The following is a 274,553-nucleotide window of genomic DNA, read 5'->3' on the forward strand; positions in this document are numbered from 1 at the left end:
CCAGCACTTTAGGAGGCCAAGGCAGGCAGATCACTTGAGGTAAAGAGTTCGAGATCAGCCTGGCCAACATGGTGAAACCCCATCTCTACTAAAAATACAAAAATTAGCTGGGGATGGTGGTATGTGCCTGTAATCCCAGCTACTCGGGGGGCTGAGGCACAAGAATTGCTTGAACCTGGAAGGCGGAGGTTTCAGTGAGCCAAGATCATGCCACTGCACTCCAGCCTACTAATATATAACATTAGTAGTTAAATAGCAGTGAAACGTAATGGAGAGCAAGAAGTTTATATGAATATTCTATTCGACTTTATGAGTATCCTATTTGACTTATGATATTTAGGAATGAAATTAAAAAGCAGCTTCATATTTAACCTGTTATAGGAACAATAATTCAAACTATACTTAAAAATTACATAGGAAAGTGCTAGAAATCATGACAAACTTTCCCATAATGTGCCACTGAGGGACAAACTGTCAAATCTGAACAATGATTGCAAACACAGCAGAAACATCTTGATTCCTTTGTAGAAGGGTGGAGGGTCCTCTGACGAAATTTTTCCTGGCATACTCAGTGCCATTCTTGTCTCCGCAGTTGGAAAAAAGCCAGAATGAGTTGTAGAAAGCTAGAAAAGGCAATTAAAGTGAGTGCAGGATGGAGATGCTGTTGATATAATTACCAGTTGTGTTTTGAAGACCTACCATGTACTTGTCACAAGGCAAAACATTAGGGGTGGGGGCATACTTGTAATAATACAAGTACTATTTCCTGAATACTGTGAGTACCAAAGGTGCTGTGCTGAGTGCCTTAAAACTTTGTCTGGTGTGGCTCACGCCTATAATCGCAGCACTTCAGGAGGCAGAGGCAGGTGGATCACCTGAGGTCAGGAGTTCAAGACCAGCCTGACCAACATGGTGAAACCTCATCTCTAGTAAAAATACAAAAATTAGCTGGGTGTGGTGGCGGGCGCTACTCAGCTACTCGGAAGGCTGAGGCAGGAGAATCATTTGAACCCAGGAGGCGGAGGGAGCCACTGCACTCCAGCCTGGGCAACAAGAGCAAAAGTCCATCTCAAAATAAATAAATAAATAAATAAATAAATAAATTTTAAAACAATCCTATATATAAAGCAGTTCTTGTAGCGGAGATAGATAGCTGCTCACTAAAACTTGATTTCTTTCTCTTTCTGGGACCACAGCTAGACTGCATTTTCCAGACTTCCTTATGGTTAGCTGTGATCAAATGGTTAATGAGGCAATAAATAAAACCAACAACACTAAAACCAAAAATTGAGCTCTTGGTGGAGGAGAAGGCACATTGCATCCTTAGTAGAAGTAAAGTTTTTCCTAGCACTCAGCTTTGTAAAGGAACACATTTTACAAGGCACCTGCTAGGCACACACAGCACTGAGCTAGATGCTTTCTATACGTGCATGGAAAATAAACAAAGGGCAACAAAGAAGGAAAATGCAGTGTCTGATGTCTGTAGTCACTGAAGTCCTTCACATGTTGGGGAATACTTGACACTAAATGACTGAAATCCCAACCAAAGCATTTGAATACTATTTAACTGGAATGAATTGCATTTAAAAATAGCCATATTGAGATATAATTCAAACACTATTTAACATGTGCAACACAAAGTTTTTCATGTATTGACAGAGTTGTGCAACCATTGTGCGACCATTGTCATGATCTAATTTTAGAACATTTTCATCTCCCTCTAAAAGAAACTCTGTACTCATTAGTCGCCTTTCCTATCCCACATGTCCCCACAGCCCTAAGCAACCACTAATCTACCCTCCATCACTATCAATTTGTCTGTTCCGAACATTTCATAGAAATAGAATCATACAATAGGTAGTTTCTTTCACTTAGCACAATGTTTTCAAGGTTCATCCATGTCAGCGTATATAGCAGTACTTCATTCCTTTCATTGCTGAATCATATTCGACTCCATGGATATTCCACATTTTGTTTATTTATCAACCAGTTGATGCACATTCAGGTTGTTTCCATTTTTTGACTATTATAAATAATGCCGCTATGAACAATTGTTTCTTCCTTTAAAAATTGACATCCCATAAAATTCACTCTTTTATTTTTATTTTTGTTTATTTATTTATTTTTGACACAGAGTCTCGCTCTGTTGATCAGGCTGGAGTGCAGTGGCACGATCTCGGATGACTGCAACCTCCGCCTCCTGGGTTCAAGCAATTCTTCCGCCTCAGCCTTCCGAGTAGCTGAGATTACACTCGCCAGCCACCATGCTGGGCTAATTTTTTTTTGTATTTTAGTAGAGACGGGATTTTACTATGTTGGTCAGGCTGGTCTGGAACTCCTGACCTCAAATGATCCGCCTGCCTCGACCTCCCCAAATGCTGGGATTACAGGAGTGAGCCACCACGCCCGGGCCACCCTTTAAAAGTGTACGATGGAATGGCTTTGGCATATTCCTAGAATGATGCATCTATCACCACAATCTAATTCCAGCACATCTCATCACTCCCAAAAAGAAACCCCTTAAGCAGTCACTTTTCATTCCTCCTTCCCCTGACCCCCTGGTGACTGCCAATGCTCTTTCTGCCTCTATGGGTTTACCTATTCGAGACATTTCACATAGATGGAGTGATACAACAGGCAACCTTTGGAGTTTGGCTTCTTTGACTTAGCGTAATGTATTCAAGATAATATATAACATATATTCTATATGTTATAGCATAGATCAGTACTTTGCTCCTTTTTACGGCTGAATAATATTCCATCGAATGGGCATACAACATTTTGTTTATCCAGTCATTATTTCTGAGAAGATTTTGAGGTCAACTCTGAGGCAAGCAGGGAAGAGAGCTGTGGCTGTGTATATCTGCAATGTGCTGGGTCAGAGAGCACTGTGGGCCTTCCCATGTGCTACAAATTTTCCAACCTGATATTAGAAGAATGATGCATTTGAGACGACGTTCCAGTGTGACTTGAGATGTCTGGCAAATGTGTAAAATTGTATACTGAGGAAAGTGGTACCTAATAGCTAGAATGTTTTCTAAGAGACCTTCAGATATGTGCAGGATCCCAAGAAGTCAGAGATATAATAGAAGGGTAAGAAGAGATGATCTGATTCTTCCTCTTTGTTTTCTCATTAAAAAAGCAATCAATGCCACCATAAATTCTAACATTTCTAAAATTACATTTTTTTAAACAAAATTATCCAGGGACTTCTGAACACTGGGAGACATTTTCAATAGATCAAGGGAGAACGCCAATAATGCCCTACTGCAAATAGAGATCAAAGTAAATGTGGTGGGACAGATGTGATTTAAAATATTCTCTCCCAATTCAAATCAAAACCACAATGAGATACCATCTCACAGCAGTTAGAATGGTGATCATTAAAAAGTCAGGAAACAACAAATGCTGGAGAGGATGTGGACAAATAGGAATGCTTTTACACTGTTGATGGCAGTGTAAATTAGTTCAACCATCGTGGAAGACAGTGGGGCAGTTTCACAAGGATCTAGAACCAGAAATACCATTTGACCCAGCAATCCCATTACTGGGTATACACCCAAAGGACTATAAATCATTCTACTATAAAGACACATGCACACATATGTTTATTGCAGCACTATTAACAATAGCAAAGACTTGGAACAACCCAAATGTCCATCAATGATAGACTGGTTAAAGCAAATGTGGCACATATACACTGTAGAATACTATGCAGCCATGAAAAAGAATGAGTTCATGTCCTTTTCAGGGATATGAATGAAGCTGGAAACCATCATTCTCAGCAAACTAACACAAGAACTGAAAACCAAACACCTCATGTTTCTCACTCATAAGTGGGAGTTGAACAATGAGAACACATGGCCACAAGGAGGGGAACATCACACACCCGGGCCTGTCGCAGGGGGGCTGGGGGCTAGGGGAGAGATAGCATTAAGAGAAATACCTAATGTAGATGACAGGTTGATGGGTGCAGCAAACCGCCATGGCATGTGTATACCTATGTAACAAACCTGCACGTTCTGCACTTGTATCCCAGAACTTCATTGTGTACATTGTCTTTTCACTTTCTTGATGGAGTCTTTTGAAGCAAAAAGCTTTTAATTTTAATGAAGTCCAAGTTACCTATTATTTCTTTTGTTGCTTGTGCTTTGGCGTTTTATATATAATAGGAATCCATTGCCTAATTCAAGATCGTGAAGATTTACTTTGATGTTTTCTTCCAAGAGTTTTACAGTTTTATTTCTTACATTTAGGTCTTTGATCCATTTCGAGTTCATATTTGTATATGGTGTGAAATATGGATCCAACTTTATTCTTTTGCATACAGATAGTACTCATAGAATCATTTTTTTGAAAAGACTCTTCCCTGTGGAATTGTCTTGGCAAGTTTGTGAAACTCATTTGACCCTAAAAGGGGGTTTTTATCTCCAGTCTCTCACTTCTATTCCATTAATCTATGTATCTACCCTTGAGATTGAGAGAGCTAGTAATTAACCGATTAAGAACTGTTTACTTGGTCAGGCGCGGTGGCTCACGCTGGTAATCCCAGCACTTTGGGCGGCCGAGGAGGGCGGATCATGAGGTCAGGAGTTTGAGACCAGCCTGGCCAATATGGTGAAACCCCGTCTTTACTAAAAATACAAAAATTACCTGGGTGTGGTGGCACGTGCCTGTAGTCCCAGCTGCGCGAGAGGCTGAGGCAGGAGAATCGCTTGAACCCAGGAGGCGGAGGTTGCAGTGAGCCGAGATTATGCCACCGCCCTCCAGCCTGGGCTACAGAGCAGGACTCCGTCTCAAACACAACAAAACAGAAAAAAACTCTTTGCTCAATACTCCTATGGACTTAATAGCAATGATTGCTGCTAATGTGATTCTAATACTTTTTGGGCATGCCATCATTGTTTAATTTCAGAGCAAACTTTCTGGAACTGATAAATAATAAGCTCTCCTTAAGAAATTAAAGTGCATTAAAATAAATTGCTTTCAGGGGTTCTTAAACAAGTTCAAGACATCCAGGAGTGTGATACATTTGAGCGAGAAATAGCTGGCCTAGTTCACTCTCCACATTAATCAGAACGTCTCCCACCTTCTTTTTAGGGATAAGCACTCTCAAATATCATTATTCATAAACTAGGGGAGGGCCGGGTTTCCACTCGCATCAGTTACTTTCTCTCCCCTGAGAATATCTTGCAGCCGCTGGAATTTTGGGCCCCTTTGCTAGGAGGCAATTAACAAATTGCACTTTTACTATCAAAGCTGAGAGTGGCCCAGCAGTGGCCCTGGCCCTGCCGGCACGCTTCCGATGCGTCGCCCTGGCCTGAAGATCGCCACAGTCGGGTTCGCGCCCCGTGGTCCCCTAAGGCTTCCAGGGCGCTGGAGCTGGTGCACAGGACCTGCTCCTCCAGGGTCCCCATCTGGGTCTCCAGCGGTCCTTCCTCTCTGCCTTCTCCTCGCAGAGCACCCCGTGGGCCTAGTCTAAACGAGGGCACCACTGGTCCGGAGTTGCACTTGTTCGCTCCCTCCTGGGCTCTGGCAGCGCTGCATCCCCGGGGTTGCTTCGGGTTCGGGCCCAATAGCAGAGTCAGAGCCGAGACGCATGTCCCCTGCACCGGCCAAGGGTGCCGCTGGGGCTCGCGCCAAGGAGGCAAAGGCGGGGACCAGAGGCGCCGGAGGCGGCGCAACGCGCACAGGTGGCGCCCGGCCTGGCCAGGCTCTGGCAGGCGAGGCTGGGTGTGGTCGTGAAGGGGCGGGCGGACCGGCCCCACACTGCCTCGGTTCGGCAAGTGGGTCAGTTGGCTGGGGCTCACTTGGCAACGGGACGCGGGAACGAGGGGCGCGGACGCAGGCCCGGGAGGACGCGGCGGCGGGAACCTGGGGGCGCAGGGCTAGGGCAGCGGGCCCGACCCGCACGGCTTTCCTGGAAAGCGCTGCCCCTCGCCGCGGCGATGCCCTCGCTGTGGAGAGAAATCCTCTTGGAGTCGCTGCTGGGTAAGCCGAAGCCCCTCGCCGCGAGTTCGCGGGTGCCAGCTCCCCGGGCCATGTCCAGAGCCGTGGAGCCAGGCCAGGTTGGCTGAGTTCAGGTAGGAGGAAAAGGGCGCTCCGTGCCCAGAGTGGAGATGCTTATCGTCCCCTGGGAACTTTTCCTACTGAAGGGAATAAAGGAAAAGACCTAGATTGAAGTCTTCAAGCTGAGTCTGCGAGGCGCCCGCGAGAGACCCCGTCGCCCGAGTTCCCAGCAGCCCTGGGATTGTGCCCAAGGAGCGCGAATTCTCCTCGTGTCGGCCTTGACCCCGCGCGGCCGGTACCGTCCCCAAAGCCCCCCACCCGTGGCCTTTAAGTTTAACTTAATACAGTTCAGTGCTGAACTTTAAAATTCAGAAGGAAAGGGGCACCCGTTTTCCCCAGGAGCTGTAGGTGGACACTGGGCGGCAGCTGCTGCCGTGGGCTGGGCCCAGGACAAGTGGCCTTGGTGTCGGCTGCACACTTGGGCATTTGGCGAAAAGCATCAGACTCGAGTCTCATCTGCTCTCTCACCAGCTTTGCAAAATCCCGAGGACAATTTTATTGGTGTAATTCTGTCGGAGCTGTGTGAGTAATAAAATCAAAGTTCCCAGACAAACATTTGGGATATTGCTAGAATCCCCGGTTCGTTACAAAACAAAGATCCCTCTGGTCTGGGTGGGGCGCCTTCCTGAGAACTTGATTTTCTGGGAGCTGGTAATTCTCGGGAGTGCTTCAGACTATTTTTTTCTGGCTCAGCCTGTATCTATAAGTTGGGAGATGTACAGTGCCTAGCATTCAATAAGTACCTCAGGTGCTAGGTACTCAGTGCACTTGATCTCATTTAATCCTCCCAACAACACTGTGAAGGGGTTGAAAGTCCTATTTTGCTGATTAAGAAGGGGAGGTTGGAAAGTCAGTTGGTAGAAAGTTCCCACGCCCAGTGGTTAGACCGGCTACCTTTGGAGCCAGGCTGCTTAGAGTTAGGGCAACTCTGACATTTGCTACTTGTGTAACCTTAGGTACTCACTTAACTTTCTGAGTCTCAGTGTTTTGTTTGTTGTTTTGTTCTTGCTTAGTTAGTTTTTGCATTTATAAGAGGGGAGCGGAAATAGTACCCACCTCATAGCTTATGGGGCTGTATAAGGAATGAGACAGATGGTACATGTTAATACTTAGCACAGACCCTAGTGCATGGCAAGTGCCCATAGCGTTAATTATCATTATTGCTCAAGATTATACAGCAGCTGTTGGCAGAGGTACAACTTACTTCAGATCTGGGTATTCCACTACCCAGCACTGCCTCATAAGGATTGGACTGAAAATGGTCTACTCAAGGGAACGACTGCTGCCTCACTCAAGTGCTTTTGGGTGTAGTCTGGGGTTGGAGGAGGGAGTCCTGCTGCTTGCTGCCCTTTTGGACTCTCACAATATTTTTCATTATACAGGGGACAACTTAGGTAAGAAAATTTTGTCAGTCAGGGTCCTGACGGGATGCCAAATTCAACTCAGATGGTCCAAATGAATAGGACTTAATAAAGAGACTGTCTACAGCCATATGGGCAAGGGAAAGGAACACGCAAGGGATGTTGAGAGACTCACGGCAGCAGGAAGCCATCCTCTACTGGGGCCTGATGCGAGGAGTGGGAGAATATGTACATTTCACCAGAAATTTCACTTCTGGGTATATATCCTACAGATATACTCAGTGTCATGTGTTACATAGTGACATTTCACGAGGAAATTGCCATTGCTTTTCTGTCCATCAGTCTCTTAAGCACAACACAGTCAGTGCAGTGAGTTCTGCGGATCCCTACACAGGTGTAGAGCTCTTGTTTTGTTCCATGTCAGTGGAGACAACTGGAACCCAGTTCAGGCCAGAGTCATGAAGAAGAATGACCAGCCCAAGCGGCTGGAGTGGAGGGACAGGACTGTCGTTAGAAACAATGTTGAAGTTACACTTTCTCTCTTTAACTTTTTTTTTTTTTGTAGGATGTGTTTCTTGGTCTCTCTACCATGACCTGGGACCGATGATCTATTACTTTCCTTTGCAAACACTAGAACTCACTGGGCTTGAAGGTTTTAGTATAGCATTTCTTTCTCCAATATTCCTAACAATTACTCCTTTCTGGAAATTGGTTAACAAGAAGTGGATGCTAACCCTGCTGAGGATAATCACTATTGGTAAGATTTAAAAGAGTTTCTTTAAGTTGTTTTTTTTAAGTTAAAAATCAAGTGAGATTATGTAGACTGTTCTTTGAATACTAAATATTTGAATTTAAAAAATCAAAGATTTCTCTTTTCCTTACCACTGCCTTAGAAGAGCTTTAGTAATTGGAAGACTAGACTGAGAGTCAATGTGTTTTACATTTCCATTGTTTTTTCCAGACTAGAAAGACCTAAAAATCACTGCAATGAGTAGGGGAAAGACACCTTAAAGAACTGATCAGCTCTTGAATACATTGTGTTTTTCTTTCCAACTGTGACATAACACTCAGGAGCCATTTAAAAAAGTTTGTTAAATAATAATTCACAAGAAATGTGAAAATTATGATGAAAAACACCACAGTAAGCAGTCAAACAAGAAACTAGGAAAAATATTTGCAACTCTTTCAGCCAAAGGGCTAATTTCTCTTATATATAGAGTTCCTACAAACCAATAATAAAAAGAGACCAACAAATCAATAGAAAAGGGGGCACAGGATCTGATCAGTTCACTGGAAAGGAAATACAATTAGTTCTTAAAAATGGAATCAAATGTATAGGTCATAAATCATACACATACAGATATGTTTATCTAGAGTTTGACAAGTAGATTGGCAAAGAACAGCTGAGTCTTACTGCACTGTGCAGTAGGGGTGGGGAAACAGGCACTCATACATTGCTTGTGCGAGTGTCCATTGGCACAACCTCTATGAAGAACAATTTAGCAGTATTATCAAAATTACAAATATGCATATTTCACCAGAAATTCCACTTCTAGGAATATATCCTACAGATATACTCACAGTCATGCGTTGCTTAGTGACATTTCACTAGGATGTTGCCATCGCACAACACAGTCAGAGCAGTGAGTTCTGTGGATCCCCACAAAGGTATAGAGCTCTTGTTTTGTTTTGTGTCAGTAAAGATGAAGTCTTGCTATGTTGCTCAGGCTGGTCTCGAATTCCTGAGCTCAAGCCATTCTCCCTGGCCTCCCACAGTGCTGAGATTATAGGTGTGAGCCACTGCTCATGGCCTAGAGCTCTTGTTTTTAAAACAACTCAGGCTCAGAAGGATAGTGGTAAAAACTCCTGAAAAGTGTGCCCTTTACAAAATTGGTGTCCATAGGAATTGAAAGACATGTCAAATGGTCTTGAAATTTTCAGCTCCAGAAATAACAAATGAAGTTTCCTACCCTTAACTGAGTAAATATTAATTGATTTCAACTGGCATTGGCTTACAGTATCCTTACATGAACCACCGTAGCTCCGAGTCTTGCAAGATTCATTTCCTTATCACACTTCAGGTTGATTTTATGGGAGTGATCTCATAGGTGGTACTTTCTTGTCACCTTTGGTGCTGCCTATGTGGGCCTTACCTATAGATCCACAGACTGAGTAGTTACTGGGACAGTTTCCATTACTTAAGTCCATTTTTGGCCCAGTAACTTCTGGTGATGGTAAGGGATGTGATATAAAATAAGTTTGGGGTAGATATTGTATTTTATTTTGATGCTTCCTATTCCCTTTTCACTTTCTTCCTCCATGAAAACACATCCCCTTGAGCAGAAGTAGATTTATATTTGGAAATATGGAATAGGTAGGGAACATTACTCAGAGTTGAGGAGGAAGTGGCCAATCTCTGCTAAGTGCTGTTCCAGGTGACCATTGAGCTTTGTTGTTGCTAACAGAGGCTAAAGTAAGCCACGATTTGTCTTAAAACTCCCTTCAAATACTTCTTAAGGACATGAAACAACTTTGTTTTTAGAGTCCTGAGATATTCTTATATAAATACAGAGAGGATCTGAGCATTACATGCCATCTCACTTCTGGCACCTCAGATATTTTAGGTTAATTACTGTGTAATTAACTATGAAACCAGTTCATACTCCTATCAATTTAGATTATTTTTGATCCACCAGAAAGGCTATAATCAAAAAAGACAGACAATAATAAGTGTTGACAAGGATGTGGGGAAATTGGAACCTTCACACATTACTGGTAGAAATATAAGAAATATAAAATGGCACAGCTGCTTTGGCAAAGCGTGATAGAAGCTGTTATCATATGATCTAACAACTCTATTCCTTGGTATGTACCCAAGAAAAATGGAAACATCTGTTCACACATAAACTTGTACACAAATGTTCATAGCAGCATTATTCATGAGAGCCACAAAATGGAAACAACCTAAATGCCCATCAACTGATACATGGATAAACAAAATGTGGTATATACATGCAATGGAATATTATATAGCTATGAGAAATAATGAAACACTGATACATGCTACAACCTGGATGCACCCTGAAAACGTTATGCTAAGGGAAAGAAGGCAGTCACAAAAGGCCACATATTGTACAATTTAATATGAAGTGCCCAGAATAGGAAAAATTCGCAGAGACAGAAAATAGATTAGTGGTTGCCAGAGGCTAGGGCATGTGGAGAGAAGGGAATGAGAAGTGACCTGCTAATGGGGATGGGGTTTCTTTTTGGGGTGATGAAATTGTTCTGGAATTAGATAATGGTGATTGTTGCACGACTTTATGAGTATACTAAAAACCATTGAATTGTATATTTTAACATGGTGACTTTTATGATATGTGAATTGTATTTCAATAAAAATTTTAAATACATATATAAAATTATACATCAACTCTGTCTTCCTGAGTATAAAGATGGTATCAGATAACATGCATCAAATGCAGATCACGGAGTTCCAATCCATACTTGCCAGAAATGCTTAGCTCTCCCTATTTTGTTTGTAGGCAGCATAGCCTCCTTCCAGGCTCCAAATGCCAAACTTCGACTGATGGTTCTTGCGCTTGGGGTGTCTTCCTCACTGATAGTGCAAGCTGTGACTTGGTGGTCAGGAAGTCATTTGCAAAGGTATGGTTAATGTTTCATGTACTTATAGACAAACAAGTATAACCAGTTACCAAAGGGAAACCTGGGGCCAGGAGTTCCAGGTTATAGTTTTTACCTTCCATATGGCTTTGTCAAAGTCTCCTTTTTTTTCCTTTTCCCAAAACAAGGACATGAATACTTGCCATCAATCTCAATAAGGTTTTGAAAACTAAAGAATTATAGCAAGTTGCTGAAGTTGCTATATAGAGGCTAAATCACATTCATTATTGCAAATTACCAATAAGACTATTTCAGCTACTTATTCTATGAAACTGAAATTCATGATGGACATAGTACATTGAGTCCACATAAAAAGTGTTTAAAAATACTTTTGCACTTACAGGTACCTCAGAATTTGGGGATTCATTTTAGGACAGATTGTTCTTGTTGTTCTACGCATATGGTATACTTCACTAAACCCAATCTGGAGTTATCAGATGTCCAACAAAGTGATACTGACATTAAGTGCCATAGCCACACTTGATCGTATTGGCACAGGTAATACTGTAACTTAGGAATTTTCTCTTTGCAGAGCTTACCTTTCCTATGTGAATGTTGCACATCTTGGAAAGAAAATCTATAAAAGTAGTCTTTCTGCATTATATCTATATTTCAGCTTTTTCTTCCTCTGAAATAATAATTGGTGCAGCCAGTGGGCTATTTGCTAAGCAGGAGGCACATTTTCCTTGCCTGTACAGACAGAGGGTGAAAATAAAATACCATTACTGGTTTGTAGCACTGTGGCAGTGGGAGACGAGAACCAGGCCTCATATCCCAGCTGGCATTCAGCTCTGTCTTCCTCCTTCTTTCCCCTGGTCAGAGCTCTCTAGGATGGGATTCTCCATCCTCCACCTCCACACTGACCTCAGTACATCTGTAACACTAAGGAAAGTTTCTGTCACGTATGGCTGTCACTGGAACTCCCTGGGTTTTTTTTCCCAGAGGTCTGAAGCTCCAAATCTAAGAATTGAAAAGATAAGAAACCTTGCATATGCATACTGACTTTCCAATCACCTGTCTCTCCCAGGGGCCAGCTTTCTCCGAGACAGAAACATGCCCAGCTTAGAGTTTGTTTCATAAACCAACCCGAGACTCTTCTAAAAAGAAGGGAGAGGTATTAGTGGATTCTAGTTAACGTGCTCCTAGCTTTTTGTGTAACTCTCAGTGAGTCACTGTTCTTCTGTAACTACAAGGTGAAATCTCACAGACTAATGGAAGTTTAGAGGGTATTGGCTCACCAAAAAGTGCTTGTATAATTCCCCCTGTGGCCCCTAGTTTGGCATGAAATGAGAATAGAGGGAAATTATGTCAGTAAATTGGCCTTGTGATGTTAATAGTAGAAGACTTAGAACTCTGTCTGGTCCCCTAACTTATGTTTTACATTCATATCTAGAGGCAGAGACTCGGGCAGCCCATTTTGCCGGTACAGCCTGATAAAGATCTGAACTTCAGGGTACTGTTTACATCTCCTGACTTTTCTTCTATCTGGCCTCTGTTTTAAATGTATGTGACCCAGTTCCTGGCTGGCAGTCCCTTCCTCCATTTCTGCTCTGTGCCTTCCTTTATAAAACTGACTGTTCACCCTGCACCTTCTCAGCCTATCTGAGCATACCAAGTATTTTTTGTAGTTTCCTTTGAAGATTTGTTGGGTCCTGGGTGGGGGTGGAGTCACCCACTGTAATACACTGCATTTTACTCAGCAAATTCAGTTTAGATGGCTCTTTTTCCTCAAAACTCTCCGCTGAGCCCCCAGACCCCTGGCCTCCCTTCTGTCACCACCGCCTTCTCCCATTCCATCCCATCCCCATAGCTCTCGGCTCTGCCCCTCCTCACTCTGATCCTGTTAATGTCAGAGAAGCTTTCTTGGGAAATTAGACTGCCAGCCATACTGTCAGACCCTAAGACCTTCCTTCTGTCCTGTAGAGGGCTGGATGGGGTCACAAAGCATCTGCCCAATAGGCTCTCTCTGTTTCTACGAAGAAGTCCTCCTGCTGGCATCTTCTCCAGTTGTTACAGTTTTGTGTGTGAAGTCATTGCTGTGATGAATTGGACCTCTTGGTTAAACAGTACCAAAGAGCTACACTGCCTAAGCTCCAATCCCAGGTTCCTAGGTTATCTTTACTAGCTGTGTGAACTTGGAAAGGCTACCTGATCTCTCTGTGTCTGTTTTCTTGTTTTTGAGATGGAGTTTCACTCTTGTTGCCCGGGCTGGAGTGCAGTGTCACGATCTCAGCGCACTGCAACCCCTGCCTCCCAGGTTCAAGCGATTCTCCTGACTCAGCCTCCCGAGTAGCTGGGATTACAGGCGTCTGCCACCGTGCCCGGCTAACTTTTTTTTTTTGTATTTTTAGTAGAGACAGGGTTTCACCATGTTGGCCAGGCTGGTTTCAAACTCCTGACCTCAGGTGATCCACCTGCCTTGGCCTCCCAAAGTGCTGGGATTACAGGCTCGAGCCACTGCATCTGGCCCTGTTTTCTAATTTGTAAAATAGGATTAATAGTAGAGCCTACCTCATAAAGTTGTGAAAGTTAAATGAGTTAATATAAAGTTAATATACAGGGCTTGGAAGAGGGGTTGGTGCACAGTGGCTGCCCAGTCAATGCACTAATATTACTCTGCACCCACAGAGGGTTAGATGAGAGCCCTGTTCTTTGGGAGGAAGCAGCTTGTGTACTGGAAATGTTCCACTCAATTTGTACAACATTTGTTCACAAACACAAACACTTTTTCTGCAATGCGTTAGCTTCACATGAAGCAAATAATTTTCTGCATTTTCACCTGTTGAATTCCAAAATGCCTTTTCTCCCTTAAACCATTCCTTATCTGGCCTGCATGGAATTATGTCTCCCACTAAATAGCTGTCAGCATGTTTAGCTTCATATTGTAGTTGCATGTCTCATCTCCTCTTCCGAAGTAAGCTTCTTGAAGCCAAATACCATTTCTTCCTTGCTAAAAGTCTGCTAAATATAGAGCGCAAATTTCCATATAACTAAACTTTTTCCATATATGTATTTTTAAATTCTAGATGGTGACTGCAGTAAACCTGAAGAAAAGAAGACTGGTGAGGTAGCCACGGGGATGGCCTCTAGACCCAACTGGCTGCTGGCAGGGGCTGCTTTTGGTAGCCTTGTGTTCCTCACCCACTGGGTTTTTGGAGAAGTCTCTCTTGTTTCCAGATGGGCAGTGAGTGGGCATCCACATCCAGGGCCAGATCCTAACCCATTTGGGTGAGTTTGGGTTTGGAAGCAATCACAAAATCGGCAGTTATGCCTGGAGGAAGCAATGCCTCCTTTGTCAGACAGCTAGGTCTGTGCTAGCCAGATATTTCATACCACTCTCCCTAGATATCAGAATGTGGCATGAAATTATTGTGTGCTCTGGAGAGAAGGGCACTAGAAGGGTCTTTTCCTCTGTGCAGAAGGATTGCTGAAAAGTAGATGTGGGAGGCCCAATGGTTGTGCACAGCTAAGTAAGAGGTTCCCAGAGCTCCAGCATAGGCATCTCGAGGAATGCCTGCACAGAAGAGCATTCTCAGTGGTGGGAGAGGAGCAGCATTCCCTGGCCATTTCCTCCAGACCCTCTGGTTATGGTTATGGGCATTTAGTAGGATAAGACCACAGTCCCCTGAGGAGACTAGGTTGGCTGCCTGGGGCACAGATCTCTATTCTCAGCAAAGGAGGGCAGCCCCAGGAGATCCCTGCATCTTCTGGTACTTTCTTGTTCCAGCTGTGGGACAGGGTCACACAGGGAGTTAGTAGTCTGGAGTCAAGTGTTGGTCCTTGTGTTTGGTCCTTTTTAACTCTCTCTCTGCTCTTCCTGACACATCTTTTCTCTTGTAACTGGCTCCATCTCTTCTTGCAAAAAAATTGGAGGAATTCTTAAAAGATCTGCCTCCGATATCTTTTCTCTCTTGTAGTGCTGAATTCTTACAATTGAAGGCATGCAGCTGCCTACTGGATCTTTCCCCAGCAGGGATCTGGGCATATCCCACAGGCTTGTCAACCTCAGCTTGTCCAAATCTGAACTCAGTATTTCCCAGTCCTCCACGCATGTTCTTCTTCCCCCATTCCCAGGTCCATTTTGTCTGTCCACCTCATCATCCAAACCTGAGACCAAGAGTTTGCCCAGAATTCTCCATCTTCCTCATTTTCTCCAACTCAGTTCTATGACTTCTCTTAGATTAACCCCTTCTTCTCTATCCCTAAGTTCATCTGCCTTAGTGGAGTCCTCACCATTTTTTCATTCAGGCTATTACTGTTGTCTCCTAATTGTCTCTCTTTAGCAGAATCTTCTCCACATGGTTCCAGAATGATCTCTGTAAAATGCAAATCTGATTCCACCACTCCTTTACTGATAACCTCTCAGCAGTTCCCCCCCACCAATACCTGGTGGCCCCCAATTCTCCCATATGAGGCAGGATCTGGCCCCCCTACTTACCTTTCCAAATGCTTTCTGATCTTATCCTCCTGCTTCACCTGAGTCGAACCCACTTGCGCTTCTCTGGAAGTGCCAGACTGTTCCTGTCCCCCCTCTGCCTGGGCTTGCTTTTCTGCCTTGATGTCCTGGCAAGCCCTACTCCCTTCAAAACCCAGCACAAACATTTTCTCTGTGAATTATTCTGTTATTATCACAGGGGATCCTCCTTTATGCCACATACTATAATACTTTGAGTCAATCAATTTTTATATATGTGTTATATATGTGTACACACACACACACACACACACACACACACACATATATATATGTATCTGTTAGAAACTTTATATTCTGTATTACAGATTTTAAAAAATGTTTTTCTTCCTGTCTAGACACTAAGTCCCTTGAGGGCAGGGAATGGGAAAAGGAATGAATGTTGATTACTTACTCTGTGTCAGGTCCTGAACAAGGACTTTTGAAAATATTATTTCATTTAGAGTCTGTATCTTCTTCCATATCTGGGAGGAAGGCAGAGAAGAAAGAAAGGAACAAAAGGCCAGAGAGGAAGGAAGAAGTTTATTCCTATGTGTTAAAGCTTAGTTTCCAAAGTTACCTGTGAAAACAAGCATAAGTTTTGTGGCAGAGTAAAGGAAGAACTTTAATGGTAAATGGTGAGTCCTGGTAACCAGGAGAAACTCACCATTCAACTCTGGGCCAATCATATTACATCCCTGGCCTTGCTTTACTCACAAGAAGAATGTAACTAAACTTCAGGGGGAAACTTTCTCACATATATAAAATCAGCATTTGCTTTTCAGACATTTCCTAATCCTGTATGTTAGAATGAGACACTGAAGACGGAACTGCAACTCACAAGACCAGCATTTCCCAAACTGTGTTCTGTGAGATGCTGGTTTCTTGAGATGTTAATGGTTACTCTGAGAAAAAGAAAATGCTTCTACATCAAATAGGTTGAGGAAATAGTGCATTTCAATCTCCCTTTCTTTGTGCTTCACAATGCACATCAGCATATTAGAGACTTTTGCAGGTTTCCTAAAGTTATTTGAACATGGAATTCTTCTTTAGAACATCTATTAATATCTGACAGAATAGGTGTGTTTCTCAGAACCAGCTTGAGAAATGTTGCATTAGGCCATCATCATGAATAGCTGGGACTACAGGCACCTGACACTACACCTGGCTAACTTAAAACTTTTTTTTTTTTTTGTAGAGGCAAGGTCTCACTATTTTTTCCAGGCTGCTCTCAAACTCCTGACCTCAAACAATCCTCCCACCTCTGCCTCCCAAAGTGCTGGTATTACTGTCATGAGTCACTGTGCCTGGCCCTATCTGCATTATTTATTAATGGTGTTTATTATATGTTTCCCCCACTGGAATGTGAGCTCTATGGGAGAAAGGGATCGTTGTTCATTGATGCATCCCAAACACCTAGAATGGAGCCTGGCACATAGTGGGCACTCAAAAATATTTGTTGTTGATTTGGGAGTAGAAAAAGATCCACACTGTCCTTCATGGCCTCTTCTCATATTTGGTCTTCTGTAGCCCCAGGGTCATTCTTACACAGGTAGGAGCAGGCAGTAATGTGGCTAACAGCCTCATCCCAGAGCCTGAGGACAATTTTAGATTCTTAGTCCTATGTGGGCTACTGTGTATGACCTCAAGCAGGTTACTTACATACCCTTTCCCCCAGAATTCTCCTCTGCAAAATGGGGATAATATTAGCATTTATCTTACAGGCACATGAGAATTAAATGAATAATAATTACAGGGGAAAATCTTAAAATAGTGCCTGGTATGTAGTGCATGCTATGGTTTTGAGCTTAATTTATGTGACAGCTACTTAAATGAGTCCTATATTCTAGCTATTATTGTTTCTGGGTTTCCTTCTAAAGTTTAGTCAAATTTCTTTTTTCCTCCTCTTGCAACTTTTTGCCAAAATAGCAACAGAATAAAATAGTTTGTGGTTGTTTTAAAAGACACACAGCTATCAGTTATTTATCAAACTGACGCTGGTCTTGGGAAGGCCGAGACTCTAGGCAAGAGCAGTATTGAGGTAGAGGAAAGAAAGAAAAAAAAGCAAACTAAATAGAAACCATTCCAATGACCTTTGCTTTTTGTTCTTGGCAGAATCATTTAAAATGTTACTGACCAACATGGACTGTACTTTAATAGTCTGAGAAAGCTTGGTTACTGTGTTTACATGATAAGTTGGCAGATATCATTGATCTCATGGCAGAGGTTTTATTCCTTCTCTGTTCTGAATGTGTATAATATTGGCTTCCAGTGGGCTCTCATGATCTCACTGGTTGTTTCACACACGTTATCTCTTATATGTACCCAGAGGTGGGAGGTATATTTCTATTTTATATTCGGGATGATGAAATATTACTAATGTCACATGTCTTAGAGCATGTCCTTTTTCACAGAGGTGCAGTACTGCTGTGCTTGGCAAGTGGATTGATGCTTCCATCTTGTTTGTGGTTTCGTGGTACTGGTTTGATCTGGTGGGTTACAGGTATGTGGAATTTACCTGCAGATAGAACACGACTGAGCTTGGTTATCCAGTTTGTTTGCAAGCATGCGCAACTCGACTGAAAGTAGATACAACCATACAAATATGTACTGTGGCCAAATGGGCTGTTGTAAACAGCAACTATAATGCAGATGTCACCAAGGTCACCGGTGACTACCTGCTCTGAGTTCCTGCTTCCTCCTACCTCCGCCTCCCCCTCCTCCTGTGGCTGTGCTGCTTTCCTGGACTACACTGCCATAATACTACCTACTCCCAAAAATACATAAACAAGGCACATGTGTTAAGTAGCAGATTTATAAAAATTCTTGATTTTTAATTAAAGTATATTATTTTATTTGTATAAACTTATGGGTTACAAGTGAGATTGACTGATTGATAACTTTTAAGTTCAGGGGTACATGTGCAGGTTTGTTACATAAGTAAATTCGTGCAATGGGGGTTTGTTGTACAGATTATTTTGTTACCCAGGTAATAAGCCTAGTACCCGTTATTCTTCCTGATCCTCTCTCTCCTCCTACCTGCCTCTGGTGGACCCCAGTGTCTGTTGTTCCCCTCTTTGTGTCCATGTGCTCTCATCATTCAGCTCCCATTTAATGATAACATGCAGCATTTGGTTTTCTGTTCCTGCATTAGTTTGCTAAGGATGATGGCCTCCAGCTCCATCTGTGTTCCTGCAAAGGATATGATCTCATTCTTTTTTATGGCTGCATAGTATTCCATGGTGTATATTACCACATTTTCTTTATCCAGTTTACCATTGATGGGCATTTAGGTTGATTCCATGTCTTTGCTACTGTGAATAGCACTGCAATAAACATACGCGTGCATGTGTCTTTATGGTAGAACAATTTATATTCCTTTGGGTACATACCCAGTAATGGGATTGCTAGGTCAAATGGTAATTCTGTTTTGAGGAATTGCCACACTGATTTCCACAAATGTTAGACTAATTTACACTCTCACCAGCAGTGTATAGGTGCATAGATTGGGTAGTGGTCAAGTCAGAGTTCTTAGGCTGTCCCTCACCTGATGGATACAGTGAACCCATAAGTAATTCTCATCAGTAGCAGATTTTACTGAGGAGATGAGGGCTGTGCATGGCCATGTTGCCAGTTGCCAGACCTCTTTCACTCTTCAAGATTCCTTGCTTTTCCGTGTTTCAAAAATGCCATTTAGAGTTCCATGATGAAGCTCCATTTCCCTTTCTCCTTTACATGTAACAGGGGAGCTCCCAGCCTTCCACCCAGCTGTAGGGTCCATGTCTGCTTACTCAAAGACCTGACCCATCTCTTCCCAGTTACACCCTTTAGGACCCCAGAAGTATCAGTGAAGACAATCATGTTTTGGGCTGCCCTCTTCCCTCTCCCCTAGTCTTTGTGAAGAGGAGGGAGCATTGAACTTATTTTCCTATAACAGAATTATGCCAGCCCTCCTCCTTTCCCTTAAAAGGCAATATTTAATGATTATAGTCAGGTTTTCTGACTCTAAGTAAAAAAAAAACCACTTTATTATATAGCAAATACTATATTTGGTTTATGTGAGGAGAGATGAGATGTTGTTAATACATGTTAATTAAGTTGGTGATTCAGAGTGGTACTCTAGGTGCTGTGTGTGGGTTTGAGAGACTGTATCAGTAATAGAAGATTTAGGATGACAACATAGCAAGTGAATTTCTGTACACCGTAAGTGCCGTCACATTTGCATGGAAATGTATGTGTAATCCAGATACGTGGCTAAATCGATGAGGTTGGCCAGGTCCTCTTCCTCCTGGAGCTATGTGAACATACTGTTGCAGTCTTGTTGAGCTGTTTGTATTGCTTGTGTATTTTTTGATAGGCATTGTATTTGGAGCCTGTGGAGGTTTGTGTGTACCTAAGAGTAATCTTTCTTCTCATCAGAGAGTTTATTTGTGAGATTCCTCAGGAAAAGGGCCAGGAAAGTTTGTCAGTGCTGAGTTTGCATTAAGCATATACAGTAGCTTCTTAATCTGCATATAACTTGGAAAAGGAAAAAGAAATGCATTGAGCGTTTGTTCAGCATTTATATCATGCCTTTTCACATAAAGTATAAGCAAAGTGCTTATTGGGCAGGTAGTTAACAGCTTCATTTTAACCTGAAGAACACAGAGAAATAGACTGTTAGTTAAAGAACAGGAAAGCTGTGAACCTACCGTCTTATGCTTATTTCCCCAGACAAGTAAGGTCATATCCTTGAGAGTCAAACCTAATCTAGTTTTGTTGTCTCTCTGGAGTATTAAATAGTAGCTTTAAAGACTCTAAGAAAAGCAGATTTAAGGCTTCTAGAAGGCTGCTTGCAGTAGAAGAAAGCAGGGCCATAATTCACCAGCTTCATCTTCCTTTCTGATCACTTACTCACCTGCAATAAGTTGGAGCTCAAGCTTAATTATCTGGAGGTGGTGCCCACTTTTCACTGTGATTCATCTCTGGAAACCACACAATAATGCAAGCTGTGGCCAAAGAAATCCTGTTTTCCCATTGCACAGTTTATGTTGACAATCCCAACTGGAGACTCAGCATGAAATTAATTATGGCAGTGACTGAACAATTTCATACAAGCAAAGATACAGGTGCTTTAAATGTTGATAGCAGTTAAATTAGTAAAGCCAGAGTTCTATTTTTAAAAAAAGTCTAGATATAGTAAACATATTGATAGGACCCCATTGTACTATAGTGTCCAGATAATTTTACTATATGGAAAACTTCATTTATTGAAAACTTACATGTCAGTTATTATAATTGTTATTGAAATAGTTAACTATTACTTCTGCTTGATGTCTTTGATGTTGTACAGATTTGGGGGAGATTATTGGAGGGCCTCAAACAAAAGCAGTTAAGGAATACAGTTAAATGAAAAAGGTAAAGTGACTAACAGTGCGTATCATATACTGTCATTGGTGTACAAAAAGGAAGGGAAATGCATGCACATATGTATTTCTTTGTATGTGTAGGGTATCTCTGGAAGGATGCAATGGTAAGTGCTTACACTGGATTGGTTGCCTTCACTAAGGGGAACAAATGGGTTACGGGTCAGAAAGTCCCTTTTGTAGCATTTGAATTGTAATTTTGAATTTATAACCTATTTAAACAGTACAATTTTGGTGGATTTAAAATATAGAGCCTATTTAAAAATAGAAATAAAAATGATAACAGTCAAGATAAATTTGAGAGATGTTTTCATTCCCTCTAGATAATTCTCTGTAGTAAGGAGAACAATATTATTCTAACGTCTTTAGATTAGAATATCAAATTCGGGATCATTCTTTTAAAAACAGTCATTGTAAGCCGTAAGTAAGAAAAATTCAACCTCACTAACAGTCAAATAAGTGCAATTTAAAATGTCATAGCATTTTCGACCTTAATTTGGTAAAGATTTTTGGTATTATTACATATATTTGGTAAAGATTTTTACCAAATTAAAGATGAAATTTTGGCAGGATGTGAGAGGTGTCAAGACTTGGCAAGTTTTCTGCAGGAAGCAAAGACAAGTATTAGGTTTCCTGAAAGCTGGGTATAAGGTTTCCTGAAAGTTGCTTTCAGGAAAGCAACTGGTCACAAGTCATGACTTTAAAATACTTATGCCCCTTGACATAAGAGTTGTGTTGCTAGGAATCTGTTTTAAGGAAATAATAGGTAATGTGGTAAGGGATCATTGACAAAAAAAGATGTTCATCACACTGTTGTTTTAAAAGCTTGACATAGGAACCTTCACAAATGGCCAGCAATAGGAAAATGCTTACTTATATTGTGGTGTATTTATCCAGTGAAGTATTATATGTACATTAAAATGTTTTAGAAAAAAATTATTTACACTAGTAAATGTTCCTGATATAATGTTTCATAAATAGCAGCATATAGTCTTTAATATGTGGTACAATTCCATTTATGTAAAAATACTTCTGTATATACACAGAAGAGACTTAGAAATACACAGAAATATTGGCTGTGGTTATCTCCGTCTTAGACAATCCTTAATTGCTTCTTTTCAGTTCTGTATTTTTAAAATTTCTAAAGCAAATAGGCATTACAGTTGTTTTATTTTAAAATGAAAAAATTCCATTGAGAATCTAGGTATTTGAAATCTCCCTATGGAGTTAAACTCCATGGGTTGTAGAGGACCTTGGAATCTAGTTCTCATGCTCATCTGAGAGATGTTCTTTTTGAAGTGGGGAGAAATAGGCAGTCAGGCAGGTGGCATTGCCCTGTGATGGTGCAATGGAATGTATTGATGAACTTATTGAGCTATGGGGCATTAAGATGCTGACTGGGGCCACTTTCTGCTTCCCACTCCTTTCTGGAGTTCTTGGCCGAAGTAGTGAAGAGCCTGCTCTAGCTACCCTTGAAGGGTGGGTCCCAATTATACAACATGGATTGGAATGTTTCAAAAATGCCATATTTTCTATGGAAAGGGGTTATATTGATGGTCCCAAGATGGAGTGGACCCTGCAGTGCTATTTCAAAGCTGATTTCACAAGGATTGGGGGAAAGGTTATGTGATCTCAGCATTGGCTCAATAAACTAACATTTACAGAGTGCCTGCTGTGGATCAGGCAGAATGCATAGCTCCTGACACCTAGCAGGCTGTTGGGTAATGAATGAACTGATTGCAGAATTGCTAAAGCAGTGAGCCTACAAATGCTATGTCTTCTCTTGGGGCTGTGTGGTTGGAAAAGTCAATGTACCTCTTGTAGGACAGGTGGTAGCATTTAGATGGACAGAAATTCCTTAGAAGCCCCTTAACAGAGGTGTTCTAGAAACCACACTCTACCTGTTTTCTAATGTCCTGCATCTGATTGGTTAAATGTAATATTTTTGGACATATTTTTGGTATTGCAGAAATTTTAGTTTTTATTGCTGTTAGGATCTTAACAGCAATTACCTAAAAATACCCTTTTCACTCCTCCTGCCCTTTCTGAGGAAATAGCAGTGAACTGAGATTTACTAGATCCACATTCTACCTCCAGTTGAGACAATAACTGGCTGTGTGACATTAGGCAAATCACATTAACCTTGTCAGATCTTAGTTTTCTCATCTGTCTGGAGATTGGATCAGTATACCCCTAAGGTCTGTTCTGGTCCTAAAGGCTATAAATTGGTCATCCTCTAAGCTCGACTGCTTTCCTGTCTGATTCTTTTCTCTCTCACAAACAGGAACAGCTTCAGCTGCGGGGCTCCTTTACCTGCACACATGGGCAGCTGCTGTGTCTGGCTGTGTCTTCGCCATCTTTACTGCATCCATGTGGCCCCAAACACTTGGACACCTTATTAACTCAGGGACAAACCCTGGGAAAACCATGACCATTGCCATGATATTTTATCTTCTAGAAATATTTTTCTGTGCCTGGTGCACAGCTTTTAAGTTTGTCCCAGGAGGTGTCTACGCTAGAGAAAGATCAGATGTGCTTTTGGGTGAGTACATTTGAAAGGTCTGGATTAAAATAATTGCTCAAAAATATCCTTATGGACTGACCAGGATTTAGCACTTTATGTAACTGGTGGAAATAAGCAGGATGATCTAGCTTTCTTGGTAAAATAGACTCTCTTGATTAAAACACAAAACCTGGAGTGATGTCTAAATTATAAATTAAAATCAAATGTATTAATTTACCAGCGCATTTCTGTAATACTTATTACTACAAAGGTCTTTTAAATTAATTAGTTGTGAAAAGATTCAGTCCATACTAAAGCGTAAACAATGTAACACTTGTGTTATACGATGCGTTAGGAAAAGGTATGATCATGATACTCATGCTGCCACTTCAGTGGTTGGCTCGTAAATATACATGGGGATTGTGATTTTTTGGGGTTCCCCTGAATTTTATTTATGAATGTTTTTTGAGATGAGGTCTTACTCTGGCAGTGATGTGATCACAGCTCACTGCAGCCTTGAGCTCCTGGGCTCAAGCGATCCTTCTACCTCTGCCTCCCAAGTAGTTGGGTCTACTAGGTGTGGGCCACCACACTCCACTAATTTAAAAAATTTTTTGTAGAGACAGGGGTCTTGCTATGTTGCACAGGCTGGTCTTGAACTCCTGGCCTCAAGTGATCCTCCTGCCTTGGCTTCCCAAAGTGCTAGGATTACAGGTGTGAGCCACCACACCTAGACTCTATTATTTTTATTTACCATATTTGTAACAAAAAATTCATATATCTTAGTGTAAATGGTAAATCTCCAAGTCATAGAACAAATATATTTACCATTTTAGTGGTTATGAATTTGCATACCAAAATTATAATTTAATAAACTTAGCTCAGTTTAATATTTTAAAAATTGATTCACATACCAAAATTATAATTTCATAAACTTAGTTCAATTTTAATATTTTAAAAATTGGCTTCTGGCAATAATACAATTATTGGTGTATACTAGGCATACATAAATCGAATGTTGTGAATCATTTTAGTTTACATAATTTTAGCTTAAGTAACATGTCAAATACTTCTACAAAGTGTTTGAAAGATGAGGAGAAAAAACATGTTAATAAGGGATCTACTTGTTTGTTTGTTCACTTATTCATTAAAAATATTAACACGATTTCACTGGTTGTCTACATTTTGAAAAAAAATGATCATGTACCTTATGTTCCAGGAACAGTGCCAGATACTGAAGATTATTTTTACACATTTTTATCTGTATAAATTTGTGGGGTACAATTGCAATTTTGTTACATGCATAGGTTGCATAGTGGTTAAGTCAGGGCATTTAGAGTATCCATCACCCTGACAGGGTACATTGTATCCATTAATCAATTTCTCATCATTGCCCCCTTTCCCACCCTCTCACTCTTCTGGTCTACTTTATCTACCACTCCCAGCTGCTGAAATATTAAAAACACCCACTGTCCTTGCCTACCTGGAGCTTTAGTTGAATGGGGGAAACATCATATATAAAACGAGACAAATACTTAAGAAATTACAGTTGTGTGAGTGCTACTCAGGAGAAGTGAAGGCTTCTATTAGGGTTCTGTTTTTTTTTTTTCTTTTTTTTTTTTTTGAGACAGGGTCTTGTTCTGTTCCTCCAGCTGGAGTGCAGTGGTGCAGTCATAGCTCCCTGTATCCTTGAGCTCCCCCCTCAACCTCCCAAGTAGCTGGGTCTCCAGGCACACACCACCATGCCTGGCTGATTATGTTGTTTTTTGTAGAGATGGGGTCTCACTTTGTTGCCCAGGCTGGCGTCGAACTCCTGGGCTTACGCAATTCTCTTGCCTCAGCCTCCCAAGGTGCTGGGATTACATCTACCTGGGTTCTGTTACAGTTCCCCTGGTGCCCTGACAGACATCCGACTACTCTGCACATTTTGCCATATGCTTTTCTACCCCACGAGCTAGACATCTGTCAGGAGAGGCTGGTTTGAAAGACATATTTTAAAATTACATGAAATATTTTTGAATTAACTTGGAGAATTTGGTATTTCTGGTAAATACTCAAGCTTTCATCTAATGAGAGAAACACATTGCTGCATTTCCTCCGTGGTAACCTTGGCTTTGCAAACTTTGTATTTCTTCTGATTTATTTCAGGTGTGTGTACTCTCTCCTGCTTTGTTTTCTTGTCCAATGCCCTGCTTTTTTTCTTATACCAGCTTGCTTAGGGATCTGCCATGAGAAAAAAACAAATGAAAGTAAGAGCTATTCCATGCATGAGTTTGTTTCTTTAGAATTTTATGAACGATGAGTTTTTTTTTTAGTTTCTTCTCACTACTTATGGAATTGTAGAAACAGTGCATAATTACAGCTTCATACAACTAAGAACTTTAAAGAAAAATAAGAGTGATGTTATTTGATGAGGCCACAAAAGCCAAGAAATGTTGGTAATATTCAGAGTGGCTTTTAATACAACTGAGTTGAAAAGAATATTTATTATATCAGAATTTAGTTATAAATTTATTTCCTGGATTCCTCCTGCTATTTCCTGGAAAATTGGACACCGCTGTTTTTGCTTGGCTTCTGACTTTTACTTGACATTTCTTAAATGCCTTAATTTCTTAATTTCCATATGGCAGCATATCTCTGTTTCCATTCTTAGTATGTATGGTTTTAGATGAAGTAAGTAAACTTTAAGTGTAAGCTAGTTTGTTGCATATCCCAATTTAGCTCCACTTTATTGGCTGGCCTGTTGGCACACTGTGATTTCCAGCATGCATCCTCTGTGAGGCCTCTGTGCCCAGAAAACTCACATCCTGGGGCAGAATTATCACAAGCACTGCCATATTAAGAGCCTACGTATGATCCATTGTGATCCTCAACCTGGTGCACGGAAGGGCTCTTATTGCATCCCTATGGGAGCTCAGAAGACTTCACTGTCCCCTGCCCAATCAACAGTCAGTCATGAACACGTTCAGCAACCTAACAACTAGGAAATACTCAAGAAATTCAAAGAAATATGTATCGGGAAAAGGCTGGGGTCCTGTCATTTAAAGCACGATTCCTAGAACCCTACCTGATATTTTCCAGTTATCAAAAGCACTACTAGAGTAATTGTTTAGGTTCTGAGATAAATTAAATCAGTACATGAATTTCCAGGGTATGTTCCTTTCAAGGAACTCTCAGCTGCTGGAATACAACATTGGAAGGATTTTTGGATCAGACTATAACATATTCTTTCTTTCTCTTATAACAGGGACAATGATGTTAATTATCGGGCTGAATATGCTATTTGGTCCTAAGAAAAACCTTGACTTGCTTCTTCAAACAAAAAACAGTTCTAAAGTGCTTTTCAGAAAGAGTGAAAAATACATGAAACTTTGTAAGTATAGTTTTACATTCTTAAAAAAAATTAATTATATAAAATTCTAAACGTATGAAATTAAAGAGTATAATGATCCCTCATGTATCCTTCATCCTGTTTCAGCAATTCTCAACATTTTGCCATGTTGTTAATAGCTATCTTCTCTAGTTTTTTTAAAAAATTATACTTTAAGTTCTAGGGTACATGTGCACAACGTGCAGGTTTGTTACATAGGTATACATGTGCCATGTTGGTTTGCTGGACCCATCAACTCGTCATTTACATTAGGTATTCCTCCTAATGCTATCCCTCCCCCCTCACCCCACCCCACAGCAGGCCCCAGTGTGTGATGTTCCCCGCCCTGTGTCCGTGTGTTCTCATTGTTTAATTCCCACCTATGAGTGAGAACATGTGGTGTTTGGTTTGTTGTCCTTGTGATAGTTTGCTGAGAATGATGTTTCCAGCTTCATTCATGCCCCTGCAAAGGACATGAACTCATTTTTTATGGCTGCCTAGTATTCCATGGTGTATATGTGCCACATTTTCTTAATCCAGTCTATCATTGATGGACATTTGGGTTGGTTCCAAGTCTTTGCTATTGTGAATAGTGCTGTAATAAACATACGTGTGCATGTATCTTTATAGTAGCATGATTTATAATCCTTTGGGTACATACCCAGTAATGGGATGGCTGGGTCAAATGGTATTTCTAGTTCTAGATCCTTGAGGAATCACCACACTGTTTTCCACAATGGTTGAACTTATTTACACTCCCACCAACAGTATAAAAGCGTTCCTATTTCTCCATATCCTCTCCAGCATCTGTTGTTTCCTGAGTTTTTAATGATCACCATTCTAACTGGTGTGAGATGGTATCCCATTGTGGTTTTGATTTGCATTTCTCTGATGCCCAGTGATGATGAGCATTTTTTCATGTGTATGTTGGCTGCATAAATGTCTTCTTTGGAGAAGTGTCTGTTCATATCCTTTGCCCACTCTTTGATGGAGTCGTTTGTTTTTTTTTTCTTGTAAATTTGTTTAAGTTCTTTGTAGATTCTGGATATTAGCCCTTTGTCACATGGATAGATTGCAAAAATTTTGTCCCATTCTGTAGGTTTCCTGTTCACTCTGATGGTAGTTTCTTTTGCTGTGCAGAAGCTCTTCAGTTTAATTAGATCCCATTTGTCAATTTTGGCTTTTGTTGCGTTGCTTTTGGTGTTTTAGTCATGAAGTCTTTGTCTATGCCTATGTCCTGAATGGTATTGCCTAGGTTTTCTTCTAGCGCTTTTATGGTTTTAGGTCTAATATTTAAGTCTTTAATCCATCCTGAATTAATTTTTGTACAAAGTGCAAGGAAGAAATCCAGTTTCAGCTTTCTCCATATGGCTAGCCAGTTTTCCCAGCACCATTTGTTAAATAGGGAACCCTTTCCTCCTTTCTTGTTTTTGTCAGGTTTGTCAAAGATCAGATGGTTGTAGATGTGAGGTGTTATTTCTGAGGCCTCTGTTCTGTTCAATTGGTCTATATATCTGTTTTGGTATGAGTACCATGCTGTTTTGGTTACTGTAGACTTGTAGTATAGTTTGAAGTCAGGTAGCCTGATGCCTCCAGCTTTGTTCTTTTTGCCTAGGATTGTCCTGGCTATGTGGGCTCTTTTTTGGTTCTATATGAACTTTAAAGTAGTTTTTTCCAATTCTGTGAAGAAAGTCATTGGTGACTTGATGGGGATGGCATTTAATCTATAAATTACCTTGAGCAGTATGGCCATTTTCATGATATTGATTCTTCCTATCCATGAGCATGGAATATTCTTCCATTTGTTTGTGTCCTCTTTTATTTCATTGAGCAGTGGTTTGTAGTTCTCCTTGAAGAGGTCCTTCACATCTCTTTTAAGTTGGATTCCTAGGTATTTTATTCTCTTTGTAGCAATTGTGAATGGAAGTTCACTCATGATTTGGCTCTCTGTTTGTCTGTTATTGGTGTATAGGAATGGTTGGGATTTTTGCACACTGATTTTGTATCCTGAGACTTTGCTGAAGTTGTTTATCAGCTTAAGGAGATTTTGGGCTGAAATGATGGGGTTTTCTAAATATACAGTCATGTCATCTGCAAACAGGGACAATTTGACTTCCTCTTTTCCTAACTGAATGCACTTTATTCCCTTCTCCTGCCTGATTGCCCTGGCCAGAACTTCCAACACTGTGTTGAATAGGAGTGGTGAGAGAGGGCATACTTGTCTTGTGCTGGTTTTCAAACGGAATGCTTCCAGTTTTTGCCCATTCGGTATGATATTGACTGTGGGTTTGTCATAAAGGGCTCTTATTATTTTCAGATATATTCCATTAATACCTAGTTTATTGAGGGTTTTTAGCATGAAGCACTGTTGAATTTTGTCGAAGGCCTTTTCTGCATCTATTGAGATAATCACGTGGTTTTTGTCTTTGGTTCTGTTTATGTGATGGATTATGTTTATTGGCTTGCATATGTTGAACCCACCTTGCATCCCAGGGATGAAGCTAACTTGATCTTGGTGGATAAGCTTTTTGATGTGCTGCTGGATTTGGTTTGCCAGTATTTTATTGAGGATTTTCACAGTGATGTATATCAGGGATATTGGTTTAAAGTTCTCTTTTTTTGTTGTGTCTCTGCCAAGCTTTGGTATCAGGATGATGCTGGTCTCATAAAATGAGTTAGGGAGGATTCCCTCTTTTTCTATTGATTGGAATAGTTTTAGAAGGTATGTTACCAGCTCTTCTTTGTACCTGTGGTAGAATTCGGCTGTGAATCCTTCTGGTCCTGGACTTTTTTTGGTTGGTAGGCTGTTAATTATTGCCTCAATTTCAGAGCTTGTTGTTGGTCTATTCAGAGATTCAACTTCTTCCTAGTTTAGTCTTGGGAGGGTGTATGTGTACAGGAATTTATCAATGTCTTCTAGATTTTCTAGTTTATTTGCATAGAGGTGTTTATAGTATTCTCTGATGGTAGTTTGTATTTCTGTGGGATTGAAGGTGATATCCCTTTATCATTTTTTATCATGTCTATTTGATTCTTCTCTCTTTTCTTCTTTATTAGTCTTGCTAGTGATCTATCAATTTTGTTAATCTTTTCAAAAAACCACCTCCTGGATTCATTGATTTTTTTGAAGGATTTTTGTGTCTCTATCTCCTTTCGTTCTGCTCTGATCTTAGTTATTTCTTGCCTTCTGCTAGCTTTTGAATTTGCTGGCTCTTGCTTCTCTAGCTCTTTTAATTGTGATGTTAGGGTGTCGATTTTAGATCTTTCCTGCTGTCTGTTTTGGGCATTTAGTTCTATAAATTTCCCTCTACACACTGCTTTAAATGTGTCCCAGAGATTCTTGTACATTGTGTCTTTGTTCTCATTGGTTTCAAAGAACATCTTTATTTCTGCCTTCATTTCATTATTTACCCAGTAGTCATTCAGGAGCAGGTTGTTCGGTTTCCAGGTAGTTGTGTGGTTTTGGGTGAGTTTCTTAATCCTGAATTCTAATTTCATTGCACTGTGATCTAAGAGACAGTTTGTTATGATTTTGGTTCTTTTATGTTTGCTGAGGAGTGCTTTACTTCCATTTATGTGGTCAATTTTGGAATAAGTGTGATGTGGTTCTGAGAAAAATGTATATTCTGTTGATTTGGGGTGGAGAGTTCTGTAGATGTCTATTAGTTCCGCTTGGTGCAGAGCTGAGTTCAAGTCCTGGATATCCTTGTTAACCTTCTGTCTCATTGATATGTCTAATATTGACAGTGGGGTATTAAAGTCTCCTATTATTATTGTGTAGGAGTCTAAGTCTCTTTGTAGGTCTCTAAGGACTTGCTTTATGAATCTGGGTGCTCCTGTATTAGGTGCATATATATTTAGGATAGTTAGCTCTTCTTGTTGAATTGATCCCTTTACTATTATGTAATGGCCTTCTTTGTCTCTTTTGATCTATGTTGGTTTAAAGCCTGTTGTATCAGAGACTAGGATTGCAACCCCTGCTTTTTTTTTGCTTTCCATTTGCTTGGTAGATCTTCCTCCATCCCTTTATTTTGAGCCCATGTGTGTGTGCATGCAAGATGGGTCTCCTGAATACAGCACAGTAATGGGTCTTGACTATCCAATTTGCCAGTCTGTGTCTGGGCATTTAGCCCATTTACATTTAAGGTGAATATTGTTATGTGTGAATTTGATCCTATCATTATGATGTTAGCTGGTTATTCGCCCATTAATTGGTGCAGTTTCTTCATAGCATCGACGGTCCTTACAATTTGGCATGTTTTTGCATGGTACTGGTTGGCGTGTTTTTGCAGGTACCGGTTGTTCCTGTCCATGTTTAGTGCTTCCTTCAGGAGCTCTTTTAGGGCAGGCCTGGTGGTGGCAAAATCTCTCAGCATTTGCTTGTCTGTAAAGTATTTTATTTCTCCTTCACTTATGAAGCTTAGTTATAAAATTCTGGGTTGAAAATTCTTTTCTTTAAGAATGTTGAATATTGGTCTCCACTCTCTTCTGGCTTGTAGGGTTTCTGACAAAAGATCCGCTGTTAGTCTGATGGGCTTCCCTTTTTGGGTAACCCAACATTTCTCTCTGGCTGCCCTTAACATTTTTTCCTTTATTTCAACCTTGGTGAATCTGACAGTCATGTGTCTTGGGGTTGCTCTTCTTGAGGAATATCTTTGTGGTGTTCTCTGTATTTCCTGAATTTGAATGTTGGCTTGCCTTGCTAGGTTGGGGAAGTTCTTCTGGATAATATCCTGAAGAGTGTTTTCCAACTTGGTTCCATTCTCCCCGTCACTTTCAGGTACACCAATCAAACCTAGATTTGGTCTTTTCACATAGTTCCAAAGTTCTTGGAGGATTTGTTCATTTCTTTTCACTCTTTTTTCTCTAAACTTGTCTTCTGACTTTATTTCATTAATTTGATCTTCAATCACTGATATCCTCCTTCCACTTGATCAAATCAGCTATTGAAGCTTGTGCATGAATCACGAAGTTCTTGTGCCATTGTTTTCAACTCCATCAGGTCATTTAGGGTCTTCTCTACACGTTTATTCTAGTTAGCCATTCGTCTAACATTTTTCAAGGTTTTTGGCTTCCTTGCAATGGGTTAGAACAAGCTCCTTTAGCTCGGAGAAGTTTGTTATTAGCCACCTTCTGAAGCTTACTTCTGTCAACTCATCAAAGTCATTCTCCGTCCAGCTTTGTTCCATTGCTGGTGAGGAGCTGTGATCCTTTGGAGGAGAAGAGGCACTCTGGTTTTTAGAATTTTTGGCTTTTCTGATCTGGTTTCTCCCCATCTTTGTGGTTTTATCTATCTTTGGTCTTTGATGTTGGTGACCTGCAGATGGAGTTTTGGTGTGGATGTCCTTTTTGTTGATGCTGATGCTATTCCTTTCTGTTTGTTAGTTTTCCTTCTAACAGTCAGGTCCTTTAGCTGCAGGTCTGTTGGAGTTTGCTGGAGGTCCACTCCAGACGTTTGCCTGGGTATCACCAGTGGAGGCTGCAGAATAGGAAATATTGCAGAATAGTAAATATTGCTGCCTGATCCTTCATCTGGAAGCTTTGTCCTAGATTGGCACCCACCTGTATGAGGTGTCTGTTAGCCCCTACTGGGAGGTGTCTCCCAGTTAGGCTACATGGGGGTCAGGGACCTACATGAGGAGGCAGTCTGTCTGTTCTCAGAGCTCAAATGCCGTGCTGGGAGAACCACTGCTCTCTTCAGAGCTGTCAGACAGGGACGTTTAAGTCTGCAGAAGTTTCTCCTGCCTTTTGTTCAGCTATGCCTGGCCCACAGAGATGGAGTCCATAGAGGCAGTAGACCTTGCTGAGCTGTGGTGGGCTCCACCCTGTTCCAGCTTCCTGGCTGCTTTGTTTACTTACTCTAGCCTCAGCAATGGCAGATGCCCCTCCCCCAACCAGGCTGCGCCTTGGAGGTTGATCTCAGACTGCTGCACTAGCAGTGAGCAAGGCTCCCTGTGTGAGGTACCCACCCAGCCAGGCACAGGATGGTATCTCCTGTTCTGCCGGTTGCTAAGACCATGGGAAAAACACAGTATTTTGGCGGGAGTGTCCTGTTTTTCCAGGTACAGTCTGTCATGGCTTGCCTTGGCTAGGAAAGGGAAATCCTCTGGCCCCTTGCACTTCCCGGGTGAGGTGATGCCACGCCCTACTTCAGATCACCCTCCATGGGCTGTGCCCACTGTGCAACCAGTTCCAATGAGATGAACCAGGTACCTCAGTTGGAAATGCAGAAATCGCCTGTCTTCTGTGTCGATCATGCTGGGAGCTGCAGAACAGAGCTGTTCCTATTCGTCCATCTATTTCTCTACTTTTTTTTTTGTACTTTAAAGCAAATCTCTGATATCATGCCATTTCCACCATAAATACTCTGTATTGGTTTTATTTCACTTCTAACATAGATAAGAGAATTCAACATGCAGAATTTCCAAAATGATTTGTTCTAATGGTTGAGACTATTTACTCCATTTCTTGTTTTCCTTTTTTGGGGAGATTATGTTAATGTTTGGGATGCTGATGAACTAAAATCTCAAACATGAAATTAGTTTACTATTCAATATAGTAAACTCATGTAAAATAGACTGGATTAAATAAAAATGTACTGAATGTATTTAATGTGAAGACAGCGTGTTAAGTAGTTGTTAAGTAGGATTCAAAGATGTGAATAATGGTCTCCACCTTCAAGGACTTGGTGCTTTACAAAGGAGACAAAATATTATAGTGTAAAGATATAAAAAACAATTAAGAAGCTGTATAAGTTCTCTATGTATTTCCAAAAGAAATATCACAAAACAGACCATTATATAAAAACCTTCATATATGTTTCATCTTAATTTAAAAGATTATATTTGGCCAGGTGCAGTGGTTCACTTCTGTAATCCCAGCACTTTGAAAGGCCAAGGCAGGAGGATTGCTTGGGGCCAGGAGTTCGAGACCAGCATAAGCAATGTAGTGAGACCCCATCTCTACAAAAAATTTAAAAATCAGCCATTTGTGGTGGTGCACCTGCAGTCCCAGTAGTCTCAGCTACTAGGGAGGGCGAGGGTGAAGTGGGAGGATCTTTTGAGCCTGGGAGGTCAAGGCTGCAGTGATGGTGCCACTGCACTTCAGCATGGATGACAGAATGAGACTCTGACTCAAAAAAAAAAAAAAAAAGAGAGAAGAAAAGATTCTATTTAAACTTAGGGAGAAATGAGATTTTTTTTGTGTGTTTTCTTATGTTTTGGTATATCCCTTGAAACAAATAACTAGCAGTTTTTGTTTTTAATCCTGACAATCTTTGTCTTTTTTTTTGTTGTTGGTAAGAACCACAATTCTTTAATTCACTTATCAAATCGAGGCATTTGGAACAGTTTATTTACAGTTATTTAGTCATTTTTGTGTGATTAAAAAAAGACAAGTTTCTTAGAGCAATTTTAGGTTCATAGGAAAATTATATGGAAAGCGTGGAGATTTTTCCATATGCCTCATGCCCCCACATACATACAGCACCCCCCACTATCAAAATTACTCACCAGAATGATACATTTGTTAAAATAAATGAACCTACATTGATACATCATTGTCACCCAAAGGCCATAGTTTACATTAGGGTTCACTTTTAGCTTTGTACAGTTTAGGAGTTTTGACAAATGTATAATTACATAGATCCCTCAGTGCGGTATCATACAGAATACTTTCTCTGCCCTAAACATCCCCTGTGCCTCACCTAATCATCGATTCCTCCTCCAAACCCCTGGCAACCACTAATGTTTTACTGTTTTCATTGTTTTGCATTTTCCAGAATGTCAATTTTTGTCTTTTAAGGGTTTAATCTATTTTTACCATGATTTCTGAATGTATATTTATCTAATGTGATCATCTTACTTTTCTTTTTCATTTTCCACTTTTTCTAGGTATGTTTTTTCCTTTTTCTTTTTGATATTTTTTTCATTGATTAGGGTTTTTTTTTTCCCTTATGCCCCTCCTCCCCACTCCTCTTTCTAGTTTGGAAATTATACTTTCAATATCTATTCTTTTAGTAGTTGGTTGTTTTTCTCTTAGCACATTGAAGATATTATTCTCCTGTCTTCTGCTGTTGAGAAGTCAGCTGTCAGTGTAATTGTTTTTCCTTGGAAAATAATCTGTCTTTTCTCTTTGGCAGCTCTTAAGATTTTTCTGTGTTTTGGTGTTCCGTAGTTTCACTGTGATATATCTGGATGCAGATTTTTTCCTCCATCTTGCTTGATAGTCTTCAGGCTTTATGAATCTGAAGAGTCATGTCTTTTATTATTTCTGGAAAATTCTCAACATTGTTTCTGCAAATATTGCTTCTTTCCCATTCTTTCTCTTTCTTTTTGACTCCAATTAGATATGTGTTGGACTTTCTTATTCTGTTTTCCATTGCTGTTAACCTCTTTCATATTTTCTGCCTCTATGTTTTGGGCTGCCCCTTGAACTAACTCTCTATTCAGCTTTGTCTAATTTGATTGTCTTTGAGTTTCTAATTTCAATTATTATAATTATCTTTTTATTTCTAGAACTCTATTTGATTTCTTTTCAAAATTTTCTGATTATTTATTTTAGTCTCATGTTCCCTAGTCATACTTTTGAATACCCTCTTTTATTTCTGTAAATATAATAAGCATACTTGTTTTATATTCTGATTCAGAGAGTTCCAACATCTGTCTCTTTGTGGGCTTGATTCTGCAGGGTGTTTTTTTCTTTGTTTCCTGCTCATGGAAACTTGTTTTCTTGTGTGTTTTGTGACTTATTTTTACTTTAAGCTCATGGTCCTTGGAACATTTTTAGGGGAAATTCTTGAAATCTGGGTTTAAAGAGTGGTTGATGTACACATGTCACACATGAAAATTAACCGAAGAACTACACATTTCCCCTTTGCACAAAATCATTGGCCAATAAATTCAATAATTTTATAAACCTTGTTATTTTAAAACAAATTTAGGTGTTTTTTTTCCCTAGTGCCATGTGTTTATTCCCTCCCATGTGAGTGGTTCGCATACAGAGCACACACAGGAGTGGGCACCATGGAAGAGGGCAGCATTCCTGGCTTCTGATGGGAGGATCTTGGCCTCATGGTGTAAGAAGGGAGAGGATGGTTTATCTCCTGCCTTCACTGGGGCCTAGGGGACCCAGGAGCAAATTCCACCCTTTCCATCTCTCAGCCAAGGAGAAGCCACCTTGGTGACGTTTAGTTCCAACCATTATAGTAAGCGGAGAAGGGATTGGCCTGGTCTCAACCATTACAGGGTGAAGATATAAACAGTAAAGGAAGGTACAGTTTGGATGAGGCCACAAAAGAGGGCAGATGACACCATCAGAAGCATGTGCAGGGGAGGGGCAGTTACTGGGCTTCTGGGCTGCTTAGTCCATTCACCTTATCTGTGATGACCTTTGCCTGCTCGAAAACAACCTTCTCAGTGATGCCAGCTTCCCTTGCATCTAGCTTCTTCCCAATGCAGGTGATTACTCCAAGTCCCTCTGCCAGAGCACGGGCCACTTTCTGCTCAATCAGTTCATCTGACTCCCCAAAGACATGCCTTCTCTCCGAGTGCCCCAGGACTACCCACGTAGCTCTGCAGTCTTTGATTATGCCAGGGCTGATCTCCCCAGTAAAGGCCCCATTAGTCACTTTGTAGCAGTTCTGCGCAGGCACAGCAATCTTGGGATCTAGCTTCTGCTGGGTGAAGTCGATATAGGCAGTTGGGGGAGAGCAAACCACCTCAGCGTCGGCTGGCACCTTGGTCACGTTCAGTGTCAATGAGCTCCCCAAGACTCTTCTTCCACCCATTCATCTTCCAGGTCCTCCAAGAAGAACTTCCTGGAGGGTGCCATGGCACTGGAGCTGAGGCACTGAAGGTCAGTGTCAGCAAATTTATTTTATTTTATTTATTTTAAAAAAACCCAATTATTTCTTTTTTCTGTTTAGTTCTGTGGCTGCTTGTTGGTGTGGGATTGTTGGGATTAGGACTACGGCATAAAGCCTATGAGAGAAAACTGGGCAAAGTGGTAAGTAATTAAAAACCTTGAAATAGAATTTTATATGGTATATATATGTGCATATATTTGTACAATTTACCATTCTGATTGAACCTGGATCTGATGACTTCAGAGCCCTGGGCCCTATCTCCTTAACCCTTATGTGCCAGACTGATAAGATAGTGGGATTATTTTATGAAGTTGGGTTCTTGGAATAGGATAGGCCCATACACTAGAGGCAAATTGTTGATGATTTTGTTTTATGGAGTTATTTCTGCCATTCATGATTTAACATATCTGAACTATGTGTATTAGTTTGTTCTTGCACTGCCATAAAGAAATACTTGAGACCGGGTAATTTATAAAGAAGAATTTTAATTATCCCATGGTTCTACAGGCTGTTCAGAAAGCATGGAGGTATCTGTTCTACTTCTGGGGAGGCCTCAGGAAACTTGCAATCATAGTGAAAGGCAAACAGGGAGCTAGTTATCTTATGTGGTGGAGCAGGAACAAGAGAGAGAGGGAGTAGGTGCTACACATTTTTTTTTTTTTTATTTGATGGAGTCTCACTCTGCCGCCCGGCTGGAGTGCAGTGGTGCGATCTTGGCTCACTGCAACCTCTGCCTACTGGGTTCAAGCAATTCCCCTGCCTCAGCCTCCTGAGTAGCTGGGACTATAGGCGGTGTGCCACCATGCCCGGCTAATTTTTTTTTTTGTATTTTAGTAGAGACGGGTTTCACCATGTTGGCCAGGATGGTCTTGATTTCCTGACCTTGTGATCCGCCTGCCTCCCAAAGTGCTGGGATTACAGGCATAAGCCACCATGCCTGGCAGGTGCTACTCACTTTAAAACAACCAGATCTCATGAGAACTCACTCTTTCACTATTACAACAACACCAAAGGGGGTGTTTTATCATTTATTTATTTATTTATTTATTAGAGAACAGTACCGAGGGTGTGGTGCTAAACCATTCATGAGAATTCCACCCCCATGATCTGGTCACCCCCAGGCCCCAACTCCAACACTAGAGGTTAAAATTCAACATGAGATTTGGTAGGGACACAGATTCAAACCATGTCACTATGAAATAAGCAACTGTTTTATATTGGATTTTCTGTACTTCTTGGTAGATATTGCTGAATACAGCAATGTGAGATTCTTTAGGAAAACTCTTACAGATAATTCTTGATTTTGCACATTATGGGTAGCTTATGCCTTGACAGGTAGTAAAACTTTTCTTGTCTCTTTCTTTCCTCTCTTGCTATCTGCAGTTTTAAATGTTTTAATATCCTTTTCTCTTTTAGAACAGTGGGCAGAAATAAGAATAAGTAATTGAATGTTGTGCTTTCTATCTGATCTGATAAAAAATCTAGTGTGTTTCATAATGCAGTCAGAGTTACAGTTTTGGTTAAAATAGAAATTGTTGAGGGTTGACTTTGAATTTTAGCAATCTGTACTAGCGGGAACATTTTTCATTTTGAATAAAAAGCTACACTGAGAACACAGACCATGCTTCTCTTCTTGGTCTTTGTACTTCCAGTAACTTACAGAGTGCTTGCCAGGTATTCAGAACTAAGTAACTATTTCTTAATAAGTAGATAATAGTAGACCATCATTACATGCTCCTTTAACTGTCGGTCATTATTATTGCAACATAATGTCCATCAGAAAAGGATACCTAATGTCATCCAGGAATTCTTTTTGGAAGGAGTTATTTGAATTGGATTTAATACCTGTTCTTTTGGTCATTTGCTCATTCATTCATTTGGCTAATGATTACCAAATGTTTCTTTATTACCTGGTGCCAGTGATACAGATATAAACAAGTTGGACAAGAACCTGCCCTGCCAGAGTTTGCATTCTAGTAGGGGAGAATTATAGTATTTAGAGAACAAATAAAGAAATGGTCTCCTTTTAGATCAAGCTGCCATGAAGGAAACAGGATTGTAGAATGGAGGGTAACTGGGTATGGGGGATTAGAGAAAACTGTCTGAGGAGGTGACATTTGAGATGAAATTTGCAAGTTGAGAAAAAAGTTGTGAGGCCTGGGATGTTGGCAGAAGGAACACATATAAAGGACTGAGGGAGAACGACACCTGGTGTGTTTGAGGGACATCAGGGTGACTGGCATGGCTGAAGCTCGGTGAAGAGTAGTAGAAGATGACGTGGAGAGGCTGGGGAGGGCCATACCAGGGCCTTGTAGAACACAGTGAGAAGTGCTGCTTTTATTTTTTATTTATTTTCATTTTATTATTAGTATTATTTTTAATGTCAATAGTTTTTTTTTTAATGTTTTAGATGGAATCTCACACTCTGTAACCCAGGCTGGGGTGCAGTGGCATGATCTCGTTTCCCTGCAACCTCTGCCTTCTGGGTTGAAGCGATTCTCTTGCCTCAGCCTCCAGAGCAGCTGGGATTACAGGCGCACACCACCATGCCCAGCTAATTTTTGTATTTTTAGCAGAGACAGGATTTCACCATGATGGGCAGGCTGGTCTCAAACTCCTGACCTCAAGTTATCTGCCTGCCTTGACCTCCCAAAGTGCTGGGATTACAGACGTGAGCCACCGCACCTAGCCATTGTCAATTGTTTTTGGGCAGGTGGTTTTTGGTTATGTGGATAAGTTCTTTAGAGGTGATTTCTGAGATTTTAGTGCACCCGTCACCCAAGCAGTGTACACTGCACCCAATATGTAGTCTTATTTTGTGATCACGTTTTTTTCAATAGGTTTTTGGGGAATGGGTGCTGTTTGGTTACGTGAATATGTTATTTAGTGGTGATTTCTGAGATTTTGGTGCAGTCATCACCTGAGCAGTTTAACTGTACCCAATTTGTAGTCTTTTATTCCTCACTCCCTCCCACCCTTTAATAAGCAACTGAGTCTCCTGAGTCTCCAAAGTTCATTGTATCATTCTTACACCTTTGCATCCTCATAGCTTAGCTCCCACTTACGTGCAAGAATATATAATATTTGGTTTTCCATTCCCGAGTCACTTCACTTAGAGTAATGGTCTCCAATTCCATCCAGGTTGTTGCAAATGCCATTATTTTATTCATTTTTTATGGCTGAATAGTATTCCATTACACACACACACACACACACACACACACACACATATATATATATAAATCATATTTTCTTTATCCACTTGTTGATTGATGGGCATTTGGGCTGGTACTATATTTTTGAAATGTCAAATTGTGCTGCTGTAAACATGTATGTGTGAGTATCTTTTTCATATAATGACTTCTCTTCCTCTGGGTAGATACCCAGGAGTGTGATTGCTGGATCAAATTGTAGATCTATTTTTAGTTCTTTAAGGAATCTCCACACTGTTTTCCACAGTGGTTGTACTAGTTTACCTTCCCACAGACAGTGTAAAAGTGTTCCTTTTCACTACATCCATGCCAACATTTATTAGTTTTTGATTTTTTGATTATGGCCATTCTTGCAGGAGTAAGGTAGTATCACATTGTGGTTTTGATCAGGCATTTCCCTGATCATTAGTGATGTTGAGCATTTTTCCATATGTTTTTTGGCCATTTGTGTATCTTCTTTTGAGAATTGTCTATTCATGTCCTTAGCTCACTTTTTGATGGGATTTTTTTTTTCTTGCTGATTTGTTTGAATTCCTTGTAGCTTCTGGATATTAGTCCTTTGTCAGATGTATAGATAGCAAAGATTTCCCCCTACTTTGTGAGTTGTCTGTTTAGTCTGCTGATTATTTCTTTTGCTGTGCAGAAGTTTTTAGTTTAATTAAGCTCCATCTATTTATCTTTGGTTTTGTTGCATTTGTTTTTGGGTTCTTGGTCATGAAGGCTTTGCCTAAGCCAATTTTAAAAGAGTTTTTCCAATGTCGTATTCTAGAATTTTTATGGTTTCAGGTGTTAGATCTAAGTCTTTGATCCATCTTGAGTTGATTTTTGTATAAGGTGAGAGATGAGGATCCAGTTTTATTCTTCTACATGTGGCTTGTCAATTATCTTAGCACTATTTGTTGAATAGAATGTCCTTTTCCACTTTATGTTTTTGTTTGCTATGTCAAAGATCAGTTGACTGTAATCATTTGGCTTATTTCTGGGTTCTCTACTCTGTTCCATTGGTCTATATGCCTTTTTTTATACCAGTACCATGCTGTTTTTGTGACTAGGGCTTTATAGTGTATTTTGAAGTTGGATAATGTAATGCCTTTGATTTATTATTTTTACTTAGTCTTGCTTTGGCTATGCAGACTCTTTTTTTGTTCCATATGAATTTTAGGATTTTTTTCCAGTTCTGTGAAGAATGATGGTGGTATTTTAATGGGAATTGCATTGAATTTGTAGATTGCTTTTGGCAGTAGGGTTATTTTCACAATATTGATTCTACCCATCCATGAGCATGGATATGTTTGCATTTGTTTGTGTCATCTAAGATTTCTTTCAGCAGTGTTTTGTAATTTTCCTTGTAGAGGTCTTTCACCTCCTTGGTTAAGTATATTCCTAAATATTTTATTTTATTTATTTTTTCAGCTATTGTAAAAGGGGTTGAATTCTTGATTTGATTATCACTGATCACAGTTGGTGTATAGCAGGGCTATTAATTTGTGTACACTAATTTTGTATCTTGAAACTTTGCTGAATTCATTTACCAGTTCTAGGAGCTTTTTGGTGGAGTCTTTGGGGTTTTCCAGGTATACCATTATGTCATCTGCAAACAGCGACAATTTGACTTCCTCTTTATCAGTTTGATACCCTTTATTTTTTTCTCTTGTTCAATGTGCTGGCTAGAACTTTCAGTACTATGTTGAATATAATGGTGAAAGTGGGCATCCTTGTCTTGTTCCAGGTCTCAGGGGAATGCCTTCAACTTTTCCCTATTCAGTATAATGTTGGCCGTGGGTTTATAATAAATGGCTTTTATTACCTTAAGGTGTGACCTTTCTATGCCGATTTTGCTGAGGGTTTTAATCATAAAGCGACGCTGGATATTGTCAACTGCTTTTTCTGTGTCTATTGAGATGATCATGTGATTTTTGTTTTAAATTCTGTTTATGTGGTGTATCACATTTATTGACTTACTGATGTTAAACCATCCCTGCATCCCTGATATGAAACCCACTTGATCATGGTGGATTATCTTTTTGATATGCTGGTGGATTCAGTTTGCTAGTATTATGTTGAGGATTTTTGCATCTATATTCATCAGAGATATTGGTCTGTAGTTTTCTTTTTTGTTACATCCTTTGCTAGTTTTGGTATTAGGGTGATACTGGCTTCATAGAATGATTTAGAAAGGATCCCCTCTTTCTCTATCTTTTGGAATAGTGTCAGTAGGATTGGTACCAATTCTTCTTTGAATGTCTGATAGAATTCAGCTGTGAATCTGTCTGTTCCTGGACTTTTTTTTGTTAGCAATTTTAAATTGCCATTTCAATCTGGCTGCTTTTCATTGGTTTGTTCAGAGTTTCTATTTTTTCCTGGTTTAATCTAGGAGGGCTATATATTTCCAGAAATTTATCCATCTCCTCTAGGTTTTCTAGTTTATGTATATAAAGATGTTCATGGTAGCATTGAATGATCTTTTGCATTTCTGTGGTATCCGTTGTAGTATTGTCTGTTTTGTTTCTAATTGAACTTATTCTTTACTTGGGTTATCTCACTAATAGTCTATCAATTTTATATGTCTTTTCAAAGAGACAGCTTTTTGTTTCATTTATCTTTTGTATTTTTGTTTGTTTGTTTCAATATCATTTAATTCTGCTCTGATTTTTATTATTTCTTTTCTTGTGCTGGGTTTGGGTTTGGTTTGTTCTTGTTTCTCTAGTTCCTTGAGTTGTGACCTTAGGTTCTCTATTTGTGCTGTTTCAAACTTTTTGATACAGGCATTTAATGCTGTGAACTTTCTTCTTAGTACTGCCTTTGTTGTATCCCAGAGGTTTTGATAGGTTGTGTCACTATTATCATTCAGTTCAAAGAATTTTTAAATTTCCATCTGATTTCATTGTGGACACAATGATCATTCAAGAGCAGGTTATTTAATTTCTATATATTTGCATGGTTTTGAAGGTTCCTTTTGAAGTTGATTTCCAATTTTTATTTTTATTTTTTGAGATGGAGTTTCTCTCTTGTCACCCAGGCTGGAGTGCAATGGCACAATCTCGGCTCACTGCAACCTCTACCTCCCAGGTTCAAGTGATTCTCCTGCCTCACCCTCCCAAGTAGCTGGGATTACAGGCATGCACCACCACATCCAGCTAAATTTTGTATTTTTAGTAGAGATGGGGTTTCGCCCCATGTTGGTCCGGCTGGTCTTGAACTCCTGACCTCAGGTGATCCACCTGCCTTGGCCTCCAAAAATGCTGGGATTACAGGCATGAGCCACTGCACCCGGTTGATTTCTAATTTTATTCCATTGTGGTCCGAGAGATAGTACTTGCTATAATTTCATTTTCTTAAATTTGTTGACACTTGTTTTATGGCCTATCATATGGTCTATCTTGGAGAATGGTGCATGTGCTGATGAATAGAATGTATATTCTGCAGTTGTTGGGTAGAATGTTCTGTAAATATCTGTTAAGTCCATTTGTTCTAGGGTATTGTTTAAGTGTTTCTTTGTTGACTTTCTATCTTGATGACCTCTCTAGTGCTGTCAGTGCAGTACTGGAGTCCCCACTGTTACTGTGCTGCTATCTATCTCATTTCTTAGGTCTAATAGTAATTGTTTTATAAATTTGGGGGTTCCAGTGTTAGGTGCATATATATTTAGGGTTGTGATATTTTCCTGTTGGACTAGTCCTTTTATCGTTATGTAATGTCCTTCTTTGTCTTTTTTAACTGCTGTTGTTTTAAAGTTTGTTTTGTCTGATATAAAAATAGCAACTCCTGCTCACTTTTGGTGTCCATTTGCATGGAATATCTTTTCCACCCCTTTACCTTAAGTTTAGGTGAGTCCTTAGGTGTCAGATGAGTCTTTTGAAGACAGCAGGAACTTGGTTGGTAAATTCTTACCAGTTCTGCATTCTATATCTTTTAAATGGAGCATTTAGGACATTTACATTTAATGTTAGTATTGAGACGTGAGGTACTATTCTATTCATTGTGCAATTTGTTGCCTGAATACCTTGGGTTTTCTTTCATTTTGTTGTTGTTTTTTTAAGGTTCTGTGAGATTTATGCTTTATGGAGATTCTATTTTGGTGTATTTCAAGTATTTGTTTCAAGATTTAGAGCTCCTTTTAGCAGTTCTTGTAGTGCTGGCTTGGTAGTGGCAAATTCTCTTAGCATTTGTTTGTCTGTTAATGACTGTATCTTTCCTTCATTTATGAAAGCTTAGTCTTGCTGGCTACAAAATTCTTGGCTGATAATTTTTTGGTTTAAGGAGGCTAAAGATAGGACCCTAATCTATTCTAGCTTGTAGGGTTTTTGCTGAGATATCTGCTGTTAATCTGATAGGTTTTTCTTTATAGGTTACCTGATATTTTTGCCTCATACCTCTTAAGATTCTTTTTTTTTGTCTTGATTTTAGATAACCTGATGACTATGTGCCTAGGTAGTGATCTTTTTGCAATGTATTTCCCAAGTGTTTTTTGAGCTTCTTGTATTTGGTTGTCTAGATCTCTAGCAAGGCTAGGGAAGTTCTCCTCAATTATTCCCTCAAATCTGTTTCCAAACTTTTAGATTTTTCTTCTTCCTTGGGAATACTAATTATTCATAGGTTTGGTCATTTAACATAATCCTGAACTTCTTGGAGGCTTTGTTTATCTTTTAAATTTTTTTTCCTTTGTCTTTGTCAGATTGGGTTAATTCAAAAGCCTTGTCTTCAACCTTTGAAGTTTTTTCTTCTATTTGTTCAATTCTATTGCTGAGATTTTCCAGTGCATTTTGCCCTTCTCTAAGCGTGTCCATTTCTAGAAGTTGTGATTGTTTTTTATTTATCCTACCTATTTCACTGGAGATTTTTCCATTCATATCCTGTATCATTTTTTTTTTTATTTCTTTAAGTCTGACTTTACCTTTTTCTGGTGCCTCCTTGATTGGCTTAATAGTCAACCTTCTGAATTCTTTTTCTGGCAATTCAGTGATTTCATCTTGGTTTGGATCCATTGCTGGTGAGCTAGTGTGATCTTTTGGGGGTGTTAAAGATCCTTGTTTTGCCATATTAATAGAATTGTGTTTCTGGTTCCTTCTCATTTGTGTAGACTATGTCAGAGGGAAGATCTGGGACTCAAGTGCTGCTCTTCAGATTCTTTTCTCCCATAGGGTGCTCCCCTGATGTGGTGCTCTCCCCTTTTCCCCAGGGATGGGACTTTCTGAGAGCTGAACTGCAGTGATTATTTCTTTTCTGGATCTAGCTACCCAGCAGAGCTACTGGGCTCTGGGCTGGTACTTGGGAGTATCTGCAAAAAATCCTATGATGTGATCCATCTTCAAATCTCTTGGCCATGGATACCAGCACTTGCTCCAGTCGAGGTAGCAGAGGAGTGAAGCATACTCTGAGAGGGTCATTGGTTGTATTTTTGTTAAGTGTGCTGGTTTTGTTGGCCTCCAGCCAGGGTGTGGCACTTTCAAGAGCACATCAGCTGTGGTAGTATAGGCAGGATCAGGTGGTGGGTGGGGCCATGGAACTCCCCCAAAATTATGTCCTTTTTCTTCAGCTACCAGGGCCAGTAGAGAAAGACCATCAGGTAGGGGCAGGGTTAGGTGTGTCTGAGCTCAGACTCTCGTTGGGCTGGGCCGGCTGTAGCTGCTGTGGGAGATGGGTGTGTGGATCCTAGGCCAATGGAGTTATGTTTCCAGGAGAATTATTGCTGCCTCTGCTGTCTCACACAGGTTTCCAGAGAAGTGGGAGAAAGCCGGCAGCCACAGGCCTCACCCAGCTCTCATGCAACCCACAGCATGAAAGGCTGGTCTCACTCCAACCGTGCCCCCACAACAGCACTGAGTTTATGCCCAGGCAGCCGGTGAGCAGGGCTAGGAACTTGCCCCAGGCTACAAGCCTCCCAGCTGAGAAAGCAAGCCAACTCATAGTTCCTTGGCTGTCCCATGGACCCTGCAGCAACAATACACTTCCTTCAAAGGGTCTGTGGATTCCCTTGGCTTTCTTGGCATGTTCCTGTGGTAGTTCTTGGAGCAAAAGTTCATGGTGTGGGTCTCCGTGTGCTGCTCTCTCTGTTGAAGTGGGAGCTGCAAGTTAGTTTTGCCTCCTATTTGTCATTTTCCTGCCATCCCCAATATGTAGTCTTTTATCCTTTACCCCCTCCCACCCATCCCTCCAAGTCCCCAAAGTTCATTGTATAACTCATGCCTTTGCATCCTCATAGCTTAGCTCCCACTTACAAGTAAGAACATACGATATTTGGTTTTCCATTCCTGAGTTACTTCACTTAGAATAACGGCATTCAGACCCATCCAAGTTGCTGCAAAAGACATTATTTTGTTCCTTTTCATGGCTGAGTAGTATCCCATGGTGTACATATATACTACATTTTCTTTATCCAGTCATTGGTCGATGGGCACTTAAGTTGGTTCCATATCTTTGCAATTGTGAATTGTGCTGCTGTAAACATGTGTGTCCAAGTGTCTTCTTAACATAATGCCTTCTTTCCTTTTGGGTAGATCCCCAGTAGTGGGATTGCTGGATCAAATGGTAGTTCTCCTTTTAGTTCTTTAAGGAATCTCTAAACTGTTTTCCATTGTGATTGTACCAATTTACATTCTCATGCTGATTTTATTTTACTTGCAATGGAAGCCACTCTAGTGCCTCAAGCAGGAGAGTGAAGAAAAATGATATATGTCAATTTGGCTGCTCTGTGAAAAATGGATTATAAGGGGATGAGAACGGATGCAAGGAGATAAGTTCTGAGGCTTCTTCAGCTGTCTCATAGAGAGATGATGGTGATCTTTGCTGGTGTAATGGAAGTAGAGTTGGAGATAAATGGATAGACTTAGAATATATTTTGAAAGTAGAACCGATAGGATTGGCTGAGAGGGTAGATGTTGTTGGGTGAGGAGAAGGAAGGAATCAAGGAGACTTCTATGTTTTTGGTTTGAGCAACTGGATGAAGGGAGGTGGCATTTCCTGAGAAGAATGAAGGAATAACATATTTTGGAGTGATGACATCTAGAATTAATTACAGATGAATAGTTGTAAGAAAAAGGATAGCATGATAAATATAATATGTCTCTTGAAATCTCTGTTGATGGTTCTCCTTTCTTTACCAGGCAGTCATTAGATTTTTTTCTGTTTTTACCGTTTTAAAAATTATTTAAATTTTTTTGTCAGTACATAGTAGGTGTATATATTTTTAGGGTGCATGGGATGTTTTGATAAAGGCATGCAATGTGAAATAAGCATATTTTGGAGAATGGGATATCCATCCCCTCAAGCATTTATCCCTTGGGTTACAAACAATTCAATTACATTCTTTATTTTAAAATATACGATTAAGTTATTATTGACTATAGTCACCTTATTGTACTATCAAATAGTAGGTCTTATTCTTCTGATTTTTTTTGACCCATTAACCATTGCCACCTCCCTCCCTGAGTTCCCCACTACCCTAGTAGGTAATCATTTGAGATGGATACTTAGGGTTGGGCAGCGCATTATCTGACTCACTCACGACCTAAGAGAGGACCTTGTAAAGGGGGCTGTGCTCCTGGGCCTTGACCTTTCCAGTACAGCAAGGGTGTTACATCATTCATAACTAGGTTAAAATAGGCTGACCACTTCTTCAATATGTTGAAGGCCCCTCTGTATCCCTCTGTGTGATTTATTTCCCATGCAAGAGTAAACACTATCCTGAGTATTGTGACTTTTTTTAGCACTTTCATGAATTCCTTTTTATTGTTACTATATATGACAGATCCCTAGACAATATTTTTTTCTATATGACATCTGATGTATCTATTTTGCAACATACTTTTTTTTTAAATTTAAAATCATCTTTCTGAGATTCCTCCTTGTGGACCTATGTAGCCCTAATTCATTTATTAGGGCTGTGTAGTGTTCCATTCCACATAGCACCATTTGTTTATTCATTTTCCTGTTGATGGACAGCCAGGCTGTTTCTAACTTTTTACTGTTATAAGCAGTGCTTATTACAAAACTCACTTTTCAAACATCCCTCCTAACTTCCAAACTTAAGCTAGAAGTTCACAGAAGACTAATTTGAGAATGCCATATAGCAAATATCTCCTTATTTTCATGGATTAAATGTGGGAAAATGTCTAAGGAAATTCCTTTGCTGAAATAAGAAATTTGGTAGAGAGGAGTGGAGAAAAGTGGGTCACTGAAACTGCCATTGTTCACAGTCATCCTAAACTACCATTAAAACAATTCCTCAGGCACCAACCAAAGAGGTCTCTGCTGCCATCTGGCCTTTCAGGTTTGGATATGACAATGAAGGGTGGTCTAGTCTAGAAAGATCAGCTCACCTGCTCAATGAAACAGGTAAGTCTTCCTGGAATTAGTTCCAGGTTTTGAGAAACTATTATTGTTACTTTTATTTTCAGCAGGGTCATAAGCCATAACTTAATGCAGGTATTAGATTAAATTTATGACCAGCAGATGATCATAAACTCACCTCAAAAATGCTTTACTTTGGCACGCAGCTGCAGGGGGACTGAGCTTCTGTAACCACTCCTGTCTTTGTTTGAGAGCAATTAATTCAGTTGATTCTGAGCAACTCCTCATACTGAGTATCTTTAGGGGATTCATGTTGTGTTTTTGTTCTTAGGGATGCCTCTGCTAGTAGCTTCTGTCACCTGGGGACCCACTGTTGGGGACCAGAAGACTTGGATCAAAAGGCAGAATGGGTTGTAGGGAAAAGAAAGAGAGATCAGACTGTTACTGTGTCTATGTAGAAAAGGAAGACATAAGAAATTCCATTTTGATCTGTACTAAGAAAATTGTTTTGCCTTGAGATGCTGTTAATCTGTAACTTTAGCCCTAATCCTGTGCTCACAGAAACATGTGCTGTATGGAATCAAGGTTTAAGGGATCTAGGGCTGTGCAGGATGTGCCTTGTTAACAATATGTTTACAGGCATTATGCTTGGTAAAAGTCATCGCCATTCTCCATTCTCGATTAACCAGGGGCACAATGCACTGCGGAAAGCCACAGGGGCCTCTGCCCAAGAAAGCTTGGGTATTGTCCAAGGTTTCCCCCCACTGAGACTGCCTGAGATATGGCCTCATGAGAAGGGAAAGACCTGACTGTCCCCCAGCCCGGCACCCGTAAAGGGTCTGTGCTGAGGAGGATTAGTAAAAGAGGAAGGCCTCTTGCAGTTGAGATAAGAGGAAGGCCTCCATCTCCTGCATGTCCCTGGGAATGGAATGTCTTGGTGTAAAATCCAATTATACATTTGTTCTATTCTGAGATAGGAGAAAACCGCCCTGTGGCTGGAGGTGAGATATGCTGGCAGCAATGCTGCTCAGTTACTCTTTGCTACACTGAGATGTTTGGGTGGAGAGAAGCATAAATCTGGCCTACTTACACATCCGGGCACAGTAACTTCCCTTGAACTTATTTGTAACACAGATTCCTTTGCTCACGTTTTCCTGCCGACCTTCTCCCCACTATCACCTTGTTCTCCTGCTGCATTCCCCTTGCTGAGATAGTGAAAATAGTAATCAATAAATACAGAGGGAACTCAGTGACTGGGGCCAGTGCAGGTCCTCTGTATGCTGAGCACCGGTCCCCTGGGCCCACTGTTCTTTCTCTATACTTTGTCTCTGTGTCTCATTTTTTTTCTCAGTCTCTCATCCCACCTGACAAGAAATACCCACAGGTGTGGAGGGGCTGGCCCCCTTCATGGGTCAGAGGGAGGTTGATTTGTGAAGCAAATTGCTTTCAACAGGCCTAGGGCCGATTTGATTTGTTTCAGTGCTCCGGGGTGCTCATTTTTGTGTGAAGCATCTTTGAAATCTGAGAGTGTTTTTGGTTTGTAGACCAACTACGGGTGTATGGAGCAGGATAAGTAAAGGACTAACCTGTTCTGGTTATTCTTAATGATAAGCGTGCCTCCTGAGACATATGAGTGTCTATATGGATGTAATACCACTAAGACATTTTTTTGCCCCTTAGCCCTTTTTTAGTCTGATTACAGGCTTCCAAGGCACACCTGGTCAAGATCTAATAAAGCCAATCAACTTAGTTCTGGGTCAGTACTATGGAGCTGTTTGTGCTGGAATAAAATGCTATGGTGCACCATTCTCTTGTTTCTGAACATAAATTGGATATTTGAGAAATGCATTAAGATTATTTGAAATTTTGGGAATGATGTTGAGCACATTTGAAAATTTTTATCCTTCTTGGTAGTTCCTGGAGGTGTTTCATGTTTTAATTGCATTCTAAACGTGGGGAAATTCCTTTAGAGCTCAGATTTGAGCCACTTCTCTCTAGTGACTCACTAATAATTACTTTGTTTTTGGGTTTATCAGTAAAGAAAAAAAGGTTAAGGGTCAAGAGTAAAGTGTTGCTAATTGTTTTTTGCCTTGCTGTGATTCATCACTGTATGCTACTTTTTTTTTTCTGAACAGGTGCAGATTTCATAACAATTTTGGAGAGTGATGCTTCTAAGCCCTATATGGGGAACAATGACTTAACCATGTGGCTAGGGGAAAAGTTGGGTTTCTATACAGACTTTGGTCCAAGCACAAGGTATCACACTTGGGGGTGAGTATACCTTGGGAGTTAATCCCGAAGATAGTCATGAAAGGCTAGGCTGCATAGGCTTGGAGTGGCAAGTTGATATTGTAATATCTTTGGTGAATGTGCCCCAGTGATGCTTCTTGGGGGATGAGGAGGTGCTGGAGATATGCACATTCTGTAATTTTTCAAATGGTTTTTCTGTGGCTGGATATTTCCAGTTCTTCAGCATTATAAACCAATCAATCTAGGAGCTGAGGTTGCAGCACCAAGCATGTCTGGCCTGGATGCTGTCCTCATGGAGCTTACCTTCCAGTGTAAGACAGAAAATCAACATGTACACAAAAAAATAAATAAGGTACTTCACAATCATGATAAGCGCTGTGTAGAAAAGAAACCACTGAGGGAGAATAAGTGGGTGGGCAGTGGCCATGGAAATGCTACTATAGGTAGGGTGGTCAGGAAGGTCTCTGCAAAGATATCATGGTGAGCAGGACCCAGGACCAGCCTTGGGAAGAGCTGAGGGAACAGTCAGGGTGAAGACTGAGGCAGGATCCATCTTGGTGTGCCTGGAGCATGGGGGGCCAAAGAGCAACTGGTAAGAAAGGAAGTCAAGGATGGGAACCTGATCATAGAGAGCTCCATTTTATCCAGTTGTGATTGGAAGCCACTGGAGGATTTTAAACAGGATAGTGATCTGGAAGAACAGATTCTCAGGGGCAAGAGTGGGAGCCAGGAGGCAGAGATGATAGGTGGAATAGCACAGATGAGAGATGACAATGGGAACAGTGGAGATGGTGAGAAGAGGACAAACTCAGGAACTATTTTAGAATAGAACCAACAGAACTTACAATAGTTTAGATGTCAGGGGAGGGGAAGGAAGAATCAAGGGTGATGTCTAGGTTTTTGACCTGAGTACCCGCTAAGAGATGATACCCTTTAATGGAATGGGAACCATCAGGAGACCTTTAGGTTTGTGCTAAGTGTGAGATACCCCAAGACAGTCAAGTCATGCCCAGTAGGCAGTTGGGTATGGCCTGGAGGGCTGAGAAGGACAGACCAGGCTGGAGATGTACCTTCAGCTATCATCGTATAGAGATAGACCTGTCTCAGAGACTCCATGAAGGTGACAGAGAATGCGTCTAGCTATGGAAGAGAAGCCTGCCAAGGACTGAGCTCTGTGGCTTAGAGTGAGGTGGAATGCCTTTTCATATGCCTATAGGACAGTTTTTCATTTCTAATTTTGTAAGTTGTTACTCCATGTTCTAGCTGGCAAGATTGTACCTTCCCATATGTGTTGATTAATATTAGAATTGTTTATGCAAATGTGTTGCCAGAGTAACTGCAAATACAATGGGTTTTTTGTATTACTAATGCTGCCCTTTTCATGTGTCCATAGCACTTATTAAAACAGAGTTGATGGTGTTTCCTTAGTGACACAGTGAGACATGCTATCAGATGAAATGATCTGACAAATGGACTGCCATATAAGTCTCTGCCGCATTGCTTTGAATGTCCCTTGGTGGGATGTGTGCAGTGGGACACATCCCTTTTTAATGCATTTGCTTAGTCCCAGTGCATGGTAGAATGGGACTGACAATGATGCCCATGTCTCTTTTCATTCCAATACAGGATTATGGCTTTGTCAAGATACCCAATTGTGAAATCTGAGCATCACCTTCTTCCGTCACCAGAGGGCGAGATCGCACCAGCCATCACATTGACCGTTAACATTTCGGGCAAGCTGGTGGATTTTGTCGTGACACACTTTGGGAACCACGAGTGGGTTTCTTTGGCCCACCTAATATTACACAAATGCCAAGAAATGTTATTAACAATGTACTTTGATTTCTATGAAATCACCTTTCTCATTTTCTTCTTTTTTACCTCCCAAAGTATTTCTCCCTGCGTTGCTGGTTTTAAAAATCAGACAGAAGCATTTAAGATGCAGGCAGCCGTTAGTGCTGGTGTAGGGACAGGCCGTGTTAGTCTGCATTTACTGAGCTGTACAGTCAATTCCCTGTGCAGGGGCTGTCCAAAGTGCATTACTGTGTTTGCTCTTCACTCTGTGTAGGGTAAGCACTCTTAGAGCCCCGTTTTGCAGGTAAAGAAACTAGGCTTAGAGAGGTCAGACAACCCATCCAACCAGGAGCAAGCACACAGCCAGGGCATAGGCAGTCCCAAACCCAGGGTTACAAGTGCTTGCAACCACACAATAAACCAGACAACAGAAAAAGAAATTTCCTTTTCCTGCAGGATTACTGCTACAAATGGAAGTACTGTTGGGATTTGAGGTTGTTAAATGACATCTCTTCTCTCCCTCATGTTTTCACAAACAACAGATAGGCAGAGGAATCTGGAAGAGGGAGATCAAAATATCACTTTGAATACTGATAAGCCTATTTGGACAACCTGGCTTAAGTGCCCATATGGACTTGTGAATACATGCCTAAATATACACGAAACTGACTCCCCCTAAATGGTGGGCCTACCCTGCTTGCCCTGGCAAGCTCTCTCCTTGATGGAAAGAAGAGGACGGAAAACAGCCTGTCTGCAAACTGGCAGCTTCCAAGGAGAATAGAAAAGAAGGATTTGAGACAAGCACGTGAAGTTAATTTCAAGATTATTGAATTAGAAAAGTCCTCCCAAAAAGTAAAGAATGGGGAGAGAGGCCAGTGATGGTTTTCTAAAGAAGTCCCTCTACACGCAACATGAAGAGTGGGGAATGAGTTTTATCCCCAAAGAATAACATTTACAACCAGTGACAGTACTGAATAAATCATGAATAATCCCAGCAATATATTGTAAAAGCAAACATAAAAGTATGTAACTTATACTTGACCATACTAAACCACAATAATTTAAACATGAATATAAAGAGCTATGTGCTATGACATTCACATGCAAGCTTTGCCTGCATTAATGACATGAGGCCACAGAACTTTAAAGAGACATACTTTAGGAAAACAACGTTGTTGTACTATAAGTTTTATTTAAACAAATTGGTGTGTGTGCCACTCTTATTTCCCTGGTTACCTCACTGTTTCTAACACTATTATGTGAATCCGTGAAAGCATATTTGAATATTTTCTTAAAAAACTCAGATCATAAATAATATAAATAAACCATCCAAATATAATTAATATGAACCATTTATGAACCAGACTCTTGCTTACCTCCTTAGAAATAAGAAGAGTGTTTGGAGGATGGATGATATAGATGGTTCATATCTCTTAAAAAAGCTGTTTGAAGAAATGCTTTCTTTTTTTCCCAGTGATTTTCATGTAGCAAGTACAGGCATTCAGAAATCATTCCCATGACCTTATGTTGTACTTAACATTGGGTTTATCTTTAAAAAAAATAATACTTTCATGTTTAAAGGTTGCAAGTTCTCAACCTAAGAAACAGTTTAACTCCTTCCCTTTTTTCCTTTGCCTTTTTCCCCGTCTCCTTTAACTCTCTCCAATATATCCCAAAATGTAAAGAATAGGTTTGAAAAGGAAGAGAAAGCTAAAAGAGAGCCCTAGGAATATGCTTGGAAAAGAGGAGGGAAGGATTGCCTTTTCTCACTTTCTGTTAACCACCTACTTAAAGCTCTCTGGATAACACCATATCCTTTACTTGCTGTCTTGCTCATTTGATTCAATAATAATGACAACAATAGCAGTAACAATAATAGTGAACACTTATTGATGATACATAACTCCAGGAATGAAGGCAGTGTAATTTAATGATTAAGAGCATGGGATTCCAGAACCTGGAATCAGACAATCTGGTTTGAAATCTAATTCATTAACTAGCTGTGTATCCTTTGCTGAGTTTCTTAACTACCTTGAGCTTTAGTTTTCTCATCTGTAAATCAGTGCAATAGTCCTACCTATTTCATGGGGTTCTTGTGCCCATATTACCTCATGCAAAGTACATGAATGTAGTAAGTGCTCAATTAACACTGGCCATTACTAAACCAAATCAGACAACTATGAATATAAGGTATATTGGGCAGCTTAAAAAATAATCCATTTGTCAAACATGAATCAAGCATCTGACATGTCCCAAGCACACAGCTAGACTCATTCCTTGCTTTAGGAACCACTGCTCTGAGCCACTCCCCAGAAGTACTGTCTGGGACACTGTAGCCTCCCAACAAGCGACATAGGAAAGTTAACACCTTGAATAATTTGTGACGTGATCACGACATGTTTTATTTGTCTTTGTTTTCTACAGTACTAGATACACAAATTCTTACTGTGAATAAATATTTAGAGATTTCGTTTTCCAGTGATTATGGCATATAAATGTGAAAATCCTATTAGGAATGAATAATTTCTAATGCTTGTGCATGTTATTAGCTGATTCAACAAGATTTTAAAAAGTACTGACTGCACAAATATGTCTTTTACAACCACTAAATAGGAAATAGCAGCATTTTTTAGAAGTCACTCAGGCAAACACCATAATGAAAATTGATATTATTTTAGGTAATTAACTGAGCCACTAATCACCATTTAAAGAAATCTATAACATGCATCATATACAAAGAGGAGAGAACACAGAATCCATAGTCTGACACTATGTGACACAGAACCTATGTTCTAGATTTGGTTCCGTGGCGGTTAACCTTGGTAAGTTCCAGTTCTTGTGTCTCTGGAAATGGGATAAAATTCTCTTTTCCAGCTTACTTTATAGGGTTATTGGACCAACAAAATATTAACAGATAAGAAAACATAAAGCATATGTGAGCTCTCTCTCTTTCTGTCTTGACCTCTTTCCTTATACATATACTTTTTACTTTTATTACTCTCACTAGGTAAGATTTATCTCCTGAGAAAATGTAAAACCAAATTCACAGATTACTTCCAGTTAGAATATATTGGATTGGAATCCAATATATTCTACTAAAATATATTGGATTGAAAACACTGCCTGTGGTTAGTAGCTTTGGAATTTTCTGGATCTGGATTTGAATCCTTGTTGTAGGTATCAGAAGGAATAGAATTCCCTGCAGACCTAATGAAAGAACTACTTAACAAGATGCTGGAGGGACCCATGGAACAAATAAGAGAGGCTGAGGCACTCAGACACTAGTTAACAGTGGGGAATCATTACCTGCCTTAAGGCCGAAGGAACAGGCAGAGAAAACAGTGTTCCCAGAGCCCAGTGAGACCCAGAACCAGGACAAGGGACCACCTGGCATAGAATGCAGCTACTGCCAGAGGGACTGGGGAAGGAATCCCTGAATGTTGCTCTTCTCCCAACGTTTAATCTCCCATTGATGCCTCCGATTGGCCAAACCTAACTGGAAACCAGCAGAGAAGGAAGTCCAGGAGATGAAATCTGCAGGGGTCAGCCTCTCAGGGCATAGAGAAAGGACAGAGGATGAATGTGGGCTGGGGAAATGAAAAATAACCATAGGCATATTAGCCTCATTTAAAAATAGAGCTACCACCTGCCTTCTGTTGTGAGAATTCAGTAGCAAAGGGGTTTAACAAATGGCCGTCCTTTTCACTCTTTTATTTCTTGAGACATCTTTTAATAGCCCTCAGCTATTTTTATCCAATTCAGTCCTGTCTTGAGATCCTAACTCAACAAGGTTTCTCCAGTCTTCTCAGTGCTTGGTGATCTTCTATTTTTCTTTGTCATTTTCCCCCTTAACACTCATGTATTAGCTACCTTTCTATGTAAATACCTGTGTTTGACTACTGCCTATCTGTTCTGGGCACCATTCCTTGCTCTTACTCTCAGCTATGCATTGCAGAGAACTGCATTTCCCACAGTCCCTTGCCTTCTGGCTTCTGGGTAGGTTTAGCCAATGGGAGGCACTAGTGCAAGGTTGGAGGGAGTAGAGAAGCGAGTGTATTTCTCTCCTTCTCTCTCTGCTTCCTCTGGTGTCTCTGGGAGGAGCTGAGTCTCTTCTGCGGCTCCAGCTCTTCTTTGTATGGTCCCAGCTCCTCTGGGAAGCCTCCTCCATTGCTACATCTCCCACTAGTCGGTGCTGGCTTCTGGACTCTGATAATATCACCTCCTCTTGTTTTCCCTGTAGCTGTAGAGGTGGTACTGGTTTCTTATTGTTATTAATCTCTGATTGCCTCATTGACTCCTATCTGGCTTCCCATCGCCTAGCTAACCAATTCCCTATATTAAGTTCACTTTGTTTGAAACATCTAGGGTGTTTCTGTTTTCCTGGCTGGATCATGTAAAATATGATGTCCTATTTTCCCCTAAACTCCCCAGAAGCTTGATGTACCCACCTAAGTATCTCAGTTATAGGTTTACAGTGCTTAGCATAATAAAAGCACCATGTTCAGCTGGTGTTTGAGCAGGAGAGCCAAGGAGGCTTTCAGAAAGTGTTCAGTTGGGCTGGGCGCAGTGGCTCACGCCTGTAATCCCAGCACTTTGGGAAACAAGGTGGGTGGATTGCTTGAGGCCAGGAATTCAAGACCAGCCTGCCCAACATGCAAAATGCTGTCTCTACTAAAAATACAAAAATTAAGTTGGGCATGGTAGTGTGCACCTGTCATGCCAGTTACTCAGGAGGCTGAGGCAGGAGAATTGCATGAATGCGGGAGGTGGAGGTTCCAGTGAGCCGAGATTGTGCCATTGCACTCCAGTCCGGGTGTCAGTGTGAGACTCTGTCTCAAAAAAAAAAAAAAGTGTTCAGTTGAAGGAGCTTAGGTTACATAAGCCTGATGGGCTCTGTGAATGTCAGGATTCTTCATCTTACCAGTATTCCTGGCTCTTTTTACTTTTTTAAACTACTAATTCTTTAGCTGTAATACTGATGGTGAGTTATCACGTTAGTGATTTCATTTCTTCTGATGAAAAGTTGAACAATGCTGTATTTAGAGTAGATCTTTAAATTGACTTGACTCCAAATGACTTGTGAAGAAAGGTCATGTTCTTAGCCAAATGTCTGTCAGCCTATTCATTTGAAGTGCTGTATCTAGGTCTTGTTCATTTGTATAATGTTAAGACAGTTGCCCGAGTAGGAATGACTCTGGGCTTCTTCACTATATGCAGATAGTCTTTGGCAACTTAGGTACCTAAGGCTTTTTAAAGTTTGTTTTACAAATACAATAAAGGGTCATATTTTTACATTTTTTAGAGATGACCTCGACAGGAAACTGCAGGCTATTGCTGTTTCAAAACTACTGAAAAGTAGCTCTAATCAAGTGATATTTCTGGGATATATCACTTCAGCACCTGGCTCCAGAGATTATCTACAGCTCACTGAACATGGCAATGTGAAGGTAACATAATCTTAATAGGATTTCTAATTTATTAAGTAAAACATTTCTTTTTCTTTCATGTTTTTAAAAAAACCAACCTCACCTAAAAATTTCATGTGCAGTCTATCTACTGCTGCCTAGAAAATCACCACAAAACATGTGAGCTTAAAACAACAGCAATCATCTATTTGCTCATGAATCTCCAATGTGGACAGGGCTCAATGGGGGTAGCTCATCTCTGTTCCATGCAGGGTCAACTAGGTGTCTCAACCAAGGACTGGAGGATCTACTTCATAGGTGATTTATAGGTCGCAAGTTGTGCTTTAGGCTTGGGACCCTGGTTCCTCGCCATGGGCTACTTAGGCTTCCTCCCTGCATGGTGCTGGCTTTCAATAGTGAAAATCCCAAGAGAACCAGAAAAAATCTGTTTTGCTTTGTATGGCATAGCCTTGTAAGTCATATACTGTTACTTCCACTGTCATCACAATTCTGATCACATTAAATTCTTGATGGGAGGAATATCAAAAACACAAGATAAGAATACTAATGGAAAGTGAGATTTTGTTGTAGCCATGTTTAGAAAACACAATCTGCCACATTATGAAAGTTAATTATGGGGCTGGGTGCGGTGGCTCACGCCTGTAATAACAGCACTTTGGGAGGCTGAGGCGGGCGGATCACGAGGTCAGGAGATCGAGACCATCCTGGTTAACATGGTGAAACCCCGTCTCTACTAAAAATACAAAAAATTAGCCGGGCATGGTGGCAGGTGCCTGTAGTCCCAGCTACTCGGGAGGCTGAGGCAGGAGAATGGCAGGAATCTGAGACGTAGAGCTTGCAGTGAGCTGAGATCGCACCACTACACTCCAGCCTGGGTGACAGAGCGAGACTCTGTCTCAAAAAAATATATAAATAAATTAAATAAATAAATAAATAAATAATAAATAAATAAAAATTAAAAAAAGAATTGAGAGTAAAACAAAATGAAATGCCACACAGAGAGAATGGCTAATTAGCCAACAGGGCCCCAGCAGATGACACTGAATTACTCTACCTTTTCAGGTCTGAAACACTTGAATTTGTCAGTGTACCAGAATATAATCATGTTCTGGGGAACTGCCACACAAATCAAATTCTCAGGAGACTGATATATATATATATATATATATATATACTGATGTATATATATACTGATATATATATACTGATGTATATATATACTGATATATATATACACACTGATATATATATATACTGATATATATATACACTTATATATATATATATATACTATAATGCCAAATGAATTAATTTAGAATGAGAAATATGATTGTTATGTTTAGTTATGCCCTATGCAGATGTCTTGGTCCCTTTCATTCCATTTTCAACTTCATGTCTTGAGATAATATCTGCAGAGAAAAAATCTTATCCGTCTTATGTTGATTTTACTACTTTAACTCTTCTTAGGGTGTAACATTATTTACAGAGTTTGGATGACAGGTTAAAGAGCATGGCATGATGAGAATTTTCTGCATGTGACAGAAAATAACAGAGAGTGTATTTCTTTTTTTTTCTGATTTTTTTAAAATTTTATTATTATTATACTTTAAGTTTTAGGGTACATGTGCACAATGTGCAGGTTTGTTACATATGTATACATGTGCCATGTTGGTATGCTGCACCCATTAACTCGTCATTTAACATTAGGTATATCTCCTAATGCTATCCCTCCCCCGTCCCCACACCCCACAACAGTCTCCAGAGTGTGATGTTCCCCTTCCTGTGTCCATGTGTTCTCATTGTTCAGTTCCCACCAATGAGTGAGAACATGCGGTGTTTGGTTTTTTCTCCTTGCGATAGTTTGCTGAGAATGATGGTTTCCAGTTTCATCCATGTCCCTACAAAGGACATGAATTCATCATTTTTTATGGCTGCATAGTATTCCATGGTGTATATGTGCCACATTTTCTTAATCCAGTCTATCATTGTTGGACATTTGGGTTGGTTCCAAGTCTTTGCTATTGTGAATAGTGCCGCAATAAACATACGTGTGCATGTGTCTTAATAGCAGCATGATTTATAATCCTTTGGGTATATACCCAGTAATGGGGTGGCTGGGTCAAATGGTATTTCTAGTTCTAGATTCCTGAGGAATCGCCACACTGACTTCCACAATGGTTGAACTAGTTTACAGTCCCACCAACAGTGTAAAAGTGTTCCTATTTCTCCACATCCTCTCCAGCACCTGTCGTTTCCTGACTTTTTAATGATAGCCATTCTAACTGGTGTGAGATGGTATCTCATTGTGGTTTTGATTTGCATTTCTCTGATGGCCAGTGATGAGCATTTTTTCATGTGTCTTTTGGCTGCATAAATGTCTTCTTTTGAGAAGTGTCTGTTCATATCCTTGGCCCACTTTTTGATGGGGTTGTTTGTTTTTTTCTTGTAAATTTGTTTGAGTTCATTGTAGATTCTGGATATTAGCCCTTTGTCAGATGAGTAGGTTTTGAAAATTTTCTCCCATTCTGTAGGTTGCCTGTTCACTCTGATGGTAGTTTCCTTTGCTGTGCAGAAGCTCTTTAGTTTAATTAGATCCCATTTGTCAATTTTGGCTTTTGTTGCCATTGCTTTTGGTGTTTTAGACATGAAGTCCTTGCCCATGCCTATGTCCTGAATGGTATTGCCTAGGTTTTCTTCTAGGGTTTTTATGGTTTTAGGTCTAACATTGAAGTCTTTAATCCATCTTGAATTAATTTTTGTATAAGATGTAAGGAAGGGATCCAGTTTCAGCTTTCTGCATATGGTTAGCCAGTTTTCCCAGCACCATTTATTAAACAGGGAATCCTTTCCCCATGGCTTGTTTTTGTCAGGTTTGTCAAAGATCAGATAGTTGTAAATATGTGGCATTATTTCTGAGGGCTCTGTTCTCTTCCATTGATCTATATCTCTGTTTTGGTACCAGTACCATGCTGTTTTGGTTACTGTAGCCTTGTAGTATAGTTTGAAGTCAGGTAGCATGATGCTTCCAGCTTTGTTCTTTTGGCTTAGGATTGACTTGGCAATGCGGGCTCTTTTTTGGTTCCATATGAACTTTAAAGTAGTTTTTTCCAATTCTGTGAAGAAAGTCATTGGTAGCCTGATGGGGATGACATTGAATGTATAAATTACCTTGGGCAGTGTGGCCATTTTCACGATATTGATTCTTCCTACCCATGAGCATGGAATGTTCTTCCATTTGTTTGTATCCTCTTTTATTTCCTTGAGCAGTGGTTTGTAGTTCTCCTTGAAGAGGTCCTTCACATCCCTTGTAAGTTGGATTCCTAAGTATTTTATTCTCTTTGAAGCAATTGTGAATGGGAGTTCACTCATGATTTGGCTCTCTGTTTGTCTATTATTGGTGTATAAGAATGCTTGTGGTTTTTGTACATTGATTTTGTATCCTGAGACTTTGCTGAAGTTGCTCATCCGCTTAAGGAGATGTATTTCTTTATGTAAAAGTGTGGGCAGGTGAATCAGCACTGGAATGGCACTGTGTGGTGTTTGGAATCTGTGTTCTACCTTGTGGTTCCATTTGACAAGGACTCTGTTCCCAAACCAGCAGCCTTTAAGTTCTAGTTAGCAGGATAGAGGAAGGGATAAAGAAGGGGCCAAGAGCATATGCCAGTTCCTCTGAAGGCAAGTCCCAGAAACTGATCTGTAACACTTCTACTTATATTTCACTGGCAGAAATTTAGTCTAATGGCCATACTTTGCTGTACAGAAAGTTGAGAGGTGCAATGTTTAGTCCTGATGGCCATATTCACAGCTAAAATACCATAATTTTGGAAGAAGGGTAAGGCAGATATTAGGAAGATGAGTTAGTCTCTGCATTTTTTGGATAGACAGAAATTAGAGTGTTAAAACAACAGCCGTCATCTATTTGCTCATGAATCTGGACTTCAGACAGGGCTCAATGGGGATAGTTCATGTCTGCTCCATGCAGGATCAGCTAGGAGGCTCAACTAGGGACTGGAGGACCTACTCAGTAGATGAGTCACAGGTGGCAAATTGGTGCTTTGGGCTGTGGACCCGGGTTCCTCACCATGGGCTACTTGGGCCTCCTCTCTGCCTTGCAGCTGATTTCCAATAGTGAGTATCCCAAGAGAACAAGAAAAAGCCTGTATTGCCTTGTATAACTTAGCCTTGGAGCCACAGATGGATCCCTGATTTCTGGGTCTGGTCAGAGGGATTATGATACTGACATTTATTTTTATAGAGAATACAAAAGAAAGAAATGTTTTACAAGGAAGATGAGTTCAGCTTTGGGCTGAGTTTGAGGCATTTGTGGGACATTAATGGAGATGTCCAATAGGCAGGTGCATATACAGATCTGGAATCCAGAAGGGCAGTGAGAACTAGAGTTATAGATTAAGGAGTGGCCACCATGTAGGGAAGCGTTGAAGCCATGGAAGTGAGTGGTATTGCTAGTAATTAGAGAAGTGCAAATTAGAGTGCTAGAGTTAGAGAAGTGCAGAAGGAAGACCAAATAAAGCCCTGATGAAGTCACATTGAATGTGGCTATCATGGGGGTGTAGGTGAAGGAAGAGAAGACAGATTATTTCAGGAAAGGGAGTAAGGAGATTTCAGAAGAGGAAAACCTGGAAAGTGTGTAATCACAGAGACTGTATCAGTTATTTATCACTGTGTAACAAACCACCTCAAAACGTAGTGGCTTAAAACAGTAATAATTGAATATTCTCATGATTCTTTGGGTTGACTGGGTGGATTTCTGTTCTTGCCTGGGTTCTCCTATGCAGTCATCTGATGGCTTACTTATGGCAGGAGGGTCTAAGATAGCCCCACACAGGCGTCTGGGCCCTGGTGCTGGACCTCTCTCTCTTCTCATGGTCTGTCATTATTTACTAGCCTAGATGATGCTGCATTTACCAGCTGTGTGACCTTGGGGAAAGTTACTTAGCCTTTCTGGGCCTCAAGTTCCACATCTGCAAAGTGGTGAGAGTGATATCTATGGAATCATAGGGTTGTTTGATGATGAAATAGAAGATAACATCTGCAAAGCCCTCAGACTTACATGACATATATTATGTGTGTCTGGCTGTATGTTGAAAATCAAATAAGAGAAACGCGTAAGTACATGGTCTATGAAGCACAAACGAATATTAGACAAGATGAAATTTGGCAAGTCTATGTAAAAATGGCATCCTAATAGGGCATTCTTATATGGTGTGTGTGCATGTGCACGTGAGTGTGTGTGAGGGATGTACATGGTATTAAGGAAGGAGAATTTGATTTGATTTTCATCTAATCCTCTCTTGGTTTCCACTGTCGTGATCAAAAGCTGTGTCAAAATTGGTAGTGGATTCTTATATTGCTTTCTCTAGGAGGAAGTTTATTAATGTGGAGAAGAGTTTTAATCATCAATGCTTGGATGAACAGATTTTTCTCTTAAAGAAATGAGTATTTAAATTCTGCAGTCTTAAAACTTTATAGCATCTTTATTTTTAAAATTTTTTTGCAAGTCTTACAGCATCTTTAAAAAATCTGATAAACAAAATGATAGTTAAATAGATTTATTTATCATTTATTTATCTATTTAATTATTCCCAATACTAAAGTTTTCTATTTTCCCAAGACAAACCGGAACAGTGCTTCTTTATTTCCTTCATCAACATTTTAAATTTAATTTAAAACATTTATTATAATTTTTATGTATACAAAAGGTATATGTATGTGTGTATTATAAACAACAATAAAGATTAATAGACATCCATGTGTCTACCACTAAGCTTAAGAAAAAAATGAAGAATTATATAATAAATTGTGATGTATTCTTTTAGTGATCTAAAAATGTGTTTTTAATTAAATGTTAATAGTAAAATTCAGAAGTGGTGAAAAGTCAGGTATATTTTTTATTTATAAGATATTTAAACAGAATAAAATGGAGATTTCTTTCTTCAGAATAAACACCTCATATTTATAGTTTTCCCAACACATGATAGAAAAGAATATGTTTCTGTTCTCTTTCTTTGATGAATAATAACCCTGGTCCCAAGCCCTCAACATCAAAAAGACTCATGATTGCTCCCCAGATGTTCTTATTTCCATGATTCAATTTAAGAAACACAGATGGAACACCTGCTCAATGCCAGGTTTTATGCTAAGTGACAGGTTGGACAAAAGTGATTAAGATTCCCTCTGTGCAGGTGTGGGAGGATGGAGACATAGAAACAGATACCTGGCACGATGGCATAACTAGTGTGTGTAAAGTACTGTACAGGATGACCAATGAAGGTGCAGTCAGTGCTGCTGGGGATGAGAGACTTGGAAAGCTGCCAGGAGTCAGGGGCTATTTTGTAATCGTTGATTTATCTGAGTCACTCTCCAGACCTCCTTCCTCTTTGTTTTCTTAGCATGTGGTACAGAAGCTAGATAGGCGCACAGTAGGTGCTCAATAAATATATGTAGAATGAGCAAATAATTTGGACCAAAAAAGATCAGTAGGAGCCAGGAAGAGAAAACAGCATGTACAAAGAGATATTTATCATGTAGCTCACACATTTTTTGGCAATGTGGAATAGAGCTTTGCTTTTTATGCTTTAAACATTCTCCTCTCTGCTCTTTATTAGGATATCGACAGCACTGATCATGACAGATGGTGTGAATACATTATGTATCGAGGGCTGATCAGGTGAGCACAGGGGTTTGATTTTGTTTTTAATCTATTATTAATGTGATCTTTTGGGTCTGTCTGAGAAGGAAAAAGAACTTTATGGAAGCAATTAATTTTTGTTGCTTTTTATAAAAAGCAATCAATGTTTATAAACATTGATTTGACTATACAGTTTAACATCTTTTTCAAGGCATAGTCTCATAATTTACAAAAGTAGAAATAGCTAAGCAAATTAAGTTTAATTATATAAGAGGGTACTGTGTAGGCTATTAGGCATGGTGAATATGTAGCTGTCAACACATGGGAGGAATGGCACCATTTTTGAATGTATGGGTTAGTGGAAACATCACAGGCCATTGGATGAGAAAGTCCTGGGCTTGAGTTCCAGCCTTGCCAGCTTCTAATCAATAATCCTGGGTAAGTTAACTAATTTGATGGGGCCATTACTATACTGTAGTGAGCTCTATAGGTAAATTGTATTTAAAAAATATCATTCCACATAAAAATATTACCCGAGTATATCACATACATGCGTATGTGTGTGTATGATATACTTGGATAATACATATTTGGATACATAGAGTCATGTGCTGCTTAATGATATTTTTGTTCAATAACAGACCACATCTACAATGGTAGTTGATAAGATTATAATATCATACTTTTATTGTACCTTTTCTATGTTTAGATACACAAATACTTACCATGGTGTTACAGTTGTCTACAATATTCAGTACAGTTACATGCAGTACAGGTTTGTAGCCTAGGAGCAATAGGCCATACCATATAGCTTAGGTGTGTAGTAGGCTATACCATCCAGGCTTGTGTAAGTATGCACTATGATGTCCACACAATGACAAAATCGCCTTATGACACATTTCTTTCTTTTTTTTAAATATATTTTTATTTTTTAAATCGACACATAATAATTGTACACATTTATTGGGGGGGTACAATGTGGTATTCCAATACTTGTATGTATACTGATCAAATCATTATAATTTGCATATCAATTACCTTAAACATTTATCATTTCTTTGTTGTAAGAATATTCAAAATCCTCTTTTCTATTTGAAATATATAGTACATTGTTGTAACCTACTGTGAATAGAATATAAGAACTTATTCCTCCTAACTGTAACATTGTACCCATTGACTAACATCTCCCCATCTCTCCCTTCTCCCTGTTCTCCCCCATTGCTGGTAACCACTATTCTACTCTCAACTTCTTTTTTATTTGTTTATTTATTTATTTATTATTATTATACTGTAAGTTTTAGGGTACATGTGCACAATCTACATTTCTTAGAATGCATTCTTGTTGTTAAGTGACACATGACTGTATACATACATATGTGATCCAAAATAATACAGCTGAGATTTTAAAATTCAAATATGTAGCTGTATAAATCAGTTTTGAAGGCAGTATTTGTATCAATAAAGCAAGGAACAGTTTAATGCCAAAAAAGAGGGACTAACCATTCATTCATTCATTCATTCATTCATTCATTTATCCAATAAGTGTTTACTAAATCCTCTTTATGTACTGGGTGTTGTTCTCGGGAGTGGGAATATAATAGGAAAAAAACAAAATCCTTGACTGTGGTAGAACTTACATCGCAGTGGAAGGAAACATAAAATAAGCAGATAAGAAATGACAAGCTATGACAGGTGGAGATATGCATGATGAAAGAAAAATAATAAATCCAGGTGAGAAGGCAGGGTGTGTGGGGGTGGCTGTGGTAGGTTATAAAAAGTGGGTGAGGAATGATGGAGTGAAATCTTGGCAGCACCTCAAGTGGAAGGAGGGACCCCACCTGTGCATACCCTGAGGAAGAGCACTTCAGGCAGGGGAGGCGGGGAAAGTTTGAGAGGAGGATGCTGGATGTTGCGGGGTAAGAGCAAGGAGGCCAGTGTCGCTGGAGTAGAGTGAGAGAAGTGATGTGAGTATGGCAGGTGGTGGTAGATGATGTACACAGTGAGTTGATTCACAGGTTCCTCTACATACAAAGTTCTTCCACAGAGGGAACATGCTGGAGACCTTCCCTGAAACACTCAAGGGTTCTCCTGTTAGGACAGAATCTGTCTGGAGGTATTTGACCTGAGCCCTCTAACTGCCATCTTGGGGACAATGTGGGGAGCCCTGGTGTGGGCTCCTAGGACTGACTTCCCTGAGCCTTAGTCTTTTCTCCATATAGAGCAGTTCATCACCAAAAGGCATCTTGGCATTGCCTGCCTGAAGATAGGGGCCGACGTTAATGGATCTCTTTAAGTAACCTTATCTTCTAAGATCTGTGGCCTACATTTATGAGAGAAAATGGTTGCTTTCTGGGATGATATAGAATCATGGATTCAACTCCTCTCCCAGTGGGGATATGGCTTGTTTGGTTATGAATTATAGTCCAGTGAAAGCAAATTGTTAGTTTCTCTTGCTCTAGACTCCATTTGCCATTCAACAAGTATCGATCTAGCAGAATGGATGCCAGGCAATAGGGATAAAGCTGTAAACAAAACAGAGAAGGATCTCTATGCTGGTGGAGGGAGGATGGACAAAAATCATGATAAATAATTGCAGGATGATCTATTTTAGAAGATGATGAGAGTGGTGGGAAAAACTAAGCAGGGGAAGGAGCTTCCAGAATATGGAGGTGGGGTGCAATTGTAAGTAGGGAGCTGGGTAGGTCTTACTAAGAAGATGACATTTCAGCCAAGATTGGAAGGAGGGAGCCATTTGGCCACCTGGCAGAAGATACCTCCTGGTAGAGGGCTGAGCTAGTGCAAAAGCCCCAGTGCAGGAGTGCTGCATATGTTTGAGGAAAAGTGAGGTTAGTGGGGCTGGAGAGGGTTGGGGTGGAGTGGGGTGAGGGGCGGCCGAGGAGGGAAGGAGAGAGTGTGTGGGCAGGCAGGGAAGAGAACAGATCTTGTAAGGATCTAGGGATCCTTAGCAAGCACTTTGGACATTATTAAGTAAAATAGTGACCTTACTCGTTCTTGGACAACTCCATGGAGCCATATGCTTACTGAGGTGGGCCAAGGAGGCCCTTGAGATGCTAAGATTGTTTTGGTTTACACCACTAACTCAGAAACTCTAAAAGGAGCATCACATGCCCAAATAGCTGTGGAACAGATAGCTTGACTATAATTTGGTGTTTCCAAAGTGTTACGGTAGGAGAGAAGGTGCTGAAGGGTGAGTTTTGTTAAGTATTTTATATCTAAGATTGAAAACACTGTTTCTGTTTAAATATTTGTTAAAGCAATTGTTTAAATGAGATATCGGAAATTCTAGAAAACGACTTTTCATATAGGCTGAAATAGGTTTAATTTCAAGTTTTAAAAAATGTTGGGAACCAAGGAACAGTGGTATTTATAGTAACTGGTACCCATAATAGCTCATTGTTGGGCTCTGAAACCTTTATTACCTCTCCTTAGGAGAATGGGATGGCAGAGTTTATATATATATACACACTCTGTGTGTGTATATATATATACACTCTGTGTGTATCACTCTGTGTGTATATATATATACACTCTGTATATATATACACACACATACATGTACATATAAAGTATATATATAAAATATGATATCATATATATATTTATTTATGTATGAATTTAATACTCTGTGACATAACAAAATACCATAGACTTGGTGGTCTAAACAACAGAAATTAATTTTCTTGCAGTTCTGTAGATTCTAAGACCAAGATTAAGGTACCAGCAGGGTTGGTGTCTGGTTAGGACTGTCCCCTTGGGTTGCCGATAACTGCCTTCTTGCCATGTGCCCACATGGCCTTTCCTTGGGTTGTGCCTGCAGAGAGAGAGTGAGCTCTCTGGTGTCTCTTCTTATAAAGCCATTAATCCTTTAGGATCAGGCCCCCCCTGCACTTATGACCTCATTTAACCTTAATTATTTCCTTAGAAGATATGTCTCCAAATATGGCCACACTGGGGGTTAGAGCTTCAACAAATGAATTTTGGGGGGAACACAAAATAGGAAGGTAATTTTAAAAATTCCCACATTAATGAAGTTAGGAACTAGGGTTTTTCAGTTTCTGTCCACAAAACTAATTTTGTAAGCCTTCATCTCAATCACCAAATTCAATGCCCTACATGTAGTAGGTATTAGGTGCTTAATAAATACTTATTGGACAACAATGGGAGATCCTCTGTTTTAATGGAAGATTTGGATTGTCAGATTCTTCAGTTTCAAGGCTTTTGGTGTATTTTTGAAGGCAGTGTCTGTTAAATGGGTCAGAACTTTGATCTTAGAGATTTGGGAATAAATAACCTAGATTTGCTAAAGACAGTGACCTAGAATTACACAGAAGTGCACAGATTTAGGACTTGAGCCCAGACAATGCATTAAGCTGTCTGACAGCTCAGAGTCACATCTGATGTTCAGTCACAGCTCTACTTACCTTTCCCAATGGGCAGACTTGCTGCTTCTGCTGGTCCTGCTCTGGGTTTCTGTTTCTATTTTGCATGGAGTTACAGGCATAGGCTTTGTTTTAAGTTTTTCTCTTCTCCTGCCACTCAGGTCCAAGCCCCCATCATCTTTTACCTAAGTTATTGCAGTGGCCTCATAACTTGTCTCCCTGCTTTGACCCTTTCCCTGAAGGTGATTCTCTACCTGGTAGCTGTCACAGACCTCTGCTTCAAACCCCTCTGATGGATTCTTATCTCACTCTAAAAAAAAAAACAGCAACAACAACAACAACAGCAACAACAACAACAAACTGAGGTCTTCATAGTGGCCTGTGAGGAAGGCTTTGCATGTTCCCTCTTATGCACTTCACTCCGGTCATGGTGGAGTTGGCCCGCAAAACACCAAGCATATTTCCACCTCAGGACCTTTGCATTTGTGGTTCCCCTTCCCTAAACACCATTCCTCCAGTATCTGTATGGCTTGATCCCTCCCTTCGTTGAATTTTTTGCTATAGTGTCACTTTATTGCAGAGGTATGCCCTGACCATCCACCATAATATAGCAACCTCTCCTACTCATCACTGCCTGTCCTTCTTACACTGCATTCACCCCAGTGCTTACTTATCTATCACTACCTGACTTATTGTAAACATACATATGTGTTTAATGCATCCTTCCCTACTAGAATGAAAGTTCCATGAGGGCAAGGACTTCATTTTATTCACGACTTATTCCCCAACACCCAGAACAGTGCCTGCATGTAGTAGGCACTCCATATATATACATATGTGCTTCATTGAATAAATGAATGACTGAAGCTGACCTAAGTCTTTTTTTCTGGAAGAGCACAATGTAATAAAATAAAATGAATTCTTTGTTGTTCATGGTTCCCCGTGTTTTCCACGAGCTTCTCAAATAAGAACTCTTTGCATAATGTCTACAAAGTGCATTGAATTTCCCCAGGAATTGAAAGCTCTAAGCCAAAACGGGATATGGAATTTTTTCAGATATATAAAATCTTTGATTTCAGACTTGAAAGTAGGCTGAAAATATGCATGTGGCATTTGGATTTTTAAAGGTAAGAAAGAAGGTGAACACCCCTGTCATTCTGAAGAGTTCCTGTTATTAACTCAAAACATGATTGTGTGGGAGGCAATTTGTATGGCTAGAATATTCATTAGTATAAAAAAAGTAAAGTAAGGTTGCTAAGAATAGTTACTTAATTAAATCTATGTACATATTCTTTATTCATTTATATCATAAAAGCAATATTTTGCCAATATTTAGATTAACAATTTAAGTTAATTCCAGTTGTGATATACAGAGTAGAGTTAGAAGTGGGAAACTGGTTTAATAACAAAGGGGTATCACTTGGATCTCGTTAGATTTCTATACAATAATAAAACTGTTACAAACCATTTCTGTTTCTGCTACAGGTTGGGTTATGCAAGAATCTCCCATGCTGAACTGAGTGATTCAGAAATTCAGATGGCAAAATTTAGGATCCCTGATGACCCCACTAATTATAGAGACAACCAGAAAGTGGTCATAGACCACAGAGAAGTTTCTGAGAAAATTCATTTTAATCCCAGGTGAGTTCCTTTATGCTGTAGTTCCAGTTATGAGCTACTGCATCCCTCTATGGAACCTACATATTACCTCAAAATGAGCTAGAAATTATATTTTGTCCTAGAGGTTTATTCCAGGTAAGGGAGACTGTGACAAAGATGATAAAATCTGGTTTGGGTTGAAGTTACGGTGCTTGCTTTCTGGAATCAAGAAATATGTTGTAACCTCAGGTTAAAAAAGTTCACAGCATCATCATCATCATTATCATCATGAACATCATCACCATCATCATCACTGTCACCTCCACGATAGCTAGTATTTGAATGCTCCTATGTCCCAGACCCTGTTATAGGTGCTTTTTGTGTTGTCTCAATTAATCCTTATTGGTTGGTCCTCTTATTATCCCCTTTTAATAGATGAGGAAGCTCAAGCTTAAGAACATGAAGTAACTTCACTGGGGTCACATGGCTAGTGAGTGATGGAACTAATAAGTGGGGAGACAGCCTATTAGCATCGTTGGGTTGCTGGTATTCTCAGCTCTGGCTGCACATTAGATTCACCTGGACAGCTTTTAAAAAATACCACTGCCTGGGCCCCACCCCAGACCAATTTATCAGGACCTCCTGGGGTGGTATCTGGGCTGTGGAATTTAAAAAATTATTTCCAGGTTATTCTAATGTGCAGTTAGGATTGAGACTGTGGATGATGGATAATTCATTTACATCACATGTGAAAAATTCATTACCATGTGAAATACAATTTTTTTTTGAGATGGAGTCTTGCTCTGTCACCCAGGCTGGAGTGCAGTGGCATGATCTCAGCTCACTGCAACCTCTGCCTCCTGGGTTAAAGCAATTCTCCTGTCTCAGCCTCCTGAGTAGCTGGGACTACAGGTGCACGCCCTGATGCCTGGCTAATTTTTGTATTTTTAGTAAAGACAGGGTTTCACTATATTGGTCAGGCTGGTCTCGAAAGCCTGACCTCAGGTGACCCACCTGCCTCTGCCTCCCAAAGGGCTGGGATTACAGGTGTGAGCCACCGTGCCCGGCCTTGTTTTGTTTTTAAAAGAGAAATCTATTTGCAGCAAAACATATGAGTTGGAGTATGTGCTCTTTTCTCTCCCATGACTGGATAATGAGAGGAAACTTCTACATAAAGCCAAAGACAGAACATATCGTATACATTATTATTATTTGACATTTCTACCGCTTTTACCAGCTAATAAACATTTCTCATTTTTTTGGGGGAAAAAAGAAATTTCTCCATTCTCTTTTTCTTCTTTGTCCCTCCTTACAACAAGAAAAAATTGTACCAAAGTGTAGGTGATGAATATGAGGAGAGTTATCACCAAGTCTAGATTTGTTCCAATTCCTGTATTGATCTTGCCCTGTGTAAGTGTAATGTGACTAGGAAACCGCGGGCCTTAGGGTCATCTGTCTGGTTCAAATCCTCACTCTTGCCAGTGAACAGCTTGGTAACTGTGGGCCAGTTGCTTAACCTCTCTGAGCCTCAAGTGCCTCATCTAAAAATGGGAAAAATAGTAGTGGCTACTTCCTAAGGCTATGTGAGGTATGAATGGCACAAAAAGTTTTTAGAATAGTGCATAGTGAGTGCTTATTGTTTAACAGTAGCTGCAATAGCAACATTAGTATTTGCAGTAGTAATGGTAGAAGTAAAATAGAAGGATTCCCTCCTTTTGCTGATTGAGATGGTTTCTTAAATGGAAGCTAAAAAATCAGAGAAGAAAAGGATTTTCTTGTGTCGTTATTCTTCACATAGCAGGAGTGCGGAGAAATCCAAATAAAATATTTTTGGCTAACCACAACTGCAGATTGATCCAAACCAACTGTGAAGGGAGCTAGATTTGCTTTCCCACTCAGTTTAATTACGAAAATAGTAAAGGCATAAATAGAAGGCATGCCTTAATTTTAAAACTGTGATGAGAATATTTAAGCAATTTTCAAATATACAAGTAATATTAATCACACCTTAGCAATTTTCACATATACAATACATTATTATTAACTATAGTCACAATGCTTTACAATAGATCTCCAGAAATTTTTCATCCTGTCTAATTGAAACTTTGTATCATTTCACCAACATCTTCTCAACCCTCATCTCCCCCAGCCCCTGCCAACCACCATTCTACTCTTTGCTTCCATGAGTTCAATTTTTTCAGATTCTACATATAAATGAGATAATGAAGTATTTACCTTTCTGTGCCTGGATTACTTCACTTAGCATGATGTCCTCTAGGTTCATCCATGTTGTTGCAAATGACAAGATTTCCTCTTTTCAGGCTGAATACTATTCCATACATATGTATGTTTGTGTATAGCTGCATTTTCTTTATCCATTCATCTGTCAATGGGCACTTAGGTTAATTATATTTCTTGGCTATAGTGAAAAATGCTGCAGTGAATGTAGGAGTACAGATATTTCTTCAACATTAATTTCTTTCCTTTGGATGTATACCAAGAAGTGGGATTGCTGGATCATATGGTAGTTCTATTTTTAATTTTTAAAGGAACTTTGGTAATGTTTTCCATAATATGGCTATACTAATTTACATTCCCACAACAGTGAACAAGGGTTCCTTTTGCTGTACATCTCCTGCCAGCATTTGCTGTCTTTTGCCTTTTTGGTACTAGCCATTTTAACAGGTGTGAGGTAATGTCTCATTGCGCTTTTAATTTGTATTTCTTTGATTAGTGATGAGCATTTCTTCACATACTAGCTGGCCACTTGGATGTCTTCTTTTGAGAAATATTTTTCATGTCCTTTGCTCATTTAAAAAAATCAGTTTGCTTTCTTGCTATTAAGTTTTTTGAGTTCCCTATATGTTTTGGATATTAGCCGTTTATCATATATAGGTTGAACATCTCAAGTAAAAAAATCCAAAATCTGAAATGCTCCAAAATTCAAAACTTTTTGAGCACTGACACAGTGCTCTAAGGAAATGCTTGGGGCATTTCAGATTTTGTACTTTTGGATTTGGGATGCTCAAACAGTAAGTATAATGCAAATATTCCAAAAATGAATCCAAAATCTGAAATACTTCTGGTCCCAGTGATTTTGGATAAAGAATACTCAACCTATATAGTTTGTAAATATATTCTCTCATCCCATAGGTTGTCTCTTCAGTCTGTTGATTGTTTTCTTTGCTATATAGAAGCTTGTTAGTTCGATAGAATCCCATTTGTCTATTTTTGCTATTGTTTCCTGTGCTTTAGGGATCATATTTAAAAAATCATTGCCCAGACCAATGTTGAAGGTTTTTCTTGATGTTTTCTTCTAGTAGTTTCACAGTTTCAAGCCCAAAAATCTTTAATCTATTTTGAGTTGATTTTTGTATATGGTATGAGGTAAGAGTCCAATTTCAGTCTTCTGCATGTGGATACCCAGTTCCCCCAACATTGCTTATTGAAAAGGTTGTCCTTTCCCCATTGTGTGTTTGGGGTACCTTTGTCAAAGATCAATTGACTGTAAATGTGTGGATTTATTTCTAGGCTCTCTATTCTGTTCTATTGATCTATATATCTGTTTTTATGCCAGTACCATACTGTTTTAATTACTACAGGTTTGTAGTGTATTTTGGAATCTGGTAGCGTGATGCCTCCAGCTTTGTTCTTTTTGCTCGTGATTGCTTAGGCTGCTTGAGGTGTTTTGTGGTCTTATACAAATTTTAGGGTTGATTTTTCTATTCCTGTGAAAAATGTCATTGGAATTTTGATAAGGATTACATTGAATCTGCAGATTGCTTTTGGTAGTATGAATATTTTAACAATATTGATTATTCCAATTCATGAACACCAGATGTGTTTCCATTAATTTGTGGTCTTCAATTTCTTTCATCATTATTTTGTGGTTTTCAGTGTACAGGTGTTTCACCTCCTTGGTTAAATTTATTCCTAAGTATTTTTTGATGCTATTGTAAATGGGATTGTTTTCTTGATTTCTTTTTCAGATAGTTCATTGGTAGTACATAGAAATGCTACTGATTTTTGTATGCCGCTTTTGTATCCTGCAAATTTACTGAATTTATTAATTCTAACAGTTTTTCAGTTTTTTTCAGTGGAGTTTTTAGGGATATATATATATATATAATCATGTCACCTGCAAATAGGGACAATTTAACTTTTTCCTTTCCAATTTAGATGTATTTTATTCCTTTTACTTGCTTAATTGCTCTAGCTAGGACTTTCAGTACTGTGTTGAATAGAAGTGCTGAGAGTGGGCATCCTTCTCTTGATCCTGATCCCAGAGAAAAAGCTTTCAACTTTTAATCACTGAGTATGATGTTAGCTGTGGGTTGTCATATATGGCCTTTGTTATGATGAGGTCTATTTCTGCTATGCCTAATTTGTTGAGAGTTTTTATCATGAAAAGATGTTGAATTTTTCAGATGCTTTTTCTGCATCTATTGAGATGATCATATGATTTTTGTCTTTTACCCTGTTAATACATTGTATCATATTTATTGATTTGCATATATTTAACTATCCTTGCATCCCAAGGAAAAATCCCCCTTGATCAGGGTGTATGATCCTTTTAAGGTACTGTTGAATTCAGTTTGCAGGTATTTTGTTAAGGATTTTCTACATGTGTGTTCATTAGGGATATTGGCTTATCATTTTCTTGTAGCATCCTTGTCTGGCTTTGGTATCAGGCTAATAATGGCCTCATAAACTGAATTTGCAGGTGTTCCCTCCTCTTCAATTATGAAAGAGTTTGAGAAGGATGGGCATTAATTTTTCTTTCATTTTTTTTTTTTTTTGAGATAGAGTCTCACTCTTGTCACCCATGCTGGAATGCAATGGCACGATCTCAGCTTACTGCAACTTCCACCTCCCAGGTTGAAGCAATTCTCCTGCCTCAGCCTCCTGAGTAGCTGCGATTATAGGCGCCTACCACCACACCCAGCTAATTTTTGTACTTTTGGTAGAGATAGGGTTTCGCCATGTTGGCCAGGCTGGTCTTTGGTCTTGAACTCCTGACCTCAGGTGATCTGCCTGCCTTGGCCTCCCAAGGTGCTGGGATTACAGGCATGAGCCACTATGGTCAATCTAATTTTTCTTTTTTTCTTTTTTTTTTTTTTATTATACTCTAAGTTTTAGGGTACATGTGCACATTGTGCAGGTTAGTTACATATGTATACATGTGCCATGCTGGTGCGCTGCACCCACTACTGTGTCATCTAGCATTAGGTATATCTCCCAATGCTATCCCTCCCCCCTCCCCCGACCCCACCACAGTCCCCAGAGTGTGATATTCCCCTTCCTGTGTCCATGTGATCTCATTGTTCAATTCCCACCTATGAGTGAGAATATGCGGTGTTTGGTTTTTTGTTCTTGCGATAGTTTACTGAGAATGATGGTTTCCAATTTCATCCATGTCCCTACAAAGGATATGAACTCATCATTTTTCTTTAGATGTTTTGTAGAATTCACCAGTGAGGCAATTGGGTCTGGGCTTTTTGCTTCTGAGGAGGATTTTGATTACCAGTTCAATTTTCTTATGCATTATTGAACTGTTCAGATTTTGAATTTCTTCATGAGTCAGTCTTGGTAGATTGTTACTATGAACTGGTCCATTTCTTTCTTTTAGGCTATCCAATTTTTTGGCATATTATTGCTCATAGTAGTCACTTATGATTATTTGTGTTTCTGTGGTATCAGTTGTAACATCTCCACACTGATTTATAATTTTATTAATTTGATTTTCTCTTTTTTTCTTAGTAAGTCTAGCTAACACTTTATCCATTTTATCTTTTCAAAAAACCAACTCTTAGTTTCATATTTTTTTTTATTTTTCTATCATCTATTTCATTATTTTTTTCTCTAATATTTATTATTTACTTCCTTTTGTTGACTTCAGGCTTTGTTCTTTTTCTACTCCCACAGGTATAAAGTTAGGTTGTTTGATGTCTTTATTTTTTCTTAAGGTAGGTGTTTATTGCTACAAAATTCCCTTTTAAAACCGTGTTTGCTACATCCTGTAAGTTTTGGTACATTGTGTTTCCATTTTTATTTGTCTCAACATAATTTAAATCTTTCCTTTTGATTTCTTCTTTGATCCATTGTCTGTTTAGGAAAGTTTTGTTTAATTTCTACATATTTGTGAATTTTCCAATTTTCCTCTTATTAATTTATAATTTAACTATTGTTGTTGGAAAGGCTACTCAAAATGATTTCAGTATTCTTGAATTTGTTAAGGCTTGTTTTGTGGCCTAACATAAGATTTGTCCTGGAGAATGTTCCATGAACATGTGAACCCCCAAAATCTGAGACAGTTCTCAGTCAATTTAGGAAGTTTATTTTGCCAAAGTTAAGGATGCACACCTGTGACACAGCCTCAGGAGGTCCTGACGACATGTGCCTAAGGTGGTCAGAGTACAGCTTGGTTTTATATATTTTAGGGAGACATGAGACATCAATCAACATACATAAGATGAACATTGGTTCAGTCCGGGAAGGCAGGACAACTGGAAGCAAAGGCAGGACATCTCGAAGCAGAAAGGAGGCTTTCAGTTCATATGTAAGAGACAAATGGTTGCATTCTTTTGAGTTTCTGATTAGCCTCTCTGAAAGAGGCAGTAAATATGCATTTATCTCAGTGAGCAGAGGGATGACTTCAAATAGAATGGGAGGCAGGTTTGCCCTAAGCGGTTCCCAGCTTGACTTTTCCCTCTAGCTTAGTGATTTTGGGGTCCCAAGATTTATTTTCCTTTCATTTGCACTTGAAAAGAATGTATACTCTGCGGCTGTTGGGTGAAATGCTCTCTATGTATGTTAGGTCGATTTGGTCTATAGTGTTGTTCAAGTCTACTGTTTCCTTGTTGATTTTCTATTTGAATGATTTATCCATTGTTGGAAGTGGGTTATTGGAGTCCCCTACTACTATTGTATTGCTGTCTAGTTCTCCCTTCAGTTCTGTTAATATTTTCTTCATATATTTAGGTGCTCTGATGGTGGGTGCACATATATTTATAATTATTATATTATATTGATGAATTGAGCACTTTAGTATAATGACCTTCTTTGTCTCTTCTGACAGTTTTTGACTTAAAGTCTACTTTGTCTAAGTAGAGCCATCCCACATCTCTTTTGGTTATCATTTGCATGGAATATCTTTCCAAACCTTCGCTTTCAGTCTATGTATATCCTCAAAGCTAAAGTGAGTTTTTTTTATAGGCAGCAATTTCTTATAACTTATTTTTTTCACTCTGTCTTTTGATTAGAGAATTTAATCCATTTACATTTAAAGTAATTACTGATAGTTAAGGACTTAGTATTGCCATTTAAAGAATTGTTTTCTGACTGTTTTACAGTTCCTTCATTCTATTCTTCCTCTTTTCCCTTATGATTTGATGAGTTTTTTGGTAACAGTATGCTTTGATTGCTTTCTCTTTATCATCTGTGTATCTACTATAGGTTTTTTATTTGTAGATACTATGAGTCTTACATAAAACATAACTATTTATTTTAAGCTGAAAACAACTTTGTCTGCTGCATATAAAAACTGAGATTTAGCTTTTCCTCCCACTACATTTTATGTTATTGATGTCACAATTCATGTATTTTATATATCATGTACCCATTAACAAATTTTTGTAGATATAGTTATTTTAATATTTATCTTTTAACTTTTACACTGGAGTTAAAAATGATGCTGCATCAGCATTAAAGTATTAATGTTTTCTGAATTTGATTCTATTATTACCTTTACAATAAGTTTTATACTTTCATATGTGTTCACATTTTTAATGTCCTTTCATTTCAACTTGAAAAACTCCCATTAGCATTTCTCATAAAGTGCATCTAATGATGATGAACTCCTGCAGCTTTTGTCTCTTTGGGAAAGTCCTTACCTTTCCTTGTCCCTGAAGGACAGCCTTGCTACATAGTATTCTTGGTAGGCAGTTGCTTTCTTTTAGCACTTTGAATACATCATCTCAATTTCTTTTGGCCTGCAAGGTTTCTACTGAGAAACACACTGATAGTCTTATAGGTGTTCCCTTGAATGTTTTTTCTCTTTGCTTTTCTCTTGTTGCCTGCAAAATTTTCTTTTTGTCTTTGATTTTTGAAAATTTGATTATAATGTGTCTTGGTAGCACTCTCTTTATATTTAATATATTTGGGAGTTATTTGGGCTTCATGGATCTGCATGTGAATCTTCCTCTCCAAATTTGGAAAGTTCAGCTGCTTTTTTTAAAATAAGCTTTCTCTCCCTTTTTCCTTCTTTCTCTGCTTCTTCTGAAACACCAATAAGGTTTACTTAATGATGACCTATAATTTCTGTAGGCTATCTCCACTTTTTCATTCTTTTTTCTATGACTCTGGTTGGGTAATTTTGAATGACCAGACTTTGAGCTCTCTGATTGTTCTCCTTGATTGAGTCTGCTGTTGAATCTCTTTATTGAATTTTTCAGTTTAGTTATGATGTTCCTTAGCTCTAGAATTTCTGTTTGGTTCTTTTTTGTGATTTCTATCTCTTTATTGAACTTTTCATTCTGTTTATGTACTCTTTTTTCTTATTTTGTTTAGTTGTCCATCTGTGTTCTCTTGTAGCTCACTTAGCTTCAAGATGATTATTTTGAATTTTTCATTATGCTGTTTTTCATTAGCATCAGTTACTTGTGCTTTATTTGTTCCTTTGGTAGTATCATGTTTCCTTGATTATTTATGATCTTTATGGACATGCCCTGGTATCTGTACATTTGAAAAAGTGGGCATCTCTTCTAGTCTTTACAGATTGGCTTGGCAGGGAATGCCTTTACCAGTTGGCTGGTCCAAAGATTCTCAGTGGGCTATCTAGCTGGGCTCATGGGTGGACTTATGCTAGAGTTCTTGGGCCAACTTGCTTGGTGCCTGGATCAGCAAGTGGATAGGCTTTGTGCCTGGGTCTCTGGGGGCCAGCCTGGTGCTGGGGTCCATTGGGATGGGCCTGGAGCCTGTGTCAATAGGGACTGGACTTGAAGTCTGGGTCCATGAGAGCCAACCTGATTCCTGGGGTAGATGTGTGGGGTTAGGCCTTCAGCCTGAGTCTGCAGGAGCCACCCTGGTGCTGGAATGAACCTGGTGCCTGGATCCATTGGGATAGATCTGGAACCTGGGCCCATGGAGCCTAGGCCTCCTATGTTAAACTCAGTGCTGGGGTCTCCTCCATAGGTGTCCTATGGGCCTGTACTCTGGAATTGGTGGAGCAGGCCTAGATTCTGTTACCTGGGCTGCAGGGACTGGTCTGGAGCTCGGGTGGGTTAAAGCCTGGGTTCACAGGGCCAGTCTAGAACCTGGAACTGGCAATGCTGTCCTGGTGCCTGGGGTTATAAGGGGTGGCCTGGAGCTGGTTGCATAGGGGCCAGCCTAGCACCAGGTTGGGCTTGGAGCCTGGGTCTGTGGGTATTGCTCTGGAGGCCAGGTCCATGGGCACTGGAGTCAGGGACCACAGGGCTGGCCTGGAGCTGGGGTAGGCATAAAGGCTGGGTCCATGTGTTCTGGCCTGGAATCTGGGGCTTTTGGGGGTGGCCCGAAACTGATGCCAGTCTGGAGCCTTGGGTGGGGATGGAGCCTGAATTTGCTAGGGCCGGCTTAGGGACTGGGGTTGTTGGGGCTGGCCTGGTGTTTAGGTGGGCCTGGAAGCTTGGTCTGTGGGTGCCAGCCTGGTGCCAATGTTCATTGGCCTGGACCTGGTGCTGGAGTCTGTGGCAAAGTTGGGTGCTTACTTCACTCATTTTACCCTATGCAGAGAGTATCTATCTCTCTACTTACTATGCTACCTAGTCTTGGGGGAGGAGTGATAGAAGTAATGTGAAGTTGTCCTTCTTACCCTTCTCAATGAGACTTTTCTTATTTCTCTAATACATTCAAATGCTATAATCTCTCATCTGAAATCTTTAGCTCTTGTGAAGATATTTTTGTGCATGGATAGTTGTTCAAATGGATGTTTCTACAGGGACAAGCACTGGAAAGTCCTATTTTGCCATCTTGCTGACACAACTCTTATATATATCTATACATCACACAATTATCCTTCTTTTGTAAATGTATGACACATATATGTATGTGCGTATATCTGTGTGTATATGTGTGTTTTTGTTCTATTTGCTAATCTGATTCTTTCATCCAAATAGTATATTATGAACTTCATTCCATAATAAAGTATTCTTCTTAAAATATGTTTTAATCATTGCATAATATTTCATTGTATGGATGCACCAACATTTAGCTAATCGATTTTGTTATTTTTGCATATTTATTATTTTATTATTATAAAAAGTCTTCTAAGGAATTCTTATCTGTTTGAGCATAACCTTGATTACTTCCTTAGGGTCTAGCTCTAGAAGTGAAATAGCAGAATCAAAGGTGATGTTAAATTTGATATTCCTTGTTATTATTCTTTTAAGATGACAAAGGAAGCAGGTCTCCTGTCTCTTACATTATAGAGGTTAGATATTATGGTTGCTTATGAAGAAAAGGAAGGAAGTGGCCTCTTATGTGCAAGTCTTAGCTTTCTTCCTAGTGTCTTTTGTATTCTATCATATCAACCAGAGCTGTATAATTAAATAGTTATTCATGTGCAAAGAGTTAATCTGCAGCACATTAACACATGTAGACAATTTAGAAGTTCTGCCAAAATAGATTTTTATATGCATAAATGTAACATGAATAGCATTTCAGGCTTAATGGCCCCTTTGCCTATAAGAGAATATTATTCAAACTCAAGATGAAAGAGAAAATCTGGACTTATTTTTCAGCAATGCTAGCCAATAATTCTTAAACAGATGTGCTTTTGGAATTATCCATAACCATGGAAAGAGGACTTTGGGGGTTAAAATTTTAGTTTGCCTTTCCTATATGCATGAATCTTTTTTATTTATTCATTTGCTATTTTATTTTATGATTGAAATTTTACATAAGAACATACCTTTCTGAATGGTTTTTACATGCCAATAACTTTTTATTTATTTTTTATTTTTTTAGATTTGGATCCTACAAAGAAGGACACAATTATGAAAACAACCATCATTTTCATATGAATACTCCCAAATACTTTTTATGAAACATTTAAAACAAGAAGTTATTGGCTGGGAAAATCTAAGAAAAAAAGTATGTAAGATAAAAAGAAGAGATTAATGAAAGTGGGAAAATACACATGAAGAACCTCAACTTAAAAAACACATGGTATCTATGCAGTGGGAAATTACCTCCATTTGTAAACTATGTTGCTTAATAAAAACATTTCTCTAAATTGTTTTCCCTAAATTTTGATAAAAAATAGAATTTGGGGTAATATAAGAAAGTTTCACTATGGAGTTAAAATAATTAAAAATGTCTTACCTTTTGAAGGCTTAGAAATAGGAAATTTTTTTTGTTTGTTTGTTTTCTTTTTTGAGACAAAGTCTCTCTCAGTTGCCAAGGCAAAGTACAGTGGTTTGATCGCTGCTCACTGCCACCTTGATCTTTAAGGCTTAAAAATAGGATTTTTTTTTCTTTTTTGAGACAGGATCTCTCTCAGTTGCCCAGGCCAAAGTGCAGTGGGGTGATCATGCTCACTGTAGCCTTGATCTCTTGGGCTCAGGTGATCTTCCCACCTCAGCCTTTGGAGTATCTGTGACTATAGGTGCTTGCTACAATGGCTAGCTAATTGTTTACTTTTTTGTAGGGAAGAGGTTTCACTATGTTTCCCAAACTGGTCTCAAACTTCAGGGCTCAAGCAATCCTCCCACCAGCCTCCCAGACTGCTGGGATTACAAGCTTGAGTCACTGCACCCAGCTGGACATTGATTTGTGGATGAGCTGGAAGGACTACTTGTGAAAATCAAGCACTTTAAACCCTTCTTGGGACAAAGCTGGGGAAAATGTTCAACAAATTAAGTCTAATTACTAGAAGAATAATGTGCATGTGACTATTATTGACTTAACATAAGCAGCAGCCCATCACCAACCTTCCCTGAACTGTGAGGGGTCGTCTGTCTTTTTCCCCATGCTTCTGTCACTTCATGGCTGTACATGGCACACTGTGTTGATGCCTCCCATCAGTCAGGCCACCAGACTCTCAGCAAGCATACCTTAACACACAGAGGGGTCCCATGAAGTGACTTTCCTTCTGTAGAATCAAGTAGGCAGGCAAAGGGGAAAATTCAACACAACAGCACCATCTCCACAGAAGATAATGATTTGAATATAGGTCATAGAGGCACATGAGGTCTTAGAACTGGAAAGGACACTGAATGCTGCTTTATCTTTTGGGGGCAGGGATAAAAGTTGTCAGAAAGAAAGTTTCTAAAAGTATTATGTCACAATCTAAGGAGATTCCTTAGATCTATTTAACAAAATTGTATCATACTAGTCTGTTCTCATGCTGCTATAAAGAATTGCCCAAGACTGGATCGTTTATAAAGGAAAGAGGTTTAATTGACTCACAGTTCCACAGGGCTGGGGAGGCCTCAGGGCACTTACAATCATGGTGAAAGGGGAAGCAAACACATCCTTCTTCAAATGGTGGCAGGAAGGAGAAGTGCTGAGCAAAAAGGGAAAAGTCCCTTATGAAACCATCAGATCTCATGAGAACTCACTCACTATCATGAGAACAGCATGTGGGTGACCTCCTCCATGACTCAATTACATCTCACCAGGTCCCTCTCATGACACATGGGGATTATGGGAGCTACAATTCAAGATGAAATTTGACTGGGGACACATCCAAACTCCAAACGATATCATATACTGAACACATTGCCATATGCAAAACACTGAATTCCTATAGTAGTTTTAAAGATGAGTCCGTGAATGATCCTGCAGTTTCTTCAAAAGGTGGAACCTCACTCACTTCTCTTTTAGTATGGGCTAGATTTAGTGACTTACTTCTAATGAAGAGAATAAAGTGAAAGCGATGGTATGTGACTCCAAGTCTGGGTTATAAACAATACTGGGGCTTTGTCTTAATCTCACTGTCTGCTTCTGAGAGAAGCCAGCTGCTGTGTCATGAGCAGCCCCTTGGAAAGGTGGTGAGAACTGAGGCCTCGTGCCAATAGCCATGGGAGTGAGTCACCTTAGATTTGGAAACTCCAGCCCCAGAAAAACTACAGATGACTTCAGCCCCATGTTGGCTACAACTTCTTGAGAGATCCTGAGCCCTAAGCACCTAGCTTAACTGGTCCCACATCTTGACAGATAATAACCATTTGTTGTTTTAAGCCACTATGTAATGGGGTAATTTGTTTTGTATCAATACATAAGTAACACAGTCCTTAAACTTACTTATATTTGAAAAACTTTGGGAATCTGGGAACAACAAACATATTTATTCAGTGTCCGTTTTGTCCATTATACTGTACTAGGCATGTGGCAGTGGTGGGAGGTGTCACTTAACTGAAAAAGACATTAACCTAAACACAAGTATGGCAGATGGGAAAATACGAAGACATCTTGAATAGCAGCTACTGATTATTTACCCTCTATTGAGCTAGATGCTTTACCAATGTTATCTCCTGACAACAATAATGAAGGCAATAACCCATGTGCCAACTGGGGTCTCTCTACCTTTAAGCTCTAGGTAAGACAGCCAGAATGCCCATTCCACTCCTTCCAGAAGAGAGTGTCTTCCCAAGATTTCTGTGAATTGTGGGAAGTGAAGGAGACAAGACTCACATTCTTATAGGCATCTCTCTCACTGATCTCCTTCTGCTGTCATATTTCAATTTATACGTGGTCTCATTGCATTTCTGACACCAGAATCATGCTACTGTGCAAGGTAAATGCAAGCAGATATGCATTTAAAACACATTGTTAGTGGCTGGGGAGACAGATCCACACACAGACAGCAGGAGCTGCCTCTGTTCTATGCCAAGCAGAGAGTTCGGTTGTTTTCTTGACTTCCTCAAAAGAAACAAATAAAAAACTCTTACTATGTATCTTAGTGGGTAGCATCTTTTACTGAATGTTTGGGAAGATAGAGAAGGGTTTACATTGTAGAACTCAAAACATATTCAAATGAGGTAATTAGATATTCCCTTGCTTTGCAAATCTTTTCTCCACATCATGTAGTTTGGCAATATCCTATTTTCTTCTCTAGTTGTTCATATCTCCCCCAAATTTCTACTAATTTCTAATGCCAATCAGATTAACTGTCTTTTTGTTTTAGCCTCCTGCTTACTCATTAGGCTCTTGGGATCTTAACTTCTATGTCCATGGCTTATCTAAGTGGGAGGTTTCCATACACCTCTCTCAGTAAATGATAAAACAAGGAGAAAGCTTGAATAACACAATTAATTGAAGTGACATATGTAGAACAGTGCTCCAAGGAACTTCAAGTTACTCATTATTTTCAAGTGCCTGCAGAACATTTACCAAAACAGACCATATGCTAGGCCAAAAAGCAAGGCTCAACAAATGTCAAAATATTGACTTCATACAGGATTATATTTTCTGATGGTGATAAGACTAAACTAGAAACAAATAACAAAAAGATAATGAGAAAGTCCCAAATATTGGTAATATAATAATAAACTTCTAGGTAATCCATGGGTCAAAAACAGACCACAATGGAAGTTAGAAAATATTTTGAACTAAATAGTAATGAAAATATGGCATATCAAAAGTTATACGATATAGTTTTGTGTTTAGAGGAAAATATGTAGACTTAAATGCATGAACTGGAAAAGAAGAAAGACTAAAAGTCAGTTACATAGGTACCCATCAAGAGAAGCTGAAAAGGGAACAGAAAATTAAACCCAAAAGAGAGTAGAATAAAGGAAAAAAGGCTAAGAACAGAAATTAGTGAAATGGAAAACAAACAATTACAAAAGATAAAAGTGACAAAACCAAAGGTTGACTCTTTTGAAAAAACTAATAAAATTGAACTCTTTGGTAGGACCGATCAGAAGAAAAAGGAAAGAAAGAAGACAAAACTGACCAACATTAGGAATGAAAAAGTAGACACAACTATAGACCTTACAAACATTATAAAGAAAATAAGAGGACATTATTAACAATTTTATACCAATTAATGTCTCAAAAAATAAAGTTTACCACAACAGATACAAGAAAAAATAGAAAACTTACTAAAGAAATAAAATTAATAATTAAACAACCAAACATAAAACAGGACTTCTGAGCCACACATCAAGGTCAGAGGCAAGAAAAATTGACATCAGTTCCAGTCTACTCTCATGTGCTCCAGCTCATTCCTGTGTCTTCCAGCTTGTTCTTGATCTCCCCAACTTTACATCCATCTTCCTTTCTCCATGGCCTGCCTTGCAGATTTCACACTCTAATATTAACTTTCAAGACAATAGCCTTACAGGTGACTTAATCAGCAACCACAGCTATGTAAAGTCAAGTCTCTGTAATAAATCCTTATATATATTCTAGTTCCCTTTCTCTGATTAAATCCTGATTAATAAAACTTCCCACAGCAAAAACTCTACACCCAGATAGATTACCGGTGAATTTTAGCAACTATGTACGGAAGAAATAACACCAATCTTATAGACTTTTCACAAAGAATAAAAAAAAGGAATACTTCCCAACTTGCATGAAGTCACCATAACTTTGGTAACTGTGATGGTTGATTTTATTGTCAATTTGACTGGACCACAAGGTGCCCAGATATTTGGTTATATATTATCCTGTGTGTGCGGGAGTGGGTGTTTATGGATGAAATTAACATTTGAATTGATAGACTGAGTAAAGCAGATTGCTTTCCCCAATGTGGAGAGGCTTCATCCAATCCATTGTAGGCCTGAATGGAACAAAAAGGCAGGGTAAGGGAGAATTCACTCTCTCTGCCTGCCTGGTTTTGAGCTGGAACATTAGTCTTCTCCTGCCTTCAGATTTGGATTCTGGCTGGAACTTACACCATTGGCTCTTCTGGTTCTCACACCTTCAGATCAGACTGGAACTATTGTGCTAGTTCTCTTTAGGGTCCAGCTTGCTGACTGCAGATCATGGCACTTCTCAACTTCCATAAATACACAAGTCAGTTCTTTATCATACATCTCTCTCATAGTCTTTTCTGTCTTTCTGCCTCTGCCTCTATCTACACACACACACACACACACACACTTGATTCTGCTTCTCTGGAGAACCCAGACTAGTACAATATCAAAACTGAAAAGAATATTAAATGAAAAGAAAATTATAGGTCAATCTCTATCATACACATGGATATAAAATTGCTAAACAAAATATTAGCAAGTCAAATCCAGCACTATATGAAAAGGGACTACATTATGATCAAGTTAAATTTATTCTAGGAATGGAAGGTTGGTTTAACATTTGAAAATCAATGTAATTCTCCATATCAACAGTATATGTAATGATATATTTAAAAAGCATTTGATGAAACTTAATCTCTTTTCATTATTATTTTTATTATTATACTTTAAGTTTTAGGGTACATGTGCACAACATGCAGGTTTTGTTACATATGTATATATGTGCCATGTTGGTGTGCTGCACTCATTAATTCATCATTTAGCATTAGGTATATCTCCTAATGTTATCCCTCCCCACTCCCCCAACCCCACAACAGAAACCATCATTCTCAGCAAACTATCCCAAGGACAAAAAACAAAACACCACATGTTCTCACTCATAGATGGGAATTGAACAAGGAGAACACACGGACACAGGAAGGGGAACATCTATTCATTATTTTTAAAACCACCAAAAATCTCTTAGTAAACTAGGAATAGAGGAAAATTTTCTTAATCTAATAAAGCATATGTACAAAATCTTATGGTGAACATGATAACTGTGAAAGATTGAATGCTTTCCTCTTGAGATCAGGCATGAAGCATAAATGCTTACTATGTGCTATTGTACTAGAGGTCCTAGCCAGTGCAATACAGTTAGAAAAACAAATAAAGGATAGAAGGTAAGAAAAAAACAAATACAATTGTCATTATTTTCAGACAACATGATTGTTTATGTAAAGAATGAAAAATAATCTACAGATGAACTATTAGAATTACTGGAAGCAGAAATCAATTAGAAAATACCCACATTAGAAGGGAGCCAAGATGGCCAAATAGGAACAGCTCCAGTCTACAGCTCCCAGCATGAGCCAAGCAGAAGATAGGTGATTTCTGCATTTCCATCTGAGGTACTGGGTTCATCTCACTAGGGAGTGCCAGACAGTAGGTGCCGGACAGTGGGTGCAGCACACTGTGTGTGAGCTGAAGCAGGGTGAGGCATTGCCTCATTCAAGAAGTGCAAGGGGTCAGGGAGTTCCCTTTCCTCATCAAAGAAAGGGGTGACAGATGGCACCTGGAAAGTCGGGTCACTCCCACCTGAATACTGCGCTTTTCCAACGGGCTTAAAAAATGGCACACCAGGAGATTATATCCTGCTCATGGCTCGGAGGGTCCTACGCCATGGAGTCTCACTGATTGCTAGCACAGCAGTCTGAGATCAAACTGCAAGGTGGCTGCGAGGCTGGGGGAGGGGCGCCTGCCATTGCCCAGGCTTGCTTAGGTAAACAAAGCAGCCGGGAAGCTCGAACTGGGTAGAGCCCACCACAGCTCATGGAGGCCTGCCTGCCTCTGTAGGCTCCACCTCCGAGGGCAGGGCACAGACAAACAAAAAGACAGCAGTAACCTCTGCAGTTTTAAATGTCCCTGTCTGACAGCTTTGAAGAGGGTAGTGGTTCTCCCAGCATGCAGCTGGAGATCTGAGAACGGGCAGACTGCCTCCTCAAGTGGGTCCTTGACCCCAAGCAACCTAACTGGTAGGCATCACCAAGTATGGGCAGAATGACACCTCACACGGCTGGGTACTCCTCTGAGACAAAACTTCCAGAGGAACGATCAGGCAGCAGCATTTGCGGTTCACCAAGATCTGCTGTTCTACAGCCACTGCTGTTCTGTAGCCACTGCTGCTGATACCCAGGCAAAGAGGGTCTGGAGTAGACCTCTAGCAAACTCCAACAGACCTTCAGCTGAGAGTCCTGTCTGTTAGAAAGAAAACTAACAAACAGAAAGGACATCCACACCAAAAACCCTTCTGTACATCACCATCATCAAAGACCAAAAGTAGATAAAACCACAAAGATGGGGAAAAAACAGAGCAGAAAAACTGGAAACTGTAAAAAGCAGAGCACCTCTCCTCCTCCAAAGGAATGCAGATCCTCACCAGCCATGGAAGAAAGCTGGACGGAGAATGACTTTGATGAGCTGAGAGAAGAAGACTTCAGACGATCAAACTACTCTGAGCTACAGGAGAAAATTCAAACCAATGGCAAAAGAAGTTAAAAACTGTGAAAAAAAATTAGATGAATGGATAACTAGAATAACCAATGCAGAGAAGTCCTTAAAGGAGCTGATGGAGATGAAAGCCAAGGCTCGAGAACTATGTGAAGAACGCAGAAGCCTCAGGAGCCAATGCGATCAACTGGAAGAAAGGGTATCAGTGATGGAAGATGAAATGAATGAAATGAAGTGAGAAGGGAAATTTAGAGAAAAAAGAATAAAAAGAAACGGACAAAGCCTCCAAGAAATATGGGACTATGTGAAAAGACCAAATCTACGTCTGATTGGTGTACCTGAAAGTGACAAGGAGAATGGAACCAAGTTGGAAAACACTCTGCAGGATATTATCCAGGAGAACTTCCCCAATCTAGCAAGGCAGGCCAACATTCAGATTCAGGACATACAGAGAATGCCACAAAGATACTCCTCGAGAAGAGCAACTCCAAGACACATAATTGTCAGATTCACCAAAGTGGAAATGAAGGAAAAAATGTTAAGGGCAGCCAGAGACAAAGGTCGGGTTACCCACAAAGGGAAGCCCATCAGACTAACAGCTGATCTCTCAGCAGAAACTCTACAAGCCAGAAGAGAGTGGGGGCCAATATTCAACATTCTTAAAGAAAAGAATTTTCAACCCAGAATTTCATATCCAGCCAAACTAAGCTTCATAAGTGAGGGAGAAATAAAATCCTTTACAGACAAGCAAATGCTGAGAGATTTTGTCACCACCAGGCCTGCCCTAAAAGAGCTCCTGAAGGAAGCACTAAACATGGAAAAGAACAATTGGTACCAGCCACTGCAAAAACATGCCAAAATGTAAAGACCATCGAGGCTAGGAAGAAATTGTATCAACTAAGGAGCAAAATAACCAGCTAACATCATAATGACAGGACCAAATACACACATAACAATATTAACTTTAAGTGTAAATGACTAAATGCTCCAATTAAAAGACACAGACTGGCAAATTGGATAAAGAGTCAAGACCCATCAGTGTGCTGTATTCAGGAAACCCATCTCACATGCAGAGACACACATAGGCTCAAAATAAAGGGATGGAGGAAGATCTACCAAGCAAATGGAAAACAAAAAAAGGCAGGGGTTGCAATCTTAGTCTGAGATAAAACAGACTTTAAACAAACAAGGATCAAAAGAGACAAAGAAGGCCATTACATAATGGTAAAGGTATCTATTCAACAAGAAGAGCTAACTATCCTAAATATATATGCACCCAATACAGGAGGACCCAGATTCATAAAGCAAGTCCTTAGTGATCTACAAAGAGACTTAGACTCCCACACATTAATAATGGGAGACTTTAACAGCCCACTGTCAACATTAGACAGATCAATGAGACAGAAAGTTAACAAGGATACCCAGGAATTGAACTCAGCTCTGCACCAAGCGACCTAATAGACATCTAAAGAACTCTCCACCCCAAATCAACAGAATATACATTTTTTTTCAGCACCACACCACACCTATTCCAAAATTGATCACATACTTGGAAGTAAAGCACCCCTCAGCAAATGTAAAAGAACAGAAATTATAACAAACTGTCTCTCAGAACACAGTGCAATCACACTAGAACTCAGGATTAAGAAACTCACTCAAAACCGCTCACCTACATGGAAACAGAACAACCTGCTCCTGAATGACTACTGGGTACATAACGAAATGAAGGCAGAAATAAAGATGTTCTTTGAAACCAACAAAAATAAAAACACAACATACCAGAATCTCTGGAACACATTCAAAGCAGTGTGTAGAGGGAAATTTATAGCACTAAATGCCCACAAGAGAAAGCAGGAAAGATCCAAAATTGACACCCTAATGTCACAATGAAAAGAACTAGAAAAGCAAGAGCAAACACATTCAAAAGCTAGCAGAAGGCAAGAAATAACTAAAATCAGAGCAGAACTGAAGGAAATAGAGACACAAAAAAGTCTTCAAAAAATTAATGAATCCAGGAGCTTGTTTTTTGAAAGGATCAACGAAATTGATAGACCACTAGCAAGACTAATAAAGAAGAAAAGAGAGAAGAATCAAATAGATGCAATAAAAAATGATAAAGGGGATATCACCACTGATCCCACAGAAATACAAACTACCATCAGAGAATACTACAAACATGTCTACTCTAATAAACTAGAAAATCTAGAAGAAATGGATAAATTCCTCGACACATACACCCTCCCATGACTAAACCAGGAATCTCTGAATAGACCAATAACAGGCTCTGAAATTGAGGCAATAATTAATAGCTTACCAACTAAAAAAGCCCAGGACCAGATGGATTCACAGACGAATTCTACCACAGGAACAAGGAGGAGCTGGTACCATTCTTTCTGAAACTATTCCAATCAATAGAAAAAGAAGGAATCCTCCCTAACTCATTTTATGAGGCCAGCATCATCCTGATACCGAAGCCTGACAGAGACACAACAAAAAAAGAGAATTTTAGACCAATATCCTTGATGAGCATTGATGCAAAAATCCTCAATAAAATACTGGCAAACCGAATCCAGCAGCACATCAAAAAGCTTATCCACCATGATCAAGTGGGCTTCATCCCTGGGATGCAAGGCTGGTTCAACATATGAAAATCAATAAATGTAATCCAGCATACAAACAGAACCAAAGACAAAAACCACATGATTATCTCAATAGATGCAGAAAAGGCTTTTGACAAAATCAGCAACTTTCATGCTAAAAACTCTCAAAAACTTAGGTATTGATGGGATGTATCTCAAAATAATAAGAGCTATCTGTGACAAACCCACAGCCAATATCATACTGAGTGGCCAGAAACTGGAAGCATTCCCTTTGAAAACTGGCACAAGGGAGAGGAGCCAAGATGGCCGAATAGGAACAGCTCCGGTCTACAGCTCCCAGCATGAGTGATGCAGAAGACTGGTGATTTCTGCATTTCCATCTGAGGTACCAGGTTCATCTCACTATGGAGTGCCAGACAGTGGGCGCAGGTCAGTGGGTGTGCGCACTGTGCACGAGTTGAAGCAGGGTGAGGCATTGCCTCACTCGGGAAGCACAAGGGGTCAGGGAGTTCCCTTTCCTAGTCAAAGAAAGGGGTGACGGACGGCACCTGGAAAATCGGGTCACTCCCACCCGAATACTGCGCTTTTCTGATGGGCTTAAAAAACGGCGCACCATGAGATTATATCCCGCACCTGGCTTGGAGGGTCCTATGCCCACGGAGTCTCACTGATTGCTAGCACAGCAGTCTGAGATCAAACTGCAAGGTGGCAGCGAGGCTGGGGGAGGGGCGCCTGCCATTGCCCAGGCTTTCTTAGGTAAACAAAGCAGCCAGGAAGCTCGAACTGGGTGGAGCCCACCACAGCTCAAGGACGCCTGCCTGCCTCTGTAGGCTCCACCTCTGCGGGCAGGGCACAGCAAACAAAAAGACAGCAGTAACCTCTGCAGACTTAAATGTCCCTGTCTGACAGCTTTGAAGAGAGCAGTGGTTCTCCCAGTATGCAGCTGGAGATCTGAGAATGGGCAGACTGCCTCCTCAAGTGGGTGCCTGACCCCTGACCCCCAAGCAGCCTAACTGGGAGGCACCCCCCAACAGGGGCACACTGACACCTCACAAGGCAGGGTACTCCAACAGACCTGCAGCTGAGGGTCCTGTCTGTTAGAAGTAAAACTAACAAACAGAAAGGACATCCACACCAAAAACCCATCTGTACATCACCATCATCAAAGACCAAAAGTAGATAAAACCACAAAGATGGGGAAAAAACAGAACAGAAAAACTGGAAACTCTAAAAAGCAGAGCGCCTCTCCTCCTCCAAAGGAATGCGGTTCTTCACCAGCAATGGAACAAAGCTGGATGGAGAATGACTTTGACGAGTTGAGAGAAGAAGGCTTCAGATGATCAAATTACTCCAAGCTAAGGGAGGACATTCAAACCAAAGGAAAAGAAGTTGAAAACTTTGAAAAAAATTTAGAAGAATGTATAACTAGAATAACCAATACAGAGAAGTGCTTAAAAGAGCTGATGGAGCTGAAAACCAAGGCTCGAGAACTATGTGAAGAATGCAGAAGCCTCAGGAGATGATGTGATCAACTGTAAGAAAGGGTATCAGCAATGGAAGATGAAATGAGTGAAATGAAGTGAGAAGGGAAGTTTAGAGAAAAAAGAATAAAAAGAAATGAGCAAAGCCTCCAAGAAATATGGGACTGTATGAAAAGACCAAATCTACGTCTGATTGGTGTACCTGAAAGTGATGGGGAGAATGGAACCAAGTTGGAAAACACTCTGCAGGATATTATCCAGGAGAACTTCCCCAATCTAGCAAGGCAGGCCAACGTTCAAATTCAGGAAATACAGAGAATGCCACAAAGATACTCCTCGAGAACAGCAACTCCAAGACACATAATTGTCAGATTCACCAAAGTGGAAATGAAGGAAAAAATGTTAAGGGCAGCCAGAGACAAAGGTCGGGTTACCCTCAAAGGGAAGCCCATCAGACTAACAGCGGATCTCTCAGCAGAAACCCTACAAGCCAGAAGAGAGTGGGGGCCAATATTCAACATTCTTAAAGGAAAGAATTTTCAACCCAGAATTTCATATCCAGCCAAACTAAGCTTCATAAGAGAAGGAGAAATAAAATACTTTACAGAGAAGCAAATGCTGAGAGATTTTGTCACCACCAGGCCTGCCCTAAAAGAGCTCCTGAAGGAAGCGCTAAACATGGAAAGGAACAACCGGTACCAGCCACTGCAAAATCATGCCAAAATGTAAAGACCATCGAGACTAGGAAGAAAGTGCGTCAACTAATGAGCAAAATAACCAGCTAACATCATAATGACAGGATCAAATTCCCACATAACAATATTAACTTTAAATGTAAATGGAGTAAATGCTCCAATTAAAAGACACAGACTGGCAACTTGGATAAAGAGTCAAGACCATTTTTTGGTTCCATATGAACTTTAAAGTAGTTTTTTCCAATTCTGTGAAGAAAGTCATTGGTAGCTTTAGGGGGATGGCATTGAATCTGTAAATTACCTTGGACAGCGAGCCCTACTTATGGGTTGTTTCCATTGGAACTTGATTTAAGATTACTTCTTGATTTTTTTTCTCCTGTCTTTAAACTGGCTTTGTTTTACACAATCTTCTAATTTGGGGTCAGGATTTTGGAGAGTTCTTGTGATACACATACTTCTGTTATAGAGATTAGTGAGCAGAGGTTTGATAGGAGTTAGTCATGGTGAACTGTCTGAGGTTACCGAATTGTTCAGACATCCAAGAGACACACCAAATGTTGGCTCAAGATACGTCAGTTTGAATTCTCAAAAGCTCTCCAGAGACTGTTTCTGTAGTTTGTTAAGTTTTCTCTCTCTTGTCTTTGCCCATGTTTTCCAGTGATGCAACAGCCCCTTTGTTACTGATTGTGAGATTTCTTTATATATTAAAGGTACTTCACAGTCTAAAAAAAAAAAAAGAGTCAAGACCCATCAGTGTGCTGTATTCAGGAAACCCATCTCACGTGCAGAGACACACATAGGCTCAAAATAAAAGGATGGAGGAAAATCTACCAAGCAAATGGAAAACAAAAAAAAGCAGGGGTTGCAATCCTAGTATCTGATAAAACAGACTTTAAACCAACAAAGATCAAAAGAGACAAAGAAGGCCATTACATAATGGTAAAGGGATCAATTCAACAGGAAGAGCTAACTATCCTAAATAGATATGCACCCAACACAGGAGCACCCAGATTCATAAAGCAAGTCCTGAGTGACCTACAAAGAGACTTAGACTCCCACACATTAATAATGGGAGACTTTAACACCCCACTGTCAACATTAGACAGATCAACGAGACAGAAAGTCAACAAGGATACCCAGGAATTGAACTCAGCTCTGCACCAAGCGGACCTAATAGAAATCTAAAGAACTCTCCACCCTGAATCAACAGAATATACATTTTTTTCAGCACCACACCACACCTATTCCAAAATTGACCACATACTTGGAAGTAAAGCACCCCTCAGCAAATGTAAAAGAACAGAAATTATAACAAACTATCTCTCAGACCACACTGCAATCAAACTAGAACTCAGGATTAAGAAACTCACTCAAAACCGCTCAACTACATGGAAACAGAACAATCTGCTCCTGAATGACTATCGGGTACATAACGAAATGAAGACAGAAATAAAGATGTTCTTAGAAACCAATGAGAACAAAGACACAACATACCAGAATCTCTGGGACACATTCAAAGCAGTGTGTAGAGGGAAATTTATAGCACTAAATGCCCACAAGAGAAAGCAGGAAAGATCCAAAATTGACACCCTAACATCACAATTAAAAGAACTAGAAAAGCAAGAGCAAACACATTCAAAAGCTAACAGAAGGCAAGAAATAACTAAACTCAGAACAGAACTGAAGGAAATAGAGACACAAAAAAGTCTTCAAAAAATTAATGAATCCAGGAGCTGGTTTTTTGAAAGGATCAACAAAATTGATAGACCGCTAGCAAGACTAATAAAGAAAAAAAGAGAGAAGAATCAAATAGATGCAATAAAAAATGATAAAGGGGATATCACCACCAATCCCACAGAAATACAAACTACCATCAGAGAACACTACAAACACCTCTATGCAAATAAACTAGAAAATCTAGAAGAAATGGATAAATTCCTCGACACATACACTCTCCCAAGACTAATCCAGGAAGAAGTTGAATCTCTGAATACACCAATAACAGGAGCTGAAATTGTGGCAATAATCAATAGCTTACTAACCAAAAAGAGTCCAGGACCAGACGGATTCACAGCCGAATTCTACCACAGGTACAAGGAGGAACTGGTACCTTTACTTCTGAAACTATTCCAATCAATAGAGAAAGAGGGAATCTTCCCTAACTTATTTTATGAGGCCAGCATCATTCTGATACCAAAGCCGGGCAGAGATACAACCAAAAAAGAGAATTTTAGACCAATATCCTTGATGAACATTGATGCAAAAATCCTCAATAAAATACTGGCAAAACGAATCCAGCATCACTTCAAAAAGCTTATCCACCATGATCAAGTGGGCTTCATCCCTGGGATGCAAGGCTGGTTCAATATATGCAAATCAATAAATGTAATCCAGCATATAAACAGAGTCAAAGACAAAAACCACATGATTATCTCAATAGATGCAGAAAAGGCCTTGACCAAATTCAACAACCCTTCATCCTAAAAACTCCCAATAAATTAAGTATTGATGGGACGTATTTCAAAATAATAAGAGCTATCTATGACAAACCCACAGCCAATATCATACTGAATGGGCAAAAACTGGAAGCATTCCCTTTGAAAAATGGCACAAGACAGGGATGTCCTCTCTCACAACTCCTATTCAACATAGTGATGGAAGTTCTGGCCAGGGCAATTAGGTAGGAGAAGGAAATAAAGGGTATTCAATTAGGAAAAGAGGAAGTCAAATTGTTCCTGTTTGCAGATGACATGATTGTATATCTAGAAAAACCCCATCATCTCAGCCCAAAATCTCTTAAGCTGATAAGCAAATTCAGCAAAGTCTCAGGATACAAAATCAATGTACAAAAATCACGAGCATTCTTATACGCCAACAACAGACAGAGAGCCAAATCACGAGTGAATTCCCATTCACAATTGCTTCAAAGAGAATAAAATACCTAGGAATCCAACTTACAAGGGATGTGAAGGACCTCTTCAAGGAGAACTACAAACCACTGCTCAAGGAAATAAAAGAGGATACAAACAAATGGAAGAACATTCCATGTTCATGGGTAGGAAGAATCAATATCATGAAAATTGCCATACTGCCCAAGGTAATTTATAGATTCAATGCCATCCGCATCATGCTACCGATGACTTTCTTCACAGAATTGAAAAAAGCTACTTTAAAGTTCATGTGGAACCAAAAAAGAGTCCGCATCGCCAAGTCAATCCTAAGCCAAAAGAACAAAGCCAGAGGCATCAGGCTACCTGACTTCAAACTATACTACAAGGCTACAGTAACCAAAACATCATGGTACTGTTACCAAAACAGAGATATAGATCAATGGAAGAGAACAGAGCCCTCAGAAAGAATGCTGCATATCTACAACTATCTGATCTTTGACAAACCTGACAAAAACAAGGAATGGGGAAAGGATTCCCTATTTAATAAATGGTGCTGGGAAAACTGGCTAGCCACATGGAGAAAGCTGAAATTGGATCCCTTCCTTACACCTTATACAAAAATCATTTCAAGATGGATTAAAGACTTAAACATTAGACCTAAAACCATAAAAACCCTAGAAGAAAACCTAGGCATTGCCATTCAGGACATAGGCATGGGCAAGGACTTCATGTCTAAAACACCAAAAGCAATGGCAACAAAAGCCAAAATTGACAAAATGGGATCTAATTAAACTAAAGAGCTTCTGCACAGCAAAAGCAACTACCATTAGAGTGAATAGGCAACCTACAAAATGGGAGAAAATTTTCGCAACCTACTCATCTGACAAAGGGCTAATATCCAGGATCTACAATGAACTCAAACAAATTTACAAGAAAAAAACAAACAACCCCATCAAATGTGGGCGAAGGAAGTGAACAGACACTTCTCAAAAGAACACACTTATGCAGCCAAAAAACACATGAAAAAATGATCATCATCACTGGCCATCAGAGAAATGCAAATGAAAACCACAATGAGATACCATCTCACAACAGTTAGAATGGCAATCATTAAACAATCAGGAAACAACAGGTGCTGGAGAGGATGTGGAGAAATAGGAACACTTTTACACTGTTGGTGGGACTGTAAACTAGTTCAACCATTGTGGAAGTCAGTGTGGCGATTCCTCAGGGATCTAGAACTAGAAATACCATTTGACCCAACAATCCCATTACTGGGTATATACCCAAAGGACTATAAATCATGCTGCTATAAAGACACATGCACATGCATGTTTATTGTGGCATTATTCACCATAGCAAAGACTTGGAACCAACCCAAATGTCTAACAATGATAGACTGGATTGAGAAAATGTGACACATATACACCATGGAATACTATGCAGCCATAAAAAGTGATGAGTTCATGTCCTTTGTAGGGACATGGATGAAATTGGAAATCATCATTCTCAGTAAACTATCACAAGAACAAAAAACCAAACACCGCATATTCTCACTCATAGGTGGGAATTGAACAATGAGATCACATGGACACAGGAAGTGGAACATCACACTCTGGGGACTGTTGTGGGGTGGGGGGAGGCGGGAGGGATAGCATTGGGAGATATACCTAACGCTAGATGACAAGTTAGTGGGTGCAGCGCACCAGCATGGCACATGTATACATATGTAACTAACCTGCACAATGTGCACATGTACCCTAAAACTTAAAGTATAATAATAAAAGAAAAAAAAACTTAAAAAAAAAGAAAACTGGCACAAGACAGGGATGCCCTGTCTCACAACTCCTATTCAACATAGTGTTGGAAGTTCTGCCAGGGCAATCAGGCAGGAGAAGGGAATAAAGTGCATTCAATTAGGAAAAGAGGAAGTCAAATTGTTCCTGTTTGCAGATGACATGATTGTATATCTAGAAACACCCATTGTCTCAGCCCAAAATCTCCTTAAGCTGATAAGGAACTTCAGCAAAGTCTCAGGATACAAAATAAATGTGCAAAAATCACAAGCATTCTTATACACCAATAATAGACAAACAGAAAGCCAAATCATGAGTGAACTCCCATTGACAATTGCTTCAAATAGAATAAAATACCTAGGAATCCAACTCAAAGGGATGTGAAGGACCTCTTCAAGGAGAACTACAAACCACTGCTCAATGAAATAAAAGAGCATACAAACAAATGGAAGAACATTCCATGCTCATGGGTAGGAAGAATCAATGGCGTGAAAATTGCCATACTGCCCAAGGTAATTTATAGATTCAATGTCATCCCCATCAAGCTACCAATGACTTTCTTCACAGAATTGGAAAAAAACTACTTTAAAGTTCATATGGAACCAAAAAAGAGCCCACATCGCCAAGTCAATCCTAAGCCAAAAGAACAAAGCTGGAGGCATCACGCTACCTGACCTCAAACTATACTACAAGTCTGCAGTAACCAAAACAGCATGGTACTGGTACCAAAACAGAGATATACATCAATGGAACAGAACAGAGCCCTCAGAAAGAATGTCGCATGTCTACAACTATCTGATCTTTGACAAACCTGACAAAAACAAGGAATGGGGAAAGGATTCCCTATTTAATAAATGGTGCTGGGAAAACTGGTTAGCCTTATGTAGAAAGCTGAAACTGGATCCCTTCCTTACACCTTATACAAAAATCAATTCAAGATGGATTAAAGACTTACATGTTAGACCTAAAACCATACAAACCCTAGAAGAAAACCTAGGCAATACCATTCAGGACATAGGCATGGGCAAGGACTTCATGTCTAAAACACCAAAAGCAATGGCAACAGAAGCCAAAATTGACAAATGAGACCTAAGTAAACTAAAAAGCTTCTGCACAGCAAAAGAAACTACCAACAGAGTGAACAGGCAACCTACAGAATGGGAGAAAATTTTTGCAACCTACTCATCCGACAAAGGGCTAATATCCAGGATCTACAATGAACACAAACAAATTTACAAGAGAAAAACAAACAACCCCATCAAAAAGTGGGCAAAGTATATGAACAGACACTTTTCCAAAAAAGACATTTATGCAGCCAAAAAACACATGAAAAAATGCTCAACATCACTGGCCATCAGAGAAATGCAAATCAAAACCACAATGAGATAACATCTTACACCAGTTGGAATGGAGATCATTAAAAAGTCAGGAAACAACAGGTGCTGGAGAGGATGTGGAGAAATAGGAACACATTTACACTGTTGGTGGGACTGTAAACTAGTTCAACCATTGAGGAAGACAGTGTGGCAATTCCTCAGGGATCTAGAACTAGAAATACCATTTGACCCAGCCATCCCATTACTGGGTATATACCCAAATTATTATAAATCTTGCTGCTGTAAAGACACATGCACACATATGTTTATTGCGACTCTATTCACAATAGGAAAGACTTGGAACCAACCCAAATGTCCAACAGTGATAGACTGGATTAAGAAAATGTGGCACATATACACCATGGAATACTATGCAGCCGTAAAGAAGAATGAGTTCTTGTCTTTTGTAGGGACATGGATGAAGCTGGAAACCGTCATTCTCAGCAAATTATCACAAGGACAAAAAACCAAACACTGCATATTCTCACTCATAGGTGAGAATTGAACAATGAGAAAACTTGGACACAGGAAGAGGAACATCACACACCAGGGCCTGTTGAGGGGTGGGGGAAGCGGGGAGGGATAGCATTGGGAGATATACCTAATGTAAATGACGAGTTAATGGGTGCAGCACCCCATCATGGCGCATGTATACATATGTAAGAAACCTGTGCGTTGTGCACATGTACCCTAGAACTTAAAGTATAATAAAAAAAGAAGAGTATTAAAAAAAGAGTGAAGATAAAATAAAAAAAAGAAAAATTGTAGAACTCTTAAATACAATAACTGAAATTAAGAATTCAGTGGAATGATTTAACAACAGAATAAACAAATAATTGAACAGAATTTGTGAACTGGAAGATGGCTCAGAAGAAACTGAGATCCAAAGGTAGAGGGAAATGGGGGTAAAATTCAAATGTATCTGTTTAATATTCCCAAAGATACTGTGTTTGTTATATATAAAAATAAACACATATTTAAAAATCCCTTCACACCTTCATACAGTAGTGTGCTGTGTGCAAGTGAACAAAAAGTTAGTATAGTTATTATTACACAATACTAGTGGAACATTGGTGTTATGTTAATCCTCTTTAACTTGATGATCATTATTCCAGTGCTTCTATGTGTCCTGACTTCACAGATGCTTGTTGTTGCAAAATCCCGAGGTAAAACAAAGGTCCTGATATTATGGGCAGAGTGAGAGTGTGGCTGACTACAGTTTCTCCAGTTGAGGCCCTTCTGAGTGTACCCACTGAACAGCTTTGGGGAAGGAGGCTAAGGCCTACTATGTAAGTTGTCAGGGAGGGAGGTGACCTCCTAAGAAGTGATGGAGACTTCATGACATGGTCGAACTTGAAATGATTAGTGAAGTGGTATAATCTGTGAATCCAGCAAAATACAATTATGTTCCTAGCTCTCCTTATTTTTAAGATTTCTGAGGAAATCTATAGATTAGAAATTAAATAAATCAATTCCAGTTTGCTTTTCAGAGAAGTAAATTGTGCAGATTCTCATATTAGCACTGCTTCATAGAAAAATAGGACAGTATATTAACATTTCTCTCTGTTTTTATTTTTTATTTTTGCCATAACAGAGCTTTCTAACAATGTCCACGTAAACATTTTCTAACATCTCTGGCAATTTCCATTTCTGTTTTTTTCTTCTAAAAATTTAGCTAGCTAAATTTAAATGTTGAATTTGGATATTGTTTTCTTTCTTTTCCCCTCAGATTTATTTTAAATTGTAAATAACAATGCACTAGTTTCTTGAGTGTGCCCTGAGGGAGGTAGGTTTTGTAATCCAGTGACCCCCAACCTGGGGTGGTTATGGTCTGCAGATGGAAAAAGTGGAATCCTGCAGGGGAAAAGGAAGCATCCAGATCTCTCCCCCTACTTTATACTGGACAAAGTCTTAACAGCTAATGTCTTCCATCCTGGAGACTAGGCCGTCCATCTTCAGGACTTTCTCTTCAACCAATTGTCTGCTTAGTGGAATCTGGCAATTCAAGAAATATCCTCTTGTTTCTGATTTCTCATTTGATTTTTAATCCCAGTACACTTTTTAGATGATCACATAGATTCTGGGAACAATGGAAGAAACAATAACAAAGGAAAAATAGTGGGGCAAGATGGCCAAATAGAAACCTTCACCAATTGTCCTCCCCACAGGAACAGCAAATTGAACAACTATTCACACAAAAAAGCACCTTCATAAGAAAGAAAAACCAGATGAGCATTCACAGTACCTGGTTTAACTTCAGGTAACTGAAAGAGGCACTGAAGAGTTAGGAAGGACAGTCTTGAATTGCCTACATAACCCCTCCCTTAACCCCCTCAGCAATGGCTGTATGGTGTGGAGAGAGAATCTGTGTGCTTGATGGGAGGGAAAGTGCAGTGATTGTGGGACTTTGCATTGGAACTCAGTGCTACCCTGTCACAGTGGAAAGCAACACCATGCAGAACTCAGCTGGTGACCATTGAAGGAGGATTTAGAACAGACCTAGTCAGAGGAGAATCACCCATCTGGAAGCCCTTTCAGGGCAGGCTAAAGTGCTCTGGGGGTCCTAAATAAACTTGAAAGGCAGTCTAGGGCAGAAGAAATAGCAAGACCTGCTGAGCAAGTCCTGGTTCTGTGCTGGTCTCAGAGCCAGTGGACTTGGGCGACATGCAACCTAATGAAACACCAGCCAGTGTGGCCAAAGGAGTGCTTGTGCCACTTCTCTCCCAACCTCCGGTAGCACAGCTCAAAGCTCTGGGAGAGATTCCTTCCCTCCACTTGAGGAGAAGAGAGGGAATAATAAAGAGGATTTTGTCTTGCAACTTGGATGCCAGCTCAGCCACAGTAGGTTAGGGCACTGGGCAGAGTTTTGAGGCAGCCATTCCAAGCCCTAGCTCCCAAGTGACATTTCTAGACATGCTTTGGGCCAGAAGGGAACCAGTTGCCTTGAAGAGAAGGACCCAGTCCTGGCAGAATTTATCATCTGCTGGCTAAAGAGCGTTTGGACCCTGAATAATCAGTAATGGTAGGCAGGCAGTACTCACCATGCCTTGGGTAATACTCAGAGACATACTGGTTTTAAATTTGATCCACCACATTCCCATCTGTGGTGGCTATGGGGATAGATTCTTTCTGCTTGAGAAAAGGAGTAGAAGAGTAAAGCGAAGAGTAAAAGGCACTTTGTCTTGCAACTCAGGTACCAGCTCAGCCAGTGAGACAGAACACCAAGTAGGCTCTTGGGGTCTCTGATTCCAGGCCTTGGATCTTGAATGGTATTTCTGGACCTGCCCTGGGCCAGAGGGAAGCCCACTGCCTTAATAGGGTGAGTCTCAGGCATGGCAGCATTTACCACAAGATGACTGAAGAGCCACTGGGCCTTGAGTGAACATTGGCAGTACCCAGGCAGGACTCATTGCAGGCCTGGGGCAGTGGTGGCCATGGGGAGAGACTTTTTTGCTTGTGGAAATGGAAGGCAATAGTGGGAAGGACTTGGATTTGTGGCTTGGGTGGCAACTCAGCAGAACTCGAGTAGACCACCAGGTAGATTTCTTTTCTTTTTTTTTTTTTGCTTGCATCGTTTCTTTCTTTCTTTCTTTTTTTTTATTATTATACTTTAAGTTCTAGGGTACATGTGCACAATGTGCAGGTTTGTTACATATGTATACATGAAAGAACCTATCTCTGGAAATGCTTTGTGATGTGTGGATTCATGTCACAGAATTAAACCTTTTTTTTGAGTCAGCAGCTTGGAAACACTTTTTTTTTTTTGTAGAATCTGTGAAGGGACATTTGGGAGCCCATTATGGCCTATAATGAAAAACTGAATATCCTGTAGCAAAAACTAGAAAGAAGCTCTGTGAAAATGATTCTTGATGTGTGGATTCATCTCACAGAGTTAAACTTTTCTTTTTATTCAGCAGGTTGGAAACACACTTTTTGGAAAATCAACAAAAGACATTTGGGAGCCCATTGAGCCCAATAGCAAAAAACCGAATATACTGTGATAAAAACTAGCAAGAATCTATCTGGGAAAATGCTTTCCAATGTGTGGATTCATTTAGAAGATTAAACCTTTTTTTTGATTCACCATGTTGCAAACATTTCTTTTGTAGAATCTACAAAAGATATTTGGGAGTCCATTGAGTCCTATAGTGAAAAAGTGAATATCCCAGGATAAAAACTAGAAAGAAGCTCTCTGTGAAAACGCTTTGCAATGTGTGGATTCATCTCACAGAGTTAAACCTTTCTTTTGATTCAGCACCCTGGAAATGCTGTTTTTGTAGAATCTGTGAAGAGACATTTGAGAACCCTTGAGGCCTGTAGTGAAAACGAATATTCACACACACACACAAAAAATAACTAAAAAGAAACTATATGTGGAAACTCTTTGCAATTTATGCATTCATCTCCCAGAGTTGAATCTTTACTTTGATTCAGCAGGATGGAAAATCTTTTTTTGTAGAATCTGTGATGGGACATTTAAAAGCCCATTGAGGGCTGGGCGTGGTAGCTCACACCTGTAATCCCAGCACTTTGTGAGGGCGAGGCAGATCATGAGGTCAGGAGATCAAGACCATCCTGGCTAACATGGTGAAACCCCGTCTCTACTAAAAAATAGAAAAAATTAACTGGGCGTTGGGGCAGGCGCCTGTAGTACCAGCTACTTGGGAGGCTGAAGAATGAGAATGGCATGAACCCGGGAGGCAGAGCTTGCAGTGAGCCAAGATCACACCACTGCACTCCAGCCTGGGTGACAGAGCGAAACTCCATCTCAAAAAAAAAAAAAAAAGCCCATTGAGGACTTTGGTGAAAAACCAAATATTCCTCGAAAAAAAAAAAAGTAGCTATCTGTGGAAAGACTATGGAATGTGGGATCCATCTAACGAAGTTTAACCTTTCTTTTTATTTGCAGGTTGGAAACACTCTTATTGTAGAACCTGCCCAGGGATAATTGGGAGCCCATTGAGGCCTGTAGTGAAAAACTGAAAATCCCACCATACACACTGAAAAGAAACTATCTGTGAAAAACACTTTGCAATGTGTGGATTCATTTTACAGAGTTAAACATTTCTTTGCAAACACTCTCTTTGGAAATGTATGAAAGATATTTTGGAGCCCTTGAGGCCTATAGTGATAAATTGTATATCCTGTGATTAAAAAGTAGAATGAAATGAATTGTGAAATGCTTTGCCATGGGTGGATTTGTCTCATGGAGGTAAACCTTTCTTTCGATTCAGTAGGTAGGAAACATTCTTTTTGTAGAATGTGCAAAGGGACATTTTGGGAGCCCACTGAGGCCCATAGTGAAAAACCTAATATCCCGTGATAAAAACCAGAAAAAAGCTGTGTGTAAAAACGCTTTGCCATGTGAGGATACATCTCAAAGAGTTAAACCTTTGCTCTGATTCTGCAGGTTGGAAACACTCTCTTGGTAGAATATGAGAAGGGACATTTGAGAGCCCATGGAGGCCTATATTGAAAAACTGAATATTTTGTGATATAAACTAGAAAGAAGCTATTTTTGAAAATGCTTTGTAATGTGAGGATTCATCTCACAATGGTAAGCCATTCTTTTGATTCTGTAGGTTGAAAACACTCGTTATTTAGAATCTGTGAAGGGAAATTCGGGAGCCACTTGAGGCCTATAGTGAAAAACTGAAAATCCCCAGATAAAAACTAGAAAAAGCTGTCTGTGAAAACAGTTTGTGATGTGTGAAATCATCTCAAAGAGTTAAACCTTTCTTTTGATTGAGCAGGTATGAAACAATGTTTTTGTAGAATCTGCAAAGGGACATTTGGAAGCCCATTGAGGCCTATAGTGAAAAACCAAATATTCTGTGTAAAAACTAGAAATAAGATATATGTGAAAATGATTGGGATGTGAGGATTCAACTCAAAGAGTTAAACCTTCCTTTTGATTCAGCAGGTTGGAAACACTCTTTTGGAAGCATCTGCAAAGGGACATTTGTGAGCCAATAGAGCCCTGTAGGGAAAACTGAATATTTCCCCCTTGGCCAAAAAAAAACAAAAACAAAAACAAAAACAAAAACAAAAACAAAAAAACAAAAAACAGCAACAAAAAACCCTCAAAGCTATTTGAGGACATGCTTTGTGATGTGTGGATTCATCTCGCAGAAGTAAACCTTAATTTTGATTCAGCAGGTTGGAAACACTCTTGTTGTAGAATGTGTACAGGGATATTTGGAAGCTCTTAGAGGCACACATGGAAAAACCGAGTATCCCGCAATAAAAACTAGAAAGAATATATCTGTGAAAATGCTTTGCCATGTGTGGATAAATCAAATCTAGATAAACCTTTCTTTACATTCAGCATGTTGGAAACACTCTTCTTATAGAATCTGTGAACGGACATTTTGGGGTCCATTGATGCCTATACTGAAAAACTGACTATTCTGAAATGAAAACTAGAAAAAAACTACCTGTGGAAACGCTCTGTGAAGTGTGGATTCATCTCACAAAGTTAAAACTTTCTATTGAAAGGTTGAATACACTTTTTTTTTTTGTAGATTCTGCCAAGGCACATATGGGAGGCCATTGAGGCCTAGAGTGAAAAGCCGAATATACCACAAGAAAAACTAGAAAAAGTGATCTGAGGAAACACTTTGCAATGTGTGGATTCAACTCACCAAGTTGAACAATTCTTTGATTCAGCAGGTTGGGAACACTATTTTTATAGCATTTGCAAAGGGACATTTGGGAGTCCATTGAGGCCTTTATTGAAGACCTGAATATCCCGTGACAAAAACTAGAAAGAAGCTATCTGTGGAAAGGCTTCGAGATGTGTGGATGTATCTCACAGAGTTAAACACTTCTTTTGATTCAGCAGGTTGGAAAGCCTCTTTTTGTAGAATCGGTGAAAGGACATATAGGAGCCCTTTTAGGCCTATAGTCAAAAACTGAATATCCCATGATAAAAACTTGAAGAAAGCTATCTGTGTAAACACTATGCAATGTGGTTTCATCTTACAGACTTACACCTTTCTTTTGATTCAGCATGTTGGAAATACTCTTTTTGTAGAATCTGTGAAGGTATATTTTGGAGCCCATTGGGGTATATAGTAGAAAATTAAATATCCCATAATCAAAACTATAAAGAAGTTATCTGTGAAAACACTTCACAATGTGTGGATTCAGCTCATAGATTTAAACCTTTCTTTCTATTCAGCATGTTGGAAACACTCAGTTTGTAGAATTTAAGAAGGACATTTGAAAGCCCGTTGAGGCCTACAGTGAAAAACAGAATATCACATGAAAAAACTAGAAAGAAACTTCCTTTGAAAACGCTTGTGATGTGTGGACTCATCTCACAGAGGTAAACCTTTCTTTTGATTCAGTTGATTGGAAACATTCTTTTTGTAGAATCTGCAAATGGACATTTGGGAACTCATTTAGGCATATAGTGAAAAACCAAATATTCCATGACACAAACTAGAAGGAGGCTATTGTGAAAACGTTTTGCAATGAGTGGATTCATCTGGCAGAGTTAAACCTTTCTTTTATTCAGCATGTTTGAAACACACTTCCTGTAGAATCTATGAAGGGACATTTGGGAGCCCATTGTGGCCTATAGTGAAAAACTGAATATTACCCCCAAAAAACTAGAAAGAAGCTATTTGTGCTAATGCTTTGCAGTGTGTGGATTTACCTCACAGAGTTAAACCTTTTTTTGATTCAACTGGTTGGAAACACTATTTTTGTATAATCTGCAAAGGACATTTGGGAACCCATTCAGGCCTTTAGTGAAAAATCAAATATCCCACAATACAAACTATAAAGTAGCTGTCTGTGAAAAGGCTCTGCCATGTGTGGATTCATATCACAGAGATAAACCTGTCTTTTAAATCAGCAGGTTGGAAACACTCTTGTTCTAGAATCTGCAAAGGGACATTTGGAAGCCAATTAAGGCCTATAGCTAAAAACCAATTATTCCCCCCAAATAACTAAAATGAAGCTATCTGTGGAAATGCTTTGTGAAGTGTTGATTTATCTCACAAAGTTAAACCTTTCTTTTGATTCATCTCGTTGGAAACCCTCTTTTTGTAGAATCTGCGCAGGGGCATTTGGGAACCCATTGAGGCCTGTAGTGATGAACTTATAATCCCATGATAAAAACTAAAAAGAAGTTTTCTGTGAAAATGCTTTGAACTTTGTGGAATTATCTCACAGAGTTAAATGTTTCTTTTGATTCAGCAGGTTGGAAACACTCTTTTAGTAGAATCTGTGCAGGGACACATCAGAATCCATTGAGGCCTATAGTGAAAATCTGATATCCCATGATAAAAACTCAAAAGAAGCTAACTGTTAAATGCTTTGTGCTTTGTGGATTCATCTCACATAGTTAAACCTTTTTTTTTTGATTCAGATGGTTGGAAACACTCTTTTTGTACAATCTATGCAAAGACATTTTGAAACACAATGAGTTGTATAGTGAAAAACAGGTGTCATGTGATAAAAACAAGAAAGAAGCTACTTGTTAAAATGCTTTGCACTTTATTCATTCATCTCACAGAGTTAAACCACTGTTTTGATTCATCAGGTTGGAATCACTCTTTTTGTAGTATCTGCACAAGGATATTTGGGAGTCCCTTGAGACATATAGTGATAATCAGAATATCCTGTGATAAAAACTAAAAAGAAGCTATCTATGAAAATGCTTTGTGCTTTGTGGATCATCTCACAGAGTTAAAACTTTCCTTTGAATCAGCAGGTTCAAAAGACTCTTTTTGTAGAATCTGTGCAGGGTCTTTTGGGAGCCCATTGAGGCCTATAGTGATAAAAAGAGTTTTCTGCAATAAAAACTAAAAAAGATATCTGTGAAAGTGCTTTCCACTTTATGGATTCATTCCACAAGTTAAAACATTCTTTTGATTCAGTAGGATGAAAATATTCTTCCTGGAGAATCTTAGTAGGAAGATTTCTGAGTCCATTGAGGCCTATAGTGAAGAAAAGAAAACTCCATGATAAAAACTAGAGGGAAGTATCTGAGAAAATGCTTTGCAATGTGTGGATTCATCTCACAGAGTTTAACCTTTCTTTTGAGGCAGCAGGTTGGAAACACTCTTTTTGTAGAATCTGCACAAGGACATTTGGTGTTCTATTGAGGCCTATAGTGATAAACTGAATATCCCACAATAAAAACTAAAAAGAAGCTATCTGTGAAAACACTTTACACCTTGAGGATTCATCTCACAAATTTAAACCTTTCTTTTAATTCAGCAGGTTGGAAACACTCTTTTTGTAGTATCTGTTTAGTGACACTTAGTGCCTATTGAGGCCTCGAGTGATAAACTGATTATCCTGCAATTAAAACAACAAAAAAGCTATTCTTAAAAGTTCTTTGTGCTTTGTAGATTCATTTCACAGGATTAAACCTTTCTTTTGATTCATCAGGTTGGAAACACTCTTTTTGTAGAATCTGTGCAAGGACATTTCTAAGCCCATTGAAGCCTATAGTGATAAACTGAATATCCTTTGATAAAAACTGAAAAGAAGCTATCTATGATAATGCTTTGTGCTTTGTGGATTCACCTCACAGATTTTAACCTTTCTTTTGATTCAGCAGGTAGGAAACACTCTTCTTGTAGAATCTGTATAGGGACACTTCGGAGCCCATTGGTGCCTGTAGTGAAAAACTGATATTTCGTGATAAAAACTAGAAAGAAGCTCCCTGTAAAAACACTCAGGATGTGTGGATTAATCTAACAGAGTTACACCTTTATTTTGATTCAGGTGGTTGGAAACACTTTTCTTGTAGAATCTGTGCAGGGACTTTTGGGAGCCCATTGGGACTTAGAGTGATAAACCAATAATCCTGCAAACAAACAAACAAACAAAAACCAAAAAAGAAGCTATCTGTGAGAATGCTTTGTGCTTTCTGGATTCATCCCAGTGTTAAACCTTTTTTGATTCAGCAGGTTGGAAACACTCATTTTGTAGAGTCTGCACAAAGACATTTCAGAGCCCAATGAGCCCTATAGTGCAAAATCGACATCCCATGATGAAAACTAGAAAGCAGCACTCTGTGAAAAACACTTTGCACTTTGTGGATTCATCTCACAGCGTTAAACCTTTCTTTTGATTGAGCAGGTTCAGAAACACTGTTTTTGTAGAATCTGCACAGGGACATTCAGGAGCCTAATGAGGCCTATTAGTGCAAAACAGATATCCTGTTATAAAAATTAGAAAGAAGGTCTCTGTAAAAACGTTTTCCAATGTGTAGTTTCATCTCAAAGTGTTAAACCTTTCTTATTATTCAGCAGGTTGGAAACCCTCTTTTTGTAGATCTTCACAGGGACATTTGGGAGCACATTGAGGCCTATAGTGATAAACTGAATACCACAGAATAAAAACAAAAATAATCTATCTGTAAAAATGCTTTGTGCTTAGTGGACTTATCTCACACAGTTAAAACTTTCCTTTAATTAAGTATGTTGGAAACACTCTTTTTGTAGATTCTGCACAAGGACATTTGGGAGTTCATTTAGGCCTACAATGATGAATCAAATGTCCATGATAAATACTAGGAAGATGCTATCTTTGAAAACGCTTGGCATTTTATTAGGACATTAGGAAACTTTTTGAGGACTATAGTGATAAATTGAATATATCATGATAAAAACTAAAAAGAAGCTATCTGTGAAAATGCTTTGCACACTGTGGATTCATCTCACAGAGTTAAGCCATTCTTTTGATTCAGCACGTTAAAAACACTGTTTTTGTAGAATGCTCAGGGACACTTTTAAAGTCATTAAGGCCTATAGTGCAAAACTGATATCCTGTGAAAAAAACTGGAAAGAAGCTACCTGTGAAATTGATTTGCAATTTGTGAATTCATCTCACAAAGTTAAACCTATATTTGAATTAGCAGCTTTGTGATGTGTAGAGTCATCTCATAGAGTTAAAACTTTATTTAAATTTGGCAGGTTGGAAACACTCTTTTTGTAGAATCTGTGCAGGGACATTTGGGAGCCCATTGATACCTGTAGTGAGAAACTGATATTCCTTGATAAAAACTAGAAGGAATCTATCTGTGAAAACACCTTGCTGTGTGTGTATTAAGCTCACAGAGTTAATCCTTTCTTTTTTATTCAGCAGTTGGGAAACACTCTTTTTGTAGAATATGCACAGAAACATTTGGGAGTCCATTGAGGCCTGCAGTGAAAAACCAATATCCCACACTAAAAACTAGAAAGAATCTGTTAAAATGCTTTGCCATGTGTGGATTCATCTCACAGAGATAATCCTTTCCTTTGATTTAACAGGTTGGAAACACTTTTTTAGTAGAAGCTGTGCAAGAACATTTAGGAGCCCATTGAGGCCTATAATGAAAAACCAATATCCATTATATTCCGTTTCATTCCATTGCATTCCATTCCATTCCATTCTACACGGGTTGATTCCATTCCATTCCATTCCATTCCATTCCAGTCGTGTTGATACCATTCCATTCCATTCCATTCCATGCCATTCCATTCAATTCAATTCCATTCCACTCCATTCCATTACATTCCATTCCACTCGAGTTGATTCTATTCCATTCCATTCCATTCCATTCCATTCCATTCCATTCCATTCCATTCCATTCCATCCATGCCATTGCATTCGGGTTCATTCCATGGCATTCAATTCCATTCCGTTCCGTTCCATTCTATTCCATTCCATTCCATTGCATTGCCTTCCATTCCGCTCCATTCCATTCCATTCCACTCCATTCCATTCCATTCCATTCCACTCGGGTTGATTCCATACCTTTCCATTCCATTCCATTCCCTTCATTCCTTTCCATTCCATTGCATTCCAGTCGGGTTGATTCCATTCCATTGCTTTCCATTCGATTCCATTGCATGCCTTTCTATTCCATTCCACTCGGTTTGATTCCGTTGCATTCTATTCCATTCCATTGCACTTGGGTTCATTCCATTCCATTCCATTCCATTCCATTCCATTCCATTCCACTCCATTCCATTACATTCCATTCCACGCGAATTGATTCTATTCCATTCCATTCCATTCCATTCCATTCCATTCGGGTTCATTCCATGCCATTCAATTCCATTCTGTTCCATTCCATTCCATTCCATTCCATTCCATTCCATTCCATTCCATTCCATTCCATTGCCTTCCATTCCACTCCATTGCCTTCCATTCCACTCCATTCCATTCCATTCCATTCCATTCCATTCCATTCCATTCCATTCCATTCCATTCCATTCCATTCCATTCCATTCCACTCGGGTTGATTCCATACCTTTCCATTCCATTCCATTCCCTTCATTCCTTTCCATTCCATTCCGTTCCAGTCGGGTTGATTCCATTCCATTGCTTTCCATTCGATTCCATTGCATGCCTTTCTATTCCATTCCACTCGGGTTGATTCCGTTGCATTGTATTCCATTCCATTGCACTTGGGTTGATTCCATTCCATTCCGTTCTGTTGCATTCCATTCCATTGCATTCCATACCATTCCATTCCACTCGGGATGATTCCATTCCATTCCATTCCATTCCATTCCATTCCATTCCATTCCATTCCATTCCACTCCATTCCATTACATTCCCTTCCACTCAAGTTGATTCTATTCCATTCCACTCCATTCCATTTCACTCCATTCCATTCCATTCCATTCCATTCCATTCCATTCCATTCCATTCCGTTCCTTTCCAATCCGTGATATTCAACTAGCGTTGAATCCATTGCATTCCATTCCAATCCATTCCTCTCCATTCAATTCCTCTCTGATTTATTCTATTCCGTTCCATTCCATTCCGTTCTGTTACATTCTGTTCCATTGCCTTCCATACCATTCCATTCCACTCGGGATGTTTCCATTCTATTCCATTATATTACGTTTCATTCCATTGCATTCCATTCCATTCCATTCCACTCGGGTTGATTCCATTCCATTCCATTCCATTCCATTCCATTCCATTCCATTCCATTCCATTCCATTCCATTGCATTCCATTCCATTCCGTTCCTTTCCATTCGTGTTGATTCCACTCCATTCCATTCCATTCCATTCCATTCCTTTCCAATCCATGACATTCAACTAGGTTGAATCCATTGCATTCCATTCCAATCCATTCCTCTCCATTCAATTACTCTCTGATTCAATCTATTCCGTTCCATTCCATTCCGTTCTGTTCCATTCCGTTCCATTGCATTCCATACCATTCCATTCCACTCGGGATGTTTCCATTCCATTCCACTCCATTCCATTCCATTCCATTCCATTCCATTCCATTCCATTCCATCCCATTCTGGTTGATTCCATTCCATTCCATTCCATTTTATTCCAATCCATTCCGTTCCATTCCATTCCATTCGATAATATTCCACTCGGGTTGATTCCATACCATTCCATTCCATTCCATTCCATTGAATTCCATTCCATTCCATTCCACTCGGGTTGATTCCATGCCATTCCATTCCATTCCATTCCATTCCATTCCATTCCATTCCATTCAGGTTGATTCCATTCCATTCCATTCCATTCAATTCCATTCCATTCCACTCCATTCCATTACATTCCATTCCACTCGAGTTGATTCTATTCCTTTCCATTCCATTCCATTCCATTCCTTTCCATTCGGGTTCATTCCATGCCATTCAATTCCATTCCGTTCAGGTCCATTCTATTCCATTCCATTCCATTCCATTCCATTCCATTCCATTGTCTTCCATTCCACTCCATTCCATTCCATTCCATTCCATTCCATTCCATTCCATTCCATTCCATTCCATTCATTTCCATTACACTCGGGGTTGATTCCATAGCATTCCATTCCATTCCATTCCATTCGATTCCATTCCATTCCATTCTGGTTGATTCCATTCTATTCCATTCCATTCCATTGCATTCCATTCTATTCCATTCCAGTCCATTCCATTCCACTCGGTTTGATTCCATACCATTCCATTCCATTCCCTTCCATTCCATTCGTTCCATTCCATTCCATTCCATTCATTCCTTTCCATTCCATTCCATTCCATTCGGGTTGATTCCATTCCATTCCTTTCCATTCCATTTCATTCCATTCCTTTCCATTCCATTCCACTCGGGTTGATTCTGTTGCATTCCATTCCATTCCATTGCACTTGGGTTGATTCCATTCCATTCCATTCCATTCCATGCATTTCCCTTACACTCGGGTTGATTTCATAGCATTCCATTGCATTCCATTCCATTCCATTCCATTCCATCCCATTCGGGTTGAATCCCTTGCATTCCATTCCAATCCATTCCACTCCAGTCAATTCCTCTCGGATTCAATCTATTCCATTCCATTCCTTTCCGTTCTGTTCCATTCCATTCCATTGCATTCCATACCATTCCATTCCACTCGGGATGTTTCCATTCCATTCCATTCCATTCCGTTCCATTGCATTCCATTCCCTTCCATTCCATTCCATTCCATTCCATTCTATTCCACTCAGGTTGATTCCGCTCCATTCCATTGCATTACATTCCACTCGGGTTGATTCCTTTCCATTCCATTCAATTCCACTCGGGTTAATTCCATTCCGTTCCTTTCCATTTCACTCCATTCCATTCCATTCCATTCCATTCCATTCCATTCCATTCCATTCCGTTCCATGCATTTCCCTTACACTCCGGTTGATTCCATAGCATTCCATTGCATTCCATTACATTCCATTCCATTCAATCCCATTCGGGTTGATTCCATTCCATTCCATTCCATTCCATTCCATTCCATTCCATTCCATTCCATTCCTTTCCATTCCATTCCGTTCTGTTCCATTCCGTTCCATTGCATTCCATACCATTCCATTCCACTCGGGATGTTTCCATTCCATTCCACTCCATTCCATTCCATTCCATTCCATTCCATTCCATTCCATTCCATCCCATTCTGGTTGATTCCATTCCATTCCATTCCATTTTATTCCAATCCATTCCGTTCCATTCCATTCCATTCGATAATATTCCACTCGGGTTGATTCCATACCATTCCATTCCATTCCATTCCATTGAATTCCATTCCATTCCATTCCACTCGGGTTGATTCCATGCCATTCCATTCCATTCCATTCCATTCCATTCCATTCCATTCCATTCCATTCAGGTTGATTCCATTCCATTCCATTCCATTCAATTCCATTCCATTCCACTCCATTCCATTACATTCCATTCCACTCGAGTTGATTCTATTCCTTTCCATTCCATTCCATTCCATTCCTTTCCATTCGGGTTCATTCCATGCCATTCAATTCCATTCCGTTCAGGTCCATTCCATTCCATTCCATTCCATTCCATTCCATTCCATTCCATTGTCTTCCATTCCACTCCATTCCATTCCATTCCATTCCATTCCATTCCATTCCATTCCATTCATTTCCATTACACTCGGGGTTGATTCCATAGCATTCCATTCCATTCCATTCCATTCGATTCCATTCCATTCCATTCTGGTTGATTCCATTCTATTCCATTCCATTCCATTGCATTCCATTCTATTCCATTCCAGTCCATTCCATTCCACTCGGTTTGATTCCATACCATTCCATTCCATTCCCTTCCATTCCATTCGTTCCATTCCATTCCATTCCATTCATTCCTTTCCATTCCATTCCATTCCATTCGGGTTGATTCCATTCCATTCCTTTCCATTCCATTTCATTCCATTCCTTTCCATTCCATTCCACTCGGGTTGATTCTGTTGCATTCCATTCCATTCCATTGCACTTGGGTTGATTCCATTCCATTCCATTCCATTCCATGCATTTCCCTTACACTCGGGTTGATTTCATAGCATTCCATTGCATTCCATTCCATTCCATTCCATTCCATCCCATTCGGGTTGAATCCCTTGCATTCCATTCCAATCCATTCCACTCCAGTCAATTCCTCTCGGATTCAATCTATTCCATTCCATTCCTTTCCGTTCTGTTCCATTCCATTCCATTGCATTCCATACCATTCCATTCCACTCGGGATGTTTCCATTCCATTCCATTCCATTCCGTTCCATTGCATTCCATTCCCTTCCATTCCATTCCATTCCATTCCATTCTATTCCACTCAGGTTGATTCCGCTCCATTCCATTGCATTACATTCCACTCGGGTTGATTCCTTTCCATTCCATTCAATTCCACTCGGGTTAATTCCATTCCGTTCCTTTCCATTTCACTCCATTCCATTCCATTCCATTCCATTCCATTCCATTCCGTTCCATGCATTTCCCTTACACTCCGGTTGATTCCATAGCATTCCATTGCATTCCATTACATTCCATTCCATTCAATCCCATTCGGGTTGATTCCATTCCATTCCATTCCATTCCATTCCATTCCATTCCATTCCTTTCCATTCCATTCCGTTCCATTCCATTCGGGTTGATTCCATTCCATTAAATTCCACTGCATTCCATTCCATTCCATTCCACTCCATTCCATTCCTTTCCACTCCATACATTCCGTTCCATTCCACCGGGATTGATTCCATACCATTCCATTCCATTCTATGCTATTCCATTCCAGTTGATTCCGTTGGATTCCATTCCGTTCCATTCCATTCCATTCCATTCCATTCCATTCCATTCCATTCCACTCCATACCATTCCATTCCATTGCATTCGACTCAGGTTGATTCCGCTCCATTCCATTGCATTACATTACATTTCATTCCACTCTGGTTGATTCCTTTCCATTCCATTCCGTCCCACTCGGGTTTATTCCATTCCGTTCCTTTCCATTTCATTTCATTTCATTCCATTCCATTCCATTCCGTTCCATTCCATTCCGTTCCATTCTATTCGTTTTTATTTCATTCCATTCCATTCCACAGCATTCCATTCCATTCCATTCAATTCCATTCCATTCCACTCAATTCCATTACATTCCATTCTACTCGAGTTGATTCTATTCCATTCCATTCCATTCCATTCCATTCCATTCCATTCCATTCCATTCCATTCCATTCGGGTTCATTCCATTCCATTCCATTCCATTCCATTCCATTCCATTCCATTCGATTCCATTTCATTCCATTCCGTTCAATTCCATTCGTGTTGATTCCATTCCATTCCATTCCATTCCACTCCTTTCCATTCCATTCCATTCCACTCCTTTCCAATCCATGACATTCAACTGGGTTGAATTCCTTGCATTCCATTCCAGTCCATTCCACACCAGTCAATTCCTCTTGGATTCAGTCTATTCCATTCCATTCCTTTCCGTTCTGTTCCATTCCATTTCATTGCATTCCATACCATTCCATTCCACTCGGGATGATTCCATTCCATTCCATTCCATTCCGTTCCATTCCATTCCATTCCATTCCTTTCCATTCCGTTCCATTCCATTCGGGTTGATTCCATTCCATTCCATTCAATTGCATTCCATTCCATTCCATTCCATTCCATTCCATTCCATTCCATTCCATTCCATTCCATTCCATTCCATTCCACTCAGGTTGATTCCGCTCCATTCCATTGCATTACATTCCATTTCATTCCTCTCGGGTTGATTCCTTTCCATTCCATTCAATTCCACTCGGGTTAATTCCAATCCGTTCCTTTCCATTTCACTCCATTCCATTCCATTCCATTCCACTCCTTTCCATTCCATTCCATTCCACTCTTTCCAATCCATGACATTCAACTGGGTTGAATCCCTTGCATTCCATTCCAATCCATTCCTCTCCAGTCAATTCCTCTCGGATTCAATCTATTCCATTCCATTCCTTTCTGTTCCGTTCCATTCCATTCCATTGCATTCCATATCATTCCATTCCACTCGGGATGATTCCATTCCATTCCATTCCGTTCCGTTCCATTCCATTCCATTCCATTCCATTCCATTCCATTCCATTCCGTTCCGGTCCATTCCATTCCATTCCATTCCATTCCATTCCATTCCATTCCACGCAGGTTGATTCCGCTCCATTCCATTACATTACATTCCATTTCATTCCACTCGGGTTGATTCCTTTCCATTCCTTTCAATTCCACTCGGGTGAATTCCATTCTGTTCCTTTCCATTTCACTCCATTCCATTCCATTCCATTCCATTCCATTCCATTCCGTTCCATTCTATTCGTGTTTATTTCATTCCATTCCATTCCATTCCACAGCATTCCATTCCATTCCGTTCCATTCTATTCGTGTTGTTTCCTTTCCATACCATTCCATTGCATTCCATTCCTTTCCATTCCATTCCGTTCCATTCTATTCCTGTTTATTTCATTCCAATTCTTTCCATTCCACAGCATTCCTTTCCATTCCGTTCTGTTCCATTCCATTCGTGTTGTTTCTATTCCATTCCATTCCATTCCATTCCATTCCATTCCATTCCATTCCGTTCCATTCCATTCGTGTTGATTCCATTCCATTCCATTCCACTCCTTTCCATTCCACTCCATTCCACTCCTTTCCAATCCATGACATTCAACTGGGTTGAATCCCTTGCATTCCATTCCAATCCATTCCACTACAGTCAATTCCTCTCGGATTCAATCTATTCCATTCCATTCCTTTCCGTTCTGTTCCATTCCATTCCATTCCATTCCATTCCATTCCATTCCATTCCATTCCTTTCCATTCCATTCCGTTCCATTCCATTCGGGTTGATTCCATTCCATTTTATTCCATTGCATTCTTTTCCATTCCATTCCATTCGGGTTCATTCCATTCCATTCCATTCCATCCCATTCCATTCCATTCCATTCCATTCCGTTCCGTTCCGTTCCTTTCCATTCCATTCCATTCCATTGCATTCCATTCCATTCCATTCCATTCTATTCCATTCCAGTCCATTCCATTCCACTCGGGTTGATTCCATACCATTCCATTCCATTCCATTCCATTCCATTCCATTCCATTCATTCCTTTCCATTCCATTCCATTCCATTCGGGTTGATTCCATTCCATTCCTTTCCATTCCATTTCATTCCATTCCTTTCCATTCCATTCCACTCGGGTTGATTCCGTTGCATTCCATTCCATTCCATTGCACATGGGTTGATTCCATTCCATTCCATTCCATTCCATGCATTTCCCTTACACTTGGGTTGATTCCATAGCATTCCATTGCATTCCATTACATTCCATTTCATTCCATCCCATTCGGGTTGATTCCATTCCATTCCATTCCATTCCATTACATTCCACTTCATTCCATCCCATTCGGGTTGATTCCATTCCATTCCATTCCATTCCATTCCATTCCATTCCATTCCATTCCATTCCATTCCATTCGTTTCCATTCCATTCGGGTTGATTCCATTCCATTAAATTCCACTGCATTCCATTCCATTCCATTCCACTCCATTCCATTCCATTCCACTCCATACATTCCATTCCATTCCACCCGGATTGATTCCATTGCATTCCATTCCATTCTATGCTATTCCATTCCAGTTGATTCCATTGGATTCCATTCAGTTACATTCCATTCCATTCCACTGCATTCCATTCCAGTCCATTCCATTCCATTCCATCCCATTTGGGTTGATTCCATTCCATTCCATTCCATTCTATTCCATTCCAGTCCATTCCATTCCACTCGGGTTGATTCCATACCATTCCATTCCATTCCATTCCTTTCCATTCCATTCCATTCCATTCCATTCCATTCCATTCCATTCCATTGCATTCCATTCCATTCGTTCCTTTCCATTCCATTCCATTCCATTCGGGTTGATTCCATTCCATTCCTTTCCATTCCATTTCATTCCATTCCTTTCCATTCCATTCTACTCGGGTTGATTCCGTTGCATTCCATTCCATTCCATTCCATTCCATTCTATTCCATTCCAGTCCATTCCATTCCACTCGGGTTGATTCCATTCCATTCCATTCCATTCCATTCCATTCCATTCCATTCCATTCATTCCTTTCCATTCCATTCCATTCCATTCGGTTGATTCCATTCCATTCCTTTCCATTCCATTTCATTCCATTCCTTTCCATTCCATTCCACTCGGGTTGATTCCGTTGCATTCCATTCCTTTCCATTGCACTTGGGTTGATTCCATTCCATTCCGTTTCATTCCATTCCATTCCATTCCATTCCATGCATTTCCCTTACACTCGGGTTGATTCCATAGCATTCCATTGTATTCCATTCCATTCCATTCCATTCCATCCCATTCGGGTTGATTCCATTCCATTCCATTCCATTGCATTCGATTCCATTCCATTCTGCTCCATTCCATTCGGGTTGATTACATTCCATTAAATTCCACTGCATTCCATTCCATTACATTCCACTCCATTCCATTACATTCCACTCCATACATTCCATTCCTTTCCACCCGGATTGATTCCATTCCATTCCATTCCATTCTATGCTATTCCATTCCAGCTGATTCCATTGGATTCCATTCCGTTCCATTCCATTCCACTCCTTTCCATTCCATTCCATTGCATTCGACTCGGGTTGATTCTGCTCCATTCCATTGCATTACATTCCATTTCATTCCATTCGGGTTGATTCCTTTCCATTCCATTCCGTTCCAGTCGGGTTAATTCCATTCCGTTCCTTTCCATTCCATTCCATTCCATTCCATTCCATTTCATTCTATTCCGTTCCATTACATTCGTGTTGATTCCATTCCATTCCATTCCACTCCTTTCCATTCCATTCCATTCCACTGCTTTCCAATCCATGACATTCAACTGGGTTGAATCCCTTGCATTCCACTCCATTCCATTCCACTCCAGTGAATTCCTCTCGGATTCAATCTATTCCATTCCATTCCTTTCCGTTCTGTTCCATTCCATTCCATTGCACTCCATACCATTCCATTCCACTCGGGATAATTCCATTCCATTCCATTCCATTCCATTCCATTCCATTCCATTCCATTCCTTTCCATTCCATTCCGTTCCATTCCATTCGGGTTGATTTTATTCTATTAAATTCCACTGCATTCCATTCCATTCCATTCCACTCCTTTCCATTCCATTCCACTCCATACATTCCGTTCCATTCCACCGGGATTGATTCCATACCATTCCATTCCATTCTATGCTATTCCATTCCAGTTGATTCCGTTGGATTCCATTACGTTCCATTCCATTCCATTCCATTCCTTTCCATTCCATTCCATTCCATTCCACTCCATACTATTCCATTCCATTGCATTCGACTCAGGTTAATTCCGCTCCATTCCATTGCATTACATTACATTTCATTCCACTCGGGTTGATTCCTTTCCATTCCATTCCGTCCCACTCAGGTTTATTCCATTCCGTTCCTTTCCATTTCATTCCATTCCATTCCATTCCATTCCATTCCATTCCATTCCATTCCGTTCCATTCCATTCCGTTCCATTCTATTCGTTTTTATTTCATTCTATTTCCATTCCACAGCATTCCATTCCATTCCATTCAATTCCATTCCATTCCACTCAATTTCATTACATTCCATTCCACTCGAGTTGATTCTATTCCATTCCATTCCATTCCTTTCCATTTCATTCCATGCCAGTTGATTGCATTCCTTTCCATTCCATTCCTTTCCATTCCATTCCATTCCATTCTACTCGGGTTGATTCCATTCCATTCCATTTCATTCCATTCGATTTCATTCCACTGGTGTTTATTCCATTCCACTCCATTCCATTCCATTCCATTCGGGTTTATTCCATTTCATTCCATTCCATTCCATTCCATTGCATTCCATTCCTTTCCATTCTATTCCATTCCATTCCATTCCATTTGTGTCGATTCCATTCCATTCCATTCCATTCCATTCCACTGCATTCCAATCCATTACATTGCACTCAGGTTGAATCCTTTCCATTCCATTCCAATGCATTCCCTTTCATTCAATTCCACTCGGATTCAATCAATTCCATTCTATTCCATTCCGTTCTGTTCCACTCCATTCCATTGCATTCCATACCATTCCATTCCACTCGGGTTGATTCCATTGAATTCCATCCCATTCCATTCCATTCCATTCTATTGCATTCCATTCCATTCCATTCCATTCCACTCGTGTTGATTCCCTTCCATTCCATTCCATTCCATTCCACTTGTGTTGATTCCATTCCGTTCCTTTCGATTGCATTCCATTCCATTGCATTCCATTCCATTCCATTCCATTCCGTTCCATTCCATTCGTGTTGATGCCATTCCAATCCATACCATTCCATTCCATTCCATTCCGTTCCATTCCTTTCGTGTTGATTCCATTCCATTCCATTCCACTCCATTCCAATCCATTACATTCCACTCGGGTTGTATCCATTCCTTTCCATTCCAATCCATTCCATTCCTTTCCAATCCATTCCATTCCATTCAATTCCACATGGATTCATTCTATTCTTTCCATTCCATTCCGTTCTGTTCCATTCCAGTCCATTCCATTAGATACCATTCCATTCCACTCGGGGTGATTCCATTCAATTCCATTAAATTCCGTTCAATTCCATTGCATTCCATTCCATTCCATTCCACTCGGGTGGATTCCATTCCATTCCACTCCATTCCATTCCATTCCATTCCATTCCATTCCATTCCACTCGGGTTGATTCCAGTCCGTTCCTTTCCATTTCATTCCATTCCATTCCATTCCATTCCATTCCATTCCATTCCATTCCATTCCAATCCATTCCATTCCACTCCACTCCGGTTGATTCCATTCCATTCTATTCCATTCCATTCCATTCCATTCCATTCCATTCCATTCCATTCCATTCCATTCCATTCCACTCGGGTTGATTCCATTCCATTCCATTCCATTTTATTCCATTCCATTCCGTTCCATTCCATTCCATTCCATTCCATACCATTCCACTCGGGTTGATTCCATAGCATTCCATTCCATTCCACTCGGGTTGATTCCATTCCATTCCATTCCATTCCACTCCATTCCATTCCATTCCTTTCCACTCCTTTCGATTCCATTCCATTCCATTCCACTTGGGTTGATTCCTTCCATTCCATTCCACTCCACTCGGGTTGATTCCATTCCATTCCATTCCATTCCATTCCATTCCATTCCATTCCATTGCATTCCATTCCATTCCACTCGTGTTGATTCCCTTCCATTCCATTCCATTCCATTCCACTCCATTCCACTTGGGTTGATTCCATTCCGTTCCTTTCCATTTCATTCCATACCATTCCATTCCATTCCATACCATTCCATTCCATTCCATTCCGTTCCATTCCATTTGTGTTGATTCCATTCCAGTCCATTCCACTCCATTCCAATCCGTTACATTCCACTCGGGTTGAATCCATTCCTTTCCATTCCAATCCATTCCAGTCCTTTCCAATCCATTCCATTCCATTCAATTCGACTTGGATTCAATCATCTATTTTTTCCTTTCCATTCCGTTCTGTTCCATTCCAGTCCATTGCATTAGATACCATTCCATTCCACTCGGGATGATTCCATTCAATTCCATTATATTCCGTTCAATTCCATTGCATTCCATTCCATTCCATTCCACTCGGGTTGATTCCATTCCGTTCCTTTCCATTTCATTCCATTCCATTCCATTCCATTCCATTCCATTCCATTCCATTCTGTTCCATTCCATTCCGTTCCATTCTATTCGTTTTTATTTCATTCTATTTCCATTCCACAGCATTCCATTCCATTCCATTCAATTCCATTCCATTCCACTCAATTCCATTACATTCCATTCCACTCGAGTTGATTCTATTCCATTCCATTCCATTCCATTCCATTCCATTCCATTCCATTCCATTCCATTCGGGTTCATTCCATTCCATTCCATTCCATTCCATTCCATTCCATTTCATTCCATTCCGTTCCATTCCATTCGTGTTGATTCCATTCCATTCCATTCCACTCCTTTCCAATCCATGACATTCAACTGGGTTGAATTCCTTGCATTCCATTCCAGTCCATTCCACTCCAGTCAATTCCTCTCGGATTCAATCTATTCCATTCCATTCCTTTCCGTTCTGTTCCATTCCATTCCCTTGCATTCCATACCATTCCATTCCACTTCGGATGATTCCATTCCGTTCCATTCCATTCCATTCCATTCCTTTCCATTCCGTTCCATTCCATTCCGTTCCATTCCATTCGGGTTGATTCCATTCCATTCCATTCCATTCCATTCCATTCCATTCCATTCCCTTACACTCAGGTTGATTCCGCTCCATTCCATTGCATTACATTCCATTTCATTCCACTCGGGTTGATTCCTTTCTATTCCATTCAATTCCACTCGGGTGAATTGCAATCTGTTCCTTTCCATTTTACTCCATTCCATTCCATTCCATTCCACTCCTTTCCATTCCATTCCATTCCACTCCTTTCCAATCCATGACATTCAACTGGGTTGAATCCTTTGCATTCCATTCCAATCCATTCCACTCCAGTCAATTCCTCTCAGATTCAATCTATTCCATTCCATTCCTTTCCGTTCTGTTCCATTCCATTCCATTGCATTCCATACCATTCCATTCCACTCGGGATGATTCCATTCCATTCCGTTCCATTGCATTCCATTCCATTCCATTCCATTCCATTCCATTCCATTCCGTTCCACTCAGGTTGATTCTGCTCCATTCCATTGCATTACATTCCATTTCATTCCACTCGGGTTGATTCCTTTCCATTCCATTCAATTCCACTCGAGTTAATTCCATTCTGTTCCTTTCCATTTCACTCCATTCCATTCCATTCCATTCCATTCCATTCCATTCCATTCCGTTCCGTTCCATTCTATTCGTGTTTATTTCATTCCATTCCATTCCATTCCACAGCATTCCATTCCATTCCGTTCCATTCTATTCATGTTGTTTCCTTTCCATTCCATTCCATTGCATTGCATTCCTTTCCTTTCCATTCCATTCCATTCCATTCTATTCGTGTTTATTTCATTCCAATTCTTTCCATTCCACAGCATTCCATTCCATTCCGTTCCGTTCCATTCCATTCGTGTTGTTTCTATTCCACTCCATTCCATTCCATTCCATTCCATTCCGTTCCATTCCATTCGTGTTGATTCCATTCCATTCCATTCCACTGCTTTCCATTCCACTCCGTTCCACTCCTTTCCAATCCATGACATTCAACTGGATTGAATCCCTTGCATTCCATTCCAATCCATTCCACTACAGTCAATTCCTCTCGGATTCAATCTATTCCATTCCATTCCTTTCGGTTCTGTTCCATTCCATTCCATTCCATTCAATTCCATTCCATTCCATTCCTTTCCATTCCATTCCGTTCCATTCCATTCGGGTTGATTCCATTTCATTTTATTCCATTGCATTCCTTTCCATTCCATTCCATTCGGGTTCATTCCATTCCATTCCATTCTATTCCATTCCATTGCATTCCATTCCGTTCCTTTCCATTCCATTCCATTCCATTGCATTCCATTCCATTCTATTCCATTCCAGTACATTCCATTCCACTCGGGTTGATTCCATACCATTCCATTCTATTCCATTCATTCCTTTCCATTCCATTACATTCCATTCGGGTTGATTCCATTCCATTCCTTTCCATTCCATTTCATTCCATTCCTTTCCCTTCCATTCCACTCGGGTTGATTCCGTTGCATTCCATTCCATTCCATTGCACTTGGGTTGATTCCATTCCATTCCATTCCATTCCATTCCATTCCATGCATTTCCCTTACACTCGGGTTGATTCCATAGCATTCCATTGCATTCCATTACATTCCATTTCATTCCATCCCATTCGGGTTGATCATTCCATTCCATTCCATTCCATTCCATTCCATTCCATTCCATTCCTTTCCATTCCATTCGGGTTGATTCCATTCCATTAAATTCAACTGCATTCCATTCCATTCCATTCCACTGCATTCCATTCCATTCCACTCCATACATTCCATTCCATTCCACCCGGATTGATTCCATTCCATTCCATTCCATTCTATGCTATTCCATTCCAGTTGATTCCATTGGATTCCATTCAGTTACATTCCATTCCATTCCATTCCATTCCATTCCGTTCCATTCCATTCCACTCCTTTCCATTTCATTCCATTGCATTCGACTCAGGTTGATTCCGCTCCATTGCATTGCATTACATTCCATTTCATTCCACTCGGATTGATTCCTTTCCATTTCATTCCGTTCCACTCGGGTTAATTGCATTCCGTTCCTTTCCATTTCATTCCATTCCATTCCATTCCATTCCATTCCATTCCATTCCATTCCATTCCGTTCCATTCTATTCGTGTTTATTTCATTCCATTCCATTCGATTCCACAGCATTCCATTCCATTCCATTCCGTTCCATTCCATTTGTCTTGTTTCCATTCCATTCCATTCCATTCCATTCCATTCCATTCCATTCCATTCCATTCCATTCCATTCCGTTCCATTCCATTCGTGTTGATACCATTCCATTCCATTCCACTCCTTTCCAATCCATGACATTCAACTGGGTTGAATCCCTTGCATTCCATTCCAATCCATTCCACTCCAGTCAATTCCTCTCGGATTCAATCTATTCCATTCCATTCCTTTCCGTTCTGTTCCATTCCATTCCATTGCATTCCATACCATTCCATTCCACTCGGGATAATTCCATTCCATTCCATTCCATTCCATTCCATTCCATTCCATTCCATTCCATTCCATTCCTTTCCATTCCATTCCGTTCCATTCCATTCGGGTTGATTCTATTCTATTAAATTCCACTGCATTCCATTCCATTCCATTCCACTCCTTTCCATTCCATTCCACTCCATACATTCCGTTCCATTCCACCGGGATTGATTCCATACCATTCCATTCCATTCTATGCTATTCAATTCCAGTTGATTCCGTTGGATTCCATTACGTTCCATTCCATTCCATTCCATTCCTTTCCATTCCATTCCATTCCATTCCACTCCATACTATTCCATTCCATTGCATTCGACTCAGGTTGATTCCACTCCATTCCATTGCATTACATTACATTTCATTCCACTCGGGTTGATTCCTTTCCATTCCATTCCGTCCCACTCAGGTTTATTCCATTCCGTTCCTTTCCATTTCATTCCATTCCATTCCATTCCATTCCATTCCATTCCATTACATTCCATTCCGTTCCATTCCATTCCGTTCCATTCTATTCGTTTTTATTTCATTCTATTTCCATTCCACAGCATTCCATTCCATTCCATTCAATTCCATTCCATTCCACTCAATTTCATTACATTCCATTCCACTCGAGTTGATTCTATTCCATTCCATTCCATTCCATTCCATTCCATTCCATATCATTCCATGCCAGTTGATTGCATTCCTTTCCATTCCATTCCTTTCCATTCCATTCCATTCCATTCTACTCGGGTTGATTCCATTCCATTCCATTTCATTCCATTCGATTTCATTCCACTGGTGTTTATTCCATTCCACTCCATTCCATTCCATTCCATTCGGGTTTATTCCATTTCATTCCATTCCATTCCATTCCTTTCCATTCTATTCCATTCCATTCCATTCCATTTGTGTCGATTCCATTCCATTCCATTCCATTCCATTCCATTCCATTCCATTCCACTGCATTCCAATCCATTACATTGCACTCGGGTTGAATCCTTTCCATTCCATTCCAATGCATTCCCTTCCATTCAATTCCACTCGGATTCAATCAATTCCATTCTATTCCATTCCGTTCTGTTCCACTCCATTCCATTGCATTCTATACCATTCCATTCCACTCGGGTTGATTCCATTGAATTCCATCCTATTCCATTCCATTCCATTCTATTGCATTCCATTCCATTCCATTCCACTCGTGTTGATTCCCTTCCATTCCATTCCATTCCATTCCATTCCATTCCATTCCATTCCACTTGGGTTGATTCCATTCCGTTCCTTTCGATTGCATTCCATTCCATTGCATTCCATTCCATTCCATTCCATTCCATTCCGTTCCATTCCATTCGTGTTGATGCCATTCCAATCCATACCATTCCATTCCATTCCATTCCATTCCATTCCGTTCCATTCCTTTCGTGTTGATTCCATTCCATTCCATTCCATTCCATTCCACTCCATTCCAATCCATTACATTCCACTCGGGTTGAATCCATTCCTTTCCATTCCAATCCATTCCATTCCTTTCAATCCATTCCATTCCATTCAATTCCATATGGATTCAATCTATTCTTTACATTCCATTCCGTTCTGTTCCATTCCAGTCCATTGCATTAGATACCATTCCATTCCACTCGGGGTGATTCCATTCAATTCCATTATATTCCGTTCAATTCCATTGCATTCCATTCCATTCCATTCCACTCGGGTGGATTCCACTCCATTCCATTCCATTCCATTCCATTCCATTCCATTTCATTCCATTCCCCTCGGGTTGATTCCAGTCCGTTCCTTTCCATTTCATTCCATTCCATTCCACTCCATTCCATTCCATTCCATTCCATTCCATTCCATTCCATTCCATTCCAATCCATTCCATTCCACTCCACTCCGGTTGATTCCATTCCATTCCATTCCATTCCATTCCGTTCCGTTCCGTTCCGTTCCATTCCATTCCATTCCATACCATTCCACTCGGGTTGATTCCATACCATTCCATTCCATTCCACTCGGGTTGATTCCATTCCATTCCATTCCATTCCATTCCATTCCATTCCATTCCATTCGTGTTGATTCCATTGCATTCCATTCCATTCCACTCCATTCCATTCCATTTCATTCCATTCCAGTTGATTCCATTCCTTTCCATTCCATTCCTTTCCATTCCATTCCATTCCATTCTACTCGGTTTGATTCCATTCCATTCCATTTCATTCCATTCGATTTCATTCCACTGGTGTTTATTCCATTCCACTCCATTCCATTCCATTCCATTCCATTCGGGTTTATTCCATTTCATTCCATTCCATTCCATTCCATTGCATTCCATTCCTTTCCATTCTATTCCATTCCATTCCATTCCATTTGTGTTGATTCCATTCCATTCCATTCCACTGCATTCCAACCCATTACATTGCACTCGGGTTGAATCCTTTCCATTCCATTCCAATGCATTCCCTTTCATTCAATTCCACTCGGATTCAATCAATTCCATTCTATTCCATTCCGTTCTGTTCCACTCCATTCCATTGCATTCCATACCATTCCATTCCACTCGGGTTGATTCCATTGAATTCCATCCCATTCCATTCCATTCCATTCTATTGCATTCCATTCCATTCCATTCCATTCCACTCGTGTTGATTCCCTTCCATTCCATTCCATTCCATTCCACTTGTGTTGATTCCATTCCGTTCCTTTCGATTGCATTCCATTCCATTGCATTCCATTCCATTCCATTCCATTCCGTTCCATTCCATTCGTGTTGATGCCATTCCAATCCATACCATTCCATTCCATTCCATTCCGTTCCATTCCTTTCGTGTTGATTCCATTCCATTCCATTCCACTCCATTCCAATCCATTACATTCCACTCGGGTTGTATCCATTCCTTTCCATTCCAATCCATTCCATTCCTTTCCAATCCATTCCATTCCATTCAATTCCACATGGATTCATTCTATTCTTTCCATTCCATTCCGTTCTGTTCCATTCCAGTCCATTCCATTAGATACCATTCCATTCCACTCGGGGTGATTCCATTCAATTCCATTAAATTCCGTTCAATTCCATTGCATTCCATTCCATTCCATTCCACTCGGGTGGATTCCATTCCATTCCATTCCATTCCATTCCATTCCATTCCATTCCATTCCATTCCATTCCACTCGGGTTGATTCCAGTCCGTTCCTTTCCATTTCATTCTATTCCATTCCATTCCATTCCATTCCAATCCATTCCATTCCACTCCACTCCGGTTGATTCCATTCCATTCTATTCCATTCCATTCCATTCCATTCCATTCCATTCCATTCCATTCCATTCCACTCGGGTTGATTCCATTCCATTCCATTCCATTCCATTCCACTCCATTCCATTCCATTCCTTTCAACTCCTTTCCATTCCATTCCATTCCATTCCACTTGGGTTGATTCCTTCCATTCCATTCCACTCCACTCGGGTTGATTCCATTCCATTCCATTCCATTCCATTCCATTCCATTGCGTTCCATTCCATTCCATTGCATTCCATTCCATTCCATTCCACTCGTGTTGATTCCCTTCCATTCCATTCCATTCCATTCCACTTGGGTTGATTCCATTCCGTTCCTTTCCATTTCATTCCATACCATTCCATTCCATTCCATTCCATTCCATTCCATTCCGTTCCATTCCATTTGTGTTGATTCCATTCCAGTCCATTCCACTCCATTCCAATCCATTACATTCCACTCGGGTTGAATCCATTCCTTTCCATTCCAATCCATTCCAGTCCTTTCCAATCCATTCCATTCCATTCAATTCGACTTGGATTCAATCATCTATTTTTTCCATTCCATTCCGTTCTGTTCCATTCCAGTCCATTGCATTAGATACCATTCCATTCCACTCGGGATGATTTCATTCAATTCCATTATATTCCATTCAATTCCATTGCATTCCATTCCATTCCATTCCACTCGGGTTGATTCCATTCCGTTCCTTTCCATTTCATTCCATTCCATTCCATTCCGTTCCATTCCATTCCATTCCATTCCATTCCATTCCACTCCATTAAATTCCACTCCACTCCGGTTGATTCCATTCCATTTCATTCCATTCCATTTCACTCGAGTTGATTCCATTCCATTCCATTCCATTTTATTCCATTCCATTCCATGAAATTCCATTCCATTCCACTCCACTCAGGTTGATTCCTTTCCATTCCATTTCATTCCATTCCTTTCCATTCCATTCCATTCCACTCCACTCCACTCCATTCCATTCCATTCCACTCGGGTTGATTCCATTCCATTCCATTCCAATCCATTCCATTCCATTCCATTCCATTCCATTCCATTCCATTCCATTCCATTCGGGTTCATTCCATTCCATTCCATTCCATTCCATTCCATTCCATTCCACTCGTGTTGTTTCCATTCCATTCCTTTCAATTTCATTCTATTCCATTCCATTCCATTCCATTCCATTCTATTCCATTCCACTCGGGTTGATTCCATACCATTCTATTCCATTCCATTCCATTCAATTCCGTTCCATTCCATTCCATTCCATTCCATTAAATTCCACTTGGGTAGATTCCATTCCATTCCATTCCATTCCATTCCATTCCATTCCATTCCATTCCTTTAGTTTCTAATCGGGTTGATTCCAATCCATTCCATTATATTCAAGTCCTTTCCATTCCCTGCCATTCCACTCGGGTTGTTTCCATTTTGTTGTATTCCATTCCATTCCATTCCATTGCATTGCATTCCACTCTGGTTGTTTCCATTCCATTCCATTAGTTTCCATTCCATTCCATTCCTTTCCTTTCCATTCCATTCCATTCCATTCCTTTCCACTCAGGGTGATTCAATTCCGTTCCATTCCAATGCATTCCATTCCAGTTGATAACATAGCATTGTATTCTTTCCATTCCATTCCTTTCCATTCCATTACATTACATTCCACTCGGTTTGATTCATCTCCATTCCATTCCATTCCATTCCATTCCATTCCATTCCATTCCATACCATTCCACCAAAGTTGATTGCATGCTATTCCATTCCATTCCATTCCATTCCATTCCATTCCATTCCATTCCATTCCATTCCACTTGGGTTGATTCCATTCCATTCAATTCCGTTCCGTTCCGTTCCGTTCCGTTCCATTCCATTCCATTCTGTTCCATTCCATTTCATTCCATTGCATTCCACTCAGGTTGATTCCATTCCATTCCATTCCATACCCTTCGGGTTGATTCCTTCCCATTCCATTCCATTCCATACCATTCCACTCCATTCCGTTCCATTCCATTCGGGTTGATTCTGTTCCATTCCATTCCCTTTTATTCCATTCCATTCCATTCCTTTCCATTCCATTCCATACCATTCCACCAAAGTTGATTGCATGTTATTCCGTTCCATTCCTTTCCATTCCATTCCATACCATTCCACCAAAGTTGATTGTATGTTATTCCATTCCATTCCATTCCATTCCATTCCATTCCATTCCATTCCACTCGGATTGATTCCATTCCATTCAATTCCGTTCCGTTCCGTTCCATTCCATTCCATTCCATTTCATTCCATTGCATTAAACTCGGGTTGATTCCATTCCATTCCTTTTCATTCCATTCCGTTCCATTCCATTACATTCCATACCCTTCAGTTTGATTCCTTTCCATTCCATTCCATTCCATTCTATTCCATTCCATTCCATTCCATACCATTCCACCAAAGTTGATTGCATGTTATTCCATTCAATTCCATTCCATTCCTTTCCACTCGGGTTGATTCCATTCCATTCAATTCCGTTCCGTTCTGTTCCATTCCATTCCATTGCATTAGATACCATTCCATTCCACTCGGGATGATTCCATTCAATTCCATTATATTCCGTTCAATTCCATTGCATTCCATTCCATTCCATTTCACTCGGGTGGATTGCATTCCATTCCATTCCATTCCATTCCATTCCACTCGGGTTGATTCCATTCCGTTCCTTTCCATTTCATTCCATTCCATTCCATTCCATTCCATTCCATTCCATTCCATTCCATTCCACTCCATTAAATTCCACTCCACTCCGGTTGATTCCATTCCATTTCATTCCATTCAATTTCACTCGAGTTGATTCCATTCCATTCCATTCCATTTTATTCCATTCCATTCCATGAAATTCCATTCCATTCCACTCCACTCGGGCTGATTCCTTTCCATTCCATTTCATTCCATTCCTTTCCATTCCATTCCATTCCACTCCACTCCATTCCATTCCATTCCACTCGGGTTGATTCCATTCCATTCCATTCCAATCCATTCCATTCCATTCTATTCCATTCCATTCCATTCAATTCCGTTCCATTCCATTCCATTCCATTCCATTCCATTCCATTCCATTCCATTCCATTAAATTCCATTCCATTCCATTCCACTTTGGTAGATTCCATTCCATTCCATTCCATTCCATTCCTTTAGTTTCTAATCGGGTTGATTCCAATCCATTCCATTATATTCAAGTCCTTTCCATTCCATGCCATTCCACTCGGGTTGTTTCCATTTTGTTGTATTCCATTCCATTCCATTCCATTGCATTCAATTCCATTGCATTCCATTCCACTCTGGTTGTTTCCATTCCATTCCATTAGTTTCCATTCCATTCCATTCCTTTCCTTTCCATTCCATTCCATTCCATTCCTTTCCACTCAGGGTCATTCAATTCCGTTCCATTCCAATGCATTCCATTCCAGTTTATACCATTGCATTGTATTGTTTCCATTCCATTCCTTTCCATTCCATTACATTACATTCCACTCGGTTTGATTCATTTTCATTCCATTCCATTCCATTCCATACCATTCCACCAAAGTTGATTGCATGCTATTCCATTCCATTCCATTCCATTCCATTCCATTCCATTCCATTCCATTCCATTCCATTCCATTCCATTCCACTTGGGTTGATTCCATTCCATTCAATTCCGTTCCGTTCCGTTCTGTTCCATTCCATTCCATTCTGTTCCATTCCATTTCATTCCATTGCATTCCACTCAGGTTGATTCCATTCCATTCCTTTCCATTCCATTGCATTCCATTCCATTCCATTCCATTCCATTCCATTCCATACCCTTCGGGTTGATTCCTTCCCATTCCATTCCATTCCATACCATTCCACTCCATTCCATTCCATTCCATTCGGGTTGATTCTGTTCCATTCCATTCCCTTTTATTCCATTCCATTCCATTCCATTCCATTCCATTCCATACCATTCCACCAAAGTTGATTGCATGTTATTCCATTCCATTCCTTTCCATTCCATTCCATACCATTCCACCAAAGTTGATTGCATGTTATTCCATTCCATTCCATTCCATTCCATTCCATTGCATTCCATTCCATTCCATTCCATTCCACTCGGATTGATTCCATTCCATTCAATTCCGTTCCGTTCCGTTCCGTTGCATTCCATTCCATTCCATTTCATTCCATTGCATTCCACTCGGGTTGATTCCATTCCATTCCTTTTCATTCCATTCCGTTCCATTCCATTACATTCCATACCCTTCGGTTTGATTCCTTTCCATTCCATTCCATTCCATACCATTCCACTCCATTCCACTCCATTCCATTCGGGTTGATTCCGTTCCATTCCATGCCCTTTTATTCCATTCCATTCCATTCCATTCCATTACATTCCATTACATTCCATACCATTCCACCAAAGTTGATTGCATGTTATTCCATTCAATTCCATTCTATTCCTTTCCACTCGGGTTGGTTCCATTCCATTCAATTCCGTTCCGTTCCGTTCCATTCCATTCCATTTCATTCCATTGCATTCCACTCGGGTTGATTCCATTCAATTCCATTCCATTCCATACCCTTCAGGTTGATTCCTTTCCATTCCATTCCATTCCATCCCATTCCACTCCGTTTCGCTCCATTCCATTCGGGTTGATTCCGTTCCATTCCATGCCCTTTTATTCCATTCCATTGCATTCCATTCCATTCCATTCCATTCCATTCCATTCCATTCCATTCCATTCCATTCCACTCGGGTTGTTTCCATTCCATTCCTTTCCATTTCATTCTATTCCATTCCATTCCATTCCATTCTATTCCATTCCATTCCACTGCATTCCATTCCATTCCTCTCCGGTTATTCCATTCCATTCCATTCCATCCCACTCGAGTTGTTTCCATTCCATTCCATTCCATTTTATTCCATTCCATTCCGTTCCATTACATTCCATTCTATACCATTCCACTTGGGTTGATTTCATACCATTCTATTCCATACCATTCCAATAAATTCCATTCCATTCCATTCCACTCGGGTAGATTCCATTCCATTGCATTCCATTCCATTCCGTTCCGTTCCATTCCATTCCATTCCACTCCATTCCATTCCATTCCATTCCATTAAATTCCATTCCATTCCATTCCACTCGGGTAGATTCCATTCCATTCCATTCCATTAGTTTCTAATCGGGTTGATTCCAATCCATTCCATTCTATTCAAGTCCTTTCTATTCCATGCCATTCCACTCGGGTTGTTTCCATTTTGTTTTATTCCATTCCATTCCATTCCAATCCATTGCATTCCATTCCACTCGGGTTTTTTCCATTCCATTCCATTAGTTTCCATTCCATTCCATTGCTTTCCATTCCATTCCATTCCATTCCTTTCCACTCAGGGTGATTCCATTCCATGCCCTTTTATTCCATTCCATTGCATTCCTCTCGAGTTGTTTCCATTCCATTCCATTCCATTTTATTCCATTCCATTCCGTTCCATTACATTCCATTCTATACCATTCCACTCGGGTTGATTTCATACCATTCTATTCCATTCCATTCCATTAAATTCCATTCCATTCCATTCCACTCGGGTAGATTCCATTCCATTGCATTCCATTCTATTCCGTTCCGTTCCATTCCATTCCATTCCATTCCATTCCATTCCATTCCATCCCATTCCATTCCATTAAAATCCATTCCATTCCATTCCACTCGGGTAGATTCCATTCCATTCCATTCCATTAGTTTCTAATCGGGTTGATTCCAATCCATTCCATTCTATTCAAGTCCTTTCGATTCCATGCCATTCCACTCGGGTTGTTTCCATTTTGTTGTATTCCATTCCATTCCATTCCATTCCAATCCATTGCATTCCATTCCACTCGGGTTGTTTCCATTCCGTTCCATTAGTTTCCATTCCATTCCATTCCTTTCCATTCCATTCTATTCCATTCCTTTCCACTCAGGGCGATTCCATTCCATTCCATTCCAATGCATTCCATTCCAGTTGATACCATTGCATTGCATTGTTTCCATGCCATTCTATTGCTTTCCATTCCATTCCACTCGTGTTGTTTCCGTTCCATTCCTTTCCATTTCATTCTATTCCATTCCATTCCATTCCATTCAATTCCATTCGATTCCACTCCATTCCATTCCATTCCTCTCCGGTTATTCCATTCCATTGCATTCCTTCCCACTCGGGTTTTTTCCATTCCATTCGATTCCATTTTATTCCAATCCATTCCGTTCCATTACATTCCATTCTTTACCATTCCACTCAGGTTGATTCCATACCATCCTATTCCTTTCCACTCCATTAAATTCCATTCCATTCCATTCCACTCGGGTAGATTCCATTCCATTTCGTTCCATTGCATTCCATTCCATTCCATTAAATTCCATTCCATTCCATTCCACTCGGGTAGATTCCATTCCATTTCGTTCCATTGCATTCCATTCCATTCCATTAAATTCCATTCCATTCCATTCCACTCGGGTAGATTCCATTCCATTCCATTCCATTCCATTAGTTTCTAATCTGGTTGATTCTAATCCATTCCACTATATTCAAGTGCTTTCCATTCCATGCCATTCCACTCGGATTGTTTCCATTTTGTTGTATTCCATTCCATTCCATTCCATTGCATTCCATTCCATTGCATTCCATTCCACTTGGTTGTTTCCATTCCTTTCCATTAGTTTCCATTCCATTCCATTCCTTTCCGTTCCATTCCATTCTATTCCTTTCCACTCAGGGTGATTCCATTCCATTCCATTCCAATGCATTCCATTCCAGTTGATACCATTGCATTGCGTTGTTTCCATTCCATTCCAATCCATTCCATTCCATTCCATTCCATTCCATTCCATTCCATTTCATTCCACTCGATTTTATTCATTGCCATTCCATTCCATTCCATTCCATTCCATTCCATTTCATTCCTCTCGGGTTGATTCCATTCCATTCCATGCCCCTTTATTCCATTCCATTCCATTCCATTCCATTCCATTCCATTCCATTCCATTCCATTCCATTCCATAACATTCCACCAAAGTTGATTGCATGCTATTCCATTCCATACCATTCCATTCCATTCCATTCCATTCCATTCCATTCCATTCCATTCCATTCCTTTCCACTTGGGTTGATTCCATTCCATTCAATTCTGTTCCGTTCCATTCCGTTCCATTCCATTCCATTCCATTCCATTCCATTCCATTCCATTCCATTCCATTTCATTCCATTGCATTCCACTCGGTTTGATTCCATTCCATTCCATTCCATTCCATTCCATTCCATACACTTCGGGTTGATTCCTTTCCATTCCATTCCATTCCATACAATTCCACTCCATTCCGTTCCATTCCATTCAGGTTGATTCTGTTCCATTCCATGTCCTTTTATTCCATTCCATTCCATTCCATTCCATTCCATTCCATTCCATACCATTCCACAAAAGTTGATTGCATGTTATTCCATTCCATTCCATTCCATTCCATTCCATTCCATTCCTTTCCACTCAGTTTGATTCCATTCTATTCAATTCCGTTCTGTTCTGTTCCGTTCCATTCCATTCCATTCCATTTCATTCCATTGCATTGCACTCGAGTTGATTCCATTCCTTTCCATTCTATTCCATTCCATTCTATTCCATACCCTTCGGGTTGATTCCTTTCCATTCCATTAAATATCATTCCACTCCATTCCGCTCCATTCCATTCGGGTTGATTCCGTTCCATTCCATGCCCTTTTATTCCATTCCATTCCATTCCATTCCATTCCATTCCATTCCGTTCCATTCCATTCCGTTCCATTCCATACCCTTCAGGTTGATTCCTTTCCATTCTATTCCATTCCATACCATTCCACTCCATTCTATTCCATTCCATTTGGGTTGATTGCATTCCATTCCGTTCCGTTCCATTCCATTGCATACCATTCCACTAGGGTTGATTCCATACCATTCCATTCCATTCCATTCCATTCCATTCCATTCCATTCCATTCCACTCGTGTTGATTCCATTCCATTCCATTCCAATGCATTCCATTCCAGTTGATACCATTGAATTGCATTGTTTCCATTCCGTTCCATTCCATTCCATTCCATTCCATTCAATTCCATTCCATTCCAGTTGATACCATTGAATTGCATTGTTTCCATTCCGTTCCATTCCATTCCATTCCATTTCATTCAATTCCATTCCTTTCCACTCGGTTTGATTCATTTCCATTCCATTGCATTCCATTCCATTCCATTCCATACCATTCCACCAAAGTTGATTGCATGCTATTCCATTCCATTCCGTTCCATTCCATTCAATTCCATTCCTTTCCACTTGGGTTGATTCCATTCCATTCAATTCCGTTCCGTTCTGTCCCGTTCCATTCCATTCCATTTCATTACATTTCATTCCATTGCATTCCACTAGGGTTAATTCCATTCCATTCCTTTCCATTCCATTCCATTCCATTCCCTTCGGGTTAATTCCTTTCCATTCCATTCCATTCCATACCATTCCGTTCCATTCCATTCGGGTTGATTTGGTTCTTTCCATGCCCTTTTATTCCATTCTATTCCATTCCATTCCATTCCATTCCATACCATTCCACCAAAGTTGATTGCATGTTGTTCCATTCCATTCCATTCCATTCCATTCCATTCCATTCCATTCCATTCCTTTCCACTCGGGTTCATTCCATTCCATTCAATTCCGTTCCGTTCCTTTCTGTTCCGTTCCATTCCATTCCATTTCATTCCATTGCATTCCACTCGGGATGATTCCATTCCATTCCATTCCATTCCATTCCATTCCATTCCATTCCATTCCATTCCATTCCCTTCGAGTTGATTCCTTTCCATTCCATTCCATTCCATTCCATTCCACTCCATTCCATTCCATTCCATTCCACTCCATTCCATTCCATTCCATTCCACTCCATTCCATTACATTCCATTCCACTCAGGTTAATTCCGTTCCATTCCATTCCAATCCATTCCATTCCATTCAATTCCATTGGGGTCCATTCCATTCCATTCCATTCCGTTCCGTTCCGTTCCATTCCATTCAATTCCATTCCATTGCATTCCATACCTTTCCATTCTATTCTATTCCATTCCATTCCATTCCATTCCATTCCATGCCATTCCATTCCATTTGACTCAGGTTGATTCCGTTCCATTCCATTCCATTCCATTCCATTCCATTCCATTCCATTCCATTCCAGTTGATTCCATTGCATTCCATTCCATTCCATTCCATTCCGTTCCATTCCATTCCATTCCATTCCATTCCATTCCATTCCTTTCCACTCGGGTTGATTCCATTCCATTCCATTCCTTTCCATTCCATTCCATTCCGTTCCACTCGGCTTGATTCCATTCCATTCCATTCCATTTTTTCCAATCCACTCGGGTTGATTCCATTCTATTCCATTCCATTCCAGTTGATTCCATTCCATTCCATTCCATTCCATTCCATTCCATTCCATTCCATTCAGGTTGATTCAGTTCCTTTCCATTCCATTCCATTTCATTCCATTCCAGTTGATTCCATTGCGTTCCATTCCATTCAAATGCATTCCATTCCATTCCATTCCATTCCATTCCATTCCATTCCATTCCATTCCATTCCATTCGGGTTGATTCCATTCCATTCAATTCCATTCCATTCCACTCCATTCCATTACATTTCATTGCACTCTGGTTGATTCCATTCCATTCCATTCCAATCCATTGCATTCCGTTCCATTGCATTCGGGTTCATTCCATTCCATTCCGTTCCGTTCCATTCCATTCCATTCCATTCCAATCCATTCCATTGCATTCCATTCGTGTTGATTCCATTGCATTCCATTCCATTCCACTCCATTCCATTCCATTTCATTCCATTCCAGTTGATTCCATTCCTTTCCATTCCATTCCATTCCATTCCATTCTGTTACATTCTACTCGGGTTGATTCCATTCCATTCCATTTCATTCCATTCGATTTCATTCCACTGGTGTTTATTCCATTCCACTCCATTCCATTCCATTCCATTCGGGTTTATTCCATTTCTTTCCATTCCATTGCATTCCATTCCTTTCCATTCTATTCCTTTCCATTCCATTCCATTTGTGTTGATTCCATTCCATTCCATCCCATTCCATTCCATTCCATTCCATTCTATTGCATTCCATTCCATTCCATTCCACTCGTGTTGATTCCCTTCCATTCCATTCCATTCCATTCCATTCCATTCCATTCCATTCCACTTGGGTTGATTCCATTCCATTCCTTTCCATTGCATTCCATTCCATTGCATTCCATTCCATTCCATTCCATTTCATTCCATTCTATTCCATTCCGTTCCATTCCATTCGTGTTGATGCCATTCCAATCCATACCATTCCATTCCATTCCATTCCGTTCCGTTCCATTCCTTTCGTGTTGATTCCATTCCATTCCATTCCACTCCATTCCAATCCATTACATTCCACTCGGGTTGAATCCATTCCTTTCCATTCCAATCCATTCCATTCCTTTCCAATCCATTCCATTCCATTCAATTCCACCTGGATTCAATCTATTCTTTCCATTCCATTCCGTTCTGTTCCATTGCAGTCCATTGCATTAGATACCATTCCATTCCACTCGGGATGATTCCTTTCAATTCCATTATATTCTGTTCAATTCCATTCCACTCAGGTGGATTCCATTCCATTCCATTCCATTCCATTCCATTCCATTCCATTCCATTCCATTCCACTCGGTTTGATTCCATTCCGTTCCTTTCCATTTCATTCCATTCCATTCCATTCCATTCCATTCCATTCCAATCCATTCCGTTCCACTCCACTCCGGTTGATTCCATTCCATTCCATTCCATTCCATTCCATTCCATTCCATTCCATTCCATTCCATCCCATTCGGGTTGATTCCATTCTATTCTCTTCCTTTCCATTCCATTCCATTCCGTTCCATTCCATTCGGGTTGATTCTATACCATTCCATTCCATTCTATTCCATTCCATTCCATTCCATTCCATTCCATTCCATTCCACTTCTTTCCATTCCATTCCACTCCATTACATTACATTCAATTCAACCGAGATTGATTCTATTCCATTCCATTCCAGTTGATTCCATTGGATTCAATTCTGTTCCATTCCATTCCATTCCACTCGGGTTGATTCCATTCCGTTCCTTTCCATTCCATTCCTTTCCGTTCCATTCCATTCGTGTTGATTCCATTCCATTCCACTCCAATCCATTCCATTCCATTCCAATCCATTCCATTCCATTCAATTCCACTCGCATTCAATCTATTCCATTCCATTTCATTCCGTTCTGTTCCATTCCATTCTATTGCTTTCCATACCATTCCATTCCACTCGGGATGATTCCATTCCATTCCATTATATTCCGTTCCATTCCATTCCACTCGGGTTGATTCCATTCCATTCCATTCCATTCCATTCCATTCCATTCCATTCCATTCCACTCGGTTTGTTTCCATTCCATTCCTTTCCATTTCATTCTAATCCATTCCATTCCATTCCATTCTATTCCATTCCATTCCACTCCATTCCATTCCATTCCTCTCCGGTTATTCCATTCCATTCCATTCCATTCCACTCGGGTTGTTTCCATTCCATTCCATTCCATTTTATTCCGTTCCGTTCCATTACATTACATTCTATACCATTCCACTCGGGTTGATTCCATACCATTCTGTTCCATTCCATTCCGTTCCATTCTATTCCATTAAATTCCATTCCATTCCATTCCACTTGGGTAGATTCCATTCCATTCCATTCCATTCCATTCCATTCCATTCCATTCCATTCCATTAGTTTCTAATCGGGTGATTCCAATCCATTCCATTATATTCAAGTCCTTTCCATTCCATGCCATTCCACTCGGGTTGTTTCCATTTTGTTGTATTCCATTCCATTCCATTCCATTCCATTCCATTCCATTCCATTCCATTCCATTCTATTAGTTTCTAATCGGGTGATTCCAATCCATTCCATGATATTCAAGTCCTTTCCATTCCATGCCATTCCACTCGGGTTGTTTCCATTTTGTTGTATTCCATTCCATTCCATTCCATTCCATTCCATTCCATTCCATTCCATTCCATTCCATTCCATTGCATTCCATTCCACTCTGGTTGTTTCCATTCCGTTCCATTAGTTTCCATTCCATTCCATTCCTTTCGATTCCATTCCATTCCATTCCATTCCATTCCATTCCATTCCATTCCATTCCTTTCCACTCAGGGTGATTCAATTCCATTCCATTCCAATGCATTCCATTCCAGCTGATACCATTGCATTGCATTGTTTCCATTCCATTCCTTTCTATTCCATTACATTACATTCCACTCGGTTTGATTCATTTCCATTCCATTCAATTCCATTCCATTCCATTCGTCTCGGGTTGATTCCATTCCATTCCATGCCCTTTTATTCCATCCCATTCCACTCCATTCCATTCCATTCCATTCCATTCCATTCCATTCCATACCATTCCAACACAGTTGATTGCATGCTATTCCATTCCATTCTATTCCATTCCATTCCATTCCACTCCATTCCATTCCATTCCATTCCATTCCATTCCATTCCATTCCATTCCATTCCATTCCACTTGGGTTGATTCCATTCCATTCAATTCCATTCCGTTCCGTTCCGTTCCATTCCATTCCATTCTGTTCCATTCCATTTCATTCCATTGCATTCCACTCAGGTTTATTCCATTCCATTCCATTCCATTCCATTCCATTCCATTCCATTCCATACCCTTCGGGTTGATTCCTTCCCATTCCATTCCATTCCATACCATTCCACTCCATTCCGTTCCATTCCATTCGGGTTGATTCTGTTCCATTCCATGCCCTTTTGTTCCATTCCATTCCATTCCATTCCATACCATTCCACCAAAGTTGATTGTATGTTATTCCATTCCATTCCATTCCATTCCTTTCCATTCCATTCCATTCCATTCCATTCCATTCCATTCCATTCCATTCCATTCCATTCCACTCGGGTTGATTCCATTCCATTCAATTCCGTTCCGTTCCGTTCCGTTCCATTCCATTCCATTCCATTTCATTCCATTGCATTCCACTCGGGTTGATTCCATTCCTTTCCATTCCATTCCATTCCATTCCATTCCATTCCATTCCATTCCATACCCTTCGGGTTGATTCCTTTCCATTCCATTCCATTCCATACCATTCCACTCTATTCCGCTCCATTCCATTTGGGTTGATTCCATTCCATTCCATGCCCTTTTATTCCATTCCTTTCCACTCCATTCCATTCCATACCATTCCACCAAAATTGATTGCATGTTATTCCATTCCATTCCATTCCATTCCTTTCCACTCGGGTTGATTCCATTCCATTCAATTCCGTTCCGTTCCGTTCCATTCCATTCCATTTCATTCCATTGCATTCCACTCGGGTTGATTCCATTCCATTCCATTCCATTCCATTCCATTCCATTCCATTCCATTCCATTCCATACCCTTCAGGTTGATTCCTTTCCATTCCATTCCATTCCATGCCATTCCACTCCATTCCGCTCCATTCCATTCGGGTTGATTCCGTTCCATTCCATGCCCTTTTATTCCATTCCATTCCATTCCATTCCATTCCATTCCATTCCATTCCATTCCATTCCATTCCATTCCACTCGGGTTGTTTCCATTCCATTCCTTTCCATTTCATTCTATTCCATTCCATTCCATTCCATTCCATTCCATTCCATTCCATTCCATTCCATTCCATTCTATTTCATTCCATTCCACTCCATTCCATTCCATTCCTCTCTGGTTATTCCATTCCATTCCATTCCATTCCACTCGAGTTGTTTCCATTCCATTCCATTCCATTTTATTCCATTCCATTCCATTCCACTCAGGTAGATTCCATTCCATTGCATTCCATTCCATTCCGTTCCGTTCCATTCCATTCCATTCCATTCCATTCCATTCCATTCCATTAAATTCCATTCCATTCCATTCCACTCGGGTAGATTCCATTCCATTCCATTTCGTTAGTTTCTAATCGGGTTGATTCCAATCCATTCCATTCTATTCAAGTCCTTTCCATTCCATGCCATTCCACTCGGGTCGTTTCCCTTCAGTTGTATTCCATTCCATTCCATTCCATTCCATTCCATTCCATTCCATTCCATTCCATTCCATTCCATTCCTTTCCATTCCATTCCATTGCATTCCATTCCATTCGGGTGGTTTCCATTCCGTTCCATTAGTTTCCATTCCATTCCATTCGTTTCCATTCCATTCCATTCCATTCCTTTCCACTCAGGGTGATTCCATTCCATTCCATTCCAATGCATTCCATTCCAGTTGATACCATTGCATTGCATTGTTTCCGTGCCATTCCATTCCATTCCATTCCATTCCATTCCATTCCATTCCACTCGGGTTGTTTCCATTGCATTCCTTTCCATTTCATTCCATTCCATTCCATTCCATTCCATTCTATTCCATTCGATTCCACTCCATTCCATTCCATTCCTCTCCGGTTATTCCATTCCATTGCATTCCATTCCACTCGGGTTGTTTCCATTCCATTCGATTCCATTTTATTCCATTCCATTCCGTTCCATTACATTCCGTTCTATACCATTCCACTCAGGTTGATTCCATACCAATCTATTCCATTCCACTCCAATAAATTCCATTCCATTCCATTCCACTCGGGTAGATTCCATTATATTCCATTCCATTCCGTTCCACTGCATTCCATTCCATTCCATTCCATTCCATTCCATTCCATTCCATTCCATTCCATTCCATTAAATTCCATTCCATTCCATTCCACTCGGGTAGATTCCATTCCATTCCATTCCATTCCATTAGTTTCTAATCGGGTTGATTCCAATCCATTCCATTATATTCAAGTCCTTTCCATTCCATGCCATTCCACTCGGGTTGTTTCCATTTTGTTGTATTCCATTCCATTCCATTCCATTCCATTCCATTCCATTCCATTGCATTCCATTCCATTGCATTCCATTCCATTGCATTGCATTCCATTCCATTGTATTCCATTCCACTCGGGTTGTTTCCATTCCTTTCCATTAGTTTCCATTCCATTCCATTCCTTTCCATTCCATTCCATTCTATTCCTTTCCACTCAGGGTGATTCCATTCCATTCCATTCCAATGCATTCCATTCCAGTTGATACCATTGCATTGCGTTGTTTCCATTCCATTCCAATCCATTCCATTCCATTCCATTCCATTCCATTCCACTCCGTTTTATTCATTGCCATTCCATTCCATTCCATTTCATTCCTCTCGGGTTGATTCCATTCCATTCCACGCCCCTTTATTCCATTCCATTCCATTCCATTCCATTCCATTCCATTCCACACCATTCCACCAAAGTTGATTGCATGCTATTCCATTCCATAGCATTCCATTCTATTCCATTCCATTCCATTCCATTCCATTCCATTCCATTCCATTCCATTCCTTTCCACTTGGGTTGATTCCATTCCATTCAATTCCGTTCCGTTCCGTTCCATTCCATTCCATTCCATTCCATTTCATTCCATTGTTTTCCACTCGGGTTGATTCCATTCCATTCCATTCCATTCCATTCCATACACTTCGGGTTGATTCGTTTCCATTCCATTCCATTCCATACAATTCCACTCCATTCCGTTCCATTCCATTCGGGTTGATTCTGTTCCATTCCATGCCCTTTTATTCCATTCCATTCCATTCCATTCCATTCCATACCATTCCACCAAAGTTGATTGCATGTTATTCCATTCCATTCCATTCCATTCCATTCCATTCCATTCCATTCCATACCATTCCACCGAAGTTGATTGCATGTTATTCCATTCCATTCCATTCCATTCCATTCCATTCCATTCCATTCCATTCCACTCGAGTTGATTCCATTCTATTCAATTCCGTTCTGTTCCGTTCCATTCCATTCCATTCCATTCCATTTCATTCCATTGCATTCCACTCGAGTTCATTCCATTCCTTTCCATTCCATTCCATTCCATTCAATTCCATACCGTTCGGGTTGATTCCTTTCCATTCCATTAAATATCATTCCACTCCATTCCGCTCCATTCCATTCGGGTTGATTCCGTTCCATTCCATGCCCTTTTATTCCATTCCATTCCATTCCATTCCATTCCATTCCATTCCATTCCATACCATTCCACCAAAGTTGATTGCATGTTATTCCATTCCATTCCATTTCATTCCATTCAATTCCATTCCATTCCATTCCTTTCCACTCGGGTTGATTCCATTACATTCAATTCCGTTCCATTCCATTCCGTTCCATTCCGTTCCATTGCATTGCATTTCATTCCATTGCATTCCACTCGGGTTGATTCCATACCATTCCATTCCATTCCATTCCATTCCATTCCATTCCATACCCTTCGGGTTGATTCCTTTCCATTCCATTCTATTCCATACCATTCCACTCCATTCCATTCCATTCGGGTTGATTACATTCCATTCCGTTCCGTTCCATTCCATTCCATACCATTCCACTAGGGTTGATTCCATACCATTCCATTTCATTGCATTCCATTCCATTCCATTCGACTCGGGTTGATTCCATTCCATTCCATTCCATTCCAATGCATTCCATTCCAGTTGATACCATTGAATTGCATTGTTTCCATTCCATTCCATTCCACTTGATTTGATTCATTTCCATTCCATTCCATTCCATTCCATTCCATTCCATTCCATTCCATACCATTCCACCAAATTTGATTGCATGCTATTCCATTCCATTCCGTTCCATTCCTTTCCACTTGGGTTGATTCCATTCCATTCAATTCCGTTCCGTTCTGTCCCGTTCCGTGCCATTCCATTTCATTACATTTCATTCCATTGCATTCCACTCGGGTTGATTCCATTCCATTCCATTCCATTCCATTCCATTCCATTCCATTCCATTCCATTCCATTCCATTCCCTTCGGATTGATTCCTTTCCATTCCATTCCATTCCATACCAATCCACTCCATTCCGTTCCATTCCATTCGGGTTGATTTGGTTCCATTCCATGCCCTTTTATTCCATTCTATTCCATTCCATTCCATTCCATTCCATTCCATTCCATTCCATTCCATACCATTCTACCAAAGTTGATTGCATGTTATTCCATTCCATTCCATTCCATTCCATTCCATTCCATTCCATTCCATTCCATTCCATTCCACTCGGGTTGATTCCATTCCTTTCAATTCCGTTCCATTCCTTTCCATTCCATTCCATTTCATTCCATTGTATTCCACTCGGGTTGATTCCATTCCTTTCCATTCCATTCCATTCCATTCCATTCCATTCCATTCCATTCCATTCCATTCCATTGCATTCCATTCCATTCCATACCCTTCGGGTTGATTCCTTTCCATTTCATTACATTCCATACCATTCCACTCCATTCTGTTCCATTCCATTCGGGTTGACTCTGTTCCATTCCATGCCCTTTTATTCCATTCCATTCCATTCCATTCCATACCATTCCACCAAAGTTGACTGCATGTTATTCCATTCCACTCCATTCCATTCCATTCCATTCCATTCCATTCCATTCCATTCCATTCCATTCCATTCCTTTCCACTCGGGTTCATTCCATTCAATTCAATTCCGTTCCGTTCCTCTCTGTTCCGTTCCATTCCATTCCATTTCATTCCATTGCATTCCACTCGGGATGATTCCATTCCATTCCATTCCATTCCATTCCATTCCATTCCATTCCCTTCGAGTTGATTCCTTTCCATTCCATTCCATTCCATACCATACCACTCCATTCCCTTCTATTCTATTCGGGTTGATTCCGTTCCATTCCTTGCACTTTTATTCCATTCCATTCCATTCCATTCCGTTCCATTCCATTCCATACCATTCCACCAAAGTTGATTGCATGTTATTCCATTCCATTCTATTCCATTCCATTCCATTCCCTTCCATTCCTTTTCCACTCGGGTTGATTCCATTCCATTCAATTCCGTTCCGTTCCGTTCCATTCCATTCCATTCCATTCCATACCCTTCGGGTTGATTCCCTTCCATTCCATGTCATTCCATATCATTCCACTCCATTCCGCTCCATTCCATTCTGGTTGATTCCATTCCATTCCATGCCCTTTCATTCCATTCCATTCCATTCCATTCCATTCCATTCCATTCCATACCATTCCACCAAAGTTGATTGCATATTATTCCATTCCATTCCATACCATTCCATTCCACTCGGTTTGTTTCCATTCCATTCCTTTCCATTTCATTCTAATCCATTCCATTCCATTCCATTCTATTCCATTCCATTCCACTCCATTCCATTCCATTCCTCTCCGGTTATTCCATTCCATTCCATTCCATTCCACTCGGGTTGTTTCCATTCCATTCCATTCCATTTTATTCCGTTCCATTCCATTACATTACATTCTATACCATTCCACTCGGGTTGATTCCATACCATTCTGTTCCATTCCATTCCATTCCATTCCATTCCATTCCATTCCATTCCATTCCATTCCATACCATTCCACCAAAGTTGATTGCATGTTATTCCATTCCATTCCATACCATTCCTTTCCACTCAGGGTGATTCAATTCCTTTCCATTCCAATGCATTCCATTCCAGCTGATACCATTGCATTGCATTGTTTCCATTCCATTCCTTTCTATTCCATTCCATTACATTCCACTCGGTTTGATTCATTTCCATTCCATTCAATTCCATTCCATTCCATTCCATTCCATTCCATTCGTCTCGGGTTGATTCCATTCCATTCCATGCCCTTTTATTCCATTCCATTCCATTCCATTCCATTCCATTCCATTCCATTCCATTCCATACCATTCCTACAAAGTTGATTGCATGCTATTCCATTCCATTCTATTCCATTCCATTCCATTCCACTCCATTCCATTCCATTCCATTCCATTCCACTTGGGTTGATTCCATTCCATTCAATTCCATTCCGTTCCGTTCCGTTCCATTCCATTCCATTCCATTCTGTTCCATTCCATTTCTTTCCATTGCATTCCACTCAGGTTTATTCCATTCCATTCCATTCCATTCCATTCCATTCCATTCCATTCCATTCCATTAGTTTCTAATCGGGTGATTCCAATCCATTCCATTATATTCAAGTCCTTTCCATTCCATGCCATTCCACTCGGGTTGTTTCCATTTTGTTGTATTCCATTCCATTCCATTCCATTCCATTCCATTCCATTCCATTCCATTCCATTCTATTAGTTTCTAATCGGGTGATTCCAATCCATTCCATGATATTCAAGTCCTTTCCATTCCATGCCATTCCACTCGGGTTGTTTCCATTTTGTTGTATTCCATTCCATTCCATTCCATTCCATTCCATTCCATTCCATTCCATTCCATTCCATTCCATTGCATTCCATTCCACTCTGGTTGTTTCCATTCCGTTCCATTAGTTTCCATTCCATTCCATTCCTTTCGATTCCATTCCATTCCATTCCATTCCATTCCATTCCATTCCATTCCTTTCCACTCAGGGTGATTCAATTCCATTCCATTCCAATGCATTCCATTCCAGCTGATACCATTGCATTGCATTGTTTCCATTCCATTCCTTTCTATTCCATTACATTACATTCCACTCGGTTTGATTCATTTCCATTCCATTCAATTCCATTCCATTCCATTCGTCTCGGGTTGATTCCATTCCATTCCATTCCATGCCCTTTTATTCCATCCCATTCCACTCCATTCCATTCCATTCCATTCCATTCCATTCCATTCCATACCATTCCAACACAGTTGATTGCATGCTATTCCATTCCATTCTATTCCATTCCATTCCATTCCACTCCATTCCATTCCATTCCATTCCATTCCATTCCATTCCATTCCATTCCATTCCATTCCACTTGGGTTGATTCCATTCCATTCAATTCCATTCCGTTCCGTTCCGTTCCATTCCATTCCATTCTGTTCCATTCCATTTCATTCCATTGCATTCCACTCAGGTTTATTCCATTCCATTCCATTCCATTCCATTCCATTCCATTCCATTCCATACCCTTCGGGTTGATTCCTTCCCATTCCATTCCATTCCATACCATTCCACTCCATTCCGTTCCATTCCATTCGGGTTGATTCTGTTCCATTCCATGCCCTTTTGTTCCATTCCATTCCATTCCATTCCATACCATTCCACCAAAGTTGATTGTATGTTATTCCATTCCATTCCATTCCATTCCTTTCCATTCCATTCCATTCCATTCCATTCCATTCCATTCCATTCCATTCCACTCGGGTTGATTCCATTCCATTCAATTCCGTTCCGTTCCGTTCCGTTCCATTCCATTCCATTCCATTTCATTCCATTGCATTCCACTCGGGTTGATTCCATTCCTTTCCATTCCATTCCATTCCATTCCATTCCATTCCATTCCATTCCATTCCATTCCATACCCTTCGGGTTGATTCCTTTCCATTCCATTCCATTCCATACCATTCCACTCTATTCCGCTCCATTCCATTTGTGTTGATTCCATTCCATTCCATGCCCTTTTATTCCATTCCTTTCCACTCCATTCCATTCCATACCATTCCACCAAAATTGATTGCATGTTATTCCATTCCATTCCATTCCATTCCTTTCCACTCGGGTTGATTCCATTCCATTCAATTCCGTTCCGTTCCGTTCCATTCCATTCCATTTCATTCCATTGCATTCCACTCGGGTTGATTCCATTCCATTCCATTCCATTCCATTCCATTCCATTCCATTCCATACCCTTCAGGTTGATTCCTTTCCATTCCATTCCATTCCATGCCATTCCACTCCATTCCGCTCCATTCCATTCGGGTTGATTCCGTTCCATTCCATGCCCTTTTATTCCATTCCATTCCATTCCATTCCATTCCATTCCATTCCATTCCATTCCACTCGGGTTGTTTCCATTCCATTCCTTTCCATTTCATTCTATTCCATTCCATTCCATTCCATTCCATTCCATTCCATTCCATTCCATTCTATTTCATTCCATTCCACTCCATTCCATTCCATTCCTCTCTGGTTATTCCATTCCATTCCATTCCATTCCACTCGAGTTGTTTCCATTCCATTCCATTCCATTTTATTCCATTCCATTCCATTCCACTCAGGTAGATTCCATTCCATTGCATTCCATTCCATTCCGTTCCGTTCCATTCCATTCCATTCCATTCCATTGCATTCCACTGGGGTTGATTCCATTCCGTTCCATTCCATTCCATTCCATTCCATTCCATTCCATTCCATTCCATACCCTTCGGGTTGATTCCTTTCCATTCCATTCCATTCTATACCATTCCACTTCATTCCGTTCCATTCCATTCGGGTTGATTCTGTTCCATTCCATGCCCTTTTATTCCATTCCATTCCATTCCATACCATTCCAAAAAGTTGATTGCATGTTATTCCATTCCATTCCATTCCATTCCTTTCCACTCGGGTTGATTCCACTCCATTCAATTCCGTTCCATTCCGTTCCGTTTCTTTCCGTTCCATTCCATTGCGTTTCATTCCATTGCATTCCACTAGGGTTGATTCCATTCCTTTGCATTCCATTCAATTCCATTCCATACCCTTCGGTTTGATTCCTTTCCATTCCATTCCATTCCATACCATTCCACTCCATTCCGCTCCATTCCATTCTGTTTGATTCCGTTCCATTCCATGCCCTTTTATTCCATTCCAATCCATTCCATTCCATACCATTCCACCAAAGTTGATTGCATGTTCCATTCCATTCCATTCCATTCCACTCGGGTAGATTCCATTCCATTCCATTTCGTTAGTTTCTAATCGGGTTGATTCCAATCCATTCCATTCTATTCAAGTCCTTTCCATTCCATGCCATTCCACTCGGGTTGTTTCCCTTTTGTTGTATTCCATTCCATTCCATTCCATTCCATTCCATTCCATTCCATTCCATTCCATTCCTTTCCATTCCATTCCATTGCATTCCATTCCACTCGGGTTGTTTCCATTCCGTTCCATTAGTTTCCATTCCATTCCATTCGTTTCCATTCCATTCCATTCCATTCCTTTCCACTCAGGGTGATTCCATTCCATTCCATTCCAATGCATTCCATTCCAGTTGATACCATTGCATTGCATTGTTTCCGTGCCATTCCATTCCATTCCATTCCATTCCATTCCATTCCATTCCACTCGGGTTGTTTCCATTGCATTCCTTTCCATTTCATTCCATTCCATTCCATTCCATTCCATTCTATTCCATTCGATTCCACTCCATTCCATTCCATTCCTCTCCGGTTATTCCATTCCATTGCATTCCATTCCACTCGGGTTGTTTCCATTCCATTCGATTCCATTTTATTCCATTCCATTCCGTTCCATTACATTCCGTTCTATACCATTCCACTCAGGTTGATTCCATACCAATCTATTCCATTCCACTCCAATAAATTCCATTCCATTCCATTCCACTCGGGTAGATTCCATTATATTCCATTCCATTCCGTTCCACTGCATTCCATTCCATTCCATTCCATTCCATTCCATTCCATTCCATTCCATTCCATTAAATTCCATTCCATTCCATTCCACTCGGGTAGATTCCATTCCATTCCATTCCATTCCATTAGTTTCTAATCGGGTTGATTCCAATCCATTCCATTATATTCAAGTCCTTTCCATTCCATGCCATTCCACTCGGGTTGTTTCCATTTTGTTGTATTCCATTCCATTCCATTCCATTCCATTCCATTCCATTCCATTGCATTCCATTCCATTGCATTCCATTCCATTCCATTGCATTCCATTCCATTGTATTCCATTCCACTCGGGTTGTTTCCATTCCTTTCCATTAGTTTCCATTCCATTCCATTCCTTTCCATTCCATTCCATTCTATTCCTTTCCACTCAGGGTGATTCCATTCCATTCCATTCCAATGCATTCCATTCCAGTTGATACCATTGCATTGCGTTGTTTCCATTCCATTCCAATCCATTCCATTCCATTCCATTCCATTCCATTCCACTCCGTTTTATTCATTGCCATTCCATTCCATTCCATTTCATTCCTCTCGGGTTGATTCCATTCCATTCCACGCCCCTTTATTCCATTCCATTCCATTCCATTCCATTCCATTCCATTCCATTCCATTCCACACCATTCCACCAAAGTTGATTGCATGCTATTCCATTCCATAGCATTCCATTCTATTCCATTCCATTCCATTCCATTCCATTCCATTCCATTCCATTCCATTCCATTCCTTTCCACTTGGGTTGATTCCATTCCATTCAATTCCGTTCCGTTCCGTTCCATTCCATTCCATTCCATTCCATTTCATTCCATTGTTTTCCACTCGGGTTGATTCCATTCCATTCCATTCCATTCCATTCCATACACTTCGGGTTGATTCGTTTCCATTCCATTCCATTCCATACAATTCCACTCCATTCCGTTCCATTCCATTCGGGTTGATTCTGTTCCATTCCATGCCCTTTTATTCCATTCCATTCCATTCCATTCCATTCCATACCATTCCACCAAAGTTGATTGCATGTTATTCCATTCCATTCCATTCCATTCCATTCCATTCCATTCCATTCCATACCATTCCACCGAAGTTGATTGCATGTTATTCCATTCCATTCCATTCCATTCCATTCCATTCCATTCCATTCCATTCCACTCGAGTTGATTCCATTCTATTCAATTCCGTTCTGTTCCGTTCCATTCCATTCCATTCCATTCCATTTCATTCCATTGCATTCCACTCGAGTTCATTCCATTCCTTTCCATTCCATTCCATTCCATTCAATTCCATACCGTTCGGGTTGATTCCTTTCCATTCCATTAAATATCATTCCACTCCATTCCGCTCCATTCCATTCGGGTTGATTCCGTTCCATTCCATGCCCTTTTATTCCATTCCATTCCATTCCATTCCATTCCATTCCATTCCATTCCATTCCATTCCATACCATTCCACCAAAGTTGATTGCATGTTATTCCATTCCATTCCATTTCATTCCATTCAATTCCATTCCATTCCATTCCTTTCCACTCGGGTTGATTCCATTACATTCAATTCCGTTCCATTCCATTCCGTTCCATTCCGTTCCATTGCATTGCATTTCATTCCATTGCATTCCACTCGGGTTGATTCCATACCATTCCATTCCATTCCATTCCATTCCATTCCATTCCATACCCTTCGGGTTGATTCCTTTCCATTCCATTCTATTCCATACCATTCCACTCCATTCCATTCCATTCGGGTTGATTACATTCCATTCCGTTCCGTTCCATTCCATTCCATACCATTCCACTAGGGTTGATTCCATACCATTCCATTTCATTGCATTCCATTCCATTCCATTCGACTCGGGTTGATTCCATTCCATTCCATTCCAATGCATTCCATTCCAGTTGATACCATTGAATTGCATTGTTTCCATTCCATTCCATTAAATTCCATTCCATTCCATTCCACTTGATTTGATTCATTTCCATTCCATTCCATTCCATTCCATTCCATTCCATTCCATTCCATTCCATACCATTCCACCAAATTTGATTGCATGCTATTCCATTCCATTCCGTTCCATTCCTTTCCACTTGGGTTGATTCCATTCCATTCAATTCCGTTCCGTTCTGTCCCGTTCCGTGCCATTCCATTTCATTACATTTCATTCCATTGCATTCCACTCGGGTTGATTCCATTCCATTCCATTCCATTCCATTCCATTCCATTCCATTCCATTCCATTCCATTTCATTCCCTTCGGATTGATTCCTTTCCATTCCATTCCATTCCATACCAATCCACTCCATTCCGTTCCATTCCATTCGGGTTGATTTGGTTCCATTCCATGCCCTTTTATTCCATTCTATTCAATTCCATTCCATTCCATTCCATTCCATTCCATTCCATTCCATACCATTCTACCAAAGTTGATTGCATGTTATTCCATTCCATTCCATTCCATTCCATTCCATTCCATTCCATTCCATTCCATTCCATTCCACTCGGGTTGATTCCATTCCTTTCAATTCCGTTCCATTCCTTTCCATTCCATTCCATTTCATTCCATTGTATTCCACTCGGGTTGATTCCATTCCTTTCCATTCCATTCCATTCCATTCCATTCCATTCCATTCCATTCCATTCCATTCCATTGCATTCCATTCCATTCCATACCCTTCGGGTTGATTCCTTTCCATTTCATTACATTCCATACCATTCCACTCCATTCTGTTCCATTCCATTCGGGTTGACTCTGTTCCATTCCATGCCCTTTTATTCCATTCCATTCCATTCCATTCCATACCATTCCACCAAAGTTGACTGCATGTTATTCCATTCCACTGCATTCCATTCCATTCCATTCCATTCCATTCCATTCCATTCCTTTCCACTCGGGTTCATTCCATTCAATTCAATTCCGTTCCGTTCCTCTCTGTTCCGTTCCATTCCATTCCATTTCATTCCATTGCATTCCACTCGGGATGATTCCATTCCATTCCATTCCATTCCATTCCATTCCATTCCATTCCATTCCATTCCCTTCGAGTTGATTCCTTTCCATTCCATTCCATTCCATACCATACCACTCCATTCCCTTCTATTCTATTCGGGTTGATTCCGTTCCATTCCTTGCACTTTTATTCCATTCCATTCCATTCCATTCCGTTCCATTCCATTCCATACCATTCCACCAAAGTTGATTGCATGTTATTCCATTCCATTCTATTCCATTCCATTCCATTCCCTTCCATTCCTTTTCCACTCGGGTTGATTCCATTCCATTCAATTCCGTTCCGTTCCGTTCCATTCCATTCCATTCCATTCCATACCCTTCGGGTTGATTCCCTTCCATTCCATGTCATTCCATATCATTCCACTCCATTCCGCTCCATTCCATTCTGGTTGATTCCATTCCATTCCATGCCCTTTCATTCCATTCCATTCCATTCCATTCCATTCCATTCCATTCCATTCCATACCATTCCACCAAAGTTGATTGCATATTATTCCATTCCATTCCATACCATTCCATTCCACTCGGTTTGTTTCCATTCCATTCCTTTCCATTTCATTCTAATCCATTCCATTCCATTCCATTCTATTCCATTCCATTCCACTCCATTCCATTCCATTCCTCTCCGGTTATTCCATTCCATTCCATTCCATTCCACTCGGGTTGTTTCCATTCCATTCCATTCCATTTTATTCCGTTCCATTCCATTACATTACATTCTATACCATTCCACTCGGGTTGATTCCATACCATTCTGTTCCATTCCATTCCATTCCATTCCATTCCATTCCATTCCATTCCGTTCCATTCCATTCCATTAAATTCCATTCCATTCCATTCCACTTGGGTAGATTCCATTCCATTCCATTCCATTCCATTCCATTCCATTCCATTCCATTCCATTCCATTAGTTTCTAATCGGGTGATTCCAATCCATTCCATTATATTCAAGTCCTTTCCATTCCATGCCATTCCACTCGGGTTGTTTCCATTTTATTGTATTCCATTCCATTCCATTCCATTCCATTCCTTTCCACTCAGGGTGATTCAATTCCTTTCCATTCCAATGCATTCCATTCCAGCTGATACCATTGCATTGCATTGTTTCCATTCCATTCCTTTCTATTCCATTCCATTACATTCCACTCGGTTTGATTCATTTCCATTCCATTCAATTCCATTCCATTCCATTCCATTCCATTCCATTCCATTCGTCTCGGGTTGATTCCATTCCATTCCATGCCCTTTTATTCCATTCCATTCCATTCCATTCCATTCCATTCCATTCCATTCCATTCCATTCCATACCATTCCTACAAAGTTGATTGCATGCTATTCCATTCCATTCTATTCCATTCCATTCCATTCCACTCCATTCCATTCCATTCCATTCCATTCCACTTGGGTTGATTCCATTCCATTCAATTCCATTCCGTTCCGTTCCGTTCCATTCCATTCCATTCCATTCTGTTCCATTCCATTTCTTTCCATTGCATTCCACTCAGGTTTATTCCATTCCATTCCATTCCATTCCATTCCATTCCATTCCATTCCATTCCATTCCATTCCATTCCATACCCTTCGGGTTGATTCCTTCCCATTCCATTCCATTCCATACCATTCCACTCCATTCCGTTCCATTCCATTCGGGTTGATTCTGTTCCATTCCATGCCCTTTTGTTCCATTCCATTCCATTCCATTCCATACCATTCCACCAAAGTTGATTGTATGTTATTCCATTCCATTCCATTCCATTCCTTTCCATTCCATTCCATTCCATTCCATTCCATTCCATTCCATTCCATTCCATTCCATTCCACTCGGGTTGATTCCATTCCATTCAATTCCGTTCCGTTCCGTTCCGTTCCATTCCATTCCATTCCATTTCATTCCATTGCATTCCACTCGGGTTGATTCCATTCCTTTCCATTCCATTCCATTCCATTCCATTCCATTCCATTCCACTCGGGTTGATTCCATTCCATTCCATTCCATTCCATTCCATTCCATTCCATTCCATTCCACTCCATTCCATTCCACTCCTCTCCGGTTATTCCATTCCATTCCACTCGGGTTGTTTCCATTCCATTCCATTCCATTTTATTCCATTCCATTCCGTTTCATTACATTCCATTCTATACCATTCCACTTGGGTTGATTCCATACCATTCTATTCCATTCCATTCCAGTAAATTCCATTCCATTCCATTCCACTCGGGTAGATTCCATTCCATTCCATTCCATTCCATTCCATTCCATTCCATTCCATTAGTTTCTAATCGGGTTGATTCCAATCCATTCCATTATATTCAAATCCTTTCCATTCCATGCCATTCCACTCGGTTTGTTTCCATTTTGTTGTATTCCATTCCATTCCATCCCATTCCATTCCATTCCATTTCATTCCATTCCACTCGGGTTGTTTCCATTCCGTTCCATTAGTTTCCATTCCATTCCTTTCCATTCCATTCCACTCATGGTGATTCCTTTCCTTTCCATTCTAATTCATTCCATTCCAGTTGATACCATTGCATTGCATTGTTTCCATTCCATTCCATTCCATTCCATTCCATTCCATTCCATTCCATTCCACTCGGTTTGATTCATTTCCATTCCATTCCTTTCCATTCCTCTCGTGTTGATTCCATTCCATTCCATGCCCTTTTATTCCATTCCATTCCATTCCATTCCATTCCATTCCATTCCATTCCATTCCATTCCATACCTTTACACCAAAGTTGATTGCATGCTATTCCATTCCATTCCATTCCATTCCATTCCATTCCGTTCTGTTCCGTTCCGTTCCGTTCCATTCCATTCCATTCCATTCCATTGCATTCCACTGGGGTTGATTCCATTCCATTCCATTCCATTCCATTCCATTCCATTCCATTCCATTGCATTCCACTGGGGTTGATTCCATTCCATTCCATTCCATTCCATTCCATTCCATTCCATTCCATTCCATATCTTTCCACCAAAGTTGATTGCATGCTATTCCATTCCATTCCATTCCATTCCATTCCATTCCATTCCATTCCGTTCCTTTCCTCTTGGGTTGATTCCATTCCATTCAATTCCGTTCCATTCCGTTCCGTTCCGTTCCATTCCATTCCATTCCATTGCATTCCACTGGGGTTGATTCCATTCCGTTCCATTCCATTCCATTCCATTCCATTCCATTCCATTCCATTCCATACCCTTCGGGTTGATTCCTTTCCATTCCATTCCATTCTATACCATTCCACTTCATTCCGTTCCATTCCATTCGGGTTGATTCTGTTCCATTCCATGCCCTTTTATTCCATTCCATTCCATTCCATACCATTCCAAAAAGTTGATTGCATGTTATTCCATTCCATTCCATTCCATTCCTTTCCACTCGGGTTGATTCCACTCCATTCAATTCCGTTCCATTCCGTTCCGTTTCTTTCCGTTCCATTCCATTGCGTTTCATTCCATTGCATTCCACTAGGGTTGATTCCATTCCTTTGCATTCCATTCAATTCCATTCCATACCCTTCGGTTTGATTCCTTTCCATTCCATTCCATTCCATACCATTCCACTCCATTCCGCTCCATTCCATTCTGTTTGATTCCGTTCCATTCCATGCCCTTTTATTCCATTCCAATCCATTCCATTCCATACCATTCCACCAAAGTTGATTGCATGTTCCATTCCATTCCATTCCATTCCTTTCCATTCCATTCCATTCCATTCCATTCCATTCCATTCCATTCCATTCCATTCCATTCCATTCCATTCCTTTCCACTCGGGTTGTTTCCATTCCATTCAATTCCATTCCGTTCCGTTCCGTTCCATTCCCTTCCATTTCATTCCATTGCATTCCACTCGGGTTGATTCCATTCCTTTCCATTCCATTCCATTCCATATCATTCCACTCCATTCCGCTCCATTCTATTCGGGTTGATTCCGTTCTATTCCATCCCCCTTTATTCCATTCCATTCCATTCTATTCCATTCCATTCCATACCATTCCACCAAAGTTGATTGCATGTTATTCCATTCCATTCCATTCCATTTCATTCAATTCTATTCCATTCCATTCCTTTCCACTCGGGTTGATTCCATTCCATTCCATTCTGTTCCGTTCCATTCCATTCCATTCCATTCCATTTCATTCCATTGCATTCCACTCGGGTTGATTTCATTCCATTCCATTCCATTCCATTCCATTCCATTCCATTCCATTCCATTCCCTTCACGTTGATTCCTTTCCATTCCATTCCATTCCATACCATTCCACTCCATTCCATTCCATTCCATTCGGGTTGATTCCATTCCATTCCGGTCCGTTCCATTCCATTCCATACCATTCCACTAGGGTTGATTCCATGCCATTCCATTCCATTGCATTCCATTCCATTCCATTCCACTCGGGTTGATTCCATTCCATTCCATTCCATTCCATTCCATTCTATTCCATTCCATTCCATTCCACTCGGGTTGATTCCATTCCATTCCATTCCATTCCATTCCATTCCATTCCATTCCACTCCATTCCATTCCATTCCTCTCCGGTTATTCCATTCCATTCCACTCGGGTTGTTTCCATTCCATTCCATTCCATTTTATTCCATTCCATTCCGTTTCATTACATTCCATTCTATACCATTCCACTCGGGTTGATTCCATACCATTCTATTCCATTCCATTCCAGTAAATTCCATTCCATTCCATTCCACTCGGGTAGATTCCATTCCATTCCATTCCATTCCATTCCATTCCATTCCATTCCATTCCATTAGTTTCTAATCGGGTTGATTCCAATCCATTCCATTATATTCAAATCCTTTCCATTCCATGCCATTCCACTCGGTTTGTTTCCATTTTGTTGTATTCCATTCCATTCCATCCCATTCCATTCCATTCCATTTCATTCCATTCCACTCGGGTTGTTTCCATTCCGTTCCATTAGTTTCCATTCCATTCCTTTCCATTCCATTCCACTCATGGTGATTCCTTTCCTTTCCATTCTAATTCATTCCATTCCAGTTGATACCATTGCATTGCATTGTTTCCATTCCATTCCATTCCATTCCATTCCATTCCATTCCACTCGGTTTGATTCATTTCCATTCCATTCCTTTCCATTCCTCTCGTGTTGATTCCATTCCATTCCATGCCCTTTTATTCCATTCCATTCCATTCCATTCCATTCCATTCCATTCCATTCCATTCCATTCCATACCTTTCCACCAAAGTTGATTGCATGCTATTCCATTCCATTCCATTCCATTCCGTTCCGTTCCGTTCCGTTCCGTTCCGTTCCATTCCATTCCATTCCATTCCATTGCATTCCACTGGGGTTGATTCCATTCCATTCCATTCCATTCCATTCCATTCCATTCCATTCCATTCCATTCCATTCCATACCTTTCCACCAAAGTTGATTGCATGCTATTCCATTCCATTCCATTCCATTCCATTCCATTCCATTCCATTCCATTCCATTCCGTTCCTTTCCTCTTGGGTTGATTCCATTCCATTCAATTCCGTTCCATTCCGTTCCGTTCCGTTCCATTCCATTCCATTCCATTGCATTCCACTGGGGTTGATTCCATTCCATTCCATTCCATTCCATTCCATTCCATTCCATTCCATTCCATTCCATTCCCTTCGGGTTGATTCCTTTCCATTCCATTCCATTCTATACCATTCCACTTCATTCCGTTCCATTCCATTCGGGTTGATTCTGTTCCATTCCATGCCCTTTTATTCCATTCCATTCCATTCCATACCATTCCAAAAAGTTGATTGCATGTTATTCCATTCCATTCCATTCCATTCCTTTCCGCTCGGGTTGATTCCACTCCATTCAATTCCGTTCCATTCCGTTCCGTTCCTTTCCGTTCCATTCCATTGCGTTTCATTCCATTGCATTCCACTAGGGTTGATTCCATTCCTTTGCATTCCATTCAATTCCATTCCATACCCTTCGGTTTGATTCGTTTGCATTCCATTCCATTCCATACCATTCCACTCCATTCCGCTCCATTCCATTCTGTTTGATTCCGTTCCATTCCATGCCCTTTTATTCCATTCCAATCCATTCCATTCCATACCATTCCACCAAAGTTGATTGCATGTTCCATTCCATTCCATTCCATTCCTTTCCATTCCATTCCATTCCATTCCATTCCATTCCATTCCATTCCATTCCATTCCATTCCATTCCTTTCCACTCGGGTTGTTTCCATTCCATTCAATTCCATTCCGTTCCGTTCCGTTCCGTTCCATTCCCTTCCATTTCATTCCATTGCATTCCACTCGGGTTGATTCCATTCCTTTCCATTCCATTCCATTCCATATCATTCCACTCCATTCCGCTCCATTCTATTCGGGTTGATTCCGTTCTATTCCATCCCCCTTTATTCCATTCCATTCCATTCTATTCCATTCCATTCCATACCATTCCACCAAAGTTGATTGCATGTTATTCCATTCCATTCCATTCCATTTCATTCAATTCCATTCCATTCCATTCCTTTCCACTCGGGTTGATTCCATTCCATTCCATTCTGTTCCGTTCCATTCCATTCCATTCCATTCCATTTCATTCCATTGCATTCCACTCGGGTTGATTTCATTCCATTCCATTCCATTCCATTCCATTCCATTCCATTCCATTCCATTCCCTTCGCGTTGATTCCTTTCCATTCCATTCCATTCCATACCATTCCACTCCATTCCATTCCATTCCATTCGGGTTGATTCCATTCCATTCCGGTCCGTTCAATTCCATTCCATACCATTCCACTAGGGTTGATTCCATGCCATTCCATTCCATTGCATTCCATTCCATTCCATTCCACTCGGGTTGATTCCATTCCATTCCATTCTATTCCATTCCATTCTATTCCATTCCATTCCATTCCACTCGGGTTGATTCCATTCCATTCCATTCCATTCCATTCCATTCCATTCCACTCCATTCCATTCCATTCCTCTCCGGTTATTCCATTCCATTCCACTCGGGTTGTTTCCATTCCATTCCATTCCATTTTATTCCATTCCATTCCGTTTCATTACATTCCATTCTATACCATTCCACTCGGGTTGATTCCATACCATTCTATTCCATTCCATTCCAGTAAATTCCATTCCATTCCATTCCACTCGGGTAGATTCCATTCCATTCCATTCCATTCCATTCCATTCCATTCCATTCCATTCCATTCCATTAGTTTCTAATCGGGTTGATTCCAATCCATTCCATTATATTCAAATCCTTTCCATTCCATGCCATTCCACTCGGTTTGTTTCCATTTTGTTGTATTCCATTCCATTCCATCCCATTCCATTCCATTCCATTTCATTCCATTCCACTCGGGTTGTTTCCATTCCGTTCCATTAGTTTCCATTCCATTCCTTTCCATTCCATTCCACTCATGGTGATTCCTTTCCTTTCCATTCTAATTCATTCCATTCCAGTTGATACCATTGCATTGCATTGTTTCCATTCCATTCCATTCCATTCCATTCCATTCCATTCCATTCCACTCGGTTTGATTCATTTCCATTCCATTCCTTTCCATTCCTCTCGTGTTGATTCCATTCCATTCCATGCCCTTTTATTCCATTCCATTCCATTCCATTCCATTCCATTCCATTCCATTCCATTCCATACCTTTCCACCAAAGTTGATTGCATGCTATTCCATTTCATTCCATTCCATACCATTCCATTCCATTCCGTTCCTTTTATCTTGGGTTGATTCCATTCCATTCAATTCCTTTCCGTTCCGTTCCGTTCCATTCCATTCCATTCCATTCCATTCCATTGCATTCCACTGGGGTTGATTCCATTCCATTCCATTCCATTCCATTCCATTCCATTCCATACCCTTCGGGTTGATTCCTTTCCAATCCATTCCATTCTATACCATTCCACTTCATTCCGTTCCATTCCTTTCGGGTTGATTCTGTTCCATTCCATGCCCTTTTATTCCATTCCATTCCATTCCATACCATTCCACCAAAGTTGATTGCATGTTATTCCATTCCATTCCATTCCATTCCATTCCTTTCCACTCGGGTTGATTCCACTCCATTCAATTCCGTTCCGTTCCGTTCCTTTCCGTTCCATTCCATTGCGTTTCATTCCATTGCATTCCACTAGGGTTGATTCCATTCCTTTCCATTCCATTCCATTCCATTCCATACCCTTCGGTTTGATTCCTTTCCATTCCATTCCATTCCATACCATTCCACTCCATTCCGCTCCATTCCATTCGGTTTAATTCCGTTCCATTCCATGCCCTTTTATTCCATTCCATTCCATTCCATTCCATACCATTCCACCAAAGTTGATTGCATGTTCCATTCCATTCCATTCCATTCCATTCCATTCCATTCCATTCCATTCCATTCCATTCCATTCAATTCCATTCCATTCCATTCCATTCCTTTCCACTCGGGTTGTTTCCATTCCATTCAATTCCATTCCGTTCCGTTCCGTTCCGTTCCAGTCCATTCCATTTCATTCCATTGCATTCCACTCGGGTTGATTCCATTCCTTTCCATTCCATTCCATTCCATATCATTCCACTCCATTCCGCTCCATTCTATTCGGGTTGATTCCGTTCTATTCCATCCCCCTTTATTCCATTCCATTCCATTCTATTCCATTCCATTCCATACCATTCCACCAAAGTTGATTGCATGTTATTCCATTCCATTCCATTCCATTCCATTCCATTCCATTCCATTCCATTCCATTCAATTCCATTCCATTCCATTCCTTTCCACTCGGGTTGATTCCATTCCATTCCATTCTGTTCCGTTCCGTTCCGTTACATTCCATTCCATTTCATTCCATTGCATTCCACTCGGGTTGATTTCATTCCATTCCATTCCATTCCATTCCATTCCATTCCATTCCATTCCATACCCTTCGCGTTGATTCCTTTCCATTCCATTCCATTCCATACCATTCCACTCCATTCCATTCCATTCCATTCGGGTTGATTCCATTCCATTCCGGTCCGTTCCGTTCCATTCCATACCATTCCACTAGGGTTGTTTCCATGCCATTCCATTCCATTGCATTCCATTCCATTCCATTCCACTCGTGTTGATTCCATTCCATTCCATTCCATTCCATTCCATTCCACTCCATTCCATTACATTCCATTCTACTCTGGTTAATTCCGTTCCATTCCCTTCCAATCCATTCCATTCCATTCCATTCCATTCCATTCCATTCCATTCCATTCCATTCCATTCCATTGGGGTCCATTCCATTTCATTCCATTCTGTTCCGTTCCGTTCCATTCCATTCCATTCCATTCCATTCCATTCCATTCCATTGCATTCCATACCATTCCATTCCATTCTATTCCATTCCATTCCATTCCATTCCACTCGAGTTGATTCCATTCCATTCCATTCCATTCCGTTCTGTTGCATTCCATTCCGTTCCATTCCATTCCATTCCATTCCACTCGAGTTGATTCCATTCCATTCCATTCCATTCCGTTCCGTTGCATTCCATTCCGTTCCATTGCTTTACATTCCATTCCATTCCATTCCATTCCATTCCATTCCATTCCATTCCATTCCAACCTTCTAATCGGGTTGATTCTAATCCATTCCATTTCCATTCCATTCGAGGTTGATTCCATTCCATTCCGGTCCGTTCCGTTCCATTCCATACCATTCCACTAGGGTTGTTTCCATGCCATTCCATTCCATTGCATTCCATTCCATTCCATTCCACTCGTGTTGATTCCATTCCATTCCATTCCATTCCATTCCATTCCACTCCATTCCATTACATTCCATTCTACTCTGGTTAATTCCGTTCCATTCCCTTCCAATCCATTCCATTCCATTCCATTCCATTCCATTCCATTCCATTCCATTCCATTCCATTCCATTCCAACCTTCTAATCGGGTTGATTCTAATCCATTCCATTACATTCAAGTCTTTCCATTCCATGCCATTCCTCTTGTGTTGTTTCCATTCCATTGAATTCCATTCCATTCCATTCCATTCCATTCCATTCCATTCCATTCCATTCCATTCCATTCCACTCGGGTTGTTTCCATTCCATTTCATTAGTTTCCATTCCATTCCATTCCATTCCATTTTATTCCATTCCATTTCATTCCATTACATTCCATTCTATACCATTCCACTCGGGTTGATTCTATACCATTCTATTCCATTCCATTCTATACCATTCCACTCGGGTTGATTCCATACCATTCTATTCCATTCCATTCCATTAAATTCCATTCCATTCCATTCCACTCGTGTAGATTCCATTCCATTCCATTCCATTACGTTCCGTTCCGTTCCATTCCATTCCATTCCATTCCATTCCATTCCATTCCATTCCATTCCATTAAATTCCATTCCATTCCATTCCATTCCTCTCGGGTCGATTCCATTCCATTCCATTCCATTCCATTCCATTAGTTTCTAATCGGGTTGATTCCAATCCATTCCATTATATTCAAATCCTTTCCATTCCATGCCATTCCACTCGGGTTGTTTCCATTTTGTTGTATTCCATTCCATTCCATTCCATTCCATTCCATTCCATTCCATTGTATTCCATTCCACTCGGGTTGTTTCCATTCCGTTTCATTAGTTTCCATTCCATTCCATTCCTTTCCATTCCATTCCACTCATGGTGATTCCATTCCTTTCCATTCCAATTCATTCCATTCCAGTTGATACCATTGCATTGCATTGTTTTCATTCCATTCCATTCCATTCCATTCCTCTTGGTTTGATTCATTTCCATTCCATTCCATTCCATTCCTCTCGGGTTGATTCCATTCCATTCCATGCCCTTTTATTCCATTCCATTCCATTCCATTCCATTCCATTCCATTCCATTCCATACCATTCCATTCCATTCCATTCCATTCCATACCATTCCACCAAGTTGATTGCATGCTATCCCATTCCATTCCATTCCATTCCATTCCATTTCATTCCATTCCATTCCGTTCCTTTCCACTTGGGTTGATTACATTCCATTCCATTCAATTCCGTTCCGTTCTGTTCCATTTTGTTCCATTCCATTCCATTCCATTTCCTTCCATTGCATTCCACTGGGGTTGATTCCATTCCATTCCATTCCATTCCATTCCATTCCATTCCATTCCATTCCATACCCTTCGGGTTGATTCCTTTCCATTCCATTCCATTGCATACCATTCCACTCCATTCCGTTCCATTCCATTCGGGTTGATTCTGTTCCATTCCATGCTTTTATTCCATTCCAATCCATTCCATACCATTCCACCAAAGTTGATTGCATGTTATTCCATTCTATTCCATTCCATTCCATTCCATTCCATTCCATTCCATTCCATTCCATTCCATTCCATTCTATTCCATTCCATTCCTTTCCTTTCCAGTCGGTTTGATTCCATTCCATTCAATTCCATTCCGTTCCGTTCCATTCCTTTCCGTTCCATTCCATTGCGTTTCATTCCATTGCATTCCACTCGGGTTGATTCCATTTCTTTCCATTCCATTCCATTCCATTCAATTCCATAGCCTTCAGGTTGATTCCTTTCCATTCCATTCCATTCCATACCATTCCACTCCATTCCGCTCCAATCCATTCGGGTTGATTCCGTTCTGTTCCATGTCCTTTTATTCCATTCCCTTCCATTCCATTCCATTCCATTCCATACCATTCCACCAAAGTTGATTGCATGTTATTCCATTCTATTCCATTCCATTCGATTCAATTCCATTCCATTCCATTCCATTCCATCCCTTTCCGCTCGGGTTGTTTCCATGCCATTCAATTCCATTCCGTTCCGTTCCGTTCCATTCCATTCCATTCCATTCCATTCCATACCCTTCGGGTTGATTCCTTTCCATTCCATTCCATTCCATCCCATTCCACTCCATTCCGTTCTATTCCATTTAGGTTGATTCCATTTCTTTCCATTCCGTTCCATTGCATTCCATACCTTTCCACTAGGGTTGATCCCATACCATTCCATTCCATTGCATTCCATTCCATTCCATTCCATTCCACTCGGGTTGATTCCATTCCATTCCATTCCAATCCATTCCATTCCATTCCATTCGGGTTGATTCCATTCCATTCCTTTCCATTCCATTCCATTCCATTCCATTCCATTCCATTCCATTCCATTCCATTCGAGTTGATTCCATTCTATTCCATTCCATTCCATTCCATTGGGGTTGATTCCATTCCATTCCATTCCATTCCATTCCATTCCATTCCATTCCATTCGACTCGGGTTGATTCCAATCCATTCCATTCCAATCCATTCCATTCCATTCCATTCCATTCCATTCCATTCCATTCCATTCCATTCTGGTTGATTCCATTCCGTTGAATTTCTTTCCATTCCAATCCATTCCATACCATTCGATTCCATTCCATTCCATTCCATTCCATTCTATTCCACTCGAGTTAATTCCATTCCTTTGAATTCCATTGCTTTCCATTCCATTCCATTCCTTTCCACTCAGGTTGATTCCATTCCATTCCATTCCAATGCATTCCATTCCAGTTGATACCATTGCATTGCATTGTTTCCATTCCGTTCCATTCCATTCCATTACATTACATTACATTCCACTCGGTTTTATTCATTTCCGTTCCATTCAATTCCATTCCATTCCATTCCATTCCATTCCATTCCTCTTGGGTTGATTCCATTCCAATCCATGCCCCTTTATTCCATTCCATTCCATTCCATTCCATTCCATTCCATTCCATACCATTCCACCAAAGTTGACTGCATGCTATTCCATTCCATTCCATTCTATTCCATTCCATTCCATTCCATTCCATTCCATTCCATTCCATTCCTTTCCACTCGGGTTGATTACATTCCATTCAATTCCGTTCCATTCCGTTCCGTTCCGTTCCATTCCATTCCATTCCATTTTATTCCATTGCATTCCACTCAGGTTGATTCCATTCCATTCCATTCCATTCCATTCCATTCCATTCCATAACCTTCGGATTGATTCCTTTCCATTCCGTTCCATTCCATAGATTCCACTCCATTCCGTTCCATTTCATTCGAGTTGATTCTGTTCCATTCCATGCCCTTTTATTCCATTCCATTCCATTCCATTCCATTGCGTTCCATTCCATTCCTTACCATTCCACCAAAGTTGATTGCATGTTATTCCATTCCATTCCATTCCATTCCATTCCTTTCCACTCGTTTTGATTCCATTCCATTCAATTCCGTTCCGTTCCGTTCCGTTCGTTTCCATTCCATTCCATTTCATTCCATTGCATTCCACTCGGGTTGATTCCATTCCTTTCAATTCCATTCCATTCCATTCCATTCAATTCCATACCCTTTGGTTTGATTCCTTTCCATTCCATTACATTCCATATCATTCCACTCCATTCCGCTCCATTCCATTCGGGTTGATTCCGTTCCATTCCATGCCCTTTTATTCCATTCCATTCCATTCTATTCCATTCCATTCCATACCATTCCACCAAAGTTGATTGTATGTTATTCCATTCCATTCCATTCCATTCCATTCCATTCCATTCAATTCCATTCCATTCCATTCAATTCCATTCCATTCCATTCCTTTCCACTCGGGTTGTTTCCATTCCATTCAATTCCGTTCCATTCCATTCCGTTCCATTCCATTCCATTCCGTTTCATTCCATTGCATTCCACTCGGGTTGATTTCATTCCATTCCATTCCATTCCATTCCATTCCATTCCATTCCCTTCGGTTTGATTCCTTTCCATTCCATTCCATTCCATACCATTCCACTCCATTCCTTTCCATTCCATTCGGGTTGATTCCCTTCCATTCCGTTCCGTTCCATTCCATTCCACACCATTCCACTAGGGTTGATTCCATGCCATTCCATTCCATTGCATTCCATTCCATTCCATTCCACTCGCGTTGATTCCATTCCATTCCATTCCAATCCATTCCATTCCACTCCTTTCCATTCCTTTCCATTCGGGTTGATTCCATTCCATTCCGTTCCATTCCATTCCATTCCATACCATTCCACTAGGGTTGATACCATGCCATTCCATTCCATTCCATTCCATTCCATTCCACTCGGGTTGATTACATTCCATTCCATTCCAATCCATTCCATTCCATTCCATTCCATTCCATTCCATTCCATTCCATTCCATTCCATTCCATTCCATTCCACTCGGGTTGATTCCATTCCATTCCATTCCATTCCATTCCATTCCATTCCATTCCATTCCATTCCATTCCACTCCATTCCGTTACATTCCATTCTACTCTGTTTAATTCCGTTCCATTCCATTCCAATCCATTCCATTCCATTCCATTCCATTCCATTCCATTCCATTGGGGTCCATTCCATTCCATTCCATTCCATTCCATTCCATTCCGTTCCGTTCCGTTCCATTCCATTCAAATCCATTCCATTGCATTCCATACCATTCCATTCCATTCTATTCCATTCCATTCCATTCCATTGCACTCGAGTTGATTCCATTCCATTCCATTCCATTCCGTTCCGTTCCATTCCATTCCGTTCCATTCTATTCCATTCCATTCCATTCCATTCCATTAAATTCCATTCCATTCCATTGCATTCCATTACTTTCTAATCGGGTTGATTCTAATCCATTCCATTACATTCAAGTCTTTCCATTCCATGCCATTCCTCTTTGGTTGTTTCCATTACGTTGAATTCCATTCCATTCCATTCCATTCCATTCCATTCCATTCCATTCCATTCCATTCCATTGCATTCCATTCCACTCGGGTCGTTTCCATTCCATTTCATTAGTTTCCATTCCATTCCATTCCATTCCATTTCACTCAAGTTGATTCCGTTCCATTCCATTGTATTCCATTCCAGTTGATTCCATTGCATTCCATTCCTTTCCATTCCTATCTATTCCATTACATTCCCTTACACTTGGGTTGATTCCATTCCATTTCAATCCATTCCATTCCATTCCCTTCCGTTCCATTCCATAGCATTCCACTAAATTTGATTCCATACCATTCCATTGCATTTCATTCCTTTCCTTTCCATTCCAATCCATTCCATTCCATTCCATTTAAATCCTTTCCATTCCTTTCCATTTCATTCCATTCCATTCCTTTCCTCTCGGGTTGATTCCATTCCATTCCTTTCCATTCTGTTCCATTCCATTCCGTTCCATTCCATTCCATTCCATTCCATTCCATTCCATTCCATTCCATTGCATTCCACTCGGGGTGATTCCATTCCATTCCATTCCATTCCATTCCATTCCATTCCATTCCATTCCATTCCATTCCATTTCATTCCATTCCATTGCATTCCATTTGGGTTCATACCTTTCCATTCCATTCCATTGCATTCCATTTGGGTTCATACCTTTCCATTCCATTCCATTCCATACCATTCCATTCCATTCCATTCCATTCCATTCAGGTTGACTCCATTCCATTCCGTTCCATTCCATTACATTCCATTCCATTCCGTTGCATTCCACTCCATTCCTATTCATTACATTCCACTCGGGTTGAATCCATTCCATTCCATTCCAATGCATTCCATTTTTTTCAGTTCCACTCGGATTCAATCAATTCCATTCCATTCCATTCCGTTCTGTTCCATTCCATTCCATTCCATTCCATTCCATTCCATTCCATTCTATTGCATTTCATTCCATTCCATTCTACTCAGGTTGATTCCATTCCATTCCATTCCATTCCATTCCATTCCATTCCATTCCATTCCACTCGGGTTGATTCAATTCCGTTCCTTTCCATTCCATTCCATTCTATTCCTTTCCACTCAGGGTGATTCCATTCCATTCCATTCCAATGCATTCCATTCCAGTTGATACCATTGCATTGCATTGTTTCCATTCCATTCCATTCCATTCCATTCAATTCCATTCTACTCGGTTTGATTCATTTCCATTCCATTCCATTCCATTCCTCTCGGGTTGATTCCATTCCATTCCATGCCCTTTTATTCCATTCCATTCCATTCCATTCCATTCCATTCCATTCCATTCCATTCCATTCCATACTATTCCACCAAAGTTGACTGCATGCTATTCCATTCCATTCCATTCCGTTCCATTCCATTTCATTCCGTTCCTTTCCACTTGGGTTGATTCAATTCCATTCAATTCCGTTCCGTTCCGTTCCGTTCCATTCCATTCCATTCCATTCCATTTCCTTCCATTGCATTCCACTGGGGTTGATTCCATTCCTTTCCATTCCTTTCCATTCCATTCCATTCCATTCCATTCCATACCCTTCGGGTTGATTCCTTTCCATTCCATTCCATTCCATACCATTCCCGTCCATTCTGTTCCATTCCATTCGGGTTGATTCTGTTCCATTCCATGCCTTTTTATTCCATTCCATTCCATTCCATATCATTCCACCAAAGTTGATTGAATGTTATTCCATTCCATTCCATACCATTCCACCAAAGTTGATTGCATGTTATTCCATTCCATTCCATTCCATTCCACCCATTCCATTCCTTTCCACTCGGGTTGATTCCATTCCATTCAATTCCGTTCCGTTCTGTTCCATTCCTTTCCGTTCCATTCCATTCCGTTTCATTCCATTGCATTCCACTCGGGTTGATTCCATTACTTTCCATTCCATTCCACTACATTCAATTCCATACCCTTCGGGTTGATTCCTTTCCATTCCATTCCATTCCATTCCATTCCATACCATTCCACTCCATTCCGCTCCATTCCATTCGGGTTGATTCCGTTCCATTCCATGCCCTTTTATTCCATTCCATTCCATTCCGTTCCATTCCACTCCATTCCATTCCATACCATTCCACCAAATTTGATTGCATGTTATTCCATTCCATTCCATTCCATTCCATTCCATTCCATTCCATTCCATTCCACTCGGTTTGATTCTTTTCCATTCCATTCCATTCCATTCCTCTCGGGTTGATTCCATTCCATTCCATGCCCTTTTATTCCATTCCATTCCATTTCATTCCATTCCATTCCATTCCATACCATTCCACCAAAGTTGACTGCATGCTATTCCATTCCATTCCATTCCATTCCATTCCATTCCATTCCATTCCATTCCATTCCATTCCGTTCCTTTCCACTTGGGTTGATTCCATTCTATTCAATTCCGTTCCGTTCCGTTCCATTCCATTCCATTCCATTCCATTCCATTTCCTTCCATTGCATTCCACTGGGGTTGATTCCATTCCCTTCCATTCCATTCCATTCCATTCCATTCCATTCCATTCCATACCCTTCGGGTTGATTCCTTTCCATTCCATTCCATTCCATACCATTCCACTCCATTCTGTTCCATTCCATTCAGGTTGATTCTGTTCCATTCCATACCCTTTTATTCCATTCCATTCCATTCCATACCATTCCACCAAGTTGATTGCATGTTATTCCATTCCATTCCATCCATTCCATTCCTTTCCACTCGGGTTGATTCCATTCCATTCAATTATGTTCCGTTCCGTTCCTTTCCGTTCCATTCCATTCCGTTTCATTCCGTTGCATTCCACTCGGGTTGATTCCATTACTTTCCATTCCATTCCATTCCATTCAATTCCATACCCTTCGGGTTGATTCCTTTCCATTCCATTCCATTCCATACGATTCCACTCCATTCCACTCCATTCCATTCGGGTTGATTCCGTTCCATTCCATGCCATTTTATTCCATTCCATTCCATTCCGTTCCATTCCACTCCATTCCATTCCATTCCATACCATTCCACCAAAGTTGATTGCATGTTATTCCATTCCATTCCATTCCATTCCATTCCATTCCATTCCATTCCATTCAATTCAATTCCATTCCTTTCCATTCCATTCCTTTCCACTCGGGTTGTTTCCATTCCATTCAATTCCGTTCCGTTCCATTCCGTTCCGTTCCATTCCATTCCATTCATTCCATTGCATTCCACTCGGGTTGATTCCATTCCATTGCATTCCATTCCATTCCATTGCATTCCATTCCATTCCATTCCATTCCATTCCATACCCTTCGGGTTGATTCCTTTCTATTCCATTCCATTCCATACCATTCCACTCCATTCCGTTCTATTCCATTCGGGTTGATTCCATTCCATTCCGTTCCGTTCCATTTCATTCCATACCATTCCACTATGGTTGATCCCATACCATTCCATTCCATTGCATTCCATTCCATTCCATTCCACTCGGGTTGATTCCATTCCATTCCATTCCAATCCGTTCCATTCCATTCCATTCCATTCCTTTCCATTTGATTCCATTCCATTCAATTCCATTCCATTCCATTCGGGTTGATTCCATTCCATTCCTTTCCATTCCATTCCATTCCATTCCATTCCATTCCATTCCATTCCACTCCAATTGATTCCATTCCATTCCATTCCATTCCATTCCATTCCATTCCATTCATTCCATTCCAGTTGATTCCATTCGATTCCATTCCATTCCATTCCATTCCATTCCATTCCATTCCATTCCATTCCATTCCATTCCATTCGACTCGGGTTGATTCCAATCCATTCCATTCCAATCCATTCCATGCCATTCCATTCCATTCCATTCCATTCTGGTTGATTCCATTCCGTAGAATTTCTTTCCATTCCAATCCATTCCATTCCGTTCCATTCCATTCCATTCCATTCTATTCCACTCGAGTTAATTCCATTCCTTTGAATTCCATTGCTTTCCATTCCATTCCATTCCATTCCTTTTCATTCTATTACACTCGGTTGTTTCCATTCCATTCATTTCTTTTCCATTCCATTCCATTCCTTTCCATTCCAGTCATGTTGATTCCATTCATTCCATTCCCTTACATTACGTTCCATTCCATTCCAGTTGATTCCATTGCATTCCATTCCATTCCATTCCATTCTACTCCTTTCCATTCCACTCTGGTTGATTCCATTCCATTCCATTCCATTCCATTCCACTCCATTCCGTTCCACTCGGGTTGATTCCATTCCATTCCATTCCATTCCATTCCATTGCATTCCATTCCATTTCACTCGGGTTGATGCCATTCTATTCCAATCTATTTTATTCCTTTCCATTCCATTCCATTCCATTCCATACCATTCCACTCGGGTGGATTCCATAACATTCCATTCTATTCCATTGCATTCCTTTCCATTCCATTCCACTTGTGTTGATTCCATTCCATTCCATTCCATTCCATTCCATTCCATTCCATTCCATTCCATTCCATTCCATTCCATTCGGGTTGATTCCATTCCATTCCATTCCATTTCATTCCATTCCATTCCATTCCATTACACTCCATTCCATTCCATTCCACTCCATTCCATTCCATTCCATTCCATTCCACTCCATTCCATTCCATTCCATTCCACCCAGATTGATTCCATTCTATTCCATTCCATTCCGTTCCATTCCATTCCAGTTGATTCCAATGCCTTCCATTCCATTCCATTCCACTGCATTCCATTCCACTCCATTCCACTCGGGTTGATTCCATTCCATTCCATTCCATTCCGTTCCACTCGGGTTGATTCCATTCCATTCCTTTCCATTGCATTTCACTCGGGTTGATTCCATTCCATTCCGTTCCATTTTATTCCATTCCATTCCATTCCATACCTTTCCATTCCACACGGGTTAATTCCATTCCATTCCATTCCATTGCATTCCATTCCATTCCATTCCATTCCATTCAATTGCATTCCATTCCATTCCATTCCATTCCATTCGGGTTGATCCCTTTCCATTCCATTCCATCCCATTCCATTCCACTCCATTCCATTCCTTTCAATTCATTTACATTCCATTCCACTCCATTCCATTCCATTGAATTCCTTTCCGTACCACTCCATTCTATTCCATTCTATTCCACTCGGGTTTATTCCATTCCATTCCAATCCATTCCATTCCATTGCATTCCACTCGTGTTCATTCCATTCCATTCCATTCTATCCCGTTCCTTTCCATTCTATTCCATTCCATTCCATTCCCTTACACTGGTGTTCATTCCATTCCGTTCCGTTCCATTCCATTCTATTCATTTCCATTCCTTTCCATTGCACTCCACTCGGGTTGATTCCATTCCTTTCCATTCTATTCCATTCCATTCATTTAAATTCCATTCCATTCCATTCCATTCCAGTTCATTCCATTCCTTTCCATTCCATTCCATTCCCTTCCATTCCATTCCATTCCCTTCCATTCCATTCCATTCAATTCCATTCCGTTGCATTGGAATCGGGTTGATTCCAATCCATTCCATTACATTCCAGTCTTTTCCATTCCATTCCATTCCACTCTGTTTGTTTCCATTACGTTGAATTGCATTCCGTTCCATTCCATTCCATTCCATTGAAATTCATTGCATTCCATTCCACTTGGTTTGTTTCCTTTCCATTCCATTAGTTTCCAATAAATTCCCTTGTATTCATTCCATTCCATTCCATTCCATTCCACTCATGTTGATTCTGTTCCATTCCATTCCATTCCATTCCATTCCATTCCATTCCATTCCATTCCATTCCATTCTAGTTGATTCCATTGCATTCCGTGCTGTTCCATTCCATTCCACTCCATTCGAATCCATTCCACTTGGGTTGATTCCATTCCATTACATTACATTCAATTCAATTCCATTCAATTCCATTCCATTGCATTCCACTCGGGTTGATTCCATTCCATTCCATTGCATTCCATTCCATTCCATTTCCTTTCATTCCAGTTGATTCCATTCCATTCCATTCCATTCCATTCCATTCCATTCCATTCCATTCCATTCCATTCTGTTCCACTAGGGTTGATTTCATTCGATTCCGTTCCATTCCTGTTTTCCCTTCCATTCCATTCCATTGCATTCCACTCGGGTTGACTCCATTCCATGACATTGCATTCCATTCCTTTCTATTAAATTCCATTCTTTTCCATTCCATTCCTTTCCACTCGAGTTGATTCCATTCCATTCTATTCCATTCCGTACAATTCCATTCCATTCCATTTCAATCGGGTTGATTCCATTCCATTCAATTCTATTCCATTCCTTTCCATTCCATGCCTCTCAGGTTAATTCTATTCCATTCCATTCCATTGCTTTCCCTTCCATTCCATTCCACTCGGGTGATTCCATTCCATTCCATTCCACTCGGGATAACTCCATTCCATTCCAATCCATTCCTCTCGGGTTGATTCCATTCCATTCCATTCCATTCCATTCCAATCCATTCCATTCCATTCCATTCCATTCCATTCCATTCCATTCCATTCCGTTCCATTCCATTTCTTTCCATTTGATTCCATTCCATTGAATTCCATTCCATTCCTTTCCATTCCAATCCTTTCCACTCGGGTTGATTCCATTCCGTTGCATTCCATTCTTATGGTTTTATATAAATTTTAGGATTTTTTTTCTATTTCTGTGAAGTGTGTTATTAGTATTTCAATAAGGATTGCATTGAATCTGTAGATTGCTTTGTGAAGTATGGGTATTTTAATAATATTTACTCTTCCAATAAATGAACATGGGCAATCTTTCCATTTTTTTTGTGTCCTCTTTAATTTTTTTGCATCAATATTTTATACTTTTCATTGTAGAGATCTTTCACTTCTTCTGTTATGTTTATTCCCAGTTATTTTATTTTATTTGTAGCTATTGTAAATGGGTTTACATTCTTGATTTTCTTCTTTAGATTGTTCATTTTTGTCATTTAGAAATGCTACTCACTTTTGTAGCTTGATTTTGTATGTTGTGACTCTGAATTTGTTGATCAGTTCTAATAGTTTTTTGGTGGAGTCCTTAGGTTTTTCCAAATATAAGATCAAGTCATCTGCAAACAATAAAACATTAATAATTTTACTTCTTTCCAATGTGCATCCCTTTTATTGTTTTTCTCTTGTCTGAATTGCTCTAGCTAGGACTTCCAGTACTGTGTTGAGTAACAGTGTTGGAAGTGGACATTCTTGTCTTGTTCCAGATCTTAGAAGAAAGGCTTTCAGCTTTTCCCTGTTCAGGATGATACTGGCTGTGGGTCTGCTGCATTTGGTTTTTATTGTGTTGTGGTATGTTCCTTCTATATCTAGTTTTTTTTGAGGGTTTCTTTTTATCACAGGGATGTTGAATTTTATTAAATGCTTTTCATTATCAATTGAAATTATCATATGGTTTTTGTCCTTCATTCTGTTGATATGATGTGTCACATTGAGTGATTTGCATATGTTGAACCATGTTGGCATCATCGGGATAAATCCCACTTAGACGTGATGAATGGTCTTTTTCATAGGATGAGTTTGGAATACTACAGCCTTCTCTGTTTTTTGGAATAGTTTGGGTAGGATTGATAGTAATTCTGCCTTCAATGTTTGGTAAAATTAATCCATGAAGCCAGTGAAGCCATTGAATCCAGGCTTTTCTTTGCTAGGAGATGTTTTATTATGGCTTCAATTTCATTTATCCATTTCTTCTAGGTTTTTTTTTTTGAGATGGAATCTTGCTCTGTCACCCAGGCTGCTTCGTGGTACAATCTCAGCTCACTGCAGCCTCTGCCTCCCAGGTTCAAGTGATTTTCCTGCCTCAGCCTCTGGAGTAGCTGGAAGTACAGGTGCATGCCACCATACCTGGCTAATTTTTGTATTTGTAGTAGAGATGGGGTTTCACCATGTTGGCCAGGCTGGTCTTGAACTCCTGACCTCAGGTGATCACCTGCCTTGGCTTCCCAAAGTGTTGGGATTACAGGCATGAGCCACGGTGCCCAGCCATTTCTTCCAGGTTTTTCAATTTATTGGAATATAGTCGGTCATAATAGTTTCTAACGATTCTTTGAATTTCCACAGTATCAGTTATAGTGTCTCCTTTTCAATCTCTGGTTTTATGTATTGGAATCTTCTCTCTTTTTTCTTAGTCTGGTTAAATGTTTGTTGATTTTGTTGGTCTTTTAAAAATATTAACTTTTCATTTCATTGATATTTTATATTGCTAAATTTCAATTTCATTTATTTCTGCTCCGACCTTTGCTATGCTTCCTTCTACTAATTTTGGTTTTGGTTTGTTCTTGCTTTTCTAATTATTTAAGATGCATTATTAGGTTGTTTATTTGAAGCTTTTCTACTTTTTTTGATGTAGGTGCTTTTTTCTATAAACTTACCTCTTAGTACTGTAGTACTGTTTTTACTGTATCCCATAGGTTTTTTTTTTTTTTGAAATGGAGTCTCGCTCTGTTTCCCAGGCTGGAGTGCAGTGACGCGATCTTGGCTCACTGCAAGCTCCGCCTCCTGGGTTCACGCCATTCTCGTGCCTCAGCCTCCCAAGTAGCTGGGACTACAGGCGCCCGCCTTCACGCCCGGCTAATTTTTTTTTTTTGCATTTTTAGTAGAGATGGGGTTTCACCGTGTTAGCCAGGATGGACTCAATCTCCTGACCCTATCATCCGCCCGCCTTGGCCTCCCAAAGTGCTGGGATTACAGGCATGAGCCACTGCGCCCGGCCTCTACCCTAGGTTTTGGTTTGACTTTAAACTTTTTCTTTTCTTGAAAACTCAGTGTCATGGTACCGGCTTCTTGTGCTTTGGGCAGTGAGACCCTTTTACTTGATAACAATGGTAGCTGGGACAATTTGGCAATGTAAATAAATAAACAGCATCTAGATTGGAAAAGAAGAAGTACAGTTATCTTTATGTACAGATGACATGATCTTGCATTTAGAAAATCGTAAGAAATTTACTAAAAAGTATTAGGACTCATGAACAAATTTAAGAATGTAACACTGTATAAGATTGGTATACAAAAATAACTGTATTTCTTTACCAAGAAATCAAGAATCCAAAAATGGAATTACAAAAATAAATCTTGTTACAATAGAATTAAAGCTGGGGAAGCTTAAACTTGAACACTAAAAACTACAATACATGGTTAGCGTTGGAAACACCCAGATACCATCCCTGAGCCTTCTCTCCTTGGCTCTGAGGGCTTTACCTTCACGGGGTGAGGAAAGGGGTTGCATTCTTGGCTTTTACATTATATTAGGTGGGTTCGGGTTGAGGTATCTGCAATTCAAATGAGTATTACAATCTCTACTTTTATGGATAAGAGACTGAGGCCCACCAAGAGAGGGAATGACAGTCCATATCCTGGAAGGTGAATTGTCAGGCACTGATTTCCGCTATTTAACCCCTGCCAATCATCAAGTATTTAAAGGATCCCCGGATACCATACCAATAGGTGTTCAAGAGAGAGGCCTGTAATCTAGGCGTCTGAGAAAACAAGGCTATAGATTCCAATATTAGAGACAACAGGGCTCTGGGAAGATTAAGGTTGAGTTTTCTGGATCTGCAGAATAGAGTCACTGAGGACCAATTGCAAGATCAGAGGAGATGAAAGAACAAGTCAGGGCATGCTTAGGAAAAGAGAATACCAGGGATAGGTTTTAGGCAAGAGTCACACTGAGGAAGGGCAGGTTCTTGGCGTCGCTCAGGAAGAAATCCAAAAGCAAGCCTCTGGTGGAAGAAAGCAGCTCTACGGAGGCATTGGCGGTGTTACAACCCTGCATCCACTCCGGCAGGGCAGGGAGCCCTCCGTGGGTTGTGCTCCCAGAGCAGCAGCCTAGGGGTGGCTTGTAGTCACTTTTATAATTCACTTTTAATGGCATGCTAATTAAGGGGCGGGTTATTCAGAGATAGCTAGAAATGGGCAGTAACTTCCATCTGTTTCCATGGCAAGGGGTGGGGACTTCTCGTGATGACATGGCATTGGCAAACTGTCATGGCACTGGAGGGAGCGTCTTCTGGTGATCTGAGGTGTGAGGTGCTTTCGCTGCCTCTCCCAGTTTCCTGCGTGCCTCTTACCTGAAAGCCTATCAACACCCCCATCTGCCCACCTACAAACGTCACTGCCCTTTCACCCCACCCCCGTTTCACACGCACTCCCACATCAACCCTGAGCATTCAAGCCTGCGTTTCCCTGTTAGGAACATCGGTGGTAGCCAGAGCTCTGAGAAACCCCTATGCAGAACTCCTTGCCTAGTTTGTGGCAGAAATCAGGGAAGGAAAGGCAAATTTCAGGTCTTTCTCACAATAAATAAATAAAGATAGGTAGATTTGATTGATGGATGGATGGATGAAACGTGGGAGTCTACGGGCAAATATTTATCAGACACTGGAAGTGAAAGTTGTCACAAAGATTATGGAGTGCACCTGTCTTATGACCCTGTTATTTTATCCTAGTATATGCACTAGAGCATATTTTCTAACTGTGTAAATTGAAGGCTCACAAATTAGTTTAGTGAGAGAAAAGATAACAGATTGGAAGAGAATTACCATATTCATTAGTTGTGTTTTTAAAATTTTAAAGTAAAATAGAGACATGATTTTTTTCATGCTTTCGAATGCATCTATAAAAAATAGACTTGAGGGCTGGGCGCAGTGGCTCACACTTGTAATCGCAGCACCTTGGGAGGCCGAGGAGGGCGGATCACGAGGTCAGGAGTTGGAGACCAGCCTGACCAACATGGTGAAAACCCGTCTCTACTAAAAATACAAAAATTAGGCGAGTGTGGTGGCGCGCGCCTGTAATCCCAGGTACTTAGGAGGCTGAGGCAGGAGAATCACTTGAACCCGGGAAGCGGAGGTTGCAGTGAGCCAAGATCGCACCATTGCATTCCAGCCTGGGCGACAGAGTGAGACTCTGTCTCAAAAAAAAAAAAAAAGTTACTGATTAATAGCATAGACCAATTGGCCTCTATTGAAATTTCTTCATTATTTTCACAATGTCCCAGGCTGTGAAACCAGTATTTAATAAAGAACCAGAATGCCACATCTGTGTCAACTGGGTAGGGACCAGTCCTGATACATTAAGTCCGGGTCTCTGGGTAACTGGACTCAACTGCTGGGCAAAACAGAATGTCCGGTGTGGGTTCCTAAAGGAGGACCGCAAAGCCTCATGGGAATTGTAGTGTCACCTTCCAATGACGTTACCATCAAGGACCTTGGGAACCAGCTTTTCTCTCTGCGGATGCGCCGCCCGGCCCACTCCGCCATTTTCCTCCGGAAGTGTGGCACCCAGAGGCGGTCCTGTAGCTGGGCCGGCTTGGGGCTTGGTTCTATGTCCCTGTGGGTTGGTGCAAGGGCCAGGAGGAACCCGTGAGCCTCAGGGGATCCCAGGGGGCCGGACCAGTGTTCCCTAGTTGTGGGAACAGACGCGTGGGCGCATCGCGGGAGGGCAGGGCCTGAAGAGCAGGTGCGGGCTGCGGACCCTGGCGGGGGCTGGGAGGACAGGCGTGGGGTCCCAGCAGTGACGCGGGTTCTAGAGGCACAGGAGCGGGTAGGAGAGGCCGGTGGCCCTGGGCCCGGAGTCTGCAGGCTGCGCTCCTGTCCTGCCGCTGAGGGACCCGGTTACCAACCCGCATGACGCTCAGTTTGCCCATCTGTCCCAGTGCTAACACACAGTTCTCGGGAGACGTTCCCCATTCCCAGAGGAGTAGTGTGAAACGCGTGCGCCTCTAGTCTTAAACTTGACGTTTGTATTAGTTGGGTTTCCTGGTGTCTCTTTAGCAAGTGAAGTTTCTGGTTCCCTCCTTCACTGTGTGACCTGCCTAGTCCTCCTGGGTCGCATTTACAGAAGTTTATACGAGACCTAGTTTCCAGGGAAGAACTCACTGATTCCGCGAGGGAGATGGCGTAATAGATGATGGTCGTCAGCCTTAAGGGTACTTCAGTCTTAACTGTGTGTTAGAAAGTTTGAAAGGGAGGGTTCCCTATGAATAAGAAGCACACTTGAAAGAACAGCCGTCTGGTCTAACCTCTCACTGGTGCTTCAGAGGAGGAAAAAAGGTCACAGGTGAAGATCCCAGTTTTCCTTGCTCAGGAAATATTAATTCTACTCCCTAGAATGCACAAGATTTGCAAAGACTAGGTGATAGTAGAAGGTTTGGACGAACTTTCAGAAGGTTGAGGTGAATTCAGCTGAGAAAAACAGGCAAGGACTTAGGAAATATTCCTTATTTGAAGGGGTCTGAAAGTGTGGTCTGTGGTACAGGAGTGACCTGTCATACTTGAGAGGATTAAAATACTCTCCACAGTCCCATTCCTTCAATCTTAGCTCGTTTTTTCGCGTCTGAGATATATTAAACCTAGTCCATCACCAAATTTAGCATTAGATTGAGAAGTTCTATTGATTGTATTTGATTTGTAATTTAAGATTTTCTCCCCCTACATAATTTTGTTAAAAACACAGAAGTGAATTCTGTTCACTTAGGTGTAACAGTTAATACTTGCTGTTTAAGGAACTAATTAAACCTTACTGGCTTATAAAAAACAACCACCATTTTATTTGTTTGAAGTTCTGTGGATCTGCATTTTGGTGTGGTGGATTCACCTGGGTAGTTGATATATTTGTGTTGCCTGGATCACAAAAAGGCCTTAGTCACCTGGTGCCTTGACTGAGCCTGGTTGGTTTAAGATAGTTTCCTTCACAATCTGGTGGTTTGTGGTGACTCTTGGCTAGGCCCTGTGTCTCCAACAGGGTAGCTCCAGACCTCTTCACAATTTCTCCCAAAAAGGGAAGAACCAATGGATATTTGCATCACATTTTCCATTGTCCATTCACTGGACAAGTCAGATGGAAAAGCCCAATTTATTGTCAGAGCATAATATGAGGGCTTGGATAGAAGGAAAAGTGTTATTGGGAAACATGAGTGGAATGGTGTACTGTAGGAAATACGCATTATGTACATTTTAAAAAACGTAATTGTAGGCCAAAATTGCTGGTTTGCAAGATGCACTTTCCATGATGTTCAGGTATAGAAAAGCAAGAGGTACTGTCACGGGAACACTCATATGAAGTTATTTGTGGAATCTACATATTAATAGGAAAATAGTTAATACAGCCCAGTATATTTCTATAACATTTATTTTAGTGAACTTATGTTTCTTTGTATTAAATTATTAGATTATATCTTTAGATAATATTGTTACTAAATTAGTAGGTAATACATATATTTATTCAAAAATAAATTGTGCATCTAATGTCTACCAATTAATGTACTTGTCTATGTATCTTATCTTAACTTGAGCCTCTGCTGCCCCTAATGAGGCGTGAAGAACTCTTCTCCCCTGGAGAAGTTTTTCTTTTTCAGGAGGGAGGAGGGCTTTCCCAGGTAATGTCTCTAGAGCGTTGGGCAGAAGAATCTGGGACCACACCACACCAGTTCTCTCCTTAATCCACGTCATTTGCCTTCTATCCCAGCTATGTTTCCAGTGTCCTCTGGGTGTTTCCAAGAGCAACAAGAAACGAATAAATCTCTGGTGAGTTGCTTACTTGTTCTTCACTTTGTTTTACACTGTATTTTCTGAGTTTATGGGTGTCTGTGAATTAAAAAGGAAAAGTAGAAATAAGTAAAACTCAGGTTGAAGGAAATATACATAAATAAGATAAAGCTGACCTGTAGATATAGGCAGGTTATAAGAGCTTAGAGTAGTCTCAGTTGGGTGCAAATTTTCCTCTGATCTTTCTGATGCCGAGACAAAAAAGGCAGTCATATTTGTTACGTAATTGGAATGGAACCCGAGAAGAGAGCATGCTGTGTTCTTGTGGGACAGGAAAGATTGTGTGCACCAAGTCCGAACCACCACCTTCATTGGTGACATAGATTATGTGCTGGAACATATTTCACACCGGCCTGGCAGTAACCACTTGTAGTGTTGTGCAGTGGAAACGGTCATCTTCCGCTAAAGCACAGCGTGTTGTGCAGTGGAAATGGTCATCTGCCGCTAAAGCACAGCTTCCATCGTAAGGTGTGCTCATTGCTCAAAGAGTGTGGTCCCAAACAGCTTTTGGGAGGTCCTCCTTGATTCATGGATGAAACCCAGAACATCTTGAGGACTGAGTTAACCATAGGCCCTTAAATAACTCTCCAGACATTTTTCTTAGTTTATCTCTACATGCAGGGTGTGCAGCAGCCTGTTCAAAGTCATATTTTCTGGGAAATATTTCCAGTGTTTATTTGCACTTTAGCCCACTCTGTGTAGTCTTAACTTATTTCTTCTAAACTCACCATTAACCTAAATAATAGTCAAATTTAGGGGGACTGTATTTGACTTACTCAAGTCTTCTACCATAGTTGAAACTGTAGTACCCGAGTAAGTTAGAGATAAACGCCACACTTTGAGACGAATTCAGGGGTCCTTTATTAGCTGGTGACTGAGAGACGGCTAATGCACGAAATTCTCTCGGCCCCGAGGAAGGGACTAGATTTTCTTTTATAATTTGGTTTAGAGAGGGGAGGGGGGATTCTAGCTGCAGCAACTTTACAGAAGAAAAAAACAGACAAAAAAGTTAAAAAGACAGATGGTTACAGGAAAACAAACTGTTCCAGGTGCAGGGGCTTTAAATTCACCACAAAGTGATAGGTGAGGGGGCTCTGGGCATTATCTGCCAGACAAATGTGGGGCTTTATGATACTATCTCTGAATAAATTGCTGGGAACTGCAGACATCGCTTGTCTAAGCACTTTATCAGTTAATTGCACTCTTTGATATGTTGAAAGTCAACTTGCACAAGTTAAAGTCCTTGAGGAAAGGGGGTGGGTAGGGAGCCCTTGATGTCTTGTAAATGAAGGAGCCAAATGGAGTTTGTCTGGTTTTCTCAGCTAAGGGAGAGTCTATTCATATTAAAAACAAGGTTATCTATCTAAGGAAGAGTCTATTCATGTTACAACGTTGGGTATTACAAAACATCTGTTCATGATCTGGAAATTCATCTGTGTTAGTTCTGTTAAAAGAAAAACTTTAAAGGAGTTTAATAGAGCAATAAACGATTCACGAATCAGACAGTCCCCAGAATCACAGCAGATTCACAGAGACTCCAGCGCATTCGTGTGGTGGAAGAAGATTTATAGACAAAAGGGAAATGGCATACTGAAATCGGAAGTGAGGTACAGAAACAACTCAGTGTTTGCCTTGTTTGAACACAGTTTGAACATTTGGCAGTGCCTGAGTGGTTGAAGTTTGGCCATTGGGATTGGCCAAGATGTAGCTGTTGTTCAAGATGCATACTCTTAAGTTAGTTTTTCATTCTTCTATACCTATTAAGGTAGGTTACAGTTCATCCACAATGACTCATATATAGAATTATGGAGTCCTTCTCAGGCCATACTTAGTTCACTTTAACAATGCCTTCCCTTTGGTTATTTTCTCAATTTTGAGAGATTGGCCAAAACTTCAGTCACTGGTGTCACTATTACCATTGCAAATGTACTTACTTGGTTTAGAAACCCACTGGGAAATAGACCAGTGAGATTTGAAAAGGTGGAACAAGGACTTGAGTAGAAGGTGTCTTCTTATGCTGGAACATCCTGTTTACAGGAGAAAAACAAAACCTGGTTTGTTCTAGGATTTATGTGTTTCCTTAAAGTCTTAGTTTGATTATGTTACATTTAGCATGAGTGACTCCATTTTGGTTTGGTTTGGTCTGTTGGGACCTATTGCATGAGTTTAGTTCAAAACAATGACCTCCCATAATTTTGCTTAAAAAATTCCTCCTTTTGGCTGGGCGCGGTGGCTCACACATGTAATCCCAGCACTTTGGGAGGCTGAGGTGGGCAGATCACGAGGTCAGGAGATTGAGACCATCCTTGCTAATAAGGTGAAACCCCATCTCTACTAAAAATACAAAAAATTAGCCAAGCGTAGTGGTGGGTGCCTGTAGTCCCAGCTACTCAGGAGGCTGAGGTAGGAGAATGGCCTGAACCTGGGAGGTGGAGCTTGCAGTGAGCCAAGATTTTGCCACTGCACTCCACTCTGGGGGACAGGCCAAGACTCTGTCTTAGAAAAAAAAGTCCTCCTTTTCAGTCAAGTTCTCACTTAGTTGCGAGTGTGACTAAAATATAGGGCCTTAGCATCACTCTTAGTTACCATTGTTTTGGGTTCCGGGTTTAGCACGTCATTCCCATTGTTTTGGGTTTCTGGTTTAGCACATCACTCCCATTGTTTTGGGTTCCAGTTTTAGCACGTCACTCCCATTGTTTTGGGTTCTGGTTTAGCACGTCACTCCCATTGTTTTGGGTTCTGGTTTTAGCACGTCACTCCCATTGTTTTGGGTTTCTGGTTTAGCAGGATGCTCCCATTGTTTTCAGTTTCTGATTTAGCAGGATGCTCCCATTGTTTTGGGTTTCTGGTTTAGCAGGTCACTCCCATTGTTTTGGGTTCCAGTTTTAGCACGTCACTCCCGTTGTTTTGGGTTCCAGTTTTAGCACGTCACTCCCATTGTTTTGGGTTTCTGGTTTAGCAGGTCACTCCCATTGTTTTCGGTTTCTGGGTTAGCAGGATGCTCCCATTGTTTTGGGTTTCTGGTTTAGCAGGTCACTCCCATTGTTTTGGGTTCCGGTTTTAGCACATCACTCCCATTGTTTTCATTTCCGGTTTTAGCACATCACTCCCATTGTTTTGGGTTCCAGTTTTAGCAAGTCACTCCCATTGTTTTGGGTTCTGATTTTAGTGCACGTCACCCCCATTGTTTTGGGTTCCAGTTTTAGTATATCACTCTCATTGTTTTGGGTTTCTGGTTTAGCACGTCACTCCCATTGTTTTGGGTTTCTGGTTTCGCAGGTCACTCCCATTGTTTTGGGTTCTGGTTTAAGCACATCACTCCCATTGTTTTCATTTCCGCTTTTGGCACGTCACTCCCATTGTTTTGGGTTCCAGTTTTAGCAAGTCACTCCCATTGTTTTGGGTTTCTTGTTTAGCACGTCACTCCCATTGTTTTGGGTTCTGGTTTTAGTGCACGTCACTCCCATTGTTTTGGGTTCCCGTTTTAGTACATCACTCCCATTGTTTTGGGTTTCTGGTTTAGCATGTCACCCCCATTGTTTTGGGTTTCCGGTTTAGCATGTCACTCATAGGTTATGGTGTCCTTACGGTTGCCCTTTTTTTTTAATCTCTTGTCATTCCAGTTGAAGAGATACCATTTGATATTTTAGAGATGCCTGCATGCAAACTCTTAAAACATTTGAGTAAGTACAGTGCAACAGGGAGACTCTTATGACTGTTGGGATAACACCAAGAATTTGGTATATGCTCCTAACTCAGGGTCCCCATAAATCAAACCACCTAAAATCAAATAGATTAAAGAATGAATTAGATAAAGAGTTTACTTGCTTAACTAAGTGGGTTTTTTTGTTAATTCCCTACAACCAAATTTTTATAATACCCCATGTTTTCTCCACATGCTGTAAGTGTTAGCAGCTGCACAGATACTTAAGATAAGTGTCTCATGATAGTAGAGAAGTCTTGATCTGTGATCGTGGGAAAAGCTGTTCACATTAAGGATGCCATCTTCTTCTGGGGGGAACTGTCCTTGTTAGCTTTACCTTAAGGGTTCCAATGGGTATATGGTTCCAAGTGTGGAAGGACCTTTCTGAGTTGTGAGACTATGAACCCAAAGTTTAAGGTTTTAAAGTTTTGCTGTCATGTGGATGGCAAGGGCAGTCCTTCTCTGATGTTCTCAGAAGATCCAGTCATCAGATTCCAGATTTTGAAGGAGTTGACTGTCCTCAGCGAACCATAAAAGGCTTTCTTTACCTGGTGAAAATACACTTCAGGGTAATAATGTACTGTTTTAACATCAACTCTCTCGCATGGAAGAGCTTTTATACAATCAGAAAACATGCACTGAAAATGACAACTGAATCAAATCCCTTTATAAAATGTTTAAATGGCCCATCAGGTAACCAAATGTACCTGAAGTTTTGATTGTTTTCCTAGAAATATAGGTTTGACAAACTAAACATTGGTTATAAACTATTTTAGCAGTTTAGAAATCACCACACCAATATATTTAATTTGGATCATTTTCTCTTTCCATGATGAGTTATGGAATGCAGAACTTTTAATAACAAAAGTTTTAAGGACTTAAGAAGGATAAGGTGGCCATCCTGGTTCTTCATAAGTCTGTGCTTAATTAACATTAGACTTACATCCTCTTGAATACCAGCTGTTTCTCCAAATTACGTGCATGGCACTGGTAACTGATGAGTAGTTATAGGTGATTTGACTTAGACCATGGAGTTTATTTAAATTATATACCTAAACAATTTCAATATTGGTGATTTAGCATGCAAATGTGGCAAAATATTTCCTTGGTATACAATTTTTGTTTTACTTAGGTTAGCAGTTTTATAAACCAGTTGGTCTATTTATTAAACTTTTGGGCTTTTTTTTGAGACAGAGTCTCACTCTGTTACCTAGGTTGGAGTGCAGTGGCAAAATCTTGGCTCACTGCAACCTCCACCTCCTGGGTTCAAACAATTCTCTTGCCTCAGCCTCCAGAGTAGCTGGGATTACAGGCACAAACCACCACACCCGGCTAATTTTTACTAATTTTTACATTTTTAGTAGAGGTGGGGTTTCACCGTTAGCCAGGCTGGTCTCAAACTCCTGACCTCAAGTGATCCACTGGCCTTGGCCTCCCAAAGTGCTGGGATTGCTGACGTGAGCCGCTGCACCCAGCCTAACTTTTGAGAATTCTTAACCTGTCCAATTCTTGGGGTATCAGGGAACTTATGGGGAATTTTTACCCATTATATTAAAGTTATTAAAAATCTGTGTTCACGAGTGTTTTTCAGGATCCTTTTCATTCTTTCATGAATCTTCTAAGAGACACCATATTCTAGAATTTTGCATGCTTGTGAAGTTTTTAGAAACTGCATCACCATTAAGCAATTAACTGTGGAAATGACTTTAAATAGTTATAGATAAAGACAATTGACAAGGAAATTTGGTTATTTCTGTGGTCTACAATAACTTAATAACCATAATTAGGGTGGATGTGGTGGCTCATGCCTGTAATCCCGCACTTTGGGAGGCCGAGGTGGAAGGATCACGAGGTCAGGAGATCGAGACCATCCTGGCTAACACAGTGAAATCTGTCTTTGCTAAAAATACAAAAATTAGCCTGGCATGGTGGTGGGTGCCTGTAGTCCCAGCTACTCAGGAGGCTGAGGCAGGAGAATGGCATGAACTCGGGAGGTGGAGGTTGCAGTGAGCCAAGATTGCACCACTGTACTCCAGCCTGGGTGACAGAGCAAGACTCCTTCTCAGAAAAAAAAAATACAAGAATTTTAGAAATCCTACACAAATTTAGAATGGATTGATGACATACACTGAATATAACCTAAAGAAGGTTCAACATTATTTTTTATTTTGACAGTGCTAGCCATGTGACTTAACATGTTAAATAGTCCTGTTTACCTCTCTTTTGGGTGCTTCAGGGGCCTCTGTAGTATCCCAAAGTTAGAGGTCAGAACATAAAATTTTGAAGTTGTAATTTGATTTTGGGAAGCCTATTAAATATATTAAAGGTTTAAACACTTGATGTTATGAAATAGAATTCCACGTCAACGTAAGTCATTCATTTACCTAAAATCATGACTTAAAAAATTTTTAAAGGGCAAAAATCTTTACTCATTGATAGGGGGAAGACTTATCTCCACAAATAATCTGCCTCTTGTTTTTCCTTTTTTTTGGTAGTTTATTTACAAGGCAAACAAATTTTTCATTTTTTAATTTTATTTTATTATTATTATTATTATTATTATACTTTAAGTTTTAGGGTTTATGTGCATAATGTGCCAGTTAGTTACATATGTATACATGTGCCAGTCTGGTGTGCTGCACCCCTTAACTCGTCATTTAGCATTAGGTATATCTCCTAATGCTATCCCTCCCCCTCCCCCCACCCCACAACAGTCCCCAGAGTGTGATGTTCCCCTTCCTTTGTCCATGTGTTCTCATTGTTCAATTCCCATCTATGAATGAGAACATTCAGTGATTGGTTTTTTGTCCTTGTGATAGTTTACTGAGAATGATGATTTCCAATTTCATCCATATCCCTACAAAGGACATGAACTCATCATTTTTTATGGCTGCATAGTATTCCATGGTGTATATGTGCCACAATTTCTCAATCCAGTCTATTGTTGTTGGACATTTGGGTTGGTTCCAAGTCTTTGCTATTGTGAATAGTGCAGCAATAAACATACGTGTGTATGTGTGTTTATAGCAGCATGATTTATAGTCCTTTGGTTATATACCCACTAATGGGATGGCTGGATCAAATGGTATTTCTAGTTCCAGATACTTGAGGAATCACCACACTGACTTCCACAATCGTTGAACTAGTTTACAGTCCCACCAACAGTTTAAAAGTGTTTCTATTTCTCCACATCCTCTCCAGCACCTGTTGTTTCCTGACTTTTTAATGATTGTGATTCTAACTGGTGTGAGATGGTATCTCATTGTGGTTTTGATTTGCATTTCTCTGATGGCCAGTGATGATGAGCATTTTTTCATGTGTCTTTTGGCTGCATAAAGGTCTTCTTTTGAGAAGTGTCTATTCATATCCTTCACCCACTTTTTGATGGGGTTGTATTTCTTTTCTTGTAAATTTGTTTAAGTTCGTTGTAGATTCTGGATATTAGCCCTTTGTCAGATGAGTAGGTTGCAAAAATTTTCTCCCATTTTGTAGGTTGCCTGTTCACTCTGATGGCAGTTTCTTTTGCTGTGCAGAAGTTCTTTAGTTTGATTAGATCCCATTTGTCAATTTTGGCTTTTGTTGCCATTGCTTCTGGTGTTTTAGACATGAAGTCCTTGCCCATGCCTATGTCCTGAATGGTAATGCCTAGTTTTACTTCCAGGGTTTTTATGGTTTCAGGTCTAACATTTAAGTCTTTAATCCATCTTGAATTAATTTTTGTATAAGGTGTAAGGAAGGGATCCAGTTTCAGCTTTCTACATATGGCTAGCCAGTTTTCCCAGCACCATTTATTAAATAGGGGATCCACTCCTTGTTTTTGTCAGGTTTGTCAAAGATCAGATAGTTGTAGATATGCAGCATTATTTCTGATGGCTCTGTTCTGTTCCATTGGTCTATATCTCTGTTTTGGTACCCGTACCATGCTGTTTTGGTTACTGTAGCCTTGTAGTATAGTTTGAAGTCAGGTAGGGTGATGTCTCCAGCTTTGTTCTTCTGGCTTAGGATTGACTTGGTGATGCAGGCTCTTTTTTGGTTCCATATGAGCTTTAAAGTAGTTTTTTCCAATTCTGTGAAGAAAGTCATTGGTAGCTTGATGGGGATGGCATTGAATCTATACATTACCTTGGGCAGTATGGCCATTTTCATGATATTGATTCTTCCTATCCATGAGTATGGAATGTTCTTCCATTTGTTTTTATCCTCTTTTATTTCATTGAGCAGTGGTTTGTAGTTCTCCTTGAAGAGGTCCTTCACGTCCCTTGTAAATTGGATTCCTAAGTATTTTATTCTCTTTGAAGCAATTGCATATGGGAGTTCACTCATGATTTGGCTCTCTGTTTGTCTGTTATTGGTGTATAAGAATGCTTGTGATTTTTGTACACTGATTTTGTATCCTGAGACTTTGCTGAGGTTACTTATCAGCTTAAGGAGATTTTGGGCTGAGACAATGGGGTTTTCTAGATATACAATCATGTCATCTGCAAAGAGGGACAATTTGACTTCTTCTTTTCCTAATTGAATACCCTTTATTTCCTTCTCCTGCTTGATTGCCCTGGCCAGAACTCCCAACACTATATTGAATAGGAGTGATGAGAGAGGGCATCCCTGTCTTGTGCCCGTTTTCAAAGGGAATGCTTCTAGTTTTTGCCCATTCAGTATGATATTGACTGTGGGTTTGTCATAGATAGCTCTTATTATTTTGAGATAAGTCCCATCAATACCTAATTTTTGAGAGTTTTTAGCATGAAGCATTGTTGAATTTTGTCAAAGGACTTTTCTGCATCTATTGAGATAATCATGTGGTTTTTGTCTTTGGTTCTGTTTATATGCTGGATTACGTTTATTGATTTGCATATATTGAACCAGCCTTGCATCCCAGGGATGAAACCCACTTGATCATGGTGGATAAGCTTTTTGATGTGCTGCTGGATTCGGTTTGCCAGTATTTTATTGAGGATTTTTGCATCAATGTTCGTCAAGGATATTGGTCTAAAATTCTATTTTTTGGTTGTGTCTCTTCCCGGCTTTGGTATCAGGATGATGCTGGCCTCATAAATTGAGTTAGGGAGGACTCCTTCTTTTTTTATTGATTGGAATAGTTTCAGAAGGAATGGTAACAGTTCCTCCTTGTACCTCTGGTAGAATTTGGCTGTGAATCCATCTGGTCCTGGACTCTTTTTGGTTGGTAAGCTATTGATTATTGCCACAATTTCAGATCCTATTATTGGTCTATTCAGAGATTCAACTTCTTCCTGGTTTAGTCTTGGGAGAGTGTATGTGTGGAGGAATTTATCCATTTCTTCTAGATTTTCTAGTTTATTTGTGTACAGGTGCTTGTAGTATTCTCTGATGGTAGTTTGTATTTCTGAGGGATCAGTGGTGATATCCCCTTTATTATTTTTATTGTGTCTATTTGATTCTTCTCTCTTTTTTTCTTTATTAGTCCTGCTAGCAGTGTATCAATTTTGTTGATCCTTTCATAAAACCAGCTCCTGGATTCATTAATTTTTTGAAGCGTTTTTTTGTTGCTATTTCCTTCAGTTCTGCTCTGATTTTAGTTATTTCTTGCCTTCTGCTAGCTTTTGAATGTGTTTGCTCTTGCTTTTCTAGTTCTTTTAATTGTGATGTTAGGGTGTCAATTTTGGATCTTTCCTGCTTTCCCTTGTGGGCATTTAATGCTATAAATTTCCCTGTACACACTGCTTTGAATGTGTCCCAGAGATTCCGGTATGTTGTGTCTTTGTTCTCGTTGGTTTCAAAGAACATCTTTATTTCTGCCTTCATTTTATTATGTACCCAGTAGTCATTCAGGAGCAGGTTGTTCAGTTTCCATGTAGTTGAGCAGTTTTGAGTGAGTTTCTTAATGCCGAGTTCTAGTTTGATTGCACTGTGGTCTGAGAGACAGTTTAATTTCTGTTCTTTTACATTTGCTGAAGAGGGCTTTACTTCCAAGTATGTGGTCAATTTTGGAATAGGTGTGGTGTGGTGCTGAAAAAAATGTATATTCTGTTGATTTGGTGTGGAGAGTTCTGTAGATGTCTATTAGGTCCACTTGGTGCAGGGCTGAGTTCAATTCCTTGGTATCCTTGTGAACTTTCTGTCTTATTGATCTGTCTAATGTTGACAGTGGGGTGTTAAAGTCTCCCATTATTATTGTGTGGGAGTCTAAGTCTCTTTGTAGGTCACTCAGGACTTGCTTTATGAATCTTGGTGCTCCTGTATTGGGTGCATATATATTTAGGATAGTTAGCTCTTCTTGTTGAATTGATCCCTTTACCATTATGTAATGGTCTTCTTTGTCTCTTTTGATCTTTGTTGGTTTACAGTCTGTTCCATCAGAGTCTAGGATTGCAACCCCTGCCTTTTTTTGTTTTCCATTTGCTTGGTAGATCTTCCTCCATCCTTTTATTTTGAGCCTATGTGTGTCTCTGCACGTGACGTGGGTTTCCTGAATACAGCACACTGTTGGGTCTTGACTCTTTATCCAATTAGCCAGTCTGTGTCTTTTAATTGGAGCATTTAGTCCATTTACATTTAAAGTTAATATTGTTATGTGTGAATTTGATCCTGTCATTATGATGTTAGCTGGTTATTTTGCTCGTTAATTGACGCAGTTTCTTCCTAGTCTTGATGTTCTTTACAATTTGGCATGTTTTTTCAGTGGCTGGTACCGATTGTGCCTTTCCATGTTTAGTGCTTCCTTCAGGAGCTCTTTTAGGACAGGCCTGGTGGTGACAAAATCGCTCAGCATTTGCTTGTCTGTAAAGTATTTTATTTCTCCTTCACTTATGAAGCTTAGTTTGGCTGGATATGAAATTCTGGGTTGAAAATTCTTTTCTGTAAGAATGTTGAATATTGGCCCCCACTCTCTTCTTGCTTGTAGAGTTTCTGCCAAGAGATCAGCAGTTATTCTGATGGGCTTCCCTTTATGGGTAACCTGACCTTTCTCTCTGGTTGCCCTTAACATTTTTTCCTTCATTTCAACTTTGGTGAATCTCACAATTATGTGTCTTGGAGTTGCTGTTCTCGAGGAGTATCTTTGTGGCATTCTCTGTATTTCCTGAATCTGAATGTTGGCTGGCTTTGCTGGATTGGGGAAGTTCTCCAGGATAATATCCTGCAGAGTGATTTCCAACTTGGTTCCATTCTCCCCGTCACTTTCAGGTACACCAATCAGATGCAGATTTGGTCTTTTCACATAGTCCCATATTTCTTGGAGGCTTTGTTCATTTCTTCTTATTCTTTTTTTTCTAAACTTCCCTTCTTGTTTCATTTCATTCATTTCATCTTTCATCACTGATACACTTTCTTCCAGTTGATCTCATCATCTCCTGAGGCTTCTGCATTCTTCACATAGTTCTCGAGCCTTGGCTTTCAGCTCCATTAGCTCCTTTAAGCACTTCTCTATATTGGTTATTCTAGTTATACATTCGTCTAAAGTTTTTTCAAAGTTTTCAACTTCTTTGCCTTTGGTTTGAATTTCCTCCTGTAGCTCGGAGTAGTTTGATGGTCCGAAGCCCTCTTCTCTCAACTCGTCAAAGTCATTCTCTGTCCAGCTTTGTTCCATTGCTGGTGAGGAACAGCGTTCCTTTGGCGGAGGAGAGGTGCTCTGCTTTTTAGAGTTTCCAGTTTTTCTGCTCTGTTTTTTCCCCATCTTTGTGGTTTTATCTACTTTTGGTCTTGGATGATGGTGATGTACAGATGGGTTTTTGGTGTGGATGTCCTTTCTGTTTGTTAGTTTTCCTTCTAACAGACATGACCCTCAGCTTCAGGTCTGTTGGAGTTTGCTAGAGGCCCATTCCAGACCCTGTTTGCCTGGCTATCAGCAGTGGTGTCTGCAAAATCGTGGATTTTCGTGATCCGCGAATGCTGCTGTCTGATCGTTCCTCTGGAAGTTTTGTCTCAGAGGAGTACCTGGTCGTGTGAGGTGTCAGTCTGCCCCTACTGGGGGGTGCCTCCCAGGTAGGCTGCTTGGGGGTCAGGGGTCAGGGACCCACTTGAGGAGGCAGTCTGCCCATTCTCAGATCTCCAGCTGCATGCTGGGAGAACCACTGCTCTCCTCAAAGCTGTCAGACAGGGACATTTAAGTCTGCAGAGGTTACTGCTGTCTTTTTGTTTGTCTGTGCCCTGCCCCCAGAGGTGGAGCCTGCAGAGGCAGGACGGCCTCCTTGAGCTGTGGTGGGCTCCACCCAGTTCGAGCTTCCTGGCTGCTTTGTTTACCTAAGAGAGCCTGGGCAATAGCCGGTGCCCCTCCCCCAGCCTTGCTGCTGCCTTGCAGTTTGATCTCATACTGCTGTGTTAGCCATCAGCGAGACTCCGTGTGCGTAGGACCTCCGAGCCAGGTGCCAGATATAATCTCCTGGTGTGCCGTTTCCTAAGCCCGTCAGAAAAGCACAGTGTTAGGGTGGGAGTGACCCGATTTTCCAGGTGCTGTCTGTCACCCCTTTCCTTGACCAGGAAAGGGAGCTAACTCCCTGACCCCTTGCACTTTCCTGAGTGAGGCAATGACTCACCCTGCTTCAGCTAGTGCACAGTGCACTTCACCCACTGTCCTGCGCCCACTGTCTGGCACTCCCTAGTGAGATGAACCCAGTACCTCAAATGGAAATGCAGAAATCACCGGTCTTCTGCGTCATTCATGCTGGGAGCTGTAGACTTGAGCTGTTCCTATTCGGCCATCTTGGCTCCTCCTCCCATTATTTTTTAATATTTTCTGAAAATCTTCTTTAAAGAGAGAAAGCCAAATGTCACCCACTTTTTCATAAAACCTTATAGGCCAATCTAGTATTCTTTTCTTTTTTGGAGGTGGATTTTCCCTCTTGTTGCCCAGGCTGGAGTGCAATGATGTGATCTCGGTTTACTGCAACCCCCTGCCTCCCAGGTTCAAGCAATTCTCCCGCCCTAGCCTCCTGAGTAGCTGGGATTAGAGGCATGCCACACCATGCCCAGCTAATTTTGTGTTTTTAGTAGAGACGGGGTTTTTCCTTGTTGGTCAGGCTGGCCCTGAACTCCTGACCTCAGGTGATCCACCTGCCTCGGCCTCCCCAAGTGTTGGGATTACAGGCGTGAGCCACTGCCCCTGGCCATTTTTTTTTAAAGATAATCTCTTGCTCTGTCACCCTCCTCTCCATATTATAGCTCTGGGGCCAAGCTGCATCACAATGGAAATCATGGAGCCACAGGAAGAATCCACTCAGCTTTGCCACATGCTGCCCAAGAGGTTGCTTGGAGTAACCAAATTAACATTTTTCATTCTGCTCAGAGCAAAATACATGTGACAAAACATAGACACGAGCCACTTTGCTTAGCACCCAGTGTCAAACTGGTAAGACCCAAACTTGCTCCCAGATAGGCCGTGCCACCTCTAAATCTTTTTAGAAGCTTCTGCATATTAATAGGCATCCCTAGATGAGACTAATTTGGGAGCCCTCATTTTTAAATGCACTTCAGGGCATTATTCATTTGGAATGTTCCACTGTAAGTTATCTTTAGTAAGATTTTGCCATTTCTGTAAGACTTTGCTGCTTCCCAGGCCTAATGAATTAGCCAGAAGGAACTAAGTTTTCCAGAAATTAAGGATCCTATTTTTACCTAATATATTGGCTTTACTCCCAGGTTCCCTTGATTGACTTAGCCAATGATTTTTTTTTCCTACCTAAGCATGCGAGGAAAATGAAACAAAGGGGTAGAACACAAAAATCCCTGTGAATTTTGAAAAGCCAAATTTTACAATCCTCCAATATTATCATTTGCTACCACTTTCCTTCTGACCCATTCAGATGTAGGGGGCCTCTAACTGGAACTGGATTCAAGCCAGTTAACTACTGGATCAAATCTGATCCTGGACCCGGTCCCGTTTCTGTCATAACTTCTAAAACATCCAGCCAGTCATGGCTGGATAGCAGTTTGGAACAGAAATTTGCTCAAAGAAACTCAGAGCTCAAAACACAAATCCATGGAGCTCTGAAATCCGAGAGAGAATTTACCATGATCCCCAGCTGCTCTGAGAGGTCAAAGGGCACAAGTGTTACAGAATCCTGTGACGTCACTTTTCTGCCTGAAACCTCTGGCTGGTGGCACCTTTACCTGTGTTTTGCTCGGGCCCACTGGGTTCGTTCCGTCCACTCGGCTCATGCTAGTGGTGTGGATCCCACACCTGCCAAGGGTGAGCTGGGTACAGAGCAGTGAAGGGTGTGTGAGCAAGCAAGCATGGGATCTGGCCACTGCACACAGCCAAGCATGCCAGCTGCAGTGAGGTGGGCAGCTCCAGGTACAGGCACAGGTGCCAGCTCCCTGTGAGGCTGCAGCTGGACCAGACCGACTGCAAACAGCTTCCACTGTGTGTATCAGGGAATGCAGTGGCGCCCAGAAACTTGGAGATGCAGGAACTGCAGAGCCCCAAAGAAGGCATCACAGCCCTGGCTTGGGGAGCTCCTAGGTCTGGGCTCCCTGAAGGGCCACAGCTCTTGTCTCCTTCTCTCTTCTCTTCTTCTTGCCTGCAATTTGGCAAGCAAGGGGGGCGTTTCAGCCCTGTTTATGTTACACCTCTTTCAGCCCTGCTAGTTTGCAGGTCCCGAGTTCTTGTCCTGAGTCCAGGAAGAATGAGGTATGTGGGCAAGTAGAAGGTGAGCAAGGTGAAGAGGTGCTTTATTGAGCAACAGTACAGCTCAGAGGAGAACTGCAGTGGGTAACTCCTTTCTGCAGGCAGGTCATCCCAACGTCTGTTCAGCTCTCAGCAGCTGAGAGAGACGCACTGTGGTTAGCTGTGCCCACATTGCCGAGGCTGTTCGAGCTGAGGAGTGCCTTCAGGCCAGTGCTGAGCCACTCTTAGCCCCACCTCAACCTCCCTCTTGTGCTCGTCACTGCCCAAATTCTGGAGGGGGCCGAGGTGGCAGGGGGCTGGCATGTCAGCACTGCCCTGAGCTTGCACAAACCGGGCCAGGTTGCGACTGTGCCTGGGTTCAGCCTCAACTTGTATCCGAAGTTGGAGTGGGCTCTGGGAGTGGAGAGATGCCAGGTGGTGGGACCAGGTACGACTGAGCCTGTGGGGGCAGGGGGGCTTGCTGGGCCTCTGAGAGTGCAAAGATGCCCGGGTTTGCAGTCATGGCTGGATGGCTGCAGCTGTGCCTGGGAGGGCAGGGCTCCTGCCTGCCAATTTAGAAGGGGTGGGGCTCCCACCCCTTCCTGGCTCCCACCAGCTTCGAGGAGCGCACAGCCCCAGCCACTCCTCCCCACTGCAGCCAGTGTCTCCGTAGCAACTGCTCCATGTGGACCACTGCTGCCATCACAGAGCAGTCCTTGCAGGTGCCTTTCTTGTACCTCAGCACTCCTGGGGGTCATTAGAAGCCCTAGCAACGCTGCTCACCACACTATAGCTCCGGAGGCCCTAGCAGTCCTGCTCCCACAGATCCCACTTCTGACACCATCTATTAAAAGAAAATCTTCAGCTGAATTAAATTTAAAGGAACTTAATTGAGCAATGAATGATTCACGAATCAGGCAGCCCCCAGAATCACAGCAGATTTGGTGAGACTCCAGCACAGCTACATGGTGGAAGATTTATAGACAATAAAGGCAACGTGATGTACAGAAATCTGAAGTGAGGAGTGAGGTCCAGAAGCAACTGGGTCCCTTACCATTCTCAGCAGTGAGGTCCAGAAGCAACTGGACTGGTTCCAGTGCTCAGCATTTGCCTTATCTGAACACAGCTGAACACTCAGCAGTGTGTGAGTGGCAGAAGTTTGGCTGTTGGGATTGGCCAGGACTCAGCTATAGTTACAGGCGCATACTCCTAAGTTAGGTTTTCAGTCTTCCTACCTATTAAGTTAGGTTGCAGTTTGTCCACAGGGACTCAAATCTAGAAGTACAGAGTCCTTCCCAGGCCATATTTAGTTCACTGTAACAGTTCCTATTATGACCTCACTGACAGTTCTTTTTCTCTGAATTCTCCTTTCTTCTCAACAGCTTATCCAAATGTTCCATTAGTCCCTGTTCATCCCGCCCTGCAGTTCTCCTTGACTGATTCAGCCCTTTGTGGTTTGCAGTCCTGTTTCTCTACAGCTTGGACCCCTTCAGTCTTTCCATCATAGGTTTAACTCTCTGTTGAATGCTTCTTTGTAGCTACGCAAAAGTTACCTTAAGCTCAAAAAATTCAAAGTGAAAGCCACATCCTCCTCTCTTCCCTTATGTGTATGGTATTACTACCATGCAACCAGTGACCCAAAATGGGATTTCTTCTGGGCTTTTCTTGCTTAGATTCAGGCTCATCTGGTGTCAAGCCTTGTTACTTTTGTTTCCTTGTTCTTTTATTTTTAATTTTTTTTCTTTTGAGACAGAGTTTCACTCTTGTTGTCCAGGCTAGAGCACAGTGGTGTGATCTCGGCTCACTGCAGCCTCCACCTCCCGGGTTCAAGCAATTCTCCTGCCTCAGCTCCTGAGTAGCTGGTATTACAGGCATTTGCCACCATGCCCAGCTAATTTTGTATGTTTAGTAGAGATGGGGTTTCTCTGTTTTGATCAGGGTGGTCTCGAACTCCCGACCTCAGGTGATCCACATGTTTCGTCCTCCCAAAGTGCTGGGATTACAGGCGTGAGCCACCGTGCCTGGCCTGCTTGTTGTTTTCATCTCATGCTGATTTCTGAATACAGGAGAGGAGCTGAGTTGGTGTTCACTAACAAGCACGGAAGCTTCGTTACATTTACAGTGTCATTCTTGGCAAAACCTGAATAGTATGTTTGTGGGGTGATGAGATTCAGTCCCCTGTGACCTGTGCATCTGGCCAACACTGTGGTGACATCCTTAGGAATCAATGGGGAGAGAGAAAGCATTCAGGAGTTAGTGGGTCACATTTGACAAAGGCCAATAAAGAAATATGCAAAGACAAAAATCAAGAAGAACACTGTCATATTTTACACCTTTTGTTTATATAAATTTATGTCAATGATTCTAGCTTATGTTAATATGCAATGTATACAATATGCTAACATATACAATATATGTTTATAGTTTAAACATTTCTGTCATGTTTTCAGATTCTTTAAAGATTATATTACACTTCCTATTTCAGATAGTTGTTTAAAATGAGTAAGGAGAAACGGATGTGTGCATCAGTTCTAACTGTTTATGGACTAAAACTAGTTGATTTCTTGGTTAAGAACAAAAAGTGACAAACTAATTAACTGAAAATTTGAAGTAGGCAATTATAGTTTTAGCTTTAACGTAAAATATTAACTATGCTCCATTCTTGCATTTTTAACCTAATACTCAATATAAATCGCTACATGCCGTTTCAGATCAAGGTTCTACTTGTGATCTCTCATGAGTTTTTCAAGGTTTTAATTATCTGAGATGTAACAATGTACCAGTAACCTTACTGGCTTAAACCAGGAATTTATTCTTTTTACATGTCACAATTTTCTGGGTCAAGACACTGGACAGGGCGGTGTTGGTTGGTTGCTTCATGATGTCCTTGGTCTCATCTGGAAGGACTCTAGTGGCTGGGGACATGGAGCAGGCACCCAGCCCTCTCTTCGTGGCCAGCACGGACTTCCTCCCAGTCTGGCAGCGTCAGGTAGTCAGGTTTGTCTGGCTTCTCCCAGGGTGTGTGTCCAAGAGGCCCAGGCAGAAGCTGTAAGGACTCTCATGATCGCCCCTCAGAAGTCCCAGAGCATCTCTCCTGCCACACTGCCCAGTCGCACTCATCACTGAGACCAGCCATGATTCAAGGGGGGAAGGTGATTAGATTCCACCTCTTGATGAGAAGCATAGTAGGAACCTGCAGCAGTCTTTAATAAACCACAGCTTGTCCTCTGGCCACAAACTATTAACATTTCTCCTACATGCAAATTATGCTTTGCCCCTCTCAAGAGCCCCAGAAAGGTTTTCCTTATGGCACTGGCTGGTAGCCCAACTGAATCCTGAATCAGGTTGTGGTGACCTGTCATCTGCACCCACACACACTCAGCCGCAGTGAGGACTGAATCAGGTTGTGGTGACCTGTCATCTGACCCCCCCACACACAGCCACAGTGAGGACTGAATCAGGTTGTGGTGGCCTGTCGTCTGCCCCTGACACACTCAGCCACAGTGAGGACTGAATCAGGTTGTTATGACCTATCATCTGAGCCCACAAACTCAGCCGCAGTGAGGGGACTGGTGTGAAAACAGTCGGCATTTCCCTTTAGAAGCTGTTGGTGGGAGGCAAGAGGGAAGTGCTGCCCTGCAGGCCCCGTCTAACAGTTGGTCATTCCCATGGGGTGCCTGTTACAGTTCTGTGATTAGTGCCCAGTCCTGGTCCCTGAGAACGGCGCCCAGTCCTGGTCCCTGAGAATGGTGTTTGTGTCCTTTTACTCTTCCCTCTGGGCTTTTGTCATTCTCCATGTTCTTTTTCCTTCAGTGCCTGGGTTGCCGTTGACCAACTTTCCCTGCCTTTTTCTTATGGTCAATAGGGTATTCAATGGCTTCTTTTTCATTTTTTTTCCTTTTCTTTTCTTTTTTTTTTTTTTTTTACTTTGGCCTTTTGAGACAAGAAATTATTTCTTTATATTTTCTCTAAATTCTGTTTGAAAACTGAACCTTCTTCTTTAGATCATGTCCCTCTCCTGTCATATTTATTCAGTGACAGTTAGGGGAGGCTGGTAGCACTTTCCATGTTCTTCCCAGATGTCTCCTTAGGCAGATCCCTGAGATGGTGCAGTGCCCTTTCAGTTTCCATGTTGTGGCCATAGTTTTCCCACAGTCCCTCAGCATGTAACTCTCAGGCCTTTTCTCCAGTTTCCAATGACATTTTCTCACCGTCCTTCAGGCCCTGACCAAGTGTCTTGATGCTCTTCCAGGTTGCATGAATGGTCTCCTTGAGGCCCAGTTACAGATCAGCCTCACAGTCGTGTCACATATTGTAGCTTCTGATTACCACAGCAGCTCATTTCCAGCTGTCATATTCTGTTCCAGTTATCTATTCTGAAGAAACCATCCCCAAAACTTGGCAGCTTAAAACAACTCATTATTACTTGTTTTTTGGCTTAGAGAGTCTTGGTGGTCAGCTCATCTCACACACAGTTGCAGCCAAGCTGGATTGTGTGAAAGCACAGTGAGGTGGTGTGCAGGGTGGCTCACTAGCGGTTGGGAGTGGATGTTGCTGGAGGCTCACTAGTTGTTGGGAGTCGGTGTTGCTGGAGGCTCAGTGGGGGATGTCAATGCATGTAGCTAGTCATGGACTGGCCGTGTGGTTTCCATCATGAGGTCTCAGGGGAGTGGGATTTCCTGCCTGGTGACTGGCTTTCTCCTGGATAAGTGTTCTGTTTTCTCAGCCTGGCTTCTGAAGTCCCCAAATACCACCTTTGTCACCTTCTGTTGGCCAAATAAGTCAGTAGTTTGGTCAAGGTTTAAGGGGAATTGGTCCTCACAGAGAGAGGAGCAGGAAAGAAGTTGTCACCTTTAGTCTACCAGAAATGAGATTTTTATAACAAGTTTGTTCCAAATACATTCCAGTTCCCCTTGTGAATACTTTTTTGACTCACAGGGTATTTCAAAGTTTATTACTTGGTTTTCAGACATTTGAGGCTTTTCTGGTTATCAATTTGTTGTTGGTTTCTAATTTAATTTCAAGTGTTCAGACAACATCCTTTGTATAGTATTTCAGGCTTGAACCTTTTCTCAATCGATCGACATACAGTCTATCTTGGTACTGCCAAGTACCATTTGGGTCAGGATTTTGTCATTTAGATCCATATTTTTCCAATATTTTTATCTGGTTGTCCCATCAGTTACTGAGAGAGCAGTATTAATTCACCAGCTATAATTTTGCATTGTCAATTTCCTGCTTTTGTTCTGTTGTTTTTGATTCACATACTTTGAGGTTGTGTGTGTGTGTGTACTTTGTGTGCATTTTGAGGCACAATTTTTAATTGTAACATCATCGTCTCTGATTCTTTTATTTTTATTAAATTACCCTGTTTATTTCTGGTGATATATTTTGCTCTGAAGCCTCTTTCATCTAGTGTTAACATCTCTGTTGAAGCTTTTTATGATTAGTGTCTGGATAGCATATTTTTATGATTAGTGTCTGCATAGCATATTTTTTCTCATACTTTGTTTGTGTCTTTGTGTTTAAATTGTGTCTCTGTGGATGCCATATTGTTGGGTCTTGCCTTCCTCTCAGGTCTGGCAGTCTCTGTCTTAAGTAGAGTATTTGTCCAGTTACATTGTAACTAATCATTGCTAAGGTTGGATTTAGGTCTGCCATTTTTCTAGTTATTTTCTATTTGTTTGTTTATTATTTTTAAGACAGGGTCTTGCTCTGTCACCCAGACTGTAGTGCAATGGTGCAATCTTGGCTCGCTGCAACCTCTGCCTCCCAGGCCCAACCAATCCTCACTTGATCCCCCTGAGTAGCTGGGACTACAGGTGCATGGCACCACACCTGGCTAATTTTTATATTTTTTGTAGAGATAGAGTTTTGCCATGTTGCACAGGCTGGTCTTGAACTCCTTAGCTCAAGCAACCTACCCACCTTGGCCTCCCAAATTGTTCAGATTACAAGCATGAGCCACCATGCCTGGTCTTCGTCTGTCTTTTGATCTTCTATATATTCTTTCCTAACTTCTTTTGGGTTAAATATTTCTAAATATTCCAGTTTGATTAATCTTTTGGCTTTTTGAAATAATTTTTTATAGGCTGGGCATGTTGGCTTATGCTCGTAATCTCAGCTCTGTGGGAGTCCAAGGGAGGTGGATTGCTTGAGCCCAGGAGGTTGAGACCAGCCTGGGCAACATGGGAAAACCCTCTCTACAAAAAACCAAACCAAACTTTAGCCTGACATCTTGGTGTGCACCTGTAGTCCCAACTATTCGGGAGGCTCAGGTGGGAGGGTTGCTTGAGCCTGGGAGGCTGAGGCTGCAATGAGCTGTGATCATGCCATTGCACTCCTGCCAGGGCAACAGAGTAAGATCCTGTGTCAAAAAATATCATTTTTTATAAATAATTTATTATTTCTAATTTTGGTAACAAACACATACCTTAAAATTTACCATCATAACCAGTTGTAAGTGTACAGTTTTGTAGAGTTAAGAATATTTACAGTGTTGTGTAGCAGATTTCTAGATTTTTTTTTTTATCTTGGAAAACTCTATACCCATTCAACAACTATTAATTCCCCCTTCCTTCCACCTCCTGGCAAGTACTATTCTACTTTGTGTTTCTAAAACTTTGGCTTATATACCTAGGGTTATATAATATTTGTTGTTTTGTAAGTAGGTTCCATGTTATATGTCAGATGTGTCAGGATTTTCTTCCTTTCTATGGCTGAATAATATTTCTTCATATATATATATATATTTTCTCTCTCTCTCTCTCTCTATATATATATCCTTTTGTTTATCCATCTATTCCTGGATGGACGTTTTGGTTTCTTCCACTTGTGGCTGTGTAATGCTCCTGTGAACACAGGTGTGCACATATCTGTTGGAGTTCCTGCTACTAGTTATTCTGTCTCTGTAGAAGTTGGATGCCTGGATCATATGGTCATTTTATTTTATTTTTTGTGAGGAGCCAGTTCATATTTCCACCAACAGTGTTCAAGGGTTTCAGTTTCACCTGCACTTGTTACTTTCTGTTGGGTTAGAAGTGATGTCCCATTGTGGTTTCTATTTGCATTTCTTTAATGACTAGTGATGTTACACATCTTCTCATATATCTCATGTATCTGTTGGCTATTTTTATATCATCTTTGCATCTTTGGATAAATGTTCTTTGTCCATTTTTTAATCACTTTATTTTGTTGTTGTGTTGTAGTGGGGTTTTTTGGTCATGATCATTCATTTATCTCACAGTTCATTCTTGTTACTTGGGCCAGGGTCATGGTCATTCATTATCTCTCAGTTCATCCTCATTACGTTGGGCAAACAGTCATGCTGCAGGGTATAGATTATGTTATTCTGTTACTTTCAGATAGAATTGGGGTCTAGGTTCTAATTGTTTCTAAGTTTAGATTCTGAATGAGAATCAGCAGAGGTAGACCACTGCTGCTGAGGCCTGGGGATTGCTGGGGAAAAGGCAGGAAACAGATACGGACCTGACCATGGAAGGTTTGCGTTTCACGGCTCCCATCTGGGTACCCAAGGAACCTACATGTAGCTCATGTGTGGAGAGCCTACTTTGCCCACTCAAAGCAATTGAGGATGGAACAGTCTTGGGGCTGGAGCTCATTATTTGGAATGATAACCACATCTGCACAGAGAGGACCTGACAAGATGTTGTCCTTCCATGTATATCTGGGAATCCTCTGTAGGGTCTCTCTGTAAGGACAGGGGCAGTGTTGGCTCCTTGGCCTCTAGTTAGCCTCACAAGTAGTCTAGTAAAGGCTTTGCAAACTTGTCACCATCTGTGGACATTCTGGCCAGCTCTTGTTTTCACCCTACTGACTTCTTCAGACACTAGGCTTTTGCTTTAGACCATTCATGGTTTTTCTTCCTCTTCAAATCAGTAATCAATAAATACTCTTCAAGTCAATAAATTTCCACTCCTTTAGGAAACCCTGATCTTCTGGTCACACCAAGGTTTAATTAACTGGTTTGATTGTTTTTCTGTTTTGTTTTTTTTTTCCTTCTTCCTAGGGGTTTCTAGTAATTCTAGTTTGATGTCTCACTTTCTCCATTTTTTATTTCTTAGTTTTCTTCTGTGATTATTTTCACTGCAGCTGCAGGGCCTAATCCTAGGTTGGCAGAGAACTAGCACTTACTCTGCCCTAATTGGAATCCAGGAGAGATAGGAGGTGCCCTAGTGTGAAAATGTGTTTGCTCCTCTCTGCTTCTGGTAGTCTCTCTGTAGGAGTTCTTTACGTATTCTGTATGTTCACTTCTTATGAGATACATGATGAGCAACTATAGGTTGAATGTCTCTGATCCAAAAATCTGAAATCCCAAATGCTCCAAAGTCTGAAACTTTTAGAGTGCCAACATGACACTCAAAGGAAATGCTTATTGGAGCATCTCAGACTCAGGTGTTTGAATTCGAAATGCTCAACCAGTAAGAATAGTGCAAATATTACAAAATCTGAAACACATCCCAAGCATTTCAAATAAGGAACTCTCAACTGGCATTTTATTTATTCTACAGTTTGCCTTTTACCCTGTTGGTTGTGACCTTTGAGGTACAGAAGTTTTTAGGTTTGATATATTTTTGCTTTTACTGCCTGAGCTTTTAATGTCATATCCTAAAAATTATTGACAAATTCATCGTCATAAAGCATTTTCCAAATTTGTTTTCCCTAGGAGTTTGATAGTTCTAGTTTTACATTTAGGTTTATAATTCACTTTGAATTAATTTTAACGTGTTATAAGGTAAGAGTCCAACTTCACTGTTTTGCATGTAGATATAAAATTTTCCCAACACAATTTGTTGCAGAAACTGTCCTTCACCATTGAGTGGTCTTGGCATCCTTGTGGAAGATCATCGGACCATATATGCCAGGGTTGGTTTCTGAGGTCTCTGTTGTGTTGGTCCATAAGTGTGTCAAGAGTGTATTTATGCCATGACCACATTTTTTTTTGGCTTATTGCAGTTTTGTAATTGTTTTGAGACCTTTAATTTTGTTCTGTTTCAAGATCGATTTGCCTATTCATGGGCCCTGGAGATTCCATATGAATTTTAGGATAGGTTTTTCTGTTTATCAAAAATGTCATTGGAATCTTTATAAGGATTGTATTGAATCTAGGTCACTTCGAGTAGTGTTGACATCATTCCAAGATGAAATCATCTAATCTGCAAACCCAGCTTTTCTTTTCATTTATTTGTGTTTAATTTCTTTCAACAGTGTTTTGTAGTTTTCTGTGTTCAAATCTTTTGCCCTCTTGGTTAAGCTTATTTCTAATTTTTTTTTTTTTTTTTTTTTTTTTTTAAGACAGAGTCTCACTCTTTCGCCCAGGCCGGACTGCAGTGGCGTGGCGCGATCTCAGCTCACTGCAAGCTCCGACTCCCGGGTTCACGCCATTCTCCTGCCTCAGCCTCCCGAGTAGCTGGGACTACAGGCGCCCGCCAAGGCACCCGGCTAATTTTTTGTATTTTTAGTAGAGACGGGGTTTCACCGTGTTAGCCAACATGGTCTTGATCTCCTGACCTCGTGATCCGCCCGCCTCAGCCTCCCAAAGTGCTGAGATTACAGGCGTGAGCCACCGCGCCCAGCCTCTAATTTTTTTAATGCTTTTGTAAATGTAATTCTTTTTTTTTTTTTTTTTTTGAGATGGAGTCTTGCTCTGTCTCCCAGGCTGGAGTGCAGTGGCACTATCTCAGGTCACTGCAACCTGCACCTTCCTTATTCAAGCAATTCTCCAACGTCAGCCTCTCAAGTACCTGGGATCACAGGTGCACGCCACCACGCCCAGCTAACTTTTTGGTATTTTTAGTAGAGACAGGGTTTCTCCATGTTGACCAGGTTAGTCTTGAACTTGTGACCTCAGGTGATCTGCCCGCCTCGGCCTCCCAAACTGCTGGGATTGCTGGCATGAACCACCGCACCTGGCCAAATGTCATTCTTTTTAAAAATTTCTTTTGTTTTCTCTTTCTTTTCTATTCTTTTCTTTTCTTTTCTTTCTCTCTCTTTCTTTCCTTTCTTTCTTTTTTTGAGACCGCGTCTCACTCTGTTTCCTAAGTTGGAGCACAGTGGCACAATCTCAGCTGACTGCAACCTCCAACTTCCAAGTTCAAGCAATTCTCCTGCCTCAGCATCCCAAGTAGCTGGGACTACAGGTGTCTGCCACTATGCCCAGCTAATTTTTGTATTTTTAATAGAGATAGAGTTTTACTATTTATATTAGAGATGGGGTTGGCCCAGCTGGTCACGAACTCCTGACCTCAGGTGGTCCACCCGCCTTGGCCTCCCAAAGTGCTGGGATTACAAGTGTGAGCCACTGCACCTGGCCTCTTTTTAAAATTTTATTTGCAGATTGTTCATTGTTAGTTTATAGAAATGCAACTGACTTGAGAGTGTTACCATATCCTGAAACTTTGTTGAATTTCATTATTCTACCAGTATTTTGTGGAATTTCAGAATTTTTACACATTACATCTTGTTGTCTGTGAACAAAATTTTGTACTTTTTCCTTTCCGATCGGCATGTTTTTATTACTTTCTCTTGCCTAATTATTCTAAGTAGAAATTCCAGTGCTGTGGTGAATAGAAGTGGCAGGAAGAGAAGTTGCTATCTTATTCCTGATCCTAGAGGAAAAGATTTTAGTTTTTCACGATTGAGTATGATGTTAGCTGTGAGCTTTTCATGTATAATCTTTATTTACTGAGGAGTTTCCATATATTACTAATTCTTTGAGTGTTTTTATTACAAAAGGTGTTCATCTGGCTCTGGAACCAGATAAATGTTGACCTGATAGAATGGATTGGAATGTCCCCTTCTGGTTTTTTGAACATTTTTGGAAGATTTTGCAGAGGATTGGAATTAATTCTTCTTGAAATGTTTGGTAAAATTTTCCAGTGAAGTTATCTGGACCTGGAATTTTCTTTTTGGTGGGGTTTTTGATTACTGGTTGAATCTTCTTACTAGTTACAGGTCTCTTTGGATTTTTTATTTCTCCGTGATGCAGTATGGTGGTTTGTGTTTCTAGGAATTTATAAATTTATTCTAGGTTGCCCAGTTTGGTGGCATATGGTTGCTCACATTAGTGTCTTGTAATCTTTTTCATTTCTGTGGCATGTGTTGTACTGTCAACTCTTTTATTTATGATTGTAGTATTTGAGATTTCTCTTTTTTTCTTAATATAGCTGTGAGTTTTAAAATTTTTATTGATCTTTAAAAAAACAAACTCAGTGTTTTTTTTCCTTTTTTTCTGGTCTTATTCTGCTTATCTCTGCTGTAATCTGTTATTTTCTTCCTTTTGCTTGGATTGTCATTAGTTTTTTTTTTCCTTCTTCAGGTGTAATGTTAGGTTATTGATTTGAGATCTTTCTTCTTTTTAATTTAAGCACCGGCAGCTATAAGCTTCCCTTTAGCAAGGGTTTGAGATCTTTCTTCTTTTTAATTTAAGCATCTGCAGCTGTAAACTTCCCTTTAGCACGGGTTTGAGATCTTTCTTCTTTTTAATTTAAGGATCTGCAGCTGTAAGCTTCCCTTTAGCATGGGTTTGAGATCTTTCTTCTTTTTAATTTAAGCATCTGCAGCTGTAAGCTTCCCTTTAGCACTGCCTTTGTTGCCTCCTCCTGAGTTTGGGTATGTCATGGTTTCGTTTTCATTTGCTTAAACATTTTTTGTCCTATTGTAATATAATTGTGTTGTTTTTAATAAAGGTAATTAATGAAACACATAATGAATTGTGCTTCTGTTTTTATAATATTTTAAGCATTCTTAACTCAGAAATGTAAATTTTAGAAAAAAATTCCAGGCCAGGCACAGTGGCTCACACCTGTAATCCCAGCACTTGAGGAGGCCGAGGCGGGAGGATCATCTGAGGTCAGGAGTTGGAGACCACCCTGGCCAACATAGTGAAACCTGTCTTTACTAAAAATAGAAAAAAAATATATAAAAGTTAGCTGCGTGTCATGGCGGTTGCCTGTAATCCCAGCTACTCTGGAGGCTGAGGCAGGAGAATCACTTGAATCTGGGAGGCGGAGGTTGCAGTGAGCTGAGATTGCACCACTGCACTCCAGCCTGGGTGACAGAATGAGAGTCCGTCTCAAAAAAAAAGAAAAAAAAATTTCAGACATATTTATTTGTATTTCAATTTAGAAACTATGATCTCCTAAGTGTATTGACACAGCAACCTGACATAAAGATAAAGAATAATAAGCATATAACTAAACAGAACCTTGCAAATACCTGTTTTTTATTAATTTTTAATTATATATATTTAAAAATTGCTGGGTGCAGTGGCTTACACCTGTAATCCCAGCACTTTGGGAGGCTGAGGTGGGCAGATCACATGAGGTCAGGAGTTTGAGGCCAGCCTGGCCAACATGGTGAAACCTCATCTCTATTAAAAATCAAAAAATTAGCCAGGCGTGATAGCATGCATCTGTATTCCCAGCTACTCGGGAGACTGAGGCAGGAGAATTGCTTGAACATGGGAGGCAGAGGTTGCAGTGAGCCAAGATACTGCCACTGCACTCCAGCCTGGGTGACAGAGTGAGGCTCTGTCTCAAAAAAATAAAAATTGTCTGGGCGTGGTGGCTCACACCTGTAATCGCAGCACTTTGGGAAGCTGAGGCAGGCAGATCACGTCAGGAGATCGAGACCATACGGGCTAACACGGTGAAACGCCATCTCTACTAAAAATACAAAAAATTAGCCGGGCGTGGTGGCGGGTGCCTGTAGTTCCAGCTACTCCGGAGGTTGAGGCAGGAGAATGGTGTGAACCTGGTAGGTGGAGCTTGCAGTGAGCCGAGATTGCACCACTGGACTCCAGCCTGGGTGACAGAGAGAGACTCTGTCTCAAAAAAATAAAATAAAATAAAGCTAAGGTGTGGTTGACACACAAAAATTACACATATTTAATATATACCTTGTGTGTGTGTGTGTGTGTGTGTGTGTGTGTGTGTTACGGAGGTTTTACTCTTGTTGCCCAGGCTGGAGTGCAGTGACACGATCTCAGCTAACTGCAGCCTCCGCCTCCCGGGTTCAAGCAATTCTCCTGCCTCAGCCTCCTGAGTAGCTGGGATCACAGGCTTGCGCCCCCACGCCTGGCTAATTTTTGTATTTTTTTAGTAGAGACAGGGTTTCACCATGTTGGCCAGGCTGGTCTCGAACCCCTGACCTCAGATGATCCACCTGCCTCGGCCTCCCAAAGTGCTGGGATTACAGGCGTGTGACACCGAATATATACATCTTAATGAGTATAGGGATAAGTATTCGCCCCAGGTCTCATCACAACAAATAATGCCGTAAACTTGACAATCACTCCCCATATATTTCTCATTCTCACCCTTTTTAAAAAATGAGACCGGGAGTGGCGGCTCACGCCTGTAATCCCAGCACTTTGGGAGGCCAAGGCAGGTGGATCACGAGGTCAGGAGATCAAGACCATCCTGGCTAACACAGTGAAACCCCGTTTCTACTAAAAATACAGAAATTTAGCCAGGCGTGATGGCGGGCACCTGTAGTCCCAGCTACTTGGGAGACTGAGGCAGGATAATGGTGTGAACTCGGGAGGCAGAGCTTGCAGAGAGCCGAGATCGTGCCACTGCACTCCAGCCTGGGCAACAGAGTGTGACTCCGTCTCAAAAAAAAAAAATGAGATGACCATTTCACATAAAATATACCCTCTTAAGTATTTTTTTAAGTGTACAATACAGGACGTCCATGCATCAGAGATATATGTGGGTTTGGTTCCAGACCACTGCAATAAAGTTTTATACAATTTCTTTTGGTTTCCCAGTGCATGTAAAAGTATGTTTATACTGTGCTGTATAAAGTGTGCAATAGCATATGTCTACAAAGTATGCACACTTTAATTTACAAATACTTTATTGTTAACAAGTGCTAACAGTCATCTGAGCCTTCAGAAAGCTGCAATCTTTTTTTGTGTTCGTGACAGGGTTTTACTCTGTGGCTCAGGCTGGAGTAATTGCAGCCTCAACCTCATGCTCAATCAAACCCCCACCTCAGACTCCTGACTAGCTGGGACTACAGGTGCATGCCACCGTGTCCAGCTAATTTTTGTATTTTCTTTTTTTGTAGAGATGGGGTTTTGCCATGTTGCCTTGATGTCCTGGGCTCAAGCAATCCACCCACCTTGGCCTCCCAAGGTGTTGGGATGACAGGTGTGAGCCACTGCACCTGGCCAAGTTTCAGTCTTCTTGCTGATGGAGGGTCTTACCTTAATGTAAGGTGGTGGTTGCTGAGCGTTGGGGTGGCTGTGGCAATTTCTTAAAATAAGACAACATTGAAGTTTGCTGTGTCAATTGACTCTCCCTTTCACAAAAGAATTATCTGTAGCATAAGATGATAGCTTTTTACCCACAGTAGAACTTTCAAAATTGGATTCAATGCTGTCAAAACTTCGTACTGCTGTACCAACTAAGTTTATGTATTATTGTAAATCATTGGGTTCAATCCTGTCAAGCCTTCCTTCTGCTGTACCAAGTTTATTCTAAATCTGTTGTCATCTCAACATTGTTTACACTGTCTTCACCACGAGTAGATTTCATCTCAAGAAACCACTTTCTTTGCTCATCCGTGGAAGCAACTCACCCACTCACGTTTTCTCCAGAGGCTGCTGCAGTCTCGCCAGATCTTCAGGCTCTGTCTCTGATTCTAGTGCTCTTGTTATTTCCACCATATCTGCAGTTACTTCCTCCACAGAAGTCGTGAACCCCTGTGTCATCAGTGAGGGTTGGAATAATCTTCCCAACTTCTCTCTCTTTCTTTTATTTTTTTGAGATGAAGTCTTGCCTGGGCTGGAGTGCAGTGATGCGATCTCAGCTCACTGCAACCTCCACCTCCCGTATTCAAGCAATTCTCCTGCCTCAGCCTCCCAAGTGTTTGGGATTACAGTCACCCCCGACCAGGCCCAGCTAATTTTTTTTCTGTTTATAGTATAGACAGGATTTCACTATGTTGGCCAGGCTGGTCTCAAATTCCTGACCTCATGATCCACGTGCCTTGGCCTCCCAAAGTGCTGGGATTATAGGCGTGAACCACCAAGCCCAGCCCCAACTTCTCCTAATGTTGCTATTTTGATCTTCTTTTTTAAATCATGAATGTTCTCAATGGCATCTAGAATGGTGAATCCTTTCCAGTAGGTTTTCAATTATTTTGCCCAGATCCATCAAAGGAACCACTTTCTAGAGAAGCTATAGCTTTATGAAATATATTTTTTAAGTGATAAGACTTGAAAGTTGAAATTATTCTTTGATCCAAGGGCACCAGAATGAATGTTGGGTTAGTAGGCATGAAAACAATATTCAGCTCTTTATACATCTCTGTAAAAGCCCTTGAGTACCAGGGGCATTGTCAGTGAGCGGTAATACTTTGAAAGGAATCTTATTTCTTGAGCAGTAGTTGTCGACAGTGGGCTTAAGATATTCAATAAACCATATTTGTAAACCGATAGTCTGTCATCCAGGCTTTGTTCCCATTTGTAGAGTACAAGCAGAGCTGCGTTTTATCATAATTCTTCAGGGCCCTTGGATTTTCAGAATAGTAAATCATCATTGGTTTCAAGTTAACATCACCAACTGCATTAGGCCTTAATAAAAGAGTCAGCATGTCCTTTGAAGCCTTAAATCCAGGCATCAACTTCTCTCTAGCTGGGAACATCCTGGATGGCATCTCCTTCTAGTAGAAGGCTGTTTTGTCTCCATTGCAAATCTGTTTAGTGTAGCCATCTTAATCAATTATCTTCTAGATAGCTTTCTGCAGCTTTTCCATCAGTACTTGCTGCTTTATCTTGCACTTTTATGTTATGGAGATGACTTTTTTCCTTAAACCTCAAGAAACAAGCTCTTCTAGCTTCAGACTTTTCTTCTGCAGCTACCTCACCTCTCTAAGTCTTCATAGAATTGAAGAGAGGCCAGGTGTGGTGGCTGTCACACCTGTAATCCTAGCACTTTGGGAGGCCGAGGCGGGCAGATCACCTGAGGTCGGGAGTTCGACACCAGTCTGACCAACGTGGAGAAACCCCGTCTCTACTAAAAATACAAAAAATTAGCCAGGCGTGGTGGTGCATGCCTGTAATCCCAGCTACTCGGGATGCTGAGGCAGGAGAGCTTGAACTTGGGAGGCAGAGGTTGCGATAAGCCAAGATCACGCCATTGTACTCCAGCTTGGGCAAGAAAAATGAAACTCTGTCTCAAAAACAAAGAAAAAAGTAAAAAGTTAGTTAGGCTTAGGCTTAATGGAATTTTTTTTATCTTCTATGTAGATCAATTAAACTTTCTTCATAACAGCAGCAAGATTGTTTAGCTTTTTATCATTCATGTATTCACTGGAGTAGTACTTTAAATTTCTTTCCAGAACACTTCCTTTGCATTCACAACTTGGCTAAGTGTTTGTTGCATGAGGTCTAGCTACTGGCCTGTCTTGCTTACAGCATGCCTTCCTCACTAAGCTTAATTATTTCTTCCTTTTGGTTTAAAGTGACAGACATACAACTCTTCTTTCACTTGAACATATAGAGGCTATTGTAGGGTTATTAATTGGCCACATTTTAATATTAATAAAAAGAAGCCTGAGAAAAAGAGAGAGAAAGAGAAATGGCCCGTTGATGGGGCAGTCAGAACAAACGCATTTGTCAATTGTTTGCTGTCTTATCCTGGTGTGATTTGTGGTTCCCAAAATGACAACAGTAACATTAAAGATCACTGATTACAGATCACCACAACAGATTCAATAATAAAAAGCTTAAAATACTGTGAGAATGACCGAAATGTGACACAGAGACGTGAAGTGAGCACGTGCTGTAGGAACAATGGTGCCAGTCAGACCTGCTTATTGCAGGGTGGTCACAAACCTTCAATATGTAAAACACATGGTCACAAAACACAATAAAGCAAAGTGCAGTGAAACAAGATGTGTCTGTCTTTTGATAGACTCTGACAATCTCTATCTTTGAATTGGTACATTCATACCATTAGCATTCAAAGTGATTATTGATATCATTGGATTAATATCTACTATATTTGTTACTGTTTTCTATTTATTCTCCTCAGTCTCCATTCTTTTGTCTACCACTCTTTTTCTGCCTTTTGCAGTTTTCATTGATGATTTTAGATGACTACATTTTCCCTGTCTTTCTTAGCATGTACTTCTCTTTTTAAAACTTTTTTAACTAGTTGCCACAGAATTTGCAATATACATTTACAACCAATTCAAGTCCACTTTCAAATAACACTATCCAACTATCCCACAAATAAGACTACCTGCTTAACAAACAAAACACCTAATTCCTCAGTAACATTTACAACCAATGCAAGTCCACTTTCAAATAACACTATCCCACTATCCCACAAATAAGACTACCTGCTTAACAAAGAACACACCTAATTCCTCAATATACATTTACAACCAATTCAAGTCCACTTTCAGATAACACTATCCCACTTCACGGGTGACTACCTGCTTAACAAAGAAAACACCTGATTCCTCCCTCCCATCCTTCCATTCCATTCCTTGTATTGTTCCTTATTTCACTTGTGTATAAGCATACATAATCTATCTGTGTGTATTTATTATTATCTACAAACTTATTGGTCAGATCAATTATGAATAAATACATGTTTTTATTGTACCACAATTCCTCCCTCCCATCCTTCCATTCCATTCCTTGTATTAGTGTTACTCATTTAACTTGTGTATAAGCATACATAATCTATATGTGTGTATTTGTTATTGTCTATGAACTTCTTGGTCAGATCAATTAAGAATAAATACATAGGTTTTTATTGTACCACAATTCTTTAATGCTCTTTTTTAAAAATGTTGATCAAAGTTTCAGTTATATATCTTTTGTTTCCCTCTAAAGAATTTCATTTAACATTTCTTGCAAGACAGGTCTCCTGGCAACAAGTTTCTTGAATTTTTATTTTTCTGAGGAAGGCCTTAATTCTCCTTCACTTTTGAAGGGAGTTTTCAGTGGGTACAGAAACTTAGGTTGGTGGGTTTTTTTCTGTCAACATTTTGAATTTTTCATTTCACTGTCTTCTTGCTTTCACAGTTTCTGCAATGTTGAATGCAGTTCTTATCTTTGTGTCTCTGTAGGTAAGGTGTTTTCTGCCCCACCTCTGGTTTCTTTCAGAGTTTCCCTTTATCTTTTATTTCATATAGTTTGAAAATTATATGTCCAAGTGTAGGTTGTTGGCATTTATTCTGCCTGGTGTTCTCGGAGCTTCCTGGATCTTTGGTTTGGTGTCTGACATTAATACTGGAAGTTCTCAGACATGGTTGTTGCAGAACTTTCTTCTATTTCTTCTCCTCCTGGTATTCTCATTACTCTGTTTCACCTCTTGTAGTTGTCCCACAGTCTTGGATATCATCTTCTGTTCTTTTCAGTGTTTCTTTTCTTTAGTTTTCGAAGTTTCTGATGATAAATCCTCAAGCTCAGAGATTATTTACTCAGCTGAGTCCAGTCTACTAATAAGCCATCAGAGGTATTCTTCAGTTATTTACCACATTTTTTACCACTACATTATGTTGAAGGTCCTTACGATGTCTGTCTTTCTGATTACATTACCCGTCTATACTTGAATGCTGTCTACTTCATTCATTAGGCCCTTAGCATATTCTCCAGAGGTTTACAAAAATTCCAAAATCATATCTTTGTCTGCTTCTGAAGCTTGCTCTGTTGATACAAATTGTATTTTTTTTCTTTTTTTGGATTTTAGTATGCCTTTCAATTTTTTCCCTTTATTCTCATGCATGAAGCACCCACTAAAAGTGACTGCTGTTAGTATAGCTTTAGTAATGCGGTGATGAGGTGACAGGGCAGGTGATGCTCTCTTAGTCTTTTTAGGCTACTATAACAAAATACTTTAGACTGAGTAATTCATAAACAACAGAGATTATTGCTCACAGATCTGGAGGCTGGGAAGTCCAAGACTAAAGGGGCAGGATATTTAGTGTTTGGTGAAGGACAAACATTCAGACACTCGCAACGACTATAGTGACAGCAGCAGTCTTCAGGAATCCTATGTGAGGGACAAACACTCAGAAGCCAGCTGGAGTGTTCCAGAATCCTATGTGAGGGACAAACATTCAGACCCCAGCAGTAGTGTTGTGGAATCCTATGTGAGGGAAAAACTTTCAAACCCTTGTAGCAGTGTTCTGCAATCCTATGTGAGGGACAAAAATTCAGAACCTCGTAGCAGTGTTCTGGAATCCTATGTGAGGAACAATCAGACCACAGCAGGAATGTTCTGGAATCCTATGTGAGGGACAAACATTTCAAAACCTCGTAGCAGTGTGCTGGAATGTTATGTCAGGGACAGACATTTAGACCCTCGCAGCAGTGTTCTAGAATCCCATCTGCAGGACAAACATTCAGACACTCGCAGCAGTGTTCTGGAATTCTATGTGAGGGACATTCAAACCCCAACAGCAGTGTTCTAGAATCCTATGTGAGGGACAGACGTTCAGACCCCAGCAGCAGTGTTCTGGAATCCTATGTGAGGTACAAACATTCAGATACCAGCAGAAGTTTTCTGGAATCCTATGTGAGGGACAAACATTCAGACCCTCGTAGCACTGTTCTGGAATCCTATGTGAGTGGCAAAAATTCAGACCACGGCAACAATGCTCAGGAATCCTATGTGAGGGACAAACATTCAGACCCTCGTAGCAGTGTTCTGGAATCTTATGTGAGGGACAAACATTCAAACCACAGCAGCAGTGTTCTGGAATCCTATGTGAAGGACAAACTTTCAGACCACAGCAAGAGAGTTCTGGAATCCTATGTGAGGGACAAACTTTCAGACCAAAACAGGAGTGTTCTTAAATCCTATATGAAGGACAAACATTCAGACCCCAGGAGCACTGTTCTGAAATCCTATGATAAGGGCAAACATTCAGACCCCAACATGAATGTTCTGGAATCCTATGTGAGGGACAAGCATTGAGACCATAGCAGGAGTATTCTGGAATCCTATGTGAGGGACAAACATTCAGATCCTTGTAGCAGTGTTCTGGAATCCTATGTGATTAACAAACATTGAGACCACAGCAGGAGTGCTCTGGAATCCTATGTGAAGGACAAACATTCAGACCCCAGAAGGAGTGTTCTGGAATCCTATGTGAAGGACAAACATTCAGACCCTCATAGCAGTGTTCTGGAATCCTATGTGAGGGACAAACATTCAGACTCTCCCAGCAGTCTTCTGGAATTCTATGTGAGGGACATACATTCAAACCCCAGCAGCAGTGTTCTGGAATCCGATGTGAGGGACAGACATTCAGACCCCAGCAGCAGTCTTCTGGAATCCTATGTGAGGGACAAACTTTCAGACCCTCGTAGCAGTGTTCTGGAATCCTATGTGAGGTACAAACATTCAGACCCTCATAGCAGTGTTCTGGAATACTATGTGAGGGACAACCATTCAGACCATGGCAGTTCTGAAATGCTATGTGAAGGACAAACATTCAGACCCTCGTAGCAGTGTTCTGGAATCCTATGTGAAGGACAGACATTTAGACCCTCGAAGCAGTGTTCTGCAGTCTTAAGTGAGGGACAAAAATTCAGACCCTCGTAACAGTGTTCTGGAATCCTTTTTGAGGGACAGACATTGAGACCCCAACAGCAGTGGTCTGGTATCCTATGTGAGGGACAAACATTCACTCCTCACCAACAGTGTTCTGTAATCGTATGTGAGGGACAAGCATTCAGACCCCAGCAGCAGTGTTCTGGAATCCTATGTGAGGGACAAATATTCAGACCACAGCAGGAGTGCTCTGGAATCCTTTGTGAGGGACAAACATTCAGAACCTCGTAGCAGTGTCCTGAAATCTTATGTGAGGGAGAGACATTTAGACCCTCGCAGCAGTGTTCTGGTATCCCATGTGAGGGACAAACATTCAGACCCTCCCAGCCGTGTTCTGGAATTCTATGTGAGGGAAAGACATTCAAACCCCAGCAGCAGTGCTCTGGAATCTGATTTGAGGGGCAGACATTCAGACCCCAGCAGCAGTGTTCTGGAATGCTATGTGAAGGACAAACATTCAGACCACGGGAGCAGTGTTCTAGAATCCTATGTGAAGGACAAACATTAAGACTCTCATAGCCGTGTCCTGGAATCATACGTGAGGAACAACCATTCAGACACCAGCAGAAGTGTTCTGGAATCCTAGGTGTGGGAAAAACATTCAGAACCTAGTAGCAGTGTTCTGGAATCCTATGTGAGGGACATACATTCAGACCACGGCAGCAGTGTTCTGGAATGGTATGTGAAGGACAAACATTCAGACCCTTGTAGCAGTGTTCCGGAATTCTATGTGAGAGACAAACATTCAGACCACAGCATCAGTGTTCTGGAATCCTATATGACGGACCAACATTCAGACCCTTGCAACAGTGTTCTGGAATACTAGGTGAGGGAGAAATATTCACACCCTTGTAGCAGTGTTCTGGAATTCTCTGTGACTGACAAACATTCAGACTCCAGCAGCAGTGTTCTGTAATCCTATGTGAGCGACAAACATTCAGACCCCAAGAGCAGTGTTCTGAAATCCTATGTTAAGGGAAACACTGAGACCCCAGCATGAATGTTCTGGAATCCTATGTGAGGGACAAACATTCAGACCACGGCAGGAGTATTCTGGAATCCTATGTGAGGAGCAAACATTCAGACCACAGCAGAAGTGTTCTGGAATCCTATATGAGGGATAAGCATTCAGACCCTCGTAGCAGTGTTCTGGAATCCTATGTGAGGGAGAAGCATTCAGAGCACAGCAGGAGTGCTCTGGAATCCTATGTTAGGGACAAACATTCAGAACCTCGTAACATTGTTCGGGAAACCTGTGTGAGGGACAGACATTTAGACCCTCGCAACAGTGTTCTGGAATCCCATGTGAGGGTCAAGCATTCAGATCCTCACAGCAGTGTTCTGGAATTCTATGTGAGTGACAACCATTCAGACTCCAGCAGCAGTGTTCTGTATTCCTATGTGAAGGTCAAACATTCAGAATCCAGGAGCAGTGTTTTGAAATCATATGTTAAGGGCAAACATACAGACCCTAGCATCAATGTTCTAGAATCATATGTGAGGGACAGACATTCAGACCCTCGCAGCAGTGTTCTGGAATCCTAGATGGGGGACAAACATTCAGACCCCAGCAGCAGGCTTCTGGAATCCTATGTGGGGGACAAACATTCAGACAATGGCAGCAGTGTTCTGGAATCCTATGTGAGGGACAAACACTCAGAGCCTTGTAGCAGTGTTATGGAATCCTATGTGAGTGAGAGTGCCTCGAGCCTACCCAACCTGACGCCCCCGAAGCCCTCACAGGGTCTGACCTCCCAGCATGCACCTGCCTCTCCCTGAACCCCAACTGCCCACCCTGCCTGTTCCCTGGCCTCCTTCATCCTGTGCAGCCCATAGACTGTGACCATCTCTGCAGCCACTCTGGCCCTTCCTTTACCTTTGTCCTCTCAGAATCTCTGAGCAGGATCTCCCAGGTCCATCCAAACACGTGCTTTGTCCACTTTTGACTAGGCCCTTGGGCATCACTGGGCTATCCCAGCTGTCCACAGGGCCTTCAATAATGCACATTGCACCTGGCTTATCCAAGCAGTGCTCAGCAGCCCACATTGACCAGGTCCCTGCTGACCAGACCCCGCACATCAGGTCATCCCTGATGACACACTCACTGATTAGACCCTCATGACCAGGCCCCACTAACAAGGCCCCCACTGCCAGGCACACAATGACAAGGACTCCACTGACCAGGACCTTACTGACAAGGCCTCACTGACAAGGCCTCAGGGACCAAGTCCTTACTGACAAGTCCTCACTGACTAGGTCATTATTGACAAGGCCTCACTGATCAGGTTCCACTGATCATGACCTCATTCCCTGGCCCCAAAGATGAGGCCCCACTGACCAGGCCTCCAGGGAACAGGTTGCCACCGATCAGGCCCCTAATAACCAGGCCTAAGGTCACCAGATGCCCCTGACTGGGACCCTAGTGAGTAGACCCCACTGAACTGGAACCAAATGCTGAGATCCCCGCTGACCAGGTCATCCTGTAGAACAGTGCTACAAAAGTCACCACTGACCAAGTCCTCTCTGACCAGGACGCTACAGATTAGGTCCCGCTGACAAGGCTGCCCTGACCAGGGCCCCACTGAGAAGGGCCTCACTGATGAGGACACGCCCACCAGGGTCTGCTGACTAGGTCCCATGTGCCCAGTCCTCCACTGAATAGCACCCCTTGACCTTGTCACCGGTGCCCCAGCCCATGCTGACCAGGCCAGCACTAAGTCCCAGCTGACCAGGTCTCCACTGATCAAGCCCCACAGCCCAGGTTTGCACTGACCAGACACCAAACAACTGGCAGCCAATAGGTCCCCACTCACCAAAACCCCCACTACTAGACCCCACTAATGAGACCCTCTGTAAGCAGACCCCTGCTGACCACGATCCCACTAAATAGTCCTCACTGACCTAGGTCCACTGACCAGGCCCACACTGATCAGGCCCCTCCTAACCACACTGGAAATCCAAGCGGCAATGACATGTTTCATATGGCAGAAGTTGGAACAAGACAGAGAGAGGAAAGAGGTTCCACAGCCTTTTAAACTACTAGATCTCATGAGAACTCACTCACTATCAGGAGGATGGCATTAAGGGCTTGGTGCTTTGCCATTTGTGAAGGATCCACTCCCACTCCTTTATGATTAAAGCTTTTTCCACCTAGGCCCCAACTCTAACATTAGGGAGTGTACTTTCACATGAGTTTTGGAAGGGGCATAGAGAAAAACCGTATTATTCTGTCCCTGACCCCACAAATCTCATGTCCTTCTCACATTGCAAAATACAGTCATGCCTTGCCAGCAGTCTCCCAAAGTCTTAACTCATTTCAGCATTAACTCAAAGTTACAAAGTCCAAAGTCTCATCTGGGTCAAGGCTACATTCTCTTTTGCCTACGAGTCTCTGAAATAAAAAGCAAGTTCACTGCGTCTAAGGTACAATGATGGTACAGGCATTGTGTAAGCTTTCCATATCCAAAAGGGAGACATTTTCCAGAAAGCTTCTTATTTTTATCTGAGGCCCCCTCAGCCTGGCCTTCACTGTCCATGTTTTTGTCAGAATTCTTGTCACAGCCATTTAACCAGTCTCTAAGATAGTCCAAAAATGTTCTCATCTGTCTGTCTTCTTTGGAGCCCTCCAAACTCTTCCAACCTCTACCCATTACCCAGTTCCGAAGTTGCTTCCACATTTTCAGGTATCTTTATAGCAATGCTCCAGTCCTCATTTGCCATTTTTGGTAAGATTTATTTTGAAAAAGAGGTTTAATTGGCTCATGGTTCTGCAGAGTGGACAGGAAGCTTAGTGCTTCTGCTTCTGGGGGGCCTCAGAAATCTTTCAATCATTGTGCAAGGTAATGAAAGAGTGAATTGTCTCACATGGCAAGAGGAAATCACGGAGAGTAGGGAGTGATATAGAGTTTTCAGTGGCCAGATCTCACGAGAAGTCACTCATGATTGTGAGGACAGTACCAAGGGGATAGTGCTGAACCACTCATGAGAAATTTGCCTTCATGATTCAATCACCTTATACCAGGATCCACCTCCAACATTAGGAAGCATAACTCAACATGAGATTTGGTGGGGACACATATTCGAATTGCCTCATCAGTCTTTGTGTATAAAGACATCCATAGCAGGCTTTATCCAGCCAGCTTCTTTGGGATTCTTTATATGGTTTCAGGTCTATAGCATATCCACTAAAATATTCCTACTTCAAAAGGCAATAAAGTAAGCGGTATTATCATTCTTCAAAAAGTTATAATGGTAGTGTAGGCATTCATAGTATGATTTAGTTCATTTGCTACTGTTTCTGTTCTATCACCATATTAACACTTTCCTACACAATTCTATATTCAGCTGGGTTTCAGTTGAGCACAAAGTCATCCTTGTACTACCACCGATAGCTGGCACTAGCTCTTTGATATTGTTATCATTCTGCTGTAGAAAGTACCCTTGAACTGGAAAAAGACCACAATCGAATAGCTAGTCATCCAACACTATCAAATTTTAGGTGACTTTTTGAAAAAATAGTATCTCCTGTTGCAAGAAATGCTCCATCTGTGATTTCAAGTCTCTCGCTTGAGTGGATTGGATGGAAGTGGTGAATTTCAGCCAAAGTGGCCAAAGAAATCCTGTTCCTGTGATAATGATGCCATCAGCCTCTGTACCTGTGTCTTCCCTTCTGCCACATGTTGCCTGTTCTCCATGACTGTGGTAAGAGCTTCCTTGTGTATGAGGATGATGTCCAGGATGTTGGTCTGGTGTCCCTGAGACAGCACTAACAGGTCCGTGGCTGGGTCCAGGTCCTTCCTGGACGGATTGGCAAGGAGCTCACTGATGTTCTTGAAGGCATCTCTGGTGAAGTGGATGGCCTAGTCAAGTTCCAAGGCCTGGCTGAGGCTGAAGAAAAACTGGCCGCCTTCTGAAGCTCTTTCTAAAAGCCTGTCACTGTCATCTGCTTGCATGTCAACTCATTGCCTGTGAGGTTGAGCTGAGTGGCCTGTGCCCATCTTCTTGGGGAAGTATTTGAAGCCATCAGTCTTGCTCTCCCACCCCTAAAGGTTGATGGTCACCACGTGGGGGTGTGCTGAGGGTCAGAAAGAAGCCAGCACTCACCATCTCATCCTTCTCAGCCTTCCTCTTGCACTCTCTCCAGGCTGTCTCTTCAGTGGTGTTGGGATATATCAGAAAGTGATGGAAGATGTGGCACTGTGCCCACACCCAGAAGCTGGCCATGTGGTTGGCTCATCCACCAGAATGGATGCTCTGGTTGTTCTTTGAGCCAGCTTGGCCTTGCCTGGCATGCACAGGCCCCAGGTACAGACACGTTGCTCCGAGTGAACTTGTCCTGCCTTGGGCCAAATTCTGTCAGGCCAGGGCCACAAAAGGCCGAGTCCCACGGGTGGTAATCCTGGCTGCTTTCTGCACTTCAACATAAAAGCTTCCTGAAGATGGTCTGTGGTCTGCCTCTTTGCAACCAAGAAGCCCGCAGTGCCATATGAGCCTTGAGGCATGGACTGGAGCCCCCAAGGCAGCGCACACCCTGCTCCTGAGCGTGCTGCTCATTTTCTCTGTGTGGCTCCATTTGTGTCACAGTTGTTGCACTGACTAGTGCATGCTGAGGAAGGCCAAGCTGGCTCAAAAAGCAACCGGCCACCTCTGCAAGGGTGTGCCTGGAGCTGGTGGACCAGCCACCAACCTGACTTGCTGCCGGTCGGGGTACATCAGTTCTTCTACCCTACAGGTAGGGCCACAGTGCTATCTGCTTTTCCTCAGGCCTCTGCTCCATCAGCCATCAGGAGGCAGCCCCTCAGGCTGTAGGAATCTGGCCATCCCTGCTTCCTTGAGTGGGTGAGGTTGGTGGTTGCTCCACCTGCTCCAGGCACACCCTTGCAGAGGTGGCTGCTTGCTCTTTGATCCAGCTTGGCCTTGCCTGGCATGCACAGGCCCCAGCTACCTATATGCTGTTCCAGGTCAGCTTGTAGTGTGTTGGGCCAAATTCTACCTCTGGCCAGGGCCACAGAAGGCCGAGTTCCCTGGGTGCTAATCCTGGCTGCTTTCAGCACTTGAACATAAAGTCCTCCTCAACACCGTCTGTGGTCTGCCTCTTGGCGACTAAGAAGCCTACAGTGCCATACGAGCCCTGAGACATGGACTGGAGCCACAAAGGCAGTGCACACCCCATTCCTGAGCCTGCTGATCATTTCCTCTTTATGGCTCCATTTGTTATACACTTGTTGCAGTGAGGCTTGTGCATGCCAGGCAAGGCCAAGCTGGCTCAAAGAGCAAGCAGCCACCTCTGCAAGGTGTGCCAGGAGCAGGTGGACCAGCCGCCAACCTCACTCACTGTCAGACATGGTACATCAGTTCTTCTACCCTAAAGGTGGGGCCGAGAAGTAGACCACAGGCCGTCTTGAGGAGGACTTTATGTTCAAGTGCAGAAAGCAGGCAGGATTACCACCCAGGGGACTCAGCCTTCTGTGGCCCACAGTGCCATATGAACCCCGAGGCATGGACCGGTACCTTCTGCTTTATACAAAAATTAACTTAAGATAGATTAAAGAGTTAAACATGCCACCTGCTTTTCCTCAGGCCTCTGCTCCATCAGCCATCAGGAGGCAGCCACTCAGGCTGTGGAAACCTGGCCATCCTGGCTTCCTTCAGTGGGTGAGGTTGGTGGCTGGTCCACCTGCTCCAGGCACACCCTTGCAGAGGTGGTTGGTTGCTCTTTGAGCCAGCCTGGCCTTGACTGGCATGCACAGGCCCCAGGTACTGACACGTTGCTCTGAGTGAGCTTGCCCTGCCTTGGGCCAAACTCTGTCAGGCCAGGGTCACAAAAGGCCGAGTCCCACGGGTGGTAATCCTGGCTGCTTTCTGCACTTCAACATAAAGGCCTCCTGAAGATGGCCTGTGGTCTGCCTCTTTGCAACCAAGAAGCCCGCAGTGCCATATGAGCCTTGAGGCATGGACTGGAGCCCCCAAGGCAGCGCACACCCTGCTCCTGAGCCTGCTGCTCATTTTCTCTGTATGGCTCCATTTGTGTCACAGTTGTTGCACTGACTTGTGCATGCCGGGCAAAGCCAAGCTGGCTCAAAAAGGAACCAGCCACGTTTGCAAGGGTGTGCCTGGAGTGATTGGACTAGCCATCAACGTCACCCACTCAAGGAAGCAGGGAATGCGTGTTTGTACCATGCATTTCACTACAGGTACATTTTCCCTGAGGTTGGTGGCCTAGGTTTCTTCTAGATTTTTTATTGTTTTAGGTCTTGCATTTAACTCTTTCATCCATATTACTTAATTTTTGTTTAAGGTGTATGGGTGTGGCCCAGTTTCAGTTTTCTGCATAAGGCTAGCCAGTTTTCCCAAGATCACTTATTAAATAGGGTATCCTTTACCCATTGCTTGTTTTTGTCAGGTTTGTCAAAGATCAGATGGTTTTAGATGTGTGGTGTCATTTCTGAGGCCTCTGTTCTGTTCCATTGGTCTATAGATCTGATTTGGTACCAGCCCCATGCTGTTTTGGTTACTGAAGCCTTGTAGAATAATTTGAAGTCATGTACTGTGATGCCTCTAGCTTTGTTGTTTTTGCTTAGGATTGTCTTGGCTATGTGGGCTCTTTTTTGGTTCCATATGAAATTTAAAGTAGTTTTTCTAATTCTATGAAGAAAGTCAATGGTAGCTTAATTAGGATAGCAATGAATCTATAAATTACTTTGGGTGGTATAGCACTCAGGCACAGAAATGTCCTTGTGTTAGGCAATACCATTCAGGACAGAGCCATGGGCAGAGACTTCATCACCAGAACACAAAAAGCAATGGCAACAAAAGCCAAAATTGACAAATGGGATCTAACTAAACTAAACAGTATCTGCTGTGCAAAAGAAACTATTATCAGAGTGAACAGGCAACCCACAGAATGGGAGAAAATTGTTGCAATCTATCCATCTGACAAAGGGCTAATATGCAGAATCTACAAAGAACAAACTTACAAGAAAAAAAACAAACAACCCCATCAAAAAGTGGACAAAGGATATGAACAGACACTTACCAAAGAAGACATTTATACAGCCAACGAACATGTGAAGCAAAGCACATCATCACTGGTCATTAGAGAAATAGAAATCAAAACCACAATGAGATACAATCTCACAGCACTTAGAATGGCTATCGTTAAAAAATCAGGGGACAACAGATGCTGGACAGGATGTGGAGAAATAGGAACGCTTTTACACAGTTGGTGTGAATATAAATTAGTTCAACCATTGTGGAAGACAGTGTGACAATTCCTCAAGGATCTACAACCAGAAATATCATTTGACCCAGCAATCCCATTACTGGGTATATACCCCCAAAATTATAAATCATTCTAATATAAAGACACATGCACCTGTCTGTTTATGGCGGCACTTTTCACAAAACCAACGACTTGGAACCAACCCAAATGCCCACCAATGATAGACTAGATAAAGTAAATGTGGCATATATACACCATGGAATACTATGTAGCCATAAAAAAGGATGAATCCACGTCCTTTGCTGGGACATGAATGAAGCTGGAAAGCATCATTCTCAGCAAACTAACACAAGAACAGAAAACCAAACACCACATGTTCTCACTCATAACTTGGAGTTGAACAATGGGAACACATGGACACAGGAAGGGGAACATCACACACCAGGGCCTGTCAGCGTGGGGGGCTAGGAGAGGGATGGCATTAGGAGAAATAACTAATGTAGATCATGGGTTGATGGATGCAGCAAGCCACCATGGCATGTGTATACCTATGTAACAAACCTGCATGTTCTGCACATGTACCCCAGAACTTAAAGTATAATTAAAAAAAAAAGAAATTTGTTTTTAATTAAGCTTTTAATCATAGAACTTGTAAAGAAAACCCTTTTGAATCTTTTACTACCACATCATAGCTGGGACAAACTGCTGACGTTTTAAAAGTAACACAAATATCAAACAGAAAGAACTAGACTTAGGAACCAAACTCAGGTTTCTGTAGTGAACAGGGCAGAATCTTCACATTGGGTCACCACAGCTACTCCTTCAGTTTGGCCTTGGCTAGCAAAAGGGTGACCTTTTTATGTAGATGAGACCACTTACGTAAAAAAAAAGGTTTAAAAAATAATTTCTGCTAACTGGAATGCTTTTTGTTGTTGTTTATTTGTTTGTTTCTTTTTGCAGCCATAGGAGTTTTAGCCAATTCAGAGGCCTTGCTCCCTACAATTTGGAACATTCCTTTGGATTTGACCAAGTCAGGAAGAGATGGGAGAAAAGTGAAACAACAACAATAAAACCCCAAGCATAAACAAACAAAGAGTTAAGCAAAACAACAAATGCACAATTCATATGATTACTGAGTGTTCTAATGGTAAGGAGAAATTAAAAGCAGAAATTAAAAGCAGCTGGTGAGTAATCTTAAATTTTATTCATTAAGGAAAAATTTTAAGACAAAACTCTAATTCAGCTACTTACCTGGAAATAAGGCTCAGGCTGGTGGTCGTTCTCTGCCATCTTAGAAGCTGGAAAAAACTTACACTCACCTTCCCTGTCAGAAGCAAGCTGAAACTCAGGAAAGGAGGTGCCTGCTCTCCATCATCATGGAAGCAGGAAAACTTGCCTTCTTTGTTGGAAATGAGTAAAACTTCAGAAAAGGAGTTGTACAGCAAAATCAACCTTAGTTCTCAACCAGATTTTGGGAGATCAGGGAACCTCTGCAGGGGAGAAGCTCCACAACCTCAGCAAATTATCCGTTGATTTGGGCAATAAAGATAGCCCAGGTTGGTATCAAGCAATAATGAGATTTATCAAAGGTCAGGACCACCTTTTTATGTCTTTCTCTGTCTTTTTTTATCTTTATTGGTATATACGTTTTGTCAAAACTAGGAGTGCAACACCTGCTTTTTTCTGTTTTCCGTTTGCTTGAAAGATTTTTCTCCATTCCTTTATTTTGAGCCTATGTATGGCACCGCATGTGAGATGGGTTTCTTGGAGACGGCATACTCAAATGGGTCTTGGTTCTTTATCCATCTTGCCCCCCTGCGTCTTTCAATCAGAGCATTTAGCCCATTTCCATTTAAGGTTAGTAATGGTATGTGTGGATTGGATCCTGTCGTCATGCTGTCAGCTGGTTATTTTGCAGACTTGTGTATGTGGTCGGTTTTTAGCATCACTGGTCTGTGTACTTCGGTGCATTTTTGTAGTGGCTGGTGATGGTCTTTTCTTTCCATATTTAGTGCTTCATTCAGGAGCACTTGTAAGGTAGATCTGGTGATAATGAATTCTCCCAGCATTTGTTTGTCTGAAAAGGGTCTTGTTTCTCCTTCACTTATGATGCTTAATTTTGCTGGACATGAAATTCTGGGTTGAAATTTCTTTTCTTTTTTTTTAACCATTTAACTCTCTAGCTCTCATTTTAACCATTTTAACTCTCTAGCGGCCTTTAACATTGTTTCTTTCATTTTGACCTTGGAGAATCTGATGATTATATGTCTTGGGGATGATATTCTCGTGGCATATCTTACTGAAGTCCTCTGGATTTCCTGAAATTGAATGTTGGCCTGTCTGGCTAGGTTTCGGACATTCTCATGAAGGATATTCTGAAGTATGTTTTCCAAATTGGTTCCATTCTCCTCATCTCTTTCAGGTACATTAATCAGTCATAGATTTGGTCGTTTATATAATCCCATATTTCTCGGATGTTTTGTTCATTCCTTTTCCTCCATTTTTGTCTGCCTGTTTTGTTTCAGAAAGCCAGTTTTCAAGCTCTGGGATTCTTTCCTCTGTTTGGTCTATTCTGCTGGGTGGTCTTGCACATGAGATGGAGCTGTTCTGACCTCAGCCCTCCTTAGTCTGCTTGCCTCTCCCAGGACCCCAGCCTGGCCACACCTGCTTACAGGGCAATATCGGGTGCCCACACACACTACAATAATTTTCATAATGCAATCACACATAATCACCATGTGACTCCATTATGAAAATTCTTGTAGTGTGCTTTTCAGCTCTATTAGGTCGGTTATGTCTTCTTTATACTTGCTATTTTGTCTGTTAGCTCCTGCAATGTTTTACAATGATTTTTAGCTCACTTGTATTGCATGACAACATACTTCTTTCACTCAGTGAACTTTGTTCCTACGCATATCCTGAACCCTGCTTGTATCATTCCAGACATCTCAGCCTCAGCCCAGTTCTGAACACTTGCTGGAGAGTTGATGCAGTCATTTGGAGGAAAGAAGGCATGCTGACTTTTTGAGTTTTCAGTGTTCTCACACAGATTCTTTCTCATCTTTATGGGCTTATCCACCTTCCATCTTTGAGGTTGCTGACCTTCGGACAGGGTATTTTTGTTTTATTGTATTTGATGATCTTGAGGGTTTCATTGTGGTATAAGGTGGATTCAACCAACTGGCTTTGTTTTTGGAGGATTTTGGGGAGGCCAATGTGCAGCTCCCAATTCCTGGACTGTGTGCTTTAACTCTAGGGAACTTGTCTTAGGCCCCAACTTTGTTCTCTGGCTCCTCGAGGTTTGGAGTCCACTGCACTGAGGGGACCGAAGTGTGGCAACTGTGGCGGAATGCTAGTGGATGCAAAATTCCCTTCCTCCCTGCGGGCGTTCACCCAGTGGTGGAGGCAAGACAGCTGGGGTGTGGGCCAGGGCTCCCCTGCTGTGTGTGTGTTGCACTGGAGGTAGTGTTGGTTCAGGGTGAGCTGCTGGCCAGTGCAGACCATGGTGCCTTCTCTGTGCCCCTCAAAGAAACAGTGGTCGCTCAGGGTATAAGAATGTCCCTTTTTCTCTGCACAGCATTAGGTCAAGGGTGAGGTGCTGGCAGGGATGGGGTTCTTGGTTCTGTGCCCACCAAGGCTCTGTCTTCAATGGCAGTTGGTGTGGGTTGGTGTGTGTGCTGCACTCCCGTGTGCTGTCAGGGCAAGTACAGCAAAACCCACCTGTGTAAACACACACAGCAAAGTGATGTAGGAAGTTTCCATATAAAGGGCTGCAGCATGGAGAGGTAATGTGCAGACTGGTGCGTGGCTGTTGGGGCCACCTTGCTGCAGCTCTCCACTGATCAGCTACGGTCCACTAGCACGGAAGCTATGCTGTGGGCATCCGAGAGTGCCCTGTAAGCAGGTGTGGCCAGGCTGGGGTCCTGGGAGAGGCAAGCAGACTAAGGAGTGCCCCATCTCATGGGCAAGACTGCCCAGCAGAGATCAGGTCTCAGAGGAGAACTCCCTCAAAAGTGAACCCCCAGCACAGCATAGCTGCTTTACACAAACATGGCCAGTCTTCTTTTTTAAGCAAGTCCCCTTTTTTAAGAGGGGAACTCTCTGACCTGATCTCTGCTGGGCAATCTTGAACATGAGATGGGGCTGATCTGAGCTTAGCATTTCTAAAGTGCTGGGATAAAGTGTCTCACAAGGGCAAGTGGAGCCTAGAGAGATAGCTGTCCCTGCCCTCTGGGCTCCACATCACCTGACTTGCTGCTCCAGCACTCTGCTTGTCTCCTGGGTGCTCCATCCCGGAGAGATGTGAGTTAGCAATCACTTAGCGTAATCAGCCCAGGATGGAGGGTCTGTGTTGTAAGCCCAAGCCAGGGTTCCCTCTCTGGTGATGAGCAGTGTGGGGTGTGTGGTACCCGTGGGAGATGGACTGGCTTGTTCGTTGGGTCAACTGCAGCTTATTGGAGGTGTCGATATGGCACTTAGGGTCTTTGCTCCCTTGATATTCTGAGGGTAGCAAGGGCAGTTCCACTGCAGAGACAGTGGCAGAGGGAATTTCATTTGCTCCTGGAAGCTCTGTCCAGGGAATTGCTGAGTTGCTACTGGCTTGATAGCTCCAATGGTGGACTGGCTGGAGACCCAGGCCAGGAGGACTTGTCCATCAAGTAGACTGTCCGGCCACTTTCCTGTCAGGCTGCTGTGGTATGCTGGGGGTCCCTCCAGTCCCTATTTGCCTTGTATTTTCCAGGGAAGATGATAGCCTGCCCCTTCCTCTGGGAGCTCTGGGCCACTGAGGTACGAACTTGTTGCCTATATGAACACACCTATAAGATATGACTGGAGACAAGTTGAGAAGTCTTATCTAGTCAGGAGGAACAAGAACAGGGACTTGCTTAAAAAAAAGTCTGGCCACGTTTTTCTAGAGCAGCTGTGCTATGCCGGGGGTTCACTTCCACACCTTGTCGCCTCAGACACTCTGAAGCCCTAAGGCTGAAATGGCTGAGTTGCCCCAACAGCAAAGATGACAGTCTGGTCCTCCCCCTGGGAGCTCTGACTCAGGGAGGCCTGAAACCTCTGTCGGCCAGAGAACAGCAGTGAAGGTAGCTGGAGACCCTGGTTGAAAGGCTTCACCCACTGATTAGAAATGTGTTCGGGGACTGACTTAAACAAGAGTCTGGCCACGTTTTTGTAGTGTGGCTGTGCTGTGCTGAGGTTCCTCTTCCACCCCTTGTCACCTTGGGGTTTCCAAATCTCGCAGTCCAGAATGGCTAGTCACCCAAACAGCAAAGGTGGTGGCCTGCCCCTCTCTCTGGGAGCTCTGTCCCGGGAACACTTCAAATTTCCATTGGCCAAGGAATGCTGGTGGCCGTAGCTGGGACCCCAGTTGGGAGGTCCTTTCCAGTGACATGCAACAGAGTCAGGGGCCTGCTTACAGAAGCAGTCTGGCCATGATTTGGTAAAGCAGCCATGCTGTGCTGTGGGATCTCTTCTGCCCCTGGTCGGTTTGTACTCTCCAAAGCCTTCAGGCTGGAATGACCAAGTTGCCTGAACAGGAAAGATGGCGGCCTGCCCCATCTATTCTCTCAGAGTTCGTCTTGTTTGATGGAGCTTAATTTTTAGCCCGTTAATTTTACTGTCTACATTAGACTTGTTCTGAAAGAATCTGTTATCTTTTAGGTTAGATATATGAGAATTCATTGTTTTCTGTAAATAAACCTGTTCATGTCTTGTTCTCTGGAAAGAAATCTCTTGCAACTCTCTGACTTTGGTCACAATCATGTAGAGCAGTAGCCAGTCTACAGTGACATAATTGAATTTCCATTTCCAGTGTTTCGTTTTTGTGTCTTACATTGTACAGTTCAGAACTGTGCATTTTATTTCCAATTGTCAAAATGCTAAGCTGTCCACTGTATTGAAATTCTGTTTTTGTTAATTCTTCATCATTCAGTTTTTTTTAAGATGTGCACTTTTATCCAACTTTTCTCAAGGCAGAGTACAGGTAAGCCCTGGCTGCCTCCAGCCACTCTCAGGGAGACCAAAACCCTTCATACACTCCAAGTTGGGGTACAAAAAAGGGGGGCAATGAAGGCTAATCATTCAAAATAAAACAAAATTTAAAAGTATTAATGCAAAGATTTAAAAAATTTTGCATTATGTAATTTACACAAAAGCAATGCTATCACCTCCCCTGTGTGAGCTCGGGAGAGGACTGGGCCATTCTCCTTAGAGAGAAGTAGGGTGGCTTTTAGGAGGGCAAGGGGCTTCCTGAAACAATGCATCTCACAATATTTGGAATGACTATTGAAAAGAAGAATAAAGTACAGTCAAAGTCCTTGGCGACATTGTAGAACTAGCGGGTGCTGACCCCCGAGCCACAACCACAGTTCTGGGTTTGGGGTTTGGTAAAACCACCCCAGGGACAGAGTTCTGGGGCTGGGTTTGGGAGGAACCAAGGCGCCTCCCAGGGATGGTGTGTCACTCCTGCTTGCCATGAAATGTGCACACAGGCTGTCCCCCTGCCCATCCCATCCTGCTGGACAGGATGGAGGAAGTGAGGGAACAGGCAGGGTGGACAGCTGGGGTGCAGGGCGAGGCAGGTGCATGCTGGGAGGTCAGGACCTGTGAGGGCTGTGGGCTCATCAGGTGGAGTGGGCTCCAGGTTCACCCTCAGTGCACTGGGCAGGTCTCAGGCCAGGCTCCCTGGACCCCGGCTGGGTGATGTGGTCACTCCCTGGGGGACTGCTGTCAGACCCTGGCCACCCCCCCTGGGCAGCACCGTCACATCCCAGGAATGGACTTTCTGAGTCCTGAGACAGGACAGTGCTGCCCAGGCCTGACAGACTGGGAGGACCTGTTAAGTCCTCCATCCCTAGACCAGCCAATCTTAGAATGAGATCCATCTCATTCTAAGGCAACCAAGGCAGAGCTGAGGACCTGTGCCCAGCTGGGAGCCAGTCCTCTCCCTAAATGGGCCTTAGGGAAGCCTCATCCCTATCCCAGTGCACTGCAAGTTTCAGCCCAGGAGACACATAGGGAAGGGAGGATGGGGCCTCTCCACTGGCTGACCCTGGAAAAGCAGGACCTGGGAGAAGAGAGAGCACAGGGCTGGCAGGTGATGCTCCATGCCCATGGAGAGCTCAGGCTCCACCAAGGGGCTGCCTCTCCTGGGCTGGAGGCTGTGCCCTCTGCAGGATCTGAGGAAGTCCAGTCCTGAGATGGGACAGTGCTACCCAGGGTGGGCGGCCAGCGCCTGACAACAGTCCCCCAGTAAGTGACCACATCACCCGGCCGGGGTCCAGAAAGCCTGGGCCAAGACCTGCTCAGTGCACTGAGGGTGCACCTGGAGCCAACCCCACCTGATGCCCCCACAGCCCTCACAGGGTCTGACCTCCCAGCATGCACCTGCCTCTCCCTGAAACCCAGCTGCCCACCCTGCCTGTTCCTTGGCGCAAGAACTCCCAGGTCCATCCAGACACCTGCTTTGTCCACTTTTGACTGGGCCATTGAACACCACTGGGCCACGCCAACTGTCCACAGCCTCCTCGATAACATGCATTTTCCCTGACATTTCCCAGTAGTGCTCAGCAGCCCCCACTGACCAGGTCCCTGCTGAGCAGATTCAGCATATCAGATCCTCCCTGACCACACCCTCACTGATTAGACCCCCTTCACCAGACCTCACTAACTAGATTCCCACTGCCAGGCCCACAATGTCCAGGACTCCACTGACGAGGACCTTACTGACAAGGCCTCACTGGCAAGGCCTCACTGACCAGGTCCTTACTTACAAGGTCTAACTGATAAGGTTCCACCGATCATGACCCCATTACCTGGTCCCACAGATGAAGCCCTACTGACCAGGCCTGCAGGGAATATGTTGCCAGTGACCAGGCCCCTGCTAACCAGGCCTGAGGTGACCAGATGCCCCTGACCAGGACCCTAATAAGTATGCCCCACTGAACAGGCATGCACTGCTCAGATCCCCGCTGACCAGGTCACCCCGTAGACCAGTGCTACAAAAGCCACCACTGATCAAGTCCTCTCTGACCAGGCCCCCACTGATTAGGTTTCCATGGACCAGCCTGCCCTGACCAGGGCCCCACTGACAAGCGCCTCTGCTGACTAGGTCCCATGTGACCAGACCTCCACTGAATAACACCCCTTGACCTGGTCACCAGTAACCCAGCCCAATCTGACAAGGCCATCACTAAGCCCCAGCTGACAAGGTCTCCAGTGACCAAGTCCCACAGCCCAGGTAGGCATTGACCAGACACCAAATATTTGTCTGCCACTAGGAACCCACTCACCAAGACCTGCACTACTAGATCCCTCTAATGAGACCCTCTCTAAGCAGACCCCTGGTGGCCACCTCCCACTAAATAGGCCTCACTGACCAAGTCCCGACTGACTAGGTCCACTGAGCAGGCCCACACTGATCAGGCCCCTCCTAACCATATCAGAAGGCCAAGCGGCAAAGAGATGTTTCATATGGCAGGAGTAGGAGCAAGACAGAGAAAGGAAAGAGGTGTGACATCCTGTTAGGCAATCAAATCACATGAGAACTCACTATCAGGAGATCAGCATCAAGAAGACTAACCAATGGTGAAGGATTCTCCACCCATGCCACCGCCCACTGCTTCCAGGCAGAAGCCTCCTGCAGAGGCAGAACCTCTTAGGAAACTTCCATTATGGCAGTGCAGAAGGAAAATATAGGCTTTGAGCCCCCACACAGGAGGCCACCATCCTCCAGACTCCAGATTTGTAAGCCCACCAACAGCTCATACTCTCAGTATGGAAAAGCTACAGTCACTCAACACAAACCCAGCCCATGAGAGCAGCCATGGGGGCTAAACCCTGCAAAGCCACAGGTGCACTGTCCTAGTAGAGGTTTCCCATGAGCCTCTGCCTCTGCAGCAGGTTACTCCCACCCTCCCAACACCCTACTGACAACCTACTCCTCCCCACACTACCACCCCTTTTCCTTCCACCCAACCCCCTCCCATCCAAGATTAAATCACCTCCCACCTGACCCACCTCCAACATTAAGGATGACACGTGAGTTATATAGGGACACATAGCCAACCCATATTATTCTGACCCTGATACCCCAGAACCTCATGTCCTTCTCACAGAGCAAAACACAACCATGCTTTTTCAAAAGTTTCCAAAAGTCTTAACTCATTCCAAATGTAAAAATTTCCAAGTCTCATCTGAGACAAGGTTACAGTCCCTTCTGCCAATGAGTCCCTGAATTTAAAAGGGATTTCTTTTCCTTCAAGGTACAACAGGCATTGGGTAAGATTTCTCAATCCAAATGGAAGAAATTCCCCAGAAAAAATAACACAAATGCAAGTCCAAAACCCAGCAGGACAGTATTCACTCAATCTCACAGCTCCAAAGTCATCAAGAGAACTCACTGTCATGCGGACAGCATTAAGGAGATAGTGTTTACCCATTTGTGAAGAATCTGCCCCCCTACCCTCATCTTTCACTCCCACCCACAAAATAATCTCTCCCATTCTCCCCACAACCCTACCTCCAACACCCACTCTTCTCCATGATTAAATCACCTCCCACCAGGTCCCACCTTTAACATTCCCCACTACAATTCCACATGAGTATTGGTAGGGACACAGAATCAAATCATATTATTCTGGTTCTTGCTCCCCAAATCTTGTATCCTTGCCACACTGCAAAATACATTGATGACTTCTCTACTGCCCCCCAATGACTTAACTCATTCCAGCATTTACTGAAATGTACAAGGACTTACAGACCCCATGCAAGTCAAAAACCCAGCAGGCCAGTCATTGAATCCTACAGCTCCAAATCATCCTTTCTGAATCTACATCTCACATCTAGAGAACAGATGGCTGTGCAGGGTCTATCCCCCACAGCTGCCCTCATGGGCTGGGCTGATGTTGAGTGCCTGTAGCTTTTCCACATTAAGGGTGCCAGCTGTTGGTGGGTCTATGAATCTGGGGTCTGGAGAATGGTGCCTCCATATTTAGGGACTCCAGCCCTAAATTCTCCTTCTGTACTGCCCTAGTAAAGGTTTCCCATGAGGCTTTGCCTCTTGGAAAAGATCCTGCCTGAACACCCGGGTTTTTCCGTACATACTCTGGAGTCTAGACAAAGGCTCCCAAGCCTCTAGTTTTGTGCTCTGTGCAGCTGCTGGCTTAACACTATGTGGAAGTCACCAAGGCTTGAAGCTTGCACCCCTGAAGCTGTGATGCAAGCTGTACCTGTGCATCTTTAAGCCATGCCTGGAACTAGAGCTGCAGGGATGCAGGCAGCAGTGTCCTGAGGCTGCACATAGAGGGGGGTCACGGAACTGGCCCAGGAAACCATTCTTCTCTCCGAGGCCCCAGGGCCTATGATAGCAAGGGCTGCTGCAAAGGTTTCTGAAATGGCTTCAAGGCCTTTTCCCTATTGTCTTGGCTATTAGCACTGGGCTCCTTTTCATGCAAATTTCTGAAGCCTTCCTCAGTTTTCCCCTGAAAATCAGATTTTCTTTCTGACCATTTGGCCAGGCTGCAAATTTTTGAGTTCTGTTTCTCATATAATATAAGAGTTGGGACTGATTTAATGTAAGACCCATCCAGATGTCATTTCCTCAGTCACACATAAGGGCACAGGCTATTTGATACAGACAGGACATCCCTTCAGCTTTGCTGTCCAGAAGTTCATTCCATCAGATACTCAGTAAGTCATCACCCTCAAATTCAAAGTTTCAGAGATCTCCAGGGCAGGGTCACTGTGCAGCCACGTTCTTTGCTGCAGCAAAACAAAAGTAACCTTGGCTCCTGTTTGCCGTAAGTACCTCCTTTTCATCTGAGAGCTTCTCAATCTGATCCTTACTATTTTCCTATGAGCCTTCTGATCACAAGTATTTAACAATTCTTTACAAAGATCCAAACTTTCCCTCATCTCCCTGTCTTCAAAGTCCTCCAAACTCTCCCAAACTCCATCTGCTACCCCCTTCTGAACATGCTTCTACATTATCAGCTATCTTTGTCACAGGCTGGCCATGTGGTAAAGGAAGACAAGCCCATTTCCTGGGGAAGAAGTCAAGGAGGCTTCAGATACTTGAGTGAAAAGAAGCTGAGTGCTGATTGCCAAGACTTTAGGGAGAAGACCTTGAAGACATTTAATAGATCCACTTTGCAGTCATAATTTTCTCCATGATTATAAAGAAAAGAGGTTTAATTGGTTAATGATTCTGCAGGCTGTAAGGAAGCATAGTGGCTTCTGCATCTGACAGGACTCAGGAAGCCTCCCAATCCTACCAGAATGTCAAAGGGCAAGGAGATGTCTCATATGGCAAGAGTAGGAGCAAGACAGAGAAAGGAAAAATGTTGTCATGCCCTATTATACAAGCAGATCTCATGAGAACTCACTATCACAAGGTCAGCATCAAGAAGATGGTGCTTAAACATTGGTGAAGTATCTGACCCACACCCCCAACTCCCACTGTTTCCAGGCAGAAGCCTCCTTCAGATGCAGAACCTCTTGGAAAACCTCTATTATGGAAGTGCAGAAAGAAAATATGGGCTTGGAGCCCCCACACAGGTGGCCACCAACCTCCAGATCCCAGATTCATAGACCCACCAACAACTCACGCACTTGGTGTGGAAAAGCTACAGACCCTCAATACCAGCCCAGCCCACGAGAACAGCTGAGGGGCTCAAACCTGCAAAGCCACAGGTGCACTTCCCTAGTGGAGGTTTTCCATGAGGCTTTGCCTCTGCAGCAGTCTACTCCCCCTTCCTACTTCCCCCCACCCTCCCACCACCCTACTGCCAACCCGCTCCTCCCCATCCTACCGATCCCTTTTACCTTCTACCACCACCAACCTCCTGTCCATAATTAAGTCACCTGCTTCAACATTAGGGATTACAATTCCACATGAGTTTCATAGGGACACACAGGCAAACCATATAATTCTGACCCTGATATTCCAGAATCTATGTCCTTATCACAGACCAAAATACAATCATGACTTTTCAAAAGTTTGCAAAAGTCTTAACTCATTCCAAATTTTAAAAATTCAAAGTCTCATCTGAGATAAGGCCACAGTCCCTTCTGCCTATGAGTCCCTGAATTTAAAATGGAGTTCTTTTCTTTCAAGTTACAATGATGGTGGAGGCATTGGGTAAGTTTTCTCAGTCCAAAGGGAAGAAATTTCCCAGAAAAATAACACAAATGGGCCCACAGGCCCAATGCAAGTCCAAAACCCAGCAGGACAGTATTCACTCAATCTCACAGCTCCAAAATCATCAAGAGAACTCACTGTCATGTGAACAGCCTTAAGGAGAGTGTGCTTAACCATTTGTGAAGAATCTGCCCCCCCACCCTCATCTTTCACTCCCACCCACAAAATAATCTCCCCCATTCTCTCCACACCCTTACCTCCAACCCCCATGCTTCTCAATGATTAAATCACCTCCCACCAGGCCCCACCTTCAACATTCCCCATTACAATTCCACATGAGTTTGCTAGGGATGCAGAGCCAAATCATATTATTCTGACCCTGGTCCCCATATCTCATGTTGTTCTCACACTGCAAAGTACAATGATGCCTTCTCTACAGTTTCCCAATCTCTTAACTCATTCCAGCATTTACTGAAGTGTCCAAAGCCTAAAGTCTCTTCTGAGACAAGGCTGCCATATGTTCTACCCCTGAGCCTCTGAAATACCAAGCAAGTACTTCCAAAGTACAATGATTTTACATGCATTGGATAAGTATTCCCAGCCAAAAGGAATAAATTTGCCAGAAAGAAGCACAAAATACATTTGGGACTTACAGACCCCATACAAGTCAAAAACCCAACAGGCCAGTCATTGAATCCTACACCTCCAAATCATTTTTTTTGAATCCAGATCCCACATCCAGAGCACAAGGGTATGAGGCCTGGGCTCCCAAGGCCTTGGGCAGGTCTGCACCTGTGACTTTTGCGGGGTCTAACCTCCACAGTTGCCCTCATGGGCTGGGCTGGTGTTGAGTACCTATAGCTTTTCCACAATCAGGGTGCAAGCTGCTAGTGAGTCTATGAATCTGGAGTTGGCAGAATGGTGCCTCCCTGTATGGGGTTCCAACCCTATATGTTCCTTCTCTACTGACCTAGTAAAGGAGGCTCTGCCTCTTGGAAAAGTTTCGACCTGGACACCCAGGTTTTTCCATACATACTCTGGAGTCCAGACTAAGGATCCCCAGCCTCTAGTTTTGTGCTCTGTGCACCTGCTGGCTTAACACTATGTGGAAGCCACCAAGGCTTGCAGCTTGCACCCTCTGAAGCAGTGACCCAAGCTGTACCTGTGCATCTTTCAGCCATGGCTGGAGCTGGAGCTTCAGGAATGCAGTCAGCAGTGTCCTGAGGATGGACATAGCAGCGGGGCCATTGGGCTGGAGAAGGAAACCTTTCTTTTATCCCAGGCCTCAGGGCCTGTGATAGCAAGGGCTGCTGCAAAAGTCTCTGAAATGCCTTCAAGGCCTTTTTAACATTGTATTGGCTATTAGCACTGCACTCCTTTTTATGCGCATTTCTGAAGCCTTTTTGAACTTTCCCACTGATAATCAGCTTTTCTTTTTGACCACTTGGCCAGGCTGCAAATTTTCCAAACTTTTAAGCTCTCCTTCTCATTTAAATATAAGTTTCACCTTGAGGTCATTTCTTTGGTCACATATAGGACCACAGGCTGTTCGACACAGACAGGACACTTCTTAAGCTTTGCTGCCTAAAATTTCATTCCACCAAATACACTCTAAATTATCACCCTGATGTTCAAATTTTCACAGGTCTCCACATTAGGGGCATCATGCAGCAACGTTCTTTGCTAAGGAAAAAACAAAAGTGACCTTGGTTCCTGTTCCCAGCAAGCTCCTCATTTTCATGTGAGACTTTCTAAGCCTGGAGATCACTGTCCATCCTTCTGTCACCTTTTTAATTATAACTATTTAACGAGTCTCTACACTGGACCAAAGTTTTCCTCATCTTCCTGTCTTCTTCCAAGACCTCCAAACTCTCCAACCTCTGGCCATTACACACTTCTCAACCTGCTTCTACATTTTCAGCTACGTTTGTCATAGCCTGGCAATGTGGTAAAAGAAGAAAAGTCCATTTCAGGAAAAAATTAATGCAGGCTTCACATATTTGCCTGAAAAGAAGCTGAGTGCTGATTGCCAAGAGACTAGGAAAAAGGTCTTGAAGGCATTTCATAGTTCCACTTTATAGCATTATTTTTTTGTATAATCAGAAAGAAAAGAGGTTAAACTGGCTGATGGTTCTGCAAGCTTTAAATAAATCATAGAGGCTTCTGCTTCTGGGAAGATTCAGGAAGCCTCCCAATCATACCAGAAGACCAAGCAGCAATGGGATGTTTTATATGGCAGAAGTAGAAAAAAAAACACAGAGAGGAAAAAGGTGCCACACGTTGTATAACCCTGTTATACAACCAGATTTCCTGAGAACTCACTATCACAAGGTCAGTATCAAGATGTTGCTTAACCATTGGTGAAAGATCTGCCCCCTACCACCCACACCCCTCACTGTTTCCAGGCAGAAGACTGAGGCAGAGGCAGAGCCACTAGGAAAACCTCTACTAGGGCAGAGCAGAAAAAATAGATGGGCTTGGAGGCCCCACGCATGAGGTTACCATCCTCAGACCCCAGATTCATAGACCCACCAACAGCTTGCACTCTCAGTATGGAAAAGCTACAGGCACTCAACACCAGCCCAGCCTATGAGGGCAGCCACGGCGGCTACACCCTGCAAACCACAGGTGCACAGCCCTGGTAGAGGTTTTCCATGAGGATATGCCTCTGCAGCAGGCTACTCCCCCTTCCTACTGCCCACCACGCTCTCACCACCCTACTGCCAGCCTACTCCTCCCCACCCTACCCATTTATTTTCCCTTTCACCCCTACCAACCTCCTGTTTGTGATTAAATCACTTCCCACCAGGTCCCACCTACAACAGTCAGGAATGCTGTTCCCCATGAGTTTTTGTAGAGAAACACAGCCGAACCATATTATCCTGACCCTGACACCCCCACATCTCATGTCTTTCTCACACAGAAAAATACAAACATGCCTTTTCAAAAGTTTCAAAAAGTCTTAACTCATTCCAGCAGTAACTCAAATGTAGTAAGTTCAAGTCTCATCCAGAACAAGACCAATCCCTTCTGCCTATAAGTCCCTGAATGTAAAATACAATTCTTTTCTTTCAAGTTAAAACGATGGCACAGGCACTGGGTAAACTTTCTCAAACCAAAGGGAAGATTTTCCCAGAAAAATAACACAATTGGGACACAGGCCCAATCCGACTCCAAAACCCAGCAGGACAGCATTCATTTATCATGAGAACTCACTATCACACAGACTGCATTAAGGAGATAGTATTTAACCATTTGTGAAGGATCTGCCACCCGTCCCCATGTTTCACCTTCACTCACACCATGAACCTCCGTTCCCCTACATCCCCCTTCCAACCCCCATTCTCTACCATGATTAAATCATCTTCTACCAAGCCCCACGTTTAACATTCCCCATTACAATTCAACATGAGTTTTGGTAGGGACACAGAGCCAAATCATATTATTCCCCCTTTGGCTCCCCAATCTCACATCCTTCTCATACTGCAAAATACAATGATGCATCCTCTACAGTCCCCCAGTGTCTGAACTCATTCCAGCATTTACTCAAATGTCCATTTGTGAAGGATGCACCCCCCGCCCCTGCCTTTCACCCCCAACCCCACCACAATCACCCCAACCCTCCCCACCCCCTAATCACCCCCACCCTCCCCAACCCCCCAACCATCCCACCTCCACTCTCCATCATGATTAAATCACCTTCCACCAGCCCCCACCTTTAACATTTCCCATTAAAATTCCATATGAGTTTTGGTAGAGACACAGAGCCAAAACATATTATTCTGTCCCTGGTCCCCCAAAGTTCATGTCTTTCTCACATTGCAAAACGCAATGATGACTTCCCTAGAGTCCCCCAAATCTTAACTCATCCCAGCGTTTACTCAAATGTCTAAAGCCCAAAGTCTCTTCTGAGACAAGGCTGCCATACCTTCTGCCCTGAGCCTCTGAAATACAAAGCAAGTTAACCACTTCCAAGGTACAATGATTGTACAGGCATTGGGTAAGCATTCCAAGCCAAAAAGAAGAAATTTGCCAGAAAGAAGCACAAAACACAGATGAGACTTAAAAACCACCTGCAAGTCAAAAACACAGCAGGCCAGTCATTCCATCATACAGCTCCAAATCATCTTTTTGGAATCTATGTCCACATCCAGAGCACAGGGTGGTGTGATGGCTGGGATCCCAAGGCCTTGGGCAGCTCTGCACATGTGGCATTGCAGAATCTTCCCCCTACAGCTGACTTCATTGGCTAGGCTGGCGTTGAGTACCTGTAGCTTTTCAACAGTAAGGGTGCAAGCAGCTGGTGGGTCTATGAAACTGAGGTCTGGAAAATGGTGCCTCCCTCTATGGGGACTCCAACCCTATACTTTCCTTGTGTACTACCTGAGTAGAGGTTTACCATGAGGCTCTGCCTCTTGGAAAAGCTTCTGGCTAGACACTCAGGCTTTCTGATATATTCTCTGGAGTCCAGACGAAGGCTCTGAAGCTTCTAGTCCTGTGCTTTATGCACCTGCTGGCTTAACACTATGTAGAAGCCACCAAGGCTTGGAGCTTGCATCCTCTGAAGCAGTGATGCAAGCTGTACCTGTACATCTTTCATCCATGGCTGAAGCTGGAAAAGGAGCTGCAGGGATGCAGGCAGTAGTGTCCTGAGGCTGCACACAGCAGTGGAGCCATGGGGCTGAGCCAGGAAACTATTCTTTTCTCCTAAACCCCAGGGCCAGTGACAGCAAGGACTGCTACAAAGGTCTCTGAAATGCCTTCAAGGCCTTTTTCCCATTGTCTTGAATTATTAGCATTGGGCTCCTTTTTATGCAAATATCCTAAGCCTTCTTGATTTTCCCCCTGAAAATCAGCTTTTCTTTTTGACCACTTGTCCAGATTACAAATTTTCCAAATGTTGAAGCTCTGTTTCTCATTTAAATATAAGTTCCAACTTATGGTCATTTCTTTCATCACACATAGGAGCACAGGCTGTTCGATGTAGGCAGTACAACTCTTGAACTTTGCTGCTTAGAAGTTCATTCCACCAAATACACCCTAAATTATCACCCTCGAGTTCAGTTTCACAGATCTCCCGGGAAGGGTCACTGTGTAGCCAATTACTTTGCTAAGTCAAAACAAAAAAACCTTGGCTCCTTTTCCCAGTAAGTTACTCATTTTCATCTGAGACCTTACAAGGCTGGTCTTCACTGTCCATCCTTCTGTCAGCCTTTTACTCACAACTATTTAATAAGTCTCTGCAATGGTCCAAACTTTCCCTCATCTTTCTGTCTTCTTCCAAGCTCTCCAAACTCTCTAACCTCTGGCCACTACCCAATTTGGAACCTGCGTCTACACTGTCAGCTATCTTTGCTGCAGCCTGGCAATGTGGTAAAAGAAGAAAAGTCCATTATCAGGGGAAACATCAAGATGGCCTCCAATATTTGCATTGAAAGAAGCTCAGCGCTAATAGCCAAGAGAATGGGGGAAACACCTAGAAGTCATTTCATAACTTCACTTCACAGCATTAATTTTCTGTATCTACATAAAGAAAAGAGGTCTAATTGACTCACAGTTCTTCAGGCTGTAAAGAAAGCATAGTGGTTTCTGCTTGTAGGGGGACTCAGGAAGCCTCCCAATTATACCAGAAGGCCAAGCAGCAATGAAATGTTTCATATGGCAGGAGTAGAAGCAAGACAGAGAGAGGAAAGAAGTGCAATATCCAGTTATACAACTAGATCTCATGAGAGCTCACTATCAGAAGATCAGCATCAAGATGGTGCTTAACTGTTGGTGAAGGATCCGCCCACCACCCCATATCCACTACCCACTGTTTCCAAGCAAAAGCCTGAGGCAGAGACAGATCCGCCTGGAAAACCTCTACTAGGGCAGTGCAAAAGGAAAATATGGGCTTGGAGCCCCCACGCCACCATCCTCCAGCCCAAGAGTCATGGACCTACCAACAGCTCACACCCCCAGTATGGAAAAGCTTCAGGCACTCAACAGCAGCCCAGCCCATGAGAGCAGCTGCAGGTGCTAAACCCTGCAAAGCCACAGGTGCACTGCCTTAGTAGAGGTTTTCCATGAGCCTCTGCCTCTGTTGCAGGCTACTCCCCTCCTGCTACACACCACCCTACAGCCAGCCTACACCTCCCCACCTTACCCACCTGTTTTTACTTCCAACCCCACCCCTCTCCCATCCATGAATAAGTCACTTCCCACTAGGCCCCACCTGCAACATTCAGGATTACAATTACATGTGAGTTTAGGTAGGGACACGCAGCTAAATCATACTATTCTGACCCTGATCCCCCAAATATCATATCCTTCTCACAGAGTAAAATACAATCATGCCTTTTCAAAAGTTGCCAAAAGTCTTAAGTCATTTCAGCATTAACTCGAATGTAAAAAGTTCCACGTCTCACCTGAGAAAAGGCTACAGTCCCTTTTGCCTATAAGTCCCTGAATTTAAAAGTGAGTTCTTTTCTTTCAAGGTACAATGATGGTACAGGCATTGGGTAAGTTTTCTCAATCCAAAGGGTAGAAGTTTGCCAGGAAAATAACACAAATGTGATCACAGGGCCAACGCAAGTCCAAAACCCAGGAGGTCAGTATCCATTCAATCTCACAGCTCCAAAACCGTCACGAGAACTCACCATCATGAGGAAAGGATTAAGGAGATGGTGTTTAACTACTTGTGAGGGATCATCCCCCCACCCCCACTTTTCACCCCTCACCCCCAGCATAATCCACCCATCCTTCCCAATCTCCACCTTCCAACACCCAGTGCCCTCCATGATTAAATCACCTTCCACCTGGCCCCAATTTTAACATTTCTGATTACAATTCCACATGAGTTTCCATAGGGACACACAGCCGAATCTTATTCTTCTGTCCCTGCCTCCCCAAATCTCATGTCCTTCTCACTTTGCAAAATACAGTGATGCCTTACTTACCATTCCCCAAGCCACTATGCTTTTTTTTACAGCCTGCAGAAAGATGAGCCAATTAAACCCCTTTTTGTTATGATCATACAGAAAATTAGTACTATGAAGTGAAGCTATGAAACGCCTTTAATGACTTTTCCCCATCGTCTTGGCTAAAACCCCCAACGTCTTAACTCATTCCAGCATTTACTTAAATGTCTGAAGCCCAAAGTCTCATCTGAGACAAAGATGCTGTCCCTTCTGCTCCTGAGCCTCTGAAATACAAAGCAAGTTAACTACTTCCAAGGTATGATTGTCCAGGCATTGAGTAAGAATTCCCACCCTAAAGGAAGATTTTTGCCAGAGAAGCAATGAAACACAAATGGGACTTACAGGTCCCATGAAAATCCAAAACCCAGCAGGCCAGTTATTAAAACCTACAGCTCTAAAGTCATCCTTTTTTAATCCTTGCCCCACATCCAGGGCACAAGGGCATGAGGGCTGGGCTCCCAAGGCCTTGGGCAGGTCTGCACCTGTGGCTTTGTGGTTTTCAGTCCCCACAGCTGCCCTCATGGGCTGTGCTGGTGTTGAGTGCCTGTAGTTTTCACCCACAGAGGGTACAAAGCTCTTGGTGGGTCTATGAGTCTGGGGTCTGCATGATGGTGGCCTCCGGTGTGGGGGCTCCAACCCCATATTTTCCTTCTGCACTGCCCTAGTAGAGGTTTCCCAAGAGGCTCTGCTTTTTGGCAGCCTTCTGTCTGGACACCCAAGCATTTTCGTACATCTTCCAAAATCTATATGAGGGCTCCGAAGCCTCTGGGCTAGTGCTCTATGGACTCGCTGGATTAACACTATGTGGAAGCCATGAAGCCTTATAGCTTGTACCCTCTGAAGCAGTGATGCAATCTGTAGCTGTGTATCTTTCAGCCAAGGTCGGAGCAGGAGCTGGGCTGCTGGGATGCAGGCAGCAGTGTCCTGAGGCTGCACACAGCAGCAGGGCCATGGGGCTGGCCCCGGAAACCATTCTTCTCTCCTAGGCCCCAGGGTCTGTGACAGTAAATGCTGCTGTAAACATCTCTGAAATGCCTCCAAGGCTTTTTCCCCCATTGTCTTGGCTATTAGCACTGGCCTCCATTTTATGCAAATTTCTGGAGCCTTCATGAATTTTCCCCCTGAAAATCAGCTTTTCTTTTTGACCACTTGGCCAGGCTGCAAATGTTCCAAACTTTTGAGCTCTGCTTGTCATTTTTAAATATAAGTTCCAACTTGAGGTCATTTCCTCGGTCACACATAACCTCGGTCACACAAGAGCACAGGCTGTTTGATGCAGACAGGATCCCCCTTGTGCTATGCTGCCTAGAAGTTCATTCCACCAGATATGTACTAAATCATCACCCTCAAGTTCAAAGTTTCACAGATCTAGAGGGCAAGGTCGCCCTGCAGCCATGTTCTTTGCTATAGCAAAACAAAAGTAACCTTGGCTCCTGTTCCCAGTAATTTCCTCATTTTCATCTGAGACCTTGTAAGCCTGGCCTTCACTGTCCATCCTTCTGCCAGCCTTTTAATCACAACTATTCAACAAGTGCCTACTATGGTCCAAAATTTCTTTCATCTTCCTGTCTTCTTTCAAGCTCTCCAAACTCTCCAACCTCTGGCTTTTACCCACTTCTGAACCTGCTTTACATTTTCAGCTATCTTTATTGCAGCCTGGCAATGTAGAAGAAAAAGAAGTCCATTTTCAGGGGGAAACTTCAAAAGGCTTCAGATATTTGCATTAAAAAGAAGTCCAGTGCTAATAGCCAAGACGATGGGGAAATGTCATTGCAGATATTTCATAGCTCCACTTCACAGTACTTTATTTTCTGTATGATCATAATGAAAAGGGGTTAATTGGCTCATGGTTCTGCAGGCTGTAAAGAAAGCATAGTGGCTTCTGCTTCTGGGAGGACTCAGGAAGCCTCCCAATCATACCAGTAGGAAAACAGCAATGAAATGTTTCATACGGCAGGAGTAAGAGCAAGGCTGAGAGAGGAAAGAGGTGCCACACCGTTATATAACCAGATCTCATGAGGACTCACTATCACTAGGTCAGCATCAAGAAGATGGTGCTTAACCATTGGTGAAGGATCCGCCCCCCAACACAGCTCCACCTCCTAGTGTTCCAGACAGAAGCCTGCTGCAGAGGCAGAGGCTCTTGGGAATCCTGTACTATGGCAGTGCGGAAGGAAAATAAGGGCTTTGAGTGACTATGCAGGAGGCCACCATCCTCTAGACCCCAGATTCATAGACCTACCAACAGTTCACACCCTCAGTATGGAAAAGTGATAGGCACTCAACACCAGCCCAGCCCATGAGAGAAGCCATGGGGGCTAAAGCCTGCAAAGCCACAGGCACACTGCCCTGGTAGAGGTTTCCATGAGCCTCTGCCTCTGCAGCAGTCTACTCCCCCTTCCTACTACCCACCACCCTACAGCCAGCCTACTCTTCCCCACCCTACCCACCCCATTTTTTTCCACCCCTACCCCTCCCATCCATGATTAAATAATCTCCCACCAGGTCCTGCCTCCAACATTTGGCATTACAATTCCACATGAGTTTTTCCAGGGGCACACAGCCAAATCATATTATGCTGACCTTGACCCCCCAAATCTCATATCCTTCTCACAGAATAAAATACATTCATACCTTTTCAAAAGTTTCCAAAAGCCTTAACTCCTTCCTGCATTAACTCAAATGTAAAAAGTTCAAAGTCTCATCTGAGACAACGCTACAGTTTCTTCTGCCTATGATTCCCTGAAGTTAAAAGGGTGTTCATTTCTTTCAAGGTACAATGATGGCACAGGTACTGGGTAAGCTTTCTCAATCCAAAGGAAAGAAATTTCCAAGAAAAATAACACAAATGGGACCACAGGCCCAGTGGACATCCAAAATACAGTAGGTCAGTGTTCATTCAATCTCACAGCTCCAAAATCATGAAGAGAACTCACTATCAGAAGGACAGCATTAAGGAGATGGTGTTTAACCATTTGTGAAGGATCCACCCCCACCCCTGCCTTTCATCCCCAACCCCACCACAATCCCCTCCAACCCTCCCAACCCCCAATCCCCTCCAACCCTCCTCGCCCCCCAATCCCCCCAACCCTCCCCGCCCCCCAACCATCCAACCTCCACTCTTCACCATGATGAAATCACCTTCCACCAGCCCCCACTTTTAACATTTCCCATTAATATTCCACATGAGCTTTGGTAGAGACAGAGAGCCAAAACATATTATTCTGTCCCTGGTCCCCCAAAGTTCATGTCTTTCTCACATTGCAAAATGCAATGATGCCTTCCCTAGAGTCTCTCAAATCTTAACTCATTCCAGCATTTACTCAAAGGCCCAAAGCCCAGAGTCTTATCTGAGACAAGTTTACAGTCCCTTCTGCCCATGAGTCACTGAATTATAAAGAAAATTTACTACTTCCAAGGTACAAGGATTGTACAGGCAATGGGTAAGCATTCCCAGTCAACAGAAAAAAATAATTCCTAGAAAGAAGCACAAAACACAGAAGGGACTCATAGGATACATAAATGTCCAAAACCCAGCAGGCCAGTCACTCAATGCTACAGCTCCAAAATCATCATTTTTGAATCCTTGTCCCATATCCATGGCACAGGGCTGTGAGGGCTGAGCTCCCAAGGCCTTGGGCAGATCTGCCCCTGTGGTTTTGCAGCGTTCAGCCTCAGTGGCTGTCTCTCATGGACAGGGCTGTTGTTGAGTGCCCATAGCTTTTCCACACCAGGGGTGCAAGCTGTTTGTGGGTCTATGAATCTGGGGTTTAGAGAGTGATGCCTCCCTGTGTGGGGGCTTCAACCTTATATGTCCCTTCTTTGCTCCCCTAGTAGAGGTTCCCCATAAGGCTCTGCCTCTTGGAAAAGCTTCTTCCTGAACATCCAGGATTTTCTGTACATCTTCTGGAGTCTAGACGGGAGCTCCCAAGCCTCTAGTCTCTTTCTCTGTGCACCTACTGGCTTAACACTATATGGAAACCTTTAAGACTTTGAGCCACCTCTGAAGCAATGACCCGAGCTGTACCTGTATGTCTTTCAGCCATGGCTGGTGCTGGAGCTGCACAGATGCAGGCAGCAGTGTCCTGCGGTTGAACACAGCAGCAGGGCCATGGGACTGGCGTAGGAAACCATTCTTCTCTCCTAGGCCCCGGGGCCTGTGACAGCAAGGGCTGCTGCAGACTTCTCTAAAATACCTTCAAGGCCGGTTTCAAACTGTCTTGACTATTTGCACTGGGTTCCTTTTTATGCAAATACCCTAAGCCTTCTTGAATTTTCCCCCTCAAAATCGGCTTTTCTTTTTGACTACTTGGCCAGGCTCCAAATTTTCCAAACTTTAGATCTCCACTTGAAGTTCCAACTTGAAGTCATTTCTTAGGTCACCCTTAAGAACACAGGCTGTTCAATGCGGACAGGTCACCTCTTGTGTTATGCTGCCTAGATGTTCATTTCACCAAATACATCCTAAATCATCACCCCCAAGTTCCTAGTTTCACAGATCTCCAGGGCAGGGTCCCCGTGCAGCCAGCTTCTTTGCTAAGGCCAATCAAATGTAATCTTGGCTTCTATTAATAGGAAATTCCTCATTTTCATCTGAGACCTTTTAAGTCTGGACTTCAGTGTTTAAACTTTTGTCAGCCTTCTAATCACAAGTATTTAACAATTCTCTATAGTGGTCCAATATTTTCCTCATCTTGCTGTCTTCTAAGCTTTCCCAATTCTTCTGACCTCTGTCTTTTACTCACTTCTGAACCTGGTTCTACATTGTCAGCTATCTTTATCAGAGCCTGGCAATGTGGTAAAACAGAAAAGTCCATTTTCGGGGGAAAATTCACGAAGGCTTCAGATATTTGCATGAAAAGAAGCTGAGTGCTGGTTGCCAAGACAAAGGGGAAAGGGCCTTGAAGGCATTTCATGGCTCCACTTCATAGCACTGATTTTCTGTATGATCATAAAGAAAAGAGGTTTAATTGGCTCACTATACAGCAGGCTGTAAAGGAAGCATAGTGGCTTCTGCTTCTGGGAGGATCAGATCAGGAAGCCTCCCAATCATACCAGAAGGCCAAGGGGCAATGAGATATTTCAAATGGCAGGAGTAGAAGCAAGACTGCGAGAGGAAAGAGTTGCCACCCCCTGTTATATAACCAGATCTCATGAGAACACACTATCATGAGGACAGCATCAAGAAGACGTTGCCTAACCATTGGTGAAGGATCTGCCTCCCACACCCACCTCCTACTGTTTCCACGCAGTAGCCTCCTGCAGACGAAGAGTTCTTGGGAAACCTCTACTAGGGCAGTGCAGAAGGAAAATATGGACTTGGAGCCCCCATGCTACCACCCTCCAGACCTCAGATACATAGACCCACCAACAGCTTGCACCCTCCGTGTGGAAAAGCTACAGGCACTCAACACTAGTCCAGTCTATGAGAGCAGCCATGGGGGCTCAGACCTGCAAAGCCACAGGTGCACTTCCCCAGTAGGCATTTTCCATGAGGCTCTGCCTCTGCAGCAGGCTACTCCCCCTTCCTACTACCCACCACCTTCCCACCACCATACAGCCAGTCTACTCCCTCCCACCCTACCCACCCCTTTTTCCCTTCCACATACACCCCCACCCATCCATGATTAAATCACTCCCTCCCACTCCCTCTAGTACTCTAATCCCTCCAAGCCCTTCCAATCTTTGTTTGCTACCCACTATTGAGCCTGCTTCTACTTTTTTAGCTATCTGTATAGCAGGTTGGCTAGGTAGCAATAACAAAAATCCCATTTAAGGGGAAACATTCAAGAAGATTTCAGAAATTTGCATATAAAGAAGCCCTTTGCTAATAGCCAAGACAAAGGGTAAAAGGCCTTGAAGACATTTCACAGCTCCTCTCTGCAGTTCTAATTTTCTGTATTATTGTAAATAAAAGACGTGTAATTGACTCATGTTTCTGCAAGCTGTGAAGGAATCATTGTGTCTTCTGTTTCTGGGAGGAATCAGGAAGACTCCTCGTTATATCAGAAAGCCAAGGGACAATGAGATGTCTCCTAAAGCAGGAGTAGGAGGAAGACAGAGTGAGGAAAGAGGTTCCACAGCCTGTTAAACAACCAGATCTCATGAGAAGTCACTCACTATCAGGAGGATAGCATCAAGGTGATGGTCCTTTATCATTCGTGAAGTATCTACCTGCACCATTTTATGACTAAATCTTTTTCCACCTAGGCCCCGCCTCTAACATTACAAAATATAATTCCATATGAGTTTTGGTTGGGACATAGAGAAAAACCGTATTATTCTGTCCCTGACCCCATGAATCTCATGTCCTTCTCACATTGCAAAATACAATCATGCCTTGCCAGCAGTCTCCCAAAGTCTTAACTCATTTCAGGATTAACTCAAAGTTACAAAGTCCAAATCTCATCTGGGTCAAGGCTGCAGTCTCTTTTGCCTATGAGTCTCTGAAAAAAGCAAGTTCACTGCTTCTAAGGTACAATGATGGTACAGGCATTGTGTAAGCTTTCCATATCAAAAATAAAGACATTTTCCAGAAAGCTTATTTCTCTCTGAGACCTCCTCAGTCTGGTCTTCATTGTCCATGTTTCTGTCAGGATTTTTGTCACAACAATTGAGCCAGACTCTAAGATGGTCCAAAAGTTTTCTCATCTATCTGTCTTCTTTTGAGCCTTCCAAACTCTTCCAACCTCCGTCCATTACCGGGTTCCAAAGCTGCTTCCACATTTCCAGGTATCTTTATAGCAGTGCTCCAGTCCTCATTTGCCATTTTCTGTATGATTTATTTTGAAAAATAGGTTTAATTGTCTCATGGTTCTAAGCACAGTGCTTCTGCTTCTAGGAGGCCTCAGAAATCTTTCAATAATCATGGAAGGCAAAGAAAGAATTAGTTGTCTCACATGGCAAGGGGAAAACACGGAGAGTAGGGAGGTGACATAGAGTTTTCAGTGACCAGACCTCATGAGAAGTCACTCATTATTGTGAGGACGGTACAAGGGGATGGTGCTGAACCATTCATGAGAAATTTGCCTTCATAATTCAATTACCTTACTCCAGGATCCACCTTCCACATTAGGAAATATAATTCAACATGAGATTCGGAGGAGACACATATTCAAATTGCATCATCAATCTTTGAATATAAAGACATCCACAGTAGGCTTTATCCAGCCAACTTCTTTGAGAATCTTTATAGGGTTTGAGGTCTAGAGCATATACACTAAAATATTCATTCTTCAAAAAGCAATAAAGTGGTATTATCATTTTTCCAAAAGTTACAGCAGTAGTTTAGGCATTCATAGCATGATTTAGTTCACATTTGCTACTGTTTCTATTCTATCACCACATTAACTGTTTCCTATACAATTCTGTATTCAGCTGGATTTCAGTTGAGCACAAAACCATCCTTGTACTAGCTCTTTGCTAGTGTTATTATTCTGCTGTAGAAAGTATCCTTGAACTGGAAACAGTCCACGATTGAGTATTGAGTCATTCAACACTATCAATTCCTCAGTGACTTTTTGAAAAAGTAGTATCTCTTGTTGCAAGAAATGCTGCATCTGTGAGTCCATGTCTCTCACTGGAATTGGATGGAAGTGGTGAATTTCAGCCAAAGTAGCCAAAGAAATCCTGTTCCTGTGATTCTGACATCATCAGCCTCTGCACCTCTGTATTCCCTTCTGCCACATGTTGCCTGCTCTCCGTGACTTTGGTAAGAGCTTCCTTGTGTATCTGGATGATGTCCAAGATGTTGGTCTTGTGTCCCTGAGACAGCACTAACAGGCCCATGGCTGGGTCGGGGTCCTGCCTGGACTGATTGGCAAAGAGCTCACTGACAATGTGGAAGATGCTCTTTCTTAAAGCCTGTCACCACTCATTGGCTGTGAAGTTGACCTGAGAGCCCTGTTGTCCATCTTCTTGGTGAAGCACTTGAAGCCGTCAATCTTGCTCTCCCACTCCTAAAGGTTGAGTGTCACTCTGAGGGAGGGCTCAGGGCCAGGAAGAATCTGGCACTCACCATCTCATCCTTCTCAGCCTTCCTCTTGCCCTGTCTCCAGGCTGTCTCTTCAGTGCTGGTGGGGTACATCAGGAAGTGACAAAAAATGTGGCACTGTGCCTGCACCCAGACGCTGGTTGTGTGGTTCATCTACCAGATTGGGCCCTTTCTGCACTTGAACACAGATCCACTTCACCATAGATGCATTCCACACTGTCAATGAGCTCTTTGCCAATCAGCCCAGGCAGGACCTGGACCCAGTCATGGACCTGTTAGTGCTGTCTCAGGGACACCAGGCCAACATTCTGGACATCATCTACATACCCAAGGAAGCTCTTACCAGAGTCATCCTCCAGATGGCCTGTGTTCTGCCTCTTGGCACCTGAGAAGCCCACAGTGCTGTAGAAGCCCCTATGCATGGACTGGAGCCCCAAAGGTGGCACACACCCCGCTCCTGAGCCTGCTGCTCCTTTCCTCTATGTGGCTCCATTTGCAGCACATTTGTTGCACTGAGTCCTATTCATCCCAGGCAAAGCCAAGCTGGCTCAAAGAGCAACCAGCCACCTCTGCAAGGGTGTGCCAAGAGCTGATAGACCAGCCACCAACGTCACTCCCTGCCAGCCAGGGTAAATCAGTTACTCTGCCCTGGAGGTAGAGCCCCAGTGCCATCTGCTTTTCCTCAGGCCTCCACTCCATCAGCTGTCAGGTGGTGGTCATTCAGACTGTGGGAACCTGGCCATCCCTGTTTCCTTGAGTGGGTGAGGTTGGTGACTGCTCCACCTGCTCCTGGCACACCCTTGCAGAGGTAGCTGGTTGCTCTTTGAGCCAGCTTGTCCTTGCCTGGCATGCACAGGCCCCAGGTACTGAGAAGTTGCTCCGAGTAAGCTTGTCTTGGGCCAAATTCTAAGTCTGGCCAGGGCCACAGAAGGCCGAGTCCCCTGGGTGGTAATCCTGGCTGCTGCAGGGAACCCATGGTGCCCCTCCCCTCCCAGGGCTCAGGATGAGGTCCGACTGGGACAGGATGCTTTAGGTATGGGACTTGTGCCCCAGGAGGGGGCCTCTGTCACACAGGTTGGGTGAGAAGATGTATGCCATGCTGCTGGCTGCTGGCTGCCGGCTGCCAGGGCTTTTGGGATGCACGTTCACCCTTCCTTTCAGGGACCTCAAAGTGACCAGCTTCCCTTTTAAGAATGACTTCCCAAGGCCCAGGAGCCATCTGGGGCTGCAGAGCTGCATGCTGCCCTGGCTTCTTCCATGTTGTGCTGGTCACTACCCACCAAGGGGGATCAGATGCAGGCACGATGCAGGACGGTAGTCTCTGGACCTGTGTCTTGGTTATCATGGAGCTGGACTGGGCCTGGTGACAGGGCCCTGATGGGGTTGTCCTGGGTGGTCAGGGGGGTGATGAGAAAAATGCAGAATGGAATTGCTGTGAGGATGAATGAGACGACTGTCAGCACAAAACAGGCACCCGGTGAGTGTTCAGGGATTACCCTCAGTAGCTGCCCAGAGGCCAAAACCACCCACCTGATAGTGACTGTCCCCAAGCCAGGAGGAAGTGAGGAGAGCAGGTCCCACTCACCTGAGTCTGATCAGTGAGCTGTGTTGAGATGTGTCTGTCATCTAGAAAATGGTCCTTCATGCAGAGCTACTCACAGACACTGCTGTGTGTCTCTAACTTCTCCACAACACAGAGGCGATGGGGACTCAGGAAGAGTGATGTTGTGGGTTGACAACCCACCACAACGGGAGCCTGCTTGGGTCAACAGGGCTCAGAGTCAGTGTCCTCTATCCCCTGAACTGACATGTGTATATACAATGTGTTTGTGTACGCATGTGTGCCTGTGTGTGTGTGCGCGTGTATGTGTGTGTTTGTCTTGCTTCTCTGGACAGGCCTAGCTTCTCCACCCATGGGTGCACCCAGGTCCTCATCACTGTCACCTTAGAGCATTAGAGCCTCTATAGGTGCTCCCCAATCTCTGCCCTCCCCACCCATGGTGGTCCTGGGGATGTAGACAGAAGAGAGGCACTGCATACTGCTGAGAGGGCTGGCACCCTCTCTAGGTGGAACACAGGTCATTTGTAAAGTTGTAGGTTTGTCAAGCAGTATTGGATTCAACACATCTTCTCACCTTCTCTTTCCAGCCACCCTCTAGGGTGCCCTGACTCACCTTCCCTGCAGATGGAGGCAAGGAGGTGACAGAGAAAAGCCCCCTGCCTAAGGTCCAATAGTGGCCAGCAGGCCACGTACTGACGAATCATCCCTGACCAGGTTCCCAGTGATGAGTGATGAGGCCCCTAATGACCACTCCTCCATTGACCAGGTCCCACTGATCAAGTCCCCGCTGACCATGTCTTCCTAACCAGGCCCACACTTAATAGGCCTCATGGACCAGACCCCACTGACCAATTTTCCACTGACCTGGTCCCCACTGACAAGACCGGGTTCCCACTGACAAGACCACAATTTACCAGGTTGCTGCTGACCCGACCCCCCACTAAACAATTCTCCATGGATGAGTCCCTAGCTGACCGAGCCCCCTCTGACCAGGCCCTCATTGACCAGGTTCCAAGCCACTAAGGCCCCACACTGACCAGGCCTCTGGTATACTGTATATGCCTCACCAACCAGTTTTTCATTGTTTATGTTCCAACTGATCAGGCCCCACTAATAAGGCCACCACTGACTAGGTCCCCCCACTGACCAGGCTTCCAATGATTAGGTCACCAGGTCCCCACTGATGAGGCCTTTACTGAGGAGGCCGCCACTAACCAGGCCCCTGCTGATCAGGTCCCACATGACTAGGTCCTGATGACCAGGTCATCTCTGACCATGGTCCACTGACCAGGCCCTTGAGCAACGGGGCTCAAAGTCTCATTACAATGTCCCCCTCAGCTCATAGACCCTCCCTCCCTGCATGTGTGCCCAGAGGTCAGGCCCTGGGGGTTTTTTTGAGACATGGCCTTTCCTCCAAGACACAGGGAGAGACAGTTGGCCTCAGGCTCCAGGTTCCCAGCTCCACACTCACACCAAAGGCCCTCTGGGCCGTCTCAAAGGAGAAAGTGAGGTGGCCTGACACTGCCTGGACACACCATCTACCCTATTCCTGAGTGTCAGAGTGTGAGGAAGGGAGGGACGTTTGGCAGATGAGACACACTGTGCTGTTGGGTCTCCCAGGGCCCTTCCCATATAGCCCCGATCTAAAGACACAACACAGAGGCTACAGGAAGACTAATCCAGAACCTCTGAGGCTCAGCCAGGGACCACATGAGGACTCTCTCCAGACAGCCAGAAGGCTCTTTGCTAGTTTCCTGGTACCTCAGTGGATGTGGCAGCGGTTCTTCTGTTGGGGACCAGTGAGTACACACTGGGGAGGGCTCACCTGTGCTTCCTCATTGGCTCCACCTCTGCTTCTAAAAAAAATTACTCATTCCAGAGCTGGGGCAGAGAAAATACAAGATGAGCTTAGAACATCTTCTGCCAGAAATTAAAAAAGTGCTGACAGAGTAACGGAGACAAATCAAAGAGACATAAAGTCAGCTTGGAATGTCTACTACTGGCCTAATCTTGGGGAATTGAAGCATCAGAATCAAGAGCTTTCCTTCTCCCTTATTTATTGGTTTTATTTCTCCATGTAGAACAAAGAAGACAATAGGAAAATAATCATCTGGCATCCATCAAAGTAATAATTGTTCAAACACAAGTCATCATGAAATGCTAAATCTAGTGGGTTCTGAGGAGTAACAAGATATTTACAGAGCCTCAAAGTATCTCCATACAAAATACGGTTGAACTACAAAAAGAAAATCATAACATTAGCATGGACAAACCTGGCAGGTACTCCTTAAGTCTCCTAAGTAATAAAAACTGTAAAATGCAAATAAGACTTTGATGACCTTTACTAACCTTTACTAAAGTATCAATGATGACTTGGTTGTTTAAACAGCTGACATTTGGGCAATTTGAGTATGTCAAACTCAATAATACTGGTTTTCATTTGCAAGATCCACTTAAAACTTAAGGAGGCTAAAAAACATCATTTAAAATACCCTATAAATTATCATCATATATATCATACAAAAATATCCTACTTCAGTAAATATTGTAATGTTATACATTTTATGAGAAACAACTAAAATGTGTAAATAGCCCAGTAATAAAGTTTTATAATCTTTTAAATCATACAATTTTTCTTTAAGACTTTATGGTTAAATATTCTCTTCGTTAGATGTGGCTTACCCGTGGATTCTAGAGAAGAAAGTAGATGGGAGCAAGTGTCCGACACAGCAGCAGCTGGAAAGAAAAATAAAGAATTATGTTCTTTACCTAAAACACTTCAGTTGACTAAGTGTGCGTTTAAAAACTAAAGAGTTGATAACTTTATCAGAGTTAATAAGAATGAGAAATATGTATGTGCATTTACAATACAAAATTACTATTTAATAGTTTACACATGGCATTAATTCTAATTGTGTTTAAATATCAGAGTTTTTCATTCTTCATTCATGTAATCAACAGCCACATGCTAAGGTACTAGAACCAGCACTGGAATTACAAGATGAAGATGGCATGGTCCACCTCCCAACAGTCATATGCTATAACCTAAAAAAAAACAGACAGGCAGGCAATGTCCATATAGAGTCAAAGATACCATGACAGGTATAGAGCAGGGCACTACTGGAACACATAGAAGGGACATCTACCCACTTTTATGTCAATATCATGGGCTTTCTGGTGGAGGAGATAACATAGGTTGATACCTGAAGGGCAAGAAAAAGCTTCCCAGATAGAGGGAAGAGGGGAAGGCAAAGAGCCAGAGGTGAGGAAGAGCCCTGCAGAGTTCCACTCCATCCAGTTTGGTGCTAGAGCAAAGGGCAGAGTGCAGTAAGTGGCGAGAGACAAGGCTGAGTAACTTGACGAGAATTACTTTGATATGGGTGTTTTTATTTCATGGTGAAAAATTTGGAACTTTTCCTGAGAACAAGTGTAAGCCAATGACACAGTAATTGACAGGAGATTTAAAATGTCACCTGTCAAGTGACTGCTTATGAAGGGTTATTGCTCAGCTAAGTATTTCTTAATGAGTCTTAGGTCTGTTGGCCTTCAATCTCTACCGAAACCCTGAGAACTTGATGATGCTTTTGTTTTCTGAGAATCGTTTCAGTGTGCTGGCTGACAGTTCCATGAGGATGGCAAAACTTAAGAAAGTGTAGAGCCAGTGAAAAAGAGATGCACAGACTTCTTGGGAACTGTTTAAGCTTTGGAACATGATGAATTTATGGTGTATAAGTACAGTCTTCTCTGTGAAAGTTTCTGTTTTCACATCTTTCATTAGATGTGTGTAAGAAAAAAAATATTGATGTAGTATCTACTAACCCAAGAATGAAAAGGAATGCCATTTGCTATTTACACTTTATTTCTAAAATAAACCTAAATTTAATTAATAAATTTTGGCAACGTACTTCTCTTTGTTTCTCTAATTATTTGTTCTACACAGTCCGGCTCCATCTAAAATAAGTAAAAATAATAATAATGTTTAAGTTAAACAAGAAACATTATCATAAAAATAAGACATCACTTACAAAATGTGGCCTTTAGTATTTTTAGTGACTAGACATAACTTGAAGTTTGCTTAAATAGAAAAATAATCACATAAATAAAGTAAAATTTCTACTTATTTTAAGATTAGATAACAGAGGATGTATATGTGTAATGCTGTTTAGAGTAATCTGACAAAAATGCAGTTAATATTGATCTATTGCATATACATGATTTTAGAAAGGTAGTGTTTTATTAGTACAAAGGTTAAACAATGGCCAGGCATGGTGGCTCATACCTGTAATCCCAGCACTTGGGGAGGCCAAAGCAGGCCGATCACAAGTCAGGAGATCGTGACCATCCTGGCCAACATGGGGAAACCCCATCTCTACTAAAAATACAAAAATTAGCTGGGCGTGGTGATGCGCACCTGTAGTCCCAGCTACTTGGGATACTAAGGCAGGAGAATTGCTTGAAGCCAGGAGGTGGAGGCTGCAGTGAGCCAAGACTGCACCACTGCACTCCAGCCTGGTAACAGAGTGAGACCCTGTCTCAAAAAAAAAAAAAAAAAAATAAGTAATTAAAGCCATCTTTTGCAATGAATGGATTGCTTTGAAATTCTTAGAAAACTCTGCCCTTTATGAAAGTTTAACCCATTTTTTACTTCAATAAATTTTATCTTAAAAAGAAATTTCTGTTCTCTACTTATAGTAAACTTTTCTCTTTTTTTTTTCTAGTTTGTATTCTAAATTAACGTGGTACCTCTGTAGGTTTCTTTCAAAGGCATATTTAGGGATGCCGAGGTTTGCAGCACAATTGAACTCATCACACAGGTAGTGAGCATAGGACCCAAGAAGTAGTTTTTCAACCCTGGCCCACTCTGTCCCTCCCCGTTCTTATTTTCCAGTGTCTATTATTCCCGTGTTTATGACAATGTGCACCCCATGTGTAGCTCCCACGTGAGTGAAAACATGAGATATTTGGTTTCTGTTTCTGTGTTGGTTTGCTTAGGAGAGTGGATTCCAGCTGTATGCTTGTTGCTGCAAACGATGTGATTTTGTTCTTTTTATGGCTGCATAGTATTCCATGGTATATATGGAATTTTCCAATCTACCTTGGATTTTCAACGTACCTTGGATGCACCTGGATTGACTCCACGTCTTTGTTATTGTGAATAGTGCTGCAGTGAACATACATGTGTATGCATCTTCTTGTTACAATGATTTATTATCCTTCTGGTATACCTCTAGTGTAGTAATGGGGTTGCTGTATCCAACAGTCTTTCTTACTTCTTAATTTCCAAACTGCTCTCCAGAATAGCTGAATTAATTAACTTTGCCACAAACAGTGTGTGTTCACTTTTCTCCACAGCCTCCCCAACATCTTTTTTAATTTTTTTATTTATTATTTTTTTTTAACAAAAGTCATTCTGACTGGTGTGAAATGGTATCTCACTGATGTTTTGTTTGTCATTTTTATGATAATTAGCAACGGCAAGCATTTGTTAATGTTTGTTTGGCCACTACAAGTGTTATTTTGAGAACTATCTGTTCATGTCCTTTGCCCATTTTTCATGGTGTTATTTATTTTTTGCTTGTTGATTTGTTTAGGTCTCTTATGGATTCTGGATAATAGGATAATAGGCGTTTGCTATATCCATAGTTTGTGAATATTTTCTTCCATTCTTTAGTCTGTCTGTTTAATCCCGTGATAGTTTCTCATGCTGTGCAGAAGCTATTTAGCTAAATTAGATCACACTTGTCAATTTTTGTTATTCTTGCAATTGCTTTTGAGGACTTAGCCATAAATTAATTGACAAATATGATGTCTAAAGGAGAATTTCCTAGATTTTCTTCCAGGATTTTTATAGTCAGAAGATGTACTTTTATGTAAGAAAAGCACAAACATTTTATTTTTATTTTTATTTTTTTTGAGATGGAGTCTCCATCACCCAGGCTATAGTGCAGTGGTATGATCTTGGCTTACTGCAACCTCTGTCTCCTGGGTTCAAGTGATTCTCCTGCCTCAGCCTCCTGAGTATCTGAGATTACACATGCCTGCCAACACCCCTTGCTAACTTTTGTATGTTTACTGGAGACAGGTTTCATCATGTTGGCCAGGCTGTTCTCAAACTCCTGACCTCAAGTGATTCACCTGCCTCGGCCTCCCCAAATTTTGGGATTACAAGTGTGAGCCACCGTGCCTGGCCAAGCACAAAGCTTTTAACATAAAAATGGAACTGAATATTTTAGTGTTTTGTTTAATTAATAAAATGCAATTATTTTGGATTCTACTAAATAATAAACATCCATATGTGGTAAACTGTTTGGATGCCAATCATTCAGTTGTGATTATGGGTGGGAAGAATTGAGATGGTGCAAATAAACTTTTTTTTAAATTTTTTATTTTCAAGACGGAATCTTGCCCTGTCACCCAGGCTGGAGTGCAGTGGTGCAATCTCAGCTCCTGCAACCTCCATCTCCCAGGTTCAAGCAATTCTCTGCCTCAGCCTTCCTAGTAGCTGGGATTACAGGTGCCCACCACCACACCAGACTAATTTTTTTTGTACTTTTAGTAGAGATGGAGTTTCACCATCTTGGACAGGCTGATCTTGAACTCCTGACCTCGTGATACATCTGCCTCAGCCTCCCAAAGTGTTGGGATTACAGGCATGAGCCACAGCACCTGGCCAGTGCAAAGAAACTTTAAAAGTGACATGGGCCGGGTGCGGTGGCTCATGCCTGTAATACCAACACTTTGAGAGGCTGAGGCAGGCAGATCACAAGGTCAGGAGTTCAAGAAGAGCCTGGCCAATATGGTGAAACCCTGTCTCTACTAAAAATACAAACATTAGCTGGGTGTAATGGTGGGTGCTTGTAGTCTCAGCTACTCAGGAGGCTGAGGCAGGAGAATCACTTGAACCCAGGAGGTGGAGGTTGCAGTGAGTGGAGATGGCACCAAGACACCCCAGCCTGGGCGACAGAGTGAGACACTGCCTCAAAAAAAAGAAAAAAAAAGTGGTATGAACCACACCTAACTACAGTCAATTAGAGAGTAAGCCAAAGCATCTCAAAGTATATCATCAGTTATCAGGCAACAACATGTAATTTCTAAAACCTAACTTAAATGCAGATTTAAAAACATTTTAAATGTGTCAGTTTAGTCACATTTATTGAATAAAGTTAGCAAATGGATATCTCTTGAAAATGAGGGCTCCAGGGAATTAAAAAATGTAAAATTCCCATTTCCTTTCTGTGTTAACACAGCTAATTATGATCTTTACTTCACATGAAAAAGTCAACAGAACAACTCAGTATTTCACCAAATTATAAACAAGAATTACGCTAGAGAAATGAAACCCTAAAGAGAAACGGTCATATAACTAACCTCAGTCAAGTAGTTCTGGCAGTTATTTGAAGTCTGACGGTTTGAAGTAGGAATTCTTATGGGCATTTGGGGAATATATTTTCTGTTGAGTCCTATACTAGTAAGATTTTCAACACAAGGTGACTCTCGACCTTGCCTTGTAGGAAGAGTGCTGAGAAAATATTTCACCTGCTCTTTCTCCATAAGGAGCTTGGTGCTGATCATTGCTATTTTCTTATTCGATCTGTAAAGATAACAAAGACAAATGCTTAGTATTTCATATTTCCTTAAATGATTCTTAATGCCTTGCAGTCATTACATTTAAAGTGTTGCCCTGAGAGTAAACCAAATTACCCACTAAATAGTGTTTTCACACCGAAGATGTGTAAGAGCATACCTGTTGTAAGGAATTATAATTTTAAAATCATTCTAAAGAAGCACCTTTGTTTCTAAGGTGATTTACACTGAACAAGCAGTTCAAACAAAGTAGACAGGGAAGAGAAATGGCTATCAGTGGTGTATGGCTCAACAGGCAAAATTTGCTGCCTTCTAAAATGGCTCTACTTGTAAGATTCTGAAGATTCCATTAGAAATACTTGTATTTAAAGGGCAATAATGTGGGAAAATGAATATGTTGATTTGCTTGATTATAAGAACCACTTCACTAGAAATAATTATATCAAAACATCATGTTGTATTCCTTAATGTAGTTTAAGAAAACTAAAATGAATTAAAAAAATCTAGGAGTACTTGTGTTTAGTAAACCAGTTTTAGATTTCACCCTTGTACATTTCACCCATTATCTAGAACCAATTAAACATTTGGCACTGAAGAATAATTCAGAGCAACAACTCCTAGGGGAGAACTAGATTGTCTGGTTGGTGATCAAAAAGAACTAAAGCATCTCTGAAGGCAATTAGCCCCCAACACTGTGACCAAGGCCCAGGAGGTGGGGCATGTTCTTTCTGCCTTCCAAACACTCCTTCTGGCTGAACAAGGTGTTATTTTTTAACCGCTTTGTGAATTACACTTCTTTAAATTCCTGTGATAATTATTCCTTATTTCACAAGGATGCCTTTCTGTAACATCTTGAATATGTTACACAAATAGTCTTTCTTGAGGCACCCTCTGATGATAATACTAAAGATCACAATCAAAAACGATTGTGCCCAAAGTAACAGTACCACTTTTCATTTAGGTTGTGATCCACTGAAAAAGAAATTAAACTCATTAATATTTCTATTTAGGGAAATTCTGACAAGTAATTTTATAACAGGATCACTTCATTAATTATAAAGCTTCAAAAATACATAGTGAAAAAAACTAACAGATCAGTTTAATTACATGAGACTTTTCAGGGGAAAAAGCCATACAAAAACAAACAAAAAAAAATGAGAGGAGAGACAAAAACTATCTTTGACTAACATTAAAAGGTAAGATTATTTACTAACATTGTTTTTCAAAATTACATTGTCAAATTAACATTCACTTCCTACTAATATCCTGAAGCCATCTCACTAAAAATTATGCTTTTGAAACAAATTAATGAGCTTAATTCATTCTCTGAGTGTATGTTTTGACTTACTTCGTTAATTTTTTTGACATGGAATTGTTAGCTTTCAATGCTGCTGCAAAGGCTTCCTTATATTCTTCTAACTCAGTTGTAACCTCTTCATAAGCAGTTTACATTTTGTAGAATTCACATTCCACATCTTTAAGTGTGAGTTCCTTCTTATTTAGTGAAGCCGTATTATCCTTGTTTAACTGGTCTAATTGTTTTTTATATTGTGCTTGTAACTAAAACAAAGGAAAATAATACACTTTTAAAACAATAACATAATTATTATATGTTTGTTGCCTTTCATTTTGAGTCAGTGATTCAAAGAGCATTTCTGAATATGTTAAAAAAGAGGCTGAAGCTTAAAATATTTCAGCAATATCAAAACTAATAACTGAATTCAGAATTAAGTCTGATTTATAAAAATTTGAAATCATAATTATGTTAGTATTAATGTAATCTGGTCATATAAAAAGTAATAGAATCCATTCATAATTTGAAAAAGTGATCAATGAACAATGTAGCTTAACACCAATTCAAAAGTATCACATAATTTCTAAATCACAATTTTTTCCTATGCCAACTGGTCTTAATCATCAAATGACTCCATAATGAGAATCATTACTCTGAAAGATTGATTTTCTCATAATAATAATGGAAATTTAAATATTTAAAAGAAAAAACAGATGCCATTTTTTTCTACAACTCTACAAAGCAGATTGCTACAAGAGAGGCAGAGGAAACACTATATATATATATATATATATATATATATATATATATATATATATATATATATATATATATATATAAAATCTCCAAAATATAATTTGCAGTGAAATAAATGAAAGCACATTACAGGTAAACTTACCTGATTTAAACAAGTAACCTGTAAATGGATTTCCTTTAATTTTTCTACTGCCTGCATTGCCCTTTCATCTAGCTCTGATTTATATTCTTGTAGTTCACTAAGTTCTACGATAATGTTTTCCATATGTGTCTTGAGATTTAATATTTCTTCTTCCAACATCTTTTGATTCTCCTCAAGTTTTTCACATTCTTGTTGTACTTTTTTCATAGATAATAACTCCTGTTGGATAACTTGATTGTCTTTAGCCAAATTGACACATTTTGAAGATACAGCTTCCTCCTCTGCCGTAAGATCATCAAACTGCATAAATAAAATAGTATAGCTTGATAATGAAGTAGGCTGAGAATAATCTAATACAAAACCAATAGCAAATTTTAAAATGCATTTACATGCAATAAAATGTTATCAGTAATGCATCAGATTCTTCAAATGTGAACCCTTAAATTACTCAGAATTTTAAGAACAATGTTAAAGCTACCATGAGTCATAAAAATATATTCTTTACTATCATCATCTTTGCCACAGAACTTTTGTACTTCATCTTACTTTTATTTTTCTGATAATTTATTTTTGTTCCTCCTTAAATGGCACAAAGTTATCTCCTAGTAAAAAGTGTCTAATCCCCTTCCCTCATTATCATTCCCCACAATATGTAAAAAAAAGTTTCAGAGATATCATATTGAGTTATTTAGGCCAAAGTCAATACATGGCTCTAGGAATAAGACTTTGAAATTAATATTACACTCTATACTAGGCATGGTGGCTCATGACGGTAATCCCATCACTTTAAAAAGCAGTGGCAGAAAGATCACTTGAGGCCAGGAATTTGAGATCAGCCAGAGCAACATAGTGAGACCCACATCTCTAGAAAAAAAAAATTTTAAAATTACCCGGGCATGGTGGCTCAGAAATATTCCTCTTCGCTGGATTCTTTTGAGCATTCTACCATTCTAGCCTAGCCCCTACTCCAGAATTAGGAGGGCATTGACCCCCAACAGGTATTTCTCCCCTTGACCCCCTGGAAGTACCTCTCCTGAATCCATCTGTATTACTTGCATCAGGAGTTTCAATTACTTGAGCCCATCACAGCCTAACAAAAAATAATCAAAAACATACAATCCAAGCACTACTTGTTACAATTATATTAGATATTTACTTCACCCTCCTACAAGTCTCAGAATACTTCAAAGCTCTCTTTGCTATTTCTGATGGTATTTATGGCTCAACATTTTTTTATAGCTACAGGCTTTCACAGAATTCACGTCATTATTGGATCAACATTCCTCAGTCTGCCTTCTCCGCCAATTAAAATACCACTTTACATCTAGTCATCACTTTGCCTTTGAAGCCGCTGCCTGATATCGACACTTTGTAGATGTAGTATGACTATTCTTGTATGTTTCTATTTATTGATGAGGATCTTACTCTTTTAGTATAAATAGTACCATGATTTCCAAAGTTTTGATAGCATCCGAAAAACAGTAATTCACCTAACATTAACCCTAGTAATCAACACCCTATTAGCCCTGTTACTAATAATTATTACATTTTGGCTCCCACAACTTAATATATATATGTAGAGAGAGAGAAAAATATATATATATATGTATAAAATAAATATATATATATGTATAAAATAAATATATATAGAAAAATCTAGCCCTTATGAATGCAGATTTGACCCTCTATCCTCTGCCCACATTCCCTTCTCCATAAAATTCTTTCTAGTAGCCATCACATTTCCCCTATTTGAGTTAGAACTCGCCCTACTACTACCCTTACTGTGAGCCCTTCAAACAATCTGATACTAATAATCCCTGCGATATGTGTAGTGACTTCATACTTCACCCCCCCCCCGGATATTACGGCCAATATCAGAGTGGAGTGTGCACCCCCTGCAATATGGGGAGTGATATCATCCTCTCCCCACTGGATGTTATGGACAATATCACAGGAGGTTTACTTTCTCTGGGTTATGGGGAAAAATATCCTCCTGTCCCCGCCTGGATGTTAGACATATTTAGAGGGGGGTGTCCACCCCCTGTGATATGGGGAGTAGTAATATCCTCTCCTGCCCTGGATGTTATGGACAATATATAGGGAGATATACAATCCCTTCGATATGGGGAGTAATATCATCCTCTTCCCCCTAAACGTTACGAACAGTATCACAGGGGGGTGTACACCCCCTGCAATATCTGGAGTAGTATCATCCCCTTCTTCCCTAAATGTTACAGAGACTATCACAGGGGTGTGTACACCTTCTGAAACATGGGAATAATATTCTCTTCCCCTCTGGATGTTATTATGGACAACATTACAGCCGTGTGCACCCTCTATGATATGCAGAGTAATATCATCCTCTCCCCCCCGGATGTAAGTGACAATACCACAAACGGGTTTACATCCCCCGTGATATGGGGAGTAATATCATCCTCTTTCCCACTGGATATTAACAATATCACTTGGGGTGTACAACCCCTGTGATATTCTGGATAATATCTTCTAATCCACTGAAAATTATAAACAATATCACCAGTGTACACTCCCTGTGATATTGGAAGTAATATCATCCTCTAATCCCCTAAAAATTATGAACAGTATCACAGGGGAGTGTATACTTCCTACTATATTGGGAGTAATATCATCCTGTCGTCTTCTAAATATTATGAACAATATTACAGGGGATGTAACACTCCCTGCGATATGTGGAGTAATATCATCCTCTCCTTCCCTAAATATTGTGAACAATATCACAGGAGGTTGTACACAATCTGCGATATTGTTTGTAGTATCCAGTGGGAAAGAGGATGCTATTACTCCCCATATCACAGGGGGTGTACACCCCCACTGTGATATATTCAATAACATCCAGAAGTAATATTACTGACAAAATTGCAGGGGGTGTAAACCCCACCTGTGATAACGTTCCTAATATCCCTGGGAAGAGAGGATGATATTATTCCCAATATTGCAGGGAGTGTACACCCACCCTATGATATTGTTATTAATACCCAGGAGGGGAGACAATGGTATTACTCACAGTATCAAAGAGGTTGTACAGCCCCCCTGTGATAGTTTCTAATATCCAGGGGGTGTATACCACCCTTGTGATATTGTTTCTAATATGTAGGGGGAAGGACAATGATATTACTGTCCGTATCACAGGGTGTGTACAACAAGCCCCCCGGGATATCATTCCTAATATCCATGGGAAGAAAGAATATTATAATATCACAGAAGTTGTACACCCCCTCTGTGATATTGTTCCTAATATCAAAGACAGAAGGGTATGATGTTCTTCCCAAAATCACAGGAAGTGTATACACACCCTGTGCTATTTTTCCTAATATCGAGAGTGAGAGACAATGATACTTCCAATATCGTAAGGAGTGTACACTCTCCCCGTGATACCAGGTGGGGAAATGTTGATATTACTCCAAATGTCACAGTGGGTGTACACACGTTTTGCGATATTGTTCCTAACAGCAAGTGGGGAGGAGGATTGTATTACTCCCACCATATTACTCCCCACACCCCATTATACTGTTCTTAATATCCAGATTTGGAGAGGATGATATTACTCCCAAAATCTCAGGAGGTGTAGACCCCTTCTGTGATACTGTTTCTTATATCCAGGGGAAGACTAGATGATAGTACTCCCAACAGTGCAGGGTGTTACACGCCACCCCCCATGATATTGTCTCTAATATCAAGTTGGGGAGAGGGTGATATTGCTCCAAATAGTGTAAAGGGTGCACACCAGCACTGTGATATTATTCCTAGTATCCAGAGAAGGAGAGAATGGTATTATTTTTAATATCACAGAGGGTGCACACCCCCCTTGTGATACTGCTCCTAACATCCAAGGGGTAGAGGATGAAATTACTCCCAATATCACAGTGGGTATACACCCCCCGTGGTATTGTTCCTAATATCCAGGGGGTATAGGATGATAGTACTATAAATATCGCAAGGGGTGTACACCCCTTCTGATATTGTTACTAATATCCGTGGGGGGAGTCGATGATATTACTTCCAATATCACAGGGCATGTACACCCCCCTTGTGATATCGTTCCTAATATCCATGGGGGAAAAGGATGATATTACTCTAAATGTCGCAGGAGGTGTAAACCGCCCCTGTGATATTGTTCTCAATATCCATGGGGGGAGAGAATGATATTACTCCCAATATCACAGGTGGTGTACACCCCTCCTGTTATATTATTCCTAATATCCAGGTTGGGAGAGAATAATATTACAGGTAAAATAGCAGGGGGTGTACACTCCGCCTGTGATATTGTTCCTAATATCTCGGGGAAGAGTGGACAATATTACTCTCAATATCGCAGGATGTGTACACCCCCTTTGTGATATTGTTCCTAATATCCATAGGGGGAGAGGGTGATACCACTCCCAATAATGCAGAAAAGGTACAGCCCCGCTGTGATATCATTCCTAATATCCAGAGGGGACAGGATGATATTACTCCCAATATCACAGAGGGCATACACTCCCTCCCCATGATATTGTTCATAATACCCAGGGGATAGAGGATGATATTACTCCCAATATCGCAGTGGGTGTACAACCACCCTGTGATATTGTTCCTAATATCCATGTGGAAAGGGTATAAAGTTACTCCCAATATCACAGGGGTTGTACAACCCCCTTGTGATATTGTTCCTTATATTCGGGGGAGAGACAATGATATAGCTGTCCATATTGCAGGTGGTGTACAACCCCCTGGGAATTTGTTCCTAATATTCAGTGGGGAAGATGATATTAATTAAAATGTCACGGGGGGTATACAACCCCTTTGTGATATTATTCCTAATATCCAGGGAAAGAAAGAATATTATTCCCAATATCGCAGGGGATGTACACCCCTCTCTGATACTCTTTCTAATATCCCTGGGGGGAGTCTATAATATTACTGGCAATATCATAAGGAGTGTATACCCCCCGTTATATTGTTCCTTATGTCCAGCAAGGGAGAAAATATTAATCCCAATATGGAACAGGGTGTAGACACCCATGAGTTATTGTTCCTAATATCCAGGGAGGGAAAGGATGATATTACTCCCAATGTTGCAGTGGTGTATAACCTCCCGTGATATTGTTCCTAATATCTAGGTGGGGAAAGTACAGTATTACTCCCAATATAGCAGGGGTTGTACACCACCTTTGTGATATTGTTCTACATATCCATGGGGAAAGAAAATGATAGTACTCCCCAATATCACAGGTGGTGTACAACCCCTTGTGATACTGTTTCTAATATCCATGTTGGGGGAGGATATTATTCCCAATATTGCACGTGTTGCACAGACCCCCTTTGATATTGCTTGTACTATGCAGGGTGTGGGGGGAGAGGATGATATTGGGAGTAATATCACCCTCTCTCCCCGGATATTAAAAGCAACATTCAGGGTGGTCGACACTTCCTGCAATATTGAGTATAATATCCTCTCCCAACCTGGATATTAGGAACAATATCACAGGGGCATGTACACTCCCTTCCTTTCACCATATACAAAAATCAACTCAAGATGGATGAAGGACTTATGTAAGACCCAAAACTATATAAACCCTAGAAGAAAACTTAGGAAATATCATTCTGGACATAGGCGCAGGCAAATATTTCATGATGAAGATTCCAAAAGCAATTGCAACAAGAAGAATTGACGAGTGGGACCTAATGAAACTAAAGAGCTTCAGCACAGCAAAAGAAACTATCAACAGAGAACACCCTACAGAACAGAAGAAAATATTTTCAAATTACATATCTGAAAAAGGTCTAATACTTAGCATGTATAAAGAATCAATAAGCAAAAAACAAACCCACTACAAATAGGCAAAGAACATGAACCCCCACATCCACCATCCTCAAGTCCATGTGCAACTTCTTTCTGGATGCTGGACAAGGACTTGGGTACCAAGAGGGCACTGAACGGGTTAACACTTAAGCCGTCTGTGGATTCTTTTTTCAAAAGACAACGTATGTATGGCAAACAACCATATGAAAAAATACTCAACATCACTAATCATCAGAAAATCAGAACCATGAGATACCATATCACACCGGTCAGAATGGCTATAATTAAAAAATCAAAACATAACAGACGGTGCCGAGTTTGTGGAAAAAAGGGAATGCTTATACACTGCTGGTGGTGATATAGAAAGGAGACAGGGAAATGCTGGGTAGAAGAGAGTGGTTCCCTGGCAAAGCCCTGCCCACAAGCCTGGAAACCCATGGCCCTAAATGGGAACAGGCATTCCTGCTTTTGCACCCAAAAGTTGTCTTTCAGCTCACCATGCACCCCCTGTCCTGTACCCATATATGCCCCAGACCCCAGGCTCCAGAAGCAGACAAGCAGATGAGGAGATGAACAGAAGAGCAGAATTGCAGAATGATGTGGCAGAAAGAAGAGAAGGAGCATCTGAATGCCAAGAGGAGTTTGGCTGGCAGTGGTTGGAGAGATCAGCCTCTGGATGGCAAAGCTCCCGGGGAAGATCATCTTCCCATTCCATCCCCTTTCCAGCTTCCCATCCATCCCATTGAGTGCCACCTCCACCACTCAATAAAACCCCCACATTCACCATCCTCAAGTCTGTGTGCAACTTAATTCTTTCTGGATGCTGGACAAGGAACTGGGTACCAAGAGCGCACTGAACAGGTTAACACTTAAGCTGTCTGTGGATGGCAAAGCTAAAAGAGTGCACTGTAACACATGCCCACTTGGGCTGTGGGAGTCGCAGGAACCCACCCCTAGACAGTACCATGGCCACTTGCCCTGCCTATTGCACCTGCCTGTCTGCATGCTTCCCTGCCCAGTAAGGGGTTTGACAGCACACACGGTGGCCAGACAAGCCACACCCCTGTTGCACATCCTGCCAAGGGGAGTCAGGGAAGTCTCCAGTTTCATCAGGAATGTAAATTTGTTCAGCCATTGTGGAAAGCAGTTTGGAGATTTCTGAAATAACTTAAAACAGAACTACCATTCAACCCAGCAATCCCATTATTGGGTATATACCCAAAGGAATATAAATCATTCTGTCATAGACATATGCACGCATATTTTCATTATAACACTATTCACAATAGCAAAGACACGGAATCAACTTAGATGCCTGTTAACAGAAGACTGGATTAAAAAAATGCAGCGTACATACACCATGGAATACTACACACCTATAAAATAGGATGAAATAATGTCTTTTGCAGCAACATGAATGGAGCTGGATACCATTATTCTAAGTGAATTAATGCAGGAACAGAAAACCAAACAAACACTGCATGTTCTCACTTATAAGTGGGGGCTAAACATTGAGTCCACATGGACACAGAGAAGGGAACAATAGACACAAGGTCTACTGTGGGTGGAGGGTGGGGGTAGAGTGAGGATCAAAAAACTCCCTATTAGATACTACGTTCACTACCTGGATGACTACGTAATCTGTACACCAAATCCCATTGACACACATTTTACCCACATAATAAACCTGCACATGTACCCGCTGAACCTAAAATAAATGTTGGAAGGAAATAAAGTTACAACCAACTCTTGTACTATTGTGAGGAAACAATCATATGTGTTGACAAAAAAATCAGCTACTAATAGATTTATAATAGTATATATGTAGCAGAAAAATATCAGATATAACTTATATACCCAAAAGTATGACTTAAAAACAGCATGACAATCTTTATGATGGGATATTGTGCAACTACTAGAAGCACATTTTCAGAGATTATTTATTAACATATGATAATGACTACATTGAGTGGTTTTTAGAAGCATGAATTGAAACCATGTATAAGCATGACTTTATTGAACTTAAATATAACATTACACACACATTTACATAATTATAAAATAAGTATGCTCATGTTCATAATATGTATTTATTTATATTCATATGTAAGGCCAATAGGAAGTAATCTCTGTATCTGAGTTATTATTTCATAAATAATTTATGCTTGTTCTGTGAAAATAAAAACACTGCTATGGATCTTCCAAGTATCCTGAAAGGATACCGTTTATAATTAAACAATAACAATTTTAGAAATAATTATTTTAAATAAGGCTATGATAAATCTGGTTTCATTGCACACTTTAACTTTGGAACATTTCATGAAACGTCCCTTGATCACGACTCTCATATTCAGGAGTTTTTTGAGATCAAAATGGGACAATCAGTATGAATCTATTTTTTAGACATGCAAATGGATAACTTTAAATAGCAGTAGCGATATAATCAGAGTGCACAGTTGCTCTGGGACAAAACTTGGAAATGAGCATATTTTTAGATTCTTAATGTTTTACACACTTTAGCATTCCACAGCACCATTACATACTCATTTTTCTACTAGAATACCTTGGTAAAAATTCACAGTAGAGATCAGGCTTGTCCTTCATACATTAACTAATCAAGTAGGAAAGTGCAAATGAGAACACAGTGCCAAACATAGGCACCACATGGAAACAAGCATGGAACTGCCAGGAAGCCATTTTTGTAGATTTGTAGCCCAATTATATTTTTCCTAATGTATTGCACACAAAACTTGGGGGAAAAAAAAGAGGCAGAGAGAAAACAGGTTATATCAGCCCTATCTCACAATCCACAAGTTCATCCTGTTAGAGGAGTAACTATGTAAAACAAATTTTATCTGTTGAATGTCCTATTTAGTTAATCGCAAAACTGTATGAGAACACACTTGTGACTTATTTAGCAGCTTGTTTGTTCGCTTTCCACTGGCTTCACAAATGTCCTTTGGAAATAGAATGTACATTTGGAACCTTGTACACCTTTTCTTTCTCCAGTACCCTCTTGTCACTTCCATCACTAAGGTGACAGAAGCAACTAGGGGCAATGCATTTGTAGCACACCTGGGTCAGAGGTATCCTCCAGGGGAAGGATCAGACCTGCTTGAAAGCATGTCGTTGGAATTGGGAGGCTTCTAGTAGCTATAACATAAGCACTGATGTTTACTCTTCCCTGCCCTCCACTTTGATCACTCTGGGAAACGTTTTTTTTTCTTAAAAAATCAATTGTATTGAAAGATAATTTACATAAAATAAATACTATTTTAAAGTGCACAGTTTGCTGAGTTTTGCCAGATGTAACCATCCAGGTGAATAAAATTGATTAAACTGATCTTTCAAATAATAAATTAACTTTGCAATCTTGCTAGAAATTTAATTTGTTCACAGTTTATTATCCATTCTATGTACTGCTACATTCAATTGGTTATTATGTTTTAAGGACTTTTGAGTCTATGTTTATGAGGGATAAACATCAAAGTTGTATAATGCCTTTGTCTCGATTTGGAATCGGCAATACTGGGTTCATAAAATAAGATAGGAAATGTCCCTTTAAATTTTCTTTTTCTTTTTTTTTTTTTTTTTTTTGAGACGGAGATTCACTCTTGTTGCCCAGGCTGGAGTGCAATGGCACAATTTCGGCTCTCCACAATCTCTGCCTCCCAGATTCAAGCTATTCTCCTGCCTCTGTCTCCCGAGGAGCTGGGATTACAGGTAAGCGCCACCATGCCCTGCTAATTATGTACTTTTAGTAGAGATGGGGGTTTCTCCATGCTGGTCAGGTTGGTCTCAAACTCCTGACCCCAGGTGATCTGCCCGTCTTGGCCTCTCAAAGTGCTGGGATTACAGGTGTGAGCCACTGTGTCCGGCCCTTAAATTCTATTTCTTAAAAAGAGTCCGTTCAAGATTGATGTTATAGATACTCCTCAACTTACAATTGTTTTATGTCTTAATGAACTCATCCTAAATTGAAAATATTGTAAGTCTAAAACGCATTTAATATATTTAACCTACTGAATATCATGACTTAGCCTCGCCTACCTTAAACTTGCTCAGAACACTTACATTATCCTACAATTGGGCAAAAT

At 41.3% G+C, this 274,553-nt stretch overlaps 1 protein-coding gene, 1 long non-coding RNA gene and 6 pseudogenes across 10 annotated transcripts, besides 80 other annotated features; 4 read left to right on the forward strand and 4 right to left on the reverse strand.

Annotated features, from left to right (window-relative positions):
• The first annotated feature begins 5,793 nt into the window (after positions 1-5,793).
• CWH43 (cell wall biogenesis 43 C-terminal homolog) lies at positions 5,794-81,598 on the forward strand. 7 transcript variants are annotated; one of them, XM_011513755.2, is made up of 16 exons: positions 5,794-5,991; positions 7,996-8,187; positions 10,973-11,093; positions 11,455-11,609; positions 14,138-14,339; positions 17,979-18,067; positions 23,254-23,511; positions 26,720-26,845; positions 36,768-36,847; positions 48,148-48,253; positions 50,344-50,479; positions 52,085-52,291; positions 57,555-57,699; positions 64,305-64,366; positions 70,213-70,368; positions 81,331-81,598. In XM_011513755.2, the coding sequence occupies exons 1-16, from the start codon at positions 5,949-5,951 to the stop codon at positions 81,407-81,409; spliced, it is 2,157 nt and encodes a 718-aa protein (XP_011512057.1). In that variant the 5' UTR covers positions 5,794-5,948; the 3' UTR covers positions 81,410-81,598. The 7 variants fall into 7 exon arrangements, with proteins under 7 accessions (XP_011512057.1, NP_079363.2, XP_011512060.1 ...); NM_025087.3 differs by having other exon boundaries at positions 52,085-52,234; XM_011513757.3 differs by lacking the exon at positions 5,794-5,991 and adding an exon at positions 6,158-6,304.
• Positions 35,796-36,709, reverse strand: TPI1P4 (triosephosphate isomerase 1 pseudogene 4; annotated as a pseudogene).
• Positions 110,472-111,250: an enhancer, noted in NCBI's record as "OCT4-NANOG-H3K27ac-H3K4me1 hESC enhancer chr4:49092970-49093748 (GRCh37/hg19 assembly coordinates)". NCBI's record gives its function as "activates a minimal SCP1, AML or CMV promoter by ChIP-STARR-seq in primed H9 embryonic stem cells {active_cell/tissue: H9 hESC(primed)}" and the evidence as "EXISTENCE:reporter gene assay evidence [ECO:0000049][PMID:30033119]".
• Positions 111,251-112,029: an enhancer, noted in NCBI's record as "OCT4-NANOG-H3K27ac-H3K4me1 hESC enhancer chr4:49093749-49094527 (GRCh37/hg19 assembly coordinates)". NCBI's record gives its function as "activates a minimal SCP1, AML or CMV promoter by ChIP-STARR-seq in primed H9 embryonic stem cells {active_cell/tissue: H9 hESC(primed)}" and the evidence as "EXISTENCE:reporter gene assay evidence [ECO:0000049][PMID:30033119]".
• Positions 112,030-112,808: an enhancer, noted in NCBI's record as "OCT4-NANOG-H3K27ac-H3K4me1 hESC enhancer chr4:49094528-49095306 (GRCh37/hg19 assembly coordinates)". NCBI's record gives its function as "activates a minimal SCP1, AML or CMV promoter by ChIP-STARR-seq in primed H9 embryonic stem cells {active_cell/tissue: H9 hESC(primed)}" and the evidence as "EXISTENCE:reporter gene assay evidence [ECO:0000049][PMID:30033119]".
• Positions 112,809-113,586: an enhancer, noted in NCBI's record as "OCT4-NANOG-H3K27ac hESC enhancer chr4:49095307-49096084 (GRCh37/hg19 assembly coordinates)". NCBI's record gives its function as "activates a minimal SCP1, AML or CMV promoter by ChIP-STARR-seq in naive and primed H9 embryonic stem cells {active_cell/tissue: H9 hESC(naive and primed)}" and the evidence as "EXISTENCE:reporter gene assay evidence [ECO:0000049][PMID:30033119]".
• Positions 113,587-114,366: an enhancer, noted in NCBI's record as "OCT4-NANOG-H3K27ac hESC enhancer chr4:49096085-49096864 (GRCh37/hg19 assembly coordinates)". NCBI's record gives its function as "activates a minimal SCP1, AML or CMV promoter by ChIP-STARR-seq in naive H9 embryonic stem cells {active_cell/tissue: H9 hESC(naive)}" and the evidence as "EXISTENCE:reporter gene assay evidence [ECO:0000049][PMID:30033119]".
• Positions 114,367-115,144: an enhancer, noted in NCBI's record as "OCT4-NANOG-H3K27ac hESC enhancer chr4:49096865-49097642 (GRCh37/hg19 assembly coordinates)". NCBI's record gives its function as "activates a minimal SCP1, AML or CMV promoter by ChIP-STARR-seq in naive and primed H9 embryonic stem cells {active_cell/tissue: H9 hESC(naive and primed)}" and the evidence as "EXISTENCE:reporter gene assay evidence [ECO:0000049][PMID:30033119]".
• Positions 115,145-115,923: an enhancer, noted in NCBI's record as "OCT4-NANOG-H3K27ac hESC enhancer chr4:49097643-49098421 (GRCh37/hg19 assembly coordinates)". NCBI's record gives its function as "activates a minimal SCP1, AML or CMV promoter by ChIP-STARR-seq in naive and primed H9 embryonic stem cells {active_cell/tissue: H9 hESC(naive and primed)}" and the evidence as "EXISTENCE:reporter gene assay evidence [ECO:0000049][PMID:30033119]".
• Positions 115,924-116,701: an enhancer, noted in NCBI's record as "OCT4-NANOG-H3K27ac-H3K4me1 hESC enhancer chr4:49098422-49099199 (GRCh37/hg19 assembly coordinates)". NCBI's record gives its function as "activates a minimal SCP1, AML or CMV promoter by ChIP-STARR-seq in naive and primed H9 embryonic stem cells {active_cell/tissue: H9 hESC(naive and primed)}" and the evidence as "EXISTENCE:reporter gene assay evidence [ECO:0000049][PMID:30033119]".
• Positions 116,702-117,480: an enhancer, noted in NCBI's record as "OCT4-NANOG-H3K27ac-H3K4me1 hESC enhancer chr4:49099200-49099978 (GRCh37/hg19 assembly coordinates)". NCBI's record gives its function as "activates a minimal SCP1, AML or CMV promoter by ChIP-STARR-seq in naive H9 embryonic stem cells {active_cell/tissue: H9 hESC(naive)}" and the evidence as "EXISTENCE:reporter gene assay evidence [ECO:0000049][PMID:30033119]".
• Positions 117,481-118,259: an enhancer, noted in NCBI's record as "OCT4-NANOG-H3K27ac-H3K4me1 hESC enhancer chr4:49099979-49100757 (GRCh37/hg19 assembly coordinates)". NCBI's record gives its function as "activates a minimal SCP1, AML or CMV promoter by ChIP-STARR-seq in naive and primed H9 embryonic stem cells {active_cell/tissue: H9 hESC(naive and primed)}" and the evidence as "EXISTENCE:reporter gene assay evidence [ECO:0000049][PMID:30033119]".
• Positions 118,260-119,038: an enhancer, noted in NCBI's record as "OCT4-NANOG-H3K27ac-H3K4me1 hESC enhancer chr4:49100758-49101536 (GRCh37/hg19 assembly coordinates)". NCBI's record gives its function as "activates a minimal SCP1, AML or CMV promoter by ChIP-STARR-seq in naive and primed H9 embryonic stem cells {active_cell/tissue: H9 hESC(naive and primed)}" and the evidence as "EXISTENCE:reporter gene assay evidence [ECO:0000049][PMID:30033119]".
• Positions 119,039-119,816: an enhancer, noted in NCBI's record as "OCT4-NANOG-H3K27ac-H3K4me1 hESC enhancer chr4:49101537-49102314 (GRCh37/hg19 assembly coordinates)". NCBI's record gives its function as "activates a minimal SCP1, AML or CMV promoter by ChIP-STARR-seq in naive and primed H9 embryonic stem cells {active_cell/tissue: H9 hESC(naive and primed)}" and the evidence as "EXISTENCE:reporter gene assay evidence [ECO:0000049][PMID:30033119]".
• Positions 119,817-120,596: an enhancer, noted in NCBI's record as "OCT4-NANOG-H3K27ac-H3K4me1 hESC enhancer chr4:49102315-49103094 (GRCh37/hg19 assembly coordinates)". NCBI's record gives its function as "activates a minimal SCP1, AML or CMV promoter by ChIP-STARR-seq in naive and primed H9 embryonic stem cells {active_cell/tissue: H9 hESC(naive and primed)}" and the evidence as "EXISTENCE:reporter gene assay evidence [ECO:0000049][PMID:30033119]".
• Positions 120,597-121,374: an enhancer, noted in NCBI's record as "OCT4-NANOG-H3K27ac-H3K4me1 hESC enhancer chr4:49103095-49103872 (GRCh37/hg19 assembly coordinates)". NCBI's record gives its function as "activates a minimal SCP1, AML or CMV promoter by ChIP-STARR-seq in naive and primed H9 embryonic stem cells {active_cell/tissue: H9 hESC(naive and primed)}" and the evidence as "EXISTENCE:reporter gene assay evidence [ECO:0000049][PMID:30033119]".
• Positions 121,375-122,152: an enhancer, noted in NCBI's record as "OCT4-NANOG-H3K27ac-H3K4me1 hESC enhancer chr4:49103873-49104650 (GRCh37/hg19 assembly coordinates)". NCBI's record gives its function as "activates a minimal SCP1, AML or CMV promoter by ChIP-STARR-seq in naive and primed H9 embryonic stem cells {active_cell/tissue: H9 hESC(naive and primed)}" and the evidence as "EXISTENCE:reporter gene assay evidence [ECO:0000049][PMID:30033119]".
• Positions 122,153-122,930: an enhancer, noted in NCBI's record as "OCT4-NANOG-H3K27ac-H3K4me1 hESC enhancer chr4:49104651-49105428 (GRCh37/hg19 assembly coordinates)". NCBI's record gives its function as "activates a minimal SCP1, AML or CMV promoter by ChIP-STARR-seq in naive and primed H9 embryonic stem cells {active_cell/tissue: H9 hESC(naive and primed)}" and the evidence as "EXISTENCE:reporter gene assay evidence [ECO:0000049][PMID:30033119]".
• Positions 122,931-123,710: an enhancer, noted in NCBI's record as "OCT4-NANOG-H3K27ac-H3K4me1 hESC enhancer chr4:49105429-49106208 (GRCh37/hg19 assembly coordinates)". NCBI's record gives its function as "activates a minimal SCP1, AML or CMV promoter by ChIP-STARR-seq in naive and primed H9 embryonic stem cells {active_cell/tissue: H9 hESC(naive and primed)}" and the evidence as "EXISTENCE:reporter gene assay evidence [ECO:0000049][PMID:30033119]".
• Positions 123,711-124,488: an enhancer, noted in NCBI's record as "OCT4-NANOG-H3K27ac hESC enhancer chr4:49106209-49106986 (GRCh37/hg19 assembly coordinates)". NCBI's record gives its function as "activates a minimal SCP1, AML or CMV promoter by ChIP-STARR-seq in naive and primed H9 embryonic stem cells {active_cell/tissue: H9 hESC(naive and primed)}" and the evidence as "EXISTENCE:reporter gene assay evidence [ECO:0000049][PMID:30033119]".
• Positions 124,489-125,268: an enhancer, noted in NCBI's record as "OCT4-NANOG-H3K27ac-H3K4me1 hESC enhancer chr4:49106987-49107766 (GRCh37/hg19 assembly coordinates)". NCBI's record gives its function as "activates a minimal SCP1, AML or CMV promoter by ChIP-STARR-seq in naive and primed H9 embryonic stem cells {active_cell/tissue: H9 hESC(naive and primed)}" and the evidence as "EXISTENCE:reporter gene assay evidence [ECO:0000049][PMID:30033119]".
• Positions 125,269-126,046: an enhancer, noted in NCBI's record as "OCT4-NANOG-H3K27ac-H3K4me1 hESC enhancer chr4:49107767-49108544 (GRCh37/hg19 assembly coordinates)". NCBI's record gives its function as "activates a minimal SCP1, AML or CMV promoter by ChIP-STARR-seq in naive and primed H9 embryonic stem cells {active_cell/tissue: H9 hESC(naive and primed)}" and the evidence as "EXISTENCE:reporter gene assay evidence [ECO:0000049][PMID:30033119]".
• Positions 126,047-126,826: an enhancer, noted in NCBI's record as "OCT4-NANOG-H3K27ac-H3K4me1 hESC enhancer chr4:49108545-49109324 (GRCh37/hg19 assembly coordinates)". NCBI's record gives its function as "activates a minimal SCP1, AML or CMV promoter by ChIP-STARR-seq in naive and primed H9 embryonic stem cells {active_cell/tissue: H9 hESC(naive and primed)}" and the evidence as "EXISTENCE:reporter gene assay evidence [ECO:0000049][PMID:30033119]".
• Positions 126,827-127,604: an enhancer, noted in NCBI's record as "OCT4-NANOG-H3K27ac-H3K4me1 hESC enhancer chr4:49109325-49110102 (GRCh37/hg19 assembly coordinates)". NCBI's record gives its function as "activates a minimal SCP1, AML or CMV promoter by ChIP-STARR-seq in naive and primed H9 embryonic stem cells {active_cell/tissue: H9 hESC(naive and primed)}" and the evidence as "EXISTENCE:reporter gene assay evidence [ECO:0000049][PMID:30033119]".
• Positions 127,605-128,382: an enhancer, noted in NCBI's record as "OCT4-NANOG-H3K27ac-H3K4me1 hESC enhancer chr4:49110103-49110880 (GRCh37/hg19 assembly coordinates)". NCBI's record gives its function as "activates a minimal SCP1, AML or CMV promoter by ChIP-STARR-seq in naive and primed H9 embryonic stem cells {active_cell/tissue: H9 hESC(naive and primed)}" and the evidence as "EXISTENCE:reporter gene assay evidence [ECO:0000049][PMID:30033119]".
• Positions 128,383-129,160: an enhancer, noted in NCBI's record as "OCT4-NANOG-H3K27ac-H3K4me1 hESC enhancer chr4:49110881-49111658 (GRCh37/hg19 assembly coordinates)". NCBI's record gives its function as "activates a minimal SCP1, AML or CMV promoter by ChIP-STARR-seq in naive and primed H9 embryonic stem cells {active_cell/tissue: H9 hESC(naive and primed)}" and the evidence as "EXISTENCE:reporter gene assay evidence [ECO:0000049][PMID:30033119]".
• Positions 129,161-129,940: an enhancer, noted in NCBI's record as "OCT4-NANOG-H3K27ac-H3K4me1 hESC enhancer chr4:49111659-49112438 (GRCh37/hg19 assembly coordinates)". NCBI's record gives its function as "activates a minimal SCP1, AML or CMV promoter by ChIP-STARR-seq in naive and primed H9 embryonic stem cells {active_cell/tissue: H9 hESC(naive and primed)}" and the evidence as "EXISTENCE:reporter gene assay evidence [ECO:0000049][PMID:30033119]".
• Positions 129,941-130,718: an enhancer, noted in NCBI's record as "OCT4-NANOG-H3K27ac-H3K4me1 hESC enhancer chr4:49112439-49113216 (GRCh37/hg19 assembly coordinates)". NCBI's record gives its function as "activates a minimal SCP1, AML or CMV promoter by ChIP-STARR-seq in naive and primed H9 embryonic stem cells {active_cell/tissue: H9 hESC(naive and primed)}" and the evidence as "EXISTENCE:reporter gene assay evidence [ECO:0000049][PMID:30033119]".
• Positions 130,719-131,496: an enhancer, noted in NCBI's record as "OCT4-NANOG-H3K27ac-H3K4me1 hESC enhancer chr4:49113217-49113994 (GRCh37/hg19 assembly coordinates)". NCBI's record gives its function as "activates a minimal SCP1, AML or CMV promoter by ChIP-STARR-seq in naive and primed H9 embryonic stem cells {active_cell/tissue: H9 hESC(naive and primed)}" and the evidence as "EXISTENCE:reporter gene assay evidence [ECO:0000049][PMID:30033119]".
• Positions 131,497-132,274: an enhancer, noted in NCBI's record as "OCT4-NANOG-H3K27ac hESC enhancer chr4:49113995-49114772 (GRCh37/hg19 assembly coordinates)". NCBI's record gives its function as "activates a minimal SCP1, AML or CMV promoter by ChIP-STARR-seq in naive and primed H9 embryonic stem cells {active_cell/tissue: H9 hESC(naive and primed)}" and the evidence as "EXISTENCE:reporter gene assay evidence [ECO:0000049][PMID:30033119]".
• Positions 132,275-133,054: an enhancer, noted in NCBI's record as "OCT4-NANOG-H3K27ac hESC enhancer chr4:49114773-49115552 (GRCh37/hg19 assembly coordinates)". NCBI's record gives its function as "activates a minimal SCP1, AML or CMV promoter by ChIP-STARR-seq in primed H9 embryonic stem cells {active_cell/tissue: H9 hESC(primed)}" and the evidence as "EXISTENCE:reporter gene assay evidence [ECO:0000049][PMID:30033119]".
• Positions 133,055-133,832: an enhancer, noted in NCBI's record as "OCT4-NANOG hESC enhancer chr4:49115553-49116330 (GRCh37/hg19 assembly coordinates)". NCBI's record gives its function as "activates a minimal SCP1, AML or CMV promoter by ChIP-STARR-seq in primed H9 embryonic stem cells {active_cell/tissue: H9 hESC(primed)}" and the evidence as "EXISTENCE:reporter gene assay evidence [ECO:0000049][PMID:30033119]".
• Positions 133,833-134,610: an enhancer, noted in NCBI's record as "OCT4-NANOG hESC enhancer chr4:49116331-49117108 (GRCh37/hg19 assembly coordinates)". NCBI's record gives its function as "activates a minimal SCP1, AML or CMV promoter by ChIP-STARR-seq in naive and primed H9 embryonic stem cells {active_cell/tissue: H9 hESC(naive and primed)}" and the evidence as "EXISTENCE:reporter gene assay evidence [ECO:0000049][PMID:30033119]".
• Positions 134,611-135,388: an enhancer, noted in NCBI's record as "OCT4-NANOG hESC enhancer chr4:49117109-49117886 (GRCh37/hg19 assembly coordinates)". NCBI's record gives its function as "activates a minimal SCP1, AML or CMV promoter by ChIP-STARR-seq in naive H9 embryonic stem cells {active_cell/tissue: H9 hESC(naive)}" and the evidence as "EXISTENCE:reporter gene assay evidence [ECO:0000049][PMID:30033119]".
• Positions 135,903-136,600: an enhancer, noted in NCBI's record as "OCT4-NANOG-H3K27ac-H3K4me1 hESC enhancer chr4:49118401-49119098 (GRCh37/hg19 assembly coordinates)". NCBI's record gives its function as "activates a minimal SCP1, AML or CMV promoter by ChIP-STARR-seq in primed H9 embryonic stem cells {active_cell/tissue: H9 hESC(primed)}" and the evidence as "EXISTENCE:reporter gene assay evidence [ECO:0000049][PMID:30033119]".
• Positions 136,601-137,297: an enhancer, noted in NCBI's record as "OCT4-NANOG-H3K27ac-H3K4me1 hESC enhancer chr4:49119099-49119795 (GRCh37/hg19 assembly coordinates)". NCBI's record gives its function as "activates a minimal SCP1, AML or CMV promoter by ChIP-STARR-seq in naive H9 embryonic stem cells {active_cell/tissue: H9 hESC(naive)}" and the evidence as "EXISTENCE:reporter gene assay evidence [ECO:0000049][PMID:30033119]".
• Positions 137,298-137,994: an enhancer, noted in NCBI's record as "OCT4-NANOG-H3K27ac-H3K4me1 hESC enhancer chr4:49119796-49120492 (GRCh37/hg19 assembly coordinates)". NCBI's record gives its function as "activates a minimal SCP1, AML or CMV promoter by ChIP-STARR-seq in naive and primed H9 embryonic stem cells {active_cell/tissue: H9 hESC(naive and primed)}" and the evidence as "EXISTENCE:reporter gene assay evidence [ECO:0000049][PMID:30033119]".
• Positions 137,995-138,691: an enhancer, noted in NCBI's record as "OCT4-NANOG-H3K27ac-H3K4me1 hESC enhancer chr4:49120493-49121189 (GRCh37/hg19 assembly coordinates)". NCBI's record gives its function as "activates a minimal SCP1, AML or CMV promoter by ChIP-STARR-seq in naive and primed H9 embryonic stem cells {active_cell/tissue: H9 hESC(naive and primed)}" and the evidence as "EXISTENCE:reporter gene assay evidence [ECO:0000049][PMID:30033119]".
• Positions 138,692-139,389: an enhancer, noted in NCBI's record as "OCT4-NANOG-H3K27ac-H3K4me1 hESC enhancer chr4:49121190-49121887 (GRCh37/hg19 assembly coordinates)". NCBI's record gives its function as "activates a minimal SCP1, AML or CMV promoter by ChIP-STARR-seq in naive and primed H9 embryonic stem cells {active_cell/tissue: H9 hESC(naive and primed)}" and the evidence as "EXISTENCE:reporter gene assay evidence [ECO:0000049][PMID:30033119]".
• Positions 139,390-140,086: an enhancer, noted in NCBI's record as "OCT4-NANOG-H3K27ac-H3K4me1 hESC enhancer chr4:49121888-49122584 (GRCh37/hg19 assembly coordinates)". NCBI's record gives its function as "activates a minimal SCP1, AML or CMV promoter by ChIP-STARR-seq in naive and primed H9 embryonic stem cells {active_cell/tissue: H9 hESC(naive and primed)}" and the evidence as "EXISTENCE:reporter gene assay evidence [ECO:0000049][PMID:30033119]".
• Positions 140,087-140,783: an enhancer, noted in NCBI's record as "OCT4-NANOG-H3K27ac-H3K4me1 hESC enhancer chr4:49122585-49123281 (GRCh37/hg19 assembly coordinates)". NCBI's record gives its function as "activates a minimal SCP1, AML or CMV promoter by ChIP-STARR-seq in naive and primed H9 embryonic stem cells {active_cell/tissue: H9 hESC(naive and primed)}" and the evidence as "EXISTENCE:reporter gene assay evidence [ECO:0000049][PMID:30033119]".
• Positions 140,784-141,479: an enhancer, noted in NCBI's record as "OCT4-NANOG-H3K27ac-H3K4me1 hESC enhancer chr4:49123282-49123977 (GRCh37/hg19 assembly coordinates)". NCBI's record gives its function as "activates a minimal SCP1, AML or CMV promoter by ChIP-STARR-seq in naive H9 embryonic stem cells {active_cell/tissue: H9 hESC(naive)}" and the evidence as "EXISTENCE:reporter gene assay evidence [ECO:0000049][PMID:30033119]".
• Positions 141,480-142,177: an enhancer, noted in NCBI's record as "OCT4-NANOG-H3K27ac-H3K4me1 hESC enhancer chr4:49123978-49124675 (GRCh37/hg19 assembly coordinates)". NCBI's record gives its function as "activates a minimal SCP1, AML or CMV promoter by ChIP-STARR-seq in naive H9 embryonic stem cells {active_cell/tissue: H9 hESC(naive)}" and the evidence as "EXISTENCE:reporter gene assay evidence [ECO:0000049][PMID:30033119]".
• Positions 142,178-142,874: an enhancer, noted in NCBI's record as "OCT4-NANOG-H3K27ac-H3K4me1 hESC enhancer chr4:49124676-49125372 (GRCh37/hg19 assembly coordinates)". NCBI's record gives its function as "activates a minimal SCP1, AML or CMV promoter by ChIP-STARR-seq in naive H9 embryonic stem cells {active_cell/tissue: H9 hESC(naive)}" and the evidence as "EXISTENCE:reporter gene assay evidence [ECO:0000049][PMID:30033119]".
• Positions 142,875-143,572: an enhancer, noted in NCBI's record as "OCT4-NANOG-H3K27ac hESC enhancer chr4:49125373-49126070 (GRCh37/hg19 assembly coordinates)". NCBI's record gives its function as "activates a minimal SCP1, AML or CMV promoter by ChIP-STARR-seq in naive and primed H9 embryonic stem cells {active_cell/tissue: H9 hESC(naive and primed)}" and the evidence as "EXISTENCE:reporter gene assay evidence [ECO:0000049][PMID:30033119]".
• Positions 143,573-144,268: an enhancer, noted in NCBI's record as "OCT4-NANOG-H3K27ac hESC enhancer chr4:49126071-49126766 (GRCh37/hg19 assembly coordinates)". NCBI's record gives its function as "activates a minimal SCP1, AML or CMV promoter by ChIP-STARR-seq in primed H9 embryonic stem cells {active_cell/tissue: H9 hESC(primed)}" and the evidence as "EXISTENCE:reporter gene assay evidence [ECO:0000049][PMID:30033119]".
• Positions 144,269-144,966: an enhancer, noted in NCBI's record as "OCT4-NANOG-H3K27ac-H3K4me1 hESC enhancer chr4:49126767-49127464 (GRCh37/hg19 assembly coordinates)". NCBI's record gives its function as "activates a minimal SCP1, AML or CMV promoter by ChIP-STARR-seq in primed H9 embryonic stem cells {active_cell/tissue: H9 hESC(primed)}" and the evidence as "EXISTENCE:reporter gene assay evidence [ECO:0000049][PMID:30033119]".
• Positions 144,967-145,662: an enhancer, noted in NCBI's record as "OCT4-NANOG-H3K27ac-H3K4me1 hESC enhancer chr4:49127465-49128160 (GRCh37/hg19 assembly coordinates)". NCBI's record gives its function as "activates a minimal SCP1, AML or CMV promoter by ChIP-STARR-seq in naive and primed H9 embryonic stem cells {active_cell/tissue: H9 hESC(naive and primed)}" and the evidence as "EXISTENCE:reporter gene assay evidence [ECO:0000049][PMID:30033119]".
• Positions 145,663-146,359: an enhancer, noted in NCBI's record as "OCT4-NANOG hESC enhancer chr4:49128161-49128857 (GRCh37/hg19 assembly coordinates)". NCBI's record gives its function as "activates a minimal SCP1, AML or CMV promoter by ChIP-STARR-seq in naive and primed H9 embryonic stem cells {active_cell/tissue: H9 hESC(naive and primed)}" and the evidence as "EXISTENCE:reporter gene assay evidence [ECO:0000049][PMID:30033119]".
• Positions 146,360-147,055: an enhancer, noted in NCBI's record as "OCT4-NANOG hESC enhancer chr4:49128858-49129553 (GRCh37/hg19 assembly coordinates)". NCBI's record gives its function as "activates a minimal SCP1, AML or CMV promoter by ChIP-STARR-seq in naive H9 embryonic stem cells {active_cell/tissue: H9 hESC(naive)}" and the evidence as "EXISTENCE:reporter gene assay evidence [ECO:0000049][PMID:30033119]".
• Positions 149,149-149,844: an enhancer, noted in NCBI's record as "OCT4-NANOG-H3K27ac-H3K4me1 hESC enhancer chr4:49131647-49132342 (GRCh37/hg19 assembly coordinates)". NCBI's record gives its function as "activates a minimal SCP1, AML or CMV promoter by ChIP-STARR-seq in naive H9 embryonic stem cells {active_cell/tissue: H9 hESC(naive)}" and the evidence as "EXISTENCE:reporter gene assay evidence [ECO:0000049][PMID:30033119]".
• Positions 149,845-150,542: an enhancer, noted in NCBI's record as "OCT4-NANOG-H3K27ac-H3K4me1 hESC enhancer chr4:49132343-49133040 (GRCh37/hg19 assembly coordinates)". NCBI's record gives its function as "activates a minimal SCP1, AML or CMV promoter by ChIP-STARR-seq in naive H9 embryonic stem cells {active_cell/tissue: H9 hESC(naive)}" and the evidence as "EXISTENCE:reporter gene assay evidence [ECO:0000049][PMID:30033119]".
• Positions 151,239-151,936: an enhancer, noted in NCBI's record as "OCT4-NANOG hESC enhancer chr4:49133737-49134434 (GRCh37/hg19 assembly coordinates)". NCBI's record gives its function as "activates a minimal SCP1, AML or CMV promoter by ChIP-STARR-seq in naive H9 embryonic stem cells {active_cell/tissue: H9 hESC(naive)}" and the evidence as "EXISTENCE:reporter gene assay evidence [ECO:0000049][PMID:30033119]".
• Positions 151,937-152,632: an enhancer, noted in NCBI's record as "OCT4-NANOG hESC enhancer chr4:49134435-49135130 (GRCh37/hg19 assembly coordinates)". NCBI's record gives its function as "activates a minimal SCP1, AML or CMV promoter by ChIP-STARR-seq in naive H9 embryonic stem cells {active_cell/tissue: H9 hESC(naive)}" and the evidence as "EXISTENCE:reporter gene assay evidence [ECO:0000049][PMID:30033119]".
• Positions 152,633-153,330: an enhancer, noted in NCBI's record as "OCT4-NANOG hESC enhancer chr4:49135131-49135828 (GRCh37/hg19 assembly coordinates)". NCBI's record gives its function as "activates a minimal SCP1, AML or CMV promoter by ChIP-STARR-seq in naive and primed H9 embryonic stem cells {active_cell/tissue: H9 hESC(naive and primed)}" and the evidence as "EXISTENCE:reporter gene assay evidence [ECO:0000049][PMID:30033119]".
• Positions 153,331-154,026: an enhancer, noted in NCBI's record as "OCT4-NANOG-H3K27ac-H3K4me1 hESC enhancer chr4:49135829-49136524 (GRCh37/hg19 assembly coordinates)". NCBI's record gives its function as "activates a minimal SCP1, AML or CMV promoter by ChIP-STARR-seq in naive and primed H9 embryonic stem cells {active_cell/tissue: H9 hESC(naive and primed)}" and the evidence as "EXISTENCE:reporter gene assay evidence [ECO:0000049][PMID:30033119]".
• Positions 154,027-154,724: an enhancer, noted in NCBI's record as "OCT4-NANOG-H3K27ac-H3K4me1 hESC enhancer chr4:49136525-49137222 (GRCh37/hg19 assembly coordinates)". NCBI's record gives its function as "activates a minimal SCP1, AML or CMV promoter by ChIP-STARR-seq in primed H9 embryonic stem cells {active_cell/tissue: H9 hESC(primed)}" and the evidence as "EXISTENCE:reporter gene assay evidence [ECO:0000049][PMID:30033119]".
• Positions 154,725-155,420: an enhancer, noted in NCBI's record as "OCT4-NANOG-H3K27ac-H3K4me1 hESC enhancer chr4:49137223-49137918 (GRCh37/hg19 assembly coordinates)". NCBI's record gives its function as "activates a minimal SCP1, AML or CMV promoter by ChIP-STARR-seq in primed H9 embryonic stem cells {active_cell/tissue: H9 hESC(primed)}" and the evidence as "EXISTENCE:reporter gene assay evidence [ECO:0000049][PMID:30033119]".
• Positions 156,815-157,511: an enhancer, noted in NCBI's record as "OCT4-NANOG-H3K27ac-H3K4me1 hESC enhancer chr4:49139313-49140009 (GRCh37/hg19 assembly coordinates)". NCBI's record gives its function as "activates a minimal SCP1, AML or CMV promoter by ChIP-STARR-seq in naive H9 embryonic stem cells {active_cell/tissue: H9 hESC(naive)}" and the evidence as "EXISTENCE:reporter gene assay evidence [ECO:0000049][PMID:30033119]".
• Positions 157,512-158,207: an enhancer, noted in NCBI's record as "OCT4-NANOG-H3K27ac-H3K4me1 hESC enhancer chr4:49140010-49140705 (GRCh37/hg19 assembly coordinates)". NCBI's record gives its function as "activates a minimal SCP1, AML or CMV promoter by ChIP-STARR-seq in naive H9 embryonic stem cells {active_cell/tissue: H9 hESC(naive)}" and the evidence as "EXISTENCE:reporter gene assay evidence [ECO:0000049][PMID:30033119]".
• Positions 158,268-158,842: an enhancer, noted in NCBI's record as "OCT4-NANOG-H3K27ac-H3K4me1 hESC enhancer chr4:49140766-49141340 (GRCh37/hg19 assembly coordinates)". NCBI's record gives its function as "activates a minimal SCP1, AML or CMV promoter by ChIP-STARR-seq in naive H9 embryonic stem cells {active_cell/tissue: H9 hESC(naive)}" and the evidence as "EXISTENCE:reporter gene assay evidence [ECO:0000049][PMID:30033119]".
• Positions 158,843-159,416: an enhancer, noted in NCBI's record as "OCT4-NANOG-H3K27ac-H3K4me1 hESC enhancer chr4:49141341-49141914 (GRCh37/hg19 assembly coordinates)". NCBI's record gives its function as "activates a minimal SCP1, AML or CMV promoter by ChIP-STARR-seq in naive H9 embryonic stem cells {active_cell/tissue: H9 hESC(naive)}" and the evidence as "EXISTENCE:reporter gene assay evidence [ECO:0000049][PMID:30033119]".
• Positions 159,991-160,564: an enhancer, noted in NCBI's record as "OCT4-NANOG-H3K27ac-H3K4me1 hESC enhancer chr4:49142489-49143062 (GRCh37/hg19 assembly coordinates)". NCBI's record gives its function as "activates a minimal SCP1, AML or CMV promoter by ChIP-STARR-seq in primed H9 embryonic stem cells {active_cell/tissue: H9 hESC(primed)}" and the evidence as "EXISTENCE:reporter gene assay evidence [ECO:0000049][PMID:30033119]".
• Positions 160,565-161,138: an enhancer, noted in NCBI's record as "OCT4-NANOG-H3K27ac hESC enhancer chr4:49143063-49143636 (GRCh37/hg19 assembly coordinates)". NCBI's record gives its function as "activates a minimal SCP1, AML or CMV promoter by ChIP-STARR-seq in primed H9 embryonic stem cells {active_cell/tissue: H9 hESC(primed)}" and the evidence as "EXISTENCE:reporter gene assay evidence [ECO:0000049][PMID:30033119]".
• Positions 161,139-161,712: an enhancer, noted in NCBI's record as "OCT4-NANOG-H3K27ac hESC enhancer chr4:49143637-49144210 (GRCh37/hg19 assembly coordinates)". NCBI's record gives its function as "activates a minimal SCP1, AML or CMV promoter by ChIP-STARR-seq in primed H9 embryonic stem cells {active_cell/tissue: H9 hESC(primed)}" and the evidence as "EXISTENCE:reporter gene assay evidence [ECO:0000049][PMID:30033119]".
• Positions 162,287-162,859: an enhancer, noted in NCBI's record as "OCT4-NANOG hESC enhancer chr4:49144785-49145357 (GRCh37/hg19 assembly coordinates)". NCBI's record gives its function as "activates a minimal SCP1, AML or CMV promoter by ChIP-STARR-seq in naive H9 embryonic stem cells {active_cell/tissue: H9 hESC(naive)}" and the evidence as "EXISTENCE:reporter gene assay evidence [ECO:0000049][PMID:30033119]".
• Positions 162,946-163,784: an enhancer, noted in NCBI's record as "OCT4-NANOG-H3K27ac-H3K4me1 hESC enhancer chr4:49145444-49146282 (GRCh37/hg19 assembly coordinates)". NCBI's record gives its function as "activates a minimal SCP1, AML or CMV promoter by ChIP-STARR-seq in naive H9 embryonic stem cells {active_cell/tissue: H9 hESC(naive)}" and the evidence as "EXISTENCE:reporter gene assay evidence [ECO:0000049][PMID:30033119]".
• Positions 163,785-164,621: an enhancer, noted in NCBI's record as "OCT4-NANOG-H3K27ac-H3K4me1 hESC enhancer chr4:49146283-49147119 (GRCh37/hg19 assembly coordinates)". NCBI's record gives its function as "activates a minimal SCP1, AML or CMV promoter by ChIP-STARR-seq in naive H9 embryonic stem cells {active_cell/tissue: H9 hESC(naive)}" and the evidence as "EXISTENCE:reporter gene assay evidence [ECO:0000049][PMID:30033119]".
• Positions 164,622-165,459: an enhancer, noted in NCBI's record as "OCT4-NANOG-H3K27ac-H3K4me1 hESC enhancer chr4:49147120-49147957 (GRCh37/hg19 assembly coordinates)". NCBI's record gives its function as "activates a minimal SCP1, AML or CMV promoter by ChIP-STARR-seq in naive H9 embryonic stem cells {active_cell/tissue: H9 hESC(naive)}" and the evidence as "EXISTENCE:reporter gene assay evidence [ECO:0000049][PMID:30033119]".
• Positions 165,460-166,296: an enhancer, noted in NCBI's record as "OCT4-NANOG-H3K4me1 hESC enhancer chr4:49147958-49148794 (GRCh37/hg19 assembly coordinates)". NCBI's record gives its function as "activates a minimal SCP1, AML or CMV promoter by ChIP-STARR-seq in naive H9 embryonic stem cells {active_cell/tissue: H9 hESC(naive)}" and the evidence as "EXISTENCE:reporter gene assay evidence [ECO:0000049][PMID:30033119]".
• Positions 166,297-167,134: an enhancer, noted in NCBI's record as "OCT4-NANOG-H3K27ac-H3K4me1 hESC enhancer chr4:49148795-49149632 (GRCh37/hg19 assembly coordinates)". NCBI's record gives its function as "activates a minimal SCP1, AML or CMV promoter by ChIP-STARR-seq in naive and primed H9 embryonic stem cells {active_cell/tissue: H9 hESC(naive and primed)}" and the evidence as "EXISTENCE:reporter gene assay evidence [ECO:0000049][PMID:30033119]".
• Positions 167,135-167,972: an enhancer, noted in NCBI's record as "OCT4-NANOG-H3K27ac-H3K4me1 hESC enhancer chr4:49149633-49150470 (GRCh37/hg19 assembly coordinates)". NCBI's record gives its function as "activates a minimal SCP1, AML or CMV promoter by ChIP-STARR-seq in naive and primed H9 embryonic stem cells {active_cell/tissue: H9 hESC(naive and primed)}" and the evidence as "EXISTENCE:reporter gene assay evidence [ECO:0000049][PMID:30033119]".
• Positions 167,973-168,810: an enhancer, noted in NCBI's record as "OCT4-NANOG-H3K27ac-H3K4me1 hESC enhancer chr4:49150471-49151308 (GRCh37/hg19 assembly coordinates)". NCBI's record gives its function as "activates a minimal SCP1, AML or CMV promoter by ChIP-STARR-seq in naive and primed H9 embryonic stem cells {active_cell/tissue: H9 hESC(naive and primed)}" and the evidence as "EXISTENCE:reporter gene assay evidence [ECO:0000049][PMID:30033119]".
• Positions 168,811-169,646: an enhancer, noted in NCBI's record as "OCT4-NANOG-H3K27ac-H3K4me1 hESC enhancer chr4:49151309-49152144 (GRCh37/hg19 assembly coordinates)". NCBI's record gives its function as "activates a minimal SCP1, AML or CMV promoter by ChIP-STARR-seq in naive and primed H9 embryonic stem cells {active_cell/tissue: H9 hESC(naive and primed)}" and the evidence as "EXISTENCE:reporter gene assay evidence [ECO:0000049][PMID:30033119]".
• Positions 169,757-170,383: an enhancer, noted in NCBI's record as "OCT4-NANOG-H3K4me1 hESC enhancer chr4:49152255-49152881 (GRCh37/hg19 assembly coordinates)". NCBI's record gives its function as "activates a minimal SCP1, AML or CMV promoter by ChIP-STARR-seq in naive and primed H9 embryonic stem cells {active_cell/tissue: H9 hESC(naive and primed)}" and the evidence as "EXISTENCE:reporter gene assay evidence [ECO:0000049][PMID:30033119]".
• Positions 170,384-171,009: an enhancer, noted in NCBI's record as "OCT4-NANOG-H3K4me1 hESC enhancer chr4:49152882-49153507 (GRCh37/hg19 assembly coordinates)". NCBI's record gives its function as "activates a minimal SCP1, AML or CMV promoter by ChIP-STARR-seq in naive and primed H9 embryonic stem cells {active_cell/tissue: H9 hESC(naive and primed)}" and the evidence as "EXISTENCE:reporter gene assay evidence [ECO:0000049][PMID:30033119]".
• Positions 171,195-171,712: an enhancer, noted in NCBI's record as "OCT4-NANOG hESC enhancer chr4:49153693-49154210 (GRCh37/hg19 assembly coordinates)". NCBI's record gives its function as "activates a minimal SCP1, AML or CMV promoter by ChIP-STARR-seq in primed H9 embryonic stem cells {active_cell/tissue: H9 hESC(primed)}" and the evidence as "EXISTENCE:reporter gene assay evidence [ECO:0000049][PMID:30033119]".
• Positions 172,307-173,296: an enhancer, noted in NCBI's record as "OCT4-NANOG-H3K27ac-H3K4me1 hESC enhancer chr4:49154805-49155794 (GRCh37/hg19 assembly coordinates)". NCBI's record gives its function as "activates a minimal SCP1, AML or CMV promoter by ChIP-STARR-seq in naive and primed H9 embryonic stem cells {active_cell/tissue: H9 hESC(naive and primed)}" and the evidence as "EXISTENCE:reporter gene assay evidence [ECO:0000049][PMID:30033119]".
• Positions 173,297-174,285: an enhancer, noted in NCBI's record as "OCT4-NANOG-H3K27ac-H3K4me1 hESC enhancer chr4:49155795-49156783 (GRCh37/hg19 assembly coordinates)". NCBI's record gives its function as "activates a minimal SCP1, AML or CMV promoter by ChIP-STARR-seq in naive and primed H9 embryonic stem cells {active_cell/tissue: H9 hESC(naive and primed)}" and the evidence as "EXISTENCE:reporter gene assay evidence [ECO:0000049][PMID:30033119]".
• Positions 174,286-175,274: an enhancer, noted in NCBI's record as "OCT4-NANOG-H3K27ac-H3K4me1 hESC enhancer chr4:49156784-49157772 (GRCh37/hg19 assembly coordinates)". NCBI's record gives its function as "activates a minimal SCP1, AML or CMV promoter by ChIP-STARR-seq in naive and primed H9 embryonic stem cells {active_cell/tissue: H9 hESC(naive and primed)}" and the evidence as "EXISTENCE:reporter gene assay evidence [ECO:0000049][PMID:30033119]".
• Positions 175,275-176,263: an enhancer, noted in NCBI's record as "OCT4-NANOG hESC enhancer chr4:49157773-49158761 (GRCh37/hg19 assembly coordinates)". NCBI's record gives its function as "activates a minimal SCP1, AML or CMV promoter by ChIP-STARR-seq in naive and primed H9 embryonic stem cells {active_cell/tissue: H9 hESC(naive and primed)}" and the evidence as "EXISTENCE:reporter gene assay evidence [ECO:0000049][PMID:30033119]".
• On the forward strand, positions 180,789-227,754 carry LOC101927209 (uncharacterized). Of its 3 annotated transcripts, none has more exons than XR_007058113.1 (3): positions 180,789-180,876; positions 183,007-183,065; positions 227,159-227,754. It is a non-coding gene; the product is annotated as an uncharacterized LOC101927209 (long non-coding RNA). The 3 variants fall into 3 exon arrangements; XR_007058112.1 differs by having other exon boundaries at positions 180,790-181,599; positions 227,159-227,473; XR_007058114.1 differs by lacking the exon at positions 227,159-227,754 and adding an exon at positions 186,710-186,769 and having other exon boundaries at positions 180,796-181,599.
• Positions 185,869-186,370: an enhancer, noted in NCBI's record as "OCT4 hESC enhancer chr4:49168367-49168868 (GRCh37/hg19 assembly coordinates)". NCBI's record gives its function as "activates a minimal SCP1, AML or CMV promoter by ChIP-STARR-seq in primed H9 embryonic stem cells {active_cell/tissue: H9 hESC(primed)}" and the evidence as "EXISTENCE:reporter gene assay evidence [ECO:0000049][PMID:30033119]".
• Positions 222,267-223,221, reverse strand: LOC100419003 (sorting nexin 18 pseudogene; annotated as a pseudogene).
• SNX18P23 (sorting nexin 18 pseudogene 23) lies at positions 252,434-253,478 on the reverse strand (annotated as a pseudogene).
• On the reverse strand, positions 258,717-264,003 carry LOC124900699 (ankyrin repeat domain-containing protein 18A-like; annotated as a pseudogene).
• Positions 265,540-266,057, forward strand: MTCO3P39 (MT-CO3 pseudogene 39; annotated as a pseudogene).
• Positions 266,120-266,434, forward strand: MTND3P22 (MT-ND3 pseudogene 22; annotated as a pseudogene).

Source organism: Homo sapiens, chromosome 4, assembly GCF_000001405.40.
Source record: "Homo sapiens chromosome 4, GRCh38.p14 Primary Assembly".
Classification (NCBI taxonomy): Eukaryota; Metazoa; Chordata; class Mammalia; order Primates; family Hominidae; genus Homo; species Homo sapiens.

Bases quoted from the DNA above. Each gene is read 5' to 3' on its own strand.
- CWH43 (XM_011513755.2), top strand. From the start codon at position 5,949: ATGCCCTCGCTGTGGAGAGAAATCCTCTTGGAGTCGCTGCTGG. The intron at 5,992-7,995 runs GTAAGCCGAAGC...TTTTTTTTGTAG, and splicing joins CCTCTTGGAGTCGCTGCTGG to GATGTGTTTCTTGGTCTCTC. The intron at 57,700-64,304 runs GTAACATAATCT...GCTCTTTATTAG, and splicing joins CTGAACATGGCAATGTGAAG to GATATCGACAGCACTGATCA.